Source organism: Triturus cristatus, chromosome 1_1 (assembly GCF_964204655.1).
Source record: "Triturus cristatus chromosome 1_1, aTriCri1.1, whole genome shotgun sequence".
Taxonomy (NCBI): Eukaryota; Metazoa; Chordata; class Amphibia; order Caudata; family Salamandridae; genus Triturus; species Triturus cristatus.
This window is the reverse complement of record NC_140579.1, coordinates 261,602,897-261,891,254: the sequence shown is the minus strand read 5'-3', so window position 1 is coordinate 261,891,254 and position 288,358 is coordinate 261,602,897.

Genomic DNA, 288,358 nt, shown 5'->3' with positions numbered 1-288,358 from the left:
CTTGTCCAACTATCTACCGGTCTCTGCTGGTTTGGTGTGTGTGTCAGGGGCTGGGTGGCTCCAGAGGTCTGAATGAGTCAGTGTGGGGTGAATGGGGCGTTTACACATAGAGTGAGGGAAGAGTAGCCTGCCCTGCCTGACACAATACTGGCTCCGCCTCCTGCTGGGCAACTGATAGCCCTGCTCCTGCCAGTGACAATACTGGCTCCGCCTCCTGCTGGGCGGCTGAGGACCCTGCCCTGCTCAGTGAATAGGCCAGGTGCCTCTGCCTGGCAACACCCACAACAAACCTGAGATGGTGGGAATTTCCCTGCTTGGACAAAGGGAACAAAGGAGAAATGGGGTATAAGAGAAGGACCCCTGAACCAAGAACTCAGATCACTTCTGACAAGGAAACCTGTACCAAGGACAAGAAGCCTGCTGATCTAAGGACTTGCCTCCCCTTTCTGCCAGAGTGCTGTTTTGCTGTGGAGGAACCTGAAAGCTGCTTCTTTATTTTTGCCAAGGAACAAGGAGAGAGGAACTTGGTGTGTACTCTCTGAACACTTGCTAGGAAATCTCCAAGGACTGGAAGAGTGCCAGTCTCCTGCTGAAGTCACAGGGCCAAAGGACTTCACCATTTGCTGAATTGCTGGAAAGTGTTGTTTCCAGTACACAAGGGAAAATCTGCAGTCTCGACGCCAGCAGCAACGCCAGTGAGCAGTGGGTATCGGCCCCGGCTCCAAGTGACCCCGTCTCGACGCCGGTATCGACGCCAGTGAGGAGTGAGTATCGGCTCTACCTCCAAGCGACCCCGTCCTGACGCCGCTGCTGATCGCATCGACTCGACGCCCTTCTCGACGCCGTGAGCGCTGCTCCGGCCCAACATCCCTCGACACCACTGCGGATTGACCCGACTCCGAGGCACGATCGACGCCGACCTCGACGCCGACATCTCGACGCCGTGGATCCTCGTTTTCGTCGTTTCTCAAGGTACTGTACTTGTGGGGTCTGTTGCAACTCCAGGCTCGACGTAGCGCTCCTCGCGGTCGACGCCGAACCTTGGGAATCTTGTAGACTCGACGTCGTGTGACTCCTGTGGGGGTTACATTGTTGCCAAAGAACTGTACTCAGAAGAATACCTTGCTAAAGAACTATTTGCCAAGAAGAAACCTTACTTGAACTATTATTTTTCCTTCCAAAGAGTATTTATTAAGACTGTGGTATATTTTTGTCGTTATTTGGTCTTGTGCTAAGCCTTATATAAAAATACTATTTTTATAATAACTTCTGTGTCGTGTCCATCTGTAGTGTATTCCCTTTATTACTGTATGTGGTCATAAATGCTTAACACACTGCCTCTGAGATAAGCCTGTCTGCTCTGCCAAGCTACCAAGGGGGTAGCAGGGGTTATCTGAGTGTGTAATCCCCTTTCCCTGACTAGAGTTGGTGGGTCCCTATTTGTCAGAAGTGTATACCTCTGCCAACTAGAGACCGCCGGTTCTAACATGTAGCTTTTAGATGCATGGCTATCACAGGTGGAAGGCTGCTTTACAGAGCATGAATATTAATGGAGATGATGGTTGCATGTTGTGTGTACTGTCAGATATGTGTACATAGCAAAACGTTTTCAAAAAATCTCTGTAAGCAGAAGAGGAGTCTCTCATCAAACGCTGTAGAGAGAATGGCGAAAATGGGTGGGGTCCTCCAACTGCTACAATGGCAAATGTTATGAACCAATCAAATGCTTTTCTTTAAGGTCACATGGCAATCGCGCAGCGAGCACGTAAGGAGGCCGCACCCGACACCATTTTGAGAAAATATTACCATAATATATGTTTATTACAGTTAGACATATATTAATGTTTAAAATATTTTAGATTATCGCTTGTTCTCATATACACTTTAAACTTATTTAGATATAGTTTTGAGACGGAAAAAAAAATGAGGGAATTGCGTTCCCGGTGCGACACCATACGTCTATGACGTAACACAGGGCCTGGCAGCATGCACTCGTTGCATACACAACACGCAGCGGGCGTGACCCCATACATACATAACGTAAGGCGCGGCTTGGTACTGCGTACCTTTCGCATACCGAAGTAGCAGCTGGCGCGACCCCATACGTATGTGATGTTACATGGGATGCGGTGCCACGAACCCGTCGGATACGAAATGCGCATCCTTTAGGAGTTTAGCAATATGGCGGATAGGATTCACGTGCTGATGGAGCTTGGTACACTACCGGTACGGGACTTTAGTTTTCTCCCCAAAAAAACCAAAACGATATACATACTTTTTTTTGAAGATATAAAACATTACATATTTTTCAAATTAAAAACAAAAGAGTATAATATAGTTCCAAAATATTACAAAAAAGAATAGAAAAAATATAGGTTTTATAAATATTAAAATATGAAATTAACATTTTAAAAAAACTTTGAAATTCACTGAAAAAACCATAGGTTTTACAGACGTTATAGTTAGGAATTAGCATTTAAAAAACCTTAGAAATTCACTGAAAAAAACATAGGTTTTACAGACGTTATAGTTGGGAATTAGCATTTAAAAAACCTTAGAAATTCACTGAAAAAACCATAGGTTTCAGGGACGTTATAGTTAGTTGGACATTTGACTCGTATAAAACCAGAGAAATTCGCCTTTTATAGTTAGTTGAGCTAACTATAACTCGTGCGCCCGCAGTGCACTGGAGATGACGTCACATATTACATCAGTCATGACATGGTCAGTGACATCACTGATGACATCACTGATGACATCTCAAATGACAAAACTGATGACAGCACTGATGACATCATCCACCTGATAATCTGATGCACATACTGATGGCCTAATATATACTTTGATACACGCACTCTAAAATACAGACTACTATTTTTGAAACCATACACACAACAATGCCAGATACTACATACCACCCACTATTTCCTAGGTCTACACTCACATCCACTCACTTATACATGCAGTTACTCATCAATACAGTACTATAATATGCACTCATACACCTATACATACAGTCACAGTCCACCATTCATCCATAGACTTACTCACACACCTAGTCAGTCATTCAAAGAATCAATCACATACCCATTTACTCATGTATACAGTTATACACACCAACTGCGTTATTTATACACACACCACATCACTAATTTATGCATATACTAACACATACTTACTGTCTTATACAATCACTGATACAAGCACACACTTTTATACACCCACTCCTTCAAATAACTTACTCTCACGTATAGTCATTTATATACTCCAACACTCACATATACTGCCTTAAAACATATGTAGTTACTCACACATATACCAGTGAGACATTCATTCACTCACCAACACACCCATACACACACTATCTCACCCATACAGCCCTTCCCAGATGTACTTTTGAATCCATACAACCAGTGAATCACCCGCTCAGACATGTATGCACAGAGTCACACACACCCCCACCCACCCACAAAGACAGACACTCAGGCACTCATACAGATACTCAGACAACAAATCAATAACCTGTATAGACACTCATGTAGCTATTCACCAACCCATGCAGCCGCTTATACACCAACTGAGACACTAATACAGACTTTCACACAGTTTAGTCACTATCCCATACATTCAGTAATACATGTTCAATCACTCAGTTATACAGTCAGGCACGCACCTACTAAATAATCCATTCAGGGACTTGTAAATTCACTCTTTCTTCAATACACCTTGGCATAGATGTATATGAAAAATATGTAAACTTTACAGAAACACACATTCCCTGGATGATGCCATCAGTGATGTCATTTGAGATGTCATCAGTGATGTCACTGACCATGTCATGAGTGATGTAATATGTGACGTCATCACCAGTGCATTGCGGGCGCGTAAGTTATAGTTAGCTCAACTAACTATAACGGGCAAATTTCTCTGGTTTTATATGAGTCAAATGTCCAACTAACTATAACGTCCCTGAAACCTATGGTTTTTTCAGTGAATTTCTAATGTTTTTTAAATGCTAATTCCTAACTATAACGTCTGTAAAACCTGTTTTTTTCAGTGAATATTTATATATATATTACCTACTTGTGGTCGCCGGTAAGTAGTTATAGTTAGGACCTAGTTTCCATAGAAAAAGTGTTTTTTGATTTGCCAATATCTTTAGCGCCGTTTGACAAATCTTTGTGAAATTTTCAAAACTAATGGCCCGTTAAAGTTAGCTCCTGTCTTGAAAGTTTCGCGGTGATTCGTCAAGCGGGAGCCGAGGAAAAAATGAGGTCCCATAACGCATTTTCCCCATGTGAATTTCCATAGGAATTTTAGAACAGGCTTAACCCTGGGCGAAGTTTGAGTAGCCGCGCTACACGAGGCTACGCGAAGAAGCACAAAATCTCCGCAATGCTTCACATAGCTACGCGAGCATGCGGAGTTGCTTGTTTCCGCATGCTCGCAAGATTTTTTTTACTTTTGGCAACGCGGATGATGTTTTCGGGAGAAATATCACGCAAACTTCACCACGCGGTTGCCAATGGGCGTGGCCATCTTGTTTTCCTATTGTTTTTAATGGTTCTGGGACCTGTTTTTTAATCCCTCTCCAATATTTTCAGTCCTTTGTTTTTTACACTGTTTTTCTGATCTTTTTTATTTATTATCTATCCCTCTCGGTCCCTAAGTGTATATTTTGCATTTTATTTATAGTTTTACTGCTTTTTTAAAACTTTTCTACTGTTTTATATTACTTCCTCCTTTACTCTCCTACTTCTTCCCCTAACTTTATTTTTTACTGCTAAATTTTATTTTCCGCCCGCTCACCCCAGAACCATGGCTAAGGAAGAGGGTACCGGCTCCAAGGGCAAGGCGCATGCGCCCAAAAAACGCTGCCTGCCTTGCGACAGACTGCACCTGCCAGGGGTGCAGGTCCGGTCCCTGTTCAGTGAGGCGGAGGAGGCTGCCCTTGTTTTTTTGTGCAGCGCCACCTCCCCTTGACCTTGGCAGCAAGCGGCAGACCTGGCTCTGGGTTCGCTACCCCAGGAGCGTCACCGCCAGTGGGTGTGGGTGCGCCGGGCAGTGTTTCGCTGCTCTGGGGTCCAGCGCACCCATAACTAGCTGACCCACCGGTGGTCAGACCTCTTGGGCCGGGAGCAGGACCTGCTGGACCTGCTAGGTGTCGAGGTCGTGGGGCTTGGTGAGTAGCTACTATTAGTATTGTGTGTTCTTTAGACTGTGTTACTGTTATTGCGAAAATCATTTTTTTCCGAATAGCAAGAATGCTGCTGCTTACATAGCAGGTAAATTCAGTTTAAAAATCTTCTGTTATTCTTCTAGACACAGGTGCTCGGCGTTACTAATCTTACTTGTTATTTGCAACTTTGCGCTCACTTGTGCTGATTATGTAAGCGTTTACTTTAGAGAACTTAAGTTAGGTAATGCTAGAGAGACTCTAGTCCTTCCTTTGTCCTCCTGTCACTAAGATAGTGGTGGATGGGAAGTTTAGTTACTTAATATTAGTTGGTATTTTTTAAGAGGTCTGCATGACGCAACCTCTGTCACGTCACGTGCTGCTTACTCCAGTCCTTAGTAGAACCTTTTGTAGTTTGTTAGTGAGTGAGTAATAGGCTTAGCAGAAGGTCAGCAGCAACCAACCAACAATTTGGTGTATGCAAACATTTATGCATGCGTCCTCCATCTAGGCATTTTGAGGACTAAAACATATGGAAATGCAGACTTAGTACACAATTGGCCTGTCTGGAATAGGTGGGCTAGGTCATGTGGTACTTAGGCTTAGGGTTCTGGAATCTGAACAGAATGGAACACTGGATTAGTGTTCATAAATAATAATTAGACGTCCGCGAATCCCGCGATACTACTAGTCGATCAGTTTAGATAGGTCAATTTTACTGCAATTGTTGTTTTCAGAAATGTTTTTTGAGAGTTTTCTAAAATATTTTTTGTCTCACACCAATCATCAATGTTTGTCTCTTTCTTTATTATATCCTACATGATCAGCACCCAGGGGCAAGAAGACTGGGTTGGAGTTGGCGGGAGCTGGACAACAAGACGCCTCCCAGGGCCAGGACCTCTCCTCTACCGAGGGCTTTGCTGCTGGCCCCAGTAAGTCCTCTCCTCCTGTTGGTGATATTAATAATTATATTTCCCTAACTTTTACTGCACCTTATTTTTTCTGAACTATTATTTCTGTTTCCTAATTCTATTTTACCAAATCTTCTTCCATCTAGACTATCTGTTTCTAAATTCTTGTTATCTCTGCCTCTAACTGCCTCTGCTCTGACTCTCTGTACTACTAATATGTTAATGTTAAATTAATTTTATACAGCGCACAGCTACCAAATAAGGGTTTCCCAGCGCTAAATCTGACAGGGGACCAAAAACAATAAAATAAGATCAGAAATACAGATTAAAATTATTGATTAAATAGCCATGTTTTTAAAAGTTTACGAAAAATCAGATATGAGGTCTGTCTGTAGCTAAGCTTGCCCAGTTGGCCTCTCTTTATTTTTATTTAAAAGGTGTTAAAACTCAGATTCACCAATAGCTTTAACCACTGGGTCCAGGCCTTTGGGTTGTCCTCTTCTAGTCTTCTTAATCTTGATAGGCTATGACAATTCCCATCAACAAAATGCCCACCAGATATTTTACTATTTTCGATAGGATAGGACATACTCCTACTAGTGTCTACTCTACTCTAGTACCCGATTTGTACTAGTGATGTATGTGGAATATATATAACTATTTTTTCAATCTTGCTAGTGAAAAAGAATAAATAGGAGGAGGCATATACGGCATCTAAAAAATGTGTAATGTTTTTCTCGGCATACCGACCACCAGTGCCGGGGCAGCAACGCCAGCCAGGAGGGAGCAGTGGATGCGACAGCTGCGTTAGGGGTGGGTGAGGCAGCAGCAGTGGCGGGCGGTGGTAAGTTATACTTATATTCCTTACTTATTGACAATAGTTACACACTCGCAAGGGTGTACAGTGTATGTTGAGAATGAGAGACTAAGTTGTGTGAACAACGGTTAAAGACACCCTATATTTAGCATTAGAGCAATAGCATTAGTGGTGAGAGTAGTAGTTGAGTAATTAATGGCCTCTTCTATCCGACTTCATCTCAGCTGGGAAAGTTTTAATGGTGAAGACTAAGAGTCAGATGACCTTGATGGATGGGTTGAACGAAAAGGGAAAGAAGGATGGAAGGACTGGCGAGATGTAATATATATGACTGCCCCAGAAGGATACGTGCCACATGGGATGAATGAATAGGTGGCTGATAGGAAGGAACCAGATGCAAGGGTGGTTGAAGGATTGGTGGAAGGTGAAAGAAAAGATGCCTGCCTGGGTGGATGAAACTGTATGGGTGATAGTAAGAATCCTCCAGAGTGTTTCATGAGTCAAACTCAAAGGCAAACAAGGAAGGAAGGACGCATGGGTGGTGTAATTGTGGTAAATAAAAATACCGGACTGAATTTCATACGGAATCTTAAAATAAAGTAAATAGCTCAAAATAACAAGAGGCAGAATCCGTGGTATAAGAGGTTTTCTAATGGGCTTTATTCCATTCAAAATGGCCGACTCGAGTCGCGGCCTTCAGGTTCCGTCACCACGAGGGTTCAGGAAGTGAAGTACAATAATTTATTAACAGACATGTATTTTTATAATAAGTACATTACAATGAAACGAATGTAGAAGGCGTAACATTTGATAAGAAAAGTGACAAAACAGTGACATAATCGAAACTAGGCGTAATAAGGAATAAAAGAAACATGATTGGTTAGAATTATCAGACATAGGTGGATCTATAAGATAATACTTGGCATAGATGCGCGCGCGGCAGCATGACGTGTAATTGACGTGCAACTAGGGGGTGAAGGGGACTTGACATTAACTCTACATATGGAGACGAAAAGTCTGAGGGGTCAAGTCAACCTAATCCCAAATCATATCTAACATCCTATGTTTAGAGAACTATGTTATCCACAAGGAAGGACTCTCGGACAGAATCTATTCTATACTAACTGTGTGTGCGTGTACAAGCGTCTAAGTGTCTATATGAGATGCGAGGGGCAGAAAACTTTCCATGGCAGCAGGGCTATGAATCACTTGCAGGAGGACGGAAAGGCTGAGTCCTTTGCTTGTGAGCTAAAGGAAATGTTTACCTAAATCACTGGACAGGAATGCATCGGCTGAAGAGCAAAATAGATAATTCGAAGGTGAAATACAGCTTCTTGGCAGACAGGCGAAAACTGGCCGAGGCAGGCACCGTTAGCTGCACAGGGAGTAGGACAAAGTTCATGGATACAGATGCGAGCTCAAGCTGAAGCTGTCAGAGACAGAGAGCAGGGAAAGGCTTGAGGACAGAATCGGGCCTACTTGCCTGAACTGTAAAAATGAAGTAACTTAGCCATATAAAGTCGGTGGCCTTTCATACTTAGGAATCGAATATCCAACCCTGTGATGGCGGATCTGACAGAGAACATGTCGACGGTAGACACACATATGTTTGCGTCTTAGAAACTGGAACTGGAGGGAACATACATGTACTTGTAACATGCATATAGAACCGTTGGGGTCCAAGATAGGGGACATAACTGATCAGGAAAATCCACATTTCCACATTCCCTCCTTGTCCCCTTCTTGCCCTTCACGAGACATCAATCTTCATCATTCCATTGATTTGCTCATGGAGCATCATTTCTTCTTTCTTCCGGCATTCTGAACGGGACCTGTGATGTGGAATGCATGATGTGGCACACAGACCACAAATCGCTGGTCCACCTTGCAGGCATAAACAACAACTGAAGAGCATAAGAAGGCCAATACCTAGGAAGGATAAAACTCTCCATCCCCAGGCTGATATCACACTCCAAAACCACCCGGACCACGTCCAAGTGCCTGGATTTTCGTGTATCTGGCTTACAATCTTATGAAGGCGTGTTATAGCTTTATATACAGATGGCGAATTTTCTGGTATGAATATGCAGCAGCTGGATCCGATGACCCTGCAAGCTCCGCCCCTATCGGCCAGGATGACGTCAAGGACAAGACGATTCTGGAGAACAACAATTCTCATCACTGATTGTTCCTCTGTCAGATTGCCTAGGGCGGCTATAGTCTCGTTTACTACAGCTTCAAGAGTCTTGGTGAGTCTGCGTATCAGCTTACTATTTGATATTGTACCTATATAGGGAAAGATACCTTTATTGAAATCTACATACTTGTCCCATGCTGTCTCAGTATAATCGACGACTGGGAGATCTCTTTGCTCTCTATTGTGTACTAAATGAACATTTCGATAATAATCAGGGGGAGCTAGGAAAACAGGTGGCAAAAGGAATGCTATGTAACAGGTACCATCCCAATCTAGAGGCAGACGCATATATGCCGTCTGACCACATATGAAGTAAGAATGGCGAGAAGCTCTAAATGAAGATTTACCTTGATCACTATATTCTACTGTAGTAACGCATTGGCTATGGCCCATATGTATGGAACCAACTTTTCTTACACATAATTCACCCTTAACTGGAAATACTGACATAGTGGGCAGAATTAGTTCAACTTCGGATTTGACATTCAGAATCATAAGATTAGGCGTAAAATTACCTAATTTATACACTTCATTTTCTAAATCAGTTCCTGTTCTACTGGGGTGACCCTCCTTATTAGGGTGACAGACTTTGAATAAAACTAGATTCAGATTTCCCCATATCCAATGTTGTTGATAAACTGCTGTGTCTGGGTCTATGGAATTTAATAAACTAAACCATGCTCCACAGGAGCCATTGTGTGTGAATGGATGTGGAAAGAAAGGCAGAACTCCTTTGTTATTCTGATAGGGAGGAAGTCGGCCACACACCCAACAATTGGTCGCATTACTAGTCTGATGGGAATGATGTAACATACTAATGAAGGTGTTATTGCGCAGCGCAAGTCTATAAGATAATTCATGTGGCGGTAGGTCACTAAAAGAATGTTCTGCAGCAACATTATAAACATGTCTAGAGATAGGATGATATATGTGCAAAATCACACTCGTAATAATTACTAAAATACTCAATAAAAACAAAATTAATAATGTCCTCATACAGTAGCTACGCAGTGATTTACAATACGCCTGTCGTTTCAACATTTCTCGGGTATTTTCTCTACTCAGGTCCAAGGGATACATGTCGGAGACAATTCAACCGCTTCACCTTGGAGAGGACTTAAACAATCAAATTGCTCGACTGTTTGGGCCTAAGCTTTAATTTATAGTACTGAGAGTCATTCTGTTCAACAAAAGGAAGTTTTGAATCAGTCTGTGAGGGAGTGCAGGGCACAGTGTCTATATCTGAAGGTAGTCCATGAAATTTTTTGACGTGACTTGAATGAATCCACCCTTTGCGTCCCTCGATCTTCACGGCTGTTCTTGTGGTCAACAGGACCAACTTGGGTGCTTTCCACCTGGGCTCCAGTTGACTTTTCCTGTCGATATTTCTCACAAAGACAAGATTACCCGGAACAACGTCATGGGGTTTCGCCTCAGTGTTGTCGGGAAAGGCTGCAGCTACCTGTGAACGAGAAGATTGTAGTGCAGACATCAAGGAAGCCAAGTAATCTGTCAGCATGTTACAGTCAATGTCAGTTATTTTGCGTGGTATAGGCGTCCCCCACATATTCGGTGGTCTACCAAAGATCACCTCATACGGGGATAGCCCTGTTCTAGAGTGTGCTACCATTCTCATGTAAAAGAGTGCAACTGGTAATGCTACTATCCAGTCGACACCTTTCTCTCTACATATTTTGGACAGTCTGATTTTCAGTGTCTGGTTATGTCTTTCTACGAGACCTGCTGCCTCGGGATGTCGGACACAGTGGAATTTCCACTGATATCCCAACAAGAGTGAGACATGTTTCATTAATTCGGATGAGAAAGGCTGACCGTTATCTGAATATACAACACGTGGTAAACCGTACCGTGGGAAGAATTCTCGAACTAGCTGCTTGGCAGTAGTCGGGGCAGTGTAATCTGATACGGGATACGCCTCTGTCCAACGGGAGAGAGCGCAGACAACTACGAGGACATATTTGAATCCTCGACAACGTTCCATCTGAATATAATCCATCTGGAGGACTTCAAAAGGATGGTCAGGAGGCTGAAATCCACCCTGCTCTACGGGAACACTCTTTCCTGGATTAAACTGACAACATATCATACAGGTACGAACTTTTTGTTTAGCTGCTGCTCGTAAATGTTTGTTGAACCAAATGTGCTGAATGCTGTCTAGCATAGCCTTCTCTCCTAAATGTGCTGGACTGTGAACTGTAGCTATAATGGCTTGAACCATGGAATCAGGGAGAAACCATACAGATTTCTCCTTCGTCATCCACCCTTGATCTGTCTGGATCCCTCCTAGTTCAGTCCACTTCTTTATTTCTTCTGCTGTGGCATGTGTCTGTATGTCAATTACGTCAAGTGCGGGATCCTTAATTGTCATACACTGTGTTGGTGTCTGAACTATTGGCTTTGTCATGTCTAATGTGCGATTCTGAGCAGTCTGTTTAGCTGTTTTGTCAGCTAAATCATTGCCTTGAGAAATGGTATCAGTAACCTTCGTGTGTGCTTTACATTTCAGCATTGTGGCTTGAATACAGGCTTGCGTTAGAGCAATAAGTTCTGCTGCTTGGGCTGACAGAGTATCTATACAATGTGTCTCAATAACTTCAGTGTCTGTTGTGACTGCATACGCGGCCACTAAATCTCCTGTACTTGCTCTCATGCATGATCCGTCTACATACAACGTCAGGTCTGGATCTAACAATGGAACGTCTGTCGAGTCTTGTCTAGGTTTCGTCTTTATTTCAATGATTTCAACACAATCATGAGCTAGTGGGTCTGTTCCAATTACAGGTAATAGTGTAGCAGGATTCAATGTATTACACCGTCGGATCTCTATGTGTGGTTGAAACAATGTCAGTTCATAACCGGTAAGTCTTGCTATGGTCAAGTGTTGTGTTTGTGTTCGGTTCACAAGAACCTCTACTGCATGTGGTACTTGAACTGTCAATGGGTGTCCTAATACTATGGCATCGCTTTGTCTGATTGCTAAAGCTGTCGCTGCCACTGATTTCAGGCATGCAGGCAAAGCCTGAGCTACGGGATCTAATGTACTGGAAAAATAAGCACATGGCTTGCATGATCCTGCTTGATCCTGAGTGAGTACTGACAAGGCAGTACCTTCGCGTTCTGTAACAAAGAGTGTAAAAGGTTTGCTATAACATGGTGTTGCTAAAACAGGTGCTTGACATAAAGCTTCCTTTAGGCTTTCAAAAGCTTGTGTATGTTCCTGAGTCCAAGGGAGAACAGTCGATGTGGCTGCCTCCTGTGTGGTTAACTGAATGAGTGGTTTTGCTAGAAATGCGTACTGAGGGATCCACTGCCTACAATATGAAGTGAGGCCTATGAAAGCTCGCACCTCCTTTTGTGTCCGGGGTATTGACATGTTAGCAATTAACTGGATGCGATCTGGTGTAAGCTGCCTTCCCTCCTTGGACAGCGAGTGACCAAGATAAATAACTCGCTGAACACAGAATTGCAGCTTAGAAGGGGACACCTTGTGCCCCTTGTCGGCTAGGAAATGGAGGGAGGGAATGTAAAACTGTCAGAGAAGCTTTTTCACATTCTGACTCGCTTCTCGCGGTGATCAGCAGATCATCGACATATTGAAGCAGTGCAGTATTGACTGGCATGTGGATACTGTCAAGTTCTCGTTTCAGTGCTTGGCTGTAGATGCTGGGGCTTTCTGTAAATCCTTGAGGAGCGCGTGAGAATTTAAAGCTGCGCCCATTTAAACTGAATCCGAACAAGTATTGGCTTTCCGGATCTATTGGGACGCTGAAAAAGGCATTCTTGAGATCAATTACAGTAAAAAATGTTGCTTCGGAATCAATTGCTGTCAACAATGATGATATATCAGGGACCACAGGGAATTGTGGTACAATACACTTGTTTAGTTCACGCAAATCAATAACCAATCGGTATACTGGCGGAGCAGTAGGATCAGTTCGTTTAAGAATCGGAATTATCGGTGAATTACATACATTGGAGTCTGTTTCTACAACTACTCCCTGGGCAATTAGCTCATCAATGATTTTCAACAAAGCCACTACAGCATCATGCGGTAACTTGTATTGTCGCATTCGTGGTAGTACCACTCCCGCTTTCAATGTAACTCGATAGGGTGTAATGTTCATGCAGCCAACATCCGTAGGGCCTTGTGCCCATAGATGTACTGGTAAAGTCTGTAGTCGGGGATCCATGTCTCTAGACACATAGTGACCTTTAAAATCACGCAAAAACAACCTTACTCCTTCCGGAGAACAACATATTATGGCTCCTAGTGCTTTCAGAGTTTTAATTCCTAACAGATTTTCTGGGCATGATTTAGTAAGCAATAAATCTGTAGTTCGTGTCAAAGGTCCTATCGTAAGTGGTAGAGGCTGTGATACTTCATTAACAATAGGTTTTCCTGAAAAACCAAGGGAAACATTTTGAGAGCCTGAGAGGGGTGCCCCTGGAACTTCACTACGTTTTATGGTTGTTCGACTTGCCCCTGTATCGAGTAAGAATTTTCTATCTTGACCTAATAATTCACTATGTACATAAGGTCCTTCTTGATCTACAGGAATCTCGATAAGCGGTAAGTCAACTTCCCTCTCTAGGCTGGTTCATGCGTAACGCTGATACTCAGGGTATTCATACTGTGCAGTCTGATACATTTGTCGTGTTGTGGTTTGTGTGGCAGTAGCAGGCAACGGTGGTGCAGCTGGCACAAACTGTATGGGTTGCTGTGAGGCTGGCATGGACTGTTGCTGAACTGGCATGGACTGTCCATGCTGCATAGCTCTTTGTTCATTCTGATCTTGTCTAACTAATCGTGGTCTCTCTTTTGCAATACCTGTAGCTATATTACGTTTCAGGACTGGACAATCGTGTACATAATGGCCTAGTTGTTTACAGTAATTGCAGGTTCCTTTTACAGGAACTGCAGAATCACCAGAATGTGTCACACCCTTTTTGTGACCATCTGCTGGTACTGTCTGAGAAACTAGCATTTTCATTTTTGTATCCTTCATGCGTCTATGCTCGTGTTCTTGTTCATCCCTAATTCTATTGTGATGATACTGTAACATTTGTAGCATTTGCGACGGAGTGTTACTTTGCCAGGTACTCTCGAATTTCAATATTCTATTCTTTACTGGAGGTAATGCATTTTCCACTAATTTTGTCACAAATAAATGTGGATATGAATCACTACTTGCTTTTATACCACTATTTATACCAAAACATTTTTCAAATCGAGCATAATAATCGCTTGTGTCTTCATCTTGCTTTTGTTTACAGGCTGTGATTGCACCCCAATCTTCCTTTTTTGTAGTTAATAAACGTGGCAGTACCTGTACTAGTAAACCTGGTAATAGTTTAACTTTATCCCCGAGCCCTGAACCTGCAGCTCGGCCCCTTTCTTCCTCTGCTAATGCTGTCCAGTCTATCTTTTGGTCTCCCACTTCCCACTCTTTTTCTTTCAGTTTTTCATATATGCCAGCAGGCAAAAGCACCTTTAATATCGTCATAATATCAGGAAAGGTGTACTCTCCCATCAGTAACATGTCTTTAATTTCTCGGTGGAAACCCGCTGGGTCTTTGTCATGACTAGGTACTACTTTTTTCATTTCTAATAATTCCATTTTTGATATGGGTGTGTAAACAAATACACGGTGAAACTCATTGTCTTCGCCTTTTATTGGGTGCACTTCTCGTAGGGGATTTTGTCTATCCATATAGTACGGCGCTCTTTCTCTGTGGGGCAGCGAGAGAGAATCCGGACTTACAAAAAGGACATACTGCTTACGTGACACTAATATCTCTTTAATTAGCTTGTTACTAGAACCTCTCCATCTGTTCGTGAGTAGTTCCGTTAATATATCAGGTAAAGGACCAGGGTCAGCATGTTGGCTCTTATATAATATGAGGAGTTGCTGAATCATATATATTCCAGCTAAACGTTGTTCATCTGTACTGAGGTTAAAAAACGTGTGTGCTACGGTCTCATCACCGTATTTTTCAGGACTGTCAATCCAGTGAACGGCTGATCTGGCTAATTCTTGCTCATCCATGGAATCGAGGAGGTGGTAACCTCTTCGTTCTCGTAGTATTTTATCTGCGGCTTGAAACGAATGTTCAGGAGATTTCAGATTTATTACAGGCGTCGGATACGTTCTGCTATTATTTGGACATACAGAGTGTATGGGATCAGAAAAACATCTAGTATTTTCACAGTATCTTCCTCTGCCTACATAGGCTATGGTCTCTGACTGTCTTGCGGAATTCCCTGATTCGGACACTTCATCTTGCTCAAACTCGTCTGTTCCCAATCTCTCTTCATGAATACGCTCTATTTCTTTACGTATTTTTCGGCACATGGCTATTATACAATTTTGCTTATCGTGTCTCCCTTCTGATATATTCTGACTCCATCTTGTAAGAATAAGCATTGCATTCGGGTCTACCCCCGGACGATCTTGATTTCTGATTACACAGTTTATGAGGAAACGTAACAGTTCCCCCTGTATCTCTACTTTCTGGAATTCCATAGCTCTGTTAATACATCCTGGATCTCGTCCTGTTTGAACAAAATGATATATGTTATCTAGATGCGTAGTCATCCCTGGTAACCTTGCTAAATACTCTGCGGCTCGCCTGATACGTAATGATGCCAGGACCATTTCGTCCTCTTTACCAACCACTGGGTCATATCTACAATTTACAAGGAGTTCCTTAAGCGTACGTTCACTTACGAATTTAGGTGTACGTGAATGCGCTGACTCTTGAAAAACAAGTTTATTTATTCTGGGTGGTGTAAAGGTACTGCTAGCACCTCCCGTGGCCCCATCTGGGGCGTCGGGTGTGAATGGATTCGTTGAACGTGACACAGCAACTATGGGTGTCGATACCCCTATAGGATCGACTGCGGAGACAGATGCGGAAACAGATGTGCTTGCCGAAGCTTGTATCGGGACTTGCTGTTGCACGGGGACAGATACCTGATCCTGACGTTGAACCCCTCCGCCAGACGGTCTATGTGGTGTGGCGTTAGCATACTCGGGAGCTGCATCGTCTAGATATGAGGAAAGAAAAACATCTTCTGCGGTTCTGGGATGCCCCTTTGGATGTACCTTAATTGGAAATAATGGGGGTGGCAAGTCTTTTGGCATCTCTGTAACAGCCTTAGGTAGTCCTTCGGCTAGAAGGGGATACATACCATTCATAAGAGCATTTCTTTGTCTATTCACTTGTTCTGATTTCACTCGGATACCTTCCTCAATTAATAGATTTTCTTGAACTTTATTTGAACTTTCTTTACTCCTCTCTTCTTGTCTACGTGCTTTTTCTGTTCGTCTATGAGATTCTTTACGCCATAACTCAACAGCGTCTTTCTGTGACTGTCTGACCTTTCTTTTCCATAACTCTTCCTCCACTTTCATGATGCACTCTGCATCCCAGGTTCCCGCTATGGGCCACCTTTGACTTTCCGGTAATCCTTTGGTATAATCTACCCATAGATCAAGAAACAATATGGCATCTAAGCCATGTTTATGGTACATAAAATGCCCTGGGGTGTCCCTAGGAGGAATAGGAACTGCTTCTTCAAGCACCCCTTTTCTGGTAGTAATCTGTCTTAACTTCGAGAAGAGCGGCATATTGACAACTGATCTGATACTTACTCTTGAATTTTCTTAATACGAAAAACACCATAAATGAACAGTGAACAATGAACAGTCATTCATACCACAATATGCAAGACATTTCTGAATACTTTAAACATTAAACATTAAACATTATAACAATGATCGACAATGATGACAGTCTGCCTAACTAATCACCACGCTGAATTCTTGACAATAACTGAATACTTCGGAATACTTGATATACTGCTAAACAGTACATATACACTGCTAAACAGTGCAGACCGGATTTGTGTACCCAAATCCGTCTTGACCGGCACAACCTATGTGCGCGTCAACACGCCTCCCCGGCGATGGTACTCACCGAGTAGCTCCTTGAAACGGAAGGCCTCAGAGAATGGACAGGACTCGATAACTGCGGACATCGGACCCTCTGGACGTCGGGATTTCGGAAAACCTGGTGGGCCTCTGTATACCTCGGATCTTGCTCTCTCAGCTAGGCTCTGGTCGGGATACTTCGCACTTCTCACCGCCTCGTCTGGGTTGATCGCAGCCTCAGTCGCCCCCGCTTGACCGGAGGGAGCTTACAGGAAATCCTGCTGGTACGCGTTTATGGTCCGTCCAGCTGTGGCAGGAGACCGGGCCTGCAACGCACCGCCGGCGCGTGAGATGAGAAAGTGTCCCTGTTCGGGCGCCATTATGTGGTAAATAAAAATACCGGACTGAATTTCATACGGAATCTTAAAATAAAGTAAATAGCTCAAAATAACAAGAGGCAGAATCCGTGGTATAAGAGGTTTTCTAATGGGCTTTATTCCATTCAAAATGGCCGACTCGAGTCGCGGCCTTCAGGTTCCGTCACCACGAGGGTTCAGGAAGTGAAGTACAATAATTTATTAACAGACATGTATTTTTATAATAAGTACATTACAATGAAACGAATGTAGAAGGCGTAACATTTGATAAGAAAAGTGACAAAACAGTGACATAATCGAAACTAGGCGTAATAAGGAATAAAAGAAACATGATTGGTTAGAATTATCAGACATAGGTGGATCTATAAGATAATACTTGGCATAGATGCGCGCGCGGCAGCATGACGTGTAATTGACGTGCAACTAGGGGGTGAAGGGGACTTGACATTAACTCTACATATGGAGACGAAAAGTCTGAGGGGTCAAGTCAACCTAATCCCAAATCATATCTAACATCCTATGTTTAGAGAACTATGTTATCCACAAGGAAGGACTCTCGGACAGAATCTATTCTATACTAACTGTGTGTGCGTGTACAAGCGTCTAAGTGTCTATATGAGATGCGAGGGGCAGAAAACTTTCCATGGCAGCAGGGCTATGAATCACTTGCAGGAGGACGGAAAGGCTGAGTCCTTTGCTTGTGAGCTAAAGGAAATGTTTACCTAAATCACTGGACAGGAATGCATCGGCTGAAGAGCAAAATAGATAATTCGAAGGTGAAATACAGCTTCTTGGCAGACAGGCGAAAACTGGCCGAGGCAGGCACCGTTAGCTGCACAGGGAGTAGGACAAAGTTCATGGATACAGATGCGAGCTCAAGCTGAAGCTGTCAGAGACAGAGAGCAGGGAAAGGCTTGAGGACAGAATCGGGCCTACTTGCCTGAACTGTAAAAATGAAGTAACTTAGCCATATAAAGTCGGTGGCCTTTCATACTTAGGAATCGAATATCCAACCCTGTGATGGCGGATCTGACAGAGAACATGTCGACGGTAGACACACATATGTTTGCGTCTTAGAAACTGGAACTGGAGGGAACATACATGTACTTGTAACATGCATATAGAACCGTTGGGGTCCAAGATAGGGGACATAACTGATCAGGAAAATCCACATTTCCACATAATAATAATAAATGTTTGTTGTTGAAACAAACTGAGGTTTGTTGAGAGGTTAAGAAGAATGATAGACATGTTTACTTTGAATGGATGGATGGCTGGATGGTATTCATCATAGCATAGGTGGAGACTGTTACTGGATGAAGAGTCTTTGAAGAGAATGTAAAAGGAAATAAAGCGCGCCAGAGTAGCAAAGCCAAGGAGAATAGAAGTTGTATGTTCAGAATACTCCCTTGACTCGCAGTAGTTTGCAATCACAGCATATATTTTGAGTATGTGTATGTATGTTATCAAGCGCCTCCTTCCGACTCCGAGGCCCACTCACTACCTATGTTAATTTATTTTCGACTGTTTCAGCCTGCCATGTGTGGCCGCATGGTTACACAATCAATCTAAACAAAGTACCTCATGTTGTCCCATACATATATATAAGCAATGATCATTTGGATAAGATATAATTTGCCTTGTTGCAGTAGTAGTCAGGGCAGGGTGAAAGTGAAATTGAGCAGTTGCCCTGGCCTTGATGTAACAGAGTATGGCCAGTGCCACCCATGATAGAAAAAATAAGATAATTGTGTAGTCAGCTTCCCCACCTGCAGACAGTAGTAAATAAAAATAAAGTGTGTCAGCGTCACAAGTATGTTTGTCTTGGGCGCAAGCTGACTGAGCTGGCATGCCGGCTGCAACAAGGTTTCTTAATTTAGCTAAACAAGGGAGAAGAGGACAACTGGTGTACTCAAGTTCATAGATATGTTATGTTATTTTAATTTGTAACACGCTCGGATACTCACAAGTGTCCCGGCGCGGTGCCTTGCAAAGGGAAAAAGCATTCGTTTAGGCAAAAAGGTGTGTTTTCAAGTTTTTCTTGAATACTATTGGATCTTGAATATTACGTAGAGCAAGGGGCAGTGGATTCCAAGCAACAGAGGCCTTCCTTGTCAGCGAACTGCCACCTTGCCTCTGGTATTTGAAGCGGGGGACCTGAGCAAGGCGAGAATATGAGGAGCGCAACTGTCTGGGTGGTACATAGAAAGAAAACCGTTTTAGTAAGTAAGATGGGCCGAGGCCATGCAAGGCTCAGTGGGCCAATACTAGAGATTTAAATTTCACCCGTTCTACCACGGGCAGCCAGTGCAAAGAACGCAGATGGTGACGCACGCTGTTCCTGGAGGAAATGCCCAGAAGAAGTCTGGCTGCCGAGTTCTGGACCACTTGGAGCCTTTTCAGCAAATATCCCGGGATGCCCACATAAAGAGCATTTGCGTAATCTAACCAGAACAGAAGAAGTGCACAGGTGACCGTTTCTCTTGCTGACTGGGGAAGGAGATGAAAAAAACTTCCTCAGAGTATTAAGAAGAAGCAGTTGCCAGTCAATTTCTTAATATGGGTCGTCGAACCACAGCCCCAAGTTCTTGACCGGCCTCCCAGCAGAAGTCGGCATGGGGAACTCAGGCGGCCAAAGCGATTCCCGAAAGTTGGGAGGAATCTTTCCGTAGAGAAGGATCTCCAACTACTCCTCATTACATTTTAATTGCGCCACCGCTAACCAATGAAAAATGGATGAGAGACAGTGATGTACCGAGGAAACTGACTCATCACTATTGTCCCACGTAAATAGCAGCTGGGTGTCATCGGCGTAGGCCATCACCTTAGCCCCAAACTCTCAGCTAAATAGATTAAAGGTGTCATATAAATGTTAAAGAGAAGGGGACTAAGGGACGACCCCTGGGGGACTCCTGTAGTCAGAGGCTGCAGAGCGGAGGAATCCAAATCTCTTGGGTCCGACCTTCAGGGAAGGATCTGAGCCAGTTCCATACTACACCTGACACACCGACCCTGGTGAGGCGAGAAAGGAGAAGAGAGTGTGGGACCATATCGAATGCTGCTGTGAGGTCGAGCAGAATCAATGCTGCTCTCCCCCCGGGGTCCAGACACTCCCGAATGGCCTCCGCAACCTCCACCAGGACGGATTCAGTGTTGTGGGCGGCCCGAAACCCAGACTGAGCTGGATGCAGAATAATCTCCCCCTCAACAAATGCCGTAAGTTGTTTGTTAACAACCTTCTTGCATACCTTGGCCAAGCCAGGCAGCAGAGATATTGGCCGGTAGTTCCCCGGATTAAGAGGGTTTAGACACTTTTTTTTAGAAGCGGCAGAATCCTGGCCTGCTTCCAAGCTGCTGGGACACTGGCTGTCTGGAGGGACAAGTTAATGATACTGTTCACCTCTTCATTATTTGTCTCTGCTGCTGCTGCTAGCAATCTAACAGGGCAAGGATCAGAAGGAGAGCCAGATTTTAGACTCCTAAAAATTTTAAGAGAATCAGATAAGTCCACTGGTTTGAAAACATCCAAGATACCACACATGTTAGGTCATGTGCTTGCTAGTGCTACTGTGCCACTATGTGTAGAATTAATTGTGTGTACTGTTTTGCTAACAGTATTGGTTACATTAGTCTTTTTTTCGATATAGCTACTCCTTCCCAACCAAAAGCAGCAAAAGCAGACAGGAAGGAGTTGGCAGCCATTGCCCGGTGCTGGAAGTTTGAGGCCATCCGAAATGAATATCGGCAGCTGGTGGCTCTGGCGGAGGAGGTCTATAATGTATAAACAAATGGTATAGAGGGATCAATCTCTCATTTATTTTTGCACAAGAGACTAAAAATTATCTTGGCAATATACTATTTCTTTTAACAAATTCAACAATTATTCATCAGGTGCAAATATCCATCGGTGAGAAACAAAAATATCAATACATTCCCGTTTACTTAAATACAAAACTAGACAGACTAATCACAATTAGTCACAATTAAATTACAAAACAACACATATATACATAAACATATATACAACATATACATTCCCCTAACTACTTATTCAATATGTACACTTCTACATCTCAGTGATACATTCAGAGGTAGTCCTCTTGGCACCAGAGGTATCAATTCTCTATCACAATCTATTATGTGCGCCAAATTACTAGTGCTTAATCAAAGCAATGGGTGGACTCCTCCTTAATCTGTATGTCGACGCGGTCGCGTTTCAGCCTCCAATTTCTTATTGGCTTCCTCAGGACAGGGGGTACACTCTATCTACAACGATGATTAAAATAACATAAATCTCCATACGTTCTACCGTTCTTCACTCTATCCCTTATTTACCCATGCAGTGCTTGGAAGGACAGAAACATCTATAAAATCAGTGACTATGACTACAAAAAAATATAAAAAATATCTAAAGAAATCAATATAAAAAGAATGTAAAGAACGCCCCCGAGTCGGGCGACAAAAGGAGTACAATTCCTCAAGTGTAGATGTAAAGTGCTTTTATTCGTTACCACCACATGGACCAATGCAAAAATAATGTGATTGTGCCACACTGACCCAGTGTAATCAAGCAGTATCTCAATCTTATGCCAGAAATATACCAGTTAGGTGGTCCAAACTAATCGACCATCAAAACACTCCTTATTTGTATAATGGAATCAGCTATGGCCCCATTCATCTGTATCAGTGTCCTACGGTAATGAATAGTTACTTGTAACAGACTGCTATCAATATCCTTTAAAGCATTTTATCCCTAATCACACGACAATGCTTCAATACCTCTATACGTTTGATTCATCTATCGGGCCCCTGATCTTCTTCTCGTAACTCGCCGTACCAGCAAATCACTACAGAAAAAGAAAAAATCTATCTGTAGGACAGGAGTCTATATATATATATATATATATATATATATATTATCTACTGGCGGTCACCAGTAGATAGTTATAGTTAGGACCGTGTTTCCATAGGAAATCCGCAACATTCTATTTTGAATAACTTTGGCACTGATTGACGAATCCTCGCGAAATTTTCAAAATAGGTGGGGCGCTCCGCTCAGCTCCTACCCTGAAAGTCTCGGGGGGATTCGTCAAGCGGGGGCTGAGAAAAAGGGGGGTCCCAAAACGTGTTTTCCCCATGCATTTTTCCATAGGACCTTTAGTCCAAGCTACAGCCCGAACGGCTGAACAGAATTACTTGAAATTTGGCAGAGAGGTAGTCCTCAGGTCAGGGATGTGCCTTTTGCAGGTCTGGTGTAAATCTGGTCAGTATTTCCAGAGAAAATAGCATTTAAATCAATATATATATCTATAGGCGCGCTCCGAGCGCGTACGGTAAGCTTACCGTACGCGCACGCTGCCGTGCGCGAGCTTAATTCTGATTGGTGGTTACATGACTGTAAACATTCGAATCGGTCGAAATCAGGAAGTGTCGGCCGCCATTTTGTGTGTCTCACACTGATAAGCAAAGGTGGAGAACGTGAAAAGGGGGCAACGAAGAGAGTTGCAGACCCCCTAGCGTTTGTCAAGGGGTCCAAGAAGGTCCCAAAAGTGTGAAAAATACATTTTAAATTTTTTAAAAAAAATAGCGGGGTGCGCGTACGGTAAGCTTACCGTACGCGCACGGCAGAAAAAAAACAATAAAAAAAATAGAAGTAAAAATCAAATTTAAGTGTTTAGATATTAGTGGGCTCTAAAAAGAGCCGTTGTGTTTATGAAGTGTTTTTTTTGTGGTACCTACAAGTAAGTACCGATGCAGAGTCTAAAGTTCAAGAGGAAGACTCTGTTGCCTTCATCAGTGAAATGTACTCCGTCTCCTCTATAAATGCCTTGCATGTTGTAACGCAAGTTGTTGTGGTATATAGAACCCATACCATAGTCTCTGAGGAAAGCAGAAATAGATTTGTTGACGTGCTTTCTTGCTTTGTCAATCTGTGGACAAAATTGGTTGGACCAGTTCCACTATTGCCTTTGGCATATATTAGAATATACAAAGGCAGATTGAGGAAAAAGCGACATTAATTGCACAAAGGTGTCCTTAACAAGCATTTCCAGACCTACCCCAGTTAAAGTGCCTAGGTCATTTCCACCACAGTGCACAATAATACGGTTAGGCTGTTGGAGGTGTAGAAAAGATTTCACCAAAGGCATTAATTGGTGCCACTTTAACCCTCTCTGACCAATCCATTTAATGTCTACATTTGGCAAAGCAAGGTCTCTCACCATACCTCTTTTTTCTGCATACTTTTAACTCCAGAAGACATAGCTGTGACCTACAATCCACACTGTGAACATCTTTCAAGGAGATCTGGATGCACTCAGGAGGTGTCTTTCAGTAGAATGGCAATATGAAATGAAAGACAGTTGTAAAATGGAGGCATACATATTTTTTTTAATACAAAGAACTCATTGGCTGATTCAAACCATTTTACAGTTAAAACTAGGCTGTATGTGTACATTTTTAGAAGCATGTTTTGTATGGGTTCAGAAAATTGTGTTCCCACAGAAGATTAATTTGGATTTGCTGTTAGGTTTGACAGGTGAAGCACTTTTGCTCTTTGGAATAGAAACATTGTGTGCTGAACTTCTGACCTCTCTTCTCACACCAGTGTTCCATGAGCTGTTGCTATGGTAGCAGGCAGAAGTCAAGTTGGGGGAAGGGTTCATTTGGAAAAGGGTTGAAGTTTTCAACCAATAGAAATGTGTGATTTCATTTGAAAAAATGTGGGAAGCACTGAGATTTGTAATTAACATGTATATGTGTAAAAAAAGAGAGGGGAACATTGCCATTTACTGGTTCTGGTGAGAGGAGAGAGGTGTACAGCTCAGAGATTCTGGCTCTGATAATCTGCTGTTTGAGTGCCACATTTATTTCTGAACTAACTACTTTTAAAGGTGAGTTATGAATTTGAGAGGGAATGTATGTGGAGCATTTTGATATAAATAATAGAAATGTGATTCTTCTTTTAAAGTTGTTTTTCACATTTTGTGGTTTGGGAGATATTTAACTGTCTTGAACTTGTAAAATATTATGGAGTATGTTTTCACCATAAGTTAAGGTGTACTGGTATCACTGAGGAATACTGTTTTGTGCATATAATCAAACCATGAGTCTGTGTGCACACAGGAATTGTTGTCAGAGATTTTAATAGTGTTGGTCCGGTTCTGTAAGAATGGCATTTGTAGGAAAGGGTCAGCTTTTTTTTTGTAAATATGATGGTTTCCATTCAGCATAAATCAGTAACACACAAATGGAAGGCAAATGCTAACACATTTGAAATTGATATAGTAGATTTTGCTTCTAATCATGCAATTGCTGAGCTTGGTCCTACATATACAAAACTCCAATTAACCCTTGCCACACATGTACTTTTACATACATTACTACAATGTTTATGCTGTTATGGATGTATCCATGCATATGTCTCTTGTAACTGAAAATACACAGTCTGTAGAAGCAGACTCTTAGCACACACCCAGCTGTTTATCCTGTAGAATCATGCTTAGTATTCACAAGTGAGTGGTGTTTCAGGTAGCAGTGAGTAACGCTAATACATTCAACATCACTAAGGCTGATTTCTTTTGCTGGAGTGTAGTCAGTCACCCAGGTTACACATGTTCATGGTCTCAAAGAGCTGTTTGGACATGTGCTCTTTTCTGTTTCTGAAAACTGTAATGAAAATGTGTCAGACTGTTAGAGTACTTATCACTTGCAAAAAAAACAGTAGAAAGTGTGCTTTCAAATTGGCAATCAAATTTCGTTTTTTTCTGCCTAGAATCACACCATGAGTCTGTGTGCACACAGGAATTGTTGTCAGAGATTTATTTCGTGTTACTCTGGTTCTTTTAGAATTGCATTGGTAGGAAAGGGGATGTTTTAATTGTTGTCAGAGATTTTATTTGTGTTGGCCTGGTTCTGTAAGAATGGCATTTTTAGAAAAGGGCAGCTTTTTTTTTGGAACTGTGATGGTTTCCATTCAGCATAAATCAGTAACACACAAATGGGAGGCAAATGCTAACACATTTGAAATTGATATAGTAGATTTTGCTTCTAATCATGTAATTGCTGAGCTTGGTCCTACATATACAAAACTCCAATTAACCCTTGCCACACATGTACTTTTACATACATTACTACAATGTTTATGCTGTTATGGATGCATGCATGCATATGTCTGTTGTAACTGAAAATACACAGTCTGCAGAAGCAGACTCTTAGCACACACCCAGCTGTTTATCCTGTAGAATCATGCTTAGTATTCACAAGTGAGTGGTGTTTCAGGTATCAGTGAGTAACGCTAATACATTCAACATCACTAAGGTTGATTTCCTTTGCTAGAGTGTAGTACGTCATTCAGGTTGCACATGTTCATGGTCTCAAAAAGCAGTTTGGGCATGTGCTGTTTTCTGTTTCTGAAAAATATAATGAAAATGTGGCAGACTGTTACAGTAATTATGACTTGCTCTACCACAGTCGTAAGTGTGCTTTCAAATTGTAAATCAAATTTCGTTTTCTGCCTAGAATCACACCATGAGTCTGTGCGCACACAGGAATTGTTGTCAGAGATTCAATTCGTGTTACTCTGGTTCTTTCAGAATTGCATTCGTGGGAAAGGGGCAGCTTGTTTTATTGAATTGTGATGGTTTGCATTCAGCAGAAATCACTATCTCACAAATGAGAGGTTATCTCTCTGCTTTTCTCATTTCCGTTGTACTCCCTCAAGGATCTTGTAGGGTGAACATTTCTTTTTGTTTTTTTTTTTAAATACGCGCACAGTAAAAAAAAAAAAAAAATGTTAAAAAAGTTTTGAGGTAAGGTTGGCTCTTAAAAGAGCCGTTGTGTTAATACAGGGACAGAGGAAAGAAAGAATGGGAATATTAACAAGGACCACAGATGTGCTGGTCTATCTTATTGTTTATTAGGGAAATACTGGTCTCCCCATGAACAATTAGACCATTACATCTGGTGCACCTCATTTGTACCCTCTGAAATCGAGGGTTCCTTTCCACAGGAGCAGAAGAGGGTGATGCTCCCACCGCAGAGGAAGTGCTCGGCTGAGCTGCCGAAGATGTACTCGGCTGAGCTTCTGCGGGTGTGCTCGGGTGACTTACTGAAGGGTTTGCTTCAGTATGTTGAGCAAAAGTCCTTGGATGAACATCCCTAAGGTGTCTCAACATAGTGTGATTACCAAAGGAATACTTCTTCCTTGGATTACCTCTAGATAACACACGCTCACAAAGTGAGCAGGTAACTAAAGGAGCATTTACCTTTTTCTGCCCCTCAGGAAATGTAAAATACTCCCAAATAAAAGAACTCTTCTGTTTCCTCCTTCTCTGTCTGATGATGCTGCTGCCCTGCTCACTCTCAGAAGAGGACTGCTGCTCTGCCATTGTATCCCAAAGACAATTCAGCTCCTTCTCCTAAGAAATCACAAGTAGTAATGAGGGGAATGGGTGTGGTGTAGGAAGATTCTGGAACTGAAAGTAGTTTAAACCAATCAAAAGTGTTGTTTCTTGATCACATGACCAACCTTCCGCATAACGTGCGCGTGCGCGTATAAAGCATGCGCTTACGCGCCGCGAAGGAAGTACGGACGCGTCCGCAAATTGCGTAAGCATGCGCACACGGAGTATAAATATCACGTACGCTCACCGTACATAAAGCGAAGCGTGCGCTTACGGTAAGCTTACCGTACACGCACGGTAAAAAAAAAAAAAAAAAAATTAAAATAAAAAAAAGGTTTGTTGAAGATATTAACTATGTTATACAACTATCTCTAACCATTTATTTAAAAAACGTGAATCATACTATATTGAAGAATGCATTAAATCCATGAATATATACATAGGTAGCATAGTGTTTAAAGGAAAAAAAGAAAAAAAATGATGTAAAAAACCATGGAAATTCACAGAAAAAAACGTAGGTTTCACACACATTATAGTTAGGAATTAGCATTTAAAAAACCTTGCAAATTCACTGAAAAAACCATAGGTTTCACACACGTTATAGTTAGGAATTAGCATTTAAAAAACCTTGCAAATTCACTGAAAAAACCATAGGTTTCACACACGTTATAGTTAGCTGGACATTTCTCTCGTAAAAAACCATAGAAATTCCCCCGTTATAGTTAGTTCAGCTAACTATAACTCGCACACCCGCAATCCACTGCTGATGATGTCACATATTACATCACTCATGACATGGTCAGTGACATCACTCATGACATCACTGATGACATCTCAAATGACATCACTGATGACATCACTGATGACATCATCCAGTGAATATGTGATTTTCTTAAAATTTTCAATATCTTTTATATATATAGGGAAAGGCCTGTTAAAGAATGAGTGGGTGTACAAGTGTGTAAAGGGATGATTTTCTGTGTTGCATAACTGACTCAATAAGTGAGTCGTTTAACTGCATCTTACTTCAGACTAGTGACTAAACTGTATAAATGTTTGTATGTGTCTGTGTGTTGGTGTATAAGTGGCGGCATGGTTTTGTGAATAGCTATATAAGTGTCTATATGAGTTATTGATTGCTTGTCTCAGTATCTGTATGAGTTCCTGAGTGTTTGTGTGGGTAAGGTGTGTGTGACTGTGCATAGATGAGTGAGTGGGTGATTCTATGAGTGGATGTTTTTAAAAGTGCATCTGTGATGGACTGTATGGTTGAGTGAGTGTATGTATGGCTGTGTTATGGATTGAATGTATATCTCAGTGGTACATTTGTGACTAACTACATATGTGAAAGGCAGTATATATGTGTGTAAGAGTATATAAGTGGCTAGATGTGAGAATGTGTGATTGTGACAGTGACTGTATGGATGAGTGTGTGCTTTTGTCAATGATTCTAATAGAGCATAAAAATGTGATACTTTTTTGTGAGCAAGGGAACTTGAGTGTGTATAACTGCATAGGTGAGTAAATGGCAGTGTGATTATTTGTATGAATGACTAGGTGTGAGAGTACCTCTATGGATGATTGGTAGTGTGTGAGTGTCTATATAGGTGTGTGTATAAATTCATATGATACTTTTTTATGGAGTGACTGTAACTATGAGTGACTTTACAGGTGAGTGTGTGGAGGTGTATGAAGACCTAAAAGTTAATATGTTTGTATGCAGTTATTGGTATTGCATTATTTATGAATATGAGAATGGAAATCTGTAATTTTGAGTTGGTAAATCAAAGGTTTTATAAGGGTGTGAGAAGGTGTGGTAATTTATCACATTGATGACGTCATCAGTGATGTCATCAGTGATGTCATTTGAGATGTCATCAGTGATGTCATGAGTAATGTCACTGACCATGTCATGAGTGATGTAATATGTGACGTCATCAGCAGTGGATTGCGGGTGCGCGAGTTATAGTTAGCTGAACTAACTATAACGGGGGAATTTCTATGGTTTTTTGCGAGAGAAATGTCCAGCTAACTATAACGTGTGTGAAACCTATGGTTTTTTCAGTGAATATATATATATATATATATATATTCACAGAAAAAAACATAGGTTTCAGGCACGTTATAGTTAGGAATTAGCATTTAAAAAACCTCAGAAATTCACTGAAAAAACCATAGGTTTCAGGGGTGTTATAGTTAGCTGGACTTTTCACTTGTACAAAATCATTGAAATTCCCCCGTTATAGTTAGTTCAGCTAACTATAACTCGCGCGCCCGCAATGCACTGCTGATGACGTCACATATTACATCACTCATGACATGGTCAGTGACATCACTCATGACATCACTGATGACATCTCAAATGACATCACTGAATTTCAATGATTTTGTACAAGTGAAAAGTCCAGCTAACTATAACACCCCTGAAACCTATGTTTTTTCTGTGAATTTCAAAGGTTTTTTAAATGCTAATTTCTAACTATGCTTACAGAGATAGGACATGTGAAGAAAGAAGGAAAAATGCACAGAAAGAAAAAAAAGAAGTGCAGAAAGAAGCAACAGAAGTCCTCAAAGACGAAGAAAAGTGCAGGAAGAAGGATAACGTGCAGAAAGAACAAAAAGAAGAGCAGAAAGAAGCCTTGTTGCAAAATCATCCTGTACCCTCAACTTTTTCAGACGGATACTGGTGGTAACTGAGTCTGACTAACCAGTCCTAGAGCCAGTGCTATGTTAAAAGACACTTAGAATACAGTGAAAACACCTACATACACTAGGGAACATTATGCGTTGGGGTCCCCCTGTGATTAGCATGACCTCCTCTGTAAGCCCCTAGTATATAATAGGGCAGGGGGATTAAAACTACCTCTTAAAACAGGCCACAGGGCGTTTTTGCACACGTTAACTCAGGCCCCGTCCCCTCCCTTCACCACTGTGTAAACACGCCCTGTGTCCGTTTTTAGTTGGGAGATTAAGTTCATTTGAATCCTGAGGGTCCCTAGGGTCCAACTAGCCCACTAGGTACCTCCAGTAAGTGCCACAGAGCTGCGTTGCAGAGAGGTGTAAAAAGTGGCACGGCCTGGACCACCTCTCTGCAATGCAGCTCAGTGGCGCTTACTGGAAGCACTTGGTGGGCTAGTTAGCCCCCAGGGGCCCTCAGTATTGAAGGGAAATTATATCCCCAATTTAAAACGTGCCATAGTGCGTGTTTGCACACGTCACCTCAGGCCCCGTCCCCTCCCTTCACCACTGTGTAAACGCGCCCTGTGGCTGTTCTAAGTTGAGAGATTAAGTCCCCTTGAATCCTAAGGGTCCCTAGGATCAAACTAGACCACTAGGTACCTCCAGTAAGTGCCACAGAGCTGCGTTGCAGAGAGGTGTAAAAAGGGGCTTGGCCTCAGAACACCTGTCTGCAGCGCAGCTCCCTGGCGCATACTGGAGATGCCTGTTGGGCTAGTTGGCCCTCAGGGACCCTCAGTATTGAAAAGGAATTAATTCCCCAACTTACAACTTGCCAGGGTGCGCGTTTGCAGAGTGCTGCAAGGAGAGGGCATGGCCTCCTGCACGATGCCAGTCTTTTATTTATTTTAATTTTTTGAGAAGGGGGGCTGTGTAGTTCCCCTTCTTATTCTAATTTATTGGCCCTGATGACCCCATCCCCCAGGGCCTGTCTCCTAATTATATTTTTTTGATCCCAATCCCCAGGGCCGGCCACTGTTTTTTATTATTTTTTAAAAATATATATTTATAGACACACCTAGGACATGCTGGACAAACCGTACGTACCTATCACCATGACGATTTGCGTGATATTTATTAAAAGTCGACTATGCATACAATGAATCCACGTGGAATGTATTTACACCACTAGTGAAGCTCTGACATGTCTGATGCCCTACCGTGCCTAATCCCGGTAGACACCCTTGTCGTTTATTTATACAAACATGGGTAGCTATTGACGGGCACATTTAATTCACATGCACACCAAGCCATTCAAAGGGGATTCGACAAAAATTCGACCAAAACTATGCAAGAAACCCCCCTCACGGTTAATAAAACACACATCCACTGCCGGATGTGTAATACTTTTTATTTTACTCTCTGGAAAGGGGACGAACATCACTTGAGAGTCACAGCGCGCTCCTGGCAGAGCCCAATGCTGTGTTACACCCACCATTGCCTGCCTAGTGCCACACACCTCTGTGTTGTATTCCACTAGCTAGTGCATATGCTATGACACTCTCTAGCCCACGTGCACTGTAACACCACCCTGTGAATATGTCATGCCACACTTGTCTTCGCACGGGTTATATTGCCCCATCTAACGAGCCTTCCTCGATGCCTATGTTATAACGCACAGTGCTATGCCATACATATTACAATCTGGGATCCATATCTTTGTCACAGTGCATATGCAACGTTACACTCCCCAGCACATATTTTATATTACAACTTTAGAGACTAGTTAGGTTACACAACACTGCCCTGTGCATATTACACTCCAAGGCGCATATCGCATAGCACGCGCTAGTGCCTGTGCTATCTCGCGCTCTCCAATGAATCTGTCATTGCGCACAATGTATTGCATATTATATTTCACGCCCGGTTCATCTTATATCACACTTTTTGGTGCATAGTTTATACCATACACTATATCTAGTTTTCATTTTCAATCGTGCTCTCAGGACTATGTTCTATATAACACTGTGTTCACCTACCCTTTTCACTGGCATTACATTTTGCGATAGGGGGTGGAGGGTCAGGGGGTGTTTCTGCCAAGTGAGCCCGGAGTCACATTCACAAACGTCCTCTTCTTCCTGAATAAAAGTGAGATTAAGCTGCATACTTGTTCATATTTTAAGTAGTTCGCACAGACACACGTTTTAAAAACAATAAAGTTCCTAATACCCGCCTTCTCTGAACAGTTAGCTTGCTGCCCCATCCCCCTCCTCCCTATCCTCTGTTGTGTGAATCCATGGACTAGCCTCCTCCCTCCTGCCATGCATGGTCTGATGTGCTGTCACTGCCCTCAATTTAGTATTATGTACCAGTCCACTCCTCCTGCCCTCCATTGCCCAATTCTATGCCCCATCATTGACCTCCTGTTTAAACTCTGTGCTTAGCTTGCTGCCCCTATTCTCCTTCCCCCTGCCCTCCGATGTCTTTGTGCATGCCCCTGCTCCATCCTTTTTGCCCACCATGTTCCATGGACCTGCCACTCCTATCTACTCTGAGTGTTCTGTTGAGCTGCCACTCCCCTCCCACCTGCCTAGCATTGTCAGATGACTGTAACCTGTCCCTGCCACCTCCACCCTGCCTGTCCACATACCATGCCCCTATCCTCTTCCTCCTGTCCTACATGGTCCATTGTACTGCCACACCCTTCTGCCCTCCCTGGTCTGTTGTGCTTCAACTGCTCCTCCTGCCTGCCCCGTGCGGTGTGTTGTGAGGCCCCTTCCCCTGAACTTTCTTGTCTGTGCACAGGTCCTGACCCTCCCTTCTATCCTCCATCGTCCTTTGTGCATGCCCCTGCACCCTCCTTCTTGCCCATCATAGCCATTGTGCTGCCACTAACCCTCCCACTTGCCATGCATGGTCTTCTGTGCTGCCATGGCCCCTCCCACCTTCCCTGTGTGGTCAGTTAGCTGCCCCTGACCCCATCCCACCTTCCCTCCATGGTCTGTGTGTATGCCATCACAGTCTCACTGTTGCTCTTCATGGTGTGTCTTGCTTCTACTGCCCATCCTGCCTGACCTCCATGGCTATCTTGCTGCTCCTGCCCTGCCCCCTTGCCCCCAGCCCTCTGTTTACATGTGCAGACCCCTACTCCCTCCCTCCTGGCTTGTCTGTTCCATTGTAATGCCCCTGATCCGTCCCTCCTGCCCTTTATGGTCTGTTATGCCGCAGCTTTCTCTCCTGTCTGTCCATTATGGTCAGCTAGCTACCATTGCTTCTTGCCCCTCTGTTCTCTGTTGTCCATGTGCATGGTCCTGTCCCCTCCCTCTTGCTTTCTATGGATTGTTGTGCTGCACTCCTGTCCCGCATGCCCTGTGTGGTGTATTGTGCTGCTGCAAACCCTGATGCCTGCCCTGCGGGGTCAGTTTGGTGCACCTCTCCATGTCCCTCCTGTCCTCTCTTATCCAAGTCCATGTCCCTACCCCATTTCCTTCCATGATCCAATGTACCATACTTGCGAACATTTTGAACTTGGTAAGAGGGAGATTTTGACAAAAAACTGGGGTATTGATTTTCCCCTTTGAGTTACATTGAAAAAGAGGAGATTGTAGACAGGAGACAGATCAAATAAAGCCCATTTGAGCTTAAAAACATTGGAAGTTTCCTGGCTGAATCGGGTCTGTTGGCATGTATGGTTGTACTACCATTGCCTCTTCCTTCTGCCCACAATGGTCTATTACATTGCCACAGCCTCTCTTGCAAGTCCTGTATTGTTGGTTTGTTGCCCCTGCCCCCCTTTCAACCGCCCTCCATAGTCTATTGTGCTTCCACGGCCCTTCCTGCCTGCTCAGTGTGGTTACATTGTTGCCTTTGCACCCTCCTACCTGCCTTCAATTTTCAGAGTCCGTGCCCCTGGCCTCTGCCTCTAAACAGTATCCTAATGAATAACTAGATTGCTAACATTCTATATTTATTACAAAAGTGTGGAACGCCTGACGTCATCTTGATGTAATCAAAACTGTAATACCTAGAGCATTTCCTTTAGAAATTACATATATGAGAGGGTCTTATTGGCATCAAAATTATGGTTAGTGCTCTAAAAGACTAAAATAAGGACATATTTAAGGACATATTTGCTGAGTTTTCAAATAGCGACAAGGCACTTTTAAATTATTTGTTATCTTTATGTTTTTTTATCCAGTTGACCACTTGATTAAATGTTGCACTTAGGGGAGAGGATGTGGTGTTACTTCCAGAACTGCAGACTTTGCAACTGGGGAACCAGGTTGGAGTTTCTGCTTCAGCTCGACATTCTGTGATTCTGGTCAAATCACTTAGTCTCCCCATGTCTACAACCAAAATGAATTTGTTCTTGTGTGATGTAACCAATGCTCATGTAAAGCACTCCAATACCTGACAAGTCTGCACTATATAACACTGCAAAAACACAAAATAATAAGTGTTTTGCACACTTCTGTCATTGGGCTATATCTGGGTGATTGTGGGCTACATTTGGGCTCTTTTGTCTCCGGTGGCCATCTTGGGAGATTTATTTGTTATGAAGTTTCCTAATTTCCTCATATACTGCAGTCTCCTCAGTAGGAAATGCTTTCAGTTTTTTACTTTGATTCCATCATGAAGGTATTCAGATATGTCACACATTTGCCATAAATTCTGAATGTTAGCACTCTAGTTGCTCATTAGATCACTGTAGTAAAACTACTGTTCACCATGGAAGTCTGCTCCTGGTATTAAAAGTGCATGTTTCAGTCTGCATGTCAGAATTCTTTAATGAAATAGAAGAGGATTTGAGAAGTCACTCAAAATGTGCCCTCATTTTCTTTCTTCAGCATTAATCATAATTTCTATGGCAAAATGAACCCCCTCATTGTGTTCCTTTTTAAATTAAATGTTTTAAGTGTTACCAGTTTATTCCAATCAAGATGGCTTCAGGTGTGCCATACTTTTGTCATAATGAAGACAGTAAGCGCTCTAGTTGTTTTTAAGAACACTCTGGGACATTCTGTCATTGGGCTATACTTGGGCTACATCTGGGTGATATTTGGGCTACATTTGGGCTCTTTTGTCTCTGGTGGCCATCTTGGGAGACATATTTGTTATAAAGTTTCCTAATTTCCTCATTTACTGCAGTCTCCTCAGTAGGAAATACTTTCAGTTTTTTACTTTGATTCCATCAAGAAGGCATTCAGATGTGTCACACATTTGCCATAAATTCAGAATGTTAGCACTCTTTTTGCTCATTAGATCACTGTAGTAAAGCTACTGCTCACCAGGGAAAACTGCTGCTGGTATTGAAAGTGCATGTTTCAGTCTGCATGTCAGAATTTTTTAATGAAATAGAAGAGGATTTGAGAAGTCACTCAAAATGTGCCCTAATTTTTCTTTCTGCAGCACTAATCATAGTTTTTATGGAAAAATGAACCCCCTCATTTTGTTCCTTTTTAAATTAAATGTTTTAAGAGTTACCACTTTAATCCAAGCAAGATGGCTTCAGGTGTGCCATACGTTTATCATAAGTAGGACTGTTAGCGCTCTAGTAGTTCTTTGGAACACTCTGGGAAGCTGCAGTAGAACACAAAGGAATCAACTGACAGTCTCTGCCCTTGTTGGATGTACATGTTTTACTGAGAATGTCAGACTTCATTCTCACATGACTGAGAAAGATAATGTGAATTTACAGAAAATAAGCTCTCAGTTTAGCTTATAGATCACCTTCCAAACCTCTGTGGGAAAAGCATGAGAAAATATTTTTCTCTCAATCATGATATCCCAGCAGAAGGCTTTTTCACATGGTGAAATCACCTTAGAACATACCACAATTCCTAAAATGAGTATGGTACCATCAACAAATGATTTATAATGTAACTAAAGTCTTAAAACCTTCTATTAACTGCAATGCTTTTTAATGAGGTGCTATCATGTATATTGGTCCCAAGATGGCTGCCAACACTTCTTGGATGAAGTGCTGACAGCCAATCAGATCTCAGGATGAGATGTGTGGTTAGGTTCCGCCCACATATATATATGATTTTACTTTTGATTTTCTCAGGAACTACTGAACAGATTAACACCAGACCTGCAAAAGGCACTTCCCTGACCTGAGGACTACCTCTCTGCCAAATTTCAAGTAATTCTGTTCAACCGTTCGGGCTGTACCTTCGACTAAAGGTCCTATGGGAAAATGCATGGGGAAAACGCGTTTTGGGACCCCCTTTTTTCTCGGCCCCCGCTTGATGAATCGCCCCGAAACTTTCAGGGCAGGAGCTGAGCGGAGCGCCCCATTAGTTTTGAAAATTTTGCGAGGATTCGTCAACCGGCGCCAAAGTTATTCAAAATAGAATTTTCAGATTTCCTATGGAAACACGGTCCTAACTATAACTATCTACTGGCGACCGCCAGTAGATAATATATATATATATATATATATATATATATATATATATATATATATATATATATATATATATATATATATATATATATACACACACAGCATACACTTTACGGACTATTCCCCAACACAGGAATATCAGCGGATCCAACAATCCTAACTTACATTGTCTATCTTTCGGGTTTTGCCGTGCAATCCTCCGGCACTTTCTACTTTCGCTTCCTTCTACTATTGCTGCTTAAGTTTCTGGGACGTGTATAAAAGCATATGCGCGTGATTGCGTCATACGCTCCCGGCATATAGATATAGAAAGCAGACTAATCTCTGTGCTGCGCTCGGGGTAAAGACCTTCTCAGTGATGGAGTCGAAATTACAAGCAATATTTGAAGGCCCGAACTTGGTACATCTCCATGGGGTACTAAAACATAATTAATTAACTAACTGAAACTCAAAAAGAATCGGAAATAAAACGTCTAACACATATAGGAATGAATTAAGAAAAGATGTTATAAAAAATCCAATTCCTTCTCCTATTTCCTAGGTGTCACCTGAACTATAGACACCTCACGATGCATATAGAGCCATTGTCTATAGTCCTATATTACATAAACCTAATAGTTGATACCACATAATGGCTTTGTCATTCTATTGAGTACTGTTCTATCATTCTTAATTCCTGACTGTTACAAATTCTCTAGCTAGTACATATAGCTCCCACTACTATAATCAAGTAGTTCCAACTGCCAATATCCATCATAATGACTACACACTAAAATTTCTCAGGGGGGTTTGTCCAAAAAAGTTTTTCAAACAAGAATCTCACAAAAGAAGCACACGTGCTTCCTACATCTGAAATCCAGAGCCGAGAAGAATCCAATGCACTGTATGTACAAAAACGGGCTTACATTCTAGATGTCATAATTAGACATGAATCTCTAACATTGATCTCTTTATTACCCAGCTCTATTTTGTAACGGAAAGAAAAACACAATAATCTACGGGATTCCTTGTCTAGACATACACTAATGTCCCCAAGTAGATGTTTTATCCCAGGTACCTAATGGTTAGGGGTGTCATTCCCGCTAGCTACATCTACACTAAATCAAGGCCCATAATTCGTCTCTGTCATTCAGACCCTCTGTCGCTGTATGATATCTTTCAATGAGTCGCGCTTCTATGCGATTTAGCCTCATTTCCAATTCACCTTTGTTACTTGCCTTAATCACAGCCAAAACTGTCCACACCATATCATTCTCACTGTGGCCAGACTCAACATAGTGTTGCACAAGGGAGGCTCCTTGGATTTTACATTTAATGAAAGATTTATGTTGTAAAATCCGCATTTTAACCATTTGTGTTGACTGCCCAATATACATCTTCCCGCAAGGGCATGCCAAAGCATACACCACATTTTTGGTGTTGCAATTAGAAAATGCTTGCATCACATGTTCCCTGTTGTTAATCATCAGGGCTTTGCAGTCGCTTGTACTTACACAAGCAACGCAGTTGTTGCAACGAAAGTGCCCTATCACTGCGGGAAGGCCAAGCAGAGTTCTAGTGTCTTTTTTTATCGTTGGTTCCCTCATGGCTTTGACCAAATGTTGTTTTAAATTTTTGCCTTTTCTATAGGCAAAAAGGGGTTTCGGTATATTCATGTGTCAATCAACCTCCAGCTTCTCAAAATAATCTTTTTAACCTTGTTCACCTTTGGGTTAAATGTCAGGACACATGTCATAAATTCTGTCTTTTCTTTAACTTTAGGTGTTAGTAAGCTCTCCCTTGGAGTGTACCAAGCTCTTTTAAGTGCCGTTCGTACCAGTTTTCTTGGATATCCTCTGGCGCACAATTTGACCTGTAGTTTCTGTGCATTCTCAAAATAATCGTCCTTATTTGAACAATTGCGCCGTATTCTTAAAAACTGCCCATATGGCAAGTTCTCTTTTAAACTTCTAGGGTGCCCTGATGAAAAATCTAAGAGGGTATTCCTATCAGTAGGTTTTGAATAAAGGTTCACCTCCAATTTCCCTTCACTATCGAAGATCCAAACATCAAGGAAAATAATTCGAGTATTACTGGAACATTTAGTGAATTTCAAATCTGGTGTACGTCCATTCAACCATGTATGGAATCTCTCGAATTCCTCCGTACTTCCATTCCAGATAAGGAATATGTCATCAATGAAGTGCACCCACTTGTGGGTGTGGTGAAAAAATGGTGCTGCCTCACTGAAGACATATTGTCTCTCGAATTGGTCCATTACTAGGTTCGCAATTTCCGGGGCGAAGCAACAACCCATGCCCACGCCCTTTATTTGTAAAAACAACTCATTCTTAAATGAGGAGGAGGTGGCAGCAGCTGCAGCTTCCTCCAATGCCCCGGGCCCCAGCCAGGGCCCTAGTCGAGTGGTACGGCAACGCGGTCTGGCAGCCACCTGCCGCACTTGATCCAGCACTGCTGCCCCCCCCTGTGGAAGCAATTGCCGAGCATTTAAGCGCTGCATGCTCCTCCGACTGGCGCGCCTAGAGGAGCAGGTAGAGGAGGTCCTTAAGAGACAGCGAGTCTGCCGATAGACTGAGATCCCGTTGGTTTGCCCATTTTTCATTCTTTTTTTTGGTGGGTGGGCATTGGGCCACGTTGGGGAAAAGTTGAGGTTTATGTTATTTATGGGCAATTTTATTTTTGAATTTTATTTAACGTCACGGACATTGTTTGGACTTTGGACTTTTTGGACATTGGTTGGGGTTAGGGAGAGGGGTGGGTCAGATGTTGTGGGATTTTTTACAATAATTTATTTGGTTAGGGGATTAAATTATTTATACTTAAACTTTACATATGAAGTATATGTTTTGTGGGGGGGGTTACTCTTGTACGTCGCACAGTTTCCTTCCCTTGCTGCTGCAGGGCCGCAGGCCCAGCCAGTTTTTTATTTATATAATCTGCCAATTTTGTAACTCACGAACAGATAGATGCGGTACCCTTACTGAGTGACTTGTCCTACTAATACTGTCAGTCTCTCCTCCTACGCTATGCAGTCTGGAACTGGACTCAAGGGTGTGGGTGTGTGAATTCATTAATTAATTTCCATTATTAATTATGCCTCCCCCAAACTTCTTCTCTTACCTGTGATTGATGTAAACTTAGGCACAGCAATGGCTGCATGGTGATGATGGTCTGGTTTCCCAAGATGCCATGGTTGCGGTGGTGGTAGTAGTAGTATGGTATACACTGGCAGTAGCATTTGCAAAAAAAGAAAATGAGACAGTCAGTCGTCTGAGATAGACTAACGAAGGAGTAGTAGAACGAAGTACAGTACACAAGAAGACTGTAAAATTAATTATGATGGATTATGTTCCTTTGGAAAAAAAATTGCCTTGCAAATATCTTGAGCATGGAGGGGCATTGGCAAGCAGAAGAAGATCCTCACCCTGCCTTGATTGAAATTGAATTAGTGTTGCTTTCACCACATCAGCCCCAGCAAGTGTGTGATCAATTAGTGGTGTAAATTTAATTTAGTCACACCTCAATATAAATCACACAGCCCGGGGGAAGAGGGTTAGGGGTTGATGAATGGTTGAGAAGGGATATTTGAGGGAAAGGTTTTACAAAGACAAACACTACACATGGACAAAAGAAAACACAATCTTGGCTGACGACCAGCATATTCATAAATCTGTTAAGGGAGAAATAGGAAATGCTTGCATAATGATGACTTGATGGTTAATGATAAGTAGTACTAGACTAGTAGACAATAGCAGTATATTATTAATTAGTATTATTATGCAATTGCCTTGCCTGTCTGCCCTCAGAGAGACCCAAATTACATACAGTTTATGTTCTGTTGTACCGGGGTTCCTTTTAAACCTAGCAAAGAAAATAAAAAAATAGCTGTAGGGATCAATTATAAGCGAAGAGCAAACATAACATAAACAACAACACACAGTCGTAATGATTGAAGAGAAAAAAATGAATCAAATTAATTAAAAGTTAATAATGATACTGTCTAGGTTACTGTGTTATCCTGGTCAAATTGGGGAGTTGAATCTCGGCATTCCTCTTGGAACTCCAGTCCATTGACGCTCCATCGATCAATCTTGGGTGCCACTGCCTGCCTGGGGGACGCAGATTGGTAAGGTAAGTGTGAGTTGTTTTTTCCAGTATAGCACAAGGTAAAGGCCGGCCTGTAAGTGTAGATGGAAAAACAAAAGGGATATTGAAAAACCAAGGAGAAAAAAAAATACATAAATTACGGAGGAGTGCAACACAATAGCACTTTCAGAGGCGGCATGGCTATATCATGTCTATTCTGTTTCCAGCATTAACCTATAACAACAACAGGAAGAGCAGGCCCATGGTGCCCACCCAACCTCCACTTTGCTTAGATTTTTTTTGACTGAGGCAGACAGAGCACACATATACAGCAACATAGCATTTTCCAAATTAAGTAACTAAATCATTCAAAGCACCGCTGTCAGTCATGTTATTAACCACTTAACTACACTCGACTCAACTGCGTCAACTCCACCACTACACACACATGTAGGTCTGCTGTGGTTGTTGTTGACTTGTTTACCTTTTATGCCACTTCATGAAACGCGGACCCGAGTTATTCCATCAATCATCTCCGATCCAACTGACTGACTACGAAGAGTACTGGTCATCAGCATCATGGTGTAGTGTACCAAGTGAGTCCATCCAGATTCCATATTCTAAAATGCAATGGATCGGCCGGCAGTAGAAGTACAATTTTGTTATTAAACAAGAAGGGAAACATTGACTTGAGTCACTTTTAGTGTGTAGATTAAATACTAGTACACTTCGACTTCATTCATGCACAACAACAACACAAACAAAAATCACTCAGAGTCAGGGTCCAATGCATGCCATCATTACCTGTTCCTTCTCATCTTAAGTTAAGGGGCAGTACCTCTTGGCTCGGAAAGGAGGATAGCTATATGTCATCTTGTTCCACTTCTTTTGGATGGACTGGACGGGGCAACATTTCTTGTACTATTCTCCATCCAATGTCTGGCTTGATGGAAATGGATTTAGGGCGAGTCAGGAAGATGGAGCAAGACTCGGAGGAGTGGACTTAAATGCACACAGCTGCAACTCCAATGTGGCAATAAAAAGACGGTGGTGATGGATTTGTTGTGATTCGAACCAGAAAGACAGAGACACACACAAATAATAAAAGTAAATAAGGAAGAAAGAAAGTAAGAAGTTGAAAGCCTAGTTGTCAGGGAAATATAGCTCTTACTCAAACTCTGGTGGTTCAACCAGAAGTAGGTAATCCTCTAACACACTACTTTCGTCACCTAAGTCGCTGTACTCATCTTCCTGCTGTGATTCACGTATTTTGTAATTCGGTCGTATAAAGTGCTGATTCATTTTGATCATGGTTAACCTCTCCACGTTTTTGGGCGAGAGACTGGTCCTTTTCACTGTTACAATGGCACCAGCAGCACTGAAAACACACTCAGAAGAGAAACTTGCGACAGGGCAAGCCAGATAGTTTATCGCCTGTGGCGCATTTTCCCATACCAATACACCAATGGGTTTTGATCAATGAAGACCTCTGTTGGGTCATCCAGATAGACCTGGACCATCCGCTCAATGCTCAGGGGTGCTCCACTGTGCTGGGACTTTTTTGGCCTTTGCATCAGCACTGGACCTAACAAGCCCTTGCTGTATATACCAATCCTGTGCCAATTTTACTGGGACTGATGATCCTGTTCTTGCTGTTGTTGGTGACTGCTGTGAGCCAAACTCACTGCCCTCAGGCTCTGAAGTTGAACTTGACGCCGGATGCCCTGCTGCAGTACTTGTTGTGGGTTGGAGTAGCGGGCCTTTAATTAACAGCAGTTTATTTTCCAAATCACTGGCTGCCTTAGCTAGCCAAGGTTTGTACTGGGCAACATCCACTTCTGAAAAAGGAATTAATGTCTTAGTGTTCAGTGCTAGTTTGCACCCTTGTATTTTCAGCTAAGCAAAGGACTAAGCTCTCCACCAACTCATATGCTTCTTTTTTTTTTTCTTCCACCCCTTTGTACAATTCAGACACAACCTTCATCTGTTGCTCTAGCATGTGCAACAATGGGATAGCTTGGCCTATAGTACAGTCCTCCTTGCTGACTTCACGTGTGAAGAGCTCGAAAGGAAGTAGCATCTCTGGCAGGCATTTAACTAGGCCCAATTGGTCCATATCAATGGCCATGCCTTTCACAGTAGCATCCCCTAGTCTTTGCATGACAGTCAGTGATTGGTATGTACTGATCAAACAGACAATCAAGCATGTAATAAGTTGAGTTCCAACGTGTTGGCTCCTCCTGGATGAGTGCTTTGACTGGCATTCTATGCTCACGTTGATTGATCCTCAGCTGCTTCCAGACTTTAAAAGAATGGCTGAAATGTGTGCATATTCTTCTGCAGATGGTCAGTAAGTTGCTGACTCGGTCTTCTTTTTTCAGAAAGTCTTGAACAATGATGTTAATGCAGTGCGCCAAACACAGGACCCTGAAATAGCCACCAGTGTGCATGGTCTTAACTGTATTACTGCCATTGTCAATGGCGAACATGGCTACAGTTGCATGTTTACGAGTGGCATTAAAAATCTCAGCAGTGTCAACAACACCTGCTGCAGATATCTTTTCTCTAACCCCCACAAAAGAGATCCAGTGTGCAGTGATGCACATGTAATGAGTGGATTGGCAACTGGTCCACATGTCTGTTGTCAGGTGGATATTGTGAGAAGCACTCTGTTGAAAAGCTTGTCCAAGCAATTCCAGCACAACGTGAGGAAGTGCTGGAACAGCAACTCTGGCAAAATAAGACCGGCTGGGATCCTTCCATTTTGGGCAGATGGCTGTCACAAATTCCAGAAAACCCACCCCTTCCACAAAAGAAAAAGGGAGAAGGTCCAGCGCTAACATTTTTGCCAGCTTAGCATTGTACAAACGTGCCGTTGAGTGGTTGCGTTCATACTGTCCCTCCGACCTAAAAATGCTGACAATGGTAGGCTGGATTTTTTTCCTTTCTGGTGCCGCTGATGCAGGTGACTTCTTGAACCAGTTAGGCTCAACGACGCACTTTTTTTCATTGCTGTACTCTGTTGCCTTGGTTTCTCAGCCTGACTTTTACTACGGTGCCACTTAGATGTTGCTGAGGCTGATGAGGATGTGGGCAGTACCACTGCACTGCTGGGATCAGGGCTACTTTGTGTACCAGAGAAAATGTCTCCCTCTTGTTCACCTTCCGCCACGATCATATCTTCTTCTACTTCTTCATCCCCACCAACAGCAATGGGTGCAGTTTTACTTTTTTGGCCTCGAAGGTGTGCCTCCCACTGGATCAAGTGGTGTTTTTTTCAGATGGGTTGTTTGGCCCCCGGTACCATAGTTTGTACCAAGCTTACCCCGACTATCACCTTGTCGACAAATTGAGCATATAGCAACGTTCTCCTCCTTACTGCTAACAAAAAGAAGTCCCAAACTGGGGAGGTTAACTTTCTTGCTCTGATGGAGGTGCCACTTGCAATGCTGGATGAACTGGAGGGTGTGCCTGGAATTTGACTCTGTGCAGTGCCAGTGCACACTACCTACTGAGGTGGTGGTTGTGCTGGATGTAGGTCCCTGCCTGGTCTTTGCAAATACAAATATTGAAGCTGTTGGTGTTACCTGTGTTGGTGGTATCCATGCCACATCACAGCAACTTGGGATGGGGTAATAATGTCTGTCTCATCTCCACTGGGGAGGGAGTCATGTTTATGATGACTGGCTCATCATCATCATCCTCCTCTTCTACATCTACCTCCATAACTCTAAGGCTTTCTGGAACCTTCCTTTTTCCTAGGCTTGTCGTGTGGCGTGCCTCACTCTCAGATTGAGCTGGTGGCTTCCAAGTGGCATCTAGATAATCAGAAGGTGGTTTGAAGAAGAAGTTGATAGACTAGACAAACCCTCCTTTTCCTTGCTGGGGATCTGGAAGACAAAGGATCTTCTGAAAGAGTGGCTCAATCAATCAATCAATCAATCAATCAGGCATTTATATCGTGCACTACTCACCCGGAAGGGTCTCAAGGCGCTTGGGGAGAGGGGTCTGCTACTGCTCGAACAGCCAGGTCTTGAGCTGTTTCCTGAAGGCGAGGTGATCCCGGGTACGTCGCAGGTGGATCGGCAGGGTGTTCCATGTTTTTGCCACCTGGTAGGAGAAGGATCTTCCTCCGGCGGTGACTCTCTGGAAGCGGGGGACGACGGCGAGGCGAGGTCCGCGGATCGTAGCTGGCGGGTTGGCGTGTAGAAGGTCAGGCGGTTGTTGAGGTACCTTGGGCCCAGGTCGTGGAGGGATTTGTGTGCGTGGTTGAGGATTCTGAACGTGATCCTTTTGTTGACCGGGAGCCAGTGCAGGTCTCTAAGGTGGCTCGAGATGTGGCTGCGTCGAGGGATGTCCAGGATGAGTCGGGCGGAGGCGTTCTGGATGCGCTGGAGTCTCTTCTGAAGCTTGGCTGTCGTTCCGGAGTAGAGGGTGTTTCCATAGTCCAGTCTGCTGGTGACGAGGGCATGGGTGACAGTCTTCCTCGTCTCGGTCGGAATCCATTGGAAGATCTTGCGGAGCATCCGGAGTGTGAGGAAACAGGATGAGGAGACGGCGTTGACTTGTCTGGTCATCGAAAGAGTGGAGTCCAGGATGAAGCCCAGGTTGCGTGCGTGGTCCGTTGGTTTGGGTGCGGTGCCTAGGGCCGGGGGCCACCAGGAGTCGTCCCACGCGGAGGGTGATGGACCCAGGATCAGGACTTCTGTCTTGTCCGTGTTCAGCTTTAGGCGGCTGTCGTTCATCCATTCGGCGACGTCTTTCATCCCTTCGTGGAGGTTTGCTTTGGCGGTGTCGGGGTCTCTGGTGAGGGAGAGGATCAGCTGGGTGTCGTCGGCGTATGAGATGATGTTCAGCTTGTGTTTGCGAGTGATGGCCGCTAGAGGTTTCATGTAGACGTTGAAGAGCGTGGGGCTGAGCGATGATCCTTGCGGGACGCCGCAGATGAGTGTGGTGGCCTCCGAGCGGTACGGAGGCAGGCGTACTCTCTGTGTTCTACCGGAGAGGTATGAGGTGATCCAGTCCAGGGCCTTCCCTTGGATGCCGGTGTTGTGGAGGCGTTGTACTAGGGTGCGGTGGCAGACGGTATCGAATGCCGCGGAGGGGTCCAGGAGGATGAGTGCTGCTGTTTCACCGTTGTCGAGCAGGGCTCGGATGTCGTCAGTGGCTGCGATGAGGGCAGTCTCGGTGCTGTGGTTGGTTCTGAATCCGGACTGTGATGGGTCGAGGGGTCCGTGCGTCTCGAGGAAGGCGGCCAGTTGCTTGTTGACGATCTTTTCGATGACTTTGGCCGGGAAGGGAAGGAGCGAGATGGGGCGGAAGTTCTTGAGGTCGGTCGGGTCTGCTGTTGGTTTCTTCAGTAGGGCGCTGAGTTCGGCGTGCTTCCAGCACTCCGGGAAGGTTGCTGTGTTGAAGGAGGCGTTGATGATGTCTCGGAGATGGGGTGCGATGGTGTGGGCCGCTTTGTTGAAGACGTGGTGGGGGTACGGGTCGGTCGGGGATCCGGAGTGGATGGTATTCATGATGCGAGTAGTATCTTCAGGGGTCACCTCGGTCCATGTCCGGAGGGTGGCTGTCGGGTGCGTGAGTTCGATCGACGGGTGCAGGGGGTGAGCGCCGAAACTGCTATGGATGTCGGCGACCTTGCGGTGGAAGTACGAGGCGAGGGAGTCGCAAAGGTCCTGTGAGGGGGCGATGTCGTTGTGGCCGGTGCTGGGGTTGGAGAATTCCTTGACGATGTTGAAGAGCTCCTTGCTGTCATGGGCGTTCTTGTCCAATCGGTCCTTCAGAGATTTCTTCTTGGTGGTGCGGATGAGCTGGTGATGTTTGCGGGTGGCGAGTTTGAGGGCGGTCATGTTGTCGGCGGTCTTGTCGAGGAGCCAGGCCTTCTCCAGGGTGCGGCAGGCCTTCTTGGAGTTCTTGAGTTCGTCGGTAAACCAGGGGGCTTTCTTGCTTCTGGGCCTGGTGAGTGGGTCCTTCAGTGGGGCGAGGTTGTCGGCGCTTGTGGACAGCCACTGCGTGAGGTTGCAGGCTGCCATGTTAGGGTCCGTTGCCCAGCCGGGCGGGTTCTGGCTGAGGGAGGTGGTGAGCTGGTCGGCAGTGATCTTGCTCCAGTTTCTGTGTGGGACCTGCTTCGGGTGGTGGTAGACCGTGTTCTTCGTGAAGCTGAAATGGACGCAGCTGTGGTCGGTCCAGTGGAGTCCGGTGGAGTGACTGAAGGAGACGTGTTTGCTGGAAGAGAAGATGGGATCGAGCGTGTGGCCGGCGTGGTGGGTGGGGGTGTTGACCAGTTGCTTGAGTCCGAGGTTGGCGAGGTTGTCCAGCAGGTTGGTGGAGTTGCGGTCGTTGTTGTTTTCCAGGTGAAAGTTGAGGTCCCCGAGGAGGATGTAGTCGGTGGAGGCGAGGGCGTGTGGGCTGATGAAGTCCGTGATGTCATCGCAGAACTGTGCCCGCGGTCCCGGGGGTCTGTAGATGAGGGTGCCTCTGAGGGTCGTCTTGGGGTCAGTGTGGACTTGGAAGTGGAGGTATTCGGCAGCTCCAAATGTGCCGATGGAGTCAGCCGAGATGCGAATGGTGCTCTTGTGTACGATGGCGATGCCTCCTCCGGTCTGGTTGGTGCGGTCCTTCCTGATGATCTTGAAGCCGTCCGGGATGGCTATGGCGATGTCGGGGGCTGAGGAGGCGTTCATCCAGGTTTCCGTGAGGAAGGCGATGTCTGGGGATGCAGTGTCGAGGAGGTTCCAGAGCTCGATGGCGTGTCTGTGGACGGATCGGGTGTTGAGCAGGATGCATTTCAGGTGGTTGCTGCTTCCAGTCCTGGCGGGTGTGGTGCAGGATCGCAGGCAGGAGAAGTTGCAGGAACGGCATATGAAGGGTCCATGGGTGCGTCGTGGGGTCGCTTGGTAGCATCCGGGGGCTCGGGCGGTGTTGAGTGCGATGAGCGTGGCGAAGTCGTAGGTCCTGCGGGGGGGCTGGCGGGCGCGGGGACCAGGGGGTCTGGCACTGGGCGCGGTCCAGGCGCGGACGGGCGCAGACGGGCTTACCTTTGGCGCACCTTGGGTGCACATAAGGCACGCCCGCTGCGCGCGTCCGCTGCGCGGTCGCGGAGGGGGCGACATAAATAAGGAGCCGGGAGGGAGGGTCAGCGGGAGGCGGGAGCGGGGTGGCCAATGGGCAGGGAGGGGGGGCAGGCCGGAGGTGGAGGCGGGAGTGGGAGGAGGCACCTGGGGCAGCTGCGGCGGGAAAAACGGCGGGAAGCGGCGGAGCAGGCAGGAAGTCACCCGGTGCCCAGCGGAGGTCAGCAGGTAGGAGGAGTGAAGGCAGCGGCGTGAGGAGCGGCCAGGAGGCAGCAGGCGTTACCTGGGAGGCGGGAGGCGGTATCCGGAGGCAGGCAGCGGCGTCAGGTAAGTGGCGGGAAAAAGATGTGGCGGGAAGAAGATGCGGAGATCAGGCGTCAGGCAGCGGAGGCAGGTAAGTGGCAGAGCAGTGGCGGGGAGCGTCCGTTCTGTGAGGCACAGGAGGTCGCACTGGACAGTCCGCGGGGTCCCCCTTAAATAAGGAGCCGGGAGGGAGGGTCAGCGGGAGGCGGGAGCGGGGTGGCCAATGGGCAGGGAGGGGGGGCGGGCCGGAGGTGGAGGCGGGAGTGGGAGGAGGCGCCTGGGGCAGCGGCAGTGGGAAAAACGGCAGGAAGCGGCGGAGCAGGCAGGAAGTCACCCGGTGCCCAGCGGAGGTCAGCAGGTAGGAGGAGTGAAGGCAGCGGCGTGAGGAGCGGCCAGGAGGCAGCAGGCGTTACCTGGGAGGCGGGAGGCGGTATCCGGAGGCAGGCAGCGGCGTCAGGTAAGTGGCGGGAAAAAGATGCGGCGGGAAGAAGATGCGGAGATCAGGCGTCAGGCAGCGGAGGCAGGTAAGTGGCAGAGCAGTGGCGGGGAGCGTCCGTTCTGTGAGGCACAGGAGGTCTTCTTCTTCCTCTGCAGGAAGCTCGACTTCCTGAACTGCCCCTACTTCAGAAGGAACAACTACTATTGTGGGCGGTGGTTGCGGCTGTTGTTGCGGCTGTTGTTGCCCACTTATCTGCTGAGTTTCTTCCTGCATTGATTGGGTACTACTTTGCTATGACGATAAGTCAATTTCAATATCCCTGCTCGTTGGCGTTTGCGTAATTAGACTGGCTGCCTCTGCGACACTCATGGACTTGGGCCTAGATTGGTGGGGTGGGCCCACTGATGAGTAGGTGCTGCTCCCAGCTTGGTCCCCGGACACCTCTGTTGCAGGCGTAATTTTTTGTTTCCCAAAAAACATCTTGGCGGCACACCAGTCTTGGTAAGTGCCACTTCCTTCTTCTGTTCCTTCTTCTCACTGGCAACTTTCTTGGTACTGGAGAACCTGGTACCTTTCTTTGGGGCCATCTTCTTCAGATGTCAGCAGTTGCACAAGTTGCAGAGATGTCTGTGGTCACACGTCACGTGACATCGTGTGCAGCAGGACTTCTGTCTGGCAGTACAACAGGTGATGATGACACCTCCTCCTCAGTCTTTTGTGCACCTAAAAGCTAAGAAGCCAGAAGAACATCAGTGAAATGTTGCATTAGTTGTGGTTCAATTACTACTAGTACAAACAAACAAATATAATAAATAACTTGGTGTGTGTTGGTCACACTTGTTAGTGTTATATTATTAAATTTTATTAACTCAGTTATTAATAAAACAATGCAACTGTGTAGCCATTTGTGAGACTTTGGCAACAAGGGCTTTCATGGTATACTGTGTACACTCAGGAAGGATACATATACAAATACAAATGTAATGGAAGTGGAACCTGTTTGGCATTAATTTGCGCATCACGTCATTCAGGGAGCTGCAACTGGCAAAGGGGATGGAAGCAGTAAGCCAAGAGAAACAAAGGAAAGACATGCAGGCCTATATGGCAAAAGCAGCACACTACTAAACTACCACTACAAAATGGCCACCAGCCACATGGTCACTCACAATCACAACAAGCAGGAGGCCTGGAAAAGAATTAACTCAAGCAGGCCTATAATGGCCAGGCAAAGGAGGCCTGCTGACCAACACAGCTTTAATGCAAAAATGAAAATCCACAGGGCTAAACAAGGTTTCCAAGTTACACAACAACCATACTACACACACACACGCACATCCAACAAAGGCATTTATTTAACACACACCAAAAAAGTGAAATACCCCCCAAAAACACATTTTGCAATTCAATCCAATGCCATCCATGCCTTAAATGATGTTTAAATTCAACAGACACCACAGAGACAGTTGTTTCATGCACCCATGAGTAGCTCTGGGCCTACTGGCTGAATGACTTATTTTGACAGACTAGGCCACAAGGTTGCAGGCCTATGGCAAAAGCACACTAGCTGGCTCCACAAAATGGCCGCAGCCACATGGCCAGGCCACCCACAACAAGAAAAAAGGGAAGACAGACAATGCAGACCTATGGCAAAAGCACACTGCCTGGCTTCACAAAATGAACGCCAGCCACATGGCCAGGCCACAACAACAAGAAGCATAGGCCAAGAGGAACAAAGGAAAGACATGCAGGCCTATATGGCAAAAGCAGTACACTACTAAACTACTACCACAAATTGGCTACCAGCCACATGGTAACTCACAGTCACAACAAGCAGGAGGCCTGGAAAACAATGAACTCAAGCAGGCTTATAATGGCCATGCAAAGGAGGCATGCTAAACAACACAGCCTTAATGCAAAAATGCAAAAACGAAAATCCACAGGGCTAAACAAGGTGTGCACGTTACACAACAACCACACCACCCACACACACACACACACACACACATCCAACAAAGGCATTTATTTAACCCACACCAAAAAAGTGAAATACCCCCAAAAAACACATTTTGCAATTCAATCCAATGCCATCCATGCCCTAAATGATGTTTAAATTCAACAGACACCACAGAGACAGTTGTTTCATGCACCCATGAGTAGCTCAGGGCCTACTGGCTGAAAGGCCTATATTGGCACACTAGGCCACAAGCTTGCAGGCCTATGGCAAAAGCACACTGGCTGGCTTCACAAAATTGCCGCTAGCCACACGGCTAGGCCACAACAACAAGAAGCATAGGCCAAGAGGAACAAATGAAAGACATGCAGGCCTATATGGCAAAAGCAGCACACTACTAAACTACCACCACAAAACGGCCACATGGTCACTCACAGTCACAATAAGCAGGAGGCCTGGAAAACAATGAACTCAAGCAGGCCTATAATGACCAGACAAAGGAGGCATGCTAAACAACACAGCCTTAATGCAAAAACGAAACTCCACAGGGCTAAACAAGGTTTGCAGGGTAACACAAGAACCACACGACACACACACACAAATCCAACAAAGGTATTTATTTAACGCACACCAAAAAAGTGAAATACCCCCCAAAAAAGACATTTTGCAATTCAATCCGATGCCATCCATGCCTATATGATGTTTAAATTCAACAGACACCACGGAGACAGTTATTTCATGCACCCATGAGTAGCTCAGGGCCTACTGGCTAGCCACTATACATTTTAAAAAACTGACAAAGTGCAAAAAATTGTTGTTGCAACTTGCAATGCTCCAATCAAACAAACAGCACCAATTCCTCAACTTACTGTTAAAATCTAAAATCCCAAAGTCCTCAAATCCAATGATATATGATGCAGCAGACACAAAGAGTGATCCTTCCAGCTCCAAATCCAAATAAAAAGTGAAGAGGCATGGACAAAGCAGTGGGAGGAGCCTGCTGGACAGGAACAGGAAGTTGGAGACTCTGGGGCACTTCCTTCCCCTTAAAAAAATAAAGAAAGAAAGAAAAAGGACTCCTTGCACAAACAAGCATTGAAAATGCAATAGGTCTCGCATTTGATTAAGTTAAAGCCATTTGCTTTGCTAATAGTATTCTATAGCAAAGCAAATGGCTTTAACTTAATCAAAGGCGAGACCTATTGCATTTTTAATGCTTGTTTTACAGGGGTCTTTATTTGATGTTGTTTTTTAAAATGTGCATTTTTAAATCGCTACAAGAGGAATTAAGAAAAGCACCGGTTATTTACAGCGTGCAGAAGCGGCACAACGAGGCATTAGGTGCTATGTGTGCCCAGGTTATGATTAGAACTAAAGTTGCTAGTTGTTCACATATCAATAGTTTGATGTGTATGAATTATGTATTTGACATTATTGCACCGACTGCAAAGTGCAGGGTTTGCATGCACTGCTAGAACTGGTAGAATTGAATGTGGGGGCGGGACTGTACCACCTTTAAAGCCAATGCAGAGAAAGGGACATGGTGTTGTTGACAAACCTGCACACGATAACACGATTACTGTAATGCAAGTACATGTATAGAGCGCTTGCTGCCCTTGACGAGGCGTTGAAGCGCTTTACGGAGGATTGCACCGTACTCCGGATCAAGGGTAGTGTTTTTCCAGCGGGTAGTTATGTACAAAGCCTTCCAGCACCGGTGGAGGGGACAAAGTTTTAACCAATCAGCGTACGATGGTTATGTACATAGATTACGGGTCGCCTTTGTAATACCACTGCCGGGCTAGTGCTTAGAAGGAGAGGCTATTAGTGCGTCTCCAGAGAGCACTATCGTGCCACGATAAAACTCCCTTTAAGGCTCTGCTTCTCGGCTCAGACAGGAGCAGGGCTCGTGTGAGCCCCGTCTCCGTGCTCCGCAAGTCCGGCCCCCGTGGTGCCCCGTTCGGGTTACCAGGCTGGGGGTCCCCCCTGGGAACCGAGACCCGCTTGGTGCAGATGGCGATCTATTAAGGCGCTGAAAGTATATGTCTCCGGGGCATCTGCAGATGTGCGGGCCACAGCGTCTTCCGCGAGGTCACTGGCAGCTGGAGGCCCCGGGAGCATAGCGCTTGTAAAACACGCACTTTCATAAATAAATCAGGTGCTACACTGGGGATTGGACCTGATTCCGCACACGCCGACCTGGAGGTAACCCTGCAGAACACTGCACATTTCAGACCATGCGTGCAGGCTGGGCGATCTGTTTAATTGTTGAGCACTTCTTACACACTAATACATTTATTTAAAGGTACTGCCTCCTGATATACACCAAAAGGCATATAGCATTTCAATTATTGAAGATATGGTCTGTATACACAGGAGCGGGTAATTAAAAGATAATCTGTTTATGCACAGAATTAGGAGTACTTTGAATTATGGAAGGTAACGCATACACTAATAGCAATATTTAAAAGTACAATCAATCTACCCATATCTAGTGGCAGTTATTTAAACTGCAATACGATTATTATCAAAGGATTTTTACAATTCTCTATGCACGTTAAGAAAGTGATTGAAACGTAGATTTTATTTACACCCAATAGAAGTGTTGTTTAAAAGTATGATTTCTCTCTATATATTTCTCTCTATATAAACAACAGCTTACTATACTCAGTAACAGGGTTCTTCAAAAGTAACGCCTGTTTAAACACATTAAAAGAGTTACTCAAATTAAACTGTCTACGCACACTAATACAGTTATTTTAAAAAGTACACTAGGCACGCTAATATTTATTTAGATGATTGTTTATCGCTGCACACTAATGATGAATTAAAAGTGCAGTCGTACACACCCACAGTAGAAGCGTTACATCAAAAGATACTCGTGACAGGTGGTCATTTAAAACTACATTTACTCTATGCATTATAACAGCCGGATTTAAATGCAAAATCTGCCGATAATCAGTAATCTTCCTATACATGTTAATAGAATTATTTAACAAAATACATTTTGCACAAATACACTAATGAAGATATTTAAAATTTCGGTCTGTTTATGGCTGCTAAAAATTAGAAAAAATGAGAATTCAAAAATATAGTATTTAAACTTTGGTAAAATTACAATGTTACTGCACACATCAGTAGAGTGGCACAAAGTATTGTCTAGACATACACAAAGGGAGTTATTTAAAAGTAGCCTGTCCACTGACCCAAGCCGTCGCGTCACTTTTAAAGCTAACTAGAATTTTGTGTTCGTGGACTAACGTTTAACCAGAATAAGCAAGCTTTGATTCTTGTTATAGTTACTGCATTTGTAAAGTCAACATATTTAAATAACCAGGGTCCGTAACTATATTATTAAAATATTATATATTACGTTCGAGAAGGAATAAACACGGAATGAAAAATAAAGAAGAGATACATTGAGAGGAAAAAACGCACGCAAAAAAAACCGCTCGCCAGTCAGCCACTGTTTATTTTTGCATTGCGCTGTCACTTTAAGCGCGATGCAAAAATAAACATGCAACCTGCTTTCCTTCTGCCATGAAAGGTTTCTTGTCTATATGGGGCCATGTGTTTGAAACACATGGACCCATAAAGATAAGAAAGCTTTTACCACAAACGTAAACCAATTGAGCCAGTCCAACTGGGATGGCTCTAAAAGAGAAAACTGTACGTCACTGGAAGCTCTTTTCCTATGGCTGGCCACCGTTTAGCATAAACGGTGACGCCAGCCAATGGAAAAGAGGGGCGGGGCTTAAACCCCGCTAGTGAAATCTACCCTAACTCATTAAATCTCGCCAGCGAGACTGCACATGTCTGCGCAGCCTACGCCAGGCGAGACCGAGAAAAAAACAGCCAAATGTCAATCTGAGGAGTTTTTTTCATCCAAATCATCATTTTCGAGAGATATTCTTCTCCAGATTTCAATTTCTGCATGTTCGGCATCGCGAGCTTCACCGTACTTCTGCCGGATGTCCGATGGCGCGTCCAAATGATGTGTTCGCTATTGCACACTCCCGGCCGATCGCACGGCCGGCTACCAAAATCTTGTGGTGCATGCGAACGAATAGGAAATCTCATCGGCTACCGCGTGTGCGAAAACGCATTTTGAAAGTGCGAACAAGGAAAAAAACTCCGCTACGCCGCAGATTGCTGAGTTTCCAGTAAGTCCGCGTTCTACTTGGAACGCGGAGTTGCCGAAAATCCGCAAATTCCGCGAGCAGAGCGGATTTTAACACCCAGGGTTAAACAGGCTACAGCCCGAACTGCTGAACAGAATTACACCATATTTGGCCAAAAGGTAGGTCTTGGTCTAGAAAGCGACCATTTTTTTAAATGGTGTAAATCCATTCAGTAGTTGCAGAGAAATTTAGAAAATTTAAATATCGATATCTGAGCACCAAGGAGGATTCGCGAACCATCCCGGGCACGAGCTTCGCTCTGATTGGCTGTCAACACTCCAAACCAGGAAGTGTTGGCAGCCATCTTGTGACTTGGTAACGGAGTCACAAGAAATCATTAGAAAAAAAGGTGAAAATCAAGAAAAGGGGGCAGGGTAGAATCACCCTGACCCCCTAGGCCTGCTCAGTGCCACAGGGACCCCCAGGCCCCAAAAAGCATTACAAACAAAATGGCAGAATTTGCTCTGGGTGCGTGAATCCTGCCAAGAAAATTGAAAAAAATTAAATGCGGGCTCCTCGCTTCGTTATCTGTAAGCTCCCGGGTGGGCCAGGTCCCAGGGACAATGCCAAATTATATAGCGGGGGCCTGCGGGGGCCCCTGCAGCCCCGGGGACCACCACCTCCCCGGGGCTATACTAATTAAATGCAAGGGCCCCCTACCGCGAATAAAAAAAAAGTCAGGCCTGCCCGAGGAATGGGGTCCCTGGGCCCAATAGTGGCCTAGAGTACCAATTAATAAATTTAAAAAATGAGGCCATGCCCTAGGGGATGGGGTCCCCGGGCTGAAATTTGCCTTAAGAGGGGGGCCGCGTGGCCCCCTTACCGTTTTTTTCTTTTAGAAAGGGGTCAGGCACTAGGGGATGGGGTCCCCAGGGCCCAAAAAAATTGTAAAAGAAGGGTAGCCACACAGCCCCCCTTCTGAAAGAAAAAAAACAGCTGGTCTCCCGCCGGAGGCCCCGCCCCTCTCCCTGCACCACTCTGCAAACGCCCCGTGGCGCGTTGTAAGTTGGGAAATTAAGTCACCATGAATACTGAGGGTCCCTTTTGGCCAACTAGCCCACCAGGTACCTTCAGTAAGCGCCACATAGCTGGTTTGCAGAGAGGTGGTCCAAGGTCATGCTCCTTTTTACACTGTATTTCCTAAAGGTAACCACTAACCTTTGACAGTGAGTGTGTGAGTGAGTGAGTGCATGACTGTCTCAGTAAGTCTGCGAGTAGGTGTTAGTGTCTGAATGGGTTTGTCTGTGGGTGTGTGAATGTCTGAGTAGATCTGTGAGTGGGTGCATGAGTGTCTAAGTAGGTCTGTGAGTGGGTACATGAGTGGGTCTGTGAGATAGTACATGAGTCTCAGAGTGGGTCTATGAGTGAGTGCATGAGTCTCTGAGTGGGTCTGTGACTGGATGTGTGAGAGTCTGAGTGGGTCTGTGAATGACTATGTGAGTATCTGACTGGGTCTGTGAGTGGGAGCATGAGTGTCTTTGAAGGTCTGTGAGTGGATGGATGAGGATGAGTCTCTGAGTGGGGTAGTGAGTGGGTGCTTGAGTGTCTGATTGGTTCTGTGAGTGGTTGCATGAGTCTCTGAGTGGGTTTGTGAGTGGGTACGTAACTATCTGAGTGAATCTAAGTGCATGAGTCTCTGAGTGGGTCTGCGAATGGGAACATGAGTGTCTGAGTAGGTCCATGAGTAAGTAGATGAGTATCTGAGTAGGCCTGCAAGAGTCTTTTAGTAGGTCTGTGGATGGGTGCACAAGTGAGTAGGTCTGTGAGTGGGTGTCTGAGTATCTCAGTGGGTCCGTGAGTGGGTGTGTGAGTCTGAGTGGGTCTGTGAGTAGATGCATGAGTGTGTGAGTGAGTCTAAGTGGGTCTGTGACTGTGTGTGTGTGTGAGTCTCAGTGGGTCTGTAAGTGGGAGAGTGAGTGCTTGAATGGATCTGTGAGTAGGTACATGAGTGCCTGAGTATGTCTGTCAGTGAATGTGTGAGTCTCTGAATGGGTGTGTGAGTTTGTGCCTGAGTGGGTCTGTTAGTGGGTACATGAGTGGGTCTGTCAGTGGGTGCACGGTAAAAAAAAGTCGTGGGGTACACAGGAGAAGGTCCTCGTGCCAGTTCCCACTGTGATGGTCCGCCTGTCCAGCTTGCCTGCAGTCCGCTATCCTCTGCAGCCTCTGGTTTTGTGCCTCATCCACTCATTTTCTGCTTATTTTTCTGCCTCTTCACTTCTCTACTCGCTACTGCCCTCTATTTTGCATCTTGCTGCTCATTGTGCCTATTATTTTGTTTCTTTTGGGCCGCTCTTGACCTTTATTCTGCCTCTTGCTGCTCGTTTCCGACCTCCATTTTCCCTCTTGCTGCTTATTTCTGACCTCTATTTTGCTCATTCTGCTTATTATTTTGTCTCTTTCTGTTTGCTCCTGACCTTTATTTTGCCTCATTCTGCTTGTTATTTTGTCTCTTTCTGTTTGCTCCTGACCTTTATTTTGCCTCATTCTGCTTGTTTCCGACCTTTATTTTGAGCATTTCTTCTCATTTCTGACTTTTACTCTGCCTCTTGCTGCTGGTTTATGACCTCTATTCTGCTGTTTTTGCTCTCTTCTGACCTTTATTCTGCCTGTTTTTGCTCCCTTCTGACCTTTATTCTGTCTCTTTTTGCTCATTTCTGACCTTTATTCTGCCTCTAGTCGCTCGTTTTTTACCTTTATTTTGCCTGTTATTGCTTGTTTCTGCCCTTTATTCTGCCTCTTTCTGCTCATTTCCGAGCTTTATTCTGTTACTTGCTGCTCGTTTCAGACCTTTATTCAGCCTCTTTCTGCTCTTTTCTGACCTCTATTTTGCCTATTGATGCTCATTTCCGACCTCTATTTTGCATCTTTCTGCTCATTCTGCCCGTTATTTTACCTCTTTCTGATCGCTGCTGACCTTTATTCTGCCTCTTTCTGCTCCTTTCTCACCTGTATTTTGCCTCTTTTTGTCCGTTCCTGACATTTATTTTGCCGCTTCTCACCTGTATTTTCTCTTTCTGCTCGTTGTTGACCTTTATTTTGTCTCTTTCCGCTCATTTCGCACCTTTATTTTGCCTCTTGGTGCTGGTTTCTACCCTCTATTTTTCATCCTACTGCTCGTTTCTCACCTTTATTTTGCCTTTTCTGCTCATTTCTCACTTTTATTTTGACTATTTCTGCTCACCTTTATTTTGCCTATTTCTGCTCATTGCTGACCTTTATTCTGCCTCTTTCTGCTAATTTCTCACCTTTATTTTGCCTCTTTCTGCTCACTGCAAACCTTTATTTTGCCTCTTTCTGCTCGTTGCTGACCTTAAGTCTGCCTCTTTCTGCTCGTTCCTGATCTTTATTTTTCCTCTTTCTGCTCTTTTTCTTGGGACCACAGGGGATGCCTCAAGGCCCCTGCGGTCCTCGCCGGCTCCTTACCTTCTGCTGCTGCATGGAGGGAGCTACTGGAAAGGCAGCTCCCTCTGTGCAGGAGCAATCATTTTATCCCTTTCCCTACTTGCATGTTTGTGAGTGGGTACGTAACTATCTGAGTGAATCTAAGTGCATGAGTCTCTGAGTGGGTCTGCGAATGGGAACATGAGTGTCTGAGTAGGTCCATGAGTAAGTAGATGAGTATCTGAGTAGGCCTGCAAGAGTCTTTTAGTGGGTCTGTGTATGGGTGCACAAGTGAGTAGGTCTGTGAGTGGGTTTCTGAGTATCTCAGTCGGTCCGTGAGTGGGTGTGTGAGTCTGAGTAGGTCTGTGAGTGGATGCATGAGTGTGTGAGTGAGTCTAAGTGGGTCTGTGACTGTGTGTGTGTGAGTCTCAGTGGGTCTGTAAGTGGGAGAGTGAGTGCTTGAATGGATCTGTGAGTAGGTACATGAGTGCCTGAGTATGTCTGTCAGTGAATGTGTGAGTCTCTGAGTGGGTCTGTGAGTTTGTGCCTGAGTGGGTCTGTTAGTGGGTACATGAGTGGGTCTGTCAGTGGGTGTACGGTAAAAAAAAGTAGTGGGGTACACAGGAGAAGGTCCTCGTGCCAGTTCCCACTGTGATGATCCGCCTGTCCAGCTTGCCTGCAGTCCGCTATCCTCTGCTGCCTCTGGTTTTGTGCCTCATCCACTCATTTTCTGCTTATTTTTCTGCCTCTTCTCTTCTCTACTCGCTACTGCCCTCTATTTTGCATCTTTCTGCTCATTGTGCCTATTATTTTGTTTCTTTTGGCCGCTCTTGACCTTTATTCTGCCTCTTGCTGCTCGTTTCTGACCTCCATTTTCCCTCTTGCTGCTTATTTCTGACCTCTATTTTGCTCATTCTGCTTGTTATTTTGTCTCTTTCTGTTTGCTCCTGACCTTTATTTTGCCTCATTCTGCTTGTTTCCGACCTTTATTTTGAACATTTCTTCTCATTTCTGACTTTTATTCTGCCTCTTGCTGCTGGTTTATGACCTCTATTCTGTTGTTTTTGCTCCCTTCTGACCTTTATTCTGTCTCTTTTTGCTCATTTCTGACCTTTATTCTGCCTCTAGTCGCTCGTTTTTTACCTTTGTTTTGCCTGTTATTGCTTGTTTCTGCCCTTTATTCTGCCTCTTTCTGCTCATTTCCGAGCTTTATTCTGTTACTTGCTGCTCATTTCAGACCTTTATTCAGCCTCTTTCTGCTCTTTTCTGACCTCTATTTTGCCTATTGATGCTCATTTCCGACCTCTATTTTGCATCTTTCTGCTCATTCTGCCCGTTATTTTCCCTCTTTCTGATCGCTGCTGACCTTTATTCTGCCTCTTTCTGCTCCTTTCTCACCTGTATTTTGCCTCTTTTTGTCCGTTCCTGACATTTATTTTGCCGCTTCTCACCTGTATTTTGCCTCTTTCTGCTCGTTGTTGACCTTTATTTTGTCTCTCTCCGCTCATTTCGCACCTTTATTTTGCCTCTTGGTGCTGGTTTCTACCCTCTATTTTTCCTCTTTCTGCTCGTTTCTCACCTTTATTTTTCCTTTTCTGCTCATTTCTCACTTTTATTTTGCCTATTTCTGCTCACCTTTATTTTGCCTATTTCTGCTCATTGCTGACCTTTATTCTGCCTCTTTCTGCTAATTTCTCACCTTTATTTTGCCTCTTTCTGCTCATTGCAAACCTTTATTTTGCCTCTTTCTGCTCGTTGCTGACCTTAAGTCTGCCTCTTTCTGCTCATTCCTGACCTTTATTTTTCCTCTTTCTGCTCTTTTTCTTGGGACCACAGGGGATGCCTCAAGGCCCCTGCGGTCCTCGCCGGCTCCTTGCCTTCTGCTGCTGCATGGAGGGAGCTACTGGAAAGGCAGCTCCCTCTGTGCAGGAGCAATCATTTTATCCCTTTCCCTACTTGCATGTCTGCAGGCAGGGAAAGAGATGAAACATCCGCTTTCAGCGGGCGGTAGTACCCTGACAGCTCCGGGCCGCTGGGAGCGAAATGTTTACTTTTGCTTGGCAGGAGCTGTCGATGATCCCGTCAAGCAAAAGCAAACAGCTATGTCCCGGGGGTGGGCACCCTGGGACTTAGCAGGAACCAGCCCTGGAGAGGGGCAGTCCCCAGGGCCATGTTCTGTTTACATAGGAAGTGGTGGTCCTCAAGGCCAAGAAAGACCAAGAAGAGCAGCCCACCTCCATAAAATGTTTTTTTTAAAAGCCCCGGGGGGGGGGGGGTTGTCTTTGAGGCCTGGTGGGGTCTTCATGGCCCTCCCACTCTATTCTGGCCCACCCAGACGCTATACTGTAAACAAGCACGGGAGACCACACTTGTTTTTTTAAAAATTTTGGCATGGATTTGTGGCTCCGCTGCTTTCCTGCAGCAAATTTTTTTTTAAAGTGCTTTTTGGCCCTATCGGGGTCATAGAGGGGGCTCCAGGATCACAAATAGCAATTCGTGCCCTGCCGCCTTTTTTTTTTTAAAACTTTTTTTGTTACTCCCGGCTGAAGCCGAGCCTCAAGATGGCTGCTGACACTTCCCGGTTGAAGTGTTGGCAGTTAATCAGATTTGAACACGGGGACTGTCAAATCCTCGGAGTATCCGCGTCCTTATATATGCAAATTTGGTTTTCTTTATTAACTCTAAACTGGTAAACGGATATACACCAAATAACAAAAAGCACTCTTTGTGTACTCAGGGTTACCTTTTTGCCAAATTTGGAGCTGATACGAAAATCAAAAAAAGCAGGACTGGTGCCCTGGGAGAATCTTTTGATGCACATGTCATGAAGATTGACATCTCGGTGTGAACCTCTAGTCACTCCCGAGGCCTGTGTTGTGGGGCTATCAGATTTGGAGTCACTTCTGCTGTGAAAGACTGCTTTCTGGACAAAGGGTAGGACAGAGGAGTGGCCACTTCAAACAGAAGCAGACCCCATAATACACTTGAAAGACTTAGAACCTAAATCAAATTTGATGTCTAGAATGTACTTTAAGAAGGGGAGATTGAGACCCCCATAATTGTCAGCTGTCAAGCAGCCAGTCAGGCAGAGATAAGAGGAGAAGCTCTGCGAGACTTCTGCTTTTGACCAGGACTGGCTCAAAGGCCTGCCAGTCTACCAGCTGGGTGAGGGGACATCATTCAGGGAAATCCAAGACCACCTGCCTCTAGTGCCTGGAGCACCAGTGGCTGCCTGTTTACCAAGAACAGTGGGCCCTTTGAAGAAGAAGAGAGGGCTTGGAGTGAGTGACGTCTAGTGGAGGGATCCTGGTGAATGGATCCACATAGTAAGGTTTGAGGAAATGGCTGCTGCACCTATAGAGTCATAACTCATGTGCAGAGAGAAGCTGGTGACTTCAGATGTCAGATGGGGCCGGCATGATGATTGCAAGACTGCCATGCCAATTGAACTGTAGCCTGTGTGTGGAGATGTTGGTGACCCAGTTTGCCAAAGCAGGCTGCCATAAGGTGAAGACTACTGGTGTAGCCCATTTCTGGAGTGAAATCTGATGACTCCCATATGCCAGTGGGGGCACTGTGAAGAACAGGGGATCTTTCCTGGTTCTCACATCGTCAAGAGGAGAGGACGCTGTGATGACCAGTACATGCCAAGCCCCAACTGAGAATCAGAAACCCCCCTTACTTGTAAGTAGGATGAGAGGAACTTACTCTCGTTTGAGGAAGCCCTGTGAAAGACCAGCCACTGCCCCTGCAGAGCCATGGGTGCTACTCACTGTCAGCAGCTGTTGCAGCCGTATGCGATGTCTGGGAGTCAAATATTCCTAGAGATTCTAGTAGGGCACCCCTATAGAAGCGAATAAGACTGATCATAGTCCCAGAAGGCCCCGGGAGGAGATTGTTCTGCCACATAGCGCTGTTGATGCTGGAATACTTCTAAATTGTGGAAGAGCCTGAGTGGGACTTCTGAGACTCATATTCCTGATACTTGAACTACCAGTGGGGCTTAACCTGGCTGTCGGTGTGAGAAATTCTGTTGTTGGTTGACTGGGGTGTGAGTCTTGGTAGCTTGGCACAAAAAGAAGTCAGGCTCAATTTAGAGGCAATTAGTAAAGTATTTATGCAGCACCCAAACAGTAATAAAGTAAAAACACAACACAAGAATACCCCCTAACCAATTTAGGAAAATAGTGCTAATTTTATTCAATTATTTGACACCAAAATGACAAAAATCGAATCAGTAGAACCGGAGTTTTGAATTTTGTAAGTTTTTTTGTGAAAACTAGCTCCTCAATGATTACAGTAAGTTGCGTGAGACCAGAGCCGAAAGTTAAGGCCGACAATGATGGAACACGGTTCTGATACAAGAAGTAGATTGGACCCGGTTAGGGTTTTACTTCGGAATTTGAAAAATTGTTGAAGAAAATGTTCTGAGAATGTAAGGTTCAGCAGGACAAGGCGGCAGGAGGTGTCCGAGGAGGAAGCGTTGTCGTCGGATGGCTTTGGGTCGAAGCCATTATGAAGAGTTTTATACTTGGATTTAGTCGCTAAAATGGAAGTCAAAAATCTCCAGTAGATTGCTGTAGCCAAAGACAATTCCATGAGGTTGGAAATCCCTTTGGCGAGGGACCGTTGTAAAGAATTTGCTGCTACACAGAAGAACACAGTGAGATAAGCTGTGAAGTCAATCTGACCAGCGATGCACCTTGGATGGATAGGCGAGAAGGTTGATCCTGTTCTCCTCCTGGTTCTCAGAGCAGATTTGGCCACATTTGGCCCAATTCCTCAGTTTTGGGAATTGGCTGTCTGGGCCTCTTTAGCACTACAACCAAAGGTCCAGGACTGGTGGGACAAGCTTTTGGGTTTTCAGGGCTCATTCAGGCTGGGTCCATGTGTGGGTTTAAGATGGTGGAGGCTTTTATGTCCCTATGGCTCTGAACAGGAGGCCAGCAAACTAGCCCTCCTGGTAGTCCTAGGTGCGGATGAAGATGTAGGGCTCAAAAGCAGGGCTGGCCTCTGAGGGTTCAATGCAGGCTCCATGAAGCAAAGCAGTCCTTCCAGTCTAGCAGAGTGCACAGCAGGTCACAGCAACAGGCAGTCCTCTGAGAGTCCTTCCACAGGTCCAGTAGTGTACTGAAGAGTGAGACTGAAGGTCCTATTTTATACCCTGTTGCCCTTCTTCTAGAAGGTGAGAGAAGCTTCTGGAAAGGTTCTTTGAATCGCATGGAATTTTCTGACTGGCTCCACGCTAGTTGCAGTGACCATGCAGGGTCGTTAGGCCCTTTGTGTAAAGGCAGAGCACGGGCTATTAAGGTGCAAGTGGGGCTGTGCTCAGCTCCACCCCCTATCCTGGCAGCAGATGGCACATTGAGGCACATCCAATCCCTCTATTGTGTGTCTGGGAGGAATTTACAAAGCATGTCAGCTACACCCAGTCATGTGACCCAAGACAGGCTGTAGGCACAAAGGGCAGAGGGCAGGAAAATGGCAACTTTCTAAAAGTGGTATTTTCAAAATTGTGAGGAAAAATATGACTTTACCACTAAAGTGGGTTTATCATTACAGTTTCATAGGTACCAAACATGACATATATACCTGGTCCCAATTAAGAATTACAGCTTATTAAATGTAATAAGGAATCCCCAATGTTTTCCTATGTGACGGGTAGGCTTGGCAAGGGGATTTAAATGCCAAGTCGACATAATAGTTTACAACTACATTCCAGCTGCAATGGCAGACCTGGGAAATGTTTAAAGGTGCTACTTGTATTTTGAAAGTAGAATTCTTGGTTCCATTAACATATGAAAGAAACTTTGACAAGGTCTGATTTAGAATAACTTTAGTATGCAGTCCAAAGGCCACAGCATGATAACTGCCAAATCTGTGAACCTGAACTTTTTAGTAGTGGTAAAGTGCATAGGGTCGGTCCTAAGGCCAACACAAATTAAACTCAGCAACATTTTGAGGTGGTTAGGCAAAATGTTTGGGGGAAAACCACCCTAAGGCTAACAGGTCTACCAGTCGCCTATGGTGAATGTGAATAATCATTACTGTTAGTGTGAGGGGAGTGGGACTCAGGGACCTGAGTATCGAACAATAGAGCCCAGAGCTCTGCAAACTGTGTGTATTGTTTGCGCATGCTGTATTTTACTTTGTTTGTATATAAATACCCACGCCAAGAAGCCTTGGACTCCTGGACTCATGATTTTACTGAAATTACTATTTCAATAATTTTTCACAGGTGCTGTCCTATCCTCGATTTTCCCCTGTGCTTTTTTATTCCCATGATTGGAGAGTTACATGGGCCCCCTCCCTAATACTTCCTTTAGAATGCCCTGCTCAATTATTTTATCAGTAACAATTGAAATCCCCTCCTCTTCTTCACTGATAAACTTGTGATGAGGAACACAGTGATAAACTGCATTCGTTTGTACATTGATACGCACTGGCTCTGCACTTTCGATCAATCCAATCTTTTTCCTGAAAAGTTCCAAACTTCCTTATTCATAGTATGTCTTAAATCTGGAGGTAAGTCTTCCTCTATGATAACCGGGACATTTTAACTCTTGAAATATATATTGAACTCAAAGTCTTCATCTCTTGTCTGAATACCAACACCATCTGGCCTACAGTAAATTTCACAGTTGAGCTTGCACAGTAAGTCTCATTCTAACAAATGAACTGGACTCATCTCACAGATTATGAACTAGTGGGTATTTCTGACATAATTTTTATCAGGACATTATCTGACAACTCATTAGTTGCCTGTTTATTTGAAATGCCTACTGCTTCTTTTACCAAGAGGGGTATATTGGAAACCTGTACCGGTCTCACAGTGGAGCTGGTAGCATCAGTATAAATAAAAAATTATACTGGATAATTAAATTCTCCTTTCACAAAAGAGTCATTCTCTGGGACTGCACCTAGCATGCAATTCTCCTCCACCCTCGGAAACCACATTTAGCAAAACCCGGTCCTAGAGGAAGCTTGATTGTACCTGCAAATTGTGGAAAATCATCATTAAAACTGAAGGTTTGGCTGAAGTTTGAAACTGTTGCAAACCTGGCATATTATTCTGCATAGACTGTTGCATGACTGGAACTGAAGGCATATTCCCATTCAGCTACCTTGGATTCTGCATGTTCTGCATACCAGCTGATAGGGCCTGGGAAGTTGAATGTCCCATCCCATTTTGTGATATCTCATTCATATTCAGCTACATTTGGGTAACCATTTGCAATTCATTCTGAAATCTATTTTGATTAAACCCACAATCCCATTTCAAGTGACGCTTTTCCCCACAGATATGGCACATGCCATTTCTCATCTGTGCACTATAAACTTTTGAGTTAGGCATCTTTTAAGTAAAGCCTGGATCTCTACTATGAAGCCTACAATTTCCACCTTGCTCAAACTGTGCCTCATTGTGTATTAATACCTTGAGCAGCAGTATCTGCACCTTTACCAAAATCAAAGTCAGGTGCCTGAAGACCACCTTTGATATTTTGGAAAAACTTTGAGCCATCATCAATTTCTCTATTGTTGTTTCCTTTTTAGCATTGCAACAATCACTACAATACTTAACATAGACCAGGATCTTCTCTAAAGATTTGACCTGCCAACTCACCACATTTTGCTTAGTGCAAACTAATTCCCAGATGAAATCTCAACATGGCATCGTGCAAAGTTTTGGGATTCTGGTCCATTCATTCATTTACAAACTTCACTATCTTACTTGACTCAGAAATTCTCTTTGTCTTAAATCAATTTTAAGTTCTCTAGTTTATTTCAAAAGTTTTGCAAATGCTTGATTAGCATGTTTTCCTGCTTCTGCACCTAAATATGCCAATTCGTCTATATTATACTTTTAAATGTTGTCTTTATCAATCTCCGTCTCTCGCATTATTTCCAAGTCTCTCCTAAAGTTGAACTAGGTACCACCTCATCTTTCCTGACACTCAGCTCTTTTGCTCCTATAGTCTCTGCTTGTGTTTGCACATGATCTACGTTATACTAAGGTAGCCTTGATTCAGGCCGCAATTTGTTCATAAACTTGTACTCTCCCTCAGAGTCACTCTCATTCTTTTCTCTCTTTCTTGTCTCATTTTGTCATAGTTTGTTTTCTTTTAGTCTTTTTGTCAAATAATCACAAGGAAAGCACTCACAGTTTCTAACACTTTCTGCCTCCATGCCTTCTTCCGTAAACACAATCTCACATGTATCCAATTGTCGACAGCTTTACCAATCAGCCCGTTTAGCATTTTCTAATGTGCTCTCTCTCTCATTCGCCATTAAGTCCTACTTAAAGGATTTGAACAGTGTAGGTCTAGACAGCGGCTTCGTCTCAAACAAACATGTCACGCCTCAAATTCTCAAGCTTTTTCATTTCAAATGTGTCATGTACAGAATTTTGTACGTTTTTATTATCAGAATTAATTCTATGCCATTCTTTAAGCCATAAACATGTATGTAACCGTGGTCCATACCACCTCGTGGGTGGGGTACCGATGGGGGCAGAGAATTTCGTCCATTAACAGGAATCGCTGGTTAATTCAAATGCACACTCGTAATCTCAGTCTAACTCACAAAACACAATACTAATTCAGCCAGTCACAATGTGATTTCAAAACGAGAGTTGAAATGTTAATGTTAATGTTAAAGGTACTTATAGAGCGCAAACAATCATCCCAGGTAGGATATCACGGCGCTACAGTGGCAGTGAAGAAGTGAAGAAGTAGTGAGAGGTAAGCACGAGATGGTAAGTTTTAGTCGGGTTTAGGGAAGAGAAATGTTTTTAACTGCTTCCTGAAGGACAGGTAGCTCTTTGTTAATCTAAGGTTCACAGGCAGCTCATTCCAACTGGTTGCCGCCAAGTGGGAGAAGGCTCGCCCGCCCATCTTTGCAGTTTTCACGCGTGTGGTTCTGGCTCTAGCAGTAGTTTGGGAACGTAGATTCCTAGATGGGACGTAGATTTTGACTTTATTTTTTAGAATACAGGGGCCTATATTATGCAGTGTTTTATGCGTTATGCACAGTAGCTTAAAGATAGCTCTTTGTCTCATTGACAGCCAGTGTAATTCTCTCATACAGCTCTTGGCTGAGTCGTATTTTCTTTTGTTGCATATTGCCTTGGCTGCAGCGTTTTGTACAACCTGTAGTTTGGAAAAGAGATAGTCACTCATTCCGACAAACAAGGAGTTTCCATAGTCCAGCCTACTCATTAATAGAGACTGGACCAAGATCTTTCTGCATTCCATAGGAATCCATGGAAAGACTCTTCTTAGCATTTTCAGTAATGCGAAGCCTTTACCACAGATTATGGATACGTGGGTTTTCATACTTAAGGTGTTATCTAGTGACACCCCTAAATTCCTGGCCGTCAAAGTCGGGCTAGGGGGGTGCCTAATGTTGTGGGCCACCAGCTGTTGTCCCATAGTTGTGCATGTCTGCCAAACAACATTATTTCAGATTTGTCTGCATTTAGCTTAAGACAGTGACTATGCATCCAAGTGGCTAATTCCGTAAGGCAATTGAGTAGTCTATCTTTAGGGTCGACCTCCTCGTCCAGTGTGATCATCAATTGGGTGTCGTCTGCATACGAACAAATACCGACACCCCATTTTCGTCCTATTTTAGCCAATGAAGAGACAAACACATTGAACAGAGTCGGGCTTAATGAAGCCCCCTGTGGGACCCCATACTTGATGTTCCGGGGAGGGGATGAGAAGTCACCCATCTGTACTGATTGTGTCCTGTCTTGCATGAAGGACTGTAGCCACCCTAGGGCTTTTTCCTGGATTCCTTTTGCTGCAAGGATTTCCAGTAGCCGATTGTGGGGTACAGTATCAAATGCCGCCGAGAGGTCCAATAATATCAGGGCGACTGTTTTCCCCTGATCTACCTCGGTTCTGAAGTTGTCCATCACTGCTAAGAGAGTTGTCTCCTTACTGTTGTTAGTCCGGAACCCTGTTTGAGATATATCCAGTAGATCATTGGTTTCCAGGAAGTTGGACAACTGTCTATTGACTAGTTTTTCTAACACCTTGGACAAGTAGGGTAGTTGAGATATAGGCCGATAGTTTGCCGGGTTCTTAACATCAGTACCCGCTTTTTTTAGTAGAGGGGTGACTATGGCGTTTTTCCAGATTTTAGGAAATTCAGCGGAGTTTAGAGAAGAGTTCAATGCTTTTGTAACGGCAGGACATATTATCAGAGTTAATTGTGAAAAGATGTGATGAGGACATGGATCTGAAGAGGAGCCTGATTTTACTTCTAGCATAACTTTACTCACCTCCTCCTCTGAGAAGGGGCCGAACTTGAGACAGTTGGCCTGAGTTGAAGATGGCACATAAGGTTCTATATGTTTCAGATCAGTATTGGAGAAAGAGGCATAGATTGTGTCTATTTTCTCACAAAAATATTCATTTATTTTATTGCAGTTTTCTTGCGAAGGAGTGAGATCAATTGAAAGACTCGTGGGACTACATAGTTCTTTGACTATTTTAAAAAGTTCTTTTGAAGAGTTTTTGTTTTCTGTTATTCTATGTGAAAAATATTCCTTCTTTGCTTTCCTAATGGCTTTATTGTAAAGTGTAAGTTCTTTTTTGTAAGTGGCTCTAGTTTCATCAGTTTTATTAAGTCTCCATTTATGTTCATATAATGTGCATTTCCTTTTCATTAACTTTAGTTCTGATCCGTACCATTTCTCTGATCTAGTGGATCTGTTTTTGTGTTTAGAGTGTGAGACAGAGCAGTGGTCTAGTGCATTGCTGATGTTGTTCTGGAGTAGTTCTATTTCATCATTCGTGTTGGTGGTAGATGTGTTTATGCGTGAAAAATGTTGCTGAAATTTTTCGACCGAAAATCTTTTCCAGCTCCTTGTTTTAACTGATGCCCAGGTTGGTGATTTGAGGTGTTTAGAAAATAACTTGATAGAAAACACAATCAGAAAGTGGTCTGTCCAAGTCATTGGTTTTATTGCATTAATGTCGATAGTTCCTATGTTGGAAAACATCAGATCTAATGTGTGTCCTGCTATGTGTGTGGGCTGGTCAATTCTCTGAGTCAGCTGTAGGATTTCCATATCCTCTAGTAGTTGTTTAGTAAGGGCATTGTTGTCATTGTCATGGTGTATGTTGAAATCCCCTATCAGCAGGATGTTTTTATTTTTGAGACAGACTGGCATGATTTGTGCAAGGAGCTGGAAACAAAAATCCATCATGCTGCCTGTGGGGTTGTAAATTATCACTCCACCAAATAGAATCTTAGTGTTTATGGACACCGAGAAGGCCATGGCTTCGTGGCTGTTGGCCTGTGTGATCGCCTCCTGTCTACAGGAGAGGGAATCCTTGAATAGCAGAGCTACCCCTCCACCTCTTTTCTTTACACGATTTAAATGAAGTATTTTATAGTCATTTGGAAGGGCTGTTGCGATGTCGGGGGTGCTATGATGATCGAGCCAGGTCTCGGTTATAAAGGCTAAATCAGGATTAAGTTCAGTCAAAATGTCCCATATTTCCATAGCATGTCTGGGTAGGGATCTGGCGTTAATATAGATGCACTTGAGGGCAAGATTTGGGGTATTTATTGGGGTGGGGTCAAGCCAGTTGACACTCTCCCATCTAACTAAAAACAAATATATTTTTCTGCCTACCGAGGTACAAGTTCGAAAATTCTGTCAGCACTAGTGGCAATACATTTTGTAAGGGTCAACATATAGGATCGGCATCATGTCCCATAGTGCGTGGGCCCAAGACAAAAAAGGAAAACATTTGCAAGACAATATGAATAGTCAAAAAATAAGGGTTTATTCTAAATTTGGGAATCATTAAAAAAAAGCAAAAAGCTAGTTAGTTAATCAGTTTAAATCCGCATCGATAGAATTCCAAAGTCAAGATAAACAATTTAAGTATAAGGTCAAATAACAGACTGACAGGAAGTATATTTTCGAAGAAATAAGCAAAGGGTACAAAAGGTTCAACATGAACTCTGCCTCCAGAGAATAGGCAAAAAGCTCTTGCACACATCCCAGAAAAGGCACATTTTATAGGTTCAGGAGATTAGAAAAACACGCACTTAACAAGGTGTGATGTAGCAAATTAGGTCTGATTAATTATCCCCTTTACTCTACAAAGGAAATGACATTGCATGATTGAACAATAAACCATTTAAAATGAATCAGCGGACAATTGTGGCTGCAGGCAGCAACAGCCTTGATTATTGCAACATTACAAGATCATCTCTGGTCTGGCTTCCTTCAAAGCACAAATTAGTTAAAGTAGGAGAAGCTGCACTACAGACAAATTCTATTTCCACTATTTTCTGTTAATTTAAAAGAATTCCAGTAGGCTTTTTAAAATAGAAGAATAAAACAGCATGTCAGTACAGAAAGTCTGAGGCCCAGTTAGGTCAAATCAAGGCCAGGCTATGCTAAATTAAACACCCATAAATAAACATCATTTTTTTTTTAAATTAGTAATCTACTCTAACATTTCCCACTACTCTAAAACAATATATTTAGGCTACAAAAGGAGAGATTTATCTTCCTTTCCCATGGTTCCAATTCATTCTTTTTCCTTGGATAGTGCCACTGTCTCTAGAACTACTTCTATTTTGTCTGCTGCAACAGTTCTACACCTCTTCCATTCTCAGTCACTCCTATCTCTTTAAAAGTAGTAGGTACATAGAAATGGTCATGGAAGACCATTATCACTTATGGTTAATGGTATTTTTCCCTTACCTGCTTTACTTGCTCTTGTAACAGAAGAGATCCTGAGTTAGGAATTTCTCTGGTGCTGTGGATGAGACAGTGGCATAACATTCTTCGCTGTCAGCGCTGCCAATTGTCAGTAGACTTGTTGAGCTTATGCAGATGCTGTCAAGTAATAATACATATCACAGACTACTGCTGTCCTCCTGCACAAAGCCATGTGTGCTGCCTCATGCTTTGTGCATCTGTTGGACATGAGCTGTCATCACTGTATGCAGCATGCCATTCAAAACTGGCTGTATGATGGAACCATGCATGCGTTTACCACGCATGCTGGTTCCACGCAGACTGAACAATGAAATTCGAAACCACTAATATGCCTTTACCACACATGCCTACAAAACTAAGCATGCATTGTTAAGGCATATATGGTAAACACATATCCGTGGTTAAGAATTCACAGGTAAGTCTTAAACCCTTGACCCCTGCCCCCGGCCTGAGTTCCTAAACTATCTGTCCCCCCTAGCCCTAGTAACTTTTTTGCCCCACCCTCCCCATATCCCTAAAAACTACCCCAAACCCTAAGAACTACACTGCCCCCTTAAGTCCTAAGAAGTATTTCGATCCCTGCCCCCCTCCCTGAGCCCTAAAAGGTGCCCAAGCCCTGAAAACTACCCCGAACCCCCAGCTCTGAAAACTACCCTGAACCCCCTCAGCCCTTTAAATACCCCAAACTCCCCCAGTCCTGAAAACTTCCTTGACCCATCCCCTGCCCATAAAACTACTCCCGACCCACCCTTGGCCCAGAAAAGTACTCCTGACCCACCCTTCAGCTCAGGCAACTACCCTGACTGTGTGACTTGCCCTTTTTGCAGGGTCATCCCTGAACTTTTTGCCTTCCTCCTAGTATTTTTTCTGACCTGGTGTTGGGGATTATAGGACTCTGGGCACTTTATCACTGCTGTCCAGTGCAAAGTGCATGTGCTCTCTATGGTAAATGTGGTAAGATTGGTCTACACCTGACAGTCCCTTGTAAAGTGGTATTTTATATATCCGGGGCCAGTAAATTAAATGCTACCGGTGGACTTGCAGCGCTGCTTGTGCCACCACCAAAGTAGCCTTTCAAACCTGTCTCAGACCTCTGCCGTTGCAGGGCCTGTGCGCACAGTTTACTGCTGCTGTGATGTGGCACATAAATTGTGACTCCCCTTTTACTACATATCAGTCACCCCTAAGGTAGGCCCTAGCTAGCCCTATGGGCAGGGTGCGCTGTAGGTAAAAGGTAGGACATGTGCTTTAACTGTGAGGCATGTCCTGGTAGTGACAAATAGTCTTTTTGGTTTCTCACTACTGTGAGGCTGCCCTCTCATAGGAATGCATTGGGGATTCCCTGATATGTGTTTCAGTGGTAATTCCTGATATGAGAGGAGTAGCATGAACAAGTTTGGTATGTTTGGAATAGTGATAATTAATGCTGCGTTATGGTGTTCGCAGATTTATTATCACTATTTTAGAATTGGCACTTTTAGAAGTGAGCATCTCTGTGTGCTATGTGTCTTTGTGCCTGCCTGTTGTGTATTGCATTTCTGGCTCTGGATGACAGGGGCTGGGGAGGTGCAGTGGCTCCAGAGGGGCTAGGTGAGTCAGCGATTGGCTCAATAGGTCAATCTGCATTTGGAGTAGTGGGAGGAGTAGCATCTGGGCCTGAATAGGACTGTGCCTGCCTTCCACAATGCTGGCTCCGCTCCCCTGTGGTGTGTCTGGGGCCAGAGCCTACATTAACAAAGGTGGTTGTTGCGCACTGTAAATGTGTTTTTAACTACCCCCCAGAATTGGTTTACACTGGGCACAGAACCCTGTGCCAGAGGGAAAATAAAGACACGTGAGGTATAAAGATTGGGGCTGTGACATCATGAAAGTGCTTGAGGAACTTTGGTTACTTGCTGGAAGCTGAAGGACTGCTGGGCGAGGAGGAACAACTGTGGAACCCAGCTCCTGTCTCCTGGGGGTCCCTATGTGCTGGCCTGCCTGAGCCCAGCTCTGCTCCTCTGAACTTGGGACCTAGCGCCTCGTGAGCACTTTATTCTTCATTGTCCCTTGGAGCCCGAGGAGGGGGCTCTGACTTTGCAGCTGGTGGGCGCCGTTGTGCCGTGGCAGAAGAGCCACAGACCAGGAAGCCAGGCTGCTGTTGCCTGGTTGCGGGCAGGGCTCTCCGTGGTGACAAGGAGAGCCCAGTGGGTTTCCAGAGCCCAAGAAAGAGGGCTCCAACTTGGGTCATGAGGAGTGCGAAACGGGCACTCTGTGACACATTTTCCTCAGCCTGAGAAGAGGGCTCCAGCTCAGCTCGTTCTGAGCTTCCAAACCAGAAGTCAGGTGAAGAGAGCGTGGCCAGCCGCAAGAAGCAGCGCCGGTGCCGGAAGTCAGGCAAGCTTATGCCTGAGTGTGGGCAGGGCTTCCGTTTGCCGGTGAGAGCCCCACGCGTTGGCCATAAGGAGACGGAGCCTCACAGCCTCACCCGACGGTGAGGTCGGACCGGAGCCTCGCGGGCTCCCTGCTGCTACGTCCTATTGATTGGCCCGGCAGAAAAGAGAAGCGCCGGTGAGTGGGGGCTTGAAAGGCACATTCTTGGTGCCTGTCTACCCCTACAGCTGCGTCACCAGATTGCAGGCAGCTGCAACGGGAAAAGAGAAGCCCCAGTGAGTGGGGCTTGTAAAGCACACTGTTGGTGCATGTTTGTTCTCACAGCTGCGCCGCCAGAATGTGGGCAGCTGCAATGTGGGGGCACTCCAGTCTTGAATCTAGGGTGAGTTGCACCCCGCCCCACTTGATCATTTTGTGGATCTTTTGGGGGGCATTGTTTTGGCTGCATCTGCAGCCAGGGGGCTAGTGGAAGCTCCATGTCCAGAAGGAAGGGACACACAGAGCTAGGAGAGCCCTGACTTTGTGGGACAGAGAGCATTGCAGAGAAGCCTAGGACAGGACCCCTAGGATAAGGCCAGACGGCCTGGAGATTGCCTCCATCTTTTGGTTGGGTGTAAGGCCCTGCGGTGATGTGTGCACCTTATTAGTGTTACTGTGGTGCACTACTGATTTAGGATGTACGCTATGATGTTTATGCCTCATGCCTCATGATTTATGCATAATGCGTTTATGCGAAGTGCCTCTTGCCAGTAGATACTGGTTGTTTTTATTTTCACAACTTGTGTGTTTTAATGGTGATGACAGTGGCCCGATTGGCCCTGTAATGTATATAATCCCCTGTAAAAATGATACCTAGTGCCAGGTGGCACAGTGTATATATGTGATTATGCTCTAATGTGTTTTATCAGTAATACAAAGGCTATGTTTATATAACCTTGTGTGGAGTTTCTTTTGTGATGTGCCTATTGTGTCACTGCTGTGTGAGTGTGTTGCGCAAACGCTTTACATATTGCCTCTGGGATAAGCCTGACTGCTCTGCCAAGCTACCATGGGGGTGAGCATGTGTTATCTTCGGTGTGTAACTCCCTTGCCCTGACTAGAGTGGTGGTTTCTGCCTGGCTTAGGCGTATGCCCTAGCCAATAAGAAATCCTACTTCTTACACTGACCCATCCTCAGCCCACAAAACAAACCCGACTCACCCCCCAGCCCCACTTAAAATAACCCAGACACACCCACGAGCCTACAAAATATTCCTGACCCAGCCCACAATAAAACCCTGACCCCCCAGCCCCACCTAAAATAACCCCAACCCAGCCCCACTTACCTTACAGTGATCTCTTCCTGCTTCCGTCCATCTGCAAGCCCAGCAGCGCATATGCCTTAACCACACACATGCGTGGTTAAGGCACATGCGAGGTAGGGCTTGCATAGTTTAGCCTTTTCATTGTTCAGCCTTCGTGGTAAAAGTTGTTTCCCTTCAAAACTAGCTAAACGGAAGCAGAGGCTACTCATCGTGCACAGTGCCTCAACCCTTTGAAAGTTCAGATGACCAGTATCGATTAATGAAAATCAAAAACGTGCCCAAGATTGTAACCAGCATTGAAAATCCCGTAGTTAGCATTATTGAGAACTGACGACCAATGGCAGAGCTTACAAAAATCGATTTCTCTAAGAGACTCCAGTACCATCAATTCCAGTTCACCAGGCCCAACTGGTCTGGTACTGAAATGCACCAAAGCAAAAACTCGTCAAATGAGTTATTCCGATTCTAGCACCCTTTTGCTGCTGAATACTTCCTGTCCTTTAGACACCATACAGTAATCAACATTTTAATGAATCTCTCTCTATCCTCTTGACTAGTAATTCATCAAAATGTAAGTCCAAATGTTCTGTCAAGTGTACAATAAAGCTCCACCCCTGTGAAACCTCCTCACCTCACTGGGCCCTCCTGACCAGTTTAGTGTACTGTAACATCTTTACACACACAAAATGTCTATCTTCATTCATTTGCACAATATCCAGAACACTGTCCCTGTCCTTATGTATAGCAGAAAATGCTCACAACCAAATGTCCAATAGGCACTGCACAGATTCCTCAACACTGTCCAAATGTCCAGCAGTGCACTGTTGTTGCCAAACGTCTTGACATCGCTCATAGCCACACAGTCTTTTCTTCAGGTAACAGTCCTCCACTTTGACAGTCCTTCAAATGGACAACAGAACTTTTCTTCTCTGCCCCCCCACTCTCCTCACTGGACTCCTCCTGTCCATCAGAGAGGGCTGACACCAACATGTTGACAGATTCGAAGGTGAGCAGTCCCAGGCTACTCCTTTTTGGTGCATTCACACCATTTCTGTCTTAGCCATTTTCACCCACTCAGAGCCAACTCCATTCTATCTCCAGAGTGCTGCTGCATCTCCACACAGGTTCTTTCAAAATCATGTTGCCAGTTTGTTAATTCTTGAGTAAGGGTCTTCATAAATTAGTCAGGTGCAAGTCAGATAGAGGAGGGTTCCATCTATTAAGGTCCTGGGGTATGGAGTCACATACATGGCTCTAGTTAAGGATTCATCCCCCAACCAACGTTAACTATCTCCCATCTTCCATTCCACACACACAGAAATTCTATTACATCATTCACTTGCAGTATTCCAGACACCAGTTCGGAAATACAGGGAACACAGCCACACAGATTGCTACGGAAACCAAGGTGTTAGACCTGCCAGCCCTTTGGCTGTCCCCTCCTCATTTTTTCTTCCTTTACCCTCTAATATTTCTGTCCACTAGTTTTTTTTTTTGGTGTTGACTTAGAGGCTCTGGGTGCCCCATCATCACTAATTGATGGTGTGGCGCAAGGCGCTTCCCTAAAATGGAGGGAGGGAGAGAGCTCCTCCACAAAATGGTGGCCTAAACTGTCACCTTAGAACCTGGGCCATAGGCTGGCATGAGGAGTTCCAGAACCTCTGGGCCACTCTAGCCAGTCAGGGCCCAGGCTCTATATAGAGGTGAGGTGCGACGGCCATTTTGGGGGAGTGAACTGAGGTAGTCAGGAGTAAGGCACCTGAGTGGGGGGGTAGGAGCGCCAGAGGGGGGAACTGACTGTTCTTAGGGCCTGCTTTTTCTCCCCCCTCGGTTGACACCACCCCCTACCTCGTGACCTAGCCCTGCCTTCAGCCTCTGACCATGGGATCACGTCAACTTTTTGTGCTCTCCGCCTAGTCAGGACTCCTGAAGAGAACTGGGGAAGAGAGTGACCATTTCTGACCTTATCCACCATTTTCCTGACTGTGCCTGGGTCCCCCCTATCTTGTTCCGCCACTGGCGTGTGGCCTGCCTCATTCCAACCAACCTGTCCTGAGCCTGGGCGTCGCTGTGAGGAGACAGGGGGCGCTAGGCGCCGAACACTTCGCCACCCCCAAACTGCAGGCCACTCCTTAATTTGTGCCACCCCCGTCGGGGCTGTCCCAGAGAATAGCTCACCGCTGCGGCCCAGGGCCGAAAAGATCGCCCCCATAGTCATCGGGGCCCGTGGAGAAGCCCAGGGCCCCATCGCTGCAGTCGGAAGGCAGGAAAGCCCACTGGAACCCTGCGAAGGCCTCACCAGGCCTGGAGCCATCCTGTGAGGGCCGCGCAAGGCCGTGAAGCGGATTCCCCCCATCACGTGACTGGGGCGGACTGCGAGACGCCACCCCCGCCACCGGGTGATTTGCCGACTGGGCCGCGCCCCGCAGGTTGCACTGCATCGGCGGGCCCTGGAAGTCTGAGGGAAACTCCGGAGCCGTCTGGAGTCCTGCGGAGCCCCCACCACCTCGCCGGACCGCGCCGAGTGGAGCGCTGACTGAGAGGAGGCCCGTGAGGGGCGAAAACCAGCGCAGGGGCCGAGAGAAGGCTGAGGAGAAAGGTAACCCCTGGGGGAGGCGGGCGGAAGGCCGTAGAGAGGCCCAGAGTTCGTCCCTCCCCTGGGGAGGCCCAGTGAGCCACAACATTTCCCCCTGACCTGGGACCCACCTCACCAGGATCTCCTGCCTCTGTAGGGCTCCAGGACAAGGAAGTTGGGGCCCTAGGACCTCCCCTCAGACGGAGAGTCCCGTTAAGATCTTGGGTACTTGCCGGGGATAGCACTAATGAGGTACTGAGTACACCGCTAAGCGGAAGGGCCTCTTTTAAAGCGCTATGAAATTACCAAGTGCAGTACTATGTTAATGACTCTATTTAAGGCGCTATGAAATTACCAAGTGCAGTGCTATGTTAATGACTCTATTTAAGGCGCTATGAAATTACCAAGTGCAGTGCTATGTTAATGACTTTATTTAAGGCACTATGAAATTACTATGTGTAGTGCTACGTAAATGACTCTATTTAAGGCGCTATGAAATTGCTATGTGCAGCGCTACGTAAATGACTCTATTTAAGGCGCTATGAAATTGCTATGTGCAGCGCTATGTTAATGACTTTATTTAAGGCACTATGAAATTACTATGTGTAGTGCTACGTAAATGACTCTATTTAAGGCGCTATGAAATTGCTATGTGCAGCGCTACGTAAATGACTCTATTTAAGGCGCTATGAAATTGCTATTTGCAGCGCTATGTTAATGACTCTATTTAAGGCGCTATGAAATTGCTATGTGCAGCGCGATGTTTAATGACTCTAATTAAAGCGTTATTGAATTTGCTGTGCTGTGTTTGACCACCAGGTGGCGCGCTTGATTTCACATCAGGGCTAAGGTACTTAAGTACTGCCAATTTAGCCACAACAAAATGTTTTGACCCTAATGTGGTGTAGATAAAAACTGATTGGTTTCATTTGAAAGAAAAGAGAAACCTGATAGAAGGAAAGATAAAGCTTTTCTAACTTTTATAATACCTTGGTGTAGTGTCGTTTTTAGTGGTGATACGCTGGAGTGCTGAGGTGAGTGTGATGCAAGCACGACATGTTACTCAGGAACAAGGCCTTTCCACCTGAGCCAAGCTACCCTAGGACTTTAGGTCCAACACAAGGTACATGGGGATGATCCACTGTAATTGACAGTTCATGAGTAATGGGTTCTTGGTGTAGAGACAGAATATCGAGTACAAAATTTCGAGGTGCACAAATATCGAGTTGGAGATATTGACAGCAAGAATATCGAGGTTAAGAATATCGACTTTAGGTAAGTAATATTGATTTTAAAAATATCGAAGTGATTAATATCGTTTGCAAAAATATAGTTGTTAAAAATATCGTTTTTTATTATTATTATGTATTTTAGTGTATATGTTATATGGATGTGATGTATGTTTTTGTGTATAAGAATTGTTCGTATTTTTATTATGTGTTACATTTTTAGTAGTAAAAAAAAAATTATTTTGCGCTTTTAGTTTTGTAGCGGGTTGTGGGTTTATAGGGGAATAGGGTGGGAAGTAATTTAATTATATTACATTTACTAAAACAAAATGTAAATGAATTTTGCACTTTTAGTTTCGTAGCAGGTTGTAGGATTATAGGGGAATAGGGTGGGAAGTAATTTATTTATATTAAATTAATTATTATTAATATGAATTTTGCACTTTTAGTTACGTAGCAGGTTGTGGGTTTATAGTGGAATAGGCTGGGAAGTAATTTAATTATATTACATTTATCGATTAATTTCTATTTATTAATATTTGTTTTATTGATATTTTATAGTGCTAAATGTGTGACTTAATGTATTATTAATTAATTTATATTTGGTTGTTAATGGATTTTAATTATTTAATACTCAATTATGGTAATTATGTAATTAATTTTGGGTTTGTGTTGTGGTGTTTGTAGGTGTAAATGGTTGGAAGTAATTTATTTTTAATGTATAAATTAATAATTGGTGATTAATTAATTTTACTTAATTAATTATGGTAATTGTGTGTTGTGGTGTTTATAGGTGTAAATGGTGGAAAGTAATTTGTGTTTAATTGATATATAGTTGTTAATTAATGTTAATTAATAGATACATATTTTGGGTAATTTTTAAAAATATTTTGGTTATATTTATTTTAAAAAGGGTAAAGAGTGGGTATTAAATACATTTAATTAATTTAATTATTGGTTGTTAATTGTTGTCATTTTAAGATAAGTTTTAGATGTGTTTTATAATTTGATAGTTTAATTTAGTTTGTGGTGTGCAAATTATAGTGTTAGAGTGTGTGTAGTAGATTAATGTTTATAATCTTTTTATTAGTAAAAATATTGTAATTGTTTATTAATTATGTGAAATATGTAACTACATGTAATTAAGAAATGTGAATTGTTTTAATATTGGTGTGGTGTTATATGTTAGGAAATTAATTAAATACATTTTTTTGTCCTTAATTATTTTTTTTGTAAATATTTTGGGCACCATTACGATGGCGATACGGGACCGACCGCCAGGGGTGCGGCGGTCCCACTGTGCCCATTAGGATGCGACCGCTACCCTGATGGTCGCATCCCGCATATTGAACATTGTGGCGGGCGGTGCTTCAAGCAGCACCAGCCACAATGTCCACTATGCATGTTGTGCATTGGCATGCACTATGTGACAGGCTCCGTGCGGAACCTGCCACCTTGTGTATGCCTATGTTGGGGGGTATCATAGGTACCCCCATGTGCAGCCCCCCACCCCCGCACTCCCCGGGGGCCCGCAACGAGCCCCCAAAGTAAACACCGCATGCCTTTCCATGGCGGAGTCTCCGCCATGGAAAGGCATCCCGCTGCACACATCACAATATGGATGGCGGTACCTGCAAGGCACCGCCACCATATTGTCTCCCTTTTCTGCCCGGGCGGCAATCTGACCGGCGGAAAAGCGGCGGACGGTCTTTACGTCCACCCGGTCCCCCTCGCCATACTAATATGGCGGGGGGTGATGAGGGAGCATCTGGCAGGCGGATCACCACTGCTGGCCCGGCGGTGGCCACTGCCAGCCCGGCGGTGGGGATCCGCCCGTAATCCTAATGGACCCCTTTGTATTTTAAAATGAATATTTATTGGTAAATATATTTATTATTTTATTATATATAGTATTTAAAAGTTTTTTTTAATATGTAATTCCCATTTATATATGTGTTTTTATGTTATATGTTTTTATCTTTTTGATTTTTTAATATATATATTTTTTTAAGTGTTTCAGTTTGAATAGTATTTTTTTTTACTACGGTATCCAGCACTTTCCCTACTGCTGCACTCATTGGAGTGGGAATATTAATTTTTACCCCTCTGCTATCAAACACTTTCCCTACTGTTGCACTCACTGGAGTGGGAATATTAATTTTTACCCCTCTGCTACTAGCACTTTCCCTACTGTTGCACTCACTCAAGTGATAATAGTAATTTTTAACCCTCTGCTATCCAGCACTTTCCCTACTGTTGCATTCTTTGAAATGGTAATAGTAATTTTTACCCCTCCGCTATCCAGCACTTTCCCTACTGTTGCACTTACTGGAGTGGGAATATACATTTTTACCCCTCCGCTATCCAGCAATTTCCCTACTTTTGCAATCACTGAAGTGTGAATAGAACTTTTTACCCCTCCGCTATCCAACACTTTCCCTACTGTTGCACACACTGGAGTGGGAATTGACATTTTTACCCCTCCGCTATCCAACACTTTGGTGCCGATCACGATCCTGTAAAAACCGGGTACGAACCGTCGTACGGAGCATATTCTCCGTCCGACGCGTACCCGGTCGTCAAAATATACAACCATGGAATTACGATTCGCACGGAAACACCATTTCCGTACGAATCGTACAAAACCCCGACCGACGAAAATAAACATACAAATGCGATCCGGGAAAGCGCCGACGTGACATCGGGACGCACGCAGCCTGCCATTCACGAACCAGGAATTACGATTCGCACCGACGTCATCCCGCACGGACAATATTTTCCGGCAGCCAAAAACTGCCGGGAAATCAGTACGACGCGAACAAGGAGTACCTGTACGCGACGGACAGACATGGACCCGAACCTACGTGTCATCCCGGCCCTCATAGCAGTCGACCTCCTCTACAGGTTCGGACGCAGATGCCACAGAAGGTCAGAACAACAAAGGGAGGGGGGAAAGAGGGGGGGTGGCAGGACCAGGGGCAGGCCACAAAACCCCCGCAAAAGTCACACAGCACACATGCCCTGGACATACCTGACGCTCAGACCCTGGTCACTACGAGGGGGTGGGGGCGTGTCCAGCAAAGCCAGCGACGGCCACAACGGAAGTGCTTGACGACGCAAACCGGCAACACAACAATACAGGTACGTCCCGTACCCACACCTTAAGAGCGTGGGTACGAGTCGTACCACGCCCACACCTACGTCACCCCAACAATGGCGGGACGGCTCGTACCCACGTGGCAAAGGCCTGGGTACGGCCCTCACAAGCATTCCACAGCGTGGGTACGGATATGTACGGACCGTACCCCCACCCGCGTATGCATGGAGCGTACCCCCCACCCCAACAGTGTAAGTACGACCCGTACCCTCACCCGCGTATGCATGGAGCATACCCCCACCCCAACAGTGTAAGTACGACCCGTACCCTCACCCACGGACGTATGGAGCGTACCCCCCATGCCAACAGTGTACGTACGACCCGTACCCCCACCCGCGTATGCATGGAGCGTACCCCAACAGTGTAAGTACGACCCGTACCCTCACCCGCGGACATATGGAGCGTACCCCCCACCCCAACAGTGTAAGTACGACCCGTACCCCCACCCGCGTATGCATGGAGCGTACCCCCCACCCCAACAGTGTAAGTACGACCCGTACCCCCACCCGCGTATGCATGGAGCGTACACCAACCCCAACAGTGTATGTACGTACCGTACCACCACCCCAACAGTGTAAGTACGACCCGTACCCCATTCGCGTACGTATGGAGCATACTCCCACCCCAACAATGTAAGTACGACCCGTACCCTCACCCGCGTATGCATGGAGCGTACCCCCACCCCAACAGTGTAAGTACGACCCGTACCCCCACCCGCGTATGCATGGAGCGTACTCCCACCCCAACAGTGTAAGTACGACCCGTACCCTCACCCGCGTATGCATGGAGCGTACCCCCACCCCAAAAGTGTAAGTACGACCCGTACCCTCACCCGCGGACGTATGGAGCGTACCCCCCATGCCAACAGTGTACGTACGACCCGTACCCCCACCCGCGTATGCATGGAGCGTACCCCAACAGTGTAAGTACGACCCGTACCCTCACCCGCGGACGTATGGAGCGTACCCCCCACCTCAACAGTGTAAGTACGACCCGTACCCCCACCCGCGTATGCATGGAGCGTACTCCCACCCCAACAGTGTAAGTACGACCCGTACCCTCACCCGCGTATGCATGGAGCGTACCCCCACCCCAACAGTGTAAGTACGACCCGTACCCCCACCCGCGTATGCATGGAGCGTACTCCCATCCCAACAGTGTAAGTACAACCCGTACCCCCACCCGCGTATGCATGGAGCGTACTCCCACCCCAACAGTGTAAGTACGAACCGTACCCCCATGGAGCGAACCCACACATGTGTATGTTCTAAGCGTACATATTGTTAAATAGGAGGGGTGTGTGCCTATCACTCCCAGAAGTGCCCAGACAGAGGAGGGGTGTGTGCAGAGTCCCCCCAGCAGTGCCCAGAGACAGGAGGGGTGGGTGTAGAGTCCTCCCCGCAGTGCCCAGAGACAGGAGGGGTGTGAGCAGAGTCCTCCCAGCAGTGCCCAGACACAGGAGGGGTGGGTGCAGAGTCCCCCCAGCAGTGCCCAGACGCAGGAGGGGTGGGTGCCTATCACTCCCAGCAGTGCCCAGACACAGGAGGGGTGGGTGCAGAGTCCTCCCAGCATTGCCCATGGAAAAAAATAAGGGTGGAGTACCCACAGATCCAATTGCCACAATTGTCAGTCAGGTGCACAAAGACCCTGCAGTACATGTACCAGATGTGTGCGAGGCTGGGAGTATACGCATGCATAGCGCCGAAAAGAAAACATGTCCACATGAAGTCATGTCAATAGTCCACATACACAAGTACAATGACTACCAAGGATGCCACGAATGATGCAGGTGGAGACATCGCTCAGCATGCATGTGCAAAGTTGAAGGAGTCCGTCACACACCCAGCTAATGTACACACAGCTCAGCGCTAAATATTGGGAACACCCTGCAGGGAAGATGTCCGGGTACACAGAGGAAGGAATACACCTTGGGACAATTTCACCATGCTGTAACTGCTTACATGAACAGAGAAACCTAGCTAACACCGTGTGATGGCACACAGATACCAGGGTCCCCCCTATGACCAGCACACTACTACATTTACCACACACCCAACAGATGAACACCACCCAAAACCATGTAGCAGCCCCACCAACAGCAATACCAGCAAAGCAGTAGTGTTCCAAGAGGAAAAAAATAAATTGCTTTATTCAGCATGAACCAAAAAAGTCTTGTTTGTAGGAAGTTCAATATTTACAAAGCCCATAGGGCAGTCCAGAAGTCACAGCTGGATGGGGACACAGTGGGATGCATGTCCCCTAGCTTGCCTGCACAGTTAGATTCCGTCGTCTTCCACAGGGGTGAGGGCATCATGTGGGGGGGAAGAACCAGGCACCGCAGGGACAGGAGGGCGAAGGGTAGGCGTCGTGGGTGCAGGGATGGAGGACTCCACCACAGGGGGTGGGGCAGGGCCAAAGGCGGAGGCCAGGATCTCGCTGCACACCTTAGCAAGGTCCTCCAGGGAATCCCCTGCACCCGAAGGAACCACAGGCCCCAAGGAGGGGGGGGGGGGTCAGAGGGATGGGTCGCAGCGCCACTGGGGGAGGGTGTAGACAGGGGGGGGGGAATCAACCACCCTGACCGGGGACTCCCTTGACCGCTTGCGGGGTGGTGTCACTGTGGGGCTCAGGGACAGAGCGGCCATGAAGGAGTCTTTGTGTGATATGTGGCCAGGAGAGCTGAGGGGAGGGGATTTGGAGGGAGTGGATTGGGTGGAATGCGGACTCCCACTCTGGCTGCGTGTCTTACGTTTGCCCCCCGACCCAGTGGGTGTGCCTACTTCACCCTGTGTGTGCGTGCCAGGAGGTGTGCGTATGACCTTCCCTGCTGGTGTGGTGCCTGTGTCTGTTGTGGTGTGTGCATGCGTACGTCTGGGTGTACGTGGGACAGGCATGGGAGTGGGAAGTGTGGATGGGGCAGGGGTAGGGGGTGGGACGTAGCGCTGCAGGAGACCCACTGCTGCAGTCAGTGTCGAGTCTATGGACCTCAGCAACTGCCGTTGGTCAGCCTGCGATGAAAAAATGCCCTCCAAGTATGCCTCCATGTTGTGCAGCACTTGGCTGTGGCCATGGAGGACATTAAGGATCGCAGCCTGACCAACCTGCAACTGCCGCTGGATGTCCACAGACTCGGCATTGGCGGCAGCAGTGGAGACAGGGGCAGGGGGTGCGGTGCCTGGCAGGAAGGAGACATGTGGTGACCGTGGACGTTGGGAAGGGACACGAGCAAGTGGGAGGCGGCTGATGGCAATGGAGGGGGCGGGGTGCAATGTTGTGCCGCTGTCAGCTGGTGGTGCAGCCTCCGCCCACTCGGAGAGATCATCCTCGGACCCGTCCGCTTCATATTCGGTGGTGCCAGTGGACAGGTCCTCGGCCTCACTCTCCTCCGCCTCTGTACCACTCAATGTGCCAGCCACGATGTCAACGCTGGCACTGGTGCTCGGTCCCTCCGCTCCGTCTGTGCTCATGTCTCCCTCCGTGTCCCCCGACGATGCTGTGGGCAAGGTGAAGAGACAGCAATTAATCACACACCTGTATACATATGTCACATGAGTCCAATCTACGTAGGTTACAGTGCATAGCCTGAAAAGTAAGATCAGTAACATCTACAAAACAAGGTACAGATGTAGGGCATGCAACACACAGTTGGTTCACCCACCATGCCAATGAAAATCCATGGAGAGCATGGCACAATAGCAAATGACATGAAATGGAGTTTGACAGAGGAGCCAGGCCCTGGGGACAATCCAGCACTGCATCTGCACCACACAGCGTTGCCGACAATAGGGATGAGGAGGGACCAAATCCATGAGCTTGAGGCACATGCTGCATAGGTAATACTGAAAACATGCCCAACATGACTGGCTCACTGCACCTTGAGTGTATGTCCAGCCAAACATCACACACTGGCCAGAACTAGCAAGGAGATTTCAGGTTTTGACATGTAGGCTTGCCCCGCACCAACCACCCCCTACATGAGACAATCTGTTGAGACACAGGTGGCACGTACACCTCTTAGTCTGGGTGAAATACACAGGGGATGCATAAATGCAAGATTGGACGCCAAATACCCGAGGTGCGCCTGTCCCAATAATCATATACAAATGGCCAGCATCAGATGATTGTAACAAGACACACAGGCACTGGCCACTGTGACTATGAACAAGGAAAATCAGGTCAGGCTGTACAGTGGACACTTGTACTACATTTCACGTCAATATACATGGTGCCAGGGGACAATGGCACAGAGCACAACCTATGCTATAGACACTGAGAGTGTCCACGTTTTGTGATGACACACATGACACCTCGGAAAATATGCCCCAGGGGACAGTAGTGGCAACACAGCTCCATGGTCCTGAATGGGAATGACTGCAACACACACCACCATCCCTGCACTATGCGTATCGCACACTCATGCACATCATGTCACAGGACACAACATAGGACATGCGCACTGTAAGGCATGACACTAGTGAGACTAACTCCCATGTCTGGACTCAGCATCAGTGCCAACTGACATGGAACCCACATGTACTGAACTGGACAGGACACAGGCAAGGTCCCAAAACCGGTTACACACCACCCCCACACATGATGCTACAGGCATAGTTCACGTGGAGAAAGTGCCAGCCTAGATAACCTTGTGAAGGTGTGACTACACACAGACCAGGGAACACATTGCAAGGAGGGGAAGGGAGGCAGGAGAGCACAGCTATACAGTGGGTAACTGGATCTGCACAGCACCTTTAAACCCTGGCAGTGTATCCATGCAACTGTGCACTTACAAATGCGGGTGAAACACAACAAGCACATATGTACCTACCCCCTTCCTGCTGCTGCATCTCCTGTAAGCGCCTCTCCAAGTCTGGAAAGACCACCGGCAGCACACGCTTGTGGATGTGGGTCAGTCGGCGGCGCCCGCGGTTCTTATGGCTCTCAGGTGAGTCCCCCAGCAGGACCCGTGCGATCCTCCGCGTCCAGCACCGGATATCCTGCCAGCGTTTCCTCACCTGGGACAGGCGCCGCTTCCGACCATCCGCACTCCTCACGGCGCTGACGGCGGTCAGCCATATCTGCTCCTTGGCAGAGGCGCCTACCTGTGAGGATGAACAAGTGACACTACATCAATACACCTGGCACATGTCACAGACACATATTAGAACACATTTGCTGTTTACAACAAGGCATAGTATGCATCCAACGCATTGCACCTTTGTCATAGGGACATGATCCTCTGGGGAAGGGCAAAAGCAGTACGTGCCATTGAAAGTACAAAGGTGGAATGAGGGCAACTACACAATCAATGATCCAGGCTCACACTGTGCATCACAAGCTACACCAGGATAATGTGCAGCACCTCTAAGCAGTTACATGCCACAGGCCACTGACGCTACCGCAGCAGAGTACACAGACACACACAGGCACAGGACATTCACCTGCCATTGCCAAATGCAGCGACAAACCTCACTCTGCACATGGGCCACTAGACTGGGGGGAGCTCACAGGTGTGGGGCTGGCTCTGCACGTCAGACACACAGCACTGCTCCCTGCTCACATCACATGGCCAGGGTATATCCATCCCTCATGCAGCTGGGGTGCTACACTCCACATATGCACCCACACACATGACAGGGGACTTACACACACACCCATGTCCAGGGTACGAACACATCATGTGGACACTCTCAGCACAGGTACACAGAACTAACACACATCTGTGGGTACAGTCACCTGTCACACGGGGCTGACCACATAATCACATGAGGACTGTAGAGGCAACATTCCCAGGAGGATAAGACAGGCAGAATGTGGCATGCACCATGCAGTGATTGTCACAGTAAACACGATGCAAGTGAGGATGGCAGACATGCACCACTGCATGCTCTGGCTCTCTATGAATGTGTGGTGAGTCATGACATGTACACCTTAATGGCAAGGTGTGTGGGCTGTCCTAGTGTAATGTCATGTGACCTGTGGCTCTAGTGTTCCGCTACCAGTCTCTGCAATCGACATCCTACTTCTGCTGATGTGTGGATGTATGTCACTCCTGTGTTGCGTCTGGCTGTTCACTTGCACTGGGACACAGCTAATCCCATGCCATGGCATGTGGAGGTTCACAATCTCCGTGTGTAGCTGGGTCTTGGTAGGAGTGTCACCTGGCAGCCATACGTGTCCAGGGCATGTGGCACATACCTGACTCCGAATGTAGCATATGTGTATAGACAGATTAACATGTGCTCAGTACAAATAAGTTGTTGTTGTGGTGCACTCACTCTTCCTTGTCACTTCCAAATTACTGCAGAGCGCCGCCTCTTCACCGGCCAATTCCGGACTTGGCTGCCATGCGGGAGAATGACTGTATCCGGTGCTACCGCTTCCCCCAACGGTTGATTCTGGAGTTGACGGCGAGACTGGCACCACACCTGCAACCGCAGCACAGGTATCCTACGGCACTGACACCCAAGCTGAAGGTAATGGCAGCCCTACATTTTCTAGCCACGGGTACCTTTCAAAATACCATAGCTCATGTTGGTGGCATGTCCCAGAGCATGTTCTGCCGTGTGCTGCATGATTTCTTAGAGGCCATGTTGATTCACCTGGATGACTTCATCCATTTTCCTACCCCAGAAATGTTGACTGGGGTCAAGCGTGGATTCTATGCCCTGGGAGGGATGCCCCATGTCATTGGGTCCATAGATGGGACACATGTGGCTTTGGTACCACCACAGGCACAGGAGGTAGCGTACCGGAATCGCAAGCACTACCACTCCATCAATGCCCTTGTGGTGTGTCTGTCCAACATGGTGATTTCACATGTCTGTGCTCGTTTTCCAGGATCAGCACACGATGCCTACATCATGAGGCGTAGCAGGGTGCCTGAAATGATGACGCAGCTGCGCAACGAACGAGCATGTGTTGTTGGTAGGTACAGTCTGTCTGTCCTGTATTTTGCGTAGACTTCCAGCACGACTGCTTCTTATGTCCATGTGCTTTCCATGTAGGGGACGCTGGCTATCCCAACATGCCATGGCTGATCACACCTCTCCGCAACCCCATCACGCCGGCCCAGCTCCGCTACAACACCGCCCATGGCCGGACAAGGCGAGTGATAGAGAGGACGTTTGGCCTCCTGAAGAGCCGATTCAGATGCCTCCACAAGACCGGCGGCGCCCTCCCATATGCCCCGGCGAAGGTCTGCAAAATCTTCATGGTCTGCTGCATGCTGCACAACATGGCAGTTGAGAAAGCTGTGCCACTCATCCTGGATCAAGATGACCAGGACCATCCACCCGTGGAGGACGAAGGGCTTGGCAATGGGGCTAGTGATGTGGAGGATGTGGAGCCGCAAGAGGACATCCGGACTCGGCTCATACGCGACTTCTTTGCTTAGTGGTGAGTACCAGTGTCTGAGTGTGCACGCATTGGTCCCCGTGTGGCATGTGTTGCCATGTGTGTCTCCACCTGCATGTATGGCACGTGAGTCAGAGGTGTGTGTGGATGTGTCACTGGAGTGATGGTGCCAGTGATGGGTGTATTTCCCCAGTCATAATTGTGACCTAGCATGTTGTCATCCATACATGTGTCGAGTACATGCACATGCAAGTGGCTGTGCTTTTTGTGGCTGACTTCTTGTGTGTCTCTCTTCCCCAGGTACTTGCGCATGCCGTCTGCTGCTTGCATTGTTGTGGCACTCCTATTCCTCATGGACACGTCATCGTGTGCTGACTCAGCGTTACAGGCACGGACACGTTTGGAAGTCTCCTTAGGGTAAGGGATGCATCAGGGGTGTATTGGGTGTGGCAGTTGTTCACGATGTATGCACACTGCCCCTGTCGATGTTTGGTTCCTCTGCAGACATGTTGCATCACCATGGTACACATTACATGCAGCTGGGTACACCTGAATAGATGGTCAGACTTGTTGACAGTCATCAGTGATGGGATTGTGGAATGTGATGATGGCATCAATGTGTGTAACACTGCCCTCGGACACATACGGTTTGCATTGGCTTGACATGCTGTGGGACTTCCACATCAGCGGATCAATGGTGTATGGCAGGCTCTCCGTGAGCAGCAGGGGGTGTTTAGCTGTTAGCCGACACTTGTGTGCCAGTTCCATGGCTATCACGCATTTGTGCTGCAGAAGGGGGGTGCCAGTGTTGGACCCACATGTTACTCCACATGAACTTTTCATGTGTACTTCGAGTTGCCTCTGCAATCCCGAATACATGACTAATAAAGGTGTCCCTATGCCTCCAAGGTGCCTCTTCTCAGTCAATGCTGGTGTGTTGCCACGGTGCATCCGGCATGTCTGGCATGGTTTTCCGTGATAGTGGCTATGTGTCATGTGCAGAGTAGCAAGATGCAAGCTGTTTGTGTGCGATTAGACTGTGTATTGTGCATGATGTCCATGACTGTGTGGGTATTGTGACATGTGCCATCCCCATGCATCCAACGTTGGCCAGGCCACCATTCTCTGCATCCACCTGACTCAAGCTTGCAGGACATGGTTCTGCCACCTGTCTACACATACCTGGGTGCCCCCCAGGACACTCGACATGATCCCTGACCTCTGCGCATGACTGTTGCTGTACTCAATATGTCTGTCGGCACGGTTGTGCGGCCACCCCCTCAGCTGGTTGGGCCCATCACGGGTGTGTATGGTGCTCCATGTCTGTCTTGCCTAATACACTGTGACCCGTATGTCCTGTGCCAGACTCAGGCCCCAGGGTGTGGATGGTTGAAGTCAAAAGAGAACTCAGGCATGTTTAGACTTTACAAGACACATGTAAGGTAATAATGCAACCAGCAGGCATCTTCTCTTCATGGTGTGACTTTTTATTTTAGGGGGGAAGGGGGGGGGGGGGGGTTTGACATGAGGGGCTTTCCGGGTGTGTGGAATCCAAAGTTCACTAGGGGAGTTGGTGTCCTTGCCATTAGAAATCCTCAGAGTCCATGCCACAGTCTTTGTCAACATTGGTCAGACAGTGACCAGCAAGGCCATGTGGCAGAGAATGTCTTTTGATGCTGTGCTGCTGTTGCTCCAGTGGGCCAGGTGCCAGGCCAGGTGTCCTGGGAGATGGTGCTGTAGCGCCGACCCTCACGGTCTTTTCCGTGGACGACCCGCCCTCCTACGGGGACCCTCAGAAGCAGGCCGTGACGATGTTTGGGATGCTCCATCGGATGTTTCCTCCTCCTCCTCCTGATCCCTCCCTGTGGGTGGTGATGTTCTACGCCTTCTGGCACAGGGAGGGTTGCCCATGTTGTCGGCCATCCGACGGAGTGTACTGTGAATTCCTGTGAACACCGTCACGAGCTCAGCCTGTCTGTCCTCCATCCTCCGTTGGTGTTGCAGTAGACAGGCATGTTGCTCCGCATGTTGCTGGGCCTGCTGGGTCTTGATCTCATCGAGGGTCCCCTTCATATCGTTGAGGGTGGACACAACCTGGGCCATGCTCGTGGTGTCCTGCCGGCATGTGTCCAGGATGTTTCGGACATGGGAAAATACCGGTTCCCCAGCCAACTGGTCAGGCTGGCGCCTCCGCCGTCCTCCACTCCCACCACCCCTGCCCACTTGCACCTGGCCTGCCCTTGTGGGCACATCGGGTCTCCAGGACCCCTGAGGGGTGGCATTGGCGTTGTCGCCTGCCTCCTCCTGGGTGCCCGGGACACCGTGTCCCTCCTGGCCAGCCTGGCTGCTTTGTGGTGGTGGGGCAGGGATCCTGGGTGTCTCCTGGGATGTGGCAGGAGTGGGGGTGGTGGTTGGCCCCGTTGTACCTGACGCAGGTGCTGCAGGTCGTTGGACACCAGAGGGGCCAGGTTGGTCGGGGTCGGGTTCGTCCACAGAGTGGTGAGAGTCGTCGCTGCCGGTGGCTCCTTCATCCCGCCGACCCGGGTCCTGTGAGTCTTCCCCCCCAGTGTTGGGCGGTGATCCACGACGTTGACCTGTGTGTGAGAGAGACAATGTTAATTTTGTTCCATGCAACATCCATGTTTCATTTGTTTCTAAGTTGGCACATTTCCTCTGGGAATTTGGATATGTCTTGCATTCCACTCACAGTGCACTTGTGCATGGGTGTGCCCCTTGGGCACAGCTTTGGCGACTTTACCTATGTCTGGCACAGTCTTACTTGCTGCGTCAAGTGTGACTGCAGTCAGCAGTGGAGTGGGCAGGTGTGGCAAGCCGTGCATTGGCGCCTTCCGTGTGGCACTGTACGTGGGCACATGCAGTTGTTCCACACACTTATATGATGCAGGTAGCTGTCGTTGTGCTCGTGCACAGGTTGTGACATGGCCCTGTGTTTTGCCATGGAGGAGAGGGGGGGTGCTGGCACTGGCCACCCTTGTCTACATGCACGCAGTCCACCTGCTGACTGGCACACATTCCCACACGCCACAAGGCTGATTTGCTCTCCCTGTGTCTCCCTCCCTCTCTGTCCCCCTCTCCCTCCCTCTGTGTGTCAGCCTCCTCCCTCTGTCCGTCTTCCTGTGTCTCCCTCCCTCTCTGTCCCCCTCTCCCTCCCTCTGTGTGTCGGCCTCCTCCCTCTGTCCGTCTCCCTGTGTCTCCCTCCCTCTCTGCCCCCCTCTCCCTCCCTCTGTGTGTCAGCCTCCTCCTTCTGTCCGTCTCCCTGTGTCTCCCTCCCTCTCTGTCCCCCTCTCCCTCCTCTGTGTGTCGGCCTCCTCCCTCTGTCCGTCTCCCTGTGTCTCCCTCCCTCTCTGTCCCCCTCTCCCTCCCTCTGTGTGTCGGCCTCCTCCCTCTGTCTGTCTCCCTGTGTCTCCCTCCCTCTCTATCCCCCTCTCCCTCCCTCTGTGTGTCAGCCTCCTCCCTCTGTCCGTCTTCCTGTGTCTCCCTCCCTCTCTGTCCCCCTCTCCCTCCCTCTGTGTGTCGACCTCCTCCCTCTGTCCGTCTCCCTGTGTCTCCCTCCCTCTCTGTCCCCCTCTCCCTCCCTCTGTGTGTCAGCCTCCTCCCTCTGTCCGTCTCCCTGTGTCTCCCTCCCTCTCTGTCCCCCTCTCCCTCCCTCTGTATGTCGGCCTCCTCCCTCTGTCCGTCTCCCTGTGTCTCCCTCCCTCTCTGTCTCCCTCTCCCTCCCTCTGTGTGTCAGCCTCCTCCCTCTGTCCGTCTTCCTGTGTCTCCCTCCCTCTCTGTCCCCCTCTCCCTCCCTCTGTGTGTCAGCCTCCTCCCTCTGTCTGTCTCCCTGTGTCTCCCTCCCTCTCTGTCCCCCTCTCCCTCCCTCTGTGTGTCAGCCTCCTCCCTCTGTCCGTCTTCCTGTGTCTCCCTCCCTCTCTGTCCCCCTCTCCCTCCCTCTGTGTGTCAGCCTCCTCCCTCTGTCCGTCTCCCTGTGTCTGCCTCCCTCTCTGTCCCCCTCTCCCTCCCTCTGTGTGACAGCCTCCTCCCTCTGTCCGTCTCCCTGTGTCTCCCTCCCTCTCTGTCCCCCTCTCCCTCCCTCTGTGTGTCACCCTCTGTCACCTCAGCCCAGCTTACTGTGCACACACTGTTAGCAGATCTTTGAATGGGCCTTGGATTGTTGATGTGAGTTTGTTTCTGATCTCCAGGCACCCATTGGGTGTTGTGTCTGCACTGCTGCTGTGGTGGTGTGTGCTGCCACTCTTTCACAGTGTTGGCTGTTCATTAGCTGCTGTCATGTGCAAGAACGTGCCGTCACCCCCATGTGTTAATGCAAGGCGTCCGCCATTTGATGGCAAGTCTTTCCTGTGTGGGGACACACTGTTTGTCTGGCTGTGACCTAGGCCATATGGGCAGAGGGCATTGTTGTCTGCTTCTGAGTTGCACTATGTGATTTTTTGGGCCCACCCTCCCGCCATCCGGCTTACCGTGTCATGTGTTGGTGTCTTCTGTGGCCTGTGACTTGACATTGTCCAGCTGGGTGCATGGGGCATGGTGGCACCAGTGGCATGTGCGTGTTCATGGAGTGTGGTTGAGTCATGCGATAGCTTGGGGTGGTTGCGTGCCTGTTTGTGAGTTTGGTTGTGGATGACGTTCCCCCCATGTGAGGTGCGTTGTTTGTGTACTCACCCGGGTCTCGGAGTCCTCCTAATCCGTCCACTGCCTCCACCGGCAGTATGGCCATCACCCTCCCCTCCCAGGGATGGTAGTGTACGGGTCTGCGGGACGACCCTCCTCCAGTGACGTTGGCCTGGTTGTGTTCATCTGTCATCTTGGCTTGGACCCTCCTCCGCAGATCGTACCACCTGGCTTGGCATTCCTGCTTGTTCCTTCTGGTGTCCGCAACAGCATTCACAGCATCGACGATGGTCTGCCACATGGCTGTTTTTACTGAAATGCTGGTCTGTCTGACCAATGTTCCAAAGAGGTGTGGCTCGACTCTGAGGATTTCATCGACAAGGACCTCCAACTCTCGGCTAGTGAACTTTGGATTCTTGTTAGTGGGCATGGTGAGGGGTGTGGGTGTGGATGGTGGGGGGGGTGTGGATGGTTGTGGGTGTGTGGGTGTGGTTGTGCAGGTGTGTGTGTGAATGTGATGAGGGGGTGTTTGTGAAGGTGTGTGTGTGAAGGTGTGCAAGTGTAAGGTGTGGTAAAGGTTCTAATATGGCGCTGTAGGTTGTCTGTGGGGTCTGGCAGCAGTGAGTCTGTTGCAAAGGCTCATGGTTTGTGTGTGTGGGCCCTTTTTATTGGTCCATTGGTGGGTGTGGCTGTGTTTGAACTTTGGGTGGGTGTGTTATAAGGAGTGGTGGTGTTTTGGGCCTCTGTTTGTTTTTGGCAGTTGCAGGTCAGTGAATGTGTTGTTTTAGTGGTTGTTGGACATGTTTTGTGGCTTTGTGCCATTCGAATGGTGTATTCTTGTGTCGTTTTGGTTTGTCCTGGTTGTGTACGTGCGTTTTTAGCGTGTGTACGGTGTGTACATGGCCCATTTTGTTGTACAGTGCTGTCCTTGTGTGTGGCATGGTACGACTCGTACATGCGGTTGTGATGTTGGGGCCTGGGGTGCGCTCCGTACTTAGAATGTTGTGGTGGGGGTACGCGCCATGCATACGCGGGTGGGGGAACGACTCTAACGTACACGGATGTAGATACACGGGGGTACGACACGAACGTAGAGGGGGGGGGTAGGACACGTACACTGGTGTACATACAGGGGGGGTACGACACGTACAGGGGTGTACATACACAGGGGGTACGACACGTACAGGGGTGTACATACACGGGGGTACGACACGTACACGGGTGTACATACACGGGGGGTACGACACGTACAGGGGTGTACATACACGGGGGGTACGACACGTACACGGGTGTACATACACGGGGGTACGACACGTACATGGGTGTACATACACGGGGGTACGACACGTACAGGGGTGTACATATACGGGGGTACGACACGTACATGGGTGTACATACACGGGGGGTACGACACGTACACAGGTGTACATACACGGGGGTACGACACGTACAGGGGTGTACATACACGGGGGGTACGACACGTACATGGGTGTACATACACGGGGGTACGACATGTACAGGGGTGTACATACACGGGGGTACGACACGTACACGGGTGTACATACACGGGGGTACGACACTATCAGGGGTGTACATACACGGGGGTACGACACGTACACGGGTGTACATACACGGGGGTACGACACTATCACGGGTGTACATACACGGGGGGGTACGACACGTACACGGGTGTACATACACGGGGGTACGACACGTACAGGGGTGTACATACACGGGGGGTACGACACGTACACGGGTGTACATACACGGGGGTACAACACGTACACGGGTGTACATACACGGGGATATGACACGTACACGGGTGTACATACACGGGGGTACGACACGTACAGGGGTGTACATACACGGGGTATGACACGTACAGGGGTGTACATACACGGGGGTACGACACGTACAGGGGTGTACATACACGGGGGTACGACACGTACACGGGTGTACCAACACGGGGGGTACGACACGTACAGGGGTGTACATACACGGGGTGTACGACACGTACAGGGGTGTACATACACGGGGGTACGACACGTACACGGGTGTACATACACGGGGGGTACGACACGTACACGGGTGTACATACACGGGGGGTGTACATACACGGGGGGTACGACTCGAACGTACGGGGGCTGGGGGGAGTGTTGGGCACATATGCGGGCACATGTCTCCATGGTTGCTATGGGAGTTCGGTGCGGACGGTGTTTTTTCTATGCGGTTGTAACATCGGACGCACGGGATGGATCGTGATTCCGCGGTCGGACTTCACATTTCACATTTGTACGGTAAATCGTCCGTGGACGTGTCGGACACTTTTTCGGACCCGAGGACGTGTGGGGAATACTTCCCAATGCGATTCGTATGGACTTTTTGCCATGCAAATCGTAATTGGCAGTTTGTACGGCAAAAAGACCGGATACGAGTCGTACGGGCTTTTTTTTTACCGGATCGTAATCGGCACCTTTATCTACTGTTGCATTCCCTGAAGTTGAACATTTAATTTGAAAGACTTTTAAATAAATCATATTACTTTATTCGGTCATTTGTACAAAACACCATCAAAGTATACAAAGATAAAACACAAATATATATACAATTAAAATAGTATTAAACCGTTTGGATCACAAGTACAAATGACATCCCAAAACAGGTTAAAACAACATATAAAAATTCATTCTACGTAGTCAAACTAAAATAGAGAGTGCTGTATAGTCTTCCGATCATTTAGAATACTGGACCATGTATGCCAACTTGATTTTTAAAATACATGTACAACATAGGAAAAATGAATTAAAAATGACTTCATTACTATAATTTAAAAAAATTGCGAATCAGCCAGAAGAAAAATAGAAAACGACTAAGAGCAAAAACTATTGGCCCTGTTGTATCAGATTTTAAGATCCTGAATGCAATCTGGTGCTGCCTAGCTCCCATATTGAGACATAGTGGTCTTATCCATTTCCTGCACAACTGCCTATAATTTGCACAAAAAAACAAGATGTGTTCTTCAGATTCGTGAGCTTCACGGCAAGCGGGACAAAGATATAAAACCAGACCAGTCGCCTCTTTCCCCGGAAATTTCAGTAGCAGGTTGCCAAATCTTAATCTAAAATACACGCTCTTTGCAAGAGGGGGTGAAATCAAATCGAGGAAGGGTTCAAACTGGAAACTTGATTTAACATTTAAAAAGTTAGATGTTAACTGACCACTTCTTTGGTTATTCATATATAGCCCCCCTACTACACTCCAGTACGTAGCTTTGAGGGTCAGAATATCACGTTTAATGGCCTTTTCTGGAAGCTCCCAGAAGGCCATCAGGTTCAATAACTTACACCATTTGGCAATATGTCTGAACCACGGTTGTTGTTTTGCCCTATTTAGTGCTAGGACCTCCCGTAATGAATTACGGTAGTCAATTAGTTGCGGGGTGGTCCAAAGGCACAGCCAATAAGTACGTGGTCTCAGGGCAGCTAGTACGCCTATTCTTTTTATACCAAGATGACAGTAGAGTGGGGTGAGTGGTGTTGTGATGGGTAGCGAGATAAGGGCCCTTGCGAAATTGTTCTCGCAAATCGTTAGTTTATTTACCGAGTTAAATCCCCATATCTCTGCTCTGTATAAGGCTCCACTTTGGGCTTTTGCGCGATAAATTTCAAGGACCAGTGAAAGAGGTTGGGTATACAATTGTTTTAAGAATCCTAGTATTGATTTAGATCTTCGGCATAGTATCAGGGAACTCTTCCCCAACTGATATTACCAGCTAAGGGGTCGATTCCGATCCTGGAAAAATTTCCCTCGTACGAATCGTATCCGGATTTTTTTCCTGTACGAATCGTACAAGTAGCGTACAAACTGCCAAGTACAATTCGCATGGGAAAAAGTCCATACGAATCGCATTGGGAAAATTTCCCCACACGTCCTCGGGTCGGAAAATGTGTCCGACACATCCCCGGACGATTTACCGTACGAATCAGAAAAATGATGTCCGACCGCGCAAGTACGATCACTCCCGTCCTTTCGATTTTACAACTGGATGGAGAAAACACCGTACGGACCGAACTCCTATAGCAACCATGGAGACATGTGCCCGCATACGCGCCGAACACCCCACCCCAGACCCCGTATGTACGCGCAGAACACCCCCCCAGCCCTCGTATGCACGCGCCGAACCCCCCCATCCCCCGCATGTATGCGCAAAACGCCCCCCGACCGCGGATGTACGCGCCGAACCCCCACCAGTGTATGTATGGAGCATACCCCCACCCGTGTATGCATGGAGCGTACCAACACCCCACCCGTGTATGTACGGACTGTACCCACACCCCACCAGTGTATGTACGGACCATACCCCCACCCGTGTAAGTACGGACCATACCCCCACCCGTGTATGCATGGAGCGTACCAACCCCCCACCAGTGTATGTACGGACCGTACCCCCACCCGTGTATGTTCGGACCGTACCCCCACCCGTGTATGCATGGAGCGTACCAACCCCCCACCAGTGTATGTACGGACTGTACCCCCACCCGTGTATGTACGGACCGTACCCCCACCCGTGTATGCATGGAGCGTACCAACTCCCCACCCGTGTATGTACGGACTGTACACACACCCCACCAGTGTATGTATGGAGCGTACCCCTACCCGTGTATGTACAGACCGTACCCCCCACCCGTGTATGCATGGAGCGTACCAACTCCCCACCCATGTATGTATGGAGCGTGCCCCCACCCGTGTATGTACTGACCGTACCCACACCCCACCAGTGTATGTACGGACCGTACCCCCACCCGTGTATGCATGGAGCGTACCAACTCCCCACCCGTTTATGTACGGACCGTACCCACACCCCACCAGTGTATGTATGGAGCGTACCCCCACCCGTGTATGTATGGACCATACCCCCACCTGTGTATGCATGGAGCGTACCAACTCCCCACCCGTGTATGTATGGAGCGTACCCCCACCCGTGTATGTACGGACCGTACCCACACCCCACCAGTGTATGTATGGAGCGTACCCACACCCCACCAGTGTATGTACGGACCGTACCCCCACCCGTGTATGTACGGACCGTACCCCCACCCGTGTATGCATGGAGCGTACCAACTCCCCACCCGTGTATGTATGGAGCATACCCACACCCCACCAGTGTATGTACGGACCGTACCCCCACCCGTGTATGTACGGACCATACCCCCACCCGTGTATGCATGGAGCATACCAACTCCCCACCCGTGTATGTATGGAGCGTACCCCCACCCGTGTAGGTACGGACCGTACCCACACCCCACCAGTGTATGTACGGACCGTACCCCCACCCGTGTATGTATGGACCGTACCCCCACCCGTGTATGCATGGAGCGTACCAACTCCCCACCCGTGTATGAATGAAGCGTACCCCCACCCGTGTATGTATGGACCGTACCCACACCCCACCAGTGTATGTATGGAGCGTACCCACACCCCACCAGTGTATGTACGGACCGTACCCCCACCCGTGTATGTACGGACCGTACCCCCACCCGTGTATGCATGGAGCGTACCAACTCCCCACCCGTGTATGTATGGAGCGTACCCACACCCCACCAGTGTATGTACGGACCGAACCCCACCTGTGTATGTACGGACCGTACCCCCACCTGTGTATGCATGGAGCGTACCAACTCCCCACCCGTGTATGAATGAAGCGTACCCCCACCCGTGTATGTATGGACCGTACCCACACCCCACCAGTGTATGTATGGAGCGTACCCACACCCCACCAGTGTATGTACGGACCGTACCCCCACCCGTGTATGTACGGACCGTACCCCCACCCGTGTATGCATGGAGCGTACCAACTCCCCACCCGTGTATGTATGGAGCGTACTCACACCCCACCAGTGTATGTACGGACCGTACCCCCACCCGTGTATGTACGGACCGTACCCCCACCCGTGTATGCATGGAGCGTACCAACTCCCCGCCCATGTATGTATGGAGCGTACCCCCACCCGTGTATGTACGGACCGTACCCACACCCCACCAGTGTATGTACGGACCCTACACCCAGCCCCCCCTGTATGTACGGTGCGAAACACCACCACCGATGGACGGTGCGGACCAACACCCTGCCCGTGTCTGTACGCACCCTACCCCAGGCCCACACACTAGCACCCTCACCCAACATCGCGCATGTACGAGTCGTACTAAGCCATAGCAAAGGACAGCACTGTACAACAACATGGCCCATGTATGCACCGTACAGACGCAAAAAACACTCCTACTGAACCAGGACAAACCAAAAAAACACAAGGAGAGTCAATTCGAAGCACACAACACCACAAAACATATCCAACAAGCCCAAATACATCCTATACACTGACCTGCAACTGACAAACAGCTAAACAGAGGCCCAAACCACTACCACTCCTTATAACACACCCACCCAAAGTTCAAACACAGCCACACCCACAAATGGACCAATAAAAAGGCCCAGCACACACAAACCATGATCCTTTGCAACAGATCCCCCTACTGCCAGACCACAGAGACAACGCACTGCACTATACTACATACATCAATACACCTTACACTTGCACTCCTTCACACAACCACCATCACAAACACCCCCTCATCACATTCACACACACACACCTGCACAACCACACTCACACACCCACAACCATCCACACCCACACCCCCACAACCATCCACACCCACACCCCACACCATGCCCACTAACAAGAATCCAAAGTTCACAAAGGAGGAGCTGGAGGTCCTTGTCGACGAAATCGTCAGAGTCGAGCCACAGCTCTTTGGAACATTGGTCAGACGGACCAGCATATCCGAAAAATCTGCCATGTGGGAGAGGATAGTCAATTCTGTGAATGCTGTTGGGTCCACCAAAAGGACCAGGCATGAGTGCCAAGCCAGGTGGTACGATCTGCGGAGGACGGTCCGCCGCAAAATGACGGATGAGCACAACCAGGCCAACATCACTGGAGGAGGGCCGCCCCGCAGACCGGTATACTACCATCCCTGGGAGGAGAAGGTGATGGCCACGCTGCCGCCGGTGGGAGTAGACGGAGTAGAAGGAGTCCGAGAGCCTGGTGAGTACACAAACAACTCACCTCGCATGGGGGGAACGCCATACACAACCAAAATACCAATCATGCACGCAACCCCCCCAAAGCCAGCACTGTACACAACCACACTCCAAAAACACACACATGCCACTAGCGCCTCCATGCCCCAAGCAAGGCCATGCCAAGTCACAGGCCACACATAACACCAACACAAGACAGGATGTCCCCGATGCCGGGAGGGTGGGCCTCAAAACTAACATAGAGCAACTCTGAAGCACACAACAATGCCCTCAGCCCATATGGCTTAGGGCACAGCCATACAAACAGTGTGTCCCCACACAGTACTGTTTTGCCTGCTAATGGTGGCCGCGTTGCAGGACGACATGGGTATGAAGGCACAATTTGCACATAACAGCAGCTAATGAAGACGCATCACTCTGAAAGAGTGTCAGCACACACCGCCACAGCAGCAGCGCAGACTCAGACACTCCGCCCAATGGGTGCCCGCAGAGAAGAAACAAAGCCCCATGAACAAGCCAATGGCCTTTGAAAGACCTGCAAACTGTGTGTGCCCAGGAAGCTGGGCTGAGGTGACAGAGGGTGACACACAGAGGGAGGGAGAGGGGCAGAGAGAGGGACAGAGACAGAGGTGGACACAGGGAGACACACAGAGGGAGGGAGGAGGCTGACAGAGGAAGGGAGAAAGGGAGATGGACAGTGGGAGGAGGCTGACAGAGGGAGGGAGAAAGGGAGATGGACAGTGGGAGGAGGCTGACAGAGGGAGGGAGAAAGGGAGACGGACAGAGGGAGGAGGCTGATAGAGGGAGGGAGAAAAGGAGATGGACAGTGGGAGGAGGCTGACAGAGGGAGTGAGAAAGGGAGACAGAGGGAGACGGACAGTGGGAGGAGGCTGACAGAGGGAGGGAGAAAGGGAGATGGACAGTGGGAGGAGGCTAACAGAGGGAGGGAGAAAGGGAGACGGACAGAGGGAGGAGGCTGACAGAGGGAGGGAGAAAGGGAGACGGACAGATGGAGGAGGCTGACAGAGGGAGGGAGAAAGGGAGACAGAGGGAGACCAAATAACCCTTGGGTGGTGTGGCCATGTCCGCTCGTCAGCAGGTGGACTGTGTGCATGTAGACAAGGTTTGGCAGTGCGTGAACCCCCCCTTCAACCTTTGATAAACACTGGGCCATGTGTCAATCTGTGCACGAGTACATCCGTGCTGCAGGCACAAACATAACCTTACACCCAGTATACCCACCTACTGTGTTTGTCAGAACCCTGTCACAAATCGTTAATTTACCTACCTGCATTCTCAAATAGCATGGAAAAAACACCATTTGGCCACGTACAGTGCAACACGTATGGCGGCTCTGCATGGCTTCCTACGCCCGCTCACTACACTGCTGACTGCGTTCCAAAAAGATGCATCAACTAAGATTGTGTCACACATAGGTAAAGTGTCGAAAGCTGTGGCCAAGCCACATACCCATGCACAAGTGCACTGTGAGAGGAGTGCTAGCCAAATCAAACCACCCAGAGGAACTGTGCCAACTCAAAAATGAATGAAACATGGATGTTGCATGTAAAACAATTAACACTGTCTCTCTCACACACAGGTCAACGTCGTCCATCTCCCCCCAACACTGGGGGGAAGACTCACAGGACCAGTCTCTGCGGGAAGAGGACCCCACCGGCAGCGACAACTCTCACCACTCCGTGGATGACCCAGACCAACCTGGCCCCTCTGGTGTCCAACCACCTGCAGCACCTGCGTCAGGTACAACTGTGCCAACCACCACCCCCATTCCTGCCACATCCCAGGAGACACCCAGGAGCCCTGCCCGCACACAACAACACAGCCAGTCTGTCCAGGAGGGACAAGGTTCTCCGGGGACCCAGGAGGAGGCAGGCGACACCGCAAATGCCATCCCTCAGGGGTCCCGGAGACCCGATGTGCCCACAACGGCAGGCCAAGCGCAAGTGGGCAGGGGTGGTGGGAGTGGAGGACGGCGGAGGCGCGAACCTGACCAGTTGGCTCAGGAACCGGTAATGTCACACGTCAGCAACATCCTCGACTCATACCGGCGTGACGCCAGGGGCATGGTCCAGATTGTGTCCACCCTCACAGACATCAAGGGGACCCTCGAGGAGATGAAGATCCTGCAGGCCGAGCAACATGCCTGTCAACAGCGACACCAAGGACGGATGGAGGCAAGACAGGCTGAGCTCGTGGCAGTGCAAACGGAAATGACCCGTGTACTCCGTCGGATCGCCGAAAACATGGCCAACCCTCCCTGTGCCACCAGGCGAAGAACATCACCACCCACATGGAGGGATCAGGAGGAGGGGGATTCATCCGACGGAGCATCACAAGCATCGTCACTGCCTGCTTCTGAGGGTCCCCGCAGGAGGGTGGGTCATCCACGCAAAAGACCGTGAGAGTCAGCGGAACATCACCATCTCCCAGGTCACCTGGCCTGGCACCTGGCCCTCTGGCCCAACAGCAGCACATCAGCAAATGACATTCTCTTCCACATGGCCTTGCTGGTCACTGTCTGACCAATGTAGACAAAGACTGTGGCATAGACTCTGATGACTTTCAATGGCAAGGATACCAACTCCCCCTGTGAACTTTGGATTCTACACTCCCGCCAAGCACCTCTTGTCATCCCCCCAAACACGTGCCCCACCACAAATAAAAATCTTCACAATCACCAGATGATGCCGTCATTTCGCATTATTCCACTACATGTGTGTGTTGTAAAGTCAAACCATGCCTGATTTCAGTAGTAACTCCAACCATCCATACCCTGGGGTCTGAGTCTGGCACAGGACACACATGGGTCACAATGTATCATCCAAGACAGACATGGAGCACCATACTTACCCGTGATGGGCCCAACCAGCTGAGGGGGTGCCCGCACAACTGTGCCTACAGACCTATTTAGAAGAGCAACAGTCATGCGCAGAGGTCAGGGATCATGTGGAGTGTCCTGGGGTGGGAGTCCCAGGTATGTGTAGACACGTGGCAGAACCATGTCCTGCATGCTTGAGTCAGGTGGATGTGGAGAATGGTGGGCCGGCCAAGGTTGGATGCATGGAGATGGCACAATTGGGTGTTGGATCACAGTGCCACAAGGTTGTGTTGTGGTTGTGGGCTGCATCCTGAGTGTGTGCGTGGATTGAGAAGGTCATCCTGCAGCTGGCAGTGATCCACTCCCCCCATCTCTGTTGGACGTTGATGTGGCCTGGTCGCCGGATGTAGTAGCAGAGCTGTGCAGATGCACCCTGGATGTGGACAAGTATCATGGGATTTCTAACGCACATGTCCGTAGAGTGCAGGGTAGGATTAGACACGGATGTCGTAGTTGACCTGGGGGATGGTCTCCCTCTTGCCTTGAGGTTGATGGAACTGGGGATCTTGTGCATAATGCTGAGTGTGCTGCCGCATGAGGCACAGATGCTGCTGAGCAGCATAGCACATGTCAGCAAGCAATCCATGATGAACACCAGCTCGTTTGCGTGGACACTGGGTGCCCTTGCTGCAGGGCCTGCAGCAGCATGCGCCATGTCAAGAAAACAATGCCACAAGTAGCACACAAAGACAAGGATCTCAGGAAGGAACTATGCAAAAGGTGTATGTCAAGGAAGGAATGTCTGGTTCAACATGGCACACACACACACAATGGATTCACATGCAGCACAGTGGCCGTCGTGGAGACTGAGATGCCACAATACCTACACAGCCATGGACATCATGCACAATACAGAATCTAATCCCTGACAAACAGCTTGCATCTTGCTACTCTACACATAGACTCATATGCACCATCTCTGAGAACAATGCCAGACATGCCCCATGCACAGTGGCAACAGACCACCATCGACAGAGATGAGGCACTTTGGAGGCAGAGGGACACCTTTATTACTCATGTGTGTCGGAATGCTAATGCAACTCTGTCAACACATACACAGGTCATGTGGATGAACACGTGGGACCAACACTGGCACCCCCTTTGCACCACAGATGCTGGAAATCCATAGCACTGGCACACAAGTGACGGGTTACAGCTAAACACCCCCTGCTGCGGAGAGGCTGCTATACACCATTGAGCCCCTAATGGGGCATTCACACACCATGTCAACCCGGTGCAACCCGTATGTTTCCGACGGCAGTGTTACACACATTGATGGCTTCATCACAATCCACAATCCCATTACAGATGACTGTCACCAAGTCTGACCATTAATTCAGGTGAATTCAGCTCCATGTCATGTGCCCCATGGTGATTCTACATGAATGTAAAGTATCCAAACATGAACAGGAGCAGTGCACACACATTCAAAACAAATACCACTCCCAAAAAGCCATGCTGCATCCCTTACCCTAAGGAGATTTTCAAACTTGTCCGTGCATGTAACGCTGATTCAGCACATGTTGCTGTGTTCATGAGGAATAGCAGGAGCTCAACAATGCCACCAGCAGACAGCATGCGCAAGTACCTGTGGATGAGAGACACACCAGAAGTCAGCCAAAAGAAGCACATCCGCATGCATGTGCATGTACTCGACACGTATAAGGTTGTCAACATGCTAGATGACAATGATGACTCTGGAAAAACATTCTTCTATTGCACCATCACTCGAGTGACACATCCAAACACACCTCTGACTCACTTGGCAGACATGCAGATGGACACACACATTGCAACACATGCCACACACGGCCCAATGCGTGCACACTCAGACACTGGAACTCACCACTAAGCAAAGAAGTTGCGTATGAGCCGACTCCGGATGTCCTCTACCGCCTCCTCCTCCTCCACATCACTTGCCTCGTGACCAAGCCCTTCATCCTCCACGGGTGGATGGTCCTGCTCATCTGGATCCAGGATGAGTGGCACAGCTTTCTCCACTGCCATGTTGTGCAGCATGCAGCACACGAGGAAGATCTTGCAGACCTTCACCGGTGCATATGGGAGTGCGCCACCGGTCTTGTGGAGGCAACGGAATCGGCTCTTCAGGAGGCCAAACGTCCTCTCTATCACTCGCCTGGTCCGCCCATGGACGTTATTGTAGCGGTGATCGGCAGCCGTGCTGGGGTTGCGGAGAGGCGTGATCAGCCATGGCATGTTGGGATAGCCAGCGTCCTCTACATGGAAACATCATGGACAACAGTGGGTCAGGAGAAGCAGTAAGACAGGAAGATGACGCTAAATACAGGACTGCCAGAGTATACCCACCAACAATACATGCTCATTCGTTGCGCAGCTGCAGCATCATTTCAGGCACCCTGCTACGCCTCATGATGTAGGCATCGTGTGCTGATCCTGGAAAACGAGCACAGACATGTGAAATCACCATGTTGGCAAGACACACCACAAGGGCATTAATGGAGTGGTAATGCTTGCAGTTCCTATACGCTACCTCCTGTGCCTGTGGTGGTACCACAGCCACATGTGTTCCATCTATGGACCCAATGACATGGGGCATCCCTCCCAGGGCATAGAACTCACGCTTGACACCTGTCAACTGCTCAGGAGTTGGGAATTTTATGAACTCATCCAGGTGATCCAACATGGCCTCTAAAAAATCATGCAGAACACGGCTGAACATGGCTTGGGACATGCCACCGACATGGGCAATGGTATGTTGAAAGGTACCCGTGGCCAAGAAATGTAGGGCTGCCATCACCTTCATCTTGGGTGTCAGTGCAGTAGGATACCTGTGTAGCGGTTGGAGGTGTGGTGCCAGCCGTGACGTCAAGTCCTCAATCAAACGTTGGGGGAAGCGGTAGCGGCGTATACAGTCATGTTCCCTCAGGTCAGCCAAGTCCGGAATTGGTCGAGGGAGAGGCGGAGCCCTGCAGTGAATTAGAAGGGAGAACGAAGAGTGAGTACAGTACACCACCAATGTCAATGTACTGAGCACATGCTCAACAGGCAATACACATATGCTACATACAGAGTCAGGTCTGAGCAATATGCCCTGGACACGTATGCCAGGCAGGTGACACTCCTATCAAAGCCAGCTACAAACGTTGATTCTCAACCTCAATATGCCATGCCATGAAACTAGCTGTGGGCCAGTGTAAGTGAGCAGGCAGACGCATTACAGGAGTTACAGACATCCAAATATGTGCAGAAGAAGGATGTTTATTGTACAGACAGGTTGCGGAACACTAGAGGCACAGGTCAGATGTCATAGAAAAAGGACAGACCACACACCTTGCCATGAAGGATTACATGTCAAGACTGATCACACATACATTGAGAGTTTGCAGATATGTCCTTGTTTTGAAACTCCGTGTCGATGCATACATACACACCTTACGTCGGATTACACATGTGTGCTGGTGTGCGTAACAGTGTGCCATGCCCATCTACACACAGACACATGTTGGTTGCAGCAACTGCAGATGCATTTGACTAAACACCTACAGCAAACCTATGGGAACCCATGACACACACATGACATAGTTACAGCGTGCAACGCGGGCATTCACTTGTCAGGGGTAATATTCCGTGTACCTGGCATCAGGGGACATTTGCGGGTGTCGGTGACTGTGCCATGCCAGTGACGCATGGCTCACCAAGTCTGTCCTACATGCACACATGTCAAAGGAGTGAAGGGGATGTGTGGCACATAGGGCACCATCACACATGACGTGTACACAGCTCATCATACTTTAATTAGCTTCACACCTCAGGAGTATAGTGCCACATCACAGCCTGACCCACCGGTGCCCGACACATGTAGTACTGCACAGACAATGCCTTGATGTCCAGCCTTGGCCAAGTATGACAGCTCAATTCCTTTCTGTGTGCTGCCTGTCACCACTGTCAGGTGTGAAACGCACCGTACATACGCTCTGAGGGCGTGTGTAGGGTCCCTATCACTATGGGAGTGCTGGCGAATGCGTACACCACAGTGATACGGACCGTACACACGTGTGTAGGGTCCCTATCACTATGGGAGTGCTGGCGAATGCGTACGCCACAGTGATATGGACCGTACACGCGTGTGTAGGGTCCCTATCACTATGGGAGCGCTGGCGTATGCGTACGCCACAGTGATACGGACTGTACACGCGTGTGTAGGGTCCCTATCACTATGGGAGTGCTGGCGTATGCGTACGCCACAGTGATACGGACCGTACACGCGTGTGTAGGGTCGATCCATCCCTCATGCACCAGCTGCATGAGGGATGGATATACCCTGCCCATGTGATGTGAGTAGGGAGCAGTGCTGTGTGACTGCCGTGCTGAGCCAGCCCCACACCAGTGACACCCCCAGTCTAGTGGCACATGGGCAGAGTGAGGTTTGTACCCGCAGTTGGCAATGGCAGGTGATTGTCCTGTGCCTGTGCGTGTCTGTGTACTCTGCTGAGGTAGCGTCAGTGGGCTGGGACATGTGACTGCTTTGAGGTGTTGTACATAATCCTTGTATAGCTTGTGATGCACAGTGTGACCCAGGATCATTGATTGTGTGGCACCCCTCATGCCACCTGTGTACCTTCAATGCCACGTAGTGCATTTTGCCTTCCACAGTGGACTATGTCCCTATGACAAATGTGCAATGAGTTGCCTGCATACCATGGCCTGTTCACAGAAGACAATTTGTTTATATGTGTGTCTCTGTGTCATTGCTCAGGTGAATTAAAGTATTCTCACTTTTGCATCCTCACAGGTAGGCGTCCATGCCAAGGGGGAGATATGGAAGCAAGCCGTCAGTGCCGTGAGGAATACGGAGGGTCAGAAGCGGCGCCTAGCCCAGGTGAGGAAACGCTGGCAGGATATCCGGTGCTGGACGAGGAGGATTGCACGGGTCCTGCTGGGGGACTCACCTGAGAGCCGGAAGAACCGTGGACGCCGGCGTCTGACCCACATCCATAAGCGTGTGCTGGCGGTGGTCTTCCCCGAGTTGGATAGGCGCTTACTGGAGAAGCAGCAGCAGGAAGGGGGTAGGTACATGTGTGTTTGTTGTGTGTCACCAGCTTTTGGAAGTGCGCAGTTGCATGGATACACTGCCAGGGTTTACATGTGTAGTGCATAACCAGTTCCCCAAAGTAAACCGGTGCTGTTCTTCCTCCCTTCCCCTCCTTGCCATGTGTGCCCTGGTCTGTGTGTAGTCACTCTTGCACAAGGTAATCTAGGTTGGCAGTCAATCCAAGTGCCCAATGCTTGCAGTATCATGTGTGGGGGTGGAGTGGAACAGGTTTTGGGACCTTGGCTGTGCCCTGGCCAGTTCAGTCATTGTGGGGTCCATGTCAGTTGGCACTGATGCTGAGTCCCAACATAGGAGTGGCATAGGGGAGCAGGTGAGTGCAGACTCCACTAGCTTAGACTGTGCCCCTTTTTTGTGACTGTGACTTCTGGCATTGTGTCCCTGTGTGACAGACATGCAATGTTGTTTGGAGTGGGTCACAGGGTGGGGAAGGCCTCATGTCTCCCATGCAGAGCATGCTGTGGTTCCTGTGTGCACTCCTCACTTGCATTGTGCTTACTGTGACAATCAATGCATGGTGCATGCCACATTCTGCCTGGCTACTCCTCCTGGGAATGTTGTTGCTACAGTCCTGATGTGATTCTGTGGTCCCCCCAGTGTGACAGGTGACAGTACCCATAGATGTGTGTTTGTTTAGTGTACCTGTGCTGTGAGTGTCCAAATGATGTGTTTGTCCCCTGGACATTGGTGTGTGTGTAAGTCCCCTGTCATGTGGGTGAGTGCATATGGGGAGTGTTGCACACCAGCTGCATGAGGGATGGATATACCCTGCCCATGTGATGTGAGTAGGGAGCAGTGCTGTGTGACTGCCGTGCTGAGCCAGCCCCACACCTGTGACACCCCCCAGTCTAGTGGCACATGGGCAGAGTGAGGTTTGTACCCGCAGTTGGCAATGGCAGGTGATTGTCCTGTACCTGTGTGTGTCTGTGTACTCTGCTGAGGTAGCGTCAGTGGGCTGGGACATGTGACTGCTTTGAGGTGTTGTACATAATCCTTGTGTAGCTTGTGATGCACAGTGTGATCCAGGATCATTGATTGTGTGGCACCCCTCATGCCACCTGTGTACCTTCAATGCCACGTAGTGCATTTTGCCTTCCACAGTGGATTATGTCCCTATGACAAATGTGCAATGAGTTGCCTGCATACCATGGCCTGTTCACAGAAGACAATTTGTTTATATGTGTGTCTCTGTGTCATTGCTCAGGTGAATTAAAGTATTCTCACTTTTGCATCCTCACAGGTAGGCGTCCATGCCAAGGGGGAGATATGGAAGCAAGCCGTCAGTGCCGTGAGGAATACGGAGGGTCAGAAGCGGCGCCTAGCCCAGGTGAGGAAACGCTGGCAGGATATCCGGTGCTGGACGAGGAGGATTGCACGGGTCCTGCTGGGGGACTCACCTGAGAGCCGGAAGAACCGTGGACGCCGGCGTCTGACCCACATCCATAAGCGTGTGCTGGCGGTGGTCTTCCCCGACTTGGATAGGCGCTTACTGGAGAAGCAGCAGCAGGAAGGGGGTAGGTACATGTGTGTTTGTTGTGTGTCACCAGCTTTTGGAAGTGCGCAGTTGCACGGATACACTGCCAGGGTTTACATGTGCAGTGCATAACCAGTTCCCCAAAGTAAACCGGTGCTGTTCTTCCTCCCTTCCCCTCCTTGCCATGTGTTCCCTGGTCTGTGTGTAGTCACTCTTGCACAAGGTAATCTAGGCTGGCAGTCAATCCAAGTGCCCAATGCTTGCAGCATCATGTGTGGGGGTGGAATGTAACAGGTTTTGGGACCTTGGCTGTGCCCTGGCCAGTTCAGTCATTGTGGGGTCCATGTCAGTTGGCACTGATGCTGAGTCCCAACATAGGAGTGTGTCTTTAAAGTGTACTGCCTTCCAGCATGCATGTCCAATGTTGTGCCCTCTGACATGATGTCCATGAGTGGGATTAATGCATAGTGCAGGGACGGATGCTTCAGTTGCAGTCATATCCATCCAGGACCATGGAGGTGTGTGGCCACTACTGTGCCCTGGGGCACCTTTTCCTAGGTACCATGTGTGTCATCCAACTATGTGGACATTTTCTGTGTCTTCGGCATAGGTTGGGCTCTGTGGCATTGTACCCTGGCCTCATCTATATTGACGTAAACTTTGCTACATGTGTCCACTGTACAGTGTGACCCAATTTTGCTTGTGCATACTCACAGTGGGCAGTGCCTGTGTGTCTTGGAACGACAATCTGATGATGGTTGATGTCAATGATATATGTGGACAGGCACACCAGGGGTAGTTTGTGTACAATCAGGATTTAGTGCAGGCCATGTGTTTTTATCCCAGAGTAAGAGGTGTAAGTACTTCCTCTGTCACAATCACATTGTCTCAGGTAGGGGGTGCTTTGTGCGGCCAAGGCCTACATGTCCAAATCTGAAGTCTCCCTGCTAGGTCTGGCCTGTGTGTGATGTTTGTCTGGACATACACTCAAGGTGCAGTGACCCAGTCATGTTGTGAATGTTTTAATGTATTGGTTTTGCAGCATGTGCAAAAAGTTAATAGACATGGTTCCTGCTCATCCCTTTTTTGTCAATGCTGTGTGGTACAGATGCTGTGCACGATTGTCCCCAGAGCCTGGCTCCTCTGTCCTATTTGATAACAAGTAATTTTCTGTTGGGTCATGCTCTCCATTGTTTCTCAGTGGCATGGTGGGTCAACCAGCTGGGTGTTGCAGAGCCTACATATGTACCTTGTGTTGTAGATGTTACTCATGTTGCTTTTCAGGCTATGCACTGTGACCTATGTCGATTTGACTCATGTGACATATGTTTACAGGTGTCTGATCATTTCCTGTCTCTTCACCTTTGCTCACAGCATCGTCGGGGGACTCCGAGGGAGACACTTGCACGGACCGTGAGGAGGGAGCAGGCACCAGTGGCAGCAGTGCTGTCTTGTCTGGCGCATCGAGTGGCACGGAGGCCGAGGGGAGTGAGGCGGAGGACCTGTCCAGTAACACCACCGACTATGACGCTGACGGGTCTGAGGCTGATCTCCCAGAGGGGGCGGAGGCTGCTCCCACAGCTGACAGCAGCACTCGATCTCTACCCGCCCCCCCGATTCCCATCACCGGCCTCCCACTTGCTCTGGTCCCTTCCCACCGTGCTAGGTCACCACGTGTCTACTTCTTGCCAGGCACCGCACCCCCTGCCCCTGTCTCCACTGCTGCCGCCAATGCCGAGTCTGTGGACATCCTGCGCCAGTTGCAGGTTAGTCAGACTGCGATGCTTAATGTCCTCCATGGCCACACACGAGTGCTCACCCAGATGGAGGCATACATGGAGGGCATCTCAGCTGCGCAGTCTGACCAACGCCAGTTGCTGAGGTCCATTGACTCGACACTGACTGCAGCAGTGGGTCTCCTGCAGCGCTACGTCCCCCCCCTACCCCTGCACCATCCACACTTCCCACTCCCATGCCTGTCCAAAGCACACCCAGACGTAGCCATGCACGCACCCCACCAGACACAGGCACCACACCACCAGGGAAGGCCAAGCGCACACCTCCTCTCACGCACACGCAGGGTGAAGTAGGCACACCCACTGGGTCGGGGGGCAAACGGAAGACACGCAGCCACAGTGGGAGTCCACATTCATCACAACCCACGATTCCACCAAAGACTCCTTCATGGCCGCTCTGTCCCTGAGCCCCAAAGTGACACCACCCCGCAAGCGGTCAAAGGAGTCCCCGGTCAGGGTGGTTGAGTCCCCCCCCCTATCCACACCCTCCCCCAGTAGCGCTGCGACCCATCCCTCCGACCCCCCCCCTCCTTGGGGCCTGTGGTTCCTTTGGGTGCAGGGGAGACGCTGGAGGACCTTGCAACCGTGTGCAGCGCCATTCTAACCTCCACCTTTGGTGCTGCCCCACCCCCTGTGGTGGAGTCCTCCGTCCCTGCACCCACAACACCTACCCTTGCCCCTCCTGTCCCTGCGGTGCCTGGTCCTTCCCCCCCACATGATGCCCCCCCCCTGTGGAAGCAAAGGAGGTATGAACTGTGCAGGCAAGCTAGGGGACACGCGTCCCTATGTGTCCCCCACCAGGAATTGGACTATGGACTGCCCTATGGGCCTTGTACATATTCAACTTTTAATTACAAATCGTTTTTTCTATGCTGAATAAAGCTATGTTTATTTCCCTTTGCACACTACTGCTTTTCTGGTATTGCTGTTGGTGGTGCTGCTCCATGTTTGGGGTGGGGATAATGTGTTGGGTGTCTGGCAAAGGTAGTGGTGTGCTTCTCATGGGATGGACCCTGGTATCTGTGTGCCATCACAAGGTATTTGCCAAATAACTTTGTTCATGTATGCTCTTACTGCATGGTGACATTGTCCCAAGGTGTGTCCCTTCCTCTGTGGACCCTGACATCTTCCCTGCAGGGTGTTTCCTAAATGTTGTGCTGAGCTGTGTCTACATATCCTTGGTGTATGACGGATCCGTTCTACTTTGGCCATGCATGCTGGGTAATGTCTCCACCTGCATCATTTGTGGCATCCTTGGTGGTCACTGTACTTGTTTGTGGAGTATATTGAAGTTACTTCATGTGGACATGTTCCCTTTTACACACTATGCATGTGTGTACTCCCAGCCTTGCACACATGTTACGTGTTCTGCAGGGTCTTTGAGCACCTGACTGACTATTGTGGGCATTGTATTTGTGGGTACTGCACCCTTTTTTTCCATGGGCACTGCTGGGAGGACTCTGCACACACCCCTCCTGTGTCTGGGCACTGCTGGGAGTGATAGGCATACACCCCTCCTGTGTCTGGGCACTGCTGGGAGTGATAGGCACCCACCCCTCCTATGTCTGGGCACTGCTGGGAGTGATAGGCACCCACCCCTCTTGTGTCTGGGCACTGCTGGGAGGACTCTGCACCCACCCCTCCTATGTCTGGGCACTGCTGGGAGGACTCTGCACCCACCACTCCTATGTCTGGGCACTGCTGGGAGGACTCTGCACCCACCCCTCCTATGTCTGGGCACTGCTGGGAGTGATAGGCACCCACCCCTCTTATGTCTGGGCACTGCTGGGAGGACTCTGCACCCACCCCTCCTATGTCTGGGCACTGCTGGGAGGACGCTGCACCCAACCCTCCTGTGTCTGGGCACTGCTGGGAGTGATAGGCACACACCCCTCCTGTGTCTGGGCACTGCTGGGAGTGATAGGCACACACCCCTCCTGTGTCTGGGCACTGCTGAGAGGACTCTGCACACAGCCCTCCTGTGTCTGGGCACTGCTGGGAGTGATAGGCACCCACCCCTCCTATGTCTGGGCACTGCTGGGAGGACTCTGCACACACCCCTCCTATGTCTGGGCACTGCTGGGAGGACTCTGCACCCACCCCTCATATGCCTGGGCATGTACGGTCGGGACATACACGGGTGTGGGTACGCTCCATTCATACACGGGTGTGGGTGCGCTCCATTCATACACGGGTGTGGGTACGCTCCGTACATACACTGGTGGGGTGTGGGTACGCTACATTCATACACAGGTGGGGGTACGCTCCATTCATACATGGGTGGGGGTACGCTCCGTACATTCCCGTACCCATGATTTGCAGGCCTGGGTACGTACCGTACCCAGGCCTTAAGAGCGTGGGTACGAGTCGTACCACGCCCACCACTACGTCACCCCAACAATGGCGGTACGGCCCGTACCCACGTTCCAAAGGCCTGGGTACGGGCCGTACCAGCATTGTTGGGGTGATGTAGGGGTACGCGTGGTACGACCCGTACCCACGCTCTGAAGGCCTGGGTACGGTGCAGACCCCCAACGGGGTGCCGTAGGGGTACGCACCGTACCCAGCCCTTCAGAGCGTGGGTACGGGTCGTACCACGCGTACCCCTACATCACCCCAACAATGATGGTACGGCCCGTACCCAGGCCTTTAGAACGTGGGTACGGGCCGTATCGCCATTGTTGAGGTGATGTAGTGGTGGGCGTGGTACGACCCGTACCCACGCTCTTAAGGCCTGGGTACAGTACGTACCGGTATTGTTGTGTTGCCGGTTCGCGTCAACATCCACTTCCGTTGTGGCGGACGCTTGCGTTGCTGGACACGCCCCCACCCCCTCGAGGTGACCAGGTCCTGCAGGTCAGGTATGTCCAGGGCATGTGTAATTTGTGATTTGGGTGGGGGTTATGTGTTCTGCCCCTGCCCCCCCCTTTGCCCCTGGGTGTTATTCTGACCTTCTGCGGCGTCTGCGTCGGTGCCTGGGATGACACGTAGGTTCGGGTCCATGGCTGTCCGTCTCGTACAGGTGCTCCTTGTGCGCATCATCCTGATTTCCCGGCAGTTTTTGGCAGGCGGAGAATTTAATCCGTGCGGGGTGACGTCGGTGCGGATCGTACTTCCTGGTTCATGAACCGCAGCCTGAATGCGTCCCGACGTCACGTCGGCGCTGTCTCGGATCACATTAGTATGTATTTTTTCGTCGGTTGGTGTTTTTTACGATTCGTACGGAAATGGTGTTTCCGTGGGAATCGTACTCGCATGTTTGTAATGTTTATTTCCCGGGTACGAGTCGGACAGAGAAAACGCTCCGACCGACGGTTCGTACCCGGTTTCTCCAGGATCCGAATCGGCACCTAAGTGTCTCATTTAAACCTATGCCTAAGTAATCAAAACTTTTTACCCGCTCCAATGGTTCTTCTAACATCTTAACCTCCCTTACGCCTCCCAGTACTTTTCCGAACACCATAAATTTAGTTATAATGGTGTTCAATTCCAATTTCCTCTCTTTGCTAAAGCTCAAAAATGGATCCAGTAGTGCCTGTAGACCCATGGGAGTTGTAGATATTAATAGAGAGTCCTCTGCAAAGAGCAGGATGGGGACTTTTACATCATTCATTGAAGGGGCATCGTTCTTACAACCCATTAGACAACTAACCACATCATTGATAAACAGGGAAAACAGTGTGGGGGCGAGAATACCTTTGACGCACCCCCCGTTGGATCGGGATCCTCTCTGTCAATTCCCTGTTTTTCCCCCACCTGATCTGGGCATAATTGTCCTTGTGCAATCAGGCAATTATAGACACCAGATATTCCGGGGCCGCTTGTTCAAGCATGGTCTTCCACAATAGATTACGCGGAACCAAATCAAAAGCGGTTCGCAGGTCCACAAATGCTACATAGAGCCGCTGTTTCCTGAGTAGCACGTATTTCCATGCCAACAGGGAAAACCTGAAGGCTTGGTCACACGTGCTAATTTTGGCACAGAAGCCCGCTTAGGCAGGGGACAACACCTTATTGGCATCCATCCATTCTTGGAGTTTATCTAAAACTTGCCTAGCAAAAATCTCCTGAAGATTGTCAATTAGACTGATGGGTCTATAATTGGAGGGGATAGCAGGATCGCCCTTTTAAAAGATAGTTATTACCTCTGCTCCCCTCCATGTTTCCGGAATATCCCCACCAGCCAATATACTGTTAGACAGAAGATGAATGTATGGTTCCCATATCATTGGTTCTAATTTGTACAGATCCCCCGGTATCAGGTCGGGTCCTGGGGCTTTGCCTGCTTTTAATTTACTAATTGCAGACATAGTGTCCTCTAATCTAAAAACTAGTAAAGGGTTATTTACGGTCTTGTCAGAAACAGAGTTGTCTACAATTGGGGTAACCTGATCAGTGTGTAAATCCGTAATGGCCACTTCATCAGAATATAGACGCGAGAAATGTTCCAGCCAAGCTTCCTGTTGTGTATGGTGGTTATTGGAAATAGGGTTTTCCACATTTCCCTTAGACACAATAAGCCAAAACATGCGACTATCTCTGGCTTGGGCTGCTAAAATCAGATCTTTCCAGTTTGTATCAGCATGTTTGTGCTTTGCTTTACCAAGTGCTAATCTATAATTATTATGGGCTGAAATTATATCCATTCTAGAACACTCTCTAACTGCTTTTAGTAGTGCCTTTTTAGCTTCCTTACTATCATTGTTATACCAACTACAGTCTCTTACACTGACAGGTCTTCCAGTGCGACTCTGATTCTAGGGCCTTAAAAAGTTTGTTGTGTACTGAAATAACATATCGAGCATCAATTAGATCAAGACTGTCCCTGTAACCACACAAGTTAACTAAAGAGGCCACTAGGAACTCGTATATCCTAGCGTAAAGGTCCTGGTCAGCTTCCATTTTGGACCATGTAACTCTTCTACAATTATTAGTTGGGGTTGGCTCTGTTAATTTGGAAATATTGCGATGAACATCCCGATCCAGAGCCTTGCCCATTAATTTTAAAAGTAAAGAGTTATTGTCGCTATCTGACCTTGATTCAATGATCATGTCCTCTATCAGAGGCCAGATTCTAACATCAATAAAAATATAGTCTATTGTACTTGCATAGGAACCCCTCTTAAAGGTACCAAAGGGGATGATGGACGGAGCGTTTGAGCAAATCAAACATTCACCCCCAGTCAACTGATCTGGGTTTAATCCCTCTTAAAGGTAGCCTTCCGTCCTATATCTGATAGAGTTCTTCCATTGCAAGCCCTCAGATTCCTACCAGCAGTTAGGGATGCAATCTGTAATGCAACATTTGAATAGCGTTTACAATGTTTACCAGCTACCACATTAGGGATGCCCCATAATTTGTCCTCCTCTTCGAAACAAGCGCTTAATAGAGCGGAAGGTGCGAACACAGCGTTGAAATCCCCAGCAACTATAATTTTGGAATTCACTTGAAAACCCTCTACTAGATCGTCTAGTAAAGAGACTACTATGGATTCGCTATTAGGAGGTTCTATCCTAACATAAACATTAAGCAAAGTCAGGACTAAGCCGGACGGAAATGTAAGCTTGATACCCATAATGTCAAGGGAGTCTATCAAAAGTTGCTTGTGTCTGCAGGCTAAAGTATTTCTAACCAAAATTAACAGGCCACCGCTGGCCCTACCTGACATGATCGGAGGTAGGGCATCCACATAGTACGAGGTGTAGCCATTGATATGCACCTTGTCAACTGCACAGGTTTCTTGGAAAACACAAATATCAGCATCTCCTAGGCCGATGAACCATTCAGGGTCAGGGAGCTTTGAGTGAATCCCTGCTAAGTTCCATGATAATAAGGTCAGGCTATTGTTTGTCCTGTTTCCACTAACAGGACAACAACATCTGCTGGTCGAACCAGCTGTGTCCTCCGACTCATCAACAACTTCCCTAGCTGCACCTCTATGCCCTCTTTTAGGTAGTGGGTATGGTTGTTTGCTAGGACCGGGCCCTTTCCGTTTTTTGGACTGAGGTAGACTGCTGCCTTCTTGTATAGTTTTAGCTATTTGGCTTCTGGTATGTACTTTAGATGTAACAACCATTGCACTTGTGAGTGGGGCAGCACTTGGCACAGGAACCTGAAGGGGCGGAAAAAGGGTTGGTGGGGGTGATGGGGGCTTGGCAGAGGGTTCGGGGTTGAGATGGACACCCATAGTTATGCAGCCAGAAATATTAGGTTGCAAGTGTGGTGGTTGCGGTTGGACTTGTTGTGGCTCTCGAGAGAGAGTCTGCGCTCTGTAAGGGCGATCTCGTGGATGAGGACTGATTCGGCCCTCTGAAGAAAAGCATCGAGAGTGCCTACCATCCCTTGACCTACTACCATATTCTTCTTGGTTAAATCTTTTTGCGCCATAATAATGTAGGTGATATTACTTTTCCAGATTTTACACACAAAGCAATTCTATGATCGTCCTATACCTTGTATGGCAGGTCTCAGTCACAATGTTGGTTCCCACAGCAAGGGCCAATATCGCATAATGAATGGATCCTACCAAGTGCACAAACCAAATGGCGTGGCCCAGCCCGGTCTCCTTCGGGCTCTGACGGGCGCGGACGGGCCTGCCCTTGGCCCGGGCTTTGCCCGGGCACACCCGCGCTGCGGGAGCCCGCAGCTGCTTTAATGCGCCGCCTGGCGCTGGCTGCACGCGTTGGCGCTCACACAGTGCTAGGGACGATGGTTATTGGAGTCCTCAGGCCGCCGCCGGTGAGACGCAGGTGCCTCCTGCTGATGCCCCAAAGGTGGCGGTAATGCAGGTGAAGCTGCCAAAAGCCAAAAGTCAGTGTCAGAATAACACGCTCCACCCTTTTAAATAGTTTATTTTTGTAATTTATAATAAAAAGTTTTTTTATTAAATTTTATTTTATTGGTGTATATATATTTATTTATAAATTTTTATCAATATAATTATAAAATAAATTAAAATAAATAGTTTATTGTTTTAAAGTAAATATATATATTGCATTTTATATACGTACATTTAAATTGTTTTAATTAATATTTATTTGTTTTATATTATTAAATGTATGTTAAATCAATTTTTTTTTAAAGCTAATTTTATTTTATGTATTTAATATTTATATATATATATATATATATATATATATATATATATATATATATATATATATATATATATATATATATATATATATATATCTACTGGCGGTCGCCAGTAGATAGTTATAGTTAGGACCGTGTTTCCATAGGAAATCCGCAACATTCTATTTGGAATAACTTTGGCGCCGGTCGACGAATCCTCGCGAAATTTTCAAAATAGGTGGGGCGCTACGCTCCGCTCCTACCCTGAAAGTCTCGGGGGGATTCGTCAAGCAGGGGACGAGAAAAAAGGGGGGTCCCAAAACGCGTTTTCCCCATGCATTTTTCCATAGGACCTTTAGACACAGCTACAGCCCGAACGGCTGAACAGAATTACTTGAAATTTGGCAGAGAGGTAGCCATAAGGTCAAGGAAGTGCCTTTTGCAGGTCTGGTGTAAATCTGTTCAGTATTTCCTGAGAAAATAGCATTTAAAAGCATATATATATGTGGGCGGAGCCTAACCACACATCTCATCCTGAGATCTGATTGGCTGTCAGCACTTCATCCAAGAAGTGTTGGCAGCCATCTTGGGACCAATATACATGATAGCACCTCATTAAAAAGCATTGCAGTTAATAGAAGGTTTTAAGACTTTAGTTACATTATAAATCATTTGTTGATGGTACCATACTCATTTTAGGAATTGTGGTATGTTCTAAGGTGATTTCACCATGTGAAAAAGCCTTCTGCTGGGATATCATGATTGAGAGAAAAATATTTTCTCATGCTTTTACCACAGAGGTTTGGAAGGTGATCTATAGGCTAAACTGAGAGCTTATTTTCTGTAAATTCACATTATCTTTCTCAGTCATGTGAGAATGAAGTCTGACATTCTCAGTAAAACATGTACATCCAACAAGGGCAGAGACTGTCAGTTGATTCCTTTGTGTTCTACTGCAGCTTCCCAGAGTGTTCCAAAGAACTACTAGAGCGCTAACAGTCCTACTTATGATAAACGTATGGCACACCTGAAGCCATCTTGCTTGGATTAAAGTGGTAACTCTTAAAACATTTAATTTAAAAAGGAACAAAATGAGGGGGTTCATTTTTCCATAAAAAGTATGATTAGTGCTGCAGAAAGAAAAATTAGGGCACATTTTGAGTGACTTCTCAAATCCTCTTCTATTTCATTAAAAAATTCTGACATGCAGACTGAAACATGCACTTTCAAAACCAGCAGCAGTTTTCCCTGGTGAGCAGTAGCTTTACTACAGTGATCTAATGAGCAAAAAGAGTGCTAACATTCTGAATTTATGGCAAATGTGTGACACATCTGAATGCCTTCTTGATGGAATCAAAGTAAAAAACTGAAAGTATTTCCTACTGAGGAGACTGCAGTAAATAAGGAAATTAGGAAACTTCATAACAAATAAGTCTCCCAAGATGGCCACCAGAGACAAAAGAGCCCAAATGTAGCCCAAATATCACCCAGATGTAGCCCAAGTATAGCCCAATGACAGAATGTCCCAGAATGTTCTTAAAAACAACTAGAGCGCTTACTGTCTTCATTATGACAAAAGTATGGCACACCTGAAGCCATCTTGATTGGAATAAACTGGTAACACTTAAAACATTTAATTTAAAAAGGAACACAATGAGGAGGTTCATTTTGCCATAGAAATTATGATTAATGCTGAAGAAAGAAAATGAGGGCACATTTTGAGTGGCTTCTCAAATCCTCTTCTATTTCATTAAAACATTCTGACATGCAGACTGAAACATGCACTTTTAATACCAGCAGCAGACTTCCATGGTGCAGTAGTTTTACTACAGTGATCTAATGAGCAACTAGAGTGCTAACATTCAGAATTTATGGCAAATGTGTGACATATCTGGATACCTTCATGATGGAATCAAAGTAAAAAACTGAAAGCATTTCCTACTGAGGAGACTGCAGTACATGAGGAAATTAGGAAACTTCATAACAAATAAATCTCCCAAGATGGCCGCCGGAGACAAAAGAGCCCAAATGTAGCCCAAAATCACCCAGATGTAGCCCAAATATAGCCCAATGACAGAAGTGTGCAAAACACTTATTATTTTGTGTTTTTGCAGTGTTATATAGTGCAGACTTGTCAGGTATTGGAGTGCTTTACATGAGCATTGGTTACATCACACAAGAACAAATTCATTTTGGTTGTAGACATGGGGAGACTAAGTGATTTGACCAGAATCACAGAATGCCGAGCTGAAGCAGAAACTTCAACCTGGTTCCCCAGTTGCAAAGTCTGCAGTTCTGGAAGTAACACCACATCCTCTCCCCTAAGTGCAACATTTAATCAAGTGGTCAACTGGATAAAAAAACATAAAGATAACTAATAATGTAAAAGTGCTTTGTCGCTATTTGAAAACTCAGAAAATATGTCCTTATTTTAGTCTTTTAGAGCACTAACCATAATTTTGATGCCAATAAGACCCTCTCATATATGTAATTTCTAAAGGAAATGCTCTAGGTATTACAGTTTTGATTACATCAAGATGATGTCAGGCGTTCCACACTTTTGTAATAAATATAGAATGTTAGCAATCTAGTTGTTCATTAGGATACTGTTGAGAGGCAGAGGCCAGGGGCACGGACTCTGAAAATTGAAGGCAGGTAGGAGGGTGCAAAGGCAACAATTTAACCACACTGAGCAGGCAGGAAGGGCCGTGGAAGCACAACAGACTATGGAGGGCAGTGGAAAGGGGGGCAGGGGCAACAAACCAACAATACAGGACTTGCAAGAGAGGCTGTTGGAGGGAAGATCTATTACGGGTCAAGGAAGCTAGGGGCGGTCCCCAGATCCCCGGGAGCCACCACAGAACTGAGCAGGAGAGTGAGTCAGGGACAAAAGGGGCACCTTAATTTGAGCCGGGGTGCCTAGGAACGCTTGCTCCAAAAATGAAGAAAACAGACATATGAGACATGGAATTGGAGGCAGAATACAATGGCAGTTTAATGAGAAGATGCAACTTCAAAGAAACCGCAGAATAGAGACATAAAGTACAAAATACAGAATCCAGATAATCATACAGCTGTCATAATATTCTCTGTATCTCAATTAATGTACTGACAGAGAGAGAGAGAAAACACATCTATAAATGCATCATGAGAAACAAGTTACACCAAGGAAAATGTTACCTAGGAACACTCACGTTTACTCTTAGAGCAAGCATTCCTGCAATTACAATACAAAATCTTTTAAATGCAAAAGTAAAGATAACAATGGTTAAACATAACATGACATTTCATATAGGTAAAATAGAATAAGATACTTCAAGCAAAGCAGAGCAAGACATTTTAAGCAAAGGAAGACAAGAGCTCCCAGCTCTTGGGGAAAACCTGCACTGCCTGTTAACCTACATACAGACGGCGAGGTAGTCCGTCGATATCTGTGGGTGCTCCCTTTTTATATCATTTTGTGGGCTCCTTTGCACGCTACATCTACCTACGTATGCTACCCAAAAGCTTCGTCTGCAGATTTTACCAGACATTTCGTCATTTACCCACTTAATGCTGACAATGGACTGGGTGAAAAGGTCAGTCTCTCAGGCCAATCGCTTATCGTAAGTTCCATAGAGCAAGCAGAAAATAATGGGTATTGTACGGGAATTCAATATATTCATGTATAAAATCTCCTCAGTTCTCCTAACTTGACGCTCTGCGGTTGCCACTTCCTTAAAAGCGGGAAACCTGCCCAGGAAGCAAGTACCAGTCCAGGATGCAGCCTACTGTATGTCGACAGCTTCAGGGGGATGTTGAACTTTGATACCGAGCACGGAGCACTCGGGTAGGGTGGGGGCTACTATTTTGGATCAGAAGGCCTCGCAGACCTGCCTTCAGACTGCTATACACTAAAATTGCAGAGCTATGGTCAATTTAACAAAGAGGCCTACATATTGAACAGAAGGGCCTACACAGGGGTTTTATGCTGGCTGAGTGGTAAGGATGTCTCAGGATAATTATATAGCAACACAGGACCCGCTGGTCAATTTAATACGGCCTACAAATGCAGCTGGCAGGGCAAGGACAAGGGTCTCATACTTCAGGTGTGGACAGAACGGGCCAGGGGCCCCCTGTGATACAAAATCTACCCTCCTTCAAGGCTGTGGCAATGTAATAGACCATTGTGGGCAGAAGGAAGAGGCAATGGTAGTACAACCATACATGCCAACAGACCCGATTCAGCCAGGAAACGTCCAATGTTTTTAAGCTCAAATGGGCTTTATTTGATCTGTCTCCTGTCTACAATATCCTCTTTTTCAATGTAACTCAAAGGGGAAAATCAATACCCCAGTTTTTTTTCAAAATCTCCCTCTTACCAAGTTCAAAATGTTCGCAAGTATGGTACATTGGATCATGGAAGGAAATGGGATAGGGACATGGACTTGGATAACAGAGGACAGGAGGGACATGGAGAGGTGCACCAAACTGACCCTGCAGGGCAGGCATCAGGGTTTGCAGCAGCACAATACACCACACAGGGCATGCAGGACGGGAGTGCAGCACAACAATCCATAGAAAGCAAGAGGGAGGGGACAGGACCATGCACATGGACAACAGAGAACAGAGGGGCAAGAGGCAATGGTAGCTAGCTGACCATAATGGACAGACAGGAGAGAAAGCTGCAGCATAACAGACCATAAAGGGCAGGAGGGACGGATCAGGGGCATTACAATGGAACAGACAAGCCAGGAGGGAGGGAGTAGGGCTGGGGGCAAGGGGGCAGGGCAGGAGCAGCAAGATAGCCATGGAGGTCAGGCAGGATGGGCACTAGAAGCAAGACACACCATGAAGAGCAACAGTGAGACTGTGATGGCATACACACAGACCATGGAGGGAAGGTGGGAGGAGGTCAGGGGCAGCTAACTGACCACACAGGGAAGGTGGGAGGGGCCATGGCAGCACAGAAGACCATGCATGGCAAGTGGGAGGGTTAGTGGCAGCACAATGGCTATGATGGGCAAGAAGGAGGGTGGAGGGGCATGCACAAAGGACGATGGAGGATAGAAGGGAGGGTCAGGACCTGTGCACAGACAAGAAAGTTCAGGGGAAGGGACCTCACAACAGACCACACGGGGCAGGCAGGAGGAGCAGTTGCAGCACAACAGACCAGGGAGGGCAGAAGGGTGTGGCAGTACAATGGACCATGTAGGACAGGAGGAAGAGGATAGGGGCATGGCATGTGGACAGGCAGGGTGGAGGTGGCAGGGACAGGTTACAGTCATCTGACAATGCTAAGCAGGTGGGAGGGGAGTGGCAGCTCAACAGAACACTCAGAGTAGATAGGAGTGGCAGGTCCATGGGACATGGTGGGCAAAAAGGATGGAGCAGGGGCATGCACAAAGACATCGGAGGGCAGGGGGAAGGAGAATAGGGGCAGCAAGCTAAGCACAGAGTTTAAGCAGGAGGTCAATGATGGGGCATAGAATTGGGCAATGGAGGGCAGGAGGAGTGGACTGGTACATCATACTAAATTGAGGGCAGTGGCAGCACATCAGACCATGCATGGCAGGAGGGAGGAGGCTAGTCCATGGATTCACACAACAGAGGATAGGGAGGAAGGGGATGGGGCAGCAAGCTAACTGTTCAGAGAAGGCGGGTATTAGGAACTTTATTGTTTTTAAAACATTGTGTCTGTGCGAACTACTTAAAATATGAACAAGTATGCAGCATAATCTCACTTTTATTCAGGAAGAAGAGGACGTTTGTGACTGTGACTCCGGGCTCACTTGGCAGAAACACCCCCTGACCCTCCACCCCCTATCGCAAAATGTAATGCCCGTGAAAAGGGTAGGTGAACACAGTGTTATATAGAACATAGTCCTGAGAGCACGATTGAAAATGAAAACTAGATATAGTGTATGGTATAAACTATGCACCAAAAAGTGTGATATAAGATGAACCGGGCGTGAAATATAATATGCAATACATTGTGCGCAATGACAGATTCATTGGAGAGCGCGAGATAGCACAGGCACTAGCGTGTGCTATGCGATATGCGCCTTGGAGTGTAATATGCACAGGGCAGTGTTGTGTAACCTAACTAGTCTCTAAAGTTGTAATATAAAATATGTGCTGGGGAGTGTAACGTTGCATATGCACTGTGACAAAGATATGGATCCCAGATTGTAATATGTATGGCATAGCACTGTGCGTTATAACATAGGCATCGAGAAAGGCACGTTAGATGGGGCAATATAACCCGTGCAAAGACAAGTGTGGCATGACATATTCACGGGGTGGTGTTACAGTGCACATGGGCTAGAGAGTGTCATAGCATATGCACTAGCTAGTGGAATACAACACAGAGGTGTGTGGCACTCGGCAGGCAATGGTGGGTGTAACACAGCATTGGGCTCTGTCAGGAGCACGCTGTGACTCTCAAGTGATGTTCGTCCCCTTTCCAGAGAGTAAAATAAAAAGTATTACACATCCGGCAGTGGATGTGTGTTTTATTAACCGTGAGGGGGGTTTCTTGCATAGTTTTGGTCGAATTTTTGTCGAATCCCCTTTGAATGGCTTGGTGTGCATGTGTATTAAATGTGCCCGTCAATAGCTACCCATGTTTGTATAAATAAACGACAAGGGTGTCTACCAGGATTAGGCACGGTAGGGCATCAGACATGTCAGAGCTTCACTAGTGGTGTAAATACATTCCACGTGGATTCATTGCATGCATAGTCGCCTTTTAATGAATGTCACGCAAATCGTCATGGTGATAGGTACGTACGGTTTGTCCAGCATGTCCTAGGTGTGTCTATAAATATATATTTATTTAAAATAATAAAAAACAGTGGCCGGCCCTGGGGATTGGGGTCAAAAAAATATAATTAGGAGACTGGCCCTGGGGGATGGGGTCATCAGGGCCAATAAATTAGAATAAGAAGGGGAACCAAACAGCCCCCCTTCTTAAAAAACTAAAATAAATAAAAGACTGGCATCGTGCCGGAGGCCATGCCCCCTCCGTGCAGCACTCTGCAAACGCGCCCCCAACAGGCATCTCCAGTATGCGCCAGGGAGCTGCGCTGCAGCCAGGTGTTCTGAGGCCAAGCCCCTTTTTACACCTCTCTGCAACGCAGCTCTGTGGCGCTTACTGGAGGTACCTAGTGGTCTAGTTTGACCCTAGGGACCCTTAGGATTCAAGGGGACTTAATCTCTCAACTTAGAACAGCAACAGGGCGCGTTTACACAGTGGTGAAGGGAGGGGACGGGGCCTGAGGTGACGTGTGCAAACACGCACTATGGCACGTTTTAAATTGGGGATATAATTTCCCTTCAATACTGAGGGCCCCTGGGGGCTAACTAGCCCACCAAGTGCTTCCAGTAAGCGCCACTGAGCTGCATTGCAGAGAGGTGGTCCAGGCCGTGCCACTTTTTACACCTCTCTGCAACGCAGCTCTGTGGCACTTACTGGAGGTACCTAGTGGGCTAGTTGGACCCTAGGGACCCTCAGGATTCAAATGAACTTAATCTCCCAACTAAAAATGGACACAGGGCGTGTTTACACAGTGGTGAATGGAGGGGACGGGGCCTGAGTTAACGTGTGCAAAAACGCCCTGTGGCCTGTTTTAAGAGGTAGTTTTAATCCCCATGCCCTATTATATACTAGGGGCTTACAGAGGAGGTCATTCTAATCACAGGGGGACCCCAACGCATAATGTTCCCTAGTGTATGTAGGTGTTTTCACTGTATTCTAAGTGTCTTTTAACATAGCACTGGCTCTAGGACTGGTTAGTCAGACTCAGTTACCACCAGTATCCGTCTGAAAAAGTTGAGGGTACAGGATGATTTTGCAACAAGGCTTCTTTCTGCTCTTCTTTTTGTTCTTTCTGCACGTTATCCTTCTTCCTGCACTTATCTTCGTATTTGAGGACTTCTGTTGCTTCTTTCTGCACTTCTTTTGTTTCTTTCTGTGCATTTTTTCTTCTTTCTTCACATGTCCTATCTCTGTAGGCATAGTTAGAAATTAGCATTTAAAAAACCTTTGAAATTCACAGAAAAAAACCATAGGTTTCAGGCACGTTATAGTTAGGAATTAGCATTTAAAAAACCTCAGAAATTCACTGAAAAAAACATAGGTTTCAGGGGTGTTATAGTTAGCTGGACTTTTCACTTGTACAAAACCATTGAAATTCCCCCGTTATAGTTAGTTCAGCTAACTATAACTCGCGCGCCCGCAATGCACTGCTGATGACGTCACATATTACATCACTCATGACATGGTCAGTGACATCACTCATGACATCACTGATGACATCTCAAATGACATCACTGATGACATCATCCTTGTGATAGAGTGGCAGACCTCCTCTCACCCTAATATAACCTTTGATACACACATTCAAAAATAGAGACTAAAATTTTCAAAACAATGGACATACCAATACCAGTTACAACAACCTCTTCAGTAATTCTAAGATCCACATACACATCCACTCATTCACCAACAGTCCTATACAGTCACTCATACATGTACTCACTCATCATATGTACTCATACACCTATACATCCTGTTACACAATGCCACTCATCCATAGAGTTACTCACACACATAGTCACTCATGCTAATAAAGAATCAAACATACATTTACTTGCATATACAGTTATACACACACCACCATACTTACTTCTACGGAAACTTACACATACTTAGTCTTTTAAACAATCACTTAAAGAAACACATACTTATTCATACAGGAACTCTTTCAATCTCTCACTCTCACATATACTCACATATATACACCAATAGTCACATATACTAGTTTAAAACATATGTAGTTACTCATAAAGACACTATTGAGACAGTCATTCACTCACTAACACACCCATACACACACTCATCCACCCATACAGTCCTGCACACATGCTGTGTTCAACCCATACAAACAGTGAGTCACTCATTCATGCACCTATGCACTACGTAATACCCCCCACCGAACCATGCAGACACTCAGACTGATACTCAAAAAACCAACTAATAACCTATATAGACACCCATGTAGCTACTCACCAACCCATGCAGCCACTTATACACAAAGTGAGAGACTGATACAGATATTTACATATTTAAACATTACTCACTAAGCCATGTATTCACTATGATACACTTAATCAGTCAGTTACACAATCAATTTTTCAAAAACAAATCATCCATTTAGACACTTATATACCCATTTATTCTTCCATCGACCTTGAGATATACATATATAAAACATATTTAATTTTCAGAAAAACACACATTCACTGGATGATGTCATCAGTGATGTCATCAGTGATGTCATTTGAGATGTCATCAGTGATGTCATGAGTGATGTCACTGACCATGTCATGAGTGATGTAATATGTGACGTCATCAGCAGTGCATTGCGGGCGCGCGAGTTATAGTTAGCTGAACTAACTATAACGGGGGAATTTCAATGGTTTTGTACAAGTGAAAAGTCCAGCTAACTATAACACCCCTGAAACCTATGTTTTTTTCAGTGAATATATATATATATATACACACAACTCTTTGTCGCGCAGAAACCCGAGCCTCTTACAGCGGTGGGTTGTGACGGGGTCGCGAGCCCCTATTCTCCACCACGATCGTTCGTTTGACGTCCCAATAAACGATGTCACAGCCACTAATCCTTCAAACAACGTGTTTATTAAGTTTGTTTTTTGGCCAAAATCACTCGACGCGTTTTGGAGTACACCTCCTTTATATATATATATATATATATATATATATATATATATATATTACCTACTGGCGGTCGCCAGTAGGTAGATATAGTTAGGACCCTGTTTCCATAGGAAATCCGCAACATTCTATTTGGAATAACTTTGGCGCCGGTCGACGAATCCTCGCGAAATTTTCAAAATAGGTGGGGCGCTACGCTCCGCTCCTACCCTGAAAGTCTCGGGGGGATTCGTCAAGCAGGGGCCGAGAAAAAAGGGGGGTCCCAAAACGCGTTTTCCCCATGCATTTTTCCATAGGACCTTTAGACACGGCTACAGCCCGAACGGCTGAACAGAATTACTTGAAATTTGGCAGAGAGGTAGCCATAAGGTCAAGGAAGTGCCTTTTGCAGGTCTGGTGTAAATCTGTTCAGTATTTCCTGAGAAAATAGCATTTAAAAGCATATATATATGTGGGCGGAGCCTAACCACACATCTCATCCTGAGATCTGATTGGCTGTCAGCACTTCATCCAAGAAGTGTTGGCAGCCATCTTGGGACCAATATACATGATAGCACCTCATTAAAAAGCATTGCAGTTAATAGAAGGTTTTAAGACTTTAGTTACATTATAAATCATTTGTTGATGGTACCATACTCATTTTAGGAACTGTGGTATGTTCTAAGGTGATTTCACCATGTGAAAAAGCCTTCTGCTGGGATATCATGATTGAGAGAAAAATATTTTCTCATGCTTTTACCACAGAGGTTTGGAAGGTGATCTATAGGCTAAACTGAGAGCTTATTTTCTGTAAATTCACATTATCTTTCTCAGTCATGTGAGAATGAAGTCTGACATTCTCAGTAAAACATGTACATCCAACAAGGGCAGAGACTGTCAGTTGATTCCTTTGTGTTCTACTGCAGCTTCCCAGAGTGTTCCAAAGAACTACTAGAGCGCTAACAGTCCTACTTATGATAAACGTATGGCACACCTGAAGCCATCTTGCTTGGATTAAAGTGGTAACTCTTAAAACATTTAATTTAAAAAGGAACAAAATGAGGGGGTTCATTTTTCCATAAAAAGTATGATTAGTGCTGCAGAAAGAAAAATTAGGGCACATTTTGAGTGACTTCTCAAATCCTCTTCTATTTCATTAAAAAATTCTGACATGCAGACTGAAACATGCACTTTCAATACCAGCAGCAGTTTTCCCTGGTGAGCAGTAGCTTTACTACAGTGATCTAATGAGCAAAAAGAGTGCTAACATTCTGAATTTATGGCAAATGTGTGACACATCTGAATGCCTTCTTGATGGAATCAAAGTAAAAAACTGAAAGTATTTCCTACTGAGGAGACTGCAGTAAATGAGGAAATTAGGAAACTTCATAACAAATAAGTCTCCCAAGATGGCCACCAGAGACAAAAGAGCCCAAATGTAGCCCAAATATCACCCAGATGTAGCCCAAGTATAGCCCAATGGCAGAATGTCCCAGAATGTTCTTAAAAACAACTAGAGCGCTTACTGTCTTCATTATGACAAAAGTAAGGCACACCTGAAGACATCTTGATTGGAATAAACTGGTAACACTTAAAACATTTAATTTAAAAAGGAGCACAATGAGGAGGTTCATTTTGCCATAGAAATTATGATTAATGCTGAAGAAAGAAAATGAGGGCACATTTTGAGTGACTTTTCAAATCCTATTTTATTTCATTAAAAAATTCTGACATGCAGACTGAAACATGCACTTTTAATACCAGGAGCAGACTTCCATGGTGCAGTAGTTTTACTACAGTGATCTAATGAGCAACTAGAGTGCTAACATTCAGAATTTATGGCAAATGTGTGACATATCTGAATACCTTCATGATGGAATCAAAGTAAAAAACTGAAAGCATTTCCTACTGAGGAGACTGCAGTACATGAGGAAATTAGGAAACTTCATAACAAATAAATCTCCCAAGATGGCCACCGGAGACAAAAGAGCCCAAATGTAGCCCAAAATCACCTAGATGTAGCCCAAATATAGCCCAATGACAGAAGTGTGCAAAACACTTATTATTTTGTGTTTTTGTAGTGTTATATAGTGCAGACTTGTCAGGTATTGGAGTACTTTACATGAGCATTGGTTACATCACACAAGAACAAATTCATTTTGGTTGTAGACATGGAGAGACTAAGTGATTTGACCAGAATCACAGAATGTCGAGCTGAAGCAGAAACTTCAACCTGGTTCCCCAGTTGCAAAGTCTGCAGTTCTGGAAGTAACACCACATCCTCTCCCCTAAGTGCAACATTTAATCAAGTGGTCAACTGGATAAAAAAACATAAAGATAACAAATAATTTAAAAGTGCTTTGTCGCTATTTGAAAACTCAGAAAATATGTCCTTATTTTAGTCTTTTAGAGCACTAACCATAATTTTGATGCCAATAAGACCCTCTCATATATGTAATTTCTAAAGGAAATGCTCTAGGTATTACAGTTTTGATTACATCAAGATGATGTCAGGCGTTCCACACTTTTGTAATAAATATAGAATGTTAGCAATCTAGTTGTTCATTAGCATACTGTTGAGAGGCAGAGGCCAGGGGCACGGACTCTGAAAATTGAAGGCAGGTAGGAGGGTGCAAAGGCAACAATTTAACCACACTGAGCAGGCAGGAAGGGCCGTGGAAGCACAACAGACTATGGAGGGCAGTGGAAAGGGGGGCAGGGGCAACAAACCAACAATACAGGACTTGCAATAGAGACTGTTGGAGGGAAGATCTATTACGGGTCAAGGAAGCTAGGGGCGGTCCCCAGATCCCCGGGAGCCACCACAGAACTGAGCAGGAGAGTGAGTCAGGGACAAAAGGGGCACCTTAATTTGAGCCGGGGTGCCTAGGAACGCTTGCTCCAAAAATGAAGAAAACAGACATATGAGACATGGAATTGGAGGCAGAATACAATGGCAGTTTAATGAGAAGATGCAACTTCAAAGAAACCGCAGAATAGAGACATAAAGTACAAAATACAGAATCCAGATAATCATACAGCTGTCATAATATTCTCTGTATCTCAATTAATGTACTGACAGAGAGAGAGAGAAAACACATCTATAAATGCATCATGAGAAACAAGTTACACCAAGGAAAATGTTACCTAGGAACACTCACGTTTACTCTTAGAGCAAGCATTCCTGCAATTACAATACAAAATCTTTTAAATGCAAAAGTAAAGAGAACAATGGTTAAACATAACATGACATTTCATATAGGTAAAATAGAATAAGATACTTCAAGCAAAGCAGAGCAAGACATTTTAAGCAAAGGAAGACAAGAGCTCCCAGCTCTTGGGGAAAACCTGCACTGCCTGTTAACCTACATACAGACGGCGAGGTAGTCCGTCGATATCTGTGGGTGCTCCCTTTTTATATCATTTTGTGGGCTCCTTTGCACGCTACATCTACCTACGTATGCTACCCAAAAGCTTCGTCTGCAGATTTTACCAGACATTTAGTCATTTACCCACTTAATGCTGACAATGGACTGGGTGAAAAGGTCAGTCTCTCAGGCCAATCGCTTATCGTAAGTTCCATAGAGCAAGCAGAAAATAATGGGTATTGTACGGGAATTCAATATATTCATGTATAAAATCTCCTCAGTTCTCCTAACTTGACGCTCTGCGGTTGCCACTTCCTTAAAAGCGGGAAACCTGCCCAGGAAGCAAGTACCAGTCCAGGATGCAGCCTACTGTATGTCGACAGCTTCAGGGGGATGTTGAACTTTGATACCGAGCACGGAGCACTCGGGTAGGGTGGGGGCTACTAGTTTGGATCAGAAGGCCTCGCAGACCTGCCTTCAGACTGCTATACACTAAAATTGCAGAGCTATGCTCAATTTAACAAAGAGGCCTACATATTGAACAGAAGGGCCTACACAGGGGTTTTATGCTGGCTGAGTGGTAAGGATGTCTCAGGATAATTATATAGCAACACAGGACCCGCTGGTCAATTTAATACGGCCTACAAATGCAGCTGGCAGGGCAAGGACAAGGGTCTCATACTTCAGGTGTGGACAGAACGGGCCAGGGGCCCCCTGTGATACAAAATCTACCCTCCTTCAAGGCTGTGGCAATGTAATAGACCATTGTGGGCAGAAGGAAGAGGCAATGGTAGTACAACCATACATGCCAACAGACCCGATTCAGCCAGGAAACGTCCAATGTTTTTAAGCTCAAATGGGCTTTATTTGATCTGTCTCCTGTCTACAATATCCTCTTTTTCAATGTAACTCAAAGGGGAAAATCAATACCCCAGTTTTTTTTCAAAATCTCCCTCTTACCAAGTTCAAAATGTTCGCAAGTATGGTACATTGGATCATGGAAGGAAATGGGATAGGGACATGGACTTGGATAACAGAGGACAGGAGGGACATGGAGAGGTGCACCAAACTGACCCTGCAGGGCAGGCATCAGGGTTTGCAGCAGCACAATACACCACACAGGGCATGCAGGACGGGAGTGCAGCACAACAATCCATAGAAAGCAAGAGGGAGGGGACAGGACCATGCACATGGACAACAGAGAACAGAGGGGCAAGAGGCAATGGTAGCTAGCTGACCATAATGGACAGACAGGAGAGAAAGCTGCAGTATAACAGACCATAAAGGGAAGGAGGGACGGATCAGGGGCATTACAATGGAACAGACAAGCCAGGAGGGAGGGAGTAGGGCTGGGGGCAAGGTGGCAGGGCAGGAGCAGCAAGATAGCCATGTAGGTCAGGCAGGATGGGCACTAGAAGCAAGACACACCATGAAGAGCAACAGTGAGACTGTGATGGCATACACACAGACCATGGAGGGAAGGTGGGAGGGGGTCAGGGGCAACTAACTGACCACACAGGGAAGGTGGGAGGGGCCATGGCAGCACAGAAGACCATGCATGGCAAGTGGGAGGGTTAGTGGCAGCACAATGGCTATGATGGGCAAGAAGGAGGGTGGAGGGGCATTCACAAAGGACGATGGAGGATAGAAGGAAGGGTCAGGACCTGTGCACAGACAAGAAAGTTCAGGGGAAGGGACCTCACAACAGACCACACGGGGCAGGCAGGAGGAGCAGTTGCAGCACAACAGACCAGGGAGGGCAGAAGGGTGTGGCAGTACAATGGACCATGTAGGACAGGAGGAAGAGGATAGGGGCATGGCATGTGGACAGGCAGGGTGGAGGTGGCAGGGACAGGTTACAGTCATCTGACAATGCTAGGCAGGTGGGAGGGGAGTGGCAGCTCAACAGAACACTCAGAGTAGATAGGAGTGGCAGGTCCATGGGACATGGTGGGCAAAAAGGATGGAGCAGGGGCATGCACAAAGACATCGGAGGGCAGGGGGAAGGAGAATAGGGGCAGCAAGCTAAGCACAGAGTTTAAGCAGGAGGTCAATGATGGGGCATAGAATTGGGCAATGGAGGGCAGGAGGAGTGGACTGGTACATCATACTAAATTGAGGGCAGTGGCAGCACATCAGACCATGCATGGCAGGAGGGAGGAGGCTAGTCCATGGATTCACACAACAGAGGATAGGGAGGAAGGGGATGGGGCAGCAAGCTAACTGTTCAGAGAAGGCGGGTATTAGGAACTTTATTGTTTTTAAAACATTGTGTCTGTGCGAACTACTTAAAATATGAACAAGTATGCAGCATAATCTCACTTTTATTCAGGAAGAAGAGGACGTTTGTGACTGTGACTCCGGGCTCACTTGGCAGAAACACCCCCTGACCCTCCACCCCCTATCGCAAAATGTAATGCCCGTGAAAAGGGTAGGTGAACACAGTGTTATATAGAACATAGTCCTGAGAGCACGATTGAAAATGAAAACTAGATATAGTGTATGGTATAAACTATGCACCAAAAAGTGTGATATAAGATGAACCGGGCGTGAAATATAATATGCAATACATTGTGCGCAATGACAGATTCATGGGAGAGCGCGAGATAGCACAGGCACTAGCGCGTGCTATGCGATATGTGCCTTGGAGTGTAATATGCACAGGGCAGTGTTGTGTAACCTAACTAGTCTCTAAAGTTGTAATATAAAATATGTGCTGGGGAGTGTAACGTTGCATATGCACAGTGACAAAGATATGGATCCCAGATTGTAATATGTATGGCATAGCACTGTGCGTTATAACATAGGCATCGAGAAAGGCACGTTAGATGGGGCAATATAACCCGTGCGAAGACAAGTGTGGCATGACATATTCACGGGGTGGTGTTACAGTGCACATGGGCTAGAGAGTGTCATAGTATATGCACTAGCTAGTGGAATACAACACAGAGGTGTGTGGCACTCGGCAGGCAATGGTGGGTGTAACACAGCATTGGGCTCTGTCAGGAGCACGCTGTGACTCTCAAGTGATGTTCGTCCCCTTTCCAGAGAGTAAAATAAAAAGTATTACACATCCGGCAGTGGATGTGTGTTTTATTAACCGTGAGGGGGGTTTCTTGCATAGTTTTGGTCGAATTTTTGTCGAATCCCCTTTGAATGGCTTGGTGTGCATGTGTATTAAATGTGCCCGTCAATAGCTACCCATGTTTGTATAAATAAACGACAAGGGTGTCTACCAGGATTAGGCACGGTAGGGCATCAGACATGTCAGAGCTTCACTAGTGGTGTAAATACATTCCACGTGGATTCATTGCATGCATAGTCGCCTTTTAATGAATATCACGCAAATCGTCATGGTGATAGGTACGTACGGTTTGTCCAGCATGTCCTAGGTGTGTCTATAAATATATATTTTTTTAAAATAATAAAAAACAGTGGCCGGCCCTGGGGTTTGGGGTCAAAAAAATATAATTAGGAGACTGGCCCTGGGGGATGGGGTCATCAGGGCCAATAAATTAGAATAAGAATGGGAACCAAACAGCCCCCCTTCTTAAAAAACTAAAATAAATAAAAGACTGGCATCGTGCCGGAGGCCATGCCCCCTCCGTGCAGCACTCTGCAAACGCGCCCCCAACAGGCATCTCCAGTATGCGCCAGGGAGCTGCGCTGCAGCCAGGTGTTCTGAGGCCAAGCCCCTTTTTACACCTCTCTGCAACGCAGCTCTGTGGCGCTTACTGGAGGTACCTAGTGGTCTAGTTTGACCCAAGGGACCCTTAGGATTCAGGGGGACTTAATCTCTCAACTTAGAACAGCCACAGGGCGCGTTTACACAGTGGTGAAGGGAGGGGACGGGGCCTGAGGTGACGTGTGCAAACACGCACTATGGCACGTTTTAAATTGGGGATATAATTTCCCTTCAATACTGAGGGCCCCTGGGGGCTAACTAGCCCACCAAGTGCTTCCAGTAAGCGCCACTGAGCTGCATTGCAGAGAGGTGGTCCAGGCCGTGCCACTTTTTACACCTCTCTGCAACGCAGCTCTGTGGCACTTACTGGAGGTACCTAGTGGGCTAGTTGGACCCTAGGGACCCTCAGGATTCAAATGAACTTAATCTCCCAACTAAAAACGGACACAGGGCGTGTTTACACAGTGGTGAAGGGAGGGGACGGGGCCTGAGTTAACGTGTGCAAAAACGCCCTGTGGCCTGTTTTAAGAGGTAGTTTTAATCCCCATGCCCTATTATACACTAGGGGCTTACAGAGGAGGTCATGCTAATCACAGGGGGACCCCAACGCATAATGTTCCCTAGTGTATGTAGATGTTTTCACTGTATTCTAAGTGTCTTTTAACATAGCACTGGCTCTAGGACTGGTTAGTCAGACTCAGTTTCCACCAGTATCCGTCTGAAAAAGTTGAGGGTACAGGATGATTTTGCAACAAGGCTTCTTTCTGCTCTTCTTTTTGTTCTTTCTGCACGTTATCCTTCTTCCTGCACTTATCTTCGTATTTGAGGACTTCTGCTGCTTCTTTCTGCACTTCTTTTGTTTCTTTCTGTGCATTTTTTCTTCTTTCTTAACATGTCCTATCTCTGTAGGCATAGTTAGAAATTAGCATTTAAAAAACCTTTGAAATTCACAGAAAAAACCATAGGTTTCAGGCACGTTATAGTTAGGAATTAGCATTTAAAAAACCTCAGAAATTCACTGAAAAAACCATAGGTTTCAGGGGTGTTATAGTTAGCTGGACTTTTCACTTGTACAAAACCATTGAAATTCCCCCGTTATAGTTAGTTCAGCTAACTATAACTCGCGCGCCCGCAATGCACTGCTGATGACGTCACATATTACATCACTCATGACATGGTCAGTGACATCACTCATGACATCACTGATGACATCTCAAATGACATCACTGATGACATCACTGATGACATCATCCTTGTGATAGAGTGGCAGACCTCCTCTCACCCTAATATAACCTTTGATACACACATTCAAAAATAGAGACTAAAATTTTCAAAACAATGGACATACCAATACCAGTTACAACAACCTCTTCAGTAATTCTAAGATCCACATACACATCCACTCATTCACCAACAGTCCTATACAGTCACTCATACATGTACTCACTCATCATATGTACTCATACACCTATACATCCTGTTACACAATGCCACTCATCCATAGAGTTACTCACACACATAGTCACTCATGCTAATAAAGAATCAAACATACATTTACTTGCATATACAGTTATACACACACCACCATACTTACTTCTACGGAAACTTACACATACTTAGTCTTTTAAACAATCACTTATAGAAACACATACTTATTCATACAGGAACTCTTTCAATCTCTCACTCTCACATATACTCACATATATACACCAATAGTCACATATACTAGTTTAAAACATATGTAGTTACTAATAAAGACACTATTGAGACAGTCATTCACTCACTAACACACCCATACACACACTCATCCACCCATACAGTCCTGCACACATGCTGTGTTCAACACATACTAACAGTGAGTCACTCATTCATGCACCTATGCACTACGTAATACCCCCCACCGAACCATGCAGACACTCAGACTGATACTCAAAAAACCAACTAATAACCTATATAGACACCCATGTAGCTACTCACCAACCCATGCAGCCACTTATACACAAAGTGAGAGACTGATACAGATATTTACATATTTAAACATTACTCACTAAGCCATGTATTCACTATGATACACTTAATCAGTCAGTTACACAATCAATTTTTCAAAAACAAATCATCCATTTAGACACTTATATACCCATTTATTCTTCCATCGACCTTGAGATATACATGTATAAAACATATTTAATTTTCAGAAAAACACACATTCACTGGATGATGTCATCAGTGATGTCATCAGTGATGTCATTTGAGATGTCATCAGTGATGTCATGAGTGATGTCACTGACCATGTCATGAGTGATGTAATATGTGACGTCATCAGCAGTGCATTGCGGGCGCGCGAGTTATAGTTAGCTGAACTAACTATAACGGGGGAATTTCAATGGTTTTGTACAAGTGAAAAGTCCAGCTAACTATAACACCCCTGAAACCTATGGTTTTTTCAGTGAATATATATATATATATGTATATTAAAATCGATATTTTGTACAACTATAATTTTTGCCATCGATATTTTTTTCTCTATATTTTTCTACTTACAATAATAAATATAGGATGTCGATGTTTTTGACATCGATATTAAAAACTCGATATTTGTGTATGGGGATATTTTGGGGGTCGATATTATGTCATTCTCCAACTGAGCATGATAGGCAAGTGTGGGTTGGGGTCATTTATCTAGACAGGTCATTATAGAAATGTTATCTCTTTAAACACTGCCAGCATGCAGGATATGCTGCATAGTTTAAAGGGCACTAGGAAAATAGGTAGGAAAGTGTGCTTCGAAGGCAGTACTTGGGCTTTGTTTTGCTATATGATTGTGACATTAAAGTAAAAGAATGCTGTAATGTAAATGAGGTATGGAGAAGGGCGTCAAACATGGACAGTTGGTTTGAGGCTGGCAGGTAGAACAAGCTGACATATCTTTAGAGGAGGACAAAAAACAGTATAGATTTCTCCAGGATAAACTCGATATTTCAGATTTTCTGTGATGTATGTTTCTGTTACTTAGGAATAAGAGCCCTTGTAAGGACTTAAAACCTGAGGTATGTGCTGCTCATCACAAACCTGGCAGTTGAGAGGCAGGCTGCTGAGAGCAGAGAAATTAAGGCTCAGGAACTTGGGAAAGTAGTATTTTTATTCACAAGTGCAGAGAAGTCATACAGAAGCCATCCTCACACAGTTCCTGGTCAAACGGACTGACCTTCCCCATATAGAAACTTTCTGATCCACTGCGTTCCATTGGCATAACCCAAGAGGAGGATTGAAATGGGTACAAGTAAAACAAATGGAGGGCAATGGAATATAATTGAATGAAGATGAACAATATTTAATACATCTCCTTCCTTCAAAACAACAATTAAAAGAGAAGGTATATAGTGTATCTTTGAAGTACTTTTCAAGGTGGAGTTCTTAGTCATGCTTAGTTTTTGAGATGGTTAGCAATTGAACCTTCATCCCCTTGGTCATTTCTTCTACAAGGAGGTATTAGGTTTTCTATAGGTACTTGAACTTGTGCAATCAAACAGCCATGTAATGAGACAGCGACAGAAGTATCATGCTCATACAAATCATCAGGGAAAGTATTATGATCTTCATTATCATGTACAAAAAGGGACTCTTTGGTACCAACTTCCATTCCTCCCAATAATGGCTGAGATTCTAAAATATACCATCTTGGGTAATGATACTCCCTTTAATGGTTTTAGCGACTTTGCTTGTCCTACAAAACTTGGAAGAACCCACACCTCAGGACGTTATACCCATACAACGCTACCCTCTTCTATTTCAGTACATTTGGGCTTGTTGGTGGCATTTTAACACTCCCTACTCTCAGCCTGCTGTAACTCCACAAAAGCTCTGAATTTCCAGAGATCATGTCAAGCATTGACAAATTCTCTGTGGAGTAGTTTACATTTAATCCATCAGGGGCATACATCCAAGATGGCAAAAGATACAAGAATCTGAATCTGACATGCAAGATTTGCATTGTTCATTACGTAAGTGTTAAACTGTTCTACTTGTCCGTTGATTTGGGGATAGCAGAATGCTGCTTTGATGTGTTATATATTGTGTCTTTAAAGAAATTCAGTCATCGCAGTATTGTCAGTGACTAAGGTTTATGGAAATCCTTCTTTACTATAAATTTCCATGAGGAACTTCTCCACTTCATGTGTGGTGACCCTCTCAACAAACTTGACTCGGGCCATTTAGAATTGTAATGAATTAAATCTAAGGTATAATGCATATGCATAATGTGTCTCTTGAAAAGCCCAGTAATATTAAGGCACAACTTCTGCCAAGCAAAATGAGACCAAGGGAGCGACTCCATAGGAATAGATGAAGATTTTAAGCTCTTATCACAAGCCATACACACTTTCCTGACAAAACGATCAGTTTCCGCATCCATCCTGGGCAATGTTCTAAGCAAACATTTCAAGGCTCACTATCCCATGTGTCTCATGTTGGAGACCTGGAGATTATTATGATGAATACCAAAAGGATAAACACACAATTTGCTGTAAAACATCAAAGCCCAGACAAGCACTCAACTCTGCTGTAACTTGTGCAAATGAACGTAATGGGCTTGACAGGATCTATTGAGCGACACCCTACTCCTTAATTAAGGTCAGCATTTCATCTTTTGAGTCTTTTGTCCACATTTCTTTAGATATCACTTCATTCTTCTGACTACACATCACTTGAGGTCACAACAACATCAATCTCATTGTTTCCTGACACATTGAAACAGACATCCTGACATGGTAGTTGTGATAAACAATCTTCAGTGTGAATCTGTTTTCTTCTCTGGAATATGCAAAATAACAAAACAATACGTTTAGAGCAAAGTCGTGGAATGCTTGCAGTAGACATTAGACCCCCCCCCCCCCTCACATGCACAGGCAACGATGTGGACCTGACATATATGGCCAATCTGCAAAATGAATGTCCAAAGATAAAATTACTGAACTGTTTTGTGGCCCAATAGCATGCTGAAGGTTCACATTCAATGCAGGCATATCTCTTATTGGTGTCACTGAGGGTCTTGGAAAAGTTTTTTCTCTGATGTCTGGGATAAAGGGACCCTTAAAACCATAGGATATGGCATCTTATGTAATAACAGACAGTTTTTCCAAGCCAAAAAAACGGTTTTAGATTGGGAGCTAAGACAATATGTTCTTTAATGTCATCAAAAACCCTCAGTTGTTCATCACCCTTTAATAAAGAGGTCTTCAAACTTTGCGGCACACCCCCTGGGGGGTCCGTGGATGGTTTTCCAAGTGGTTGCAAAGCCCTCTGCAAGTACTTGTAAAGGAAGATGGCCTGGAAGCGTGGCCTTGTTTATTTAGCACATTTCCAGGCTGTCTTCATTTACACCCAGCCCTTGAAGTGCGTTACCACCAGGTAACTGCATATAAAATAAAGCACATGCAGCTTCACTGAAAAATAAATGCAAATTAAACTAACTGCTGATAAATGTACTCTTTGAGGTAACCTCAGTTGGCAAATGCCATCAATGCAGATGTCTATGCATGTGCAACCTGAGAGACACAGAATTGAACCCTAGTTGGGGCATTGGGAAATAGTGCATTTATATTACTATACGGTTTGAGTCTGTGACAGTGATAGTCACATACTCACATTGTAAGTATGTAACTATTTTTAAAAAAAATGTATTATACATAGTCTAAGCTTGACTGCTGCAGAATGATGCAGTGTTTGAGATAAAACAAGCCCTTACAGAATGTAGCTTTTAAAAATAATATCTCAACATTACCTCTCAAAAAGTACAACTTTGCACCGTGAAGCTTAAAGCAAGGCCACTGGAATTACATGGTAGTAGAGGACCAAATTATATGGCAGGGTTGTGTAAATTATGCAGCAAGAAAACATTAATTATGCTGTACAATGTGGGACATTTTGTGGTTGGTATTTTTGCCATTTTTACTCATTGTTACACTATCAGGGGAACTATTTCATCTCGTTAGTACCAGTTTAACTCCCGAATACAGCAATAAGCAGCTAAAAGATGATCCGTCAACCTTTGTAAGGGGATTTCCACTTCTCCAGAACACATGTTTTAGTAACTTTTGATCCATTTAAGCTAGAATCAAAATGTATTTGTTAAAATTTGCATATTATGCAGCAGATGATGTTTTATGTAGCAAATGCAGTAAACACATAATTATGGGAAAACACTGCTGCAGCAGATTGTCATAATTCCAGATGATGTACCTTCGAGTGTCTCAATCAATTAATGGCTGGTCAGAAGCTCTCTGCACCACCACCCCACACATTGCTTTCAGTCAGAGGCACCTCAAAGTCAGCTTGAACTTTTTAAGGGTAAGTTCTCTTCAGGGCCGGACTGGCTACCAGGCGTTTTGGTGTGTTGCCAAGCTGGGGGCTGATTTCATTGATAGGGACCTGCATTTGCTTAAAACCATTCGTTTTGCTTTGTTTATTTAGAAGCACATGCAAGTCCCCATCAACGAAATCAGCCCCCACTGCAGTGAAATCAGCCCCCTGCTAGGCAGCACACCAAAACGCCCGGTAGCCAGTCCAGCCCTTGTTTTCTTTGTGAAAAGTGAGCCCGGAGAGTGGCAGAAAGGAGGTCAACAGGGTTGCATTTAGATGCCCTCTCAACTCCTTGAGCCTCAGAGTAATGATCCAGGAGAAAGAGTTAAAGGAGCGAGATTCATGGATATCATCAAAAAGATGGCCCAGAAGAGGGAGCATTGTGTGGAGGCTCATTCTTTTGTTTACAAATGGCCAGAAACCGATTCCTCAGCAGACAGATAGGAGGTGGACGACACATTGGGGCTTTAAAAAAAAACCAAGCATTGGCATAGCCAATAGGTCTCGCTTTTGGGAACTTATAAGTGTTTAGTTATCCAGCACAACATCTTTGGTGCAACAACATCAACTGTTTCATGGCTAAACACTTATAAGGTCCCAAAGGCATCCGAGACCTATTGGCTATGCCAATGCTTGTTTCAATAGGTTTCCGAAATCATGGTTTGAATGATTGCTAATAACCAAAGAAAGCCATTAGGTAACACCCCAGCACCCCTTGATCAATCTCCTGTGGAGTCTGGGGTACAAGTAGGTACTTATCCAGAGGGAGGGTTCAGCGCCGCTTCACACCTCCTTCTCACCCCTCTTCTCACCCTTTCTCTCCTAGGGCAGCCACCTATCACTGAGCCGTTTCTGCGCTGCTAGTGGGAGACTTTTTCAGTCTTTAGCTAATTTACATAAGGCATCAACTACATCCCTCCCCCGCCAAGTCCACACCCCCCTCACCCCCCAGTGTTACCAAACTACAGTTTCTCTCAGCATTTACAGTGCGTGAGTGCAAATCAACCCCCCCTACCCCCCCCACCGCCCGGTCTCCCAAGTCCCGTGTAGCACCTTGGGGTTCACGGCCCGGCGGCGGCTCGCGGGAGGTGGGGTCAGGGCAGCTCTCGGCATCACGGGTGGGGGAGTGAGGCTCGCCCCCTCCGGTGCGGCAAGGAGGCGAGGCAGGGCCCCTAGCCAGCAGCGTTGCCGAGGCCTCTGCCCATGGCCGGTCTGTCTCCCGGAGGGCCGCGCAGCCCCCCCCCCTTTGCGGGATAGGCCCCCCGGGGCTCGTGGTTTTATGAGTGGTGGGGGCCAAGGCAGTGTGATCACCGCATGGTGTGAAGTGCGAGTGATCTCAGTGGGCGGTGTAGTACCTGGGGTGGACTGGGCAGGCCTAGGGGCATGGGGGTCTACACAGTAAAGAAGGACACAACAGTCAGGGTCACTGGAGTGGGCCGAAGACCACGAGCGGTCTCGCGCCCGTTTATTTATACCTTCGGGCGTGCCCGCCCTCCGGGTGCGTGGGTGCGTGCTCAGCGTGACGGAACGGGCCGGGTGGCTCCGTTACCACAGGCGGGAGCTTCGGCGGCCGAAGGGGTAGTTGGTGTCCTGCTCGCCGCTATGCGCTTCAACGTCGTGTCAGGGGTAGTAGGCACCATATAATTCAAATATTCAATTACACATAGGTTAGTGTCTAGAAGCCTTTGTCTGCCCCAGTACCCCAAGAGAAGGCCAGAAGTGTCCTTTGCCTGCCACCCCAACCACCCCCCCCCCCCCCCTGCGTGCAGTGTCATCGGAAGATTCTGTGTGCTACGAGTTCATGCCCTGTTGCTCTGACCGGCTGATTTGCTCTCTCCTGTAGCACGTTGTTAGGGTTCGAGCCCCGGCGTCGCGTCCACATCCTGTGATTCTGGGTAATCCAGTTAGCCGCTACGCCCCAGCAAGCATGCCTCCTCCCGCATAAATTTGCGGAGATACAACGATCGCATACATGCCAACCCTCCCGATTCAGGCTGGAGGCTACCGATTTCAGGCTAGTCTCCCGCCTCCCGATTCCAGCTAGCAAAAACCCGATTCTTCGGGGGTTTCAGGTGGCAGGGCTTGGTATTGTGTAACGTGCTAATTCTTCCAGCAATAGTCAGAGTGGCGATGCAGGTGGTCTGGAAGGGGTGAAAAACCAACAAACCCCCATTAACAAGCTGTTTCAGCCCGGGCTGCCAGAGAAGGGGGGTGTACCACTGCCAGCAACCTGCCAGGCCAGTGCACAACACTTGCATCACCCTCTCTCTGGCTGCCATTGCGCCCCATGCTTCTGAAAGGTATGAAAAAAGAAAGCCAAAAAAAAATGCATTTGCGTTTCAAATGTCCGATCCTGCAGCAGCTCACTTCCAAAGCCCATACATGACAGTAACCCGATTCAAGGCCCCATTCTCCCGATTTTCTTTTTTAAATCTCCCACTTTGCTCTTCTGAAATGTTTGCATGTATGCGATCCGCCGGAGTAAGTCCGACTTCTCGATGCGCACATTACCGTCTGACTTTTGTGCCTGCCTGCGGTACCTGGGGGCCTTGGTAGCTACTGTGCAGTGGTCGGGCAGCGCCGGTTTAGAAACAACGACTTTGGGAAGTGTCTGAGACTTCACCGAAGTTCGTGTGGCAGTAGCGTCCAACAGTTAAGTGGACGGACATTAGGCACTGCGAGCGGTCATCCTACCGAGATCAACTAATCGAGCCGCTGCCCTCATTTTATTCAAGGCGTGTGGCACCGGCTCACCGTGTCTCCTGCTGTGTCATTTACGAATTGAAGCGCTTTGAAGTGCGGCGGGCTTACTTCATGTCTAGCGGCTTCAGTGGCACGTTAGGTAGCAGGCTGACTGGGTGCACTTGGGAGCAGATTTTTTAATGTAATGCGATAGGGAGCGAGGGGGAACATGGGTTCACTCAGCCCCTGTTGTCTGGGTATTGTGGAGATGTCTTCTGTCCAGTGTCGGAGCTTGTTTGTGAAGCACTATGCGTGTGCTATTACTTTACTCTCTTCGAGTATGACATACAGAAGGATTACCAGGGTCTCTGGTGCACTGTACTGTGATCCACGAGTTCAGGGGCTGATTATGGGATGAGATGGTAATGAAGAAGTTTAGGTATTTTTAGTAAATCTAAAAGAGAATCCCCTGATGGAAATCCTATCTCAATCGAGATAGCGTGGGGGAGGAAATACCAGGGCTGAGCTCCCCATTTCTCTCTGCCAGTACTGCCAGCAACCCAGCTGTTTAGCATTGTTCCCCAAACTGCCCGTTTACACTCTGACTCTCAGGGGATCTCAGCCAGACTCAGGTGTAGGGGTAAGGAGCGCAGGGGCGGCTGCAATATTGGTGACAAGCTTCCTGCTGGAGCTTCGCGCTGCCTGTATTTGGCCTACAGGTCACACACGCCTTTCTGTAAATCTCCTGTCTCTTGGTAATCCTCATTTCCCTTGGCACCTACCCGCGACGGTTCGTAGGGTCTTAGCTATGTGGTAAATAATTTAATTACCGGGACTTAATTTGATACAGAAACATAATAAAAATAGCTCAATAAATAAGAGGCAGAATCCGTGGTATTAGAGGTTCGGAATGGGCTTTATTCCAATGGACGATTCGAATCGGTTGCTCCAAGTTCCATCACCACGAAGGTTCAGGAAGTGAAGTACATACATTATTGATAATTAATCACTTTTATACAATAGGCATTACAGTGAAGCAAATGCAAGAGGCGTAACAATTGATAGTGTAGATAAGACATACATACGTAGCAAAAGTAGGTGTAACTGGGTGTGACTAAAGAACGTCATCAGGTGTGATGTCATAATAGGGTGGTTCCATGAAAGAATTTCGCAATGTCAGCAGAAATACTTGGCAGAAATGCGCGCACAGCAGCATGACGTGTGATTGACGTGCAACTAGGGGGTGAAGGGGACTTGACATTTAGCTCTACATGTGGCGACAGAAGTCTGGAGGGTCAAGTCAACCTAATCCCAAATCATATCTAACATCCTATGTTTAAAGAACTATGTTATCCAAAAGAGAGGTCTCTTAGAGTAGAATCTTATTCTATACTGACTATACTGACTGTTAGTGCGTGTACAAGCGTCTAAGTGTCTACACTAGATGCGAGGGCAGAAGTCTTCCATAATAATAAGGCTATGAATTACTTGCATAAAGACAGAGAAGCCGGGCCTTTGCTCGGTAGCTGGAAGAATGTTTACTTAAACTACTAGACAGGAATGCATTGGGCAGGGAGCGGAGCAGATAATTTCGAAGGTGAAATACAGTTTTTGGCAGGCAACAGGCTGATGTCAGGCTTCGTGAGCCGCGCAGGGAATGAGACAAAGTTCATGGTCACAGATGCAGGCTCAGACTGGAGCTTCAGAGGCAGAAAGAAAGAAAAGCTTGATGACAGAATCAGGGCCTACTTGCCTGGACTGTAAAATGGCATAAGTGAACCATATAAAGCCGGTGGCCTTTCGTACTTAGGAATGGAATATCCGGCCCATTCATGGCTGATCTGAAAGAGGACATGTTGACGGTGGACGCACATGTGTTTGCGTCTTCATAACTGGAACTGGAGGGAACATACATGTACTTGTGATTCATACATGAAACCGTTGGGGTCCAAGATAGGGGACATAACTGATCAGAAAAATCCATATTTCCACATTCCCTCCTTGTCCCCTACTTGCCCGTCAAGAGATATCAATCTTCATCAATCCATTGATCTGTTCATATAGCATCATTTGTTCTTCTTTTTTCTTCTGGGACGAATGAAATCTTGGTGATGGAATACACGATGTGGCACACAGACCACAAATCACTGGTCCACATTGTAGGCATAGACAGCAACTGAATAGTATGAGAAAGCCAATACCTAGGAAGGATAGGACCTTCCATCCAAAGGTAGATAATACACTCCAAAGCCAACCGGACCAAGTCCAGGTGCCTGGATTCTGGTGTATCTGGCTTACAATCTTATGAAGGCGAGTTATGGCTTTATATACAGATGGCGAATTTTCTGGTATGAAAATGCAACAACTTGATCCGATGACCCTACAAGCTCCGCCCCTATCGGCCAGGATGACGTCAAGGACAAGACGATTTTGAAGCACAACAATCCGCATAGCAGACTGTTCTTCTGTTAAATTGCCTAAGGCGGAAATAGTTTCGTTCACTACTGCTTCAAGGGTTCTAGTTAATCTACGTATCAGCTTACTATTAGTAACGGTACCTATATAGGGAAAGAGACCTTTATTGAAATCTGTGTATTTTTCCCATGCTGTTTCAGTGTAATCGACAATTGGGAGATCTCTCCTTTCTCTATTGTGTACTAAATGAGTATTTCTGTGATAATCGGGAGGAGCTAGGAAAACAGGTGGCAAAAGGAATCCAATGTAGCAGGTACCATCCCAATCTAGAGGCAAACGTACATATGCCGTCTGACCACATATAAAATAGGAATGGCGGGAAGCTCTAAATGTCGACTTGCCTTGATCACTGAATTCTATTACAGTGGTGCATCTACTATGGCCCATATGTATGGAACCATTCTTTCTTACACATAATTCACCTTTTACTGGAAATACTGACATGGCGGGCAAAATTGGAGTAGCTTCGGATTCGACATTTAGGATCATAAGATTAAGCGTAAAATTACCTAATCCATATACTTCATTTTCTAGATCAGTTCCTGTTCTCTTGGGAAGTCCCTCCTTGTTAGGGTAGCAGACTTTAAGTAAAACTAAGTTCAAATTTCCCCATACCCAGTTGTCTTGATAAACTGCAGAATTTGAATCTAGGGGATTAATTAAACTAAACCATGCTCCACAGGAGCCGTTGTGTGTGAATGGGTATGGAAAGAGAGGTAGAATTCCTTTATAATTCTGATAGGGAGGGAGTCTGCCACATATCCAACAATTTGTAGCATTGCTAACTTGATGGGAATGATGTAACATACTAATAAACGTGTTATTGCGCAGCGCAAATCTATAAGACAACTCATGCGGAGGTAATTCACTAAAAGAATGTTCAGCAGTAACATTATAAACATGTCTAGAAATAGGATAATATATGTGCAACAATATACTTGCAGTAATTATTAAAAGACTTAAGAAAAACAAAATTAATAACGTCACTGTGCAATGACTACGCAGTGATTTACAGTATGCATGTCGTTTCAACATTTTTCGGGTGTTTTCTCTATTCAGATCTAAGGGATACATGTCAGAGACAAATTCAACCGCTTCACCTTGGAGAGGACTTAAACAATCAAATTTCCCGACTGGTTAGATCTGAGTTTTAGTTTATATTGTTCGTGACTACTTGATTCAACAAAAGGAAGTTTTGAGTCAATGGGTGAAGACACACAAGGTGTGGTATTTACATCCGATGGTAGTCCATGAAATTTCTTGATATGACTTGAATGTATCCAGCCTTTTCTGCCTTCGATCTTCACGGCTGTCCTTGTGGTGAGCAAGACCAGTTGCGGGGACTTCCACCTAGGATCCAGCTGAGTCTTTCGATCAAAGTTCCTCACGAGGACCAGGTCCCCCGGAATTATATCATGGGATTTCACCTCAGTGTTGTCGGGAAAGGCTGCAGCTACCTGTGAACGACAAGATTGTAGTGCAGACATCAAGGAAGCCAAATAATCTGTCAGCATATTACAGTCAATATCAGTTATTTTTCGTGGTATAGGCGTCCCCCACATATTTGGTGGTCTGCCAAAGATCACCTCATACGGGGATAGCCCTGTTCGAGAGTGTGCTACCATTCTCATGTAAAAGAGTGCAACTGGTAACGCTACTACCCAGTCGACACCTTTCTCTCTGCATATTTTGGACAATCTGATTTTCAGGATCTGATTATGTCTTTCTACGAGACCTGCTGCCTCGGGGTGTCGGACACAGTGGAATTTCCACTGATAGCCTAACAAAAGTGAAACGTGTTTCATTAGTTCGGATGAGAACGGCTGGCCGTTATCTGAGTAGACAACACGTGGTAAACCGTATCGTGGGAAGAATTCTCGAAATAACTGTTTGGCAGTAGTCGGGGCAGTGTAATCTGAAACCGGGTATGCCTCTGTCCAACGGGAAAGAGCACAGACAACTACGAGAACATATTTGAATCCTCAACATCGTTCCATCTGGATATAATCCATCTGGAGCACTTCAAAAGGGTGATCAGGAGGCTGAAATCCACCCTGTTCTACGGGAACGCTTTTTCCTGGGTTGAACTGACAACAGATCATACAGGTACGAACTTTTTGCTTGGCTGCTGCTCGTAAATGTTTATTGAACCAAATGTGTTGGATGCTGTCTAGCATAGCTTTTTCTCCTAGATGCGCTGGACTATGTATAGTGTTAATAATAACTTGGACCATTGAATCAGGAAGGAACCACACAGATTTTTCCTTCGTCATCCATCCTTGATCCGTTTGGATCCCTCCTAATTCAGTCCATTTCTTTATTTCGTCTGGTGTAGCATGCGTCTGTATGTCAATTACGTCAAGAGCGGGATCTTTAATCGTCATACAATGTGTTGGCGTCGGGACTTTTGTCTTTGTCATGTCGGATGTTTGAGTTTGAGCAGTCTGTTTAGCTGTTCTGTCAGCTAGATCATTGCCTTGAGAAATGATATCAATAACTTTCGTATGAGCTTTACATTTCATAATTGATATTGCAGTGGGTAGATGTATTGCATCTAATAAGGCATGAATGAGGGGTCCGTGCTGAATGTGGGCACCGTGAGAAGTTAAATAACCTCTCTCTCGCCACAGCACGCCGAAGTCATGTACAACTCCGAATGCATAACGTGAATCAGTGTATATGTTGACTTTTTTATTTGTGCCTTGAATACAGGCTTGTGTCAGAGCGATGAGCTCTGCGGCTTGAGCTGACAAGGTATTTATGCAATTTGTTTCGATGACTTCAGTGTCTGTTGTGACTGCGTAAGCGGCCACTAACTCTCCTGTACTTGTTCTCATACATGAACCATCTACATACAACGTTAGGTCTGGGTCTGACAATGGGACATCTGTCAAGTCTTGTCTGGGTTTCGTCGTGATTGTAATAACATCAATACAATCATGAGCTAGTGGGTCTGTTCCGATTACGGGTAAAAGTGTGGCAGGATTCAATGTGTTACAACGTCTGATTTCTATATGTGGCTGAAACAATGTTAATTCATACCCTGTAAGTCGCGCTATAGTCAAGTGCTGTGTTTGCGTTCTATTCACAAGAACTTCTACTGCATGTGGTACTTGAACTGTCAATGGATGTCCTAACACTATGGCATCGCTTTGTCTTATTGCTAAAGCTGTTGCTGCCACCGATTTCAGGCATGCAGGCAAAGCCTGAGCTACGGGATCTAATGTACTAGAAAAATAAGCACATGGTTTGTGGGATCCTGCCTGTTCCTGTGTGAGTACTGACAAGGCAGTACCTTCGCGTTCTGTAACAAAGAGTGTAAACTGTTTATTGTAACATGGTGTTGCTAAAACCGGTGCTTGGCATAAGGCTTTCTTTAGGTTTTCAAAAGCTTGTGTATGTTCCTGAGTCCAAGGGAGAACAGTCAATGTGGCTGCCTCCTGTGTTGTCAATTGAATGAGTGGTTTTGCTAGAAATGCATACTGAGGGATCCACTGCCTACAATATGAAGTGAGGCCTATAAAAGCCCGCACCTCCTTTTGTGTCTTGGGTATTGGCATGTTAGCTATTAACTGAATGCGGTCGGGTGTAAGCTGCCTTCCCTCCTTGGACAGCGAGTGTCCAAGATAAACAACTCGCTGGACACAGAATTGCAGCTTAGAAGGGGACACCTTGTGCCCTTTTTCGGCTAGAAATTGTAAAACTGTCAGTGATGCTTTCTCACATTCGTGTTCGCTTCTAGCGGTGATCAGCAGATCATCGACATATTGAAGCAGGGCAGTGTTTACTGGCATGTGGATACTGTCGAGTTCTCGTTTCAGTGCTTGGCTATAGATGCTGGGGCTTTCTGTAAATCCTTGAGGTGCGCGTGAGAATTTAAAGCTACGTCCATTTAAACTAAATCCGAACAAGTATTGGCTTTCCGGATCTATAGGGACGCTGAAAAAAGCATTCTTGAGATCAATTACAGTAAAGAATGTTGCTTCAGAATCAATAGCTGTCAGTAATGACGAGATATCTGGGACCACAGGGAATTGTGGCACAATGCACTTGTTTAATTCGCGCAGATCAATAACCAATCGATATACTGGCGGGGCCTTCGGATCTGTTCGTTTAAGAATCGGAATTATCGGTGAATTACATACATTGGAGTCTGTTTCCACAACCACTCCTTGGGCAATGAGCTCGTCAATGATTTGTAGTAAAGCCACTACAGCATCTGGTGGTAACTTGTATTGTCGCATTCGTGGTAGTACCACTCCTGCCTTTAGTGTAACTCGATATGGTGTAATATTCATGCAACCAACATCAGTAGGGCCTTGTGCCCATAGATGTGTAGGTAAAGTCTGCAGTCGGGGATCCATGTCTCGAGACACATAGTGACCTTTGAAATCACGTAAAAACAATCTTACTCCTTCCGGAGAACAACATATTATAGCTCCTAGAGCTTTCAGTGTTTTTATACCTAACAAGTTTTCTGGACATGATTTAGTAAGCAATAAATCTGTAGTTCTGGTCAAGGGTCCTATCGTAAGTGGAAGAGGCTGTGATACTTCATTAACAATAGGTTTTCCTGAAAAACCAAGGGAAATATTCTGTGAGCCTGAGAGGGGTGCCCCTGGAACTTCACTACGTTTTATAGTTGTTCGACTTGCCCCTGTATCAAGTAAAAATTTTCTATCTTGGCCTAATAATTCACTATGTACATAAGGTCCTTCTTGGTCTACTGGGACCTCGATAAGGGGTAAGTCAACTTCCCTCTCTAGGCTGGTTCATGCGTATCGTTGATAATCAGGATAGTCGTACTGTGCGGTCTGGTACAGCTGTCGTGTCGTGGTTTGTGTGGCAGCAACAGGCAGCGCTGGTGCAGCTGGCACAAACTGTATAGACTGTTGTGGAGCTGGCATGGACTGTGCATGCTGCGGGGCTCCTTGTTCATTCTGATCCTGTCTAAGTGGCCGTGGTCTTTCTTTTGTAATACCTGTGGCGATATTACGCTTCAGGACTGGGCAATCGTGTATATAATGACCTGGTTGTTTACAATAGTTGCATGTCCCTTTTACGGGTCCTGCTGAATCACCGGAATGTGTCGTACCCTTTTTATGTCCTTCAGCTGGAACTGTCTGGGAGACTAGCATTTTCATTTTCGTGTCTTTCATGCGTCTTTGTTCATGTTCTTGTTCCTCTCTAATTCTATTGTAATGGTACTGTAACATTTGTAACATTTGTGATGGGGTATTACCTTGCCAGGTACTCTCGAATTTTAATACTCTATTCTTCACTTGGGGCAAGGAATTTTCAACTAATTTTGTCACAAACAGATGTGGGTATGATTCGCTACTTGCTTTTATGCCACTATTTATACCAAAACATTTTTCAAATCGTGCATAGAAATCACTAGTGTCTTCATCTTGCTTTTGTTTACAGGCTGAAATTGCACCCCAGTCTTCCTTTTTCGTAGTTAATAAACGTGGCAGTACCTGTACTAGTAAACCTGGTAGTGCTTTAGTTTTGTCCCCAAGCCCCGAACCTGGACCTCGGGCCTTTTCTTCATTTTCTAATGCTGTCCAGTCTATCTTTTGGTCTCCCACCTCCCACTCTTTTTCCTTGAGTTTTTCATAAATGCCAGCAGGCATCAATACCTTTAATATTGTCATAATGTCGGGATAGGTATATTCTCCCATGAGTAACATGTCTTTAATTTCTCGGTGGAAACCCGCTGGGTCTTTGTCATGACTGGGTACCACTTTCTTCATTTCTAACAATTCTATTTTTGATATGGGCGTATATACAAATACACGTTTAAACTGATTGTCCTCGCCCTTTATTGGGTGTACTTCTCGTAAGGGATTCTGTCTGTCCATGTAATACATCGGTCTTTCCTTGATGGGCAGTGAGACATGTTCTGGGCATACAAAAAGAATGTACTGCTTTCTTGATTCTAGTATTTCTTTAATTAGCTTAGTACCTGAACCTCTCCATCTATTCGTGAGTAATTCAGTCAATATATCAGGTAAAGGACCAGGATCTGAATGTTGGCTTTTATATAGTATAAGAAGTTGTTGAATCATATAAATCCCAGCTAAACGCTGTTCATCTGGGGTGAGGTTCAAAAATGTGTGTGCTACTGTATCATCACCATATTTTCCGGGACTGTCAACCCAATGAACGGCTGACCTGGCTAATTCTTGTTCATCCATAGAATCGAGTAAATGATAACCCCTTCGTTCTCGCAGTAATTTGTCAGCGGCTTGGAACGAATGCTCGGGGGACCTTGGATTTATTATAGGTGTTTGGAAATTCCTGTTATTATCTGGACATATCGGACGTATCGGGTCAGTAAAACATCTAGTACTATTACAAGATCTTCCTCTACCTACATAGGCTATGGTGTCTGACTGTCCTGTGGGCAGTCCTGATCCTTCCTCCTCGCTTTGTTCGAACTGGTCTACCGCTAATCTCTCTTCGTGTAGGCGTTCTATTTCTTTACGGATCTTTCGGCACATGGCTATTATACAGTTTTGCTTATCATGTCTCCCTTCTGATATATTCTGGCTCCATCTGGTAAGAGTTTGCATTGCTTCCGGGTCTACCCCCGGTCGGTCTTGATTTCTGATCACACAATTTATAAGGAAACGTAACAGTTCCCCTTGTATCTCCACTTTCTGGTATTCCATAGCTCTGTTAATACATTCAGAATCTCGCCCTGTTTGGACAAAATGGTATATATTATCTAGATGCATAGTCATTCCTGGTAACTTCCCTAAATACACCGCGGCTCGTCTGATACGTAATGATGCCATGATCATTTCGTCCTCTTTGCCGGGCACAGGGTCATATCTACAATCTATAAGAAGTTCCTTAAGCGTACGGGCATTTAGGAGTTTGGGGGTACGTGGATGTGCTGATTCTTGAAAGGTAAGTTTATTTACTCTGGGTGGCGTAGAAAAAATATTGGTAGCACCTCCGGTAGCCCCGTCTGGGGTATCGGGCGTGAAAGGATTCGTTGAACGCGATACAGCAACTATAGGTGTGGACACAGCTATAGAAGTAGCTGTAGGAACAGATGTGGAAACAGATGTGCTTGCCGGAACTTGTGTCAGGAATTGTTGTTGTAGAGATACAGATACAGGATCTTGGCGTTGAACCTCCCCGGCCGACGGTCTATGTGGGGCGGGGTTAGCATACTCGGGAGCTGCGTCATCTAAATATGAGGAAAGAAAAACATCTTCTGCGGTTCTAGGATGCCCCTTAGGATGTACTTTTATTGGAAATAATGGGGTTGGCAAGTCTTTTGGTATCCCCGGAGTAGCCTTAGGTAATCCCTCGGCCAGAAGGGGATACATACCCTTCATAAGGGCATTTCTTTGTCTATCTACTTGTTCTGATTTCACTCGTGTACCTTCTTCAATTAATAGATTTTCTCGGACTCTATTTGAATTCTCCTTATTTTTCTCTTCCTGTCGGAGTGCTTTTTCTGTACGTCTATGAGATTCTTTACGCCATAACTCAACGGCGTCTTTCTGTGACTGTCTGACTTTCCTTTTCCATAACTCTTCCTCTACTTTCATGATGCACTCTGCATCCCAGGTCCCAGCTGCGGGCCACCTCTGACTTTCTGGTAATTCCTTGGTGTAGTCTACCCATAAATCAAGAAATAATATAGCGTCTAAGCCGTGTTTATGATACATGAAGTACCCTGGAGTGTCCCTAGGAGGAATAGGAACAGCTTCTTCGAGTACCCCTTTTCTAGTTGTGATCTGTCTTAATTTCGAAAAGAGCGGCATATTGAGAACTGATCTGATACTTGATCTTGAACAAACTTAATACAATAAACACGATAATGAACAGTCATTCATACCACAATATGCAGAACGTATTAACACATTTAACATTTAACTTTTAAATGAGCAAACAATGATGATGACGATCTAAGGAAAACTTAATCACTAAACATAATACTCGGCATTATCTGGATTATTCTGAATTTATATACTTGATATACTAGATATACTGCTAAACAGTACAGATACACTGCTGAAACAGTGCAGACCGGATTTGTGTACCCAAACCCGTCTTGACCGGCACAACCTATGTGCACGTCAGAACGCCTCCCCAGTAATGGTACTCACCGGGTAGCTCGGAACGGAAGGCCTCGGAACGGAACGGAACTGGACCGGACTGGACTCGACTCGAAAACTTCGGACACTTCTGAGCTTCGGAAACCTGGTGGGCCTCTGTATACCTCGGATCTTGCTCTCTCAGCTAGGCTCTGGTCGGGATACTTCGCACTTCTCACCGCCTCGTCTGGGTGTTGATCGCAGCCTCAGTCGCCCCCGCTTGACCGGAGGGAGATACAGGAAATCCTGCTGGTACGCGTTGTTGTCCGTCCAGCTGTGGCAGGAGACCGGGCCTGCAACGCACCGCCGGCGCGTGAGATGAGAAAGTGTCCCTATTCGGGCGCCATTCATGTGGTAAATAATTTAATTACCGGGACTTAATTTGATACAGAAACATAATAAAAATAGCTCAATAAATACGAGGCAGAATCCGTGGTATTAGAGGTTCGGAATGGGCTTTATTCCAATGGACGATTCGAATCGGTTGCTCCAAGTTCCATCACCACGAAGGTTCAGGAAGTGAAGTACATACATTATTGATAATTAATCACTTTTATACAATAGGCATTACAGTGAAGCAAATGCAAGAGGCGTAACAATTGATAGTGTAGATAAGACATACATACGTAGCAAAAGTAGGTGTAACTGGGTGTGACTAAAGAACGTCATCAGGTGTGATGTCATAATAGGGTGGTTCCATGAAAGAATTTCGCAATGTCAGCAGAAATACTTGGCAGAAATGCGCGCACAGCAGCATGACGTGTGATTGACGTGCAACTAGGGGGTGAAGGGGACTTGACATTTAGCTCTACATGTGGCGACAGAAGTCTGGAGGGTCAAGTCAACCTAATCCCAAATCATATCTAACATCCTATGTTTAAAGAACTATGTTATCCAAAAGAGAGGTCTCTTAGAGTAGAATCTTATTCTATACTGACTATACTGACTGTTAGTGCGTGTACAAGCGTCTAAGTGTCTACACTAGATGCGAGGGCAGAAGTCTTCCATAATAATAAGGCTATGAATTACTTGCATAAAGACAGAGAAGCCGGGCCTTTGCTCGGTAGCTGGAAGAATGTTTACTTAAACTACTAGACAGGAATGCATTGGGCAGGGAGCGGAGCAGATAATTTCGAAGGTGAAATACAGTTTTTGGCAGGCAACAGGCTGATGTCAGGCTTCGTGAGCCGCGCAGGGAATGAGACAAAGTTCATGGTCACAGATGCAGGCTCAGACTGGAGCTTCAGAGGCAGAAAGAAAGAAAAGCTTGATGACAGAATCAGGGCCTACTTGCCTGGACTGTAAAATGGCATAAGTGAACCATATAAAGCCGGTGGCCTTTCGTACTTAGGAATGGAATATCCGGCCCATTCATGGCTGATCTGAAAGAGGACATGTTGACGGTGGACGCACATGTGTTTGCGTCTTCATAACTGGAACTGGAGGGAACATACATGTACTTGTGATTCATACATGAAACCGTTGGGGTCCAAGATAGGGGACATAACTGATCAGAAAAATCCATATTTCCACAGCTATATGAATCCCATAGGTGCTCAGCTGCAGTTTAATTCTTTATTCATCGGCCTCTGCTGTAATTTTCATGTCAAGAGGAGTTAATAGATGTGTCATTGACATTGCCACGTTAAAATACATAAAAAAAAATAAAAAAAAGTATTGGCTACAACATGCGTGAACTGAGGCACATGCAGGTAACTAAGCAGAAAGTTGGCAGGGAGCATTGATATCTCATCAAAAACAGTACTATACCGGTTCACCCATTTGGACAGGCAAAGAAAAGCTCTCCAAATAGAGCCAACCTTCTTGTGCATCTAACAATTCGTTTACAAGCGGGTGAGCGTGGGGACAGCAGAATTTTCAAGTGTATGCTTGAGTATTTGTCTGTTGATGCAGGGCCGATAAAGTTGTTTTGAATAGACATTCAGGCCAGCATCAGTCTGAGTTCACTAGCCGTCAATAAAAGGACTGAGGGGAGTTTAGATCCCGGCAGTGGGGTTGGGTTAACAGCAGCCGATTGTGACCAAGCAAATGGGGTTCTTGCGACCTTACCTCTTCGTGGTGTCGCAGCGCTGCACCACAGAGACAGGCGGTTCTGTTCTTGTGTGTCTACTATGAACTGACCAGTCTTGGGGCTGGCAGTTTCTTGGATATAGCAACAAGGAAAATAGCAACAAGGCTGTTACAGGCCAGGACAGCGTGCCCGCATGTCGATCCGATGGTGTGATGTCTCCCAGAGTAACTGCTGACACTTGAGCCGGGGTTCGGCAACCTTGGCGAGCGCTCAACAGAGCCCCAGATCGCGGGGGTTTCAAGCACGCAAGGTGGGGAGCCAGAAGGTTTATTGTCCTATTACTCCCTTTCCGGGCAGCACTGGAAAGATCTAGAGCAGTCAGTGCCTCATGTTCTCAGGCGGTCATTCGCTCTCAAAACACTGTTCAGCTCCAATCCTGACTAATTTTAAATTTATGTAGAATCATGAACATCAACCCCTCTTCGTAAAGGGTGGCACCCAGCGCAGAGGAAAGAATTCATTAGGCCTGTTCGTATTGTATTACATATCAGGTGGTGTCACTTTGAGCATCGGGGTACAGCGATTATTTCCGATGACCAGGGATTACGGTCATTATATGGAGGTCGGCGTCTCCGTGGGCCCCTGTACCTTCCTGGCGGTCATGTCGTCACTTATGTTTCACACGCGCCTGCAGTGCGAGAGCCCACTGTCGTCGGGTATTTTACAAGTCAAATGTTGTGCAGTATCCTGTTGGTTTTTCGGCTTGGCTAGGGGAGGTGTAATTAAGTTTACCATATTCAAACCTGAAGCTCTTGATTGGGGAAACACGTCAGTTACGTCAGGCGAGTCTTGGGGTTAGTTTCTCGGCCACGTGCATGCACAGTCCGTGTTCTAGTGAGCCGCAGTCTTGAAGGTCTTGGCGTCTAAAGCAGCTACTTTAACTGTGCTTATGGGGCAGGGTGGTTCCTGGTGCGCGGCTAGGAACAACACAAACGGCCTGGGAACTCAATTTTGTGGGCCTACATAACCCCTGATTAGTTTGCTCCGTTGGGCGGACAACATTAAGAATTCTATAGAATGTTTGCACCAAACAGGCCACTTTGGGTTAGAGGGTTGGTCAACTTGTGGGGTTGTCCTAAACCCGGAGCTCCTCACTCACATAGATGTACGGACACACATGCATAGTGAAGTCAACACTAAGTGGACACCCATAATTCATAGGAAGGTAAAGGTATAAACGGCACCCCTGTAAGGGATTTACAATGTGAGGTACATGGATGACTAGGTCATGCTTTTATCTACAGATCAGTTATTTGTTACAAGCACGCGGGCGATAGATGGGATGATATTGGTTATTTGCTGAGATATATTGAGTTGGTCCATGCAACATACATAATCAGTATCTTGGACCAAAACAGGGCCCAAAAAAAAAAAAAAGATAAGTGGCGGGTATCACAGATATTAGTTTGCAGTAATATCAGTGAGCGGCTGCGGTGTTCCAATGTTCGGAATTACAAGTCCCTATCTCTGGATACTGCTGTTTAACGGCATACTAGTCTTTTACATATTGCCTGTCTGGTGTCCCCCTCCTCGCCGCAGAGTCACTTTAGGGTCTGGCCAGGGTTGTGTAGCGTACTTGAAAATCCCTTGCGGGTACTACTTCCTTGGTTCAGTCTGATCATTTCAGAATGGTGGAATTTTGATATTCTTACTCGATAGCCACAGTTGTTGCTTAATTACCTTATGCAAAAACCAAACAGCGACAAAGCCAATAATCCTGGCTGGCCACAGCTCCTGGGTGACAGGATGAGTAACCACAGGTAACAAGAGAGGGAGCTCCCAACGACAGCCCGAGATCTCGCACAGCACAACAGCAATTTACGAGCAATATTCATTGGTATCGTACGGGCAGGAGGTTGTGTTTGATCTCACAGTCACAGGTTCAGAGCTCGGCAGGCACATGCAGTCATTATCCTACTGTGGTCGATAAATGAGTACCAGTAAGTTGGGTTTCGATACACACCTGTAAGCTGGTTTTGGCTGAAAGTTTACAACAAATGCTTTGTGGGTATGGGTCCATATTGTGTGTAAAAAAAACAAGGGTACCCCTGACACAAATTCCTAAATCAGGGAAAATAACTAAATGTAAATATCACAGTTTAGGAAAGTTGAAAATAATCATGGACCTAAATACTACATGTCATAGACATACGCATGCATCCTCTTTTCAGTAGTATCAAAAATATTCTTTATTAATTTTATTGTTACAGATAATTTATACTGAATGGAAACAATTAAAAAAAATATATATATATATATATATATATATATATATATATATATATATATATATATATATTATCTACTGGCGGTCGCCAGTAGATAGTTATAGTTAGGACCGTGTTTCCATAGGAAATCCGCAACATTCTATTTGGAATAACTTTGGCGCCGGTTGACGAATCCTCGCAAAATTTTCAAAATAGGTGGGGCGCTCCACTCCGCTCATACCCTGAAAGTCTCGGTGTGATTCGTCAAGCGGGGGCCGAGAAAAAAGGGGGGTCCCAAAACACGTTTTCCCCATGCATTTTTCCGTAGGACCTTTAGTCGAAGGTACAGCCCGAACGGCTGAACAGAATTACTTGAAATTTGGCAGAGAGGTAGTCCTCAGGTCAGGGATGTGCCTTTTGCAGGTCTGGTGTCAATCTGTTCAGTAGTTCCTGAGAAAATCAAAAGTAAAATCATATATATATGTGGGCGGAGCCTAACCACACATCTCATCCTGAGATCTGATTGGCTGTCAGCACTTCATCCAAGAAGTGTTGGCAGCCATCTTGGGACCAATATACATGATAGCACCTCATTAAAAAGCATTGCAGTTAATAGAAGGTGTTAAGACTTTACTTACATTATAAATCATTTGTTGATGGTACCATACTCATTTTAGGAATTGTGGTATGTTCTAAGGTGATTTCACCATGTGAAAAAGCCTTCTGGTGGGATATCATGATTGAGAGAAAAATATTTTCTCATGCTTTTCCCACAGAGGTTTGGAAGGTGATCTATAAGCTAAACTGAGAGCTTATTTTCTGTAAATTCACATTATCTTTCTCAGTCATGTGAGAATGAAGTCTGACATTCTCAGTAAAACATGTACATCCAACAAGGGCAGAGACTGTCAGTTGATTCCTTTGTGTTCTACTGCAGCTTCCCAGAGTGTTCCAAAGAACAACTAGAGCGCTAACAGTCCTACTTATGATAAACGTATGGCACACCTGAAGCAATCTTGCTTGGATTAAAGTGGTAACTCTTAAAACATTTAATTTAAAAAGGAACAAAATGAGGGGGTTCATTTTTCCATAAAAAGTATGATTAGTGCTGCAGAAAGAAAAATTAGGGCACATTTTGAGTGACTTCTCAAATCCTCTTCTATTTCATTAAACAATTCTGACATGCAGACTGAAACATGCACTTTCAATACCAGCAGCAGTTTTCCCTGGTGAGCAGTAGCTTTCCTACAGTGATCTAATGAGCAAAAAGAGTGCTAACATTCTGAATTTATGGCAAATGTGTGACACATCTGAATGCCTTCTTGATGGAATCAAAGTAAAAAACTGAAAGTATTTCCTACTGAGGAGACTGCAGTAAATGAGTAAATTAGGAAACTTCATAACAAATAAGTCTCCCAAGATGGCCACCAGAGACAAAAGAGCCCAAATGTAGCCCAAATATCACCCAGATGTAGCCCAAGTATAGCCCAATGACAGAATGTCCCAGAGTGTTCTTAAAAACAACTAGAGCGCTTACTGTCTTCATTATGACAAAAGTATGGCACACCTGAAGCCATCTTGATTGGAATAAACTAGTAACACTTAAAACATTTAATTTATAAAGGAACACAATGAGGGGGTTCATTTTGCCATAGAAATTATGTTTAATGCTGAAGAAAGAAAATGAGGGCACATTTTGAGTGACTTCTCAAATCCTCTTCTATTTCATTAAAACATTCTGACATGCAGACTGAAACATGCACTTTTAATACCAGGAGCAGACTTCCATGGTGAACAGTAGTTTTACTACAGTGATCTAATGAGCAACTAGAGTGCTAACATTCAGAATTTATGGCAAATGTGTGACATATCTGAATACCTTCATGATGGAATCAAAGTAAAAAACTGAAAGCATTTCCTACTGAGGAGACTGCAGTACATGAGGAAATTAGGAAACTTCATAACAAATAAATCTCCCAAGATGGCCACCGGAGACAAAAGAGCACAAATGTAGCCCAAAATCACCCAGATGTAGCCCAAATATAGCCCAATGACAGAAGTGTGCAAAACACTTATTATTTTGTGTTTTTGCAGTGTTATATAGTGCAGACTTGTCAGGTATTGGAGTGCTTTACATGAGCATTGGTTACATCACACAAGAACACATTCATTTTGGTTGTAGACATGGGGAGACTAAGTAATTTGACCAGAATTACAGAATGTTGAGCTGAAGCAGAAACTCCAACCTGGTTCCCCAGTTGCAAAGTCTGCAGTTCTGGAAGTAACACCACATCCTCTCCCCTAAGTGCAACATTTAATCAAGTGGTCAACTGGATAAAAAAACATAAAGATAACAAATAATTTATAAGTGCTTTGTCGCTATTTGAAAACTCAGAACATATGTCCTCATTTTAGTTTTTTAGAGCACTAACCATAATTTTGATGCAAATAAGACCCTCTCATATGTGTAATTTCTAAAGGAAATGCTCTAGGTATTACAGTTTTGATTACATCAAGATGACGTCAGGCGTTCCACACTTTTGTAATAAATATAGAATGTTAGCAATCTAGTTGTTCATTGGGATACTGTTGAGAGGCAGAGGCCAGGGGCATGGGCTCTGAAAATTGAAGGCAGGTAGGAGAGTGCAGATGCAACAATTTGACCACACTGGGCAGGCAGGAAGGGCAGTGGCAGCACAACAGACCATGGAGGGCAGTGGAAAGGGGGGCAGGGGCAACAAACCAACAATACAGGACTGGCAAGAGAGGCTGTGGCAATATAATAGACCATTGTGGGCAGAAGGAAGAGGCAGTGGTAGTACAACCATACATGCCAACAGACCCGATTCAGCCAGGAAACGTCCAATGTTTTTAAGCTCAAATGGGCTTTATTTGATCTGTCTCCTGTCTACAATCTCCTCTTTTTCAATGTAACTCAAAGGGGAAAATCAATACCCCAGTTTTTTTTCAAAATCTCCCTCTTACCAAGTTCAAAATGTTCGCAAGTATGGTACATTGGATCATGGTAGGCAGGAGGAAATGGGGTAGGGACATGGACTTGGATAACAGAGGACAGGAGGGACATGGAGAGGTGCACCAAACTGACCCTGCAGGGCAGGCATCAGGGTTTGCAGCAGCACAATACACCACACAGGGCATGCGGGACGGGAGTGCAGCACAACAATCCATAGAAAGCAAGAGGGAGGGGACAGGACCATGCACATGGACAACAGAGAACAGAGGGGCAAGAGGCAATGGTAGCTAGCTGACCATAATGGACAAACAGGAGAGAAAGTTGCAGCATAACAGACCATAATGGGCAGGAGGGACGGATCAGGGGCATTACAATGGAACCGACAAGCAAGGAGTGAGGGAGTAGGGGTCTGCACATGTAAACAGAGGGCTGGGGGCAAGGGGGCAGGGCAGGAGCAGCAAGATAGCCATGGAGGTCAGGCAGGATGGGCACTAGAAGCAAGACACACCATGAAGAGCAACAGTGAGACTGTGATGGCATACACACAGACCATGGAGGGAAGGTGGGAGGGGGTCAGGGGCAGCTAACTGACCACACAGGGAAGGTGGGAGGGGCCATGGCAGCACAGAAGACCATGCATGGCAAGTGGGAGGGTTAGTGGCAGCACAATGGCTATGATGGGCAAGAAGGAGGGTGCAGGGGCATGCACAAAGGACGATGGAGGATAGAAGGGAGGGTCAGGACCTGTGCACAGACAAGAAATTTCAGGGGAAGGGGCCTCACAACAGACCGCACGGGGCAGGCAGGAGGAGCAGTTGCAGCACAACAGACCAGGGAGGGCAGAAGGGTATGGCAGTACAACGGACCATGTAGGACAGGAAGAAGAGGATAGGGGCATGGCATGTGGACAGGCAGGGTGGAGGTGGCAGGGACAGGTTACAGTCATCTGACAATGCTAGGCAGGTGGGAGGGGAGTGGCAGCTCAACAGAACACTCAGAGTAGATAGGAGTGGCAGGTCCATGGAATATGGTGGGCAAAAAGGATGGAGCATGGGCATGCACAAAGACATCGGAGGGCAGGGGGAAGGAGAATAGGGGCAGCAAGCTAAGCACAGAGTTTAAGCAGGAGGTCAATGATGGGGCATAGAATTGGGCAATGGAGGGCATGAGGAGTGGACTGGTACATCATACTAAATTGAGGGCAGTGGCAGCACATCAGACCATGCATGGCAGGAGGGAGGAGGCTAGTCCATGGATTCACACAACAGAGGATAGGGAGGAGGGGAATGGGACAGCAAGCTAACAGTTCAGAGAAGGCGGGTATTAGGAGCTTTATTGTTTTTAAAACGTGGGTCTGTGCGAACTACTTATGAACAAGTATGCAGCATAATCTCACTTTTATTCAGGAAGAAGAGGACGTTTGTGACCGTGACTCCGGGCTCACTTGGCAGAAACACCCCCTGACCCTCCACCCCCTATCGCAAAATGTAATGCCCGTGAAAAGGGTAGGTGAACACAGTGTTATATAGAACATAGTCCTGAGAGCACGATTGAAAATGAAAACTAGAGATAGTGTATGGTATAAACTATGCACCAAAAAGTGTGCTATAAGATGAACCGGGCGTGAAATATAATATGCAATACATTGTGCGCAATGACAGATTCATTGGAGAGCGCGAGATAGCACAGGCACTAGCGCGTGCTATGCGATATGCGCCTTGGAGTGTAATATGCACAGGGCAGTGTTGTGTAACCTAACTAGTCTCTAAAGTTGTAATATAAAATATGTGCTGGGGAGTGTAACGTTGCATATGCACTGTGACAAAGATATGGATCCCAGATTATAATATGTATGGCATAGCACTGTGCGTTATAACATAGGCATCGAGGAAGGCACGTTAGATGGGGCAATATAACCCGTGCGAAGACAAGAGTGGCATGACATATTCACGGGGTGGTGTTACAGTGCACATGGGCTAGAGAGTGTCATAGCATATGCACTAGCTAGTGGAATACAACACAGAGGTGTGTGGCACTCGGCAGGCAATGGTGGGTGTAACACAGCATTGGGCTCTGCCAGGAGCGCGCTGTGACTCTCAAGTGATGTTCGTCCCCTTTCCAGAGAGTAAAATAAAAAGTATTACACATCCGGCAGTGGATGTGTGTTTTGTTAACCGTGAGGGGGGTTTCTTGCATAGTTTTGGTCGAATTTTTGTAGAATCCCCTTTGAATGGCTTGGTGTGCATGTGTATTAAATGTGCCCGTCAATAGCTACCCATGTTTGTATAAATAAACGACAAGGGTGTCTACCGGGATTAGGCACGGTAGGGCATCAAACATGTCAGAGCTTCACTAGTGGTGTAAATACATTCCACATGGATTCATTGTATGCATAGTCGCCTTTTAATGAATATCACGCAAATCGTCATGGTGATAGGTACGTACGGTTTGTCCAGCATGTCCTAGGTGTGTCTATAAATATATATTTTTTAAAAATAATAAAAAACAGTGGCCGGCCCTGGGGATTGTGGTCCAAAAAATATAATTAGGAGACAGGCCCTGGGGGATGGGGTCATCAGGGCCAATAAATTAGAATAAGAAGGGGAACCACACAGCCCCCCTTCTTAAAAAAGTAAAATTAATAAAAGACTGGCAACGTGCCGGAGGCCACGCCCCCTCCTTGCAGCACTCTGCAAACGCGCCCCCTGGCGAGTTGTAAGTTGGGGAATTAATTCCTCTTCAATACTGAGGGTCCCTGAGGGCCAACTAGCCCAACAGGCATCTCCAGTATGCGCCTGGGAGCTGCGCTGCAGACAGGTGTTCTGAGGCCAAGCCCCTTTTTACACCTCTCTGCAACGCAGCTCTGTGGCGCTTACTGGAGGTACCTAGTGGTATAGTTTGACCCTAGGGACCCTTAGGATTCAAGGGGACTTAATCTCTCAACTTAGAACAGCCACAGGGCGCGTTTACACAGTGGTGAAGGGAGGGGACGGGGCCTGAGGTGACGTGTGCAAACACGCACTATGGCACGTTTTAAATTGGGGATATAATTTCCCTTCAATACTGAGGGCCCCTGGGGGCTAACTAGCCCACCAAGTGCTTCCAGTAAGCGCCACTGAGCTGCATTGCAGAGAGGTGGTCCAGGTCGTGCCACTTTTTACACCTCTCTGCAACGCAGCTCTGTGGCACTTACTGGAGGTGCCTAGTGGGCTAGTTGGACCCTAGGGACCCTCAGGATTCAAATGAACTTAATCTCCCAACTAAAAACGGACACAGGGCGTGTTTACACAGTGGTGAAGGGAGGGGACGGGGCCTGAGTTAACATGTGCAAAAACGCCCTGTGGCCTGTTTTAAGAGGTAGTTTTAATCCCCCTGCCCTATTATATACTAGGGGCTTACAGAGGAGGTCATGCTAATCACAGGGGGACCCCAACGCATAATGTTCCCTAGTGTATGTAGGTGTTTTCACTGTATTCTAAGTGTCTTTTAACATAGCACTGGCTCTAGGACTGGTTAGTCAGACTCAGTTACCACCAGTATCCGTCTGAAAAAGTTGAGGGTACAGGATGATTTTGCAACAAGGCTTCTTTCTGCTCTTCTTTTTGTTCTTTCTGCACGTTATCCTTCTTCCTGCACTTTTCTTCGCCTTTGAGGACTTCTGTTGCTTCTTTCTGCACTTCTTTTTTTTCTTTCTGTGCATTTTTTCTTCTTTCTTCACATGTCCTATCTCTGTAGGCATAGTTAGAAATTAGCATTTTAAAAACCTTTGAAATTCACAGAAAAAACCATAGGTTTCAGGCACGTTATAGTTCAGAATTAGCATTTAAAAACCTCAGAAATTCACTGAAAAAAACGTAGGTTTCAGGGGTGTTATAGTTAGCTGGACTTTTCACTTGTACAAAACCATTGAAATTCCCCTGTTATAGTTAGTTCAGCTAACTATAACTTGCGCGCCCGCAATGCACTGCTGATGACGTCACATATTACATCACTCATGACATGGTCAGTGACATCACTCATGACATCACTGATGACATCTCAAATGACATCACTGATGACATCACCCTTGTGATAGAGTGGCAGACCTCCTCTCACCCTAATATAACATTTGATACACACATTCAAAAATAGAGACTAAAATTTTCAAAACAATGGACATACCAATACCAGTTACAACAACCTCTTCAGTAATTCTAAGATCCACATACACATCCACTCATTCACTAACAGTCCTATACAGTCACTCATACATGTATTCACTCATCATATGTACTCATACACCTATACATCCTGTTACACAATGCCACTCATCCATAGAGTTACTCACACACATAGTCACTCATGCTAATAAAGAATCAAACATACATTTACTTGCATATACAGTTATACACACACCACCACACTTACTTCTACGGAAACTTACACATACTTAGTCTTTTAAACAATCACTTATAGAAACACATACTTATTCATACAGGAACTCTTTCAATCTCTCAATCTCACATATATTCACTTATATACACCAATAGTCACATATACTAGTTTAAAACATATGTAGTTACTCATAAAGACACTATTGAGACAGTCATTCACTCACTAACACACCCATACACACACGCATCCACCCATACAGTCCTGCACACATGCTGTCTTCAACACATACAAACAGTGAGTCACTCATTCATGCACCTATGCACTACGTAATACCCCCCACCGAACCATGCAGACACTCAGACTGATACTCAAAAAACCAACTAATAACCTATATAGACACCCATGTAGCTACTCACCAACCCATGCAGCCACTTATACACAAAGTGAGAGACTGATACAGATATTTACATATTTAAACATTACTCACTAAACCATGTATTCACTATGATACACTTAATCAGTCAGTTACACAATCAATTTTTCAAAAACAAATCATCCATTTAGACACTTATATACCCATTTATTCTTCCATCGACCTTGAGATATACATATATAAAACATATTTAATTTTCAGAAAAACACACAATCACTGGATGATGTCATCAGTGATGTCATGAGTGATGTCATCAGTGATGTCATGAGGGATGTCACTGACCATGTCATGAGTGATGTAATATGTGACGTCATCAGCAGTGCGGGCGCGCGAGTTATAGTTAGCTGAACTAACTATAACGGGGGAATTTCAATGGTTTTTGTACAAGTGAAAAGTCCAGCTAACTATAACACCCCTGAAACCTACGGTTTTTTCAGTGAAAATATATATATATATATATATATATATATATATATATATATATATATATATATTCCTCTGAATACAATTTTGCACTGTGATCTGGCAATAAAGATTCAAAATATCAATTCTTATGTTGACCCACTATCAAATACATTTTGCACAGTGTCAATAATAATTATCTTTGAGATGAAGTTGTTTACAATGGTTCAATTTGTATCAAGCAATATATATAGTTAGAGAATAATCATTTAAATATATACAGAGGGCATCCTTTTCTGGCATGGCTCTTTGAATCTGTGTCCAAATTCCTAAATTGTTATGGGTCCATATTGGCCAGGCAAGATGCCAGTCAAAGGTTCCAATCCAAGGCAAGGGAAGCCCCACGGTGCGGGCCCGAAGCATTAGGACAAGGGGTGGCTTTATGAAGTAGTTCAGCGTGCATTTGGCACATTGGCTAATAGAGCAGTTTACTTTAAGAAACGGGGATCTTATGACCAAGTTTTGTCTTTCCTTGCCGTCGTTTACCAGCCCAAGGGGGGGGAGAGTACAATTTTCCACTTCCTCCGGTATGTTTGCCAAGTGGCCCTTTATGGGGAGGGTTTCCTTATTCCAATTAGATGATGGTAGATTATTGGAGGGGTCCCCAGGCCCGGGGATTTCATACCACACCCCTATCACAAACTGAGGGAAGGCAACCATTCCTTTTGAATCCCTCGCTTAATTTGTACTCTGTCAAAATAGTGGGCAAAGTTCACCCGAGATGCCAGGCAACAAAGCCATATGGGGGCCTTCATGGTCTTAGGCAAGTAACCAGAGGCATCGAAGCCAGTAGTACTAGCTTACAGATTTATGTATTTGGTGGATACATCTGGACGATGGCCACCAGCTCATCTGTGCATCATTCTCCCTCAAGAGAGCAGGCATTTTTTGAAGCCCCCATCCTTCAAAGGCATATATTTATTTATATGACACTTCTTGATCTTATAAAGTAGCACGGATAGGGATCAGAGTAGTCGGATAAGCGTTTGTGGCTTGACACACAAATAATAGCAGGGCACACATGGGAGGATGAACAATAGACATAGAGTCACATAAACCAGAAGGACACCATTCAGTTGTTCGACACAATTCAACAACAGAATTGCCTGCGCAAATGTCTGGTCGATGCAGCAGAGTAGGTGCACTCTGTATACAAGGGCATGCTACCAGTTGCTCATGTGAGACAAAACACCCGCCCTATAGCCGGGGAGCCAGGCATTTGCAGAAGTTGCCATTTAACTAGTGGGTTGTGGTTCAATTAGCTGGGGGGAACATGGGGTCATAGCATAATTTGCCTACAATGATCGAGGAATGATTGTTTTGGCATTCCCACTGCTCGGGAAAGGGCAGGTATTCGCCATGTTGTTCCCCCTCCTATACGTCGGGTACACGAGGACACCAGTGATTAATGTCGCCTATCCCATGGCAGGATAGTCACCAAGGGGCGGACAGGCCATTGGCATGCCTTACCAGGACAGTGATAGCCAATCACACTATCTGGAGCCGCTAGGGAGGATATATGTTGGAAACACAGACTGGGGTGCGCTGGGCCCATAACCCCTCACCAAAGTTGCGAGGGGCATCATGCTGTCAGGTGTCGGTGAGGGATGGGCAAGGGCATTAGCTCATGACTAAGCATTTGCAGCGATGCAGAAGGGTCCCAGTGGATCCACCAAAGGGACTGCTGCGAAGTATATGACACACAACCTGGTAGCCCGACACCACTACTGGTGTAAGTATCAAGGGTCACAGGTGGATAGCAGGGACGGGGCAGCTGTGACCGGTTGAAGGTTCAGCAATCAGGGTGGGCTGAGTAAGTTGTCAGTCCACGAAAGGGTGCAGTGTCTAATAACGGGTACCATTCACATATTCCCTCAAACCTGTTTTGACACCATTACTGTTCACCAGGGAGCAATCCATAAGAACTGTAAAATTGTCTGGTCAGTGGGGCGAAGTAATGCACCCTAGAAGGAGACCACGAAGACCACAATGTGCTCTTTTGTGGTCTGTAATCACCCCCAGCTCCCGTGGCAGGGAGCTTGGTTGGTGGAGGCGATGGAGCCTGCGCGCAGAAGGGTCATCTGCACTATGCGTTTATTCACTGAGCAGAGGGGATTTGGCTTCCTTAGACATGGGTTGCTACACGCCAAATTCACAGGGTGCTTTGAGGACAAGGGGGAACATCTGTACAGTTAAGCATGGACCTATCCTTGCTGGATAGGGGGAGAGCCACCATAAATAGCTATAGATAAGGCCGCTACTTTGGGCAAAAGGACACTGCTTCAAAACATTAAGGCCACAGTTTGCAATTGAAGCAACCAGTTAGGGACATGTGAACGGTGGTGGTCAGAGATCACTCCCCGGCTCCCGTGGCAGGGAGCCCGAACTGGGGAGGCAATGGAGGCTGCGCGCAGGAGAGTCAGATGCGCGATGCGTAAATTCACCGAACAAATGGGGTTTGGATTCACAAGACATGGTTTACCTCATGTTAAATCCACAGGGTGCCTCGTGGACGATGGGGTACATCTCTCCAGAATAGGCATAGACTTGTTCCTCCTGGACCTAGGGGAGGCCCTGGAAATAGCGGGATGTAAGTAGGAGCGCCGGCCTTGGTGGGGGGCCCTGGCTGCGACGGTCGCCACACCCAGGGCTGTGGCAGAGTTACATGGCGATCCAGAGGCGGAAAGGTACTCGGGGGTACCCTCTTCAGGAGCACAAAGGGTGCGGAGGCCGAATATCCCCAGGAAGTCTGTGCGGTGGACCCTGGGGTGCGACTGCACCCCATCTGTCCTACGGGCGGTTGGAAACCTGTACAACCGGGTGTCGCTTGAACGCTCCACCCCTCGTAGGGAGGGGGCGTGAGTTATATGGTTGACCAGTGTTTCACCGGAAGTGGGAGGGGCTATCCCCTCACCACAACCGCTAAGCACCGATTGGCTAAGACCACGATGCAAGTTGGTCCATCAGGTGGTAGGCCGCGAGGGGCGGCTTGCCTTTGGATCGCCTGTAAGATAACCCACCATGTTGGCATATTTGGAATGCTAATAAACCTGCAGCAATTTTCTCCACCAAAAATTGTCTTGTCTGCTTATTTATGCTACCTGTATGTTGCTGAAGGAGGGCTGGTGAGTGTGGCCGATATTGGCACTATGCGGGCTGACCGACAGTCCCCGCAGGGGACCCTCATAAGAGGGCGGCCCCTTTAGTGCCACAAGATGCCACACTGGGCAGCCTAGTCTTTTGGCTGAGACCCCTCGCCCTGACGCCGACTCCCCCCCCCCCATCCGTTTACCCGGCGATCAGGGTGAGGGGAGGAAGGATGTTCTAATCTTTTTATTTGTGTTGCAGGCGGAGTTACATGGCGATCCGGAGGCGGAAAGGTACTCAGGGGTACCCTCTTCAGGAGCACAAAGGGTGCTGAGGCCGAATATCCCCAGGAAGTCTGTGCGGTGGACCCTGGGGTGCGACAGCGCCCCATCTGTCCTACGGGCGGTTGGAAACCTGTACAACCGGGGGTCGCTTGAACGCTCCGCCCCTCGTAGGGGGGGTGAGTTATATGGTGGTGTTGCAGGGATTCTGCTTATGCACAGAACTATGCACAGGAAACCAGGACCTCAGTGAATTGCGGTGTACCAAAAACTCACCTCAGAACCCAGAACCCCTTATCCGACCAGCATCAGTGTCCCATTCGTTATCCAAGGTTTATCTCGGCAGTCCCAATGTATAGACAACCCAGAACAAGCGACTTAGGGTATTCTCAGGAATGGTGGGAATCAGAAATACCTGTTCGTACTTATTCTCATATCAGTCCACAACAGAATAAACAGAGACACGGTAAAGTTTAAAGAGTTTATTTTATAAACCTCGTGTCCTAAGATGCAGTACTTTGGCTAACATAAGCAGACAAATGATTAAAATCAAAACCATCAGCATAGTTACAATACCATAGAAAATGAAAGGAGTAATCATACTAAAATGACAGTGGATCTCAGCCACCTTCCTTTCGCTAGCAAACTAATATTATTATTATTAGACTAGTAAAAGGTCTCTAGACTTGAATGGGGAACCCCATAACGTAAAGATCAGCTCAGTGAGATCACATCACAGGATCAGCTAGGCTCTGCTCCTGGGAAAGCTCTTCTTCCGAATGTAATGAAAAACATGTAACACTGCAATATTAAAAGCACCCGACTTTCAGGTATTTGCAGCTGCTTGCGTGTTATGGCTAAATAGTGGGCCGATCAACCTGAACCCAACAACATGCACCGTCTAGCAACCCAGACAGTTTCTTTACACGATGTGCAGACCAAGGTCGCTGCTCACTGTTTGGGATGTGAACAACAGACAGTTCTCATGTGAAGCAAAGTCGAGCAAGCATTTCTCAATTAATAACATGTAACTACAGTGTCGTGTGCAAAAGCAGCAAAAGCGGCAAGGTGGCTTTCTAACATCTAACGCGGTTGTGCTAACTTAGCATTGTACGTATATAGATAGCAATCTTCACTACACCCCCCCTTGATCGGACCACTAACCAGTAGGGGCGCACTTGCAAGAACGCAGAGTTCAAGTTTGATAGAACGGAACCAAGGGCATGAACTGTAAGTCCATATAAGGTAAGTGAAAAAGTTCGAAGAGAAAAAACTAAGAAAAAATAAAAAAGAATTGAAAAAAAACAATTTAAAGGATAAAAAAAACTCATTGAAGGACGTATGACGAAATGAAAGTGCAAAAAAGTTAATCCATCAATGTATAAGCACAATAAGTTGCAACAGCTTCCAAGAGGAAATCATTGGAACGTTCTGCAAAATTATCTGCCATCCAGTTCAGCACGGGGAAGGAACATACATGCTCCTCGACCACCGGAGCCTCCAACACCATTCGAGGACAACTGGCGTGCTCCTCAAGATAACTTCTCGCTAAGAATTCTGTTGCAGCCGTTCCGATGTCCCAATTCCCAAGGACTCCATGTGCTACTCCACAGGCCATAATCCCGACTCCAGAACAGTCCAACTCATGAGCCACTAAGGGGCTCATCAGCCGATCATAATCCGGGGCAGGAGACACCGAGTTCGACAGACACAAATCCAGAGCCCATTGGAATGGACAATCTAGGCAATGAAAGACGGGCTGTACACAAGTAAAGTAGGGAAACCGGAAGGACAATCCATAGGCTATGCTTAAGGTCGCCAGTGGTAAAGTGCCATAGTATTCAAGCATCCGGTTACGAAGATGTAACAGCCAGGAGCTGCTGTCGTGAGACGCAAGTTGTGCATCCATAGCGTAGTGCGCAGATCAACAAAAGTACCCCAGCTACGAGGGCGAGAAGCAAAGGGAGACCTCCGAAGACGCTGGTAAAAATAGAATGAAAAAATGCTGGGATCACACCAAAAATAGTTTGAAAGGAGGTCACGAGGCCGGAGCCCACAATTTTAAAAAAATGAGCCAGGCCACTTGTTGACGAGGCATTAAAGATAGTCTGAATCAGGGTCCCAAAATGAAGAGGGAGATCAGTATTCAAAAGCGCTTGCACCTCAGTGCGCGTGTTTGCTACGTGAAGGACAAATGTTTCCCGGGATGAAGTCAACGCGACTTCTTTTTGAGACAATAGAGCCCTTATTCTGCTCATCTTATTGAACTCTGCTTTCAAGGTTGGAATGGAAGGCCAGATGGATACATCGAGCCGTCCATGCGGGGGTGGGAAAAGGACGTTTTTACAGCAAACCACTCTTTGTGATACAGTCACTATGTAGGGAATTCCCACTAACATCCCACAACAAGCTTCATTATTTAATAGCAAATAACTACCGTTAGCAAGCAGCGTAAAAGACGTGTTATAACTGGCACAGGGATCCCTTTCAGGACGCAAGCTAAATTAGGAGCGTGCACATTACATGCACCATGCAATTGAATGTGCCTACACACTACAGAGTGATCCGGAGTGGAAGTGCACTCTTCACCTTTTAAGTATACCTCTTTTTCGTCTCCCACACATCTATACGTGAATGGGAGTGACCAAACTTCGTGCAGGAAGGCAGAACCAAGTTTTTCATATCTGCCAAGGGCATAATGTTTCATGCACAAACTGAACTTAAACAGAGGGAACGGTAACGTGATCAACCCGTGGATAAGCCACACAGCGGAATTTAATTCAGCAACAGAGAAAGGCAAAGGTTCTAACTTTTCAATGTGTAGCAATGAATAAGTCGCATCTTTCATGGACATGAACTGTTGTTTTGCGGTCAAATTAAAAGGAAGGAACAAAGATGAAGTATTCATGTAATCCCAAGGGACTTTCCCAGCCTTTAACGTCTGCAATGTCCATGCAAACTGCATAATAGAACGCAATTGATTCTGACCATGATATAAAACAGACAAATCATCCTGCACAATGTCTACCACAGATGAAACAATATTATCTAAGGTATAAATTCTGGAAGACAGGGTGTTAATGCTATTATCTATTACAGCCAATACCTTTTCCATATTGGCTTGATCAATAGCACGTAATCTGGATGCAGCCTCAATTTGTGATAGCTTCCAAACTTCGTTATAAACAGCATATACCCATCTTTTGGACCTGCCTACCGCAGGACCGTTAACAAAATCATTCAAATCTATTTTGTCATTTAATCGTGTTAAATGAAGTTTAACAGTTGCCAAGATGAAATGTTGCAGCCAGGATTGGTATAACTTCCCTACTGAGTAGGTAGTTACAGTGTGAGAAGACTCAAAACGGGGGTCTACACGAACTTGTGTATACCCCGGTGCCAAATCCAGAAACCGATGTTGACAGGAATCCAAACTCGTTTGCCACACCAACCACCCTTCCGGATTCAATTCAGAAATATTGACACACTGAAATCAGAAAAATATGTGAATTTGTCCACTAACGTGGTGGAGCTGCCCAGCCTAGGGGCGGGACAGTGTTCCCATTGTGTAAAATTTACAAAATTTCTAAACGTATTTGCTTTGTGTAGGAAATGCGTGCCATAATGTTGATAACAGAATTGCTCATCATAATTAGCAGTATCTAAATACAAATCCTCAGCATCAAATGCAGCATAATATTTCAAATCAGAAAACAGTGCTTCTAACTACATCACCCATAGAAACATGAAATACATTAGGAACGTTGATTACTACAGTGGGGCCATGAATTTGAAATTTTACAGCATCCCAAGCGATCCCATCACGTACGGGCCAGGCAGTAATGTTCACAAAAGTCTGGTCCCTTTTCATGATATGAGATGAGGAGTGGGGGGCCAAAGTTCCATCAATTAGTCGAATTGTAGATCTTTCCTTCAGGTAGTGTCCATTGATAAGTCTAAAAAACACTACCACAAAGCCAATGGACATAAACAAAAAAATACATATGAGCACCAGCCAAATGTAAGTCCAAGGGGGAATTAAAAAATGTCTTTTGAACCAGGCCACAAAAATCGAAACGTTGGACGGGGCAATGGAAGTCATTGAATTAGAGTCAAAAGAGTATCGGGACTGGGTAACTGTGGTAGATTGTAAAACAGGCAATGGAACATCTGCAGGATAAGCATACTCAATATTTTCAGGTAGACCACCAGCTGTCGGTGGCAACAAAGGACCAGTAACTGTATGCATCTCGACGGCAACATCAGGCACGGTGTTAGAAGCCGGGGCCAAAACAGAATTTCTCAGCATCGAAGGGCAAGAAACTGCCGGAGTCATACTAAGAAGAATCGGCCACTCACTGTAGCTTGACATTGTCAATAGAGATGTACCTGTTATCCTTTCGACCAGGAAGTGGAGGTAAAATGACTGTTCGTGTACCCTGTACTCCAAGCACTGGAACTGGTGCACGATCAGAGGGACCGAACTCCTTCTTGTTCGCCACCTTTTCACGGACCAGATCACCAACTCGAGGTAGCCAGCCGACTACCGGAACCTGAAGCGCAGCATCAGATGAGGAGGGTACGTGTTCCTTCGCTAGACTGTCTCTGGCTTCTTGAAGATTCTGCAAAACAGCACAGTGATCATCTACGTCAAAGGGTGCGGCCGACGCCGCCATGTCTAGACCATCAAGGTCTGGGACAAACATTTGTATGCCAAAGAGCATCATGTATGGGGTCCGCCCACCCAGAGACCTTCTAGGGAGATTATTTAGTGCACGTTGTACGTCATATAAGTGGGCTAGCCAGTTCCGGCCAGTACCTAAAACCTTGGCTGTCAAAGATTGCTTTAAGTCACGGTTCATTCGCTCCACTACACTATTACCCTCAGGTCGGTATGGAGACGAAAATTTGACTTGGACCCCCAAATTTCTCATGGCATCCTTGTACGCCTTAGAGGCGAACGCAGGGCCCTGATCAGAATGAAAGGTACCACATGCAAAACTTCCAACAAAGACACGCAAATCCTTGATGACAGTACGGGCATCAGCACTCCTTTGTGGCCACACCCAGAGAAAACGTGTGCACGAATCCACTGCAACCAAGATGTATTTGTACGCAGTATCAGAGGTAAATGGACCGCAATGATCTAAATAAACCCAACCCAGCGGTTTATTAGATATGTACAACTGAGTCTGTGGTGGGCGCGCCGCAGGCGAAGGTTTTATCTGCTGGTAAATGTCACAATTAAGAACATAAGCTCAGGCTTTTTTATATAAACCGCACCACCAGTAACGTTGTTGTAACAGAGATACAGTAGCTGCAACGCCGGCATGCGCGGACGCCATGCCCTCGTGACCTGCCAGTATCAAAGATGGTCTGCAGTCCGCGTTGGGAATCAATCTGTCACCAACGTCATTAATCCTCACTAATGGGACGTTATCAGGACTTAAGCGATAATGGTAACGAGAAGGGAAACCTCTTGGAAATTTCGTTCCCTTCTCTGTAGCAGCAATAGCTGCCAAGATGTCATCATTGATCTTACTTTTGGATCTTGTAACTGCTGCTACTAAGTATGTTGCCACTGCTGTTTTTGCTGCCTCATCAGCCAGGCTGTTGCCGACAGCATGGACACCTGCTCGTTGGTGACCAAGATTGTGAATAACATTCACGAGAGGCAGATTTTCCTTAAGTTCTGCCACTCGAACCCAAAGCGTTTTATGCTTAATCGTGCTACCTTTGGAATCATGGTAATCATTCTGAGACCAAAAATGTAGATTGTCGTTGTATGATTGGACACAATAGAATGAGTCACTCACTATAAGGGTAGTGACTCGGGGATCAGCAAACTCTAGCGCTAGCACCAGAGCACGAAGGTCCGCCAACTGTGCGGTACAATCATCCAATGACTGCGTATGCACGACATCGGATTGGAAATCACCATTTACGAAAGTACCGACCACAATTGCGCAGGCCGCTGAATAGGCATGCTTTGATCCAGTTGCCGGTTGCGCAGAACCGTCAGTGTAAATGACACAATGGTAATCCTCGAGCGGGCGCAAAGACAGAGGAGCTGGATGAACGAATTCATGTACGAAACCTGAAATCTATCAGGTGACTTAATACGAGATCGATCGCGCAGATCATATGTGCGTTCACTGGACGACTGCACGGGTGAGGCAGGACGAGACCCCTGTTTCTGTTGCTGCTTCCCCTGTTTCTTTGCTCGCCAACTTTGTTTAGGAAAAATTGGGCGTTCGTCTTTAGTCGACGAGCTCACCTTAGCTTGCTGTACTACATCAGGAATAACGGGTGGTTTAATACCCAACGCACTACGGCCCACTTGCCTGTAGGCTTGCGCAATTATTTTTGCGAACTCCTTGGGCTTGTCGAGTTCATCCACGCTGTACAACTTATTTAGTACTTTCAACTGCATGGCATCGCCTTTGAGGTTGCCCGTTACCATGGAAGCCACCACATCGAACACTCCGACAAGCCTCATTCCCAATTCAACAGCAGCCTCCGCACCATGATTCTCTTGAACACGTTTGGTGACGGAGGGTAGTACAGACATAGACGGAGTGCCGAAGCACTTCGAGTAGGTCGCGGCAAAGACCTTGCCCCAGTTTGTGCAATCAGCCATATCTGGGACTAAGTCTTTCAGCAAACTAATTGTGAGTATCCTGTGTTTCTCCACAGGAGTGGTATGCGGAAAAACCGCCTCCAGTTGGTCAAATTTCTCAGCAAGCCAATAAGGAAAATCATCCCTATTCTGTGGGCGCTTGCCCATAACGAATTAACCATAACAATACTAATAATCACCGCGTGGTGGTCGGTTGGTTGTCCCGCAACAGCAGGTGTTCCCACCTGCACGTTGCGCGACACGTACTGCACCAACGCCCTATGGACCGTAATCAGGGCTGTGTGTAGTACTCGCAACTCAGCCACCGCCACCGTGAGATAGCGGGGATGAGGCGTAAAGCCAGCCAGCACCGGCCATGTGGCCCCTGCAATGAACAACGGGCCCATTCTTGCCGGTGCAACCGCATGGGGAAGGGCGCCATTAAACCAAATGGTATGCTGCCAGGCAGAGATTGGAATTTCTTGTGTCCTATATGGGGTATAGACCTCAGGCAGCTGTGTGGGAGTAAAGGTATGAAACGTATCATCGTCATCCACTGCCGGAAAAGTCACCCATGAGTAAAACAACTCATACGGGTATGACGCATCAGCGCTCACCACAAAAATAACAGCCATTCCATCATCTGGCACCCCATACGTCGACAAATGACGGCGTAGAGGTGCACGACTATGCGCGGCTATGTCTACCGCCATTAGGACACACTAAAGAGTATCAACGATATCAACAGTAGCACTGGTGTTTAGTAAAAATAACCTTTTTAATGATCAAGCTTGAAGGAACCTATTAGTCGAAACACAGGTAGGTTAAACCGTCAATCCCGTCAACCGGAAACCAGAGTGAGGGAGTTGTGGACTAATATAAGCACTAGTAAGGCGTTTCAAATCAATAGACCAAACGTTAGGTGCGCCATGTTGCAGGGATTCTGCTTATGCACAGAACTATGCACAGGAAACCAGGACCTCAGTGAATTGCGGTGTACCAAAAACTCACCTCAGAACCCAGAACCCCTTATCCGACCAGCATCAGTGTCCCATTCGTTATCCGAGGTTTATCTCGGCGGTCCCAATGTATAGACAACCCAGAACAAGCGACTTAGGGTATTCTCAGGAATGGTGGGAATCAGAAATACCTGTTCGTACGTATTCTCATATCAGTCCACAACAGAATAAACAGAGACACGGTAAAGTTTAAAGAGTTTATTTTATAAACCTCGTATCCTAAGATGCAGTTATTTGGCTAACATAAGCAGACAAATGATTAAAATCAAAACCATCAGCATAGTTACAATACCATAGAAAATGAAAGGAGTAATCATACTAAAATGACAGTGGATCTCAGCCACCTTCCTTTCGCTAGCAAACTAATATTATTATTATTAGACTAGTAAAAGGTCTCTAGGCTTGAATGGGGAACCCCATAACGTAAAGATCAGCTCAGTGAGATCACATCACAGGATCAGCTAGGCTCTGCTCCTGGGAAAGCTCTTCTTCCGAATGTAATGAAAAACATGTAACACTGCAATATTAAAAGCACCCGACTTTCAGGTATTTGCAGCTGCGTGCGTGTTATGGCTAAATAGTGGGACGATCAACCTGAACCCAACAACATGCACCGTCTAGCGACCCAGACTGTTTCTTTACACGATGTGCAGAACAAGGTCGCTGCTCACTGTTTGGGATGTGAACAACAGACAGTTCTCATGTGAAGCAAAGTCGAGCAAGCATTTCTCAATTAATAACATGTAACTACAGTGTTGTGTGCAAAAGCAGCAAAAGCGGCAAGATGGCTTTCTAACATCTAACGCGGTTGTGCAAACTTAGCATTGTACGTATATAGATAGCAATCTTCACTACAGTGGACCAATGTTTCACCGGAAGTGGGAGGGGCTATCCCCACACCACAACCGCTAAGCACCGATTGGCTAAGACCACGATGCAAGTTGGCCCATCAGGTGGTAGGCCGCGAGTTGGCATATTTGGTATGCTAATTAACCTGCAGCAATTTTCTCCACCAAAAAGTTGTCTTGTCTGCTTATTTATGCTACCTGTATGTTGCTGCGGGAGGGCTGGTGAGTGTGGCCGATATTGGCACTATACAATCTGTTGCCTTGGGGTGGGGGGAGGGGGACCGAGGCGCCCCGGGTCTCACCCTGGTGGTCACAGGCTGAATATGGATTCCAAGGGACGCTGAAGGGAGCCTCCCTGCTGCGAGAGCAGCCCCACGGTGCCCGCGTGGCCTGTGAAGAGAGAGTTCAAAGGTCACTCACAACCCGTGTTTTTGTTCTGCTAATTTGGGTGCTGGAACGCATTTGATAGCAGCTTAAACATGATTGAACCAGGTTTTTTGTACAGGCTGCATTGACTTAAGGATCAGCGTTTTTAAAAGGTTGATTAATGGAGGCCGTTAACAGGAGATGTTGTTTACTTCAGCAGTGCAGAGATGCAAAGCGCTTGCAGAAACCGATGTAAAACAGACATGCTGACACACAAAGGGCCTCATGTAGGTAGCCAAATACCGGTCGGTAACGGCCGATTTTCGGTAAATATGCCGTTACCGACCGGTATTCAGACAAGTGAGATGTAGGAGTCCAAAAACGACTTTTCGGTAAATATGAGGCGGTAAATACCGAATCATATTTACCGAATTCTAAAATACCGAATCAGAGTTACCGAATACATACTTAACGAATCGGTAAATATGAAGTGGTAAATATGAAGTGGTAAAAATTATAATGACATGTAGGAGCACTCGGTAATTAAGAAATCCAAGAAAATCGGTAAATAAGAGTCGGTAATTAACACGGATTGAAAGCAGGTGGTAACCATCAACAGTGCATATTAGCAATCCCAAAATGCAACAGCGTGGACAACATGGCCGCTATGTATGTCATTGCAAGGCGCCTACGTCTACAGGCAGCAGGATTGAGGGTTTGGCGACGGGAGGAACGCATCTACAGACAGCGCATCACACTATTCCACCTGACTGATGCAGAGATACATGAGAGGTACAGGCTACACCCCGAAACCATCATGGACTTAATCAGGGACCTTCACCCACTCCTGGACCAGCCAATAAGAAGGGCGCACGCCATACCCCCACATGTGCAGGTGCTCTGCAGCCTACATCTGCTGGCATCCGGCAGTTATCAGGTGGTGATAGCTGCGGTGGGTGGTGTATCCCAGAGTTGCCTGTCACGTTTCTTCAGGAAGTTCCTGGATGCCATGATGCAGAGAATGCACCACTACATCAGCTTCCCCAACACACAGGCTGCACTGCAGAAAACAAAAACAGACTTTTATCACATGGCACAGTTCCCCCATGTCATCGGCTGTATTGATGGTACACACATCCCAATCTGTCCACCAGCTGACACAGAGCACATCTACAGGAACAGGAAGTCCACCCACTCCATCAATGTGCAGGTGATCTGTGATGCAGGGAACATCATCACAGATATTGTTGCAAAGTTTCCGGGGAGCACCCACGACTCGTACATCTTCCAGAATAGTGGGATCTACACACGACTGAGTGCCGGAGAATTTGGAGAGGGATACCTGCTAGGTGAGTAACAGTGACGCCCCTTGCAACCTGCAAATCATAGTGTAAAGAGGCATGTGACTGATGTTTCCCTTCAACTCATATAGGCGACAGTGCATATGCATGCCGGTCATTCATCCTCACTCCCTACCTACACCCAGCAACCCAGAGTGAGAGACGATACAACGTGGCACACAAAACAACACGCAATGTGGTGGAGCGCACGTTTGGACTACTGAAGAGCAGGTTCCGCTGCCTCCACAAGAGCGGAGGCGCACGCCAGTACACACCCATCACCTGCTGCAAGATTATTGCCACTTGTGCAATGCTGCACAACCTTGCCACGAAAAAAGGTACTGATGTGGAACTAACATATTTTGAGGACAACGAGGATGAGTCAGGCCAGCCACAGGGCAACGCAGCTAGAGTGCCAACTGCAATCGATGGGAGAGAGAGACGGGCAGAGATCACATGCAACTATTTCTGAGTAAGTAAGGGGACACAGCCAGTTGTGATTAGTCATGACGTGGTTTTAATGTGGCACCACGCCATGAACACATGAACAAGCCAATCTGGCAATATAACATCTATACAAGGAGTATGTCCAGGGTTACGTCACCCATTGGGAAGTGGCTAAGCAGGGCCACGTCAATGTTTGCGCATACGCGCTGCAGTGGTGGATGGCACGGCCTGTGCATCCTCACTAGAGCCAACCCCAAGCCGCCTGCTGCTCCTGCGTGCTTCTGGGATGGGGGGTGTGATGCTGCTCCTGCTGCTGGTGTCGATGCTCTCCGCAGCATCCCCTGCAGCAGTTGTCGACGCCTGACTAGTCAATAGCACCCCTAGTGCACTTGTCACCTGCACCATCCCCCGAGACAGGTCGCTGCAGCAGTGTGTTAGGCCCTCCTGCATCGTCACAGAGCGCCGGCACAGTAGAGAAGTCGCAGTTGCCAGACGGTTGAGTGCCCTGTTGGTAGTGTCCCTTCTCTGCCGTTCCCGGCGCCGTGCCTCGATGTCAGCATCCAATTTGCTGCACAACTGCTGGACTGACTGGGACATGTCCCGAATGCCCGCAGCCATGCCGCTGATGTTATTGTCCATGTTGAGTAATGTAGTTTTCATCACCCGCATGTGCCTCTGGGCTGTCATGACTGCCTTTGTTTGCAGGCGCTGTTGTTTCAACATTTGGCCCTCGAGACCCAAGAAGACACCATGGCCGTCAATGGGTGCTGGTGGACTCTGGACACGCGACCTGCGGCGCCCTCTTGCTCCCGTCTGTGCTGCCTGTGAGGTGTGGGGCACAGTGGCATGGCTCCCTTCCTGGGGCCTGGTGAGTTCTTCAGGGCCCATGCTGTCGTCTGACGAGGTGTCTAAGGCTCGTAGCCTGGCTGCTGGACGCCTCCTCATTCCCACACCTGCAAGCGGAGATGTGGCCGGTGATTCAAACATGAGTGGCGATGCTGGCTCTGGGTGAGGTGATGCTGGCTCTGGGTGAGGTGATGCTGGCTCTGGGTGAGGTGATGCTGGCTCTGGCTGCGGCGAGGCTGCCTGTGTTGGTGGTGCGGCTGCCAGTGGGCCTGCTCCCTGGTCTGAACTTGTGCTGGCTAGAGGTGATATTTGTGGCCGGTGTGCCATCTCTCCTGCAGCATGCCCTGTCCTGCATGATGTCACATCTGTGGACAGAAATACAACATTGGCTCAGTGTCCCCGAAGGGCTGCATTGCAAGCGTCACAATTAATAATTTCACATTCCAAAATGTCCTCTGTCTCCTTGTGCCTCGAGTGCGTGACATGCCTTGTTGCCCTGTAACATTTACGTCATGGTTGGTGTTTCCCTGACTACATCTCCCGGAATGCATTGCCTGTCTGCACTGACACGTGTGGACTGCAGTGTGATTCTCGTTTCACATTGGGGGATGTGGGATAGGGATAGGGGGTGCTACATTGCTGTGCTTTCGTCTTACCTTGTTGTGTGGCGGCTCTGGCAGAGCTGTCGGCGTCCCCAAGACCCACGACGCTCTCTTGCTCGATTGTGGCCCCCACCAGCTCCTCCAGTTCGGTGAGGGCAGGTGCCCTGTTGGTTCCACCTCCAGTCTGGCTGGCCTCCTTCTGGATGTCGCCCATCTTCCTCTTGGTTACAATCCTCAGGTCATACCAGCGCTTCTTTAGGACCTCTATGTCCCTGTGGGTCACTCCCACGGCATTCACATGGGCCTGGATGGCCAGCCATATGTTGCGCTTTTCAGCCTCAGGCACTTGCAGGGATTGCCTTCCAAACAGCTTCTGGTGCTGCTTCACCACCTCCTCCACCAGCACCTGGAGTTCCTTGGGGCTGAATTTCAGCTTCCTCCTCCTTTCCCCTCCGTCTCTCTGTGTTCTCTGGCTGGACATGATGTTCGTTTTCCTGCTCGCACAGGCACCGGCTCCCTGCCTCTCCTCTGCACTCCAAGCCTCTCCAGGGTCGGCTAATTATGTACACTTGCCTGGGTGTGGCCACTTCCTGGTTGGGTGGGCTGTGGTTGCACGGGATTAGCTGTTTCGTCAAGTCATGTGATTTTATTTACCGATTCCGTACATTCCGATTCGGTATTTTCCGATTCGGTAAATACCACCTCGGTATTTTCCGATTCGGTAAATACCACCTCGGTATATTCCGATTCGGTAAATACCACCTCGGTATTTTCCGATTCGGTAAATACCACCTCGGTATTTACCGATTCGGTGAATTCCGATTCGTGATTACCGAATGTTACCGAATCGGTAACTGTTACCGAATTTTTACCTACATATAACTTACCGATTCTAATTTACCGATTCGGTACGGCTCGGTATTTAAGAAACGGTAAAATTTATTTACCTACATGAGGCCCAAAGTCTTCTGCCCCTCACGCGCACTCTCATACTGAAGCTCGCATCTCTTTCTGTCCCCACACCCCAATACATGCACTTCATAAACCATGGCACACACGCTAAGCATACACACGCGAAGGCAAAAAACACCTCCACTCACACACACTCATCTGATTCAACTCAAGCACACACACACTTTATCACATGCATGCCCACGCCACATATTCTACTTCTCAACTTTTATGCAGAATTTACACAGAATTGCATTAAACTGTTCTACATTCTGCAATAAGAAGTCGAACAAGAGGTTCTGAGATAAGTGGTCTTAATTATGAGAAATGTTTTTGAAGTAAACAAAGGAATCTGCTCGTTCACGAATTGGACACCTCTCAACTCAGCGGCTCGCCATCCACGACTGGCGCAGGAGCCACTGAACCTACCTTGAGGCTGCAAGCCCTCTTTAATTAGCCCCTAGACATATAAATACATGAATCTAAAAGCAATTTCTGTGGCTCGTACGACTTATGACATGTGAAGTAGCCTGACAATGAAGAATGACTCAATGCTAAATTTAAATGCTCGGCATAAAAGTACTTTGTCAGGACGGACAATAAACATGCTTCTGTACATGACTACTGCAGATTTGTCTGTAAGCATAGTGCCAATATCGACAACACTCACCATCCCCCCCCATACAGCAATCTCTCAGCGAAATAACCAGACAATTGCTGCAGGTTTATTAGCATTACACAATGCCAAGATTGGTGGGTTAGCTTACGGCCGATCCCAAGGCAGGCAGCCCCTCGCCGCCTGCCACCTGATGAGCCAAATTACACCGTGGCCAATCCAATCGGTGTCAGTCAGATTTGGGGGAGGGGCGACCCCTCCCACCGGTGGACCGCCAGTCCACTCCCTTGCTCACGCCCCAGAGGGGGGGCGGAGCCTTCCAGGCAACCCCCGGTTGCGCAGGTCCACAACCACCCTTAGGACTAAGGGGGCGCCGTCGCTCCTCCAGGGTCCAATGCGAGGACCTCCCTGTGGATATTTGGCTTTAGCACCCTTACTGTGCTCGTGCAGAGGGTACCCTTCTGTACCTTACAGCCTCTGGATCGCCCTGTAACTCCGCCACAGCTCTGGGTGTGACCACCGTCACCCCAGAGCCCCCACCAAGATAGGCTTCCTTACTTACACCTTGCTGTCTCTGAGGCCTCACCCAGAACAAGTAAAACAGGTCCAAACCCATTCTGGGCAGGTGTACCCCATCCTCATCAAAACACCTTGTGGCCTTAGTGTGCAGTAACCCATGACGGATGAAGCCTAAACCCCCTTTGCTCAGTCAATTTCCTCATGGCGCAGTTAACCTTCCTGCGAGAGACCTCCATGGCTTCCCTTGATTGTGCGCCCTGCCACACCCGCCGGGCGTTATCTCAGACTACCATATCTCACAGGTCCCCAGCTGGTTGCTCCTTACACCTGGTGACCGTCAATGCTTGAAGCAGTGCCCTTCTCCCCAGAGATGCCAGATTATTCCCTCCCAGGTGCATGACCTGCACATTAGGACGAGGAATCCCCCCCACATGTCTTACGCATGGAGGACTTCATGTCTTACAGCAGTGTCTTCCTGCCCAGGAAAGACAACTCATTGCTTCTTAAGTATATGTCCCACTGTTAGGGAGGGAGACACTCCCCCCGGTCTGTGACACAGATATCTACAACAAGCTGTTCCAGCGCTAGCCTAGGCCCCCAAACCGAATTAACTCAGTGGTGGAAACAACCCCTGTCTCCGATTCCTGCCTTCCGCCCCTCGTGCCACCCTGAAGACGCACGAAAGGCCATATACCAACCATTGATCCTTGCCAAATAAAGAAATGCTGGGTTGCTAACACCCATAATTGAGCACTGCACACCTTTCTATACACTCCAGTTTGCACCTAAGCCTTTTTAGGTCTCGCCTGACCCAGCGCATGCGCTGGTCTGGCGAGACTTATTGAGAGGGCTCCAAAAAGTCCTACCAGGCCAGCCTAGAGCTACAGTTCATGTGCGCGGGCGCGCGCCGCGCTTTACCGCGAATACTTTCACTTTCGCGGCCGCTTTGATGTTCGATCGCGATCACTTTCATAGCCAATAGGTCTCGCTTTTGGGACCTTATAAGTATTTAGTTATGCAACTGTTGCATGGCTAAACACTTATAAGGTCCCAAAGGCGAGACCTATTGGCTATGCCAATGCTTGTTACTTACATCCTGCTTGCTCGAGCCCCTCTCCAGGTCCAGCAAACAAGTCCAAGGCCACTTTAGCAGTTGAAGCCCCATCTTCTTCAAAACCCCGTGGCCTAGGCAAGCAAAAGCCTAACGCACATGCCCCCAATTGTTGCCTAACTTACACCTGGAGTACTTTATCTCTTGCAACAGATCCCTCTTGCCCAAGAGAGACAAGTGTGTACACAGGGCCAGAGTTCTTGGCTAGTGGAGCCCTGTGGTAAGTCATACGCATAACTTGCCTCCCCTTTCGTTTCCTATTGCCTGCACGTCCATCACCGTCTGCAAGCGATCAAAGATGCTGAGTCACCCTGCTATTGTCCCCACCCTGGCGTGGGTGACCCCCTGCCGAACTACTGCTATGGAAACCTGGAAGCATAGTAGTGGATGTTGAGAACGGGAGGTGTGGAATACCCAGCCCAGATTGGGATGTTGCTGGGATCAGAAAAGGACATGTAGGAGGCTCTAATCCACTTTAAGTTATGCCTGAGTACAACCACAGCCCCAACTGAAAGTATTGGTGCTGGCTCAGTCCAGCGCTAAGCGCCGCCTGGCCTCTCATGCGCCTGCCCCCTAGACAAGCTATTGACCTTTACTACCTGTGTGTTAATAGGGGACTATTATATGACAGGTCAATGCCTTTGCTACTGACACATGCGCAGACTCTTATGGAGCCCCTTGTGGTCTTTCCATTTGCTGGTTGGCACCAAATGCTGCCTGGCACCAAATGCTGCCTGCCACCTATAACGCTCTACCGTACCTCTATCAGGTACTTTTTCCATACCCCCTATCTTCACCCTGCATCAATCAATTAGTTGATACCCCCAAATGGCCGGTATCCTCTGGCACCGCATCCAGAACACTTTCCCCCAATCAGGTGCTAATCCTGTAAAGAGGGGATCCAAACTTGATAACAGTGCCACTACCAATGTTCATTATTAGTGAACTGCCTTCGTCCCCTGGATAGCTAGAAGGAGCTAAGATGTGTAGGGCATCCCCCACCCACGTGTAGGAAATTATTGTACAGCCCGATCTTCATTCCCCAGGGTGAAAATAGTACCAATGTGAGTGGACCCAATGACAACAGCGTCATGTTTAAGCTTCTCAGTATCCCGCCAGGACCTCACTTGCCTTACTTCTTGGACCTAGCTAATCCAGACACGGCGCACATGCGTGCCCTTCCCGTAGAAACCCGCTGAACCAATCGCAGGCCCTCGTGCGAAGAAAAACAATACATGGCCCGAATGGGCCAATATGTGTCCAAAGAGATAATACCAGTGAAAGGCTATTGTTCCAGCCAGTCCAGCAGTGGAGTCAAAGCGGAATGGACTAAGTGTGGGCTCGGACAAAGGAGGAGGTATATGGGCGGCGACTGCCGGCCCCAAGGTCTGTGCCCTGCTGCTGCTTCACCAAATAACAATGGCCCTGAGTCTGAAGATGGTGATGTTGTGATACAACTTAACATATTATGGGCAGAGATATATCTGTCAGTTCATGGTTCAAGCACATGTGTACTTCGACTGAAAAGTGTGCATCACTGTGACTCTATTGGGAGGGTGACAGTTGATCGAGTCCTTCCCCCTGCAGGTTACAATACCCTATTGTCTAACATGTATAGTAATCTGTGAATAAAAGTATGACAGTCACAATCCTCCCACTGCTGGAACATAGCTGCAGTTCCCTAATATTACGCAAATAATATCTGACACCCACCAAATCTTCATAGTTGCTGGCTTTACTGTGAAGTGTGCCCAGTTCAAGCACTGCTATTCCTTTACACTTCTTTTCTTTCTATAACTGCAAAATGCGAGGACATTGTAGGCACTCGTCCCCTTGCTGAACTAACAAAATTGCGAGCACAACTTTGTCCGGAGACATTCCCTCAGTCTTTCAAGCGCAGCAATGTGGCAAGTCCAATACAGGTCTAATTACCCTGAACCTAGAGGCCCCGGACTGCTAGTCCTGTTACCAGGGACAGTGTCGGGTTTCCCCCTGCTGGTAACGTGTCGGTGCCCACAGACACCTGCATTGTATAACAAGTGAGGCCCAAGCTGTTTAGCAGTTCACTCCTAGTTTGCCAACTATGCTTTTAATCCAATAGTCATTCTCATTAGACCCAATCATTCCACACGTGAGCTCACATTTATTGTGAAATTGGGCATCCCTTGCATTCAACAGCAGCCAACAAACGCAAGCCATGTTAGCCCTAGTGGCATCTGTGGAAGCCAGGTCCTGCCACCTTCTACTAATCTGTCTGTGGTCAAGTTGACAATGAATGTTGTGCCTCAAGCTTAGCTCCCAAGCCCATAGCTGGAACCAAGACGTTGGCTGCAAACTCCCAAGGCTACTGAGACAGAATTATCTGCACTGGCAGGTTGAGGAGGAAGTACCGGCGTGAGACAGTGAGTTCTTGAACTAATGGCCCCGAGATACCCCTGACAATGAGTCATGTGCAATTAAAATAAAGGGCCAACCCCTAATACACCTGTCCCAACACCTAGGTGAAGAAGATTAGTCCATTCTCGATGTGCCCGGCCCCAACCATTTTTATTTATTTATTTAGGTTTTTTTTCTTTTTTTTACATTTATTTTTCTTCCTCTGTCCGAAGTGGCAGCATTTATCCATAAGGCAGAGACAGGGCAACGTGCCTCACTCCAGGTGGCCCAAGGACCCTGTTGGCCACGCAGTGAAGAATCCGCTCAATGCAAATACAACCCCTACTCTTGCTGCCAAGTCCATTTGGTTAAAACGGCACCCAGGATGTAAGCGTTGTCCTATGTCTGCTAAATCACCCCCACCACATAAGAGGTCCCTCTGCGCGTCCGGAGGCCACTTCAGTTTGCACCACCTTGCTCCTGACCTGCTGCCAGTCCTAGTAACATGACAACTACTAACCCAAACAATTGTGCAAGTGTGAATATTCCGACCCCCAGGGCTATAAGGATGGCATGGGCAGCAGGCAATAGATTTAATGTATGTTGAAATAATTCTCCGATGCTGTGGCCATCTCTAAAACAGAGACAGCGCCCAGAGTGGCTGGCTCTCACCATAGCCGGCAATTAAGTGACGGTGCTGAGGACTGGAAACCACCCGGCCAATTACTGCGGGAGGAGGTCACCCGCTGCAACACCTTCAAAGCGCGTCTCCATGGACCTGGCTGAGGAGCTGCATTACCACTGATGTTGATGCCTGGAGTGCGAGGATGGACCGCCTCCCCCATTACAGCTAACCACCACCAAGTGCAGACCCTTCATGATTACATAAACAACGAAAGCTCACACAGAAATATCCTCAAAACCCCACAAGTCTCCATAAGTTGTTTTGACTTCAGTCTATTAGTTACATTGCCCACATGCACTATAGGGAACAGTAGGCATTCGACATGACAATTCTATACCACGAAGAATGGCCGAGAGTTGCCAGCTTTTCTTAATACCAGTGAAGCACTGTCGCTTGGTCACTGCTCTTCCCGAGGACTAATTTCACTGTAGAGACAGCATTCTTACCCTAATTCATTCTAGCCAGGGAGTTCCCTAGAATGCCACCATGTACAGGACAACGTGTGGCACTTCCGACATCAGAAAAAAAACCTTCATGTGCGTCACTGTCTTCTGACCACCCCGAGGCTTGCACGCTGGTTCTATCTGACGGACCGGCTTGACTCAGTTCTAACCGCAGGTTTCCTCGCTAAACTGTCAGCCAGTAGCAGCGTAATGTCCCGGCCCATGTTTTGTTGAAGGTCGACCACTGGCGGAAGGAGAGCAAGGAGTGCAGTAGCTAAACACAGTGCTAGGGCCACGTGCTGCTATCCAAGCCCACCGCCAATGAACACCTGACAACAACTGAGGCAGTCAATCCCATACCCCCATGCCTCCTCCATTGGCTGTGAGCCTATCGTGAAACAGCTGGCTGCCACAGCGCCCGTTACCGGAGCATAGAGAACATTGAATTGTAAACTCGCAAACGGGTCTGCTCGTGGAAATTATTCATCAAAGAACACGAGGGCTTATGGCCCTCCATCCAATACGTGAAAACGCGAGTAGTATTTCACTAAGCCAAGCCACGGCATCACTCAGTAAGCACCCTGCCTGGCTTGAGCACGTAAATATCCAGTGAATACTATAGCTGTCACTGTCATGGTTCTTTGTCACTGCATCGCCCAATAAAACCGCTGGCACATGTTTTACTAACATCAAAGGGAACAAACCATACTGCATGTTGAAAGTTATAGAATGGGTTCCCCTGATAACCCCTTAGATCAGCACATCAGATACTGGAGATCACGACCCCATGAGCCAGCACTGCACAGGGCACAAGCCAGGCTCCGGAGCCACAGCTCCTGGGCTGTGCAGCTCTGTTCCCCCCTACCACGGCGGGCCAGGTGTGCCCATACCTCGCCTCGACAGCCGCGTGCAAGGACCTGAGGGAAGGATGCTGGGGAAGCCCACCTAGCTTTTCTGATATGCTATAAACTTTTTAAAAAGCTGACTGCTGGCCTCTCCCCGAGCACAGTTCACGCCCAGGGTATAAATCACTGCACCACACCGCCCATGTCCGTCCACAGCGCATGCACCCGGCAGGAATGCGATTCCCAAACAAAATTGGATCCCGGGCAGACAGCAAGGCCGTAGGCCATCCTTCCTGTTGATCGTGCCTCCTACACATGCCCCACAAGCCATGGGCCTGATTACCAGGCGGCTCCGATTGCATTGTGCCCGGGGCACCGGCAGCCAGGCCACTACACGTTCATTCCTTCCATGTCTCTCAGGCTGTCCTTTACCTACTCGCCCAAAGAGTACCAGAACTCCTGAGAAACCCGGTTCTAGGGCCCGAAGCCTGCTTCTCTCAGGAGGATCAGAGTGCTTGAGAGCACTGTGAAAAGGGGGAGGGGAAGGGAGCAGGGTGCTGCAGGGAAAAAGGGGGCCCCCCAGGCTTACTGCGTGGCCAGTGACCTATGCCTGGTAATCTCAGAGGGGAGTACCCAACTGCCTTAGAAGACACCAAAAGCGGACAACGCCAACGCTGCTCATCTCCCTTCCCACCATCATAACCGACCCTGTCTGCCTCTCCTCATCTCGTTGTACATTGCCGATGGGACTCCGCACCCCCCTCCCCCGCTTCCGGGACTCAGAGCAACCCTGTGAATTGTTGGCTCAAAGTAGTGGAGAGAATACATCCCGGCCCTGGCAGGCTCGAAAGTAAGACTGGTGTGCATCGGAGGTTGTGCCCATGTTTTTTTTTTTTTTTTGCATATTTATATAGCGCGACTCGACCCGAAGGTATTGGCGCGCTTTACCCGATCACCGTATTTACATTACATGTTCAGGCATGGGGAGATTAAGTGATTTGCCCCGAATCACAGGATGTGGGCGCGACCCGAGGCTCGAACCCTGGATTCTGGCACCAAAGTCAGCAGTCTAGCCGTTGGGACGCCGAGGCTCATGCACCCTCCTGGTTAACAGTACGCAACTACTACCCCTTCGCTACACCGGATTAGACACCTGGCTTCTTTGTAAAAGAGTCGGAGACCAACCTCGCTCGGTCGCCGAAGCTCCTGCCCACTGAGATCACTCACCAGACTTCTCAATTATGCAGTGATCCACCCTGAGGTGATGGACCTGGTTGGCTTCCCCCGTAAACAGACACCCCTTGCGGCGCCAGACCGAAGCCCCGCCGCAAAACTGGATTCCCGGACGGAGGAGCCTGCACGGCACCCGCTGTCCCACAAAGTCGCAGAATGACCCCCCTCCAAAGCCTATACACGCGCACAACTACTCCCCTGTCCAAAAACCTTCCTTGCTGGCAACGGAATCTCCGGCGCCTCCACATGGGTCAAGGCATAGGCCAAGGCCTTGGCCCCCACCGCTCTAGGAACCACGAGCCCCGGGGGGTAAGGGGGCTGCGCGGCCCTGCGGGAGACAGACCCAGTCGGTCCATAGGCACCTCTACCGCGTGGGCAGGGGTTTCCCGGCAACACTGCTGGCTAGGGGCCCAGCTCCCCCCCCTCACCGGAGAGGGAGAGCCTCTACCACCACCACCCGTGATGCCGAGAGCTGCCCAAACCTCCCCCCCTCCCGCGGGTCGCAGCCGGGCCGTTCAGCCCAAGGTGCTACCCGGGACTGGGGGAGAGGGGGTGTATGCACTCACCGCGCTGGAGATGCAGCAGCTCAGGGACACGACCAAAACGGCGTCAGGGTAGAGGGCAAAGAGGGCGCCCAGTGGGCGGGGAGAGGTATATGTACCTCACCCCCCACCCCCTCTACCCAGAAGTGACGCAGCACGCCAGACCCTTGAGGGTCCTAGCCACTGGGAGGCTGCCTCCTGTGCCTCTTGTGGCACTAAGGCGGCTGCCCTCTTAGTGGGTCTCCTTCGTGGACCCCGGGCAGCCAGCATTCTCAGCGCACATTTGGAGTGTAGCCTGAGTGAGTCAACGTGGATAATTATTGGCCCAGCTTTAGCTTGGAGGCTGCGGGTTGCTGGGACATCCCGTGATTGATGCTGCGGCGCTGGCGCTAAGGATGCTCTTCAGGCCCGGCTCCAGGATTTCTTTTTTTTTTTTTAAAACACTTTTTATTGATAACAAAGACAGCGAGCATAACAGATATATTGCCAATGTCTACCCTTACCAGTTCATCCATTTCCCCGCCCCCTTCACCACACTGCCCACCAGCATCGTTGCAGTCCCCATTCTAAGAAACGCCCCCGAGGCTTCTGTGTTGTTACACCATCTATTTAGCCTGGTATCCTCCTGACAAGCGGACTCCCGGGACCCTTTACTCAGTGTTCTGCTGATCCGGCGCTGCCCCTCCCAGCATCCGCCCCCTCTCATTCCTGAGTTCAATTGTCGGAGAGATACAGATGTTGCCTCTATGTTTGTTCCACTTTCCCCATTTGTGATCCCATTTGCGCGGGCACCCCCTCTCCTTGAACACCGTTTTCTCCGCTAGCATGGCATAGTCCATATCCTTGGCCCAATCTGCTAATTTCGGTGGGGTACCTACTCCCCATCGCTGAGCGATGTTCCTCTTGGCTATCCCCCACCCCCCCGAGGCCCATTCTTGCTCAATTTGTGTGAGGTCCGTCGCTACCCAGATGTTCAGCAGGCACAGCGCAGGTGTCGGGTGAATAGTCTTGTCGCAGGCCCTGGCCATTTGTCTGGTGACATTGACCCAGTATTCCTGTATGCGGGGGCATTCCCATAGTATATGAAAAAATGTGCCAGTCAGTGTACACTGCCGGAGGCATTGCGAGTCTGGTCGCCTGTTGAGCCTGTGCAATAATCTGGCGTCGAAATACACCCTATGGAGGACTTTAAGTTGCACCAACCGTAGGCGCATAGGGATAGCCACCTCTCTGGGCGAGGCCAATGCCTCCCTCCAATCTTTGTCGGGCATGTCCCCCAGGTCGGCCTCCCAGGCCGCTCTAATCTTAGTCATTGGGTCACCCCTATTATTGATCAGCTTCTTGTACATGAGCGATATGGCCTTACAGTTCATGGGATCCAACAGGAGTCTATCCTCCAAGGGAGAGGAGTCCGGGAGGGGTGCGTCTTTGGGCCGGGCCGATTCTATGGCGTGGCTAATCTGTAAGTAGCGAAATCCTCTGACGCGGCTACCTGGTACTTGGCCTGAAGATCCGAGAATGATGCCTTTCTCCCTTTTACCCACAAGTCGCCCACCCTAGAGATTCCGATCAAGTCCCATTTATCAAATCCTGTGTATGAGCTGAGTCTCCCCAGTATATCCGGCTCCCAAAGTGGGGTGGCCTTCGTCAGGCGACCCCTCCATCCCATCTGATTCTGTACCCCATGCCACACTTCCACCGCGCGCGCCGTTGGGCCTGTCAATCTCAACTTCCTGTGATTTGTGTATAGGGCTCTGTTGTAACCCCTTTTTCCCAACAGCCAGTGGTCAGTGCGGAAGCTCGGGTCGTCGTGTCTCCCGAACACCCAACTGTTTATGGCTGTCAGTTGCGAGGCTTGATAATACCGTCGCAAGTGAGGCAGTCCTATTCCCCCATCGTACCATCCCATTGTTAGCTTCGCCATTGCGATACGGGGCGGCTTATTGTCCCAGAGCAATTCACGTACCGCGGCCTCGATCTGCGAAAAATAGGAGTTGGGAACCGGGTTGGGCGTGTTCTGTAACGCGTATAAAAAGCGGGGCAGCGCGAGCATCTTATATAAAGACACCTTCCCCAACAACGTGAGAGGAAGGGTTTTCCAGTGTGCCACGTCCGCGCGAAATCGCATTAATACCCCCTGGAGATTCCTCTCCTGAAACAACCCAACGTCTGTGGTGATGAACATCCCCAAATAGAGGAACCCCTGACGGGTCATCGGGATGGTGTAGCCTCTAGGACTCAAGGGGGGATCGCCCCAGAGGGGATACATCTGGGATTTAGCCCAGTTTATTTGGTACCCTGAGTGCTCCCCGAAAATGTGGAAAATATGGAGAACCCGACGGAGCGACCGAGCGGGGGAAGCCAGGTATAGCAAGATATCGTCAGCATACAGCGATATATACGGTCCTCGTGCTCGTCCGTCCACCTCAGGCCTCTGATCTTGGGGTCTCCCCGTATCCACACAGTCAGTGGCTCGAGGACCATAGCAAAGAGCAGGGGCGACAGTGGGCAGCCCTGCCTGGTGCCGCGACCGAGGGGGAAGGAGGAAGATCGGTAGTTGTTCACCACCACATGTGCCCTGGGCTGTGCATATAACAGCTGAATCCATCCCTTGAATTTGGGGCCAAATCCAATGCGATCGAGAACAGCAAATAAGTAATCCCATGCCACGGTATCAAATGCCATACGCGCATCAAGTGCCAGCAGTATGGCCTCCTCCTCAAGGGTATGCACCCGCCCAATGACTCCGTTAACGCGACGCAGATTACGCGCGGTATTCCTTCCCGGCATGAATCCAGACTGGTCCGGATGAATCAAGTCCGGCAAGAAGGGGAGCAGCCAATTCGCCAATAGCTTGGCCAAAATCTTTGCCTCAATGGCGATCAGAGAGATAGGCCTATATGATTGGCACTCATCCACCGGCTTACCGGGTTTGTGGATAACCACGATGGCGGCCTCTCGGACGTCCTCCGGCAGTAGTACAAGCTCACGGCTTTCCTTATAAAGGCCGAGCAGGTGGGGTGCCAGCAATGAGGCCATCGGCTTTAGTAATTCCACCGGGATGTCGTTGGGGCCAGCCGCCTTCCCGGACCGGACATCTAGTATGGCCTTGTGGACCTCCTCCGTGGTCAACTCCGCCTCCAGTGCCCTACCGTCCTGCTCAGACAGACCCCGAACGTCGATAGTGGCCAGGAGATCAGCCGCCCAGGCCGCCTGGGAGGCCTCTGGTGCAGCATAGACTGATTTGTAGTATCGGGCGAATGCTTCCGCAATCTCTCGCGGATCTGTGATCATAGCACCACCGATCACATTGAGCGCTCGCACCCACCGCGATGCTTGCTCCCTCCGCTCCAACCAGGCCAAAAGCTTCCCAGTGCGCTCCCCCTGCTCATAGATTCTATGACGGCTGGCCAACAGTCTCCTACTCGCTTCCTCCAATAACAGCTGTTTGTATTCCTGCCGTTTTATGTTTAATATGTGTTGCGCGTCCTCCCCTGAATCCAGGGTGTTCCCACCCTCGAGCCCCAGGATGTCTGCCTCCAACTCCCGCACCTTCCCACGGCGCTCATCTCTGAGGCCAGTCATTACCGACAGCGCTCTATCCTTGATTACCGCACCATCAGCTCCCCACAATGTAACCGCTGACGTAACTGAACCGGTATTTTCTGCGAAATAGTGTTCCGTGTCTGCCCGTAGAGTCTCCCTGATCCTAGGGACCTTAAACACCCAAGGTGGCATCTGTATGGGGCCCGACTGCGGCGGGAGCCACCTCCCCAGGACCGTTCCCACCGGGGAGTGGTCCGAGATGCCCCGCGCCAGACACCTGGTGTCTGAGAAGTCCTGGGCGTGTTGCGCATGCGTGAATAGGTAATCCAGTCTTGATTGACTCCCATGGACCCCCGACCGAAATGTGAAGTGTGTGTCACTAACATGTTTCCACCTCCAGACATCCGCCAACCCCATGGCCTCAACAAAACCACGCAACCGGGAACCATGTGCCGGGTCCGGCCGGGGTGGAGATCTGTCCACCAGGCCGTCCAGAGTCAGGTTGAAGTCTCCCCCTACCACTAGTGTCCCGATTGGGAGGTCCAGAAGCAGTTTCGCCACGTCAGACAACATCGTGTCCTGCAGGCCAGGCAGTGCGTACACCGAGACTAGATTAAGAACTCTACCCTCCCAACTGCCCGAGCATGCTACGTATCTCCCCAGAGGGTCAGTCCAGGTTCTGTGGTGTATGTAGGGACAGTTCTTCCTCAGGAGTATACCCACCCCTCTAGAGCCGGAAGTAAAGCCCGAGTGTGCCATCATGCGGTACCCCCTCCTATCCAAGGCCCTACATGATTTGCCATGCAGATGGGTCTCCTGTAGGAGCACCACATCCAGTCCCTGACGACGGACATATTGCAACACCACCCCCCTCTTAATCCGGTCACCCAGCCCATTGACGTTCCAGGTAACTAGTCTAAGTCCTTTCCCTACTACCATAGCTGTCTAGCCGCGCTTGGCCCGCCCGCCCCGGGGGCGTGTAATAGCTGATCCCTGTCTGTGTAGTGAGCTGCGTCTCATTCGAACCTCCCCTGGTAATACGTAGACATTGAAAGGTTTCCGCTGTCAACTGAACAAAACAACACCTCATATCAAGTCGGATGATACCGTCGATACTTTTCTTCAACCCACACCCCCTCACCCACCCCCCCACTGATCCAACTCCCCTGCAATGCAAACCAGAAAAACGAGCCCCCCTCCTGCTTCCCTGCATCGCGGACCTGAAACTGCCCGCCCCCCCCAACCTGCAGAGTGCCTGTCGCCCCCATATACAACTCTAGGGAACGCAGATAACCCCACTCCCTGTGCAATCAATTAGCCGGTGTATACTCCTCCTCCCCTGCCCCCCCCCCGCCCCGATACCGTTGGAATGCAAACCGAATCAGGCCCAATGTCCCCCCCATCTGGTCTTCTTGTACCAACACTTCCATGCACAGTTTAGGCCAATACAAGCCCCAGTCTTTTAAGAGCAGTTCAGTCTCTGCCGATGGGCAACCCTATTTTGCCAAAGTACGTAGAGGCCCTGGAGGGACCGTCCCAACCAGACCATGACGATTGTGTTTCCTATGGAGCCGCGCCATGCAACGCCCATGTAGCCCCGGCCATTGGGGTCTCTCTTTACTGGGCGGTCTCGTGCCTATGTCCTCTATCCCAACAACCCCAAGGCACCCAGGTTTAGAAAAACAAACTACAATCAGCCTCACCCGGTGCCCGACTGGCACCCTTCCTCCTGTTCCTGATGGGACGAGTCAGAATGCGCCCTGGGTTGCCGGGGTTGGCGCCAGTCCTCCTCCGTATCCGCCGCCGAGGGTGCCTTATGCCTTTTCCTCTCCACTTTGCGCCACCCCTCCAACCATTCCCAGGCCTCCTCCGGGCTGGTGAAAAACCACGGTTTGCCATTTGCCTCCACTTGTAGTTTCGCTGGAAACAACATAGCGTACTTGATTTCCTGTTCTCTGAGCGCTTTCTTGACTTCAAGGAAACCTCTCAGCGTGAAGTCTGGGAAGAACCTGATCTGACTGTTCTCCATCTTGAGTGGTGGGGCCGCCCTTGCCGTCCGCAATATCACGTCCCGATCACGGAAGTTGAACACCCTCGCCAACAACGGCCTTGGTGGGGCCCCCAGTTTCGGCAGGCCCCCGGGCACCCAGTGAGCTCTCTCGATTGTAAAGCATTTTGAAAGCCCCCGGGGCTGTAGGTTGTTTGAGGATCAAATCTTCAACGAACAGGTCCACCGCCCGCCCTTCCGCCCGCTCTGGGACCCCAATTATGCGTATGTTATTCCTGCGCATTCTTCCTTCGTAATCGTCCAATTGTAGGGCCATCGCCTCTTGGGCTGAGCTGAGTGTCTTAACCTGTTCCTTAAGCCGGGCCGTGTCGGTAGATAGATCCTTGGTGGTGCTCTCCATCGTCCCCATTCTCTCCGTGAGTTTCTTCATGTTCTCGCGGATCAAGGTCACTTCCATGGCCACTGTGTCTATTCTCACCTCCAGGGAAGTCCTGACTCCTATGATGGCCTCCAGCAGCTCCCTATTCGAAGGCTCCGGGGCGCCTTCCGGTGGCGCAGACTCTCGCCTGGTCTTGGTCTGCTGTTTCTGTAATGCGAATTTGTCCAGTTTTGCCTGGATCGCAGTCTTGGTGGTCCTTCCAGACGCCATGCCTTAGGCTCCAAGGGCCACCACTGAGGCACGAGGAATTTTTATTTGGGTGGGCCAAGGGTACATTTGGGTGGGCCACTGCGGGCTCGATTTGTCGCATATATGTCTGGGCAGTCCTGCTTCAGGGCCCTCCTTTATCTCTTCTTAGTCTTACAAGGCCCAGTAAAACGCACTCTTTTTCAAATCTCTTTCTAAATATTATCACTCTCAAAAAGGCTTTTTTCCATGTTTTGATGGGAAGAGGAGATTTCTGAGGTGGGAGTATCAGGCAAGTGACACTTCTCGGGCTCCCTCTGTGCGAGCCTTCAGGGAGAATCCCTCTTCATTACTACCTCCACCTGACCCTAGACTCTGCAACGCACTCCCTTACAGGCTTGATTATCCACTACTCCTCTCCAGTGCACCTTATCTCACAGCTGACCTTGGGCCCCAGCCCCATATCAGGCACCATCGGGCTCCATTTTTCCTTTTCCCGGTAAAAACATTAGTAAAATCACCTTCAGCTTAAAACATTGAATATAGCAGTAAATATAATTAGCATGCACTTTAAAGTATGTTCCACAGTAGCCCTTATGACACGACTGCTAATTAAATAAACAAAAACAGAAAGGCCATGACAGGGCCGGCTTTAGCGCTGATGCGAAAGTCTTTTTTGGCGCCACACCAATAACCTCTTTCTCCGTAAATACCTTTACTACCACCTTCCAACAGTGCCCCTCATCCCTCCATGGCCCCCCCTGTTGACCTCCTCCTCAGATTCCCTCACTGTCTCACGCCACAAGTGCCCCGCATCTCCCCATAGCCCCTCCCCCTCATGACCTCCTCCTCGGATTCCCTCACTGCCACCCTCCAACCGTGCCCCTCATCTCTCTGTAGCCCCTCCCCCTTGTGACCTCCTCCTCAGACTCCCTCACTACCACCCTCCACCAGTGCCCCTCATCTCTCCCTAGCTCCCCCTCCACCCCATGACCTCTTCCTCGGATTCCCTCACTGTCACCCAGGGCACAAGTCCTAAAAAAAGAAGTGGGGGGACAACAGGAAGTGGCGTCACGAAAGGTGACTTGCACCATCAGACTCATTGCCTCCCCTCGCTCACCCCTTAGATGCCATTGCATCAGAGAAGCCAGCGCGTGAGCAGCGTTCTGAATGAGCTCCGATCTCGCCCCAGAGAAGCCAAAGAGTGAATGTGTGGCTCCATTTGCTCCAGTTATCAAGCTCCCACTAAAATAAGTGAGGGGACGCCGTCCACCCGCGTGGTACCCCGACTCGAGCCCTGCTGCCACCCTCCACCAGTGCCCCTCATCGCTCCGTAGCCCCTCTCTCATATGCATTTCATTTGTTGTATAGCGCTACTCATATCAGTGTAGTGTGTGTCAGCACACTTTATACAGAGACAATGAATCATACAAGTATGTAAATCAGTCTACAGTGAATGTCACATAAGCCAATGAGGATTACAAGGTGTATGAATCACATGTCATCCATACTGGTGGGCAGTATATTTTGAGAGGGTTTGGTCTGGGGAAACACAACCTTAGAATTTAAAGAGTATTCCATGGGGATCAGCTTTACTGATAAAAATGTATATCTGCCTAAACATATTCATTTTAGCAACATTAGAATGATGAAAGAAGGGGGGCGTGGTCTGACACCAACGGACATGGCGGCACCTTAGCGGAGTTCCCGCTCCGGGGATGTGAAGTCGCAGACTTCTAGAGCACTCAGCGCGAAGGCAAGCGGCGGAGATCGTCGATGAAGGATGCCTGCAGCCGGCTCGAGTTTCTCCTGCTGGCACCGATAAACGCGAGTAGCGTTTTTTCAGGTAGACGCTTGGAGGCGGACTCGCGGTATCGCGACCGCCATTTTGTTTGATGTCTCACTGAGAACGCTTATAAATCAACCAGGATGACGACAATTGCTATTTTTCTCCTGGCGCTCCCTCCACAATTCCTCTGCTTTGCTCCTCATGTCCTTCTGCAGCAGCAATGTGCAAGTGGCACTTTTTTCTTAGCTACAGCTGTTTTTTTCTCACTAATTTCTGTGAGGGAGGCAGCCATTTTGGGAGTTGCTATTCGTCTTCACTCTTCAATTTTATGAGGGGACATGAGTCATATGCATTTTGAAGACACCTTATCTTCTCTCTTTACCCAATATTTAATTTTGGCTTCTCCTGCATATTTCTATGTAAATTGAGGCGACTGGCTACACTTATTGTTCTGGCATCAACGAAGAAGGCTGATATACTCCATCTTAAGGTGCCTTATTAGCGGCGCAGCTCACATTGGTCCTTACTTTTGCCTCATGATTTTTCCCTGTTGAGATCCTGCTGCACGACCAATTTTCTTTTCTCAAGCTATATTGCTTATTTGGTTGTTTTCCTCAACAGACTGGTCGAGGACTTGGAAAATCGTAACAGAAGAAATAATTTACGTATTTATGGCTTGAATGAGGGGATTGAAGGTATGGACCCTATTGCTTTCTTCAAATCCTTCCTTTCAAAGATCCTCCAATTACCAAGTGATACTTCCTTGAATATCCAACGCGCTCACAGAATAGGGTACGCTTCTACTAATTCTTCATCTGCGCAATGTCCCAGAGGAGTTATTCTTTATATTTTAGAGTACACGGATCTACTCAAAGTGCTAGCGGCTGCCAAAGCTATGCAACGAATATCTTGGTCTGGTTCTACATTATTTTTTGCGCAAGATTATTCAAAAGCAACAGCTGCTAGACACAAAGCCTTTTTAGATATGAGACCTGATCTCCGCGCCATGGGAGCTAGATATGGTCTCTTCCATCCATGCCTTTTCAAGGTCACTTACAACAATAAGACAACGTCATATGATGACCCGATACGTTTGCAAAGCTTCATTAATTCGAACAAACTTACTCCAATGGATTCTTCAAGACCTTCCTCCTCGCCGTTTACTTGACTTTCTTATAGCTTGTATGTGATTTTCATTCTGTTTACAGCTTCATATCTTTGGATTATGCCTAATTTCAATAAGTTATGGCTATTTGCTCTTTTTTAAATTCTGGTCATTACTATTAAGTAGTTGCACTCTTCATGTTTTATTTATTGTTCCATATAGAACGTTCGCCTCACCTTTATTGTTCTTTCTCTTTTTCTCTCTTCATTCCTATAGTTAATATCACGACATGGCGGGTTCCCTCCTTGGTTTAGGTTGATCCCTGCTGGGTGTCTCGTCTGTTCCATGTGGTTTCACCCACCCTCGCTTTCCTGTTTCCCTTTTATAGGTATGTTAATGGTTTTACCCTTTGTTTTTTGTTTTGTTCCAATGCTTATCACCGTTCTCTGTTTTGGTGTCTTATACATTTTTACTTCAATGTTCTCCCTTCGAAGTGTCTCTTCTTCGGTCACTGCATATTTGTATTCTCATTTCTTCTTACTTCTTTACTATTCATTTGATTCTTTTACTTCTTTCCTCCTCTGCTTGCTAGACTCTAATTCCTGTTTTCTTTTGCTTACTGTTGCTGAGCTTTCCTACTGTGTGATGCAACAATTTTTTCTTCTCTTTCCTCTCTTAAGGCATTTCTTTTGGTGTTGGTTTCATGATTTGGACTCATGTTTTAATGTTTGTGCTCAATACTGTACTTATAGCGTATGTCGTTAAGATGGATTACTTGGAATGTTAGGGATTTAAATTCCCCCATCAAATGGCAGAGAGTTTTATCTCATCTGGGGAAGCTAAATGCTGATATTGTATTCTTAGAAGAAACCCATCTTTCAGAGGCTGAATCTGCCAAACTAAAGAAGGGATGGGTTGGGCACGTTTTTTTCTCTCAACGGGATGGTAAACGTAATGGAGTGATGATATTATGCCGTAAATCACTCCCAATTACATTGAGATCACAAGAATCGGATACTTAGGGTAGATGGATTAGTGTTAAAATGTTGTCGAAGAATGTTCCAGTTTCCCTTCTTAATGTTTACGCCCCTACCTCTGGTGATACCACTTTCTGGTCTACATTTGCAAAGCAAATCTCCCACTGCTTAGATGATAATTTTATATTGGCTGGTGATTGTAACCAAGTTTTTGATCCGTTCACGGACAGAAACTCTAAATCCTCCTTTGTCCCTAATAAACCTCATAAAGCGTTTACTCATGCCATCACCCAACATAAACTCCTCGATGCGTGGCGACTGTGTAACCCCATTACTAAAGAATATTCATTTTACTCTCCAACACATCAATCTCAGTCGCGAATTGATTATATTTTTGTCTCTCATAATATCTCGCAATCCCTTACTAATGCAGAAATAGGTCCCATTTTGTTATCAGACCATGCTCCTGTCTCAGTTTGTCTTGACATTTTGCCTAAATTTACTGGTCCTCGAAGATGGCGTTTTAATAATGCTCTTCTTTTAAATCCAGAGTTTAATGCTTCCTTTATTACTTTTTCAGACGAATATTTCAAGTTGAATAATACTGAATCTTTGCCATTTTCCACTATTTGGGATGCTTTTAAAGCCTCGGCGAGAGACTTTATTATTAATGTTGTAGCTAAAAAACGAAAAATTGCACGCAGTCATACCAATCAATTATTAACCACCATTAAGAAACTGGAGCAGTCTTATTATACTTCCCACTCAAAGGACTCTCTTAATGCGCTTATAAATGCAAAATTGCAATTCAACAAAAAAATCGACTGATGATGCTTCCTTATATTTATTAAAATCTAGTGCAAAATTTTATGGAGGGAAAAATAAAGCTGGGAAATTATTAGCTAATTATTTAAAAGTCCGACATAACAAGTTGAATATTGATTCTATTTTGGATGAAAACTCAGTTTTAAAGTTTAAAGATACTGACATTCTAGATGCATTCTCCTCTTTTTACAAAAAGTTATACTCGTCTGAAACACAACCTACGGAACGATCCTTGTCTTCTTTCTTCTCTACAATCCAGAAACCCCAACACAATCTCCCCGATTTGACTCCCCTAGAGGTAGACATGTCACAGCAAGAACTCCTAAAGGCGCTTCATAGTCTTAAGAAGGACAAGGCACCGGGCCCAGACGGTTTTACTGTCAAATTTTATACATATTTTTCCAAACTTTTGATTCCCAAATTACATTCTTTAATAAATCATTTTTGTTTTTTAGGTAGATCCTCCGGTTCTTTCTCAGAAGCACATATCTGCCTTATCCCCAAAGAGGGTAAAGATCCTATTCACTGTAAAAATTACAGACCTATATCTTTAGTTAATATTGATTATAACATTTTCTCGAAAGCATTAGCCATTCGCTTAGACTCCTTTTTACCAAATTTGTTAGACAAGGGACAATCTGGGTTTGTTAAAGGGTGCTTTATAACAGATAACACACGTCTTTTATTTAATATCTTATCTAAATCTATTAATCTTAAACACCCCCTTGCGGCGATTGCTTTAGACGCTGAAAAAGCATTTGACAGAGGGGAATGGACCTATTTATCTTATGCCCTCAAGTGGTATGGTTTCAGCCCCAAGTTTGTATCATTAATTGCTCTCTTATATCCTAATCCACGTGCAGCAGTCTGCGCCAATGGCTTGATTTCATCTTTTTTTGATTTAGGTAGAGGAGTCCGTCAAGTCTGTCCTCTTTCTCCTTTCTTATTTAATTTGGCACTGGAACCTTTCCTCTCCAAATTGCGTCAGAATCCATGCTTACATGGCTTCCAAACCTCTCATATTCATGTTAAACTTGCGGCTTATGCTGATGATATTTTGCTTTTCATATCACAGCCAGATGAATCTATCCCTGCCTTTCTAGCGGAAGTACAGTCATATTCTCTTATTTCTGGCTATGAATTAAATAATGACAAAAGTGAGATTTTACCCCTAACCAAATATACTTTTAAATCAGACTTTAACGCTTCCAATTTCACTTGGAGTCCCCAACACATTAAATATTTAGGCCTATACTTTGCGTCTTCTATCTCGGACACAGGTTATCTCTGCATGAATAAGTGCATACAAAAACTTTCAGAATTAACCTCTAAATGGCACCCTCTCCACTTATCTTGGTGGGGTCGTCTAGACACTATAAAAATGATGCTATCGCCCATAATTATGTATACTATTTCCAACATCCCAGTCCTTATCTCCAATAAATGGTTCATGAAGGTTAATTTTATTCTATCCTCCATTTTATGGCAACGCAAGAAGCCTCGTATGTCCACTTTAAGATTATCAAGTCCTAAAACAGAGGGTGGTGTAAATTTTCCCAATTTTCGCATTTACCATAATGCTTTCCTCTTACGCCAAGCCTCTCACTGGTTGCTTGATTCCACAGAAAATGAACCTCTCTGGACCTCAGTGGAGCGTTTTTTTCCTGTTTCCCTTCTCTTTTTCAGAATATTTGTCCTTCTCACGTAAACCACAGTCCCTCTCTACTCCTATAATTAAATTAACCTCTAAACTTCTGGAGGCTTCTCCTGTTCCAACTCCTATTACTATGGACTCGTTTCTTAACTCTTAACAATTTGGCACAATATAAATTTGCTCATCAATCATAAGCCGTCCTATTGGAAAACGTGGAGACAAAAAGGTCTTCTTTGGTTACATCAATTGTTCTCCCAATCTGACTTCCTGTCTTTCACTTTGCTTAGACAACTATACCATCTACCTAATTCATTTCATAATAAATATATTATCCTTAAAAAGGCTGTGATGGATACTTATTCTCAATTGCCTATTTCCCAGCCTCCCCTTGTAGGAGTAGACACCTCATCACAGACTCATGTTCTTTTACAAAATTCTCACAGTGCCTCCACTATATATCGCTACCTATATAACATTACCACAGTTAAGCAGAAATCAAAAACTGAATTAGCTTGGGAACATGATTCTGAGACCTCATGGTCATTATCACTATGGACGATCCTTTGCACTAAAATCCGTAAATCTTCTAGGGCAGCCAATACAACGCAAACATTGTTTTTTGTTTATAACCGACTTTTGCTTACACCGGAAGCTTTAAGTAAAAAATTAACGGCAGTTCCAAATGTGTGTTCGACATGCTCTGCTCCAAATGCTGACTTCTTTCATATGTTATTTTCATTCACACATGTACACATTTTCTGGGAACAGGTCAGGACCCAAATTAATCTAATTTTTGCGACTAAGTTTCCTTTCTCTTTTGTTCATATCTTCCTAGGAAGTTTATCCTCCATCTGGGATAATATTACACTTAATACCAAAATTATTGATTTGCTATTAGCGGTTGCCTTTCAACAAATTACCTCAAATTGGAAAGACTTTACGAAAATTTCTTATAAGGCCTGGTGGTATATGATTTGTCATAATCATAGATTGGACTCTTCCTTTGTATTCCCTATGCAAATGGCGACAGAACGCTTGAATTTATGGTCACCTGTTACATTGTATATTGAAGCTAGTGCCAAGCGATGTTCCTAACTCCAACCAGTTCACAAAGAAGTGCTTACACCTCCTTGAGCGCCCTAACTGTTCCAATTCTTTATTCAGTATATTGTTATTATTGTTTTTGCATACGTAGAGTTGTTCTTTTTCCTTTTATTACGAAGTCCAAATTGTGTATGATTTTTTATTACAGCCATTTTATATTATAAAAAAAAAAAAAAAGAATGATGAAAGACTGAGGAAGTTCTAACTATATCACAAAAAAAAAAAAAAAAGTTCTAACTATACCATTCATGTTTGTATGCAGCTCTTTGGTGACAGTTCATTGGTCACTGTCCTATGTTAGGATTGTAACTTCTGAACTGCAAGTAACACAAGGATCTCTGTGACAAAGGCAGTAACCCACTGAGCTTCCACATAAAATACAGTTCATCTACATTTAAAAACTACTAACAGACAAATGATTGCTCTCCAGCAGGATCATTAATCACCAGGGTTATCTGGGCATCTTTTATAGTCTTATTGTTGTCCTGCATCAGCCATGATAATGATAAAAACTGTTTAAATGAAGCGCACACAAAGTAGATGTCCTACTGGGCCTGTGCAGATTTTTAAAAGAAAAAGTAAATAGTAACACATTCTGTTTCCTACTACTCCATTAGTCAAACTTTGTGCCACAGCCTGATGTGATAAGCAGCTGCAGGGGTCAGGAAAGGTGAATAGGAATAAACAAACTTCTTTTCTCCTGTGCTACATAGAAAAATAAATATCCATACTGAAGAACAGTAGGCAAAGGTTACCCTTGTCAATGAAAGGATTTGTCGCCTTTTGCCATGTGGAGATGAAGGGGTGAAAAAATAAACAAAGCCTCGTTAACATGTAAATGCTCTTTTAAAGACCTGTGAAGTACTCGGGTGCGGCTACGATAATCTCTAAAACTATCTGTCTCTGTGTGTGTGCGCCCGGGAAGCTGTCTCAGCCCGGGCGCACACACACACAGACAGCCCTTTGAGCTCAATGCCGTTGTGCGCCTGCCTTCAAGCATTCACTGCGAGGGCCAAGGCTCCTGTTTGGGTGGGCCAGGCTCATGTTTCAGTGGGCCTGGCCCACCCGCTAGAACTGGGCCTGATGCTCTTTCTTTCTCCCTATGCTCAAGCCCAGAGGCGCAACTAGAGCCAAATTTCGGGGGGGGCTAAGAAAAAATTTCGGGGGGGGGGCTGAATCTTTAAGCAATAGGCAGAGTGGAGCTGCAGGGGCTCTTAGAAGGGGTGAAACTACAATGAGGCCTCATTAACATGCAAATGGTCTTTTAAAGACCTGTGGAGTGCTCGGGTGCGGCTGTGTGTGTGCCCGGGAAGCTGTCTCATCCCGAGCAGCCACACACGACGGGGGGGGCTGAAGCCCTTTGAGTCCAATGGGTGTTGCGCGCCTGCTCAAGCCGCACCTGACTGTGGATTTCTGTAACAGTGTTTTTCCCTATCAACCCCATATGGAAAGTTAAAATAGTTTAGCACCAGGCCTTCTTTGTTCAGCCACAGCCAAGTGGGGGTAGCAGGGGCGCCTGCCCTTCGCAGCCCAACATGCATGTTCCCCAAGCAAAGACACAAGGCGAGCGCAATGTATCATGTTACCAACTCGGGGAGTGCGGGTGGGTGCAAAGAGGGCTGGCGGTTTGTGCGTCTGCTGCTTTTCCAGAAAGGCCAAACAAAAAATAGCTCTTCGCTCTACTAGTTTTAATGGATGCGGTTTGAAACGGGAATCTGCTTAATTGTTTAAAACATGTCTTACGTTTCGACCCTTTTCACGATGCACTCATAGTACTATTTAGGAACAGACTTTATAGCGCACAGGTACAACTGACACAAACCACCGTTTTGGACTTTGTTCGGGGCACAAAGCCTAGAATAGCTCAGGAAGGCATTTTGTAAGTTTATGGGACAGATTCACCTACGCGTTGAGAAATTAAGGCTTCTGAAGATGATCGCAGAGGGGATAACAAAAAGACAAAACAAACACAATACCACACACACTGCCTCGAATGCATTTTTTCAATATTCGTTATATAGCATTTCACTTATAAATATCAGTGTTGTTCTTGCTTGCAGTCAAAATATTGTGATTATTCTTTTTTTTAATGATAATTATCTGACAATAATGTTTGAGCAGAGCATATATACTGGCATTTGGCAAAATGTCTGGAGGGAGGTTCCTGCCAACCACATTGCAGCAGTATGGCTGAAAATAAAAGGTTTGGCAAATGATAGAAAAGCAAAAGAACTTTACCTTGGTGGGTATTTTTAGGCAATGAAATTACAGACCACACTCCATTATGGTTCCAGTTGGCAAGACGTGTCAAACAGACTCACTGACTTTATGAGCTGTGCAACTCAGTAGCTTTAATTTAGGATTTGCGGCCCACTTGGATTTATGAAGACCTTTGACATTGTTAAAACCAGGTCCGCGTCTCGACGTCTGCTTTACATCCTGTGATTGTGGGCAAATCATTTAATCCCCCGGTGCCTACCAAAAATTAATGTATCCGTGTGTAATGTAAGTGGCGCTCACGTACAGTGCTCCAATACCTCTGGGACGAGTTTGCGCTGTTTAAAACTGCAACAACAACAAACAAGCGTGCGCGCCAAAAGTGGGAGGGTTGAGGGGAGTGCGCCCAACAGCACACAAAGCATTTCCCTTACGGGAGCGAGCCAGGGGCACCATGTGTTTGTAAGTTAATTACAAATATATATGGTCAAAGCTCGCTCCCGCAAGGTAATCGTCAAACGTGCACGCGTTGCCATTGAAGACAATGGAACGCGTGCACGTTTTTGGACTGCATAACTAATGTGCAAAGTAGCAAGAATTCACCAGTAGATGGAAGGCCCGATATACAAATTGGATATGCTACTGTTGTTTAAGAGCGGGTGGGTACGTGTTGTGGCGAAGGTGCACACCAATTTGGAAGGGACAGAGCAGTTACGAATGATACAAAGCATTTTGCAGCGTATGAAGCAGAAGTGTGTCCGACTGGAGGCCGGTAAATATTAAGGTACAAAGCAGCAAGAGTCCGCCGGCAGATGGAAGCATTAGTGAGAGAGTCTTAATAGATCTTATCCTGCCACTATTTCGGTTCTCTGCCACTAATGTGAAATCTGCCATATTGTTCCTTATGATGGGAGTAATAAAGCACAAGTAATTTAGTTTCCTGGTACCTTGTTTAGCTTGGAATTATTGGCCTTTACATATATTTATCAACCTGTTAATAAAATATTTCTTTAGCTGAAAATGACTATTAAAAGAATAACTTCTGGGGGCGTGGCCAAGATTGCGAGCGGGTAGGAAGTGTCTCCCCACTCCCGAAGCCCAATCCGACCCAAATCAATGCATTTTTCCCCTTCGAAACACCGCCTCAAGCAGAGGGGTACCCGCTTTTGCTGCCGGCATCGGCGAAGCAGGGCAGCACAGCATTAAAAGCCCACCAAGAGCGGAAAGGGAGCTCGGACCCCCAGTGAGGCCGTGGCAGAAAATGGCGGTCGAGACTCTCTCCGGGCCCGCTGAAACCGAGGCCCGCTGTTGGAAACGGCCCTTTTTGCAGGGTTATCCCCAAACTTTTTGCTTCTTCCTCCTTTATTTTTTTCTAACCCGTGGTTGTTGGCAATAGAACTCTGGGCACTTTACCACTGCTGATCAGTGCTAAAGTGCATATGCTCTCTGTATAAATTGTTATATTGATTGGTTATCCATGATTGGTATATTTGTTTCACCTGTTAGCCCCTAGTAAAGTGCACTGAGTGTGCCAGGGCTGGTGATTCAAATGCTACTAGTGGGCTGCAGCACTGATTGTGCCACCCACAGGAGTAGCGCTAAAAGGATGTCTTAGGCCTGCTTGCAGTGCCTATGTGCAGTCCAGGACTGCCATGTCGACCTGGCCAGTGCACCCACTGACCAGGCCTTATCCTTCCCTTTCTGTACATGTCAGGCATCCCTATGGTGGCCCTAGGTACCCCCCTGGGCTGGGTGTAGTGTATCTGAAAGGTAGGGCATGTACTGAGGTGTGTAACATGCCCTGGTAGTGAATTACAGCCATTTTCGTTTTTCACTGCTGAGAGGCTATCTTGCCCATAGGATAGAATGTGGAAGGCTGTTTACATGCCTATCTTCCCATAAGGGCAAGATAGAAAATCCAAGTTTGGTATCTCTGTGTTCAGAATTGAATTATACATCTTTTTAGCAAGATGGTTTTTAAATTCACTGTGTGAGAATAGCTCTTTTTAGAAAGTAGCTATTCTCCTGTTTAACCTTCCTGTGTGCCTGTGTGCTGGTTGGCTGACTGGTGTCATGTGATGGGCTAGGTGGCTCCAGGAGCCTGGATGAGTCAGCAGCAGGGTGAATAGGGAGATCTGCTTTAGATGGGTGGGAGGAGTAGTCCCTGGGTTTGAATAGGGCTGCCCCTGACAAACACAATGCTGGCTCCACCCCCTGCTGGCCAGGCTGAGGACTCTGCCTCTGCTGGCACAAAGAAGGCTCCACCTCCTGCTGAGCGTCTAACGACCCTGCCACTCACTCTGAAAGAAACCAGGTGCTCCAGAGCAGAGCACACCCAGGAACCGGTTTGAGCAGGGGAATCCCCCACTGGAACAAAGAGAGACAAAGACTTGGATGGGTATAAGAAGAGGACCCCAGACACCTAAACTTTAGATCACTTTGGAACTAAGAAGGAACCTCTGCCAAGGAGAAAGCTGAAAGGACTGAAGAGGAGAAGACTGCCTGCTTGCTGTTTTGCTTTGCTGCCAAGGAGAGGGAATGGACTTTGCTGTGTCCTCTTCTGTTGATTCTGATCTCCAAGGGCCTGAGAAGAGCTGGCTCCCTGTTAAGAAGTCCCAGGAACAAAAGGACTTCACCACCAGCTCCCCTGGAACTCTGCTGAGAGAGTTCTGACCTGCCTTGGAGTGCTTGCCCAGTCTTGGGGCCTCAGGAGGTCGTTTTGCTGTGTTTGGGAGCTGGGAAGCAGAAGCGTGAACAAGAGTGACTGGTACCCAACGCATCATCCGATTGCGTGTCGCAAGATCGAGAGTGCGTGGAAAATCTCATCACGGCACCATCGCAACACGCAGGGTCCCCGCATCGCCGAGTGCGTCGAGCATCGTCCCGAGGCGTGCAGATTCCTGGCATTGCGAGGGTCGTCGCAGAACCAGTTTGCGAACCGCACCACTGCCGGTGCGTGAAAGTCTCCAGTCGCTGCGTGCGTCGATGCAGAGTCCCGTTCCGTGGCGCATCGAGAGTTGCGGCGCCGGAAGGCAACGCTGCGCCACGCATCGCACCACATCGAAGAGTGTCGCATCGAACCTGTGCGTGAAGCTTCCCCCTAAGAAACCTACGCAACGAAAGCCAAAGGTATCGCATCCTCCCCCTACAGATCGGAGCCGGCGCATCCACCTCTGCTGCGTGAAGCAGGGCTGCTGCAAAGCCTCCCCAGGATCTCAGGAGTATCGCATCGCCTTTGCCATCTTCCTTGTTATAGCTTTTGGGAACCTTATCGCAACTACAGGTACTGTTGGGCACGAGAGTGTCGCATTTTGTGCATTGAGAGTCGCATTGTGCAGGACACTGATTTTGACATCCTGGAGTACTTTCTGCAAACTCTTGAACTATCTTTAAAGTAACCTTTTTGAATTATATGTTGGTTTGTCTGTAGTATTTGGTCTTGTGAAGTTTTTAGTAAAGATACCTTATTTTTCTAAAACTGGTGTGGAGTAAATCTGTGGTGTTTTCACTGTGTTACTGTGAGTGTTGGTACAAATACTTTACACATTGCCTTTGATAGCCTAGACTGCTCAGGCCAAGCTACCTAGAGGGTGAGCAGGGGTTATCTTAACAGTGTATCCCCCTTTCACTGACTAGAAGCAAGGGTCCCTACTTGGACAGTGGTACCTACCCTGCCAACTAGAGACCCCCAGATCTAACACCCGCCCAATGATCAGAGGCGATTGTGAAGGTACGGCCGCGAGCCCATAGGCGCCGTTGGTTGACGGGGTTATTTTGAACATCAACAGTCCCTCGAAAGTTTCAAGATACGAAGGAGGAATGAATATAGACTCAATCAGTGCTATATTGAAAGGACTTGTCCAGCCGGACAGAGGTCAAATATTTACTTGTATGTAGATAAACAAACATTAATACATTAGTACATAAAGTGGGACACAAGCCTGTGTCCTGTTGGAGCAAAAAGGAAATGCAGGACAAAATGAAAAAACAGAGGGCTCAGGCAAAGCACATGGTTTGTTGTGAGGAGCCAATAAATAGTTACAAGGAAACAAATCACATAGAACACCTTTACACTTTCAAATGAGATATTTTAGGCATATAAGGTGTTATTAAAGTGTCTACGGCGTTTCGATCCATTGGGGAATTACACGGATCATCATCAGGACAACAAGTATTATGCCTGTAGGATAGAGCCTGAATAACCTGGGGCAGAAGGAAGGGGAAAGGAAGGGGGGTACAATTTTATACATTTAAGTTAAAGCAGGGGAGATTGACTGACAACTTATGCAGTGGTGCAAGAGTCGTGCTTAGGTACGGTGGAGAAGATGACTAAGGACAGTGATATCTAAAATTCCAAGGGAGAGTGTGCGCTTAAAGAACGGAGTTGATTCGACTAGCAATAGAGCCTATAACGGTAGGCAGTTAGTGCCAAAATCCTTGTGGGTTAAGAGGAAGTAGATAGGTGAAGGCTTGCGAGGCTAACGTCATGCACGAGAGGTGTAGCGAATTGCCGGATTGCAGTTGATATATTAGTGCAAAATTGTGGGGTAAAGGCATGTGATCCAGTCGTCATGCACATACAAACATACTGCGTAGAAACGGAAGCAATTCCAGGACGGTCGCGGCGCATTTTTAAAAAAACATATACACCCTTATGCATCAAGCCAAAATCCAGTCGGTAAAATACCGATTCGGTAATAGCTCCCGGTATTGTGTTAAAAATACCCAATCTCAATGCATCAACCCAAAACCCGAGCAAATAACGAATCGCTAAATAAATAACCTCGGACATACCGAATCGCTAATACCCAAAATGCTAATTTACCGAATCGCTAAATACCGAATTCGCAATTACCGAAATCACTATTAGCTCCCGGAAATTGCCAATAGCAAATAACGAATCGCACCCCAATGCAACAAAACTCGCTAATAACGAAAATCCCCAAAATCGCTATTTTGCCAGAGCTAAATAAGGGGAATCAAAACCTGGAGGTAAAGTCACAAAAAAAAAAAAAAAAAAAAAAAATTCCTACATGTGCAAATGATTGAGGCAATCATTAAACCCTTAAATTTGGCCCAGGAGACCCTGTTGGCTCCCACAAAATGGCTGCCCTCTACGTGCTTGCAAGGAGGATGCGGATCAATGCAGCAGGACAGCGCAGGAGAAGGGTCCAGGAGCGAGTGTTCAGACTGCGCATAACCCTGCTCGGCCAGAATGAGGACGAGGTGTACCAGAAATATCGCCTCAATCGCGCTATGATCATGCGCCTGATTGCAGACCTGGAACCATTACTGCAGCACCAGACCCACCGGACAAATGCAATCCCTGCGCACGTTCAGGTACTATGCAGCCTGCACCTACTGGCCTCAGGGAGTTTCCAGGGGGTAATTGCGGTTGCCGGAGGTGTCTCGCAAAGCGCACTGTCACGCTTCTTCCAAAAATTCCTAGATGCCATGCTGACAATGCTCCACAGACACATCAGCTTCCCCACAACCCCACAGCAGTTGGACCGCACCAAACAGGCATTCTACCAGGTGGCACAATTTCCACATGTGATTGGATGCATCGACTGCACGCATATCCCCATATGCCCTCCATCAGCAAATGAGTACCTTTTCAGGAACCGCAAGTCATACCACTCGATCAACGTGCAGGTTGTGTGCGATGCCAACAACATCATAACGGACCTAGTGGCACAATTCCCAGGGAGCACACACGACTCATACATCTTCCGCAACAGTGGAATGCACAGGCGACTACTCAATGGCGAATTTGGAGAGGGACTCCTGTTAGGTAAGTAGAACTACGCTTCCCCACACCAACACCACACATGTATGTACATCACCAATGCTAAGTCTATGCTTCTATCTTCTAGGTGACAGTGCTTACGCCCTGCGGGAATACATACTAACCCCATACCTAAATCCAGCAACCCCGCAGGAACATCGCTACAACGCTGCACACATCAGCACGAGGAATGTGATAGAGCGGACTTTTGGGATTCTCAAGAGCCGCTTCCGTATCCTCCACAAGACTGGCGGCGCAATGCTATACCAACCAGACACATGCTGTCGAATAATTGCTGTATGTGCAATGCTGCACAACATTGCCACCAGAAGGGGGATACCCATGGAGGTGGACAGGGATGACGACCCCCAGGCTGACCAACCACCCGCCCAACGACGACCGGCACACATCCCTAACACAGCAGAGGGCCATAGGAGGCGGACAGACATAACGCAAAATCATTTTTGACCCTGGGTAAAATGAGACATTACAAGTTGGTGTTGGGTGCAACTGTTTAATGCACAGTAGCACAGAGGATTGTGCAACAGAACTAGCATTGTGAATCATGCTCCGATTGCATAAATGTAAATAAAAGGTTCCTTAAAGTCAGGCCTGTGCAAACAGAATAATTGGATGGCCATGGTTGCTCCACCATGGACCTGCAGCATGTCCAAATTTCTAGTGCCGCTTGCCACGTACACCAAGCCTCCGCTCAGGTGCATCCAAACCCTCACCACGGCCTGTCCCCGTGGAGGCACGCGAACTTCGGCGCCTGGTGCTGGCCTCTGCCAGTGACACGCTGCTGACACTGGAGGCAGCCTCACTGGTGTCATCCCCTCCCAATGCTGCAGCACTGCATGTGCTGCTCTGAAGTTGTTCCACAGCAGTGGTGATGTGTCCCAGTGACTTGGCAACATCACCGCAGAAGTGCCCAAGGTCCACCTGCAGGGAGACTGTGCGGCGTGCCAACACAGCGGTGCAGTTGCTGTGCCGTTGTATGGCCTTGGTAGCGGCGGCAGAACGCAACATTAGCTGCCGGTTACTCCTCCTCTGGGACTCATGGCCCTCCCTGATGGCACGGGTGAGCTCACGTACCTCCTCCCTGAGCTGAGCATTGCCATCAGCAACCGCAGTGGTCTGGTCCCTGACCGCCGTGCCCATGTCCCTGACCGCGGAGCCCATGTCGGTGACTGCTGCAGTCATGGCGCGCATCTCCCTCGCTAGGCGCACGATGTTGCAGCTGATGCTAGCCACATGTCTTCCCTGCAGGTTCTGTGTGCGCAGCATCCTCTCCTCAATTGCAGAGGTTGTTGGGACATCCTGGTCAGCTGAGGAGACGGAACTGCGACGGGCCCTGTGACGCCGTGCGTGTCTTGAGCCTCCATGTGGTGCAGCAGGTGGTGTGGATGTGCGCTGCGTGGGTGCCAATTGCGGGGGGGGGGTTGCCATCTCCTGCAAGGGCGCAACTTGGTGCCTGTGCCTCTGCGGTATTGTGGCTGCACTGGCTGCAGGCTGGCTTGCTGGTGCCGTTGCTTGTGGCGCAGGTGGTGGTGCCTTGGCTTGTGGCACTGGTGCTGGTGCCGATGATTGTGGCGCTGGTGGAGGTTGTGCTGGTGGGGTGGCAGGTGTTGGCGGTGCGTGCGCATCCTGCACAGTCTCCTGGTCTGACTCCACGGGTGTCTCAGATATGATCAGCTGGTCGCTGTCGTCAGAGTCCCCAGGTGATGCATCTGTGTGTGAAACAGTGCATGATTAGTGGGATGATTACACCTACATAGTGTTGTACCCATCAATGTCCCTCTGTGGTCCAACAAATGAACAGTCTACAGCCATGTACAAAATATGTGTTGTGTGAGGATTTACGCCTGTGCCTGCACTCTGGGCTGACTATACTACAACTCCCAAGATGCAGTAGTGTCATGTGTGGAACTGTCTGTGCCAGAGCTGCAGACACAGTGAGATTGGGCTGGGGGCATGGGTATGGATTTACGCTATGCTGGGTGTGGCACAGGCATGCATCTTACCTTGGGCACTTGTGGCTGCGCCGGACGTGTCCATCTGGATCACCCCCACGACGGCTTCCCGCTCTATCGTCCCTTCCACAAGGTCCTCCAGGGCTGTGTTGGATGGTGCAGTGCTTGTTCCGCCTCCAGTCCTTCTTGCCTCCCGGAGCCTCTCAGCAATCCTCTCTTTTGCGCGCTTCCGGAGGTCATACCACCGTTTTTTGAGATCGTCGATGCTGCGGCTAGTGACGCCAACCGCATTGACCCTCTCACGGATGCGCTGCCAGATGCGCCGCTTCTCGGTCTCAGGCACCTTGAGGGACAGCTTGCCAAAGAGGCGGTCGTGTTTGCTGGCCACTCCCTCGATGAGGTACTCCAGCTCCCTGTCTGAAAACTTCTTCTTGCGCTTGCGTGCAGATTCAGCGCTGGATGGCACTTCCTGCGACATGATGGATGTGTGCTGTGACTGGCAGAATCTGTGTGGCCTCACTCTGCACAGCCTGTCCTTCTTTCCAGCTCCTGTCTGCTCCTCTGTCGAGGCTATGTGGGTGGGGCAGCAGTATTTCCTGGTTGGTGATGTCATCAGCCTGTTCCCGGTGCGACGCGGCAATTTGCGATTTCGCTATTACCGATTCGGTAATTGCTAATTCGGTATTACCGAACTCGCTATTAGCCAAATCGGTATTACCGAACTCGCTATTTGCTAGTGGGGCCGTTTGCGTGCCCCGCTATTAAGGAATCGGTAAATTTAGCGATTTTTAAGGAATCGCTAAATTTTACCGAATCTGTTGATGCATGCCAATTACCGATTCCTTAATGGCGATTCCTTATTTTTCGCTATTAAGGAATCGGTATTACTTTGGTCGATGCATATGCCCCATAGAAAATTATTTCGGGCGGTCCTCATGTGCGTCAGGAGTGACACATTTACATTCGATACGGTCAATGCCCTTAATGCATAACAATCAACATATTTGAGGAGTACCAAGTGAATATAGGTTTCGAAAAATAGTCCTGGCCACACATTGGCCTAACTCTTGTCCCCTTTTTTCCAGGCCATTGTGCCCTTGAGCACGCTGCCGCGGCTCCGATCAAACTCACTACCTCGGGTGAGTTTTCATTCTTTTGCATTGCCACCCTCCGTGCACCGTTTTTAACGGTCTCCGACGCGTCCTCCTTACACTGTCCATCCACTTCCCTCCCCAGTCACAGCTGCCACATTACGCTGTTACTCCCCCGTGCCGGACTATCACTCCTGCCTCTCACTTACCGGTAAGCCCGTATTCAGTTTCAGGTCTCTAAACCTTTTTCTTCACAATTCTGACTCTGTCCTTCACCTCTACTATTTTTCGAAACCTATATTCACTTGGTACTCCTCAAATATGTTGATTGTTATGCATTAAGGGCGTATCGAATGTAATGTGCCACTCCTGAAGCACATGAGGCCCACCCGAAATGATTTTCTATATGTTTTTTTAAAAATGCGCCGCGACCGTCCTGGAATTGCTTCCGTTTCTACGCGGTATGTTTGTATGTGCATGACGACTGGATCGCATGCCTTTACCCCACAATTTTGCACTAATATATCAACTGCAATCGCAAGCCTTCACCTATCTACTTCCTCTTAACCCACAAGGATTTTGGCACTATTGCTAGTCGAATCAACTCCGTTCTTTAAGCGCACACTCTCCCTTGGCATTTTAGATATCACTGTCCTTAGTCATCTTCTTCACAGTACCTAAGCACGCCTCTTGCACCACTGCATAAGTTGTCAGTCAATCTCCCCTGCTTTATCTTAAATGTATAAATTTGTACCCCCCTTCCTTTCCCCTTCCTTCTACCCCAGGTTATTCAGGCTCTATCCTACAGGGATAATACTTGTTGTCCTGATGATGATCCGTGTAATTCCCCAATGGATTGAAACGCCGTCGACACTTTAATAACACCTTATATGCCTAAAATATCTCATTTGAAAGTGTAAAGGTGTTCTATGTGATTTGTTTCCTTGTAACTATTTATTGGCTCCTCACAACAAACCATGTGCTTTGCCTGAGCCCTCTGTTTTTTCGTTTTGTCCTGCATTTCCTTGTTGCTCCAACAGGACACAGGATTGTGTCCCACATTTATGTACTAATGTATTAATGTTTGTTTATCTACATACAAGTAAATATTTGACCTCTGTCCGGCTGGACAAGTCCTTTCAATATAGCACTGATTGAGTCTATATTCATTCCTCCTTTGTATCTTGAAACTTTCGAGGGACCGTTGTTGTTCAAAATAACTAACTCCCAGGGTCCCTGGTCTACCTTGTTGTGGTATAATATGTTGGCTGACGGGGAGCAGCCCGCAGAGTGCGGGGGCCACCGGGTAGAACAGAGAGCCCAGAGCCGATCCCAGCGAGGAGATAATGGGCACGAAGCCTCCCGAGCCGCGGCCTGCGACGGAGCACTCCGGCAGGGAGCCGGAAAAGGTGCGACACATGGCGCGGCCACCCCAGCCCGCTGTACATCGGCTAGAGCTATCGACTGTTGAGGGCAATCCGGGGCGGTGGCTTTGTTGGGGCGGAGAGCTGGAGCCTCCAGGACGGGTCCGGAGAGCAGCCGATAGCAAAGAGCTGGAATAGAAGCCGAGGCACACACTCCTGAATCTGAGGCTGCCCGATGAATGTGAACACCCACAGCTATTGTTCAGAGGGGCTCCACGGTGCGGGCGCAAGGCCATCGGGGCGGCAGGTGAGCGGCAACACCCCGCTTACATAGCGACAGGGAGCAGATTGCGACCGCCGCAGCCACTAATTAGAGAGGGGCCCAGTGAGTTCTGGCAGTGCAAAGGAAGCAGCGCAGTACCTGAGGCCTTGCAGCGGTCGCACCTCGCGTACCTTCGGCCGGTGTCTTCGGCTGGCAGGCAAGGGTCTAGGAAGCGGCGGGCGCGGCACCAGAGTCAGAGAAGCGACCAGACGCCCAGAACGTACAGGGCGACGCGAGGCCCGAGGGAGACCTGCACCCCTGCGGCCGTTGCCCACGCTGATAGCCTGACTGGACCATAGGGGGCCGCCGGAGGGCTACAGCCACAACACGTACTCAACAGGCCCAGCGGGTAAGGTGTGCAGCCCCTGGAGAGGCGGTAGGAGGGCAGGAAGAGGGACAGCGCGCGCGCGCCTCTCACTGAAAAGGGGGAGAGGAGGGGGCATGCGCCGGTTTCCCTTGTGGGAGCGAGCAAAGAAATGGTTTTAAACTCCCTCCCGCAAGGCAATCGCCAAACGTTCACGCGTTGCCATTGAAAGCAATGCAACGCGTGCACGTTTTTGGCAGCAAAACAGAATCGATGGCTAAAGGTCTTTTCCTAAGCAACGCATGCGCGTTGCATAGGCGAGACCTAAAAAGGGAAGGGCCATTGCTAGTGCAAGAGGTAATTATGCCTGATGTGTAAGTAGGCACTGCTGCTCAATTACCGCTGTCTTACCATGAAAAAGTGAAGTGAGGGCCATTTTCCTTGCTAGCATTAAGCCTAAAAAACAACCCAATGGAGCAAGAAAGTTTGTCATTGAAGAAAATGAGGCTTTACCGTATGTGAGGCTTTTGCAGATTCAGGAAAGGGTTGAAAAGTACAGAAAAGCATTCAGCACAATTCCGGACTGGGCTCATTCAGAACGGGCTCAGTGCAGGAAGTGCTTTCCAGAAGCAGGTAGCGGTACATGACTTGCCAGAAGCAGGGGAAAACGCCAGTTGTGGGAGAAGCAAAGGAAGGTGTCTCACTGTGTAGCTAAGTGTGAAGGAGTGTGACTCACCACTCTACACTCTTTCAGACCACCAATTCCAAAGCCTCATCTGCACCGTCAGTTTGGCCACAGCAGTTTTATCCTATTTGTAGAGAGCTATTTGCACAGCTTTAGGTATGTTCACAATTCCAGCTCCTTATATGCATTTTTTTTTTACAAACCCCAGCTGTTCAGATTCAATCGTTCAGCAGTTTGTAAGCAGTCTTGAAAATCATTGCACTTATTGAAATGAAAATCTCAGGGCAGATTTACAAGAAAGTGACGCATCTGTAAAGATGTATCACTTTCCCTGGGCCACCATTAGAAACCCCTGCGCCACTATGGATGCGGCGTATTTACAATACGGCGCACCATGGCGGAAGGATTGACAGATGCGTCAGAAATTCTGACGCATCTGTTGACGCAAAAGTAACACATTGCTGGAGTCGTGTCGCAAACACGACGCAACTCCGGCAATGCAGGAGGAGGCCTATCCCCATTGTGCTGCGTCACTCCTTACGTCTGCTTCAAGCAGGCGTAAGAATTTGACACAGTGGCATCCTAGAAGTGGCGCAGTGAAATCTTGTAGATTTCACTGCATCACTTTTACGAGTTTTTTTTGCGTTGGAACGCCCACCCTGCATACATTATACCTGACGCAGGTATAATGTGACGCAGGGCTTTACACCGTGACACATCTCCGTAGATGCACCACGGTGTAAATGGGCCGCATTTTTACGCTGCTGCTGCGTCACAAGAAGTGACGCAATAGCGGCGCAAAAATGACGAAAGGGGCTTGTAAATCTGCCCCCTCATGTTTAGTGAAAAGCAAAACCATTACTCATTATTATTAAACCCTGTTATCAGGGTCAGTCTGTAAACTAAAATCATGCTGGCAAACAAGGCCCACACTGCAGGAGATCGGAAATAAAGACTGTAGCAATGGGGGCATGCCAGGGTCATGGCAGCCCACCGTGCTCTCAAACCCACATTCTGGCCTACAGTTCACTGAGAAACTGCGAGAAAGGCACCGTGGTTAGTGAGGACCAGGCAGCTGCAGCAGAGGCAGATCCTCTGCTAAGGCGGAAGAGCGTCGCCCCACTGCTTTAAAGCTCTATTATCGTTAATTCCCTCCCCCCTCTGCTCCCCAGTCCACCCCCGTTCAGTAGCAGCCGCTATTGAGCTGAAGTGGAAGATTCCATTCTTTGCGAAATAGATATGTGCAAGTTTCCATCCCTTACTATACATTTCCAGTTACTGTCTCAGTGGCTTGCAGAATAAACACCCATATCAGGAGATGGTGCTTAATCTACTCCGATCAGAGTAAAGATGGAGGAGTTAGTGAACTGTGAGTTCTATCTCCTATTACTGAGGTGTCACTCCCTGTCAGCTCATCTTCTGTGTTTCTTTCTTGGCCACTGCTTTTACTCTGTATGTCAGTGATGTTTCTGCCATATGCTGAAAGATACACTATTGCCACTCTTGAATCCTGATGTCATCCTGAATGTCCTGCTACATCTTGCTGTCTTACTAGGTCCTACCTTAGATCTCAGAAGCTGGGTCGCTTGTTACATCTTTAGAGAGACTTTCCTTAATCATGCTGTGAAAGAAGCAAGACAGGAAGGCTGTCACCCAGAAGAACAGTTTAAATATAAAATAGTCCACAGAGCTAAATTGCACCTCTACACTGTTGTCTTGTTCGCCTGCTCCATTCCCTCTTCTGTTTCCGCATCTGATATGGAACACATATTCTAGTAGGTCCACCCTGCACAAGCTGGGCAGTGTGCCCGATTATCAGTGGCAGCCCCTCCGCCAGTAGTGGCTGCTGCCGGTCCTGGATGGTGTGGCGGGGGGCTGGAGGGTGAAGGACGGAACAAAAAAAAACGCTTACCTGGAATGTCCAGCCCGCCTCTCCTGCGTCCTCCAAGTCAACTTCCTACAGACTCCCAGCAACAGGAAGCCCCCAGCCGACAGGTTCCCCTGAGCCAATCACAACGCTGCAATGAAGCGTTGTGATTCGTCTGGGCGCAGTGGATCAGCGCTGAGACTGCAACAGGTACTGCCGATGCTGTCCTCCGCTAAGTCGGAGGAGCGTCGCCCCACTGAACATTAGGAAAAATAACATGATAATAACTATCGTTATTATCATGTTATTTTTCCTATAGCTGTCAGTGGCTCTAGGGCGGGGCGGGGCTAGCCAGAGAAGGGGAGGAGTGCTGTGCACTCCCAAAGTGTGCATGAACTGTTTGGCCAGCCCTCTTGGGCTGACCAAACAGTCCATGCACACTTTGCATGTTCCTACCAGGCTGCATTACACAGCCTAGTCAGAAACATGTGCAGGCTCCCTGTGGAGAAGCGGCAGCCAGACGTCCGGCGGGTCGACGTTCCAGGTAAGTGTTTTTATTTAAATATTTTGTTCCGTTCTTCGGCCTCCCTCCTCTCCACCTCCCCACCACACGGGACCAGTAACAGCCGATACTGTTGATCACACTAAAAATGCTCTGTCCTCAGTGGCGGTGTGAAGAATTAGGAGAATTCATTAGTGAAAGACAGAGCCGTGATTTGAAACCATAGCTCTGTCTTTCATTGGAAGTGGATCAGCCTCTGCATGAAGAAGGAGATGTCTGGGGGTGGGAGGGGTTCTACCTCCTGTTCTAGAGGTTCCCCCGATGGATGTATTGACTGTGCATCACCTCAATGTGGTGCACAGCAATGCGCCTCTGGACAGATTATTTGCTCCTGTGTCTATATCTATAATATGGCGCAAGCACAAAGGCAAAGTGTTACTTCCTTTGCCTGGGGCCTCCTTTCTGTACATTGAGAGAATTCCTCATTGTGATCACACTTGTGCAAAATATGCCCCAGTGCAATGCATATTATAAAAGGTGCCAAACAAACGCATGCAACCGCTTCTAAAATACCAAAGAACTCAGGGGACAAGAATTAGGAGTGAATGCCTAATGCACCCTGGGACACTTTCTGAAATATGTCACTTTGCTTTCCTTTTTCATACATTTATATGTACACTTCATTTCCTCTATCTGTCTCTATCCATCCTCTCCCTCTCTTTCCCTTTTTCCCCTCTTTATCTCTCACCATCCATATCTCTCTTTCTGACTCATTCTCTCTTTGTCTCATTAATGTTCACACCGTCGGCTTTAGTGTCTCTTCTCAATTTCTTCTCCTTCTTGTCTCCAGCTCCTGATATTTTGTTGGAAATATCTCCCAAGGAATCTACAAGAAGGTAAGAGAGAATAAGATGTGATGTTAAAAACAGCAAAGTGAGACAAGCGGCCGTGGCCCGTGCAGGTAAGAGCGGTGGGGCCGATTTCGATGGACGACGACAAATTAAATATTTATTTAATTTTTCCTCATCATCTGGCAAAATCCCCCCACCCATCTCCCCCGCCACATCGCTCTTACCTGCAGGGGCCGCATCTGCTTGTCTCACTTTGCTGTTTTTAACATGATGCCTTATTCTCTCTTACCTTTGTGTAGATTCCTTGAGGGATGTTTGCACCAAAATATCAGAGAACTGTGTTATTCCAAAATTGTTAACGCCATGCTCTGACATTTTTAAAACACAGGGATTCATCGCATTTACCAAAATAAGGTGCACCCCTGTGTTTCCCCATGTGCTGGCGCTAATAAAGCTGCCTACGCCAACACAGGCACCCTTTCGCCATTTTGCAAGGGTGCCTGCACTGCAGGGGAGATTGTTTATACACAGATACGATCATGAAAGGCGATTTTCTTTTTTCATGTGTGCTGTAGAATACCAGTGGGCATCCGCTGTGGTTGGTACTATGGGTATAAGCTGCATTCTCCATGCAGCTGAGGGCATCAGGGATGGGAGTTGAGATGCGAAGACCATGTGAGACAGTGGCCATTTCAATGATATGTGGCTTTCAGTAGTCTACAGAAAACATTCTGACAGGGAGGCACATTGGCACAGCTTTACTTTAAGCTGTTCCAGAATGTTAGCCTAATAGAATGTTCATCCTTTGTTGTCTCTTGGTGTTACTAGGAATATAGTTAGAACTGAGCTGGCCTCAAGGCAACACTACATGAAATCTGTGGACAACAAAACCTTGAAAAGACGAAGACTTTGTGCAGTATGTCACTACATAATTTTGGTGATGAACTGAGATCTGCTCACAACCTACAGAAAAAATGCAACATTGCGACACTGCTGAATAGTTGAAACCTACATTCCACTCGCTTATGATAAATACCGCTCTGTGCTGCATCCTACATGTACTGTATTGAGATTGAGAGACATGATCTTACAGGCAACAACATTAAGCAACAAATGATCAACATTGCCATATCTTCTTCATCTCAGTGCAACGGAGTCAGAACACATGCGCTGCCCCACCCCATTACATGCTTAATTGTTATATCTAAGCTATGCTCTGCATACTGCCACCTATTGGATGATTTGTTTCTTACCAGTTCACAAATGATTCTTTTCTTACCTGTTCACAATAATGGAATGAAAAGGAATCTTGCATATAAATTCATATCAAGAATGACAAGGAAATCAACTATTATCAACGGAATATTTACATTTAAAAACAATTAAAAGATAAATAATTATCAGACTTCATACCTACATTGTGGAGGGCATTTATATTTACTTTATCGAGAATGCATCATAAAGCACAATGTCACAGCTCAGTTTTCTACCTCATGCTGGGTCTCCCAATATTGATTGGATTGGCGGGATAAGGTAAATGCGGGGCAATTGGAGGCAGATATTTTTAAGGAAAATAAGATAGGGATTGAAATATGTTTAACGTCCATGTCTGATCCTTTCCTCATTATTGATAATTTTGAGGCTCTTTTGGGTAACATTGCTTCTCACCTGATAAAAACAATAGGTGGGGGCCAAAAAAGGGGCCTCAAATGGTTTGATGCAGAATGTTCTGCTGCCCAATCAAGCTTAACTAAGGCCTTACAACAAGTGCCGCTTGATAGAGTCCTGGTTAGAGCGGCCAGGACGAAATATAAAGTTGTAATCAAGAAGCGGAAAAACGAATTAAAGACCAAGGCTTGGGAGGACCTTATTAAAGCTGTGGAGCTGAGGGATACTAGCCTTTTCTGGAAGGTAATAAATCGACCTTTTTAAAAATCTGATGATAAGGAGGTAATACAAGTGCAAATAACTGAAGACTCCTGGGTAGCACATTATAGTAAAATTTTTAATCCAAAGGAGGTAAAATTATCTGATATGGTGGATGTTGGTAATTTTAATAAGGAGACAGCCAAAGAGCTTAGTGCCTCACTGACCCTTGATGAGGTAAGGAGTGCTCTATGCAAGGGTTCCGCTTTAAAGGCCCCAGGGCCAGATGCAGTGCCCTTAGACTTCTTTAAATATAATTTGGATGTATGGGTGCCACTCCTACTAAACGTATTTAGAGCAATAGTGGTTGGATTCATTCCAGCCTCTTGGAAAGATGCTGTAGTAGTTCCGATTTTTAAAAAGGGCAATAAATCGGACCCGTGCTGCTACAGGCCGATTTCACTACTAGATACGACCTGTAAATTAATGGGCAGGGTGATATTGGCACGTCTTGAAACCTGGGCGGATACAGCTGGTCTCATTGTAGACTCCCAATATGGGTTTAGAAGGGGCAAGGGAACCACCGAACAGTGCCTAAACTTGGCGCTAATTATGGGCAAGTACATGGGTGCCAAGCATAGTTCCATCCACTTGGCATTCATGGACTTGTCTAGCGCCTTTGATACGGTAAGTAGGGCCAAGTTGTGGCAGATGATGGAAACTATGGGGTTCGAAGAGGCATTGGTGTCTCTGCTCCGTAGACTACACGCTGCAACTACAGTTAGTATTCGTTATGGCCCGGGTGGGGAAAAAACTAAACCCATTCCATCGACCGAGGGTGTGCGCCAGGGATGCATCTTAGCTCCCTTTTTATTTCTGGTCTATACTAACGGGCTGGAAAGTTTTTTGCTGGAGTCTGGTGCTGATTTCCCACAGGCCAATGGTAAAAGGTTACCAATGCTGTCATATGCAGATGACACGGTCTTAATGACACTTACTGCTAATGGCATGCAGCTCTGCTTGGATGCCTTTGAGAAGTTTATGGGGAGTTTAGACCTTAAAGTCAACTTTACTAAATCCTTCGCCATGACCTGCCGTCTGAAAAGTGTTAAAACACGTAGATACAGGTTGAGGGACTCTATTATATTGAAGGTTGACAATTTCAATTATTTGGGCAATATATTTAATAAGAAATTGAATTGGGACACTCTGATAATAGCTCGGGCCCAAAAACTTTCACAATCTGCTGAAGTTCTTTTTCGATTTGCCAGTAAATTAGGACAAAAACCAGTACCTACCCTAATATCCTTATATAAAGCCAAGTGTGTCTCGGTTGCAACCTACGGTGCTGGAGTGTGGGGTTCTCATAATACTGGAAAGTTACAGGTTATGGAGAATACTTTTATTAAGCGTCTCCTAGCCGTTCCATTGGGAACCTCGAATAATTTTTGTCATGGGGAGGTAGGCATTGAGTATCTCAGCGACGTCATACATGTGTCTCCCCTATTGTTATGGGGTAAAGTTTGGCAGTCTGAAGATTTAAAATTATCACAGGAAATTTTGCAGGACTGTCTTAAACTTGACCATTGTATGAAGATTCCTTGGCTTTTGTATGTTAGGGATACTTTTTATAAGATTGGGCTAAATAATATATTTGATAGCCCAGACCAGATTGGTAAGGACTTTAGGCCCCTGATAAAAAATGCCTACCGTCATATCCTTGGCACCTTACATTCTAGCAAGCATCAACTGTACTTGAGGGGTAAGCTGTCTTGTCCATTTTATTTATCTTACATTACTCACTCGCAATGGCGTTTCTATCTGACAAGGTTTCGTATTAGCACTTTTCATTTCCTACTTGCATTTCCAAAGCAAGGGGGGTGGTTCAAGAGTTTGCCTTTCTGCCCTTGTAATAACAGAGTTTTGCAAAGCACCATTCATTGTATTTTATTCTGTGCATTGTATAATGCCCCAATAAACAGATTTCTTAAACCAGTCCTGGTATCTTTTGGTTCCAGTTTTTACAGAGAGGCCTATGAACATTTATTATCCTTGTCCACCCCAAGTATTTGCAATGCTGTATTGAGTTTTATTAGATCGGCCCTTGCCATTAGAAACCGTTACTGAAGTTAGCTAGTGATAATATTTTATAATGGATTTACCTGTCAAATGTTATTTTTAACGCACTGTTTAAATTTTTTTATTGTATTTTGGATCTTTGGGTATCTCTTTTAATATGTGTGTACTGTTTTTATTATATGTGTATACGTTTATGATTCCTTTTTGGATTCGAAATAAAGTTATTTGATGATGATGATTGGATTGGCATTTTTGAAAATTACCTTGAAGTAATGGACGGCCTGAATTTTCTGTCTATCTGGAACAGGCTTCGTGCCTAGGGCGAGGAGGGCCAGCACATTTGCAAGTGCTTGCCCTAAGCTGGAGATGCTCAAGGTGCTGTAATAAAGGAAGAATACAAGAAAACTAAGCTCAGACGTGAGGTCAGATGTCCAAAATCTGTCAATTTAGCCATGACAAGACAAAAAGTTAATTTGCTTCTACAAAGAGTGGATGAAGCGATTGATGAGGTTATAGCAAGGCTACAAAAATTTGTCATGGAGTGTAAGTTTAGCAGCTCAAACTCCACCACAGATTGATACTCCATTACCAGCTCACGGAGCCATGCCTGTCCTCCCCAATCTGGGGTCTCAGCAGCTTGAGCATCTGCTAGTCTGATGGCTTCATCAAATTTCCAAAGCGATTCTCCAATATCGCGTAGGATGCCACCCCCTTGGGCAATGCACATGCCACGTATGGTGACTTCAAAGGCTTCCCAAACACACGACAACGTTGGGACAGACTCCAGATTCCTAGGGAAGAAGTCTTGCATCCCCTGTCTTCTCGCCTTGCGGAAACAGTCATCCAGCAAGGCAGTGGGCTGAAGGCGCCATGATCTGTATGGGGAGATCCTGCCCCGGGGTCACAACCACACCAACACAGGGGAGTGATCAGAGTATATACGTGCAAGATGTGTTGCTTTGGCCAACCAAGTGCACAGTCCTTTCGATAGCAGCCAAAGATCAATGCGGGACCAGCTGGAGTACGCTGATGAGTATCATGTGCCTTATTTTTGTCTAGGATGTAGGGTTCTTCATGCATCAAATAGCTGGTGATCAGCCATTATACCTGCCATGTTTTTTCCGGCATTATTGGGAGGACCAGGAGAGCTGTGGGATCGGTCCATGTTCGGGTTCAACGCAACATTAAAATCCCCGCCCCAGATTACATGAGTGGATCCTATGTCTATGACTAGTCCCCAAAGTTTGTCAAAGAAAGGGGATCATCGGAGTTGGGGGCCGTAACAGTTTACTAAGGTGACCGAGTGTGTAGCTTTGTTCCCCCACATAATACAGTAGCGACCCTCTGTGTCTTGGAGGAAGCCAGCCGGCCGGCAGTGAACGGTGGGCCTGATTAGAATGGCCACCCCCCTGGCATATGTGGAGTGTGGTGCAATACGTCTATGGGCAGCCCGTTTCCCTGCAAATGGGAGGGGGTGGGTGGTTGTAGGAGAGTAGGGTCTGCTATCCTATAGTCACCCCAAATGTTTTGCTTTTTGCTTCACTGGTTTTTGACATATTGAGGCTGTGGGCCTGCTAATCAGACCCCCAGCCTGCTGTTCTCTCTAACTAAATTGACACTATGCACCCTAGGTGCATAACCAATTGGAATTGGATCACCCTGTGAGCCCCTGTACCAGTGTACACTAGGTACCCAGGGCATTGGTGTATCTAAGGCCTACCAGGGGCTGAAGCATGTATTGTGCCACCCCTGGCCTGGCCTAACAAATTTGACACAACTGGCTGATCACTCAGCTGGGGTATGTTGGTGTAACCACCTCTTACTTAGGTGTGGTGTACCTATACCTAACCTTAAATGGGACACATGTTAACCTATAAGTCACTCCTATGGCAGGCCTTAACAATCCTGAAGGCAGAGTGCTTGGTTCCATGTGAGATGGTGCTCTGGCATGAGCTGAGCCTGTCTGCAGTGGTCGGAACAACTTCCTTCTACCGTTTCCAGATATCGTCATACCATATACTCTTAAGTGCATTATGAACCTCGCGGTTAAATGCTATCTTTGGTTTGGCTTTATCAAAACATGTCGAGTAAGGTGTCATGCGAATTGGAATACTAACCCCTCGCCAATTCTGGCGACGGGGTTAACATTCCACCCTTCTAGAGGGACACGACATGTACAGTACCTGAAACCCGGGTAAAATCAGACATAGCCTCAGCTCCACAAAATGGATGCTGCCACCACAGACACAAGTCTGCCCTCCTGCTGCTGGTAGTCCTTCCAGCTTGGGAGACGTGGACAAAGGGTTTCCTGCCAAGGGAGGTGCGAGCACCACCCCAGACAGGATTTTGTGTATTGGTCAGGTAGGGCTTGAAAGAAACCAGACATGCCTGAGGCTCACAAGGAGCCTCGGTGCATATGCCAGTTCAATCCGGTCCTGGGGAACACCAGCCCCGGACCTGGGGCGAGCTGGACAAAGGATTGGGGGTGTAACCACCCCCCTTCCTGGTCCCACCATTAGGGAGGGACCTAGCAGGTAGTCCGGCCCCTAGAATCCGCTTAAAGGTAGGAGCTGTGTCCTAAGACTTCAGATATCCTGGAATCAACTTAACCACAAGAAGAAGACGGGAACTTCGACGCTCTGCTGCACAGAGGACTGAAGGAAATCTCCCCTATGGTCAGGGAGTGACCATCTTGCTAACGCAAGCACCAACCAGCTATTCAACGTCTGCTTTGCCGCCGCCGGAGCCCGAGCCCAGAGCCCGACAAGACCTGGACCTCCAGACCTCTCACAGCCCGATCCACAGTCCCTGCAAAGAAGGAACCCGTGGAGGCACCGAGACACGTGGAGCCAGCCATCTTGGAAGACCGACGACAAGCTGCAAGCGCAACGACAGAGGCTCCCTCCAAGTTGTGCTTTGGGTCCTGAGAAGCCCAACCACCGAGCAGCATCTGCACCAAAGGTGAGCCCTCCAGCATCTCCACGATCTGCGTGGGGCCCCTCTGCACTTTGCATCTCGACGCACCTGCCCGGTCCCTGGCCCGTTGGCTAGTGGCTATTTTGGCGACCTATTTTGAAATCAACGACGCTGGTCTGGTTGCTCCAGACTGGCCCTAGCTGCTCTCCAAAAGAGCAGCCCCTCTGACCTTGCTGGTCAGAACAATCAGCTTTCCTCTCCTTCCACGACTCCTGCCTTTGCCAAGGCTTGTTTGCTTCTTTCGAGTCGCCGACACCGCCGACAGTGAGAGCCTGCGTGGGACAGCTCGTGACTCGACTCCTGGACGTCGTCGACCTTCAGGGACCACGTGGCTGCGGAGACAAGCTACACCTAATCACCTGTTTGCACCCGACATCGCCTGGTACCTACCTGGTGCCACGCCGGTCACTGGCTAGTGACTGTGAACACTGTCCCCTCTGCTTTTAGGTCTTCTACAACTCCGATCCACTCTTGGATCCACCGCATCTCTTCTGGACCTACCGCCTGCAGCATCTTTGTCATCAGGCTCCATTGAATCGATAGAAAAAACCCGACGTACTTTGAGACCTATGCACCCGCTTCCTGTGGGTGAGGTAAAGCTGGCACTCCGGTGCCCAAGTGTAGAGAAACATCTCTAGTGTCTGTGTTTTGAATCTTAAGATCGTAGTCCATCCAGAAGACCCTTTCTGCAGTAACTTTTAAACTTTTACGCACCCATTGAAAACCTATGGGAGCCCGCGTGTAACTTTCCTCACTGCACGCGCGACCCGTGGACCTCCTGGTCACTAACTGAAGTTAGCTCCTGGTAGGCCCAGCGATTCTAGAGGCCCTAGGCCTTTTCCCTTTCCTGTTCGTGGTACTTATACCACTATTTTAGTATATGGTTTGAGTGGCCACCAGGGCCCATCCATATAAAGTGCAACTTCTGTATATTATAACGTTGTCTTGTTTAACGATTTGTGCTCCTGTGCTCATAAAGAGTCTAGGGGATACTTTGAGAAATAAATACATATATATTTTGAATATATATCTGTGTGGTGTCCTTTCATTGGTATAAAAGGGGGTTACATTTGGTAAAACAGCCTGCTTAACACGCTTTAACGAGTTTAGCCTCAAAGACTGCTTAGCCTACGCTACCACTAGGGCAGCTAGTCCGAAAAGGTTGACGTACAACCACACCATAAGGGTTGCTTGGCATGGTACAGGGTGGTCACTTTAACTAGTGAACATCATATACCAGGCCAACTTCTCACAGTGGTGGTTTTGGGATCCAGATGGGACTACTGCAGCATGGCTATTTGGACATTATGCCGTTCTAGATAGCCCAGTTTTTGTCTGCTTTTACGAGGGTCACGTAGGTTCCGTACGTTCCATGTCTGCAGGTTATATGTTAAGCTTGTCATTACATGTGGAGTTGTCTATAAGCTGTGCCAATCAGGAGTAATGGTGAGATGTGCGTACATATCTGAAGGTGTGGTAACCATGAGTATTGCATGAGTGCTTTGTTGCATGTTTGTAAGACATAGTGTAATGAATACTGCGCTAAAGAACAGCTAGCATTCACCCTCCGCCACCCACACCTATGGCCCAAACCCGCAGACAAATTTCTACAACCCATGCTTCCCAAAATAAACAGTAACAGGAGTAAAGGGTGTCCATAATTAGTAAACGGTATCGACCATAGCAGTATGGGCTGCAATGGCATAGGTAAACCAGAGAAATTGGGACAAAAAGAGAGAAAGGCCAATTCACCTGAGAAGGATGGGTCTAAAGGGGGGAGAGGTACATAGGGAGATAGAAATTGCAGCTGTCAGAAAGGGAAGAAGATAGAAAGAAGAGAACAGAAAGAGACAACAGCATTGTCCATGGAATTCCCACAGGGGATGTTCGTTAGAGAACCCAGCGTAACCCCTCTGGTGTTCAAGGGTGCCCGGGGACCAGTTAAAGTTCGGTGCTGGCAAAGTCAGCTGCAATGTTCTGGAAGTGAAGTGGAGAGGGCGGTAGACCGAAAGATCTTCCATGTGATTTGAGTTGGCGATTACTTTTTCTTCTTTTGATAGCTGGGTGACAGCAGGCGGCCAAGGGAGAAGGTTCTGAGGCAGCACCAACGATGGTCATGTGTAATTAGTCATTCTCTGAGACTGGGGAGGTCGACCTAGGTCTGCCATACCGTTCTTCCGGATGGGGAGTACAGCGGGACAGACTCTTAAGGAGGTCTTGGGCGTGCTGGGGAGTACTAAAGAAGTGTTGTTTTTCCTGGTGGGTAATGTGAAGCCTGGCCGTGTATAGCATTGTGTATGGGATGTTGGTTTGCTGCAGCTTTTGTTTTAGAGGGGCAAATTTCTTAGGTGCTTCCTGGACTGCTAAGGTGAAATCAGAGACGATTGAGACAGAGTTCCCTTCATGGCTTAAGTCACGTTTTTCCCGTGCCAGATGAAGGGTGGCATCCCTATCTTTATAATTCAGGAGGCAAACAATGATGGGCCTGGGGGTGGTGCCCGGACTAGGTTTAGCATCCCGGGAGCAGTGGGCTCTTTCCACCACCAAAAGTTTAGAAAAGGAGGAGGCCATAAACAGATTTACTATCACTCACTCCACATAATCTTCCATTCGTCCTGTAGCCGCGGACTCAGGTATTCCTGTGATTCGGATGGTATTGCGGCGTGAGTGCGCCTTTAAATCTTCTTTTATAGAGCAATAACTTTCAGGTGACGCTCCATGTTTTGCATTTGCTCTCCCCCAGCTGATGATGCGTCGTCCAGTTGTTCTAGTCTGTGCTCTTTCTCACTGATGCGCACATCATGTTCCTCTAGTCTCTGAGTAAATAGGTCCATGGAAAGGAATACAGGGGCTGTGCAGTTTCTAGGGGTAGGAGAAAGAAGTTATTTTCTAAAAAAGTGCCCTCACACACCCCAAAGGATGTCATGCTTCATCATTGGGCCTTGCTCCTCGTCGGGCCGGCGCTGTAATACCCGATGGGCACCCGCGAAGGGGCTCTTTGGGGGAGGTAGATGAAGCCGTAAGATGAGTGCAGGTGTGTGGGCTAGGTAGTGCGGTGAGTAAGTGGGTTAAAATAGGTCTAGGGCCATCCAAACTAAATGTGTTTATTACCAGGGGGCACTAGCCTAATTAAAGGTAATGAGCCCTAGCTGGATATAATGATCCTATAGGGCTAGTGTGGTGCATAGGGTCGACATGTTTCATGTCAGGTTAGCCACTAACGGGTCTGGTGGAACTTCATCAGGACCAAAAAGAGTGATAAAGGGTACGTTAACACTACCGCAAACCTGGTTCAGTGATTATTAACTGATAACCAGAAGCAGTTGAAAGCCCGGGATTGATTGATCCCCAGATCCCCATAGAGAGAAGGGTCTTGTGCTTGTGGGGATGGCAGAGCACTTCGTTGCTCTGATGGCAGGGAGGCAGTGCAACTAGCGTCCGTCCTACCCTAGCTCCGGGCCCCATAAAGAAGTCCATGCACGTCCTCATATAGTCCATTTTAGCCATAATAGATGTACGGCTTTGCCGGATTGTGAATAGTAGGGAGCACAGGTCTGCGTCTTCGGGCTGCGTTGCCGGTTGGGAGCCCTCCGCCATGTTGGGATTTGTGTCCCCGCTAAGGACCCTTGCCGATTTTGTGGTTCAAAGGGCAGTTTGGCCTGTTTGCCCTCCGTCCTGCCCATAAACTTGAATATTGATCAGTAGTGTGAAAGGGGCTCCAGAACAACAAGCGTCGCAATTGGCTGGGGACGGCAGCAGTGCTAGAGATCAACTAGGTCACACCAGGATTATGCCCTGCGTAGTGCCAACGGATGTACTTTCAGTAGGGGCGTACCTCTCCTTAATAGTAGGCTCTATGATGTTCCCCAGACTCCAGTTGTGGGATGATAGCGGTCAAATTCAGTGCCAATTTATTATTACTTTTTTTATGTATGTGACTGTTTAGTCCTGTAGAGATGTTGGCACGATTATTGGGGATCGCAAAGGCGCCGGGCTCAAGACTGCCCAGGGCCCATCTCTGTGGGGTGTAGAGAAGATTAAAAAAACAGTATCCTCTGGTGGGAGCTCTCCCCTTCTACAGCGGTAGCCTCTGTATTATATATGAGGTTTTACACACGTGTTGGTATTGGGAGGGTGTTCCCCATGTGTTGGTCAGGCTATACCATGACAAATGTGGATGCCAGCATTGGGGGCTCCAGACGCGCTGCACTCTGTAACAGTCCTCTCAGGTTTGAGCTGTAGCGTCTATCCCACAGGACTCAAATTCAAGCCACTTCACAGTGTTCCATGCAGGCTGCGGCACACATGCAGTGAGTACAGCCAGGTAAAGATGAGGGTATTGCTGTCCAAAAGTTCCACGTGTGTCGGCAGTCCCGTCGATTACTTGCCCCCAAACCGTGGTATATTATGGATTGTGTAACACCACAGGCCTCAACCTCCGGTCAGCTCCGTCCGTATTTCTCACCGGGGGAGCTGCCGGGACGCTCAAGGCCAACATGAGTTAACATAGTGGGAAATAAAATCTCTCCATGGTCCAAAGGAGCAGTATGTGAGAGTAGAGTGAATTCTTCAGGAAGATCAATTCAAAGAAAGTAAACAAAATGGTCGCACACTGCTCCACCCACTAGCGTGTTACTCCGAAGAACTGTGGTCCCTGTAGTCAGCGTCGGCGGGTACGCCTATGCTCAGTGGTACGTGCAAGTCAGAGTAGCGTTAGCCATCCCTGGACACGTGTTTCGCGGTAGTTGCCGCTCGTCAGCAGGGAGTAGGAAGAGTGTGGGGTTGCATGTGTAGGCTGCTAAAATCATATCAGGTCTGGTACCTCTCGTAGCGACGCAGGTGCGTAACCTACAGCCCGTCGGCTGTCGGGGCTCAGGGAGCCACTAAATAACTAAACAAAATGGTCGCACACTGCTCCACCCACTAGCGTGTTACCCCGAAGAACTGCGGTCCCTGTAGTCAGCGTCGGCGGGTACGCCTATGCTCAGTGGTGCGTGCAAGTCAGAGTAGCGTTAGCCATCCCTGGACACGTGTTTCGCGGTATTTGCCGCTCGTAAGTAGGGAGTAGGAAGAGTGTGGGGTTGCATGTGTAGGCTGCTAAAATCATATCAGGTCTGGTACCTCTCGTAGCGACGCAGGTGCGTAACCTACAGCCCGTCGGCTGTCGGGGCTCAGGGAGCCACTAAATAACTAAACAAAATGGTCGCACACTGCTCCACCCACTAGCGTGTTACCCCGAAGAACTGTGGTCCCTGTAGTCAGCGTCGGCGGGTACGCCTATGCTCAGTGGTGCGTGCAAGTCAGAGTAGCGTTAGCCATCCCTGGACACGTGTTTCGCGGTAGTTGCCGCTCGTCAGCAGGGAGTAGGAAGAGTGTGGGGTTGCATGTGTAGGCTGCTAAAATCATATCAGGTCTGGTACCTCTCGTAGCGACGCAGGTGCGTAACCTACAGCCCGTCGGGGCTCAGGGAGCCACTAAATAACTAAACAAAATGGTCGCACACTGCTCCACCCACTAGCATGTTACCCCGAAGAACTGTGGTCCCTGTAGTCAGCGTCGGCGGGTACGCCTATGCTCAGTGGTGCGTGCAAGTCAGAGTAGCGTTAGCCATCCCTGGACACGTGTTTCGCGGTAGTTGCCGCTCGTCAGCAGGGAGTAGGAAGAATGTGGGGTTGCATGTGTAGGCTGCTAAAATCATATCAGGTCTGGTACCTCTCGTAGCGACGCAGGTGCGTAACCTACAGCCCGTCGGCTGTCGGGGCTCAGGGAGCCACTAAATAACTAAACAAAATGGTCGCACACTGCTCCACCCACTAGCGTGTTACCCCGAAGAACTGTGGTCCCTGTAGTCAGCGTCGGTGGGTACGCCTATGCTCAGTGGTGCGTGCAAGTCAGAGTAGCGTTAGCCATCCCTGGACACGTGTTTCACGGTAGTTGCCGCTCGTCAGCAGGGAGTAGGAAGAGTGTGGGGTTGCATGTGTAGGCTGCTAAAATCATATCAGGTCTGGTACCTCTCGTAGCGACGCAGGTGCGTAACCTACAGCCCGTCGGCTGTCGGGGCTCAGGGAGCCACTAAATAACTAAACAAAATGGTCGCACACTGCTCCACCCACTAGAGTGTTACCCCGAAGAACTGTGGTCCCTGTAGTCAGCGTCGGCGGGTACGCCTATGCTCAGTGGTGCGTGCAAGTCAGAGTAGCGTTAGCCATCCCTGGACACGTGTTTCATGGTAGTTGCCGCTCGTCAGCAGGGAGTAGGAAGAGTGTGGGGTTGCATGTGTAGGCTGCTAAAATCATATCAGGTCTGGTACCTCTCGTAGCGACGCAGGTGCGTAACCTACAGCCCGTCGGCTGTCGGGGCTCAGGGAGCCACTAAATAACTAAACAAAATGGTCGCACACTGCTCCACCCACTAGCGTGTTACCCCGAAGAACTGTGGTCCCTGTAGTCAGCGTCGGTGGGTACGCCTATGCTCAGTGGTGCGTGCAAGTCAGAGTAGCGTTAGCCATCCCTGGACACGTGTTTCACTGTAGTTGCCGCTCGTCAGCAGGGAGTAGGAAGAGTGTGGGGTTGCATGTGTAGGCTGCTAAAATCATATCAGGTCTGGTACCTTTCGTAGGGACGCAGGTGCGTAACCTACAGCCCGTCGGCTGTCGGGGCTCAGGGAGCCACTAAATAACTAAACAAAATGGTCGCACACTGCTCCACCCACTAGCGTGTTACCCCGAAGAACTGTGGTCCCTGTAGTCAGCGTCGGCGGGTACGCCTATGCTCAGTGGTGCGTGCAAGTAAGAGTAGCGTTAGCCATCCCTGGACACGTGTTTCGCGGTAGTTGCCGCTCGTCAGCAGGGAGTAGGAAGAGTGTGGGGTTGTATGTGTAGGCTGCTAAAATCATATCAGGTCTGGTACCTCTCGTAGCGACGCAGGTGCGTAACCTACAGCCCGTCGGCTGTCGGGGCTCAGGGAGCCACTAAATAACTAAACAAAATGGTCGCACACTGCTCCACCCACTAGCGTGTTACCCCGAAGAACTGTGGTCCCTGTAGTCAGCGTCGGCGGGTACGCCTATGCTCAGTGGTGCGTGCAAGTCAGAGTAGCGTTAGCCATCCCTGGACACGTGTTTCGCGGTAGTTGCCGCTCGTCAGCAGGGAGTAGGAAGAGTCTGGGGTTGCATGTGTAGGCTGCTAAAATCATATCAGGTCTGGTACCTCTCGTAGCGACGCAGGTGCGTAACCTACAGCCCGTCGGCTGTCGGGGCTCAGGGAGCCACTAAATAACTAAACAAAATGGTCGCACACTGCTCCACCCACTAGCGTGTTACCCCGAAGAACTGCGGTCCCTGTAGTCAGCGTCGGCGGGTACGCCTATGCTCAGTGGTGCGTGCAAGTCAGAGTAGCGTTAGCCATCCCTGGACACGTGTTTCACGGTAGTTGCCGCTCGTCAGCAGGGAGTAGGAAGAGTGTGGGGTTGCATGTGTAGGCTGCTAAAATCATATCAGGTCTGGTACCTCTCGTAGCGACGCAGGTGCGTAACCTACAGCCCGTCGGCTGTCGGGGCTCAGGGAGCCACTAAATAACTAAACAAAATGGTCGCACACTGCTCCACCCACTAGCGTGTTACCCCGAAGAACTGTGGTCCCTGTAGTCAGCGTCGGCGGGTACGCCTATGCTCAGTGGTGCGTGCAAGTCAGAGAAGCGTTAGCCATCCCTGGACACGTGTTTCGCGGTAGTTGCCGCTCGTCAGCAGGGAGTAGGAAGAGTGTGGGGTTGCATGTGTAGGCTGCTAAAATCATATCAGGTCTGGTACCTCTCGTAGCGACGCAGGTGCGTAACCTACAGCCCGTCGGCTGTCGGGGCTCAGGGAGCCACTAAATAACTAAACAAAATAGTCGCACACTGCTCCACCCACTAGCGTGTTACCCCGAAGAACTGTGGTCCCTGTAGTCAGCGTCGGTGGGTACGCCTATGCTCAGTGGTGCGTGCAAGTCAGAGTAGCGTTAGCCATCCCTGGACACGTGTTTCGCGGTAGTTGCCGCTCGTCAGCAGGGAGTAGGAAGAGTGTGGGGTTGCATGTGTAGGCTGCTAAAATCATATCAGGTCTGGTACCTCTCGTAGCGACGCAGGTGCGTAACCTACAGCCCGTCGGCTGTCGGGGCTCAGGGAGCCACTAAATAACTAAACAAAATGGTCGCACACTGCTCCACCCACTAGCGTGTTACCCCAAAGAACTGTGGTCCCTGTAGTCAGCGTCGGCGGGTACGCCTATGCTCAGTGGTGCGTGCAAGTCAGAGTAGCGTTAGCCATCCCTGGACACGTGTTTCGCGGTAGTTGCCGCTCGTCAGCAGGGAGTAGGAAGAGTGTGGGGTTGCATGTGTAGGCTGCTAAAATCATATCAGGTCTGGTACCTCTCGTAGCGACGCAGGTGCGTAACCTACAGCCCGTCGGCTGTCGGGGCTCAGGGAGCCACTAAATAACTAAACAAAATGGTCGCACACTGCTCCACCCACTAGCGTGTTACCCCGAAGAACTGTGGTCCCTGTAGTCAGCGTCGGCGGGTACGCCTATGCTCAGTGGTGCGTGCAAGTCAGAGTAGCGTTAGCCATCCCTGGACACGTGTTTCGCGGTAGTTGCCGCTCGTCAGCAGGGAGTAGGAAGAGTGTGGGGTTGCAAGTGTAGGCTGCTAAAATCATATCAGGTCTGGTACCTCTCGTAGCGACGCAGGTGCGTAACCTACAGCCCGTCGGCTGTCGGGGCTCAGGGAGCCACTAAATAACTAAACAAAATGGTCGCACACTGCTCCACCCACTAGCGTGTTACCCCGAAGAACTGTGGTCCCTGTAGTCAGCGTCGGCGGGTACGCCTATGCTCAGTGGTGCGTGCAAGTCAGAGTAGCGTTAGCCATCCCTGGACACGTGTTTCGCGGTAGTTGCCGCTCGTCAGCAGGGAGTAGGAAGAGTGTGGGGTTGCATGTGTAGGCTGCTAAAATCATATCAGGTCTGGTACCTCTCGTAGCGACGCAGGTGCGTAACCTACAGCCCGTCGGCTGTCGGGGCTCAGGGAGCCACTAAATAACTAAACAAAATGGTCGCACACTGCTCCACCCACTAGCGTGTTACCCCGAAGAACTGTGGTCCCTGTAGTCAGCGTCGGCGGGTACGCCTATGCTCAGTGGTGCGTGCAAGTCAGAGTAGCGTTAGCCATCCCTGGACACGTGTTTCGCGGTAGTTGCCGCTCGTCAGCAGGGAGTAGGAAGAGTGTGGGGTTGCATGTGTAGGCTGCTAAAATCATATCAGGTCTGGTACCTCTCGTAGCGACGCAGGTGCGTAACCTACAGCCCGTCGGCTGTCGGGGCTCAGGGAGCCACTAAATAACTAAACAAAATGGTCGCACACTGCTCCACCCACTAGCGTGTTACCCCGAAGAACTGTGGTCCCTGTAGTCAGCGTCGGCGGGTACGCCTATGCTCAGTGGTGCGTGCAAGTCAGAGTAGCGTTAGCCATCCCTGGACACGTGTTTCGCGGTAGTTGCCGCTCGTCAGCAGGGAGTAGGAAGAGTGTGGGGTTGCATGTGTAGGCTGCTAAAATCATATCAGGTCTGGTACCTCTCGTAGCGACGCAGGTGCGTAACCTACAGCCCGTCGGCTGTCGGGGCTCAGGGAGCCACTAAATAACTAAACAAAATGGTCGCACACTGCTCCACCCACTAGCGTGTTACCCCGAAGAACTGTGGTCCCTGTAGTCAGCGTCGGCGGGTACGCCTATGCTCAGTGGTGCGTGCAAGTCAGAGTAGCGTTAGCCATCCCTGGACACGTGTTTCGCGGTAGTTGCCGCTCGTCAGCAGGGAGTAGGAAGAGTGTGGGGTTGCATGTGTAGGCTGCTAAAATCATATCAGGTCTGGTACCTCTCGTAGCGACGCAGGTGCGTAACCTACAGCCCGTCGGCTGTCGGGGCTCAGGGAGCCACTAAATAACTAAACAAAATGGTCGCACACTGCTCCACCCACTAGCGTGTTACCCCGAAGAACTGTGGTCCCTGTAGTCAGCGTCGGCGGGTACGCCTATGCTCAGTGGTGCGTGCAAGTCAGAGTAGCGTTAGCCATCCCTGGACACGTGTTTCGCGGTAGTTGCCGCTCGTCAGCAGGGAGTAGGAAGAGTGTGGGGTTGCATGTGTAGGCTGCTAAAATCATATCAGGTCTGGTACCTCTCGTAGCGACGCAGGTGCGTAACCTACAGCCCGTCGGCTGTCGGGGCTCAGGGAGCCACTAAATAACTAAACAAAATGGTCGCACACTGCTCCACCCACTAGCGTGTTACCCCGAAGAACTGTGGTCCCTGTAGTCAGCGTCGGCGGGTACGCCTATGCTCAGTGGTACGTGCAAGTCAGAGTAGCGTTAGCCATCCCTGGACACGTGTTTCGCGGTAGTTGCCGCTCGTCAGCAGGGAGTAGGAAGAGTGTGGGGTTGCATGTGTAGGCTGCTAAAATCATATCAGGTCTGGTACCTCTCGTAGCGACGCAGGTGCGTAACCTACAGCCCGTCGGCTGTCGGGGCTCAGGGAGCCACTAAATAACTAAACAAAATGGTCGCACACTGCTCCACCCACTAGCGTGTTACCCCGAAGAACTGCGGTCCCTGTAGTCAGCGTCGGCGGGTACGCCTATGCTCAGTGGTGCGTGCAAGTCAGAGTAGCGTTAGCCATCCCTGGACACGTGTTTCGCGGTATTTGCCGCTCGTAAGTAGGGAGTAGGAAGAGTGTGGGGTTGCATGTGTAGGCTGCTAAAATCATATCAGGTCTGGTACCTCTCGTAGCGACGCAGGTGCGTAACCTACAGCCCGTCGGCTGTCGGGGCTCAGGGAGCCACTAAATAACTAAACAAAATGGTCGCACACTGCTCCACCCACTAGCGTGTTACCCCGAAGAACTGTGGTCCCTGTAGTCAGCGTCGGCGGGTACGCCTATGCTCAGTGGTGCGTGCAAGTCAGAGTAGCGTTAGCCATCCCTGGACACGTGTTTCGCGGTAGTTGCCGCTCGTCAGCAGGGAGTAGGAAGAGTGTGGGGTTGCATGTGTAGGCTGCTAAAATCATATCAGGTCTGGTACCTCTCGTAGCGACGCAGGTGCGTAACCTACAGCCCGTCGGCTGTCGGGGCTCAGGGAGCCACTAAATAACTAAACAAAATGGTCGCACACTGCTCCACCCACTAGCATGTTACCCCGAAGAACTGTGGTCCCTGTAGTCAGCGTCGGCGGGTACGCCTATGCTCAGTGGTGCGTGCAAGTCAGAGTAGCGTTAGCCATCCCTGGACACGTGTTTCGCGGTAGTTGCCGCTCGTCAGCAGGGAGTAGGAAGAGTGTGGGGTTGCATGTGTAGGCTGCTAAAATCATATCAGGTCTGGTACCTCTCGTAGCGACGCAGGTGCGTAACCTACAGCCCGTCGGCTGTCGGGGCTCAGGGAGCCACTAAATAACTAAACAAAATGGTCGCACACTGCTCCACCCACTAGCGTGTTACCCCGAAGAACTGTGGTCCCTGTAGTCAGCGTCGGTGGGTACGCCTATGCTCAGTGGTGCGTGCAAGTCAGAGTAGCGTTAGCCATCCCTGGACACGTGTTTCACGGTAGTTGCCGCTCGTCAGCAGGGAGTAGGAAGAGTGTGGGGTTGCATGTGTAGGCTGCTAAAATCATATCAGGTCTGGTACCTCTCGTAGCGACGCAGGTGCGTAACCTACAGCCCGTCGGCTGTCGGGGCTCAGGGAGCCACTAAATAACTAAACAAAATGGTCGCACACTGCTCCACCCACTAGAGTGTTACCCCGAAGAACTGTGGTCCCTGTAGTCAGCGTCGGCGGGTACGCCTATGCTCAGTGGTGCGTGCAAGTCAGAGTAGCGTTAGCCATCCCTGGACACGTGTTTCGTGGTAGTTGCCGCTCGTCAGCAGGGAGTAGGAAGAGTGTGGGGTTGCATGTGTAGGCTGCTAAAATCATATCAGGTCTGGTACCTCTCGTAGCGACGCAGGTGCGTAACCTACAGCCCGTCGGCTGTCGGGGCTCAGGGAGCCACTAAATAACTAAACAAAATGGTCGCACACTGCTCCACCCACTAGCGTGTTACCCCGAAGAACTGTGGTCCCTGTAGTCAGCGTCGGTGGGTACGCCTATGCTCAGTGGTGCGTGCAAGTCAGAGTAGCGTTAGCCATCCCTGGACACGTGTTTCACTGTAGTTGCCGCTCGTCAGCAGGGAGTAGGAAGAGTGTGGGGTTGCATGTGTAGGCTGCTAAAATCATATCAGGTCTGGTACCTTTCGTAGGGACGCAGGTGCGTAACCTACAGCCCGTCGGCTGTCGGGGCTCAGGGAGCCACTAAATAACTAAACAAAATGGTCGCACACTGCTCCACCCACTAGCGTGTTACCCCGAAGAACTGTGGTCCCTGTAGTCAGCGTCGGCGGGTACGCCTATGCTCAGTGGTGCGTGCAAGTAAGAGTAGCGTTAGCCATCCCTGGACACGTGTTTCGCGGTAGTTGCCGCTCGTCAGCAGGGAGTAGGAAGAGTGTGGGGTTGTATGTGTAGGCTGCTAAAATCATATCAGGTCTGGTACCTCTCGTAGCGACGCAGGTGCGTAACCTACAGCCCGTCGGCTGTCGGGGCTCAGGGAGCCACTAAATAACTAAACAAAATGGTCGCACACTGCTCCACCCACTAGCGTGTTACCCCGAAGAACTGTGGTCCCTGTAGTCAGCGTCGGCGGGTACGCCTATGCTCAGTGGTGCGTGCAAGTCAGAGTAGCGTTAGCCATCCCTGGACACGTGTTTCGCGGTAGTTGCCGCTCGTCAGCAGGGAGTAGGAAGAGTGTGGGGTTGCATGTGTAGGCTGCTAAAATCATATCAGGTCTGGTACCTCTCGTAGCGACGCAGGTGCGTAACCTACAGCCCGTCGGCTGTCGGGGCTCAGGGAGCCACTAAATAACTAAACAAAATGGTCGCACACTGCTCCACCCACTAGTGTGTTACCCCGAAGAACTGTGGTCCCTGTAGTCAGCGTCGGCGGGTACGCCTATGCTCAGTGGTGCGTGCAAGTCAGAGTACCGTTAGCCATCCCTGGACACGTGTTTTGCGGTAGTTGCCGCTCGTCAGCAGGGAGTAGGAAGAGTCTGGGGTTGCATGTGTAGGCTGCTAAAATCATATCAGGTCTGGTACCTCTCGTAGCGACGCAGGTGCGTAACCTACAGCCCGTCGGCTGTCGGGGCTCAGGGAGCCACTAAATAACTAAACAAAATGGTCGCACACTGCTCCACCCACTAGCGTGTTACCCCGAAGAACTGCGGTCCCTGTAGTCAGCGTCGGCGGGTACGCCTATGCTCAGTGGTGCGTGCAAGTCAGAGTAGCGTTAGCCATCCCTGGACACGTGTTTCACGGTAGTTGCCGCTCGTCAGCAGGGAGTAGGAAGAGTGTGGGGTTGCATGTGTAGGCTGCTAAAATCATATCAGGTCTGGTACCTCTCGTAGCGACGCAGGTGCGTAACCTACAGCCCGTCGGCTGTCGGGGCTCAGGGAGCCACTAAATAACTAAACAAAATGGTCGCACACTGCTCCACCCACTAGCGTGTTACCCCGAAGAACTGTGGTCCCTGTAGTCAGCGTCGGCGGGTACGCCTATGCTCAGTGGTGCGTGCAAGTCAGAGAAGCGTTAGCCATCCCTGGACACGTGTTTCGCGGTAGTTGCCGCTCGTCAGCAGGGAGTAGGAAGAGTGTGGGGTTGCATGTGTAGGCTGCTAAAATCATATCAGGTCTGGTACCTCTCGTAGCGACGCAGGTGCGTAACCTACAGCCCGTCGGCTGTCGGGGCTCAGGGAGCCACTAAATAACTAAACAAAATGGTCGCACACTGCTCCACCCACTAGCGTGTTACCCCGAAGAACTGTGGTCCCTGTAGTCAGCGTCGGCGGGTACGCCTATGCTCAGTGGTGCGTGCAAGTCAGAGTAGCGTTAGCCATCCCTGGACACGTGTTTCGCGGTAGTTGCCGCTCGTCAGCAGGGAGTAGGAAGAGTGTGGGGTTGCATGTGTAGGCTGCTAAAATCATATCAGGTCTGGTACCTCTCGTAGCGACGCAGGTGCGTAACCTACAGCCCGTCGGCTGTCGGGGCTCAGGGAGCCACTAAATAACTAAACAAAATGGTCGCACACTGCTCCACCCACTAGCGTGTTACCCCGAAGAACTGTGGTCCCTGTAGTCAGCGTCGGCGGGTACGCCTATGCTCAGTGGTGCGTGCAAGTCAGAGTAGCGTTAGCCATCCCTGGACACGTGTTTCGCGGTAGTTGCCGCTCGTCAGCAGGGAGTAGGAAGAGTGTGGGGTTGCATGTGTAGGCTGCTAAAATCATATCAGGTCTGGTACCTCTCGTAGCGACGCAGGTGCGTAACCTACAGCCCGTCGGCTGTCGGGGCTCAGGGAGCCACTAAATAACTAAACAAAATGGTCGCACACTGCTCCACCCACTAGCGTGTTACCCCGAAGAACTGTGGTCCCTGTAGTCAGCGTCGGCGGGTACGCCTATGCTCAGTGGTGCGTGCAAGTCAGAGTAGCGTTAGCCATCCCTGGACACGTGTTTCGCGGTAGTTGCCGCTCGTCAGCAGGGAGTAGGAAGAGTGTGGGGTTGCATGTGTAGGCTGCTAAAATCATATCAGGTCTGGTACCTCTCGTAGCGACGCAGGTGCGTAACCTACAGCCCGTCGGCTGTCGGGGCTCAGGGAGCCACTAAATAACTAAACAAAATGGTCGCACACTGCTCCACCCACTAGCGTGTTACCCCGAAGAACTGTGGTCCCTGTAGTCAGCGTCGGCGGGTACGCCTATGCTCAGTGGTGCGTGCAAGTCAGAGTAGCGTTAGCCATCCCTGGACACGTGTTTCGCGGTAGTTGCCGCTCGTCAGCAGGGAGTAGGAAGAGTGTGGGGTTGCATGTGTAGGCTGCTAAAATCATATCAGGTCTGGTACCTCTCGTAGCGACGCAGGTGCGTAACCTACAGCCCGTCGGCTGTCGGGGCTCAGGGAGCCACTAAATAACTAAACAAAATGGTCGCACACTGCTCCACCCACTAGCATGTTACCCCGAAGAACTGTGGTCCCTGTAGTCAGCGTCGGCGGGTACGCCTATGCTCAGTGGTGCGTGCAAGTCAGAGTAGCGTTAGCCATCCCTGGACACGTGTTTCGCGGTAGTTGCCGCTCGTCAGCAGGGAGTAGGAAGAGTGTGGGGTTGCATGTGTAGGCTGCTAAAATCATATCAGGTCTGGTACCTCTCGTAGCGACGCAGGTGCGTAACCTACAGCCCGTCGGCTGTCGGGGCTCAGGGAGCCACTAAATAACTAAACAAAATGGTCGCACACTGCTCCACCCACTAGCGTGTTACCCCGAAGAACTGTGGTCCCTGTAGTCAGCGTCGGCGGGTACGCCTATGCTCAGTGCTGCGTGCAAGTCAGAGTAGCGTTAGCCATCCCTGGACACGTGTTTCGCGGTAGTTGCCGCTTGTCAGCAGGGAGTAGGAAGAGTGTGGGGTTGCATGTGTAGGCTGCTAAAATCATATCAGGTCTGGTACCTCTCGTAGCGACGCAGGTGCATAACCTACAGCCCGTCGGCTGTCGGGGCTCAGGGAGCCACTAAATAACTAAACAAAATAGTCGCACACTGCTCCACCCACTAGCGTGTTACCCCGAAGAACTGTGGTCCCTGTAGTCAGCGTCGGTGGGTACGCCTATGCTCAGTGGTGCGTGCAAGTCAGAGTAGCGTTAGCCATCCCTGGACACGTGTTTCGCGGTAGTTGCCGCTCGTCAGCAGGGAGTAGAAAGAGTGTGGGGTTGCATGTGTAGGCTGCTAAAATCATATCAGGTCTGGTACCTCTCGTAGCGACGCAGGTGCGTAACCTACAGCCCGTCGGCTGTCGGGGCTCAGGGAGCCACTAAATAACTAAACAAAATGGTCGCACACTGCTCCACCCACTAGCGTGTTACCCCAAAGAACTGTGGTCCCTGTAGTCAGCGTCGGCGGGTACGCCTATGCTCAGTGGTGCGTGCAAGTCAGAGTAGCGTTAGCCATCCCTGGACACGTGTTTCGCGGTAGTTGCCGCTCGTCAGCAGGGAGTAGGAAGAGTGTGGGGTTGCATGTGTAGGCTGCTAAAATCATATCAGGTCTGGTACCTCTCGTAGCGACGCAGGTGCGTAACCTACAGCCCGTCGGCTGTCGGGGCTCAGGGAGCCACTAAATAACTAAACAAAATGGTCGCACACTGCTCCACCCACTAGCGTGTTACCCCGAAGAACTGTGGTCCCTGTAGTCAGCGTCGGCGGGTACGCCTATGCTCAGTGGTGCGTGCAAGTCAGAGTAGCGTTAGCCATCCCTGGACACGTGTTTCGCGGTAGTTGCCGCTCGTCAGCAGGGAGTAGGAAGAGTGTGGGGTTGCATGTGTAGGCTGCTAAAATCATATCAGGTCTGGTACCTCTCGTAGCGACGCAGGTGCGTAACCTACAGCCCGTCGGCTGTCGGGGCTCAGGGAGCCACTAAATAACTAAACAAAATGGTCGCACACTGCTCCACCCACTAGCGTGTTACCCCGAAGAACTGTGGTCCCTGTAGTCAGCGTCGGCGGGTACGCCTATGCTCAGTGGTGCGTGCAAGTCAGAGTAGCGTTAGCCATCCCTGGACACGTGTTTCGCGGTAGTTGCCGCTCGTCAGCAGGGAGTAGGAAGAGTGTGGGGTTGCATGTGTAGGCTGCTAAAATCATATCAGGTCTGGTACCTCTCGTAGCGACGCAGGTGCGTAACCTACAGCCCGTCGGCTGTCGGGGCTCAGGGAGCCACTAAATAACTAAACAAAATGGTCGCACACTGCTCCACCCACTAGCGTGTTACCCCGAAGAACTGTGGTCCCTGTAGTCAGCGTCGGCGGGTACGCCTATGCTCAGTGGTGCGTGCAAGTCAGAGTAGCGTTAGCCATCCCTGGACACGTGTTTCGCGGTAGTTGCCGCTCGTCAGCAGGGAGTAGGAAGAGTGTGGGGTTGCATGTGTAGGCTGCTAAAATCATATCAGGTCTGGTACCTCTCGTAGCGACGCAGGTGCCTAACCTACAGCCCGTCGGCTGTCGGGGCTCAGGGAGCCACTAAATAACTAAACAAAATGGTCGCACACTGCTCCACCCACTAGCGTGTTACCCCGAAGAACTGTGGTCCCTGTAGTCAGCGTCGGCGGGTACGCCTATGCTCAGTGGTGCGTGCAAGTCAGAGTAGCGTTAGCCATCCCTGGACACGTGTTTCGCGGTAGTTGCCGCTCGTCAGCAGGGAGTAGGAAGAGTGTGGGGTTGCATGTGTAGGCTGCTAAAATCATATCAGGTCTGGTACCTCTCGTAGCGACGCAGGTGCGTAACCTACAGCCCGTCGACTGTCGGGGCTCAGGGAGCCACTAAATAACTAAACAAAATGGTCGCACACTGCTCCACCCACTAGCATGTTACCCCGAAGAACTGTGGTCCCTGTAGTCAGCGTCGGCGGGTACGCCTATGCTCAGTGGTGCGTGCAAGTCAGAGTAGCGTTAGCCATCCCTGGACACGTGTTTCGCGGTAGTTGCCGCTCGTCAGCAGGGAGTAGGAAGAGTGTGGGGTTGCATTTGTAGGCTGCTAAAATCATATCAGGTCTGGTACCTCTCGTAGCGACGCAGGTGCGTAACCTACAGCCCGTCGGCTGTCGGGGCTCAGGGAGCCACTAAATAACTAAACAAATGGTCGCACACTGCTCCACCCACTAGCGTGTTACCCCGAAGAACTGTGGTCCCTGTAGTCAGCGTCGGCGGGTACGCCTATGCTCAGTGGTGCGTGCAAGTCAGAGTAGCGTTAGCCATCCCTGGACACGTGTTTCACGGTAGTTGCCGCTCGTCAGCAGGGAGTAGGAAGAGTGTGGGGTTGCATGTGTAGGCTGCTAAAATCATATCAGGTCTGGTACCTCTCGTAGCGACGCAGGTGCGTAACCTACAGCCCGTCGGCTGTCGGGGCTCAGGGAGCCACTAAATAACTAAACAAAATGGTCGCACACTGCTCCACCCACTAGAGTGTTACCCCGAAGAACTGTGGTCCCTGTAGTCAGCGTCGGTGGGTACGCCTATGCTCAGTGGTGCGTGCAAGTCAGAGTAGCGTTAGCCATCCCTGGACACGTGTTTCGCTGTAGTTGCCGCTCGTCAGCAGGGAGTAGGAAGAGTGTGGGGTTGCATGTGTAGGCTGCTAAAATCATATCAGGTCTGGTACCTCTCGTAGGGACGCAGGTGCGTAACCTACAGCCCGTCGGCTGTCGGGGCTCAGGGAGCCACTAAATAACTAAACAAAATGGTCGCACACTGCTCCACCCACCAGCGTGTTACCCCGAAGAACTGTGGTCCCTGTAGTCAGCGTCGGCGGGTACGCCTATGCTCAGTGGTGCGTGCAAGTAAGAGTAGCGTTAGCCATCCCTGGACACGTGTTTCGCGGTAGTTGCCGCTCGTCAGCAGGGAGTAGGAAGAGTGTGAGGTTGTATGTGTAGGCTGCTAAAATCATATCAGGTCTGGTACCTCTCGTAGCGACGCAGGTGCGTAACCTACAGCCCGTCGGCTGTCGGGGCTCAGGGAGCCACTAAATAACTAAACAAAATGGTCGCACACTGCTCCACCCACTAGCGTGTTACCCCGAAGAACTGTGGTCCCTGTAGTCAGCGTCGGCGGGTACGCCTATGCTCAGTGGTGCGTGCAAGTCAGAGTAGCGTTAGCCATCCCTGGACACGTGTTTCGCGGTAGTTGCCGCTCGTCAGCAGGGAGTAGGAAGAGTGTGGGGTTGCATGTGTAGGCTGCTAAAATCATATCAGGTCTGGTACCTCTCGTAGCGACGCAGGTGCGTAACCTACAGCCCGTCGGCTGTCGGGGCTCAGGGAGCCACTAAATAACTAAACAAAATGGTCGCACACTGCTCCACCCACTAGCGTGTTACCCCGAAGAACTGTGGTCCCTGTAGTCAGCGTCGGCGGGTACGCCTATGCTCAGTGGTGCGTGCAAGTCAGAGTAGCGTTAGCCATCCCTGGACACGTGTTTCGCGGTAGTTGCCGCTCGTCAGCAGGGAGTAGGAAGAGTGTGGGGTTGCATGTGTAGGCTGCTAAAATCATATCAGGTCTGGTACCTCTTGTAGCGACGCAGGTGCGTAACCTACAGCCCGTCGGCTGTCGGGGCTCAGGGAGCCACTAAAGAACTAAACAAAATGGTCGCAAACTGCCCCACCCACTAGCGTGTTATCCCGAAGAACTGTGGTCTCTGTAGTCAGCGTCGGCGGGTACGCCTATGCTCAGTGGTGCGTGCAAGTCAGAGTAGCGTTAGCCATCCCTGGACACGTGTTTCGCGGTAGTTGCCGCTCGTCAGCAGGGAGTAGGAAGAGTGTGGGGTTGCATGTGTAGGCTGCTAAAATCATATCAGGTCTGGTACCTCTCGTAGCGACGCAGGTGCGTAACCTACAGCCCGTCGGCTGTCGGGGCTTAGGGAGCCACTAAATAACTAAACAAAATGGTCGCACACTGCTCCACCCACTAGCGTGTTACCCCGAAGAACTGTGGTCCCTGTAGTCAGCGTCGGCGGGTACGCCTATGCTCAGTGGTGCGTGCAAGTCAGAGTAGCGTTAGCCATCCCTGGACACTTGTTTCGCGGTAGTTGCCGCTCGTCAGCAGGGAGTAGGAAGAGTGTGGGGTTGCATGTGTAGGCTGCTAAAATCATATCAGGTCTGGTACCTCTCGTAGCGACGCAGGTGCGTAACCTACAGCCCGTCGGCTGTCGGGGCTCAGGGAGCCACTAAATAACTAAACAAAATGGTCGCACACTGCTCCACCCACTAGCGTGTTACCCCGAAGAACTGTGGTCCCTGTAGTCAGCGTCGGCGGGTACGCCTATGCTCAGTGGTGCGTGCAAGTCAGAGTAGCATTAGCCATCCCTGGACACGAGTTTCGCGGTAGTTGCCGCTCGTCAGCAGGGAGTAGGAAGAGTGTGGGGTTGCATGTGTAGGCTGCTAAAATCATATCAGGTCTGGTACCTCTTGTAGCGACGCAGGTGCGTAACCTACAGCCCGTCGGCTGTCGGGGCTCAGGGAGCCACTAAAGAACTAAACAAAATGGTCGCAAACTGCCCCACCCACTAGCGTGTTATCCCGAAGAACTGTGGTCTCTGTAGTCAGCGTCGGCGGGTACGCCTATGCTCAGTGGTGCGTGCAAGTCAGAGTAGCGTTAGCCATCCCTGGACACGTGTTTCGCGGTAGTTGCCGCTCGTCAGCAGGGAGTAGGAAGAGTGTGGGGTTGCATGTGTAGGGTGCTAAAATCATATCAGGTCTGGTACCTCTCGTAGCGACGCAGGTGCGTAACCTACAGCCCGTCGGCTGTCGGGGCTTAGGGAGCCACTAAATAACTAAACAAAATGGTCGCACACTGCTCCACCCACTAGCGTGTTACCCCGAAGAACTGTGGTCCCTGTAGTCAGCGTCGGCGGGTACGCCTATGCTCAGTGGTGCGTGCAAGTCAGAGTAGCGTTAGCCATCCCTGGACACTTGTTTCGCGGTAGTTGCCGCTCGTCAGCAGGGAGTAGGAAGAGTGTGGGGTTGCATGTGTAGGCTGCTAAAATCATATCAGGTCTGGTACCTCTCGTAGCGACGCAGGTGCGTAACCTACAGTCCGTCGGCTGTCGGGGCTCAGGGAGCCACTAAATAACTAAACAAAATGGTCGCACACTGCTCCACCCACTAGCGTGTTACCCCGAAGAACTGTGGTCCCTGTAGTCAGCGTCGGCGGGTACGCCTATGCTCAGTGGTGCGTGCAAGTCAGAGTAGCGTTAGCCATCCCTGGACACGTGTTTCGCGGTAGTTGCCGCTCATCAGCAGGGAGTAGGAAGAGTGTGGGGTTGCATGTGTAGGCTGCTAAAATCATATCAGGTCTGGTACCTCTCGTAGCGACGCAGGTGCGTAACCTACAGCCCGTCGGCTGTCGGGGCTCAGGGAGCCACTAAATAACTAAACAAAATGGTCGCACACTGCTCCACCCACTAGCATGTTACCCCGAAGAACTGTGGTCCCTGTAGTCAGCGTCGGCGGGTACGCCTATGCTCAGTGGTGCGTGCAAGTCAGAGTAGCGTTAGCCATCCCTGGACACGTGTTTCGCGGTAGTTGCCGCTCGTCAGCAGGGAGTAGGAAGAGTGTGGGGTTGCATGTGTAGGCTGCTAAAATCATATCAGGTCTGGTACCTCTCGTAGCGACGCAGGTGCGTAACCTACAGCCCGTCGGCTGTCGGGGCTCAGGGAGCCACTAAATAACTAAACAAAATGGTCGCACACTGCTCCACCCACTAGCGTGTTACCCCGAAGAACTGTGGTCCCTGTAGTCAGCGTCGGCGGGTACGCCTATGCTCAGTGGTGCGTGCAAGTCAGAGTAGCGTTAGCCATCCCTGGACACGTGTTTCGCGGTAGTTGCCGCTCGTCAGCAGGGAGTAGGAAGAGTGTGGGGTTGCATGTGTAGGCTGCTAAAATCATATCAGGTCTGGTACCTCTCGTAGCGACGCAGGTGCGTAACCTACAGCCCGTCGGCTGTCGGGGCTCAGGGAGCCACTAAATAACTAAACAAAATGGTCGCACACTGCTCCACCCACTAGCGTGTTACCCCGAAGAACTGTGGTCCCTGTAGTCATCGTCGGCAGGTACGCCTATGCTCAGTGGTGCGTGCAAGTCAGAGTAGCGTTAGCCATCCCTGGACATGTGTTTCGCGGTAGTTGCCGCTCGTCAGCAGGGAGTAGGAAGAGTGTGGGGTTGCATGTGTAGGCTGCTAAAATCATATCAGGTCTGGTACCTCTCCTAGCGACGCAGGTGCGTAACCTACAGCCCGTCGGCTGTCGGGGCTCAGGGAGCCACTAAATAACTAAACAAAATGGTCGCACACTGCTCCACCCACTAGCGTGTTACCCCGAAGAACTGTGGTCCCTGTAGTCAGCGTCGGCGGGTACGCCTATGCTCAGTGGTGCGTGCAAGTCAGAGTAGCGTTAGCCATCCCTGGACACGTGTTTCGCGGTAGTTGCCGCTCGTCAGCAGGGAGTAGGAAGAGTGTGGGGTTGCATGTGTAGGCTGCTAAAATCATATCAGGTCTGGTACCTCTCGTAGCGACGCAGGTGCGTAACCCACAGCCCGTCGGCTGTCGGGGCTCAGGGAGCCACTAAATAACTAAACAAAATAGTCGCACACTGCTCCACCCACTAGCGTGTTACCCCGAAGAACTGTGGTCCCTGTAGTCAGCGTCGGCGGGTACGCCTATGCTCAGTGGTGCGTGCAAGTCAGAGTAGCGTTAGCCATCCCTGGACACGTGTTTCGCGGTAGTTGCCGCTCATCAGCAGGGAGTAGGAAGAGTGTGGGGTTGCATGTGTAGGCTGCTAAAATCATATCAGGTCTGGTACCTCTCGTAGCGACGCAGGTGCGTAACCTACAGCCCGTCGGCTGTCGGGGCTCAGGGAGCCACTAAATAACTAAACAAAATGGTCGCACACTGCTCCACCCACTAGCGTGTTACCCCGAAGAACTGTGGTCCCTGTAGTCAGCGTCGGCGGGTACGCCTATGCTCAGTGGTGCGTGCAAGTCAGAGTAGCGTTAGCCATCCCTGGACACGTGTTTCGCGGTAGTTGCCGCTCGTCAGCAGGGAGTAGGAAGAGTGTGGGGTTGCATGTGTAGGCTGCTAAAATCATATCAGGTCTGGTACCTCTCGTAGCGACGCAGGTGCGTAACCTACAGCCCGTCGGCTGTCGGGGCTCAGGGAGCCACTAAATAACTAAACAAAATGGTCGCACACTGCTCCACCCACTAGCGTGTTACCCCGAAGAACTGTGGTCCCTGTAGTCAGCGTCGGCGGGTACGCCTATGCTCAGTGGTGCGTGCAAGTCAGAGTAGCGTTAGCCATCCCTGGACACGTGTTTCGCGGTAGTTGCCGCTCGTCAGCAGGGAGTAGGAAGAGTGTGGGGTTGCATGTGTAGGCTGCTAAAATCATATCAGGTCTGGTACCTCTCGTAGCGACGCAGGTGCGTAACCTACAGCCCGTCGGCTGTCGGGGCTCAGGGAGCCACTAAATAACTAAACAAAATGGTCGCACACTGCTCCACCCACTAGCGTGTTACCCCGAAGAACTGTGGTCCCTGTAGTCATCGTCGGCAGGTACGCCTATGCTCAGTGGTGCGTGCAAGTCAGAGTAGCGTTAGCCATCCCTGGACATGTGTTTCGCGGTAGTTGCCGCTCGTCAGCAGGGAGTAGGAAGAGTGTGGGGTTGCATGTGTAGGCTGCTAAAATCATATCAGGTCTGGTACCTCTCCTAGCGACGCAGGTGCGTAACCTACAGCCCGTCGGCTGTCGGGGCTCAGGGAGCCACTAAATAACTAAACAAAATGGTCGCACACTGCTCCACCCACTAGCGTGTTACCCCGAAGAACTGTGGTCCCTGTAGTCAGCGTCGGCGGGTACGCCTATGCTCAGTGGTGCGTGCAAGTCAGAGTAGCGTTAGCCATCCCTGGACACGTGTTTCGCGGTAGTTGCCGCTCGTCAGCAGGGAGTAGGAAGAGTGTGGGGTTGCATGTGTAGGCTGCTAAAATCATATCAGGTCTGGTACCTCTCGTAGCGACGCAGGTGCGTAACCCACAGCCCGTCGGCTGTCGGGGCTCAGGGAGCCACTAAATAACTAAACAAAATAGTCGCACACTGCTCCACCCACTAGCGTGTTACCCCGAAGAACTGTGGTCCCTGTAGTCAGCGTCGGCGGGTACGCCTATGCTCAGTGGTGCGTGCAAGTCAGAGTAGCGTTAGCCATCCCTGGACACGTGTTTCGCGGTAGTTGCCGCTCATCAGCAGGGAGTAGAAAGAGTGTGGGGTTGCATGTGTAGGCTGCTAAAATCATATCAGGTCTGGTACCTCTCGTAGCGACGCAGGTGCGTAACCTACAGCCCGTCGGCTGTCGGGGCTCAGGGAGCCACTAAATAACTAAACAAAATGGTCGCACACTGCTCCACCCACTAGCGTGTTACCCCGAAGAACTGTGGTCCCTGTAGTCAGCGTCGGCGGGTACGCCTATGCTCAGTGGTGCGTGCAAGTCAGAGTAGCGTTAGCCATCCCTGGACACGTGTTTCGCGGTAGTTGCCGCTCGTCAGCAGGGAGTAGGAAGAGTGTGGGGTTGCATGTGTAGGCTGCTAAAATCATATCAGGTCTGGTACCTCTCGTAGCGACGCAGGTGCGTAACCTACAGCCCGTCGGCTGTCGGGGCTCAGGGAGCCACTAAATAACTAAACAAAATGGTCGCACACTGCTCCACCCACTAGCGTGTTACCCCGAAGAACTGTGGTCCCTGTAGTCAGCGTCGGCGGGTACGCCTATGCTCAGTGGTGCGTGCAAGTCAGAGTAGCGTTAGCCATCCCTGGACACGTGTTTCGCGGTAGTTGCCGCTCGTCAGCAGGGAGTAGGAAGAGTGTGGGGTTGCATGTGTAGGCTGCTAAAATCATATCAGGTCTGGTACCTCTCGTAGCGACGCAGGTGCGTAACCTACAGCCCGTCGGCTGTCGGGGCTCAGGGAGCCACAAAATAACTAAACAAAATGGTCGCACACTGCTCCACCCACTAGCGTGTTACCCCGAAGAACTGTGGTCCCTGTAGTCAGCGTCGGCGGGTACGCCTATGCTCAGTGGTGCGTGCAAGTCAGAGTAGCGTTAGCCATCCCTGGACACGTGTTTCGCGGTAGTTGCCGCTCGTCAGCAGGGAGTAGGAAGAGTGTGGGGTTGCATGTGTAGGCTGCTAAAATCATATCAGGTCTGGTACCTCTCGTAGCGACGCAGGTGCGTAACCTACAGCCCGTCGGCTGTCGGGGCTCAGGGAGCCACTAAATAACTAAACAAAATGGTCGCACACTGCTCCACCCACTAGCGTGTTACCCCGAAGAACTGTGGTCCCTGTAGTCAGCGTTGGCGGGTACGCCTATGCTCAGTGGTGCGTGCAAGTCAGAGTAGCGTTAGCCATACCTGGACACGTGTTTCGCGGTAGTTGCCGCTCGTCAGCAGGGAGTAGGAAGAGTGTGGGGTTGCATGTGTAGGCTGCTAAAATCATATCAGGTCTGGTACCTCTCGTAGCGACGCAGGTGCGTAACCTACAGCCCGTCGGCTGTCGGGGCTCAGGGAGCCACTAAATAACTAAACAAAATGGTCGCACACTGCTCCACCCACTAGCGTGTTACCCCGAAGAACTGTGGTCCCTGTAGTCAGCGTCGGCGGGTACGCCTATGCTCAGTGGTGCGTGCAAGTCAGAGTAGCATTAGCCATCCCTGGACACATGTTTCGCTGTAGTTGCCGCTCGTCAGCAGTGAGTAGGAAGAGTGTGGGGTTGCATGTGTAGGCTGCTAAAATCATATCAGGTCTGGTACCTCTCGTAGCGACGCAGGTGCGTAACCTACAGCCCGTCGGCTGTCGGGGCTCAGGGAGCCACTAAATAACTAAACAAAATGGTCGCACACTGCTCCACCCACTAGCGTGTTACCCCGAAGAACTGTGGTCCCTGTAGTCAGCGTCGGCGGGTACGCCTATGCTCAGTGGTGCGTGCAAGTCAGAGTAGCGTTAGCCATCCCTGGACACGTGTTTCGCGGTAGTTGCCGCTCGTCAGCAGGGAGTAGGAAGAGTGTGGGGTTGCATGTGTAGGCTGCTAAAATCATATCAGGTCTGGTACCTCTCGTAGCGACGCAGGTGCGTAACCTACAGCCCGTCGGCTGTCGGGGCTCAGGGAGCCACTAAATAACTAAACAAAATGGTCGCACACTGCTCCACCCACTAGCGTGTTACCCCGAAGAACTGTGGTCCCTGTAGTCAGCGTCGGCGGGTACGCCTATGCTCAGTGGTGCGTGCAAGTCAGAGTAGCGTTAGCCATCCCTGGACACGTGTTTCGCGGTAGTTGCCGCTCGTCAGCAGGGAGTAGGAAGAGTGTGGGGTTGCATGTGTAGGCTGCTAAAATCATATCAGGTCTGGTACCTCTCGTAGCGACGCAGGTGCGTAACCTACAGCCCGTCGGCTGTCGGGGCTCAGGGAGCCACTAAATACCTAAACAAAATGGTCGCACACTGCTCCACCCACTAGTGTGTTACCCCGAAGAACTGTGGTCCCTGTAGTCAGCATCGGCGGGTACGCCTATGCTCAGTGGTGCGTGCAAGTCAGAGTAGCGTTAGCCATCCCTGGACACGTGTTTCGCGGTAGTTGCCGCTCGTCAGCAGGGAGTAGGAAGAGTGTGGGGTTGCATGAGTAGGCTGCTAAAATCATATCAGGTCTGGTACCTCTCGTAGCGACGCAGGTGCGTAACCTACAGCCCGTCGGCTGTCGGGGCTCAGGGAGCCACTAAATAACTAAACAAAATGGTCACACACTGCTCCACCCACTAGCGTGTTACCCCAAAGAACTGTGGTCCCTGTAGTCAGCGTCGGCGGGTACGCCTATACCCAGTGGTGCGTGCAAGTCAGAGTAGCGTTAGCCATCCCTGGACACGTGTTTCGCGGTAGTTGCCGCTCGTCAGCAGGGAGTAGGAAGAGTGTGGGGTTGCATGTGTAGGCTGCTAAAATCATATCAGGTCTGGTACCTCTCGTAGCGACGCAGGTGCGTAACCTACAGCCCGTCGGCTGTCGGGGCTCAGGGAGCCACTAAATAACTAAACAAAATGGTCGCACACTGCTCCACCCACTAGCGTGTTACCCCGAAGAACTGTGGTCCCTGTAGTCAGCGTCGGTGGGTACGCCTATGCTCAGTGGTGCGTGCAAGTCAGAGTAGCGTTAGCCATCCCTGGACACGTGTTTCGCGGTAGTTGCCGCTCGTCAGCAGGGAGTAGGAAGAGTGTGGGGTTGCATGTGTAGGCTGCTAAAATAATATCAGGTCTGGTACCTCTCGTAGCGACGCAGGTGCGTAACCTACAGCCCGTCGGCTGTCGGGGCTCAGGGAGCCACAAAATAACTAAACAAAATGGTCGCACACTGCTCCACCCACTAGCGTGTTACCCCGAAGAACTGTGGTCCCTGTAGTCAGCGTCGGCGGGTACGCCTATGCTCAGTGGTGCGTGCAAGTCAGAGTAGCGTTAGCCATCCCTGGACACGTGTTTCGCGGTAGTTGCCGCTCGTCAGCAGGGAGTAGGAAGAGTGTGGGGTTGCATGTGTAGGCTGCTAAAATCATATCAGGTCTGGTACCTCTCGTAGCGACGCAGGTGTGTAACCTACAGCCCGTCGGCTGTCGGGGCTCAGGGAGCCACTAAATAACTAAACAAAATGGTCGCACACTGCTCCACCCACTAGCATGTTACCCCGAAGAACTGTGGTCCCTGTAGTCAGCGTCGGCGGGTACGCCTATGCTCAGTGGTGCGTGCAAGTCAGAGTAGCGTTAGCCATCCCTGGACACGTGTTTTGCGGTAGTTGCCGCTCGTCAGCAGGGAGTAGGAAGAGTGTGGGGTTGCATGTGTAGGCTGCTAAAATCATATCAGGTCTGGTACCTCTCGTAGCGACGCAGGTGCGTAACCTACAGCCCGTCGGCTGTCGGGGCTCAGGGAGCCACTAAATAACTAAACAAAATGGTCGCACACTGCTCCACCCACTAGCATGTTACCCCGAAGAACTGTGGTCCCTGTAGTCAGCGTCGGCGGGTACGCCTATGCTCAGTGGTGCGTGCAAGTCAGAGTAGCGTTAGCCATCCCTGGACACGTGTTTCGCGGTAGTTGCCGCTCGTCAGCAGGGAGTAGGAAGAGTGTGGGGTTGCATGTGTAGGCTGCTAAAATCATATCAGGTCTGGTACCTCTCGTAGCGACGCAGGTGCGTAACCTACAGCCCGTCGGCTGTCGGGGCTCAGGGAGCCACTAAATAACTAAACAAAATGGTCGCACACTGCTCCACCCACTAGCGTGTTACCCCAAAGAACTGTGGTCCCTGTAGTCAGCGTCGGCGGGTACGCCTATGCTCAGTGGTGCGTGCAAGTCAGAGTAGCGTTAGCCATCCCTGGACACGTGTTTCGCGGGAGTTGCCGCTCGTCAGCAGGGAGTAGGAAGAGTGTGGGGTTGCATGTGTAGGCTGCTAAAATCATATCAGGTCTGGTACCTCTCGTAGCGACGCAGGTGCGTAACCTACAGCCCGTCGGCTGTCGGGGCTCAGGGAGCCACAAAATAACTAAACAAAATGGTCGCACACTGCTCCACCCACTAGCGTGTTACCCCGAAGAACTGTGGTCCCTGTAGTCAGCGTCGGCGGGTACGCCTATGCTCAGTGGTGCGTGCAAGTCAGAGTAGCGTTAGCCATCCCTGGACACATGTTTCGCTGTAGTTGCCGCTCGTCAGCAGTGAGTAGGAAGAGTGTGGGGTTGCATGTGTAGGCTGCTAAAATCATATCAGGTCTGGTACCTCTCGTAGCGACGCAGGTGCGTAACCTACAGCCCGTCGGCTGTCGGGGCTCAGGGAGCCACTAAATAACTAAACAAAATGGTCGCACACTGCTCCACCCACTAGCGTGTTACCCCGAAGAACTGTGGTCCCTGTAGTCAGCGTCGGCGGGTACGCCTATGCTCAGTGGTGCGTGCAAGTAAGAGTAGCGTTAGCCATCCCTGGACACGTGTTTCGCGGTAGTTGCCGCTCGTCAGCAGGGAGTAGGAAGAGTGTGGGGTTGCATGTGTAGGCTGCTAAAATCATATCAGGTCTGGTACCTCTCGTAGCGACGCAGGTGCGTAACCTACAGCCCGTCGGCTGTCGGGGCTCAGGGAGCCACTAAATAACTAAACAAAATGGTCGCACACTGCTCCACCCACTAGCGTGTTACCCCGAAGAACTGTGGTCCCTGTAGTCAGCGTCGGCGGGTACGCCTATGCTCAGTGGTGCGTGCAAGTCAGAGTAGCGTTAGCCATCCCTGGACACGTGTTTCGCGGTAGTTGCCACTCGTCAGCAGGGAGTAGGAAGAGTGTGGGGTTGCATGTGTAGGCTGCTAAAATCATATCAGGTCTGGTACCTCTCGTAGCGACGCAGGTGCGTAACCTACAGCCCGTCGGCTGTCGGGGCTCAGGGAGCCACAAAATAACTAAACAAAATGGTCGCACACTGCTCCACCCACTAGCGTGTTACCCCGAAGAACTGTGGTCCCTGTAGTCAGCGTCGGCGGGTACGCCTATGCTCAGTGGTGCGTGCAAGTCAGAGTAGCGTTAGCCATCCCTGGACACGTGTTTCGCGGTAGTTGCCGCTCGTCAGCAGGGAGTAGGAAGAGTGTGGGGTTGCATGTGTAGGCTGCTAAAATCATATCAGGTCTGGTACCTCTCGTAGCGACGCAGGTGCGTAACCTACAGCCCGTCGACTGTCGGGGCTCAGGGAGCCACTAAATAACTAAACAAAATGGTCGCACACTGCTCCACCCACTAGCGTGTTACCCCGAAGAACTGTGGTCCCTGTAGTCAGCGTCGGCGGGTACGCCTATGCTCAGTGGTGCGTGCAAGTCAGAGTAGCGTTAGCCATCCCTGGACACGTGTTTCGCGGTAGTTGCCGCTCGTCAGCAGGGAGTAGGAAGAGTGTGGGGTTGCATGTGTAGGCTGCTAAAATCATATCAGGTCTGGTACCTCTCGTAGCGACGCAGGTGCGTAACCTACAGCCCGTCGGCTGTCGGGGCTCAGGGAGCCACTAAATACCTAAACAAAATGGTCGCACACTGCTCCACCCACTAGTGTGTTACCCCGAAGAACTGTGGTCCCTGTAGTCAGCGTCGGCGGGTACGCCTATGCTCAGTGGTGCGTGCAAGTCAGAGTAGCGTTAGCCATCCCTGGACACGTGTTTCGCGGTAGTTGCCGCTCGTCAGCAGGGAGTAGGAAGAGTGTGGGGTTGCATGAGTAGGCTGCTAAAATCATATCAGGTCTGGTACCTCTCGTAGCGACGCAGGTGCGTAACCTACAGCCCGTCGGCTGTCGGGGCTCAGGGAGCCACTAAATAACTAAACAAAATGGTCACACACTGCTCCACCCACTAGCGTGTTACCCCAAAGAACTGTGGTCCCTGTAGTCAGCGTCGGCGGGTACGCCTATACCCAGTGGTGCGTGCAAGTCAGAGTAGCGTTAGCCATCCCTGGACACGTGTTTCGCGGTAGTTGCCGCTCGTCAGCAGGGAGTAGGAAGAGTGTGGGGTTGCATGTGTAGGCTGCTAAAATCATATCAGGTCTGGTACCTCTCGTAGCGACGCAGGTGCGTAACCTACAGCCCGTCGGCTGTCGGGGCTCAGGGAGCCACTAAATAACTAAACAAAATGGTCGCACACTGCTCCACCCACTAGCGTGTTACCCCGAAGAACTGTGGTCCCTGCAGTCAGCGTCGGCGGGTACGCCTATGCTCAGTGGTGCGTGCAAGTCAGAGTAGCGTTAGCCATCCCTGGACACGTGTTTCGCGGTAGTTGCCGCTCGTCAGCAGGGAGTAGGAAGAGTGTGGGGTTGCATGTGTAGGCTGCTAAAATAATATCAGGTCTGGTACCTCTCGTAGCGACGCAGGTGCGTAACCTACAGCCCGTCGGCTGTCGGGGCTCAGGGAGCCACAAAATAACTAAACAAAATGGTCGCACACTGCTCCACCCACTAGCGTGTTACCCCGAAGAACTGTGGTCCCTGTAGTCAGCGTCGGCGGGTACGCCTATGCTCAGTGGTGCGTGCAAGTCAGAGTAGCGTTAGCCATCCCTGGACACGTGTTTCGCGGTAGTTGCCGCTCGTCAGCAGGGAGTAGGAAGAGTGTGGGGTTGCATGTGTAGGCTGCTAAAATCATATCAGGTCTGGTACCTCTCGTAGCGACGCAGGTGTGTAACCTACAGCCCGTCGGCTGTCGGGGCTCAGGGAGCCACTAAATAACTAAACAAAATGGTCGCACACTGCTCCACCCACTAGCATGTTACCCCAAAGAACTGTGGTCCCTGTAGTCAGCGTCGGCGGGTACGCCTATGCTCAGTGGTGCGTGCAAGTCAGAGTAGCGTTAGCCATCCCTGGACACGTGTTTTGCGGTAGTTGCCGCTCGTCAGCAGGGAGTAGGAAGAGTGTGGGGTTGCATGTGTAGGCTGCTAAAATCATATCAGGTCTGGTACCTCTCGTAGCGACGCAGGTGCGTAACCTACAGCCCGTCGGCTGTCGGGGCTCAGGGAGCCACTAAATAACTAAACAAAATGGTCGCACACTGCTCCACCCACTAGCATGTTACCCCGAAGAACTGTGGTCCCTGTAGTCAGCGTCGGTGGGTACGCCTATGCTCAGTGGTGCGTGCAAGTCAGAATAGCGTTAGCCATCCCTGGACACGTGTTTCGCGGTAGTTGCCGCTCGTCAGCAGGGAGTAGGAAGAGTGTGGGGTTGCATGTGTAGGCTGCTAAAATCATATCAGGTCTGGTACCTCTCGTAGCGACGCAGGTGTGTAACCTACAGCCCGTCGGCTGTCGGGGCTCAGGGAGCCACTAAATAACTAAACAAAATGGTCGCACACTGCTCCACCCACTAGCGTGTTACCCCGAAGAACTGTGGTCCCTGTAGTCAGCGTCGGCGGGTACGCCTATGCTCAGTGGTGCGTGCAAGTCAGAGTAGCGTTAGCCATCCCTGGACACGTGTTTTGCGGTAGTTGCCGCTCGTCAGCAGGGAGTAGGAAGAGTGTGGGGTTGCATGTGTAGGCTGCTAAAATCATATCAGGTCTGGTACCTCTCGTAGCGACGCAGGTGCGTAACCTACAGCCCGTCGGCTGTCGGGGCTCAGGGAGCCACTAAATAACTAAACAAAATGGTCGCACACTGCTCCACCCACTAGCATGTTACCCCGAAGAACTGTGGTCCCTGTAGTCAGCGTCGGCGGGTACGCCTATGCTCAGTGGTGCGTGCAAGTCAGAGTAGCGTTAGCCATCCCTGGACACGTGTTTCGCGGTAGTTGCCGCTCGTCAGCAGGGAGTAGGAAGAGTGTGGGGTTGCATGTGTAGGCTGCTAAAATCATATCAGGTCTGGTACCTCTCGTAGCGACGCAGGTGCGTAACCTACAGCCCGTCGGCTGTCGGGGCTCAGGGAGCCACTAAATAACTAAACAAAATGGTCGCACACTGCTCCACCCACTAGCGTGTTACCCCGAAGAACTGTGGTCCCTGTAGTCAGCGTCGGCGGGTACGCCTATGCTCAGTGGTGCGTGCAAGTCAGAGTAGCGTTAGCCATCCCTGGACACGTGTTTCGCGGTAGTTGCCGCTCGTCAGCAGGGAGTAGGAAGAGTGTGGGGTTGCATGTGTAGGCTGCTAAAATCATATCAGGTCTGGTACCTCTCGTAGCGACGCAGGTGCGTAACCTACAGCCCGTCGGCTGTCGGGGCTCAGGGAGCCACTAAATAACTAAACAAAATGGTCGCACACTGCTCCACCCACTAGCGTGTTACCCCAAAGAACTGTGGTCCCTGTAGTCAGCGTCGGCGGGTACGCCTATGCTCAGTGGTGCGTGCAAGTCAGAGTAGCGTTAGCCATCCCTGGACACGTGTTTCGCGGGAGTTGCCGCTCGTCAGCAGGGAGTAGGAAGAGTGTGGGGTTGCATGTGTAGGCTGCTAAAATCATATCAGGTCTGGTACCTCTCGTAGCGACGCAGGTGCGTAACCTACAGCCCGTCGGCTGTCGGGGCTCAGGGAGCCACAAAATAACTAAACAAAATGGTCGCACACTGCTCCACCCACTAGCGTGTTACCCCGAAGAACTGTGGTCCCTGTAGTCAGCGTCGGCGGGTACGCCTATGCTCAGTGGTGCGTGCAAGTCAGAGTAGCGTTAGCCATCCCTGGACACATGTTTCGCTGTAGTTGCCGCTCGTCAGCAGTGAGTAGGAAGAGTGTGGGGTTGCATGTGTAGGCTGCTAAAATCATATCAGGTCTGGTACCTCTCGTAGCGACGCAGGTGCGTAACCTACAGCCCGTCGGCTGTCGGGGCTCAGGGAGCCACTAAATAACTAAACAAAATGGTCGCACACTGCTCCACCCACTAGCGTGTTACCCCGAAGAACTGTGGTCCCTGTAGTCAGCGTCGGCGGGTACGCCTATGCTCAGTGGTGCGTGCAAGTCAGAGTAGCGTTAGCCATCCCTGGACACGTGTTTTGCGGTAGTTGCCGCTCGTCAGCAGGGAGTAGGAAGAGTGTGGGGTTGCATGTGTAGGCTGCTAAAATCATATCAGGTCTGGTACCTCTCGTAGCGACGCAGGTGCGTAACCTACAGCCCGTCGGCTGTCGGGGCTCAGGGAGCCACTAAATAACTAAACAAAATGGTCGCACACTGCTCCACCCACTAGCGTGTTACCCCGAAGAACTGTGGTCCCTGTAGTCAGCGTCGGCGGGTACGCCTATGCTCAGTGGTGCGTGCAAGTCAGAGTAGCGTTAGCCATCCCTGGACACGTGTTTCGCGGTAGTTGCCACTCGTCAGCAGGGAGTAGGAAGAGTGTGGGGTTGCATGTGTAGGCTGCTAAAATCATATCAGGTCTGGTACCTCTCGTAGCGACGCAGGTGCGTAACCTACAGCCCGTCGGCTGTCGGGGCTCAGGGAGCCACAAAATAACTAAACAAAATGGTCGCACACTGCTCCACCCACTAGCGTGTTACCCCGAAGAACTGTGGTCCCTGTAGTCAGCGTCGGCGGGTACGCCTATGCTCAGTGGTGCGTGCAAGTCAGAGTAGCGTTAGCCATCCCTGGACACGTGTTTCGCGGTAGTTGCCGCTCGTCAGCAGGGAGTAGGAAGAGTGTGGGGTTGCATGTGTAGGCTGCTAAAATCATATCAGGTCTGGTACCTCTCGTAGCGACGCAGGTGCGTAACCTACAGCCCGTCGACTGTCGGGGCTCAGGGAGCCACTAAATAACTAAACAAAATGGTCGCACACTGCTCCACCCACTAGCGTGTTACCCCGAAGAACTGTGGTCCCTGTAGTCAGCGTCGGCGGGTACGCCTATGCTCAGTGGTGCGTGCAAGTCAGAGTAGCGTTAGCCATCCCTGGACACGTGTTTCGCGGTAGTTGCCGCTCGTCAGCAGGGAGTAGGAAGAGTGTGGGGTTGCATGTGTAGGCTGCTAAAATCATATCAGGTCTGGTACCTCTCGTAGCGACGCAGGTGCGTAACCTACAGCCCGTCGGCTGTCGGGGCTCAGGGAGCCACTAAATAACTAAACAAAATGGTCGCACACTGCTCCACCCACTAGCGTGTTACCCCGAAGAACTGTGGTCCCTGTAGTCAGCGTCGGCGGGTACGCCTATGCTCAGTGGTGCGTGCAAGTCAGAGTAGCGTTAGCCATCCCTGGACACGTGTTTCGCGGTAGTTGCCGCTCGTCAGCAGGGAGTAGGAAGAGTGTGGGGTTGCATGTGTAGGCTGCTAAAATCATATCAGGTCTGGTACCTCTCGTAGCGACGCAGGTGCGTAACCTACAGCCCGTCGGCTGTCGGGGCTCAGGGAGCCACTAAATAACTAAACAAAACACGCTAGTGGGTGGAGCAGTGTGCGACCAACTTGGTGATACAATTCAAAGAAAGTGTTCTAGAGGTAGTAGTCTATACCACAGACTGGAATTCAGAAATAGCTTTCCAATTCATGAAGAATGCAGAAGATGTGGTAAGAAAGGCCATTTTGCTGAAGTATGCTGTGAAGGGAGGAGCAGAGTTGCAGTGGTTGAACTGGATCTTGAGGATAATGCACTGAGTGTCCGAATCATGGAAACTTCGGAAGACCAATGTGCCAGAATGAACAGACTTAAAGCCTTATGTAAGTTTTAAGGAAAAGAAGTTGTTTTCATGGTTGACTTGTGTTCTTTATATACTTTAATTCGTAAAGAAGTGTTTAGGGAAATATGACAGGAAGTGAAGTTGATTCCTAAAGATGTAACTCCATGGAGACACCAAGGAGACAACATTGATAATAAGCTACATGTGGTCAGAAGTCAAATTTCAAGATTGAACAGTTAATGGAAACATTTATATGGCACAGACTGGACCTGTGGTATTGGAGAAGGTATATCAACATGATTTAAGTATATCAGCCACAGAGCTCCAGAACAGCTATTGATATTCTTTGATACAGATGTCAAATTAGGTCTTTTGAATCTTTAGATTTTGGGATAAATTGGTATTGCCCAACATAAATGAGGTAGTGTTGTTGCTGAAGGGGGAGAGTGGGTATTTCTCGAAGCACTTAAAACCCAGAAACTAAAACACAGCATTTGTAACACCAGATGGTATCTTTCAATTTACATGGGTGCCGTTTGGGTTGCTATCAACTTCAAGTATTTTCCACTGTAGAATAGCTAACATTTTAAATATGTGAACATTTTTATTTTTATTTCAAGGCGACTTTTTGGTGTTTGGGAATACAGCATGTGAGCACAATATGATTTTTTGAAAAATGTTTTAACAATATTGGTGGGTGCAGGGTTAATCTGTGTAAGCAATGTGTTGAGGTTTGGAAGAGGGTGTGGGTTAAATGGGATATTCTATCGTGGCTGAAGAGGTTCAACCAAAAACTGATTTAATCAGTGCCATTGTAAACAGTAATGTGCCCTGTCACAAGGAAAAGTGAAGGTCTTTTATGGGCTTAACAGATTCATATTTACAGAAAAAATGGAAGACTTCGGGACCTTCCTAAAGACATTTGTGGTATTTTATGGTAGGAAGCTCAACAACAAGGTTTTGTGCGTATCAAAAATGATATAAACTCAGGCTGGAATTCTTATGATTTTTATATCAACAAACTGTCTGGCATTACTGCAGGTAGCAGTGTTTCTAGGATTGGTGCAGTTCGTTCTCAAAACGCTAACAATAAAGTTATGATTCTTGCCTTTGCTTCTTAGGCACTTAGTGATTCACAAACGAGCTATTCAGTATAGAGAGAAGTATGATCAACTGCATGCAGTACAGAATACTTCAGGACTTATGTGTGGGGTCCAACATCATCTAATAAACCGATCATAAGCTTCAGTTTAAGATTTTGAGGCCTGTGGCAATGTATAAGAGCTACAATAGATTGATGAGGTTTACAGCCAGGCTGCAAACTTTTCCATACATTATGGAGTGCATTCCAGGTTGGCACAAATGTTTAGCAAATTGCTTATTGCGCTTACCTGATGAGAATGAGCCTGTTTGAGAATTTGAAACTGAAGAAATCATCGCTTTTATGACAGCACATGTGTAACCTTATTGCAAGACTTTAGTGGAGTGGACAGTGTGTAATGATCAACTGTTAATAAGGAGGGATAGGCGTGTGTCTCCCCATAATATCAGCACATCAAGGTCATTTGGTACAGGGAATGAGAAAGAAGATTCTTAAGGAAACATTTTTGTGGCCAGTCCTAGAGGCAGAACTGATTGGGAATGCTATTGAATATGGAAAGAAGGAGGAAAGAGGCTAAGAGGGTTATCTGACAGAATATCAAGGAAACAAATATTGTGTGGACTGAATAACAATTAAAAAATATCGAGGACCGAAATATTGAGGCGGTAAGTACAAGAATGTACGTATAGATTTACTATTCTTAACTCCACATCTCCGTACCTTGAAGATATGTATATCGTCATGGTAGATATATGTGGAGTTAAGTGTAGGTAAAGTTTGCTTACCCATCAAAATTTACCTTCAGGATATTTTTGTCTTCGATGTTCTTGACACAATATTTTGCCCGCACAATATATTTTTTCCAATATTTGGTACAAATATTTGTTAAGAGCGTGTGCTGGTGCTCAAATGCAACACATATTATAGCCGGGTGCACTGTGGTTTAAGATTTGTTTGGACTTTATTGGTCCTTTTGCCTTGCCTGATACTCTGCGACATGCAGCTGTAATAGTGGATGTTCATTCTAAGTGGTTGCTAGTGGTTTTTATGAGCGTTATAATTCTTCTTAGTATAATAAGAGTCCTGAAAGATATCTTTGCAAGGGAAGAGGCATCTCAGTATAGTATTATTATTATTAGGGATAATGTCATTTAGTTAGTTTCAAATTATATTATACATTTTCTGAAGAAAAATGGAATTACACCTATTAGAACCTACCTTTATAATCCCAAATCTAATTGACAACTGCAGAGGGTTAGTAGATTGGTAAAAAGCACATTGGACATGGCTATCAAGAGTGGTTTGGCTATTGAGAAGGCAATGGGGGATACAGTTTGGGCTTTTAGCACCACAGTAAATAACCAAAATAGTGTGTCTCCATTCTTCAACATGAGTGGTAGAAAGCTTGGTTCCAATAGAGTGCCATGTTGGTTGAAGGAGTATGTGTGTAGGAGAATCAACCTGTAGAAAGAGCGCAGTTCTTGTCTATTAATTACGTTGCAAGACACAGAAGCTAAACTCTTTGCAGGAATCCTCCTGTCAGAACTATCAGAATGGGCAACAAAAATGCAGATAATTCCGCCAAATTAATCGGGTTTTATGCAAGGACAAGGTGCGGGTACCAATATTTTAACACTTGCAATCTTATTTGAAAAATATAAACTGAGGAAACGACCACTATACTTATGTTTTATGGTTTTTAAATCCGCTTTTGACCTTGTAAATCAGCAAATTCTCTGGGGAAAGTTAGAGAAACAAGGTATCGCCCTGGTCTCTTAAAAGCAATTTAAATACTATATACCGAGACCTGGACTAGGGTTCGTCTAGGCAAAGGCATGCAGCTATCAAGAAAAATGTAAACATCTAAGGGTTTAAAACGAGGGTGCGTTCCTGCACCCTGCCCATTTAATTTATTTTTATCTGATCTGACTGATGCTTTAGACAACGAGATCGCTAATCTACCTAAATTAGCAGATAGACATATTTCAAATCTATTATATGCCGATGACGTTATTTTACTAAGTCACACAAAAATAGTACTACAACGTCTTATAAATAGAATATCAAAATACTCAATGGAGAACAGGATGGTAATAAACAAAGATACAAATAAAGTAATGGAATTTAATAACAAGGCATTGAAATGCAGTAAATATAAATGGTATTTGCAAAATCGACAACTAGAAAAAGTAAAGATCTAAACATACCTGGGTGTTTTGTTTGATGGTAAGGGCTCATTTTGTCAACATAAAACAGAGCTGATAAAGAGAAGTAACCCCCTACCTATGGCATTTTGTACATTGGGAGGGCCTAGTTATCTCCCACTGCTAACGGTAATAAGTGCAAAATTGCTGCCCAGCCTCACCTCCGGTAGCAAAGCACTTTGTGAAAGGACTCTGTACTCTTGAATAATCCTATTACCAAAGTTTTTAGGTTTTTGATTTGGCTTCCCACTAATGCATCACCTGCACAAATTAGATTGGAATTTGGTATATTCAATCAGCAAATTGCAAGGATAAGTCAATATATAAAGGAATGGAAACAAATAAAAACGAATACCTCTAAACCAATGTGTTGCTTACTGCGGCAAGAGATACAGCTGAATCAAAGTTCCCAATTTTGGAAATACCTACAAATAGCACTGGAGGAGTTATCGGCACATGAGGTTTGGGAAATGACTATAACATCAACATCCTTCAAAAAGACAATTAACAGATAAAGAGCTGTTTACTAAAAGAGCACATGCATGGATGTTTCTGAATGAGTACAAGATCCCCAAAGCGCGGCCTTATTTAGAAAAAACCTTGGTCTGCAAAAATAAAAATAAAAATTATTAAAGCAAGATTTGTCTTTTTCCCAGGATCAACGCATGCAATGCCATGGTTGCGACCATCTAAGTTGATCCCCTGCAGACTATGCAACCAATGGGAAGAAAACATGATCCATTTAGTTTGCATATGTCCAGCAATGAAGGGAAAAAAAGGAGATATTTTTAAAACTATTTTAATAACCGAGGAGTACTATCTTGTAGACAAGCTCTGGTAGTCTGTTTTAAGCCAACGGATATATTAATGAATGCAAACTTCACAACATGTTTGTTTTTAACAAAAAAGAAACTAGAAGCTTGTGATTTAAGTGTATTAAACCTGGCTGTTTAAATCAGCTAGAATGGAAATCTAATTTGCACAGGATCATTTGCACACATTTTATGATCTTATTGAGTGTAACTTGTCATTTTTATATAAAGATATGAATTGTAGATTTGTAATATGGAGGAATCAAATTTGACCACATTATTTATTCTCTTTTTCTCACAGCAGTTTACTTTCCTGCTTATGGTTTCATTTGGTCCTCTGAATTGAAGCATTGTTTTTATTATGGCTGTGTAATTGATGATTTTACATTGTATGATTTTAATTGATCAAACAATAAAGATTTGAATGTGCCGTCCTTAAAGAGCAAATCGCCTTTTGGGTTCAACTAGCTAAAAGGGACGGGTCTGTAGGTGTCCCCTGCTCCTTGGCTGAGAAGGCTAGACTTGTAATCGTAAAGGGAAGGTAGAAGGAGATGAAGAATGGGCATAAAATGATTGAGCTTGGTGATTAGGATACAGCTAAAACCTGAAAGAGATTTGGTAGGCTTACCAAGTTAACGGGCAAAGCTTGAGAATGTTTAGAGTTGGAATTTTAGGCATGTAGCGTTGCACCAAAAGAAATATAGACATAGTGAAGAACAGGAAGTTGATGGAGAGTATTGCAATGGCTGGATGATGAAGACAGATGGAGGATTGATTGGAGAAATATATAACACAGGACATCCTAGTCGTGCTCCCAGAGATGCTCAAAAGTCAAGACAAGTTGGTGATGGTGTCCAAGGGGTCACTTCAGGTTGGGTATGAGGGTCATGACCTATGTGGGTTTTACAGTTTGGAGACCTTCCACATGGTTGAATGTCTTTGTGTAGTTATCTCATTTACCACAGTAGTAGCATGTTTATTTTCTTTAGTATAATTTTGCCACTTTTTTTGTATTATAACTGAATGAATCCCGACACTCTGAAATTTTCAAAATTATAAGTATATAACCTTGATAAGTTTTTGTACCAATATGGTAAACAAGGTCACATTACTGACATAGAGTTTAAATATCTATATAATGCTACACCGAGGGCTCCATGCCAATACATTCTACCAAAAATTCACAAACCTAGTGACTTCCCACAAGGCAAGCCCATCATTTCCGGTATCGGCTCTCCTACAGAGCACATATTAGAATACATAGATGTATTTCTGCAACCAATGGTACACAACCTTCCCTCATACATAAGGGATACAGGTGACCTTCTGAACAAGTTGGAGGATATGGAGTGGACTAGTGAGTTTTCCTTTGTGACCATCGATGTATGTTAACTCTATACATGTATACGTTTGGAAAAGGGATTACAAGCTCTGGCAGATTCACTCTCACAAAGAGATGCCACGCATTTTGAACATACACAAATGCTACTTGGCTTAACCCGTCTAACTCTTGAGAACAATGTCTTTTTACACCAGGGCAATTGGTACAGGCAAGCTGTGGTAGTGGCTATCAATCAATCAATCACAGAATTTATAGAGCGCACTACTTACCTGCGAGGGTCTCAAGGCGCTGGGGAAAAAGAAGGGGGGGTGCCGCTATTGGTCGAACAGCCAGGTCTTGAGTAGCTTCCTGAAGGTCAGCAGGTCTTGGGTCTGTCGTAGGCTGAGTGGGAGGGTGTTCCAGGTCTTGGCGGCGAGGTGGGAGAAGGATCTGCCACCGGTCATTCCTTGGATGTGCGGGCGGTGGCGTGGGAGAGGTCGGCGGAGCAGAGCTGGCGGTTCGGGCGTAGAAGAGGAGTCGTCTGTTGAGGTAGGCTGGGCCAGTCTTGTGGAGTGCCTTGTGTGCGTGGATGAGGAGTTTGAAGGAGATTCTCCTGTCGACTGGGAGCCAGTGCAGACTTCTCAGGTGGGGGGTGATGTGGCTGTGGTGTGGTATGTCGAGGATGAGGCGTGCAGAGACGTTTTGAATGCGTTGCAGTCATTTGATGAGCTTGGTCGGGGCTCCCGCGTAGAGGGCGTTTCCATAGTCGAGTCTGCTGCTGACGAGGGCCTGGGTGACTGTTCTTCTTGTGTCCGTCGGGATCCACCTGTAGATCCTGCGGAGCATGCGGAGGGTGTTGAAGCAGGAGGAAGAGACTGCGTTGACTTGCTTGGTCATGGAGAGCATTGAGTCAAGGATGACTCCCAGGTTGCGTGCGTGGTCGGTGGGTGCCGGGGCTGCCCCCAGTGCCGTTGGCCACCAGGAGTCATCCCAGGCTGATGGGTTGGAGCTGAGGATGAGGACCTCCATCTTGTCCGTGTTCAGCTTTAGTCGGCTGCTCTTCATCCAGTCGGCGACGGCCTTCATTCCTTCGTGGAGGTTGGGTTTGGCGGTGAGGGGGTCCTTGGTGAGGAAGAGGATCAGTTGAGTGTCGTCGGCGTAGGAGATTATGTTGTGGTCGTGCTGTCGGGCAATGCGTGCGAGCGGGGCCATGTAAATGTTGAACAGTGTCGGGCCGAGGGATGATCCCTCGGGTACGCCGTAGATGATCTCAGAGGCTTCGGCTCGGAATGGGGGGAGGCGGACTCTCTGGGTTCTGCCAGAGAGGAAGGAGGTGGTCCATTCCAGGGCCTTGTCTTGGATCCCTGCGTCATGGAGGTGTGCACGTAGAGTGCGGTGGCAGACCGTGTCGAAGGCGGTGGAGAGGTCCAGCAGGATGAGGGCTGCTGTCTAACCGTTGCACAGCAGGGTCCTGATGTCGTCGGTGGCAGCGATGAGGGCAATCTCTGTGCTGTAGTTGCTTCGGAACGCTGACTGGGAAGGGTCCAGGATGCTGTTTTCTTCGAGGTATCGGGTTAGCTGTCTGTTGACAATCTTCTCGATGACCTTGGCTGGGAACGGGAGCAGGGAGATGGGCCAGAAGTTCTTGAGGTCTCTCGGGTCCGCCTTGGGTTTTTTGAGTAGGGCGTTGATCTCGGCGTGCTTCCAGCTCTCTGGGAAGGTCGCGGTCTCGAAGGAGAGATTGATGATGTTGCGCAAGTGGGGTGCGATGGAGCTGCTGGCTTTGTTTTAGATGTGGTGTGGGAAAGGGTCTGACGGGGAGCCGGAGTGGATTGTGCTCATGGTCTTGATGGTGTCGTCGATGTTCACGTTGGTCCACGCTGGCAGGGGGTCGTGGTCGATGGTGTGCGACAAGTCTGGTGTGTCGGTGTCTGTTGGGGCTGTCTGGGTGTTGAAATTGTTGTGGATGTTGGCGATCTTGCGGTGGAAGAAGGTGGCGAGGGAATCGCACAGGGCTTGCGACGACGGGATGTCGTTGGTGTTGGAGCTGGGGTTGGAGAGTTCCTTCACGATGTTGAAGAGCTCCTTGCTGTTGTGTGCATTGTTGTCAAGGCGGTCTTTGAAGGAGATCCTCTTGGTGTACCTGATGAGGTGATGGTGGTTGTGGCTGGTGTCTTTGTGGGCTGCGTGGCTGTCCGGTGTCTTTTCACTGTGCCATTTTTTCTCTAGTTTCCGGCAGGTGCGCTTGGATGCTAGGAGTTCCGGGGTGAACCAGCTGGCTCTCTTGCTGGTGTCTCTGTAGGTGGGTTTTTTCAGTGGGTGAGGGTGTTGGTGCATTCGTCTATCCATTGTGTGAGGATGTGGGCAGCGTCGTCGGTGTTGGAGGGGTCGGTGGATGGGCTGAGAGCGAGGTTTGCCTGTAGTTGGGATCTGTTGGGTGTGGTGGTGTGTGGTGGGTTTCTGGAAGGTGAAGTGGATGCAGCGGTGGTCGGTCCAGAGGAGTTTGGAGGTGTGGCTGAAGGAGACGTGGGAGCTTGAGAAGACGGGGTCTAGCGTGTGGCCGGCGGAATGGGTCGGCGTTGTGACGAGCTGTCTCAGTCCGAGGTTGTTGAGGTTGGCGATCAGAGTGGTGGAGTTGCTGTCGTTGTTGTTCACCAGGTGAAAGTTCAGGTCTCCGAGGAGGATGTAGTCGGTGGAGGTCAGGGCGTGCGTGCTGATGAAGTCGGCGATGGAGTCGCTGAACAGGGGTCGGGGTCCCGGGGGTCTGAAGATGAGGGTGCCTCTAAGGGTGGTGTTGGGGTCTGTGTGGATCTGGAAGTGCATGTGTTCGGCAGTGCAGAGAGTGTCGTCGGTGCTGGTCGAGACCCTGATGGTGTTCTTGTGGACGATGGCGATTCCTCCTCCTACTCCGTTGGTGCGGTCTCTGCGGGTGATCTTATACCCGTATGGGATGGCTATGGCGATGTCGGGTGCGGAGGAGTCATTCATCCAGGTCTCTGTCAGGAAGGCGACGTCTGATGTGTCGAGCAGGTCCCAGAGCTCAACGGCGTGTTTGCGTGCGGAGCGGGTGTTCAGTAGGATGCATCGGAGGTGGTGGAGGTCCTTCTTGGCGGGTGCTTTGGCGGCTCTGAGGCTGGTGTAGCTGCAGTTCCGGCAGGTGAAGGGACCATGAGTGCATTTCAGGACGGCATTGAAGCAGGTGTGGGTCCGTCCGGGGTTGAGTGCGTGGAGTGTGCTGGCATCGTAGCGGTGGCAGTCGTCGTGGTGGGCGCGGGGGGCGCGAGGACCAGGGGTTCTGGTGCTGGGCGCAGTCCAGGTGCGGACGGGCACAGACGGGCTTGCCTTAGGCGCTCCTTCGGTGTGCCAGGGGCGCGGCCGCTGCGCGGCAGCACCGCAGCCACCATAAATGGGGAGATGGAGGGAGGAGCAGCTTTGAGGCGGGATGCAGGGGCAGCGAATGGTCAGTGAGGGGGAGCGGAGCTGCAGGGGACGCAGCGGCGGGAACCGGGAGCGGAGAGGTAACCGGGGGCAACCGGGCACAGGATCAAGGCACAGAAGGCAAAAACGGGCGCAGAGTCAGGGGCACACGAGGGGTACACAAGGCAAAAACGGGCGCAGAGTCAGGGGCACACGAGGGGTACACAAGGCAAAAGAAAGTCACTGAGTCAGGGGCACACGGGGTACACAAGGCAAAAGAAAGGTCACAGAGTCAGGGGCACACGGGGGGTACACAAGGCAAAAAGGGCAACAAACACACAGACGGGCACAGGAAACCGTGGGCAGCGAGGGGGACAGCCGGCAAGGGCACAGAGAGAACAGGCAGAGCGCGAACTTACCAGCAGCAGCAGAGGGCAGGACAACACAGGCAGAGCTGTGTGGTGGGGGAGCGACCTACCTGGCAAGGTCAAGGGTCGCTCCTATGGGTTCCAAATTTTCACCTTCCTATGCCAATTTGTATATGGGACATTTTGAATGGCAACACTTATGGAAAGCAGCTGACACAGAACTTACAGAACACATTATTTATTGGGGTCGCTACATCGACGATATTTTTGTCATCTGATTGGGTAGCGAACAGTGCCTAATGAAACTATTGGAACATCTCAATACCAATCTTTACAATTTGAGTTTTACACACAAAGCTAGCAAGTTAGAAATTGATTTCTTAGATGTAGTCCGCTACATTAAAGAGAACAGGATTTTGTCCAGGCTCTTTAGATAACCCACAGCGTGCAACTCGGTGTTGCACGCTAGCAGTGCGCATCCTAAGTCACAAATTCATTTCATCCCTTTGGGTGAAATGACTAGGTTACGCAGAAACTGTAGCGCAGACTCTGTTTTTCTCACAGAGCTAAAAAAAACTAGAGGGGCGTTTTGCCAACAGCGGTTACCCTCAAAGGGTAATTAAACGTTCAACAGGCACACTACAGAAGAAATCCAGACAATCTCTTTTGACAAACAAGAAAGACTTTAAATCTGCCAATAATCGCAAAATTTTGCTCGTAACTAACTATAACACACACTGCTATCAAGTCTATCAGATTCTCCACAGACAATGGTATCTATTAAAACTTGATAAATCAGTGGAAAAGTTTATTGCTAACAAACCGACAGTGTCCCATAGAAGAGGCACAACATTGAGGGAGTTACTCTGTCCCAGTTTTTTACCACCCATTGAAAAGAATTACACCTGGTTGCCAACTAAACCCTTTGGCTTCTATAGGTGTAAGCAGTGTAATGTCTGCCAATTTGCAACAAACAGAATGACTGAATTTTAGTACAACACCACAGCCAGACATAGGATAAGACATTTCATGAATTGCAATACAAGCTATGTAGTTTACTGTATTGTTTGTTGCTGTGGACTCATCTATATAGGCAGCATCCTACGACCGCTCAAGGCAAGAATTCAAAATTTGCGAACATACGTGACAAGAATTTTCAATTCTATTAAGGACAAGGAGGCGAGGATTATGCTTTCTCATTTCTTTATTAGAAATGCTCAGCAGCCAATAAAAACACAGTAGATAAAGAGAAAACTACAGTACCCATAAACACCAGGGTATCACGTGACCAACCATAGAGACCATAGTATAAAAGGTCATGTAGAAAGTATCACATCCTCTTTCTTTGTTGAGGAAAAACAGTTCAATTAAAACAGGAAGTCCAAGAACAACGGTGAACATCAGGGATAGAAAGACCATCAGCAGAAGTCCACATTGAAGAACACAGGACTCGGCGGCAGTAGAACACCGAAAACAAAAGAGCATCGATAATAGGATAAGCCTGATGGAACAGCAACACCGTTACTTCGGGTCAGAACCTGAAAAGATACAGATAGCCGTAATACACATCCAGTATATAGTATGAAGTCACAAATAGGAGGGGTTAGAGAAATAATGAATTACACTAAACATAATGCATATGCAAAAGCAACAGTATAAATGTATAACATGTGCAGAAAACAATAACAACGGTTGGGATAATCCTCGCCTCCTTGTCCTTAATAGAATTGAAAATTCTTGTCACGTATGTTCGCAAATTTTGAATTCTATGTCAGGACAGGAGGCTCCGATTATGCTTGTTCAAAGCTTATCCACCACCACCGAAGCAATATGATCAATTGGCTTGTAACAAAAGGTTTTGAACACAGAATCGGAAGACCAATCTGCGGCCTTCATGATGTCAAACAAAGTAACACCCATCGAGAATGCCATAGCCCCACGTGCCGAATGAGCACCAAAAATGGAAACATCAATGCCTGCTTCAGACATGAGCCATCTAACCCAGCGAGCCAATGTAGCTGGGGTAACAGGGCGAAAAGGCTTTTGCAAAGCAATCAACAGTTGACCATGCATATCTGAACGTAAAGGAGCAGTACATACCTCATAATCCTTGACGCATTGCACAACGCAAAGGTTGGGATGATTAGGAAAGGAAGGGTAGGTAATCGAGGAAGTATTCGTTTTGGTACGTTTGGAAAGACGAAATGTGACACCCTCAGGTGTAAAACTGCGACCTGCCAAGTCCAAAGCATGAACATCAGACACCCGTTTGCAAGAAACAAGGCATAGCAACATGGTCAGTTTGGCTGACAGTTGTTTACGGGAAAGCAAAGAATTGGAAGGCCAGGCTTCCAAGAACCTCAAAACAATGGATACGTCCCATAAAGACACATACTTAGGACATGGGGGTGTCGCCAGACAAATACCCTTAAGCAATTTGGTAATCAAAGGATGCTCACCCGTGGGTTTACCATCAATAGGAACGTGGCCTGCCGAAATGGCGGAACGGAAATGATTAACCGTCTGATAAGCCAAACCGGAGGAAGCAAGAGACGCTAAAAAATTAATGATCAGAGATACATCCGCTGCAGCGGGATCAGTCTCCCGTTGAACACACCAAGCACACCATCGTTTCCAGGAGCCTGAGTAGCGTTTATGAGTGTTGGGTGCCCAAGATCCACTTATAAACTTGAAAGCGTCTCGTGAAAGCCTGGGACCGTCCAGCGGTCCCCGAAAGTTGCCATGCCAGAAGAAGGAGAGAGCCTGACTGGATCAGGGGATGCGGATTGCCGATAGGGTCCAGCAAGAGATTCCACTTCTGGGGAAGAAGGAGCGGCACTGCACAACACATTTCCAGGAGAACTGGGAACCAAGCTTGAGCCCTCCACAGAGGAGCAATCAGAATCAGTTCCGACTGATAACGCTTTGTGCAAGCCAGGACTCTGGGAATCATCATGAACGGGGGAAAGGCGTAGCACAGAAGGGGAGGCCAGATCTGTAGAAATGCGTCCGTGGCCAGGGCTTCCGGATCCGGCCTCCAGCTGAAGAACCGAGGAAGTTGAGTGTTGAGGCGAGAAGCAAACAGGTCGATGTGACACTGGCCCCAAAACCGAAGAAGAGAACGGAATATGCGAGGGTGAAGCCTCCAATCGCTGAAATCCCGAAGGTGACGCGAATTCCAGTCCGCAATCTGATTGTTGCGACCGGGAAGATATTCGGCAATAACAGTGATCTTCTTTTGTAGACAAAAATGCCAAAAGTCTTTGTCGATCTCCGCTAATATCCTGGATTTCGTGCCGCCCAATTTGTTGACATAACGAACCGCTGACACATTGTCCATGCGGAGAAGAATGCAACAGTTGGATCGAAGGGGAGTGAAGCAACGGATCGCAAAGGACCCCGCCAGGAGTTCCAGGCAATTTATGTGGAGAGTCAACTCGTGAGGAGACCATCGCCCCCCCGTCGATATTGGACCGCACCGGGCTCCCCAACCCCACAGGCTGGCATCGGATTTTATCACCATCTCCAGAGAAGAGCCGAACAGGGCTCGCCCATTCCAGGCTTCCATGTGATCTAACCACCATTGCATATCCCACCTCGCTTCCTCTGAGAGAGGAATTTGATCGGAATAGCGAAGGCCGTTCTGGAGATGACGGATCTTCAATCGTTGAAGCGCCCTGTAATGCAGAGGGCCCGGGAAAATCGCCTAAATCGAAGACGCCAATAGTCCGATGACACGTGCTATAGATCTCAACGATACAGTCTGGAGATAATCGAAGCCAACTCCCTCTTGATGTAGCAAATCTTCTGATTGGGTAAGAGAAGCTGACAGGTCAGAGAATTGACCTGGAATCCTAGAAAATCTATCACTTGAGATGGGGTGAAAACAGATTTCTGAGGATTCACCAGAAATCCCAGAGATTGTAACCGTTCGATCGACCATTCCAGATGAGAAATCAACTTGCGTGGACAATCTGCCATGATCAGAATGTCATCCAAGTATACAATCATGCGAACACCCCGAGCACGCAAGCATTCCACGACGGGCTTCAGAAGCTTCGTGAAGCACCAAGGAGCTGACGAGAGGCCGAACGGGAGAACTTTGTATTCGAACCAGTCTCCCTGCCATTGGAACTGAAGAAACCGATGATGGGGGCTGAAGATTGGAATCGACAAATACGCATCTTTGAGATCCAGGCGAACCATCCAATCCCCTTCCCGGAGAAGATCTCGCAACAGATGGATCCCTTCCATTTTGAAATGGCGGTAAACTACCCCTCCGTTGAACTCCTTCAGATTGAGAACCAAACGGGATCCGCCCCCTCGTTTCTGAACCAGAAACACCGTGCTCACGAAACCTCTTGGATGACGGGTAGTCCGAAGGATCGCCCCTTTTGCGAGAAGGGAGTCTATTTCTGCTGAAATGAACTCCTGATCCTGAAGGGAGAAAAACAACGGGGTTGGAGGGAGGATTTGAGGCTGGGGCTGGTAAAACTCTATCTTGTAACCCTGAACCGTTTCCAGCACCCAAGCATCGTTGGAGATTAGATGCCAATTGTGGAGAAAAAATTGGATCCTGCCCCCCAAAACCACCTTGGAAGCTGGAATTAACCTCACCTGAAGTGTTGGAGTCCTGGTGACCTCCTTGGCATCCACCGAATCAACCTTTCCTAAACTGATCTCTCCCTTTGCGGGAGGGATAGAAATTGGAACGAGTGGTGAATCCAGAGTCCTGACCACCCCCTCTGTGGGACTGGAATCCTCTATGGGAATTCTGTTGAGAGCCCCGGCCGAACGAGCGCCCCCTATGTCTTCCGGCCTTTGCAAAAACCGGCCGAAACGCTCGCCGCAGCGAGGCTTGAGCCTTGTCAAGGCCACTGAAAGTGGCCACAAAGTGCGTAAGCTCCTTCAGGAACGGCTGACCAAATAACTGTCCTTGAGCCAAGGGGCCGGACTCGGAAGATGAGAGCTCCGCCAACTTTGGATCGAGCTTGAGAAGAATGGAACGGCGTCGTTCACACGAAATTGCGCAGTTGGCATTGCCCAACTGGCAAATAGCCCTCTGGGACCATTCAATGAGCTCATCAAGATCAACAAGGGCTGAAGACTCCTTGGCGAGAACGCCAAGATCCAAGATTTTAGTAAGCGGGCCCAACAAGTCCAACAATTTGTCTTGGCAGGAACGCCAGGACCTGTCAAGACCTTTCTTGGGGTCTTTGGCGTACTTTTTGAGATATGTGACCATCCTAGGATCCACTTCTGGAGTGTCGGCCAAATGGTCAGCCAAATCAGGGCGTGGACATTCGGATCTCAGGCGGGCCCTGACATCCTTCTCAAAAGGTTGGCGAATATGAGCTTGTACGTATTCCGCCACTGCAGGGGATGGCAATCAAGAAGAAGAATTTGGATGAACAATATCAGAGGGTTCAAAAGGGAGTATAGGGGGATGTGAGGGAGCTTCCACGAAGTGGTCCTTACGAGCCTTTTTCCGTGGAGGAGGGTCAAGTTCAGACAAAGTGGAGGAATGAGTGTCATCAGCATCCATATCAGGGAAGGCGGAAAACGAAGTCCCAGCCGTCGCCTTAGGAGTAGAGCTGTCGGAAGACAAACTTTTGGCCAATTTTTGGACATCAGATTTGTGTGGATTTACAGGAGATTTAGAGGATGCACGAGCAGACGGCAACCAGCCCTGTTGTTGAGCATAGAGAGACAAATGACGTTTTAAGGGGTTAATGGCACGAACAAGCGCCTTATTAACCGACTGTTGTACTCCCTGGTCCAAAGCCTCATGAGAGCCAGAGGCATCATCCTCATAGCAATAGTCATCTTCATAATAATAGTCCTCCATTATGACAAAGATGTGCAACAAGTTATAATGCCCACAGAGATGACAATAATCAATAATGGCCAAAGGCACAATGCAGGCGGGGAGTGAAAAAACCCCACAGCAAGCCAATAATGCAGATAGAAACCTGAACACACTGCAAGAATTAAACGTGGAGGGAGGGCTTGCTGTTCCAGAAAAAAACTGTCACTCTAGGCAAAGCCTATGATGGATTGTACAGCCCAAATGATATTATGTTGCAAATGGGCGTAGTTGGGGCGAAATACACAGGCTGTGGGCGATGGGCGCTGAAACGCGACCTTCTTCTGACGAAAAATCGTCCGCCCGGTATTCAATAGAAATGGAGCGCTCGTATGCAGAGCGCGAGCCTCCAAGCCCCCTTCTCCCTCTCCACAAAAGAAACAGAGACGCGGGCGCGAAGCGCCCGGCTCAGGGAAGGTGAACCTCGCGCTCCCCGCAAACTAATGAAAGCGGCGAGCGGAAGGGCCGATAAACGCATTACGGGAACCATGGAAACCGGGTAACAATAGCGCGGCAACGCACGGATATGGAGCGCCACAGAAGCATTTAAAAAGGCACAAATACAATAGCAGAAACAAAGCAATACATTCATTAACCAGTAAAGAAAATACACTTAACTGGCTGCGGAGCAGCAAAGAAAGAGGATGTGATACTTTCTACATGACCTTTTATACTATGGTCTCTATGGTTGGTCACGTGATACCCTGGTGTTTATGGGTACTGTAGTTTTCTCTTTATCTACTGTGTTTTTATTGGCTGCTGAGCATTTCTAATAAAGAAATGAGAAAGCATAATTGGAGCCTCCTGTCCTGACATAGAATTCAAGAGCATATAAGGGCGGTCCGTAACAATAATTCCAGCTATCCTTTTGCAGTCCATTTCAACTGGACGCACACTCCGGACAATATGAGTGGCATTAGGTTTCACGGCATAACACATGTACAATGTAGCCCTACCTAGAGGAGGAGACAGACTCTTAGCCTTGACAAGGACTGAAACACAATGGATTCTCAAATTACGGACGGTGGAAAAAGGTCTTAATTTTGACAAGGAACTACATGTATTTCAATCTGATTGATGTATTAAGTGGCAGTTTGTGGCTATGTTAGTATAGAGTATAGATATCTTGCTTGTTATTCTAAACAAGCATTTACAATGCAATGGTCTCGGCATTGGTAAAGTTAGAGCTATTGGCATTGCTTATGACATTATTTTTTTTTATGTTTTTGTTTTTAAAACATTTAAATAAACAGCATTGTTATTTACAATGTTAATAGCTTAATCTGTGTGTGGGTGCAAATGCAATAGGTCTCGCATTTGAGAGTGATTAAGCTCTTGACATTGTAAATAATGCCGTTTCTTTAAATGTTTTAAAAACAAAAACATAAACAAAAATAATGTCATGAGCAATGCCAATAGCTCTAACTTTACCAATGCCGAGACCATTGGATTGTAAATGCTTGTTTTAAAGGTATCTGCTACAACCCCAGCTATCTGCTCATGGCTTGCTTTCAACCCTTCCTTTGGCATCTGCTTCACGCTGTGCGCGTTGATAATCAGGAGAGATGAGCAGCATTACTTCTTAATTTGGTTTGGAATATAGAAGCAAGGTACAAGTGCGGAGGCATTGACTGCATGGCCGCTGCAAGCACAAGTGCACCATACACTGGCTCAGCTTTAGGGGAAGGGATCAACTACACACACAAACCTGTCTCAAACATCGGCTCGCACATTTGTACATTTATGTTTGGTGAGCTGAAGTCTGCAATTTTGTATAGCTCAAAGGTGAGATGATTGTTACTACATACAATATATCCGCCCTCTAAGATCCCCTTTTCTCCCCAGTTTATTTCTCTCGTCAGCAGCCCTTAACCGTGCTGCCCTCTGACCCCTTTAACATATTGGCAGGAAGCGTTATGTATGAGAAAAATAGGCAAATTGTGTTCGCATTGCCTCAGAATTAAAACCACAGAGGAAGTTTTACAAGTGCGTTTCTCTGCCTGTTTTCTAGTAGATTCCCACCGTAAAAACAGAATGTCGTGTTTCCCTCCCCTCCCAGCACACACCTGATTACCCCATAAATGCACTAACTGGTTTCCTGTCAAATGGTTCACTTAGGTAAAAGCTTGCAGGAAACTGTCAGCTGCAGAGCACAAGCTCAAATTCTTTCAAGACCAGCTCAACCCTTACATTTTTATGAAGACGGTAAAACAGAAGTTTTTTTCAAGTGTTTACTGCAACAGCTCTCGACTATTTTGGGAATGTACAAACCATGACACCCAGTATAATTATTTTTTTCACGTAGTCAGAGTGTGGAAACTGGAAAGCAAGGTCGAAGGAAGGTAAAAATCACAAGGGAGTACAGCTGTGCGAAAAAGTCAGACGTTTGCAAACTTTGAAAGAATAGTATATTTCTGCTTAATGAAATCTCATGCAGTGACCCGCTAGAAAATAGACTTTAAATTTTTTTTTTATCTACGTGACAGCTGCATACAGAACACTATTCCGTGGCGTCACATAGGCATTGCTATTTATAAGCTGAAAGGTAATCATTTTAACTGGCCTCGGAATGAGGCAGAGCAAACTCAGCCAGACTGGAAGCTAACCTGTGACCCCCAGACTGCACAAGCGTCTGAAACATGTGCATTAACCAACTATTCTATCTTGCACATTAGCGCTATATTCAAACAGGTGAGCATGGGCTGAAGCAGGCAACGGAAGTGCAGATGCTTGTCAGTACTGAGCGACTGTTTCTTGGCGCAGCCCGCGCAGCCAGTCCTGGGCGGGCTAGTGTCCCGAGATGGGTCCTACGCAAGCTCAGCCACGTTCCACCCCTTAAACTCGATGAACGTGTGGGCACACAGTCAGCATGTTAGCACCCTCATTTAATGCTCCAGGGTACTCGATGAGGAGGGCTCGAATAGGACAAAAGTGGTCAGTGTGCATTTCCATTCCAAGCATGTTTTCCTGCAGAATTATTATCTCTTGGCTATTATAGCGCTTGTATAGTGCCTTGTACCTTCTAAGGAGATAGAGCACTCCCAGTCAGTGGGGACGCGGCGCAGCACGTTTAGCTGAGTCAGAAAATGGTGGCGTCTCTTTAAATCGGAAGATGGCGGCAGGTTCTTTAAATCAGGGGCAGTCAGAATGTCCTTACCAGCCACAATAGTGCAGGATCAAAGTGCCTAACCAGGCTTGCACGTCACAGCTGATCCAGTGCCCTGTGGGACGGGACGGTGTCCTAGCCAGGGGAACAGGGGCTGGTGAAAGCCGTGGTCAACACCAGAACAAATCACTGGTTACGGTGCAGCGTAGCAGTGCAGGTTACAAAGGTGGACCGCAGCAAGCAATGAACGTCGGGCCGGAAGATGCAATGCGTGCCATATAGCGCTCGTACAGAGAAGTCACGTTCGGGCTGGAGATTTTTTCTGCGTCGAGATCTGTTTGCACTCCTAGTCAGTGGGAACGCGGCGCAGCACGTTGAGCTGAGTCAGAAAATGGTGGCGTCTCTTTAAATCGGAAGATGGCGGCAGGTTCTTTAAATCAGGGGCAGTCAGAATGTCCTTACCAGCCACAATAGTGCAGGATCAAAGTGCCTAACCAGGCTTGCACGGCACAGCTGATCCAGTGCCCTGTGGGACGGGACGGTGTCCTAGCCAGGGGAACAGGGGCTGGTGAAAGCCGTGGTCAACACCAGAGCAAATCACTGGTTACGGTGCAGCGTAGCAGTGCAGGTTATAAAGGTGGACCGATGCAAATATAGCGCTCTTACCGAGAAGTCACGTTCGGGCTGGAGCTTTTTTCTGCCTCGAGATCTGTTTGTAGAGAAGGAGAGCACTCTTAAAGGAATAAACAAGTAAACAGGAACAAGCCCAGGGCACCGGAAGACACCACCGCCTTTCTCCGAGGCACAGCAGAAAATGCCTCGGAGAAAGGGAGTGTCCTTTTCGGATTTGGGGGCGTGTTTTGCTGTTGTCTCCTCCCTGAGACTTCTCGCAAAAAACACGCCCCCCGATCCGAAAAGGACGGGGCTTCAACGGAGTGACTGGACCTCTTCTCCAGTGGCTGGCCAGCATTTAAGAGGCCAGCCAATGGAGAACAGGAGAGAAGAGGGGCGGGTGCAAGCCCCTCTTCTCAAATTCACTCCATCTCATTAAATCTCGGAGCGAGACTGCGCAAGCGCAGCCTTTCGCAGCCGAGACCTAAAAAGATTATAGCATACCACACGAGTATTTGAATAAATAAGCAATCTGTTGAAGTTTATAACTAAACAATACATGTATTTTTTGTGAGGAATGACTTGATATATGGTATATTCACATAATACATGTTTGTGATAATTTAACTCGAGAGCCAAAGTCTGAATGACTGTTGTAAGAAACTTACTGATATATGCAGAATAACTGTCTCTGTAACTCTCTGTTTTTATAACATTCACGTCTTTCATTTTCACTATTTTATGTTCCTCCTCTCAGTTTTATCGTTTTGATCAACTGAAGTATGAAGGACTGCTGGAGCAGAGTTTTCTGTTGAAAATCTATTGGGTTTTTTTAAGCTCTGGTTTGTCTATTGTCGAAAGAAATTAAAATTATTAATTTATAATTACTAATTATTTGTTTTGTGTAAATGTTCTAATTAACCAATACGAACTAACAAGAGAAAACTACATGTGGGGATGCATTTGTGTTGTTTACTAATAATGTGCATGTTTTATTAATAAATGTTGCTAAGTGCTGTTTATTTTAAAGCACAAAAAAAAAACGCTTTTTAAATGTCGTGTACTAATGCTTTTCTTGTGTTGCAAAGGCTAGATAATTACATACACATAAGGGTATTAGTGGGGTTAACACTGTTTAATCGCTATGCTGTGGTAACGTTGTTTTTGTCTCTTTTAATTAAGATGGTACGTTTTGGCCTAGTGAAAAATGGCTACCGTTTAAAGCCTATATTCGAGTGCTGAGATTTTGATGAGAAGGCCTTGCTGAACATGGTCGAGAGTCATCTGACCACAGACTTCGCCTGGTTAAAAGTTTTCCGTGAGGACAGCAGCTCTGGGCGGACATCCAAATGTCCTTGGAAGACAAAGGAGCCTCAATGAACATTATGATCATCATGCTGGTTCCGAGGAAATATGAACATGAAAAAGAAACATTTTCAAGATTTAGTTCCGTCTTCCGTCTTTTTATTTTTGTGATTTTTTCTGAGCGGAGATTTTCCAAATGTAGCGATGCTACATCCTTTCCTGCTCGCTTTGCTCAGCGGTTCAGCGGATATCTAAAACATTTTATGTTGCCTTCCTTTTGTTAAATTTATTATAAATATTGTTAGGTTTGTTCATTGCATTTTGGATTCTGAGGCCACTTCTTTCCGAACTTGCGCTGGTGAGGATCGATGCTGTGAGGACGGTGACCTAAGAGACTTCTATCGAGAGACCTGTCCTGACCCATTTATGACATCTAGCTAGAATAGGTAATTATGAGAATAATGATTTTGCTTTTGAATTGATTTTCTTTGAACTAATTTTATATAAATTACCATTATTTGAGATACTGTGTTGGTGGTTATTTCTTGTCAATTATTGAGTACTCTATTTTCATTATTGTTGATTATTATTGGTTAAATCATGACTCAAGACAGTGTCAATTAGGTCTTATCGACCATGTAGATGCAGGGTGTTTAGAAGGGTTTTCTTCCCACAGGTTCAGTGTTGATAGAGTAATCTGAGTGTATGTTAGTGAAATGGGCCCAAGCGTATGATGAGTGTATGTGCGTGTATCTGTGAATTTACTCTATCCGTGGAAGTGGGGAGAATTTGTACACCCCAATCTGCACCAGGACAACTAGTATCCTTTCCAAAATGGCTGCCCCGCCACACATAGATTGTTAAACATGTATGGCTTAAGGATATGCCTTACCAACCAAACGTATCGGGTTGTTTACATGTTCCTCTTTCTTTCCCTTCTTCTCTTTTTACTTTTTTTTTTTAATGGAAAACGGTTTTCGTTTCCTTCCCAATATGGCTGCTCCATTACGTACAGAGCATCAGGCAGGGTGGCATGTATTCTGATCGCCATGGTTACATAGTGGACGATCTGTTTCCGCTTCCGGGTCCCTGTGAGTTTAAAAAGCACACATATTCTCTCCTGAATCCTAGTCGCGGTAAATATGGATGTCCGAGACGAAGGACGGTGCACATAGACATCAGGTGAGAGCTGGAACATATTGATTGGCCAATGTTGGGGGTATTTTTGTGTCCGTTTAACAGAGCTCTCTATAAAGATTGGTTCACTATTTGTTTTAATAACTTATCCCGTGCACGCCTTTATAACAGTTAACAATTGCTTAAATATTCCATCCTTACTCGTGTCTTCATACTGTATATACTGCTTTCGTAATAAACATGATTTTTGCCACATTTGGTTAAATAACGCCATATTTACGTTCTGATAATCATTTTTCCAAACGTCGCAGGGGATGTTTTTACAACACGTACCAGAAGTTAATTACAATTTTATTAACTTATCGTTTAATTCAATATGTGGACTTTTTTAGAATCTTGGACGCAGTAGATGCTAACAAGAACCTTAACATTTATATATAAAGGTTCCCTACAAGGGCCTAATGGGAAGGATAAATAATGCGCTCTTTTGGATTATTATTGAAAAATAAACATGATGGAATTGAGCTGTATATTCCATCTAGACTTCGAGCACAACGTTCTTGATAGCAGCATGTTTTCCATCTCTTTTGTTTAGAATATCGATAGGGGCTTATCACAGCCTGCACGATTTACTATTCACATCAACCATACTAAATCCTGGAATATCGAATACTACTTAGAAAATGTAAGTTTGAACAAAATGATTTTGTAAGCTATACCCATTAGTCATAGGCTACGTACAATTTGATATACTTATACAGCTCTGTTCTCTTGTGACTCAGTAGGGACCCAAACTATTCTTAGAGAGAGCTACCCACAGAATTGGTTTGCAGCCATCATCAGCCCTTATATAAATGATTATGGGCATTTTTTAGTAAGTACACACTATATTTATATACCCTATCCAATCACCAAATTTGTGACCTGTATTTATACAGTTATTCTAGATTACAGTTTTTAGTACTTAAATGAACAATTGAGCGATCTGCACGACAAGTCTATCACCATAGTAGTTATTCCAGGACCGCAATGTTCTTATAAATAGGTTCGGCTTTCAGTGTTTTCCGACACTCGATGCTTTCTTTTTATATCAACTTTGAATTTTCTCTGGTTATACATCTGCACCTTGGAGGCTTTGGATTTCTGTTCAGCACTCTTTTTATGTCTTATGATATGGTAAAAGTTGATCACCACTCTGGCAAGTATTCTGAATCTTGTTCCAAAACAATACTTTTTCTGTTTCTATCTCACAGGTTTTTTGGGCCTTCTTTCTGAGCATGTGACCTACTCACATAAATTTGCTGGCTCTGCACTTTTTTCAAAACAGTGTGACCTAACCATTTGGTTGGGAAGAATGGTATATTTATGATTGTATTATTATTTTTACAGCCTTGAGGAAGTCACTGGATGTGACGAAACATATGTCGGCTGTTTCTGTATCTGCTCACTTGGACTGATGCACACCATCCTTAAAGAAATGTTTTGCCATCTATATTGATCTAGGGATTAACTTTGAGTGAATCCAGTCCTGTTAAAAACTGTTATAGTGATGCTATTAGCTCACATGTAAAACTTTTTGTATGTAATAAATTGATGAAATTTTGTCTAAAGAAATTCTGTTTAATTCTATCTCTGGGTTCTTACCTGTGATTGACTAGACTTTTGCCATTTGGTGCAAAAACTCATCAAGGTTATATACTTATAACTATGAAAATTTCAGAGTGCCGGGATTCATTCAGTTATATTTTGGTACACATGGACCCTTTGAGGTTTCAGTGTCTTCCCGCACCCATGGTAGTGGGGTGCTAGTAATCCTGAGTTTCCCAGAAACTTACTTGATTGCTTTTTCTTGCGTACAAATTTGCAACTTTATTTGTAAGCCCTGTATATATTTGAAATTCTGTGATGTGCTACTTGTTTATACACCGCTACCATTGTTGTACATAATTTGTGTGGTGGCCTGAACTCGGTTCTTCAGATTCAGGACACTCAACAAAGCAACACATTACGTCGACTTCTTAGAGCATCTTTCCTTTGTCTCTGACCAATATGGACACTTGGTGATGAAAGGGATTTACTCTTACGTGTACTTTTCACAGGTTCCAAGAGAGTCACAAAAACAAATCCAACCTCAGAGCAAGAAGGTCTGAAACAGATATTTATTAAACTAGAACGTGCCAAAAAGCAGAAACTTTCCCGATGGTGCGATTCCACCATTTTGAAAAGATATATAGACATTAAACAAGTCTAGAGAGTCTTGCGGATCATAATCTTCCCTACGTTTGATGATTTACATCCGGACTTGCTCAAAGAATGGGAGGACCTAATTTTTTCCTCGCCGTACACCATGATGGACATTTTGATTAGACATGCTGACCGTAAAAGAGAAGTGCTACTCCGTGAATTAGAGAAATTGGAGTTAGAAATTAAAAATCTCAATCTACAGGAAGCCACGGATAAGAACTATAAGATTTGGAAAGAGTTCCTCAGTGCACATCAGTTGTATGTAAAAGGAAAAAAAATGAGAAAGCTAATGAGGGACGACTGTGACTATAAAAATGCCAGAGTTTTCACCTTTGCAAAACAATTTGATGAAATTAAACCTCGTCAAACAGTTCCAGTTAGGAAAGACAGCATTCCAGCTGTAATTGCATCCACAAGTGAGTCGGATGCTTCAAGCATCCATAGTGAAATCAGCTACAGGGGGGGACTCAGAGTCACTAAATGCAGGTCCTATATTGAATGCTACTACTTCCTCTTTTTTTTTTTAGAGGAAATGACAGGATTCCGAAAGGTTACCAGGACCAACTATGGCAGACAAAATTTTAAAAAACAAGGAGGGGGTGACACTGCCGTAAGCGCAAGAGAAGGGGCGACAACACGGTCTGTTTCTCGCAATCTGAAGAACGGAGTCAGTCACCAGAACCAAGTCACAATGTTGAGGATGTCGTATCTGTGGAGAATGTACCGATTGTTAATTTGTCAGATCA